The following is a 288,358-nucleotide window of genomic DNA, read 5'->3' on the forward strand; positions in this document are numbered from 1 at the left end:
CATGGTGAAACCCCCCTCTCCTAAAAATACAAAAATTAGTCAGGCGTGGTGGCGGGTGCCTGTCATCCCAGTTACTCAGGAGGCTGAAGCAGGAGAATTGCTTGAACCCAGGAGGTGGAGGTTGCAATGAGCCGAGATCACACCACTGCACTCTAGCCTGGGCGACAGAGCAAGATTCCATCAAAAACAAACACACACACACACACACACACACACACAGCCACAGATAGTGAAGATAAATGAAGGGGGGCATTCTAGATGAAAGGGGCAACAGAGATGAAAAACACTGTGAAACACTGCAGAAAGTTTGGGCAGCCTGCTGGTGTGGGAGTGCTGGATGCCACTGGGCAGCCTGCTGGCATGGGAGTGCTGGATGCCAGGCAGGAGAAAGGGGAGGTGAAGTGGGAGAGGCAGCAGGGCCAGATGGACTGTAGATGATCTCGCTTGCCAGGATAAAGAGCTTGACTTGTCACCAGGGAAATTGAGGGTGCAGGGAGGACTTTCACAGGTATAGATGGGCTATGACATGATTTTTCTGGCAATTCTGGTTTCCAGGTCTTCCTTCCCCCCTATCTAAACCCTGCCACCACACACACAAATTAGGGCTTTTAAAAGAGAAGGAACTGTGTTAATTTTACATTTGTTCCTCTCTTAGAAGTTCATGCAACCTCCCACATATAATAGGTACTTAATAATGTTTTTATTTTGTGAATAAAGAGGTTGAAAGTTATTATGTTTAAGTGGTCTCTTCACTAAATGTGTTATTATCATTATTAATCTTGCAGCAAAGGGAGGATGATAGTATTTGTAGAAAGGTGCCTATGACTACGTGTTCTCCCAATGACCTTGCCTGGGAGAAACTGGGTGCCCTGGGACAATTCTGCTCAATGATCCAGGCTCTGGAGTCCTGAGGCAAGACTGTGGCCCACTACACAGCCTTCGAGATGGCAATGCCCTTTAGGAAGCAGAATTTCTGCACCGCTTTCTCTCCACCTTCTGCTTCTACACAAGGAGAAATTGATGAGTTTGCAGTGGTGGCCACCCTGCGCCTGAGTGCAATGACTCCAAACTGGCCTGAGATCTGAGGACGAAGTCCTATAAAGTCCTTTGTAGTTGTTGTTTATGCTTTATCTATATGTAAGTTCAACATCCCTTGTTACAAATGTTTCAAGTGCGTTAACCCTGACTAGGACTCTTGTTGGATAGTAGCCTAGATCTCTTCTTTGTCAGAACTAAGATCAGAACCTGAGATGCCTTTTGGGAGGAATCCTAAGACTTCCTAAATCAGATACTTTTAAGTCTGCCGAAAGAGATGAAAGAGGCACAGGAATGGCCCTGAGAGGCGACGCATCCTTCACAGAACCGTTGATAGGAAAGAGGCCCCCAATGTCAAAGCTGCAGAAAGTGTGTTAGGAGCTGCACCTTCCAGTGGTCTTTGCTGAGTGTTAAATTTTTCCTACTTTCTTCTCACTCATTTTATTTCTGTATGTAAGTGCTGCTGAAAGGCAAAACACAATGCTTGAACAGGGAAGGAGAGCTTCCCAAATAGGAGACATAGGACCTAAATTCAGGTGCAGACCACGTACATTTCAGCCAAGTGTATGAGAGTGGGATCAATAACCATGGCATGCACTAGAGGGGCAAGACCCAGAGGATCTCGAATGGTTCCTCAAAGCTCAACTTTCCAAAGTCATGGCTTACAATAGGCGACTTGGTGTGGGTGAAACTGTAAGAGCCTCTCTGTACGAGGCCTTCGTGGCTGCACTTTTCTGCTTTCTGTCCCTTCCCAATATGCGTCTGGTTTATGGGCAATCCCTTTACTTCCTCCTGTTAACTCTTGGGCAAGAAATGCTTCTGCGAGAGTTTAGAATTCAGATAGGGTCTGAAGAGCAAGCTTTGTCATTTATCTTACCTAACAAAATTGTCAGCAAGAGAGAAGTGCAAACTTTTCTTGATATAGCTCTCTCATTTGGATTGTAAAATCTATGTTGAGGGAGTGATGAATGGGAGAGAAAGAAACATAACTTGTTTCAGATGTAAAGAATGCTGACAGCTTCAAAAACATTGCTTTACCTGATTTTCTTGGCAAATGCGATCTGAAAGCAAAGCGAGGAGTAGAAAATACGCAGGTGTTACTTTGGTGGTCACTTTTCTAGGCAGAGCCGTCGTGATTATGTGGTGACACCCAGCACAGGACTCTGATCAGCTGTAGGTAGCACGAAAGCCTCACCTGGATATAAAATTCCCCAGCAAGGGTGGTGAGTGTCCTGGAACATTTCATGAAAGGAAGATGCATGTGTTTCTTGGCTTATTGCTTGTTAGTAAGTGTTGCAAGGTGAGAGGAGTTAGACTCTGGCCCTTTTGAGCTGTGGACCATTGGCAAATGGCTGATGCCCTCTGAGCTCCCACTTTTGTATAAGTAAGATATACAATAAAATCTATGCTCAATGAGAAAATGTATGTTAAGCCATTACTCCATCACTTGGCATTTGGTAATGGGTAGCTACGATTACTATTTCATAAACTCTTTTCTTCTCATGCTAAATAACACCAGCACACACTGAAAGTACATAGACAGTTCTTCTATTTAGAGAAGCTCAAAATGCTTTGTATAATTAATCGTATCTTTCTAGGAAGGATCAAATAAACATGACATTCTCGGTTGTTTCCATCGTCATTGTTTTTTTAAATGTCCTACCAGCTAAGTACATAAATAATTTACCATCATTTTACTTCAGATTCATTCATTTATTCAACAGATATTTATTGAGCACATACCAATGGAGCGCATGCTAGTGCCAGGCCCTGTTCACAGTCAAGAAACCCAAGCCCATGCCTTCGCAGAGCTTATATTCTGGTGCATGTGGACATGGAGCTGAAGGGAGTCCAACAATCTACGAGGAGGAAATACATAGTAAGTCTCATAGCGATAAGAGCCATGGGAAACAGGGCAGGGCAAGGATAGAGCAAGCACAGAGGCAGGGCTGGGACTGTTTATACAGGGTGCTCAGGAAAGGCCTCTCCAGCAAGACGCTAAATGCAATTCAAGCAGAGACGACGTAAAGGAAGCTTAATTATTTCAAGAACATTATAAGCTACCTTGCAGGGCTGGAGATAAGGGGACGTTTCAACTTGCAATCTGGCATCTGGTGTCAGAAGCTGGCCTGAAAATATGAGCCATTGCTGTGCTTTTCTCTGTTTCTCAGGCCCTGGCTTCACTGTATGCCAACAGCCAACACCACACAACCCTTAGGGGCTGAGAACTCTGCACTGTCTATGAGTCATGGTGGATAAAATTCCAAGGGTCTATATTTGTCTTGGGTAAAATAAACTGTCTTTTCTAAATATATGCCTTACCACTTCCCATTAGCCAAATTCCCCAACACATATTTCTGCTGGGAAAGCTGAACGCAAACTATTTTGCTCATGTACAGTGCAGCCAGCGTCCCTGTTGCTCTCAGAGGAGACACGAAGCTGAGAATGGAAAATGAACACATTTGATGACAGAACAAAGGTTTAAAAGACCTTGCTATGCTGGAATTATAACAAAATCAACATCATGAGAGGGTGCAGCATTTAGATTTTTAAATGGCACAGGTCTGGAATGAGTCCTTAATGAATATCAAGTTGTCTGAAATAAGCAGAGATCTTCCATTGTGTAAAAACCTAATATGTCAGTTACTTGATGATCATATCTTGCTATACCTCAACTATAGTGCTTAGACAATATCACAATTTATTGAGAGAGTATTTTTATTTTGTTAAGTTGTGGGTTTCTTGAAGTAAAGACTGTCTTACCTTTGTATCCAAGAACAATTCCTAGCTAATAATATTTTGATCCATGTATTCATTGAATATAGTACAATATTTGATTTTGGTAAAGAATTATATGATACACATAAGACGAGACATGTCTGCAATGCTTAGGTACACTTGCAGTATTGCGTCCACGTTTGGTTATCATACTGAAGTGTGTCCTTTGGAATATGGCCAGAGTGAGCCGAAGGCTTTAAAGGAACATCACATAAGAAATTATTGCATGAAATGAAGTGTTTCTAATCTAACGGAAAAGAAATTTTTGGCAGAAATGATAGCTGTCTTCAAATACATGAAAAGTTTTCCCATGGAAAAACAAGTTGGTGTGTTCTGTGTAGCTCTGGAAAAACAACCAGGGTCAATGGATTGAAGGCAGATTTCATCTAAGCCTGAATAATCCAAAATTAAATGAGCTGCCTCCAAAATAAGGAGCTGCTTCCCTCTCCAGTGATGAGACTGCCTTTTCTGGAAGTGTTCAGGTAGAATCTGGATTGGCGTCTCTTCAGAAGTCGCGCCTTAGGTGGGATGCTAGAGTTGAGAGGCCCTAATGTTTTCCCTAACTTTGATGAGCTAATTCTAAGATTACTGAGGTAAGCAAAATTCCTTCAGAAAACATTACATTTTAGAGAGAAGAGTTATCACTTTTCAGGCCATTATTTTTAGATTTTTTTCCTTGTGAACTTTGTTTATTTTTGACCTAACCATACCATTCCACTGAGCAATATTCATGCTTGGGGTTTTGATGCTGATTTTAGACAATGTGGTTGTAAACTGCATGCATTTCTAGGTGGTATTAGAGGCTGGTATGTCACCCCTCTCAAAATTTCCCAAGAAAGTTGGTGTCACAATGCTATCCTCAGCATGCCAAGAGACAGGTTCTGTGAATTCATGCACAGTCTAAAGCTTCTTTGTCACAGATTATAACCTCTAATAAGAGAACAGTGTCTTTTTGGCACTTGTGAGTATCATATTGCTCAAGAATAGATTACCCATTCATTTGTTCAACAAATGATTCATTTAATAACATTTTATTGAGCTCAAGTGCATGTGTTCTAAGGATACATTGCCAAGTAAGATGTCCCTGCCTCCAGGAACTTGCAGCCTAGTAGGGAAAACAGACGTAAGTCCAGATCTTTATGACACACTGTAACATCTGCTCTAACAGTGTTTACACAAGACCCAACACTAGAAAAAAGAACAGAGCTGCACACTCTGGGTAGATTCAAAACAATGCCAAAGAGGAAACCTTGAAGTGAGTCTCAAAAGATAAGTCAGGTATTTTTTCGTGTATACAAGGTCATTTCAGCAAAGAGAGAAAGTGATATTGTCATGGAGAAGTATTAGCATAGAATCTGCATTGGCTGTTCAGGGAACACTAAGTAGCTTCACAGGTCAGTTGAGAAGCTTGGATGGTAATCTGAGGAACTACTGAAGAAGGAAACAGGGAATAAATCATACAGTGGATAGATTGAAGGTAACAATATGAGGCAGGAAAATTACTCTGCAGATTATTTCAGCTGTCCACGTGAGGTAATGACCTAATGCATTGGAAGTAGGTTTTAAAAGGAGCAGAGGGAGTAAAGGATATATGATTAAAAGGTAAAAGTCACAGGATTCGTTGAGAAATTACCAGGTGCTATGCTAGCATTGAACAAATAAAGGTGAATATGCACAACACAGCCTTCAAGCAATGAAGATGTTCTTGGTGGAGACACAAGGCTTCGGCACCAGAGAGTGCTCTGTTCAAATCTCTGCTTTTTCATTTGGAATGCCTTTATTTCAGTTTCCTGAATCTGCTGCATTGAGACTCTTTCCCCACTTTCTCTGTCTGGAAAATCACATAGTATGTCATGGTAACGTCTTCAGGGGACCCTTTCCCCCAAGAGCCCCTTCCCTCAAAAGAAAAGTCCTGCCTATTAAGGCAAATTAATATGGAGACTAGGTCTAAACAACCCTTGAGCCGACATAATCAGCGAGGCCTCATCAGTGACCCTAACCTTGCTTGATTGGCAAACAGAAGTGAAACTTAACTTGAGCTATTTCTTGTAAATGCCTATATTAAAGAAAAACGGAATTTAGGCCCAACCAATCTGAGGCAGCCAACTAACTTATAATTATAGAAGTAGGGACTTTCCAATAAAATAGACCACATAAGGGAAACTGTACAACTGCAACCAATCAATTTTTTTTCCCTTTATTCCATGCTCATCCTGACCCAGCTGTGGTTTGGAGCTTCCTGATTCATTAACTGCTGTTTGCTCAAATAAATTCTTCAGAATGTTCTTGTGTGCATCGTTCTTTCTTTCCCTTTCTTTCTTTCTTTCTTTCTTTCTTTCTTTCTTTCTTTCCTTTCTTTCTTTCTGTCTCTCTCTCTTTCTTTCTTTCCTTTCTTTCTTTCTTCTTTCTTTCTTTCTTTCTTTCTTTCTTTCTGTCTCTCTCTCTCTTTCTCTTTCTTTCCTTCTCCTTCCTTCCTCCTTCCTTCCTTCCTTCCTTCCTTCCTTTTTCTCCCTTCCCTTCCCTTCTTTTTTGTCTCTGGGACGTACTTTCACTCCTGTCACCCAGGCTGGAGTGCAGTGGTGCAATGTTGGGTCACTGCAACCTCCACCTCCTGAGTTCAAGCAATTCTGCTGCCTCAGCCTTCTGAATAGCTGGGATTACAGGCGCCTGTCACCACACTCAGTTAATTTTTTTGTAGTTTTAGTAGAGATGGGGTTTTACCATGTTGGCCAAGCTGGTCTTGAACTCCTGACTTCAGCTGATCCATCCTCCTTGGCCTCCCAAAGTGCTGGGATTACATGTGTGAGCCATCATGCCCGGCCTCCGTTTTACTTTTAACATGCCTAACGGATGACGTATAACTTAACTGAGGCAATGAAAAACATGCAAATAACAGAGGTGTGGGCCAGAGTAAGTACTAAAAAAAAAAAAAAAGATGAATAAGACATCTTTTATTTATTTTTTTTTAAAAGATAGCATCTTTAATAGAAAATGAACATGGACATTTTTCTGAATACATAATAATGTATGTTTATTTCTTTTCACATGTTAGTCCCATCAAAATAATTATTACATTAAATGCTAGGATATGTACCAGAACATTAATTTTTGTAGGTTTCAAGTTATTTTTTAGACTACTTTATCAGTATTCTCTAGAAGAAAGATAAAAGAAAGAACAAAACTCAAAGAGAATAAAAAAGAAGAAAGGAAAAATAATACTAAAGTCAGTGTATATTTGATTTCAAAGCTTACTATATTTATATTTCAATGAATTCTAAAGTACTTCTCACATATTTCTCTTTCAATGCTATTTTTTCTTCTTTTACTGCCATGAGTACCTTGATTCTTCAAATGACCTTATCAAAATGACTATATTAATTTGGTTAAGAATATGCATAAAGATGTCTTAGACACTTCCCTCCATTCTGGAATTTACAGTTGTTTGGAGGAAATGTTGGCTACAGTTATTTGGAGGAAATGTTGGCTACAGCTAATCATAGAGAAAAAATTTACTTCATTATATAAGCAAAGACAATGTGGTTTGTTATGAGTTTTAAGGATCTTAAATCAGTATTATTCCAAATCTTGTCCATCTTGAGCTACCCTGCTCATCTGCATTTGCTTTGGGATGCTATCAAAGCAGCATGTCCAGGCAACCTGACTTAGCACCCGGGAACACAGAGGCAATAGGAAAGGGAACACATTGGCTAGATACACAATTACCTCCTCCTGGCCTTTGGTCCTTCTGATTGTAAGTTGTGTTGGTAGAAAACTCTAAACAAATGCCCAGAATACTTATTCGTATTAATAGTAAAGAAACAAATCAGCATCATCAATTTTCATTCTGTTATTTCATCCCAGTAATGCAGAAAAATAAGGTTTTCTAGTGCCATCTTCTCTTCCAATGACAGAGCTATTGAAGTTAATTCTCTAACAAAAGACAGAAGCAGCAGCAGCAGAAAAAATGAGATATCATTTTTTTCTTTGCTGGTTGTAAATTAAATAACTCAGAATGTTTACTTATGCTGGATAAAATACACCCAAACGTTACCTTCACTAATCAGGAGCTTAATTTTGTGTTTAAAGATCTCCCCAGCTGCAAATTCATCTAAGGAGCTGAAGCAGGGAGATTTTTAAAATCTAATTATTTTTATAATGATTTTCACCAAATGCTTTATACCTCTATTTGGTGGCTGGTTCCTGAGAACTCCATATGAAGTCAGGTCAGCTTTGTTGACATACACCTTTCTCCATGGATTAGCCACCTAATCCACCCTCTGATTAATGAGGAGGCAGGATGTTCGCAATCTGTAATCAGATACACTGGTATGTCAATGACTACTGTACACCCAAGCACTGGGAACTCAGTCTTAAAAAAATCTACTGCCCCCTCTTGTTAGTTTTCTCCTTGGTGAAATAGTCTTCCCTACATTGGAATAAGAGCAGAATACATCCCATTGAGAAATGAGTTTGAATATAATGGGAGACTGGCTCTGTCCAATGCCCAGACCCTATTCTTCAACCTGACAGGTGAAAATTCTTATCTTGGGTTGTGGAGAAAAAATGAAGCAGGAGGAAGGACAAAAACTGGGTGGTGAAATGGCAGCAGCCAGGGCAGAGGAAGCACGAAGGCTGAGTCAGTCCCCACTTCCCAGTCTTCTCCAGACCCATGCTCTCCAGGTTGGGTTGTCACGATGATGAACTGGGACTGACAACCAGCATCTCCACTGCTGCGGTGGGAGTCATGGTGAGCACAAGACCCAGAGTGTGCATAAGTATTTAAATGCAAGTGGACAACCGTAACCAGCTGGAGTCAACTGTTGCTCAGGTTGGACAGGAGAGTGGACCATGCTATCAGGTGACCCCATATTTTATTCAAATGAAGTTTTTGGATCTCCTTATTGCATAATGTATAAGGGAGAGCAGGGGTGCTACTAGTTGTTTGATTTTATCAGTTGCTTTGGTCTTTGGGAAAATAGCAATAATATTATATTGCTGGAGCATATAATCTCAACTGCTTCCATGGATTCACCTTAGGAATTTTTCACCCCACTAGAATTACTTGACATCATGCCATTAAGTTATAATGGGAACTGCTCTACAATCCTTTAATTGTTGTAATGCATTTATTATAGGGGTGTTCTGGATGATATTTACCATATTACTTAGAGTCTTCATTGTGGGTACCTCTTAAATTTTAATTTGAAAAAAAAAAGTCACCTAGGGATCTAATTAAAGTGCACATTCTGATTTAGTTGGTCTGGATGGGGCCCGAGATTCTGCATTGATAGCGAATTCTCCAGGAGGCTGATATTGCTGTCCTGTGCTACATTTTGTACCCGGCTTTATAGGTGCTTCACAGTAGACACTGACTCTCAGAAAAGCTCTGATTGCTGAAAAAGTTGTTTGGTTTTATTATGTGGTACTGTGAATTGCATCGAGTTGGGCCACATGACATCACCAATTTTCAATCCTATTTGACATATCTTGGGCAATTTCTCTTAGTGCAGATACTGCGTGACAATAGTGTAGTCACTAATTCAATGTTTCTCTTTGAGTTGGTAGCTATGGAGCTTGTTAGCAAAGGAGTGACCCACCTCAAGCACAGTGTACACAACCATTTACACGGTGCAGAGTTTAAGTTTTAAAAATTCATAAAAACTTACCCTCTTTTATAAGTGAGAAATCTTTAGTTGCAAGTAATAGAAACCTCTATTTACTAGCTTAAGAAAAAAATGTAGACGTACATATTTAGGAATTGCAGGTTGAGACCATCTCCTGCTGGCACAGGTGGATACAGGGACTCCAATGATGACATCAGGCTTCAGGCTTCAGCTTATCTGCTCAGTCTCTCAGTTTTGTTTGCTTCTATGATGAATTCATTTCTAGCAGCCTCCTTCTCCACCTAGATTGTTCCCTGTAGCTCCTGGATTACACGTCATCTTCTTAGCAACTCCAACAGATAACAAATTTCCCCTTCCAGGAATTGGATTTTATTAGATTTGCTTTGACCAGAGAAATGGAAAGCTCAGGTTAACTAATCCTGGCTCTCATGCCCCCTAGACCTGGGTCAACTCTGTCAGATGTATATTGGCTCAGAGTTGGCAAGGGATTATTCTCCTAGAGAAAACTGGGTAGCTATTCCCAGAAAAAAGAAGAGTGTTCACAGTTCTTCCCAGGATGCCTTTTTTTGCAGGACCATTATCCATCCCCAGCCCACTGCTGTCAGCATTGACCTGTGAGTTGCTCTGACAGATGGTATGTGAGCAGAAATGATGTGTGTCACTTCCAGAGGAAGTTTAAAGAACCCGATTGTGCATTAAAAAGTCAGGAAACAACAGGTGCTGGAGAGGATGTGGAGAAATAGGAACACTTTTACACTGTTGGTGGGATTGTAAACTAGTTCAACCATTATGGAAAACAGTATGGTGATTCCTCAAGGATCTAGAACTAGAAGTACCATATGACCCAGCCATCCCTTTACTGGGTATATACCCAAAGGATTATAAATCATGCTGCTATAAAGACACATGCACATGTATGTATATTGCGGCACTATTCACAATAGCAAAGACTTGGAATCAACCCAAATGTCCATCTGTGACAGACTGGATTAAGAAATTGTGGCATAGATACACCATGGAATACTATGCAGCCATAAAAAGGGATGAGTTTGTGTCCTTTGTAGGGACATGGATGCAGCTGGAAACCATCATTCTCAGCAAACTATCGCAAGAACAGAAAACCAAACACCGCATGTTCTCACTCATAGGTGGGAACTGAACAATGAGATCACTTGGACTCGGGAAGGGGATCATCACACACCGGGGCCTATCATGGGGAGGGGGGAGGGGGGAGGGATTGCATTGGGAGTTATACCTGATATAAATGACGAGTTGATGGGTGCTGACGAGTTGATGGGTGCAGCACACCAACATGGCACAAGTACACATATGTAACAAACCTGCACGTTACGCACATACACTCTAGAACTTAAAGTATAATAATAAAAATAAAATAAAATAAAAGAACCCGATTGTGCTTCTCTGTGCACCCCTAGCCCATTGCAATGTACCAGGTAAGGGCAGCTTCTTCAGTCTGGGTCCAACACATATGGATACATATTGTGGGTAAGAAATAAGCCTCTGCTGCTGTAAGCCACTGATTCCAGGACTTCCTTGTTATTAAAGTAATTCTTAGCCTAACCTGCCTGATAAAATAGGCAGAAACAACAGTTGTTAATAATAGTCCACTCATCTCATTCCAACATGCAAACCAATTCTTCTTTGCCAATATAAGGATTTCAAAAACACCCCAACTGCATTTAATTTATACATTAATTATAATCTAAAATCCACTCACTTTCTCCTCAAATAAGAAAATTATAAAAGTCTGTTCACTTACTGTCCAGTTACTGCCTAACATCTAAGTTCAGGAACTGTTGGTGATGGGAGCTGATCTAGGTCAAGTCCAGATAAGCTTCTACTGGTGGAGATACCTATGATTGAATGGAGTTCTCGAATATATTTAAATAACATATTCAATCCCCTCTCAATACATATAATATGCAGGAGTGGAACAAAAGGACTAATTTCAAAACAAAACAAGGGAAAATTCTCTTTCGTTGAAAAGGAGGCAAGGAAAACAGCGGAATTGTATGGCTAAGGGTTCACGGCAGGTTAGAACTGCAGCCCTCTGGCAGAGTGAGCTCCTTGGTTAGCCAGCCCATCTTTCCTGACTCCTCTCTCTGTGAGGACCTTCTTTATTTGTTGACCTCCCATGTCACATCTGAGATGACATTGGAGAGGCCTCCCTATCTGGGTTGCCCACATTAGCTGGTGTCAGGCTCTATCTATGCCCCACTAGAACTAGAATTTTCAATTAAAGCTTCAGATGAGGAGACCAAAGTTACCCATCCCTTATGTTTAGGGTGCATCTTTGTCTTGGCTTTTTATAATAAAGACCTTTCCCAGGAGGTGTTCATGGTGAGCTGACGTATCATGGTTCATGGTGAGCTGATCGCACCGCACTGCAGCCTGGGTGACAGAGCGAGATTCCATCTCAAATAATAATAATAATTTTTTAAAAGACAAAATGAAACACATTTTTGCTTTTTTTTTGGCTTTATGTTTTCACATGATCCAGTTTTAACTAAAGTGGAGCTTATCTGTTTTTATCAAACCTTTGAGAATTAGTCAGTACATTCCAAAATCCTGTGGATTTTCTACCCTGTTACCAATCTCCAGCCTAGGAATGTATATGATACGGTTTGGCTGTGTCCCCGACCAAATCTCATCTTGAATTGTAGCTCCCACAATTCCCATTTGTTGTGGGAGGAACCCGGTGGGAGGTGATTGAATCATGGGGGCTGGTCTTTCCTGTGCTGTTCTCATGATAGTAAATAAGTCTCACAAGATCTGATAGCTTTAAAAATGGGAGTTTTCCAGCACAAGCTCTCTCTTTGGCTGCTGCCATCCATGTAAGATGTGACTTGCTCCTCCTTGCCTTCCACCATGATTGTGAGGCTTCCCCAGCCACGTGGAACTGCAAGTCCAATTAAACTTCTTTATTTTGTAAATTGCCCAGTCTCGGGTATGCCTTAATCAGCAGGGTAAAAACAGACTAATACAGTAAGTTGCTACCTGAAGAGTCAGGTGTTGCTGGAAAGATACCCAAAAATGTGGAAGTGACTTTGGAACTGGGTAACAGGCAGAGGTTGGAACAGTTTGGAGGGCTCAGAAGAAGACAGGAAAATGTGGAAAAGTTTGGAACTTCCTGGAGACTTGCCGAATGGCTTTGACTAAAAACCTGACAGAGATATGGACAATAAGGTCCAGGCTGAGGCAGTCTCAGATGGAAATTAGAAACTTGTTGGAAATTGGAGCAAAGGTGACTCTTGTTATAGTTTAGCAAGGAGACTGGTGGCATTTTGCCTGTGCCCTAGAGATTTGTGGAACTTTGAACTTGAGAGAGATGATTTGGTGGAAGAAATTTCTAAGCAGCAAAGCATTTAAGAGGTGACTTGGGTGCTGTTAAAGGCTCTTAGTCTTACAGGGGAAGCAGAGCATAAAAGTTCAGAAAATTTGTAACCTGACAATGTGATAAAAAAGAAAAACCCATTTTCTGAAGAGAAATTTAAGTTGGCTGCAGAAATTTGCATAAGTAACAAGAAGCTGAATGTTAATCCCCAAAACAATGGGGAAAATGTCTCCAGGGCATGTTAGAGGTCTTCATGGCAGCCCCTCCCATCACAGGCCCAAGGACCAAGGAGAAAATGATTTTGTGGTCCTGGTCCAGGGTCCCTGTGCTGTGTACAGTCTAGGTACTTGGTGCCCAGTGTCCCAGCTGCTCCAACCATGACTAAAAGGGGCCAAGGTACAGCTCAGGCTGTTGCTTCAGAGGGTGGAAGCCACAGGCCTTGGCAGCTTCCACATGGTGTTGAGCCTGTAAGTTCACAGAGTCAGGAACTGAGGTTTGGGAACCTCTGCCTAGATTTCAGCAGATGTATGGACACACCTGCATGTCCAGGCAGAAGTTTGCTGCAGGGGTGGGGCTCTGATATAAAACCTCTGCTAGGGCAGTGCAGAAAAGAAATGTGGGGCCAGAGCCCCCACACAGAGTCCCCACTGGGGCACTGCCTAGTGGAGCTGTGAGAAGAGGGCCACAGCCCTCTAGCCCCCAGAATGGTTGATCCACTGACAGTTTGCACAGTGCACCTGGAAAAGCCACAGACCCTCAACACCAGATGGTGAGAGCAGACAGGGGGGCTATACCCTGCAGAGCCACAGGGGCAGAGCTGCCCAAGATCATGGGAACCCACCTCTTATATCAGTGTGACCTGGATCTCAGACATGAAATCAAAGGAGATCACTACGGAGCTTTAAGATTTGACTGCCCCACTGGATTTCTCACTTGCATGTGGCCTGTAGCCCCTTTGTTTAGGCCAATTTCTCCCATTTGGAATGATGGTATTTACACAATACCTGTACCCCCATTGTATCTATAACTAACTTGCTTTTGATTTTACAGGCTCAGAAGTGGAAGGGACTTGCCTTGTCTCAGATGAGACTTTGGATTGTTGACTTTTGGGGTAATGCTGAAATGAGTTAAGACTTTGGGGGACTGTTGGGAAGGCATGATTGGTTTTGAAATGTGAGGACATGAGATTTGGGAGGGGCAAGGGATGGAATACTATGGATTGACTGTGTCCCCACCCAAATCTCATCTTGAATTGTAACTCCCACAATACCCACGTGTGGTGGGAGGATCCCAGTGGGAGGTGATTGAATCATCGGGACGCGACAGGTCTTTCCCATGCTGTTCTCCTGATAGTAAGTCTCATGAAATCCAATAGCTTTAAAATGGGAGTCTTCCTGCACAAGCTCTCGCTTTGCCTGCTGCCATCCATGTAAGATGTGACTTGCTCCTTCTTGCCTTCTGCCATGATTGTGAGGCTTCCTCAGCCCTGTGGAACTGTGAGTCCATTAAACCTCTTTCTGTGGTAAATTTCCCAGTCTCAGGAATGTCTTTATCAGCAGCATGAAAATACACTAAAGGCTGGGCACAGTGGCTCACACCTATAATCCCAGCACTTTGGGAGGCCAAGGTGGGAGGATGACAAGGTCAAGAGATCAAGACCAACCTGGCCAATACAAAAATTAGCTGCGCATGGTGTCACATGCCTGTGGTTCCAGCTACTCAAGAGGCTGAGGCAGGAGAATCCCTTGAACCAGGAGGCAGAGGTTGCAGTGAGCTGAGATCACGCCACTGCACTCAAGTCTGGGAGACAGAGTGAGACTCTGTCTCAAAAAACAAAACAAAACAAAACAAAACAAACAAAAGAAATGCTTCTTATTTATTTTGGAATCTTCTGTGACCCCTCATACAGTGCCTAGCACACGCCCTGTACTAGTAAAGCAAATGAGAAGAAAAATGCTTGTAAGCTGCATGAGGGCTCAACGACACCTGTCTTGCTCAGACTCACACCTGAAGGGCCTAACGCAATGCTGGACACACAGCAGGTCCACAACACATGTGTGAGAATGAATGGCTATGTAAATGAACGGCTTTGTGCATGATTTCGTACCATCTATAAAATCACATTTCCTACAAGTAGTATCTCCTCAGTCTACACAGGAATTTGGGTGGCACAAAGGTTACAGAAGACTCCTAGCAACGTGAAAGATATTTCAAGTTAACAAAATGACAATCTGTATGCACATATTTAGGAAGGAAAAATAGACTGACAGTCTACCTCAAAGGGAAAGCAAAGACTGGAAGTTTTATTTGTTGCTATTCTCTTCTCTGTGTTTTTGATGGAATTTTTACCTGGACCACGAGGTGGTTTTCTGCAAGGGGAGTATTGCAGTAAAGGCATGTACAGACAGAGGTGAGAACATAACTGAGGCACAGAGGGAGAGCTGTGGTGACAGATACTTTCTGTCCTTGGCTTTACTTCTGGGGGAGACTTCTTTTTCACATACTCCTGGCAATTATTAGTCCAACAAATCCATCATAAAGTTTTAGGGGAGATGTAGGAACATTCAGTCCCCGGTATATGCAATCATTATCCTTTGGGCCGAATCTCCTCTGTGTTAATTAAATTCAAATAAGTATCTTTCCATTCCCTGGGACTTGGGAGGAGGAGTCCAACGCACTTGAAAAGTCACAAAACAGCCATTAGATGTTAATAACTAAGAACTGTTCCAACCTCTGCTGGTTTCAAATGAGAGGACCAGAGGCATAAAGCTCCAGCAGGCATCCCTAGCTTCCTGAGGCACTCAGCTGCTGAAAATCAATTCCTCAAATAATAGTTTCCTCTTCCAAAATTTAGCTGGATCAGATATTTTTAGTTCAAAAGTCCTAATGAGACTTTGCAGGAACATGCACAGCAAGGGAGAATCCTGCACGATAAATCACTGGAGGTGTGCCACCTTACGGCCGGAAATTTGAATAAATAGCTTTGGTGATTTATAGCAGATGTTTTTCCACTTAGTTGTAGCCCACCAAAGCACATACTAGGCAGTAAACTCCAGGAGAACGGGAATTGGAACCATTTTTGCCCCATTCACCACTGTCTAAATAGCACCCGGCAGTGTCTGGCAGATAGTAGGTGCCCAACAAAATTTTTCTAGTGGACAAATGACAGTCCTATTTAGACACAATGCAGTCTTCTCTGGTCAGTCCTAGGAAGAAGAGGGCATTAAATAGAGTATTGGTTTTGAGGCACAAAGAATAGAGTGGATCTATTTTGAAGTGAAAATGGTATTGCCTTGGTAAATTCTTCTATGGGGCTAGAAAGAATAAACTAGAAGTCTGGGGAATTAAATGGTTCTTCTGAACGCCTTCTAGACCTACTCTTTATAGATAGATTGCTTTCCAAACATGTTTCCACATATATTTCTCAATTATTAGTTACATTATATCTGCCTATTCTTGGACCCCAGCCCAGTATTTTTAAGTTTGAGCTTAATGAGTGTTCATTGAATAAATGCTGACTCATATCTAACAGGGCATATGTTCCAAATTTACTTCTAGCTATAAAGATGTGTTTTTTCTGCATCAAGCTATCCTTGCTGTCAGTCCTCTTTGTGACCAAATCCTTTATTGGAAAGAAGATTGAATGGACATAACGGTACGATCAACATGTCACGCTTGGCAGTTTCCCCATCTCCACCTGTAACCCCAGCACTTTGAAAGGCTGAGGCAGGTGGATTACCTGAGGTCAGGAGTTTGAGACCAGCCTGGCCAACATGGCGAAACTCTGTCTGTACTAAAATTACAAAAAATTAGCCAGGTGTGGTGGCATACACCTACAGTCCCAGCTGCTTGGGAGGCTGAGACAGGAGAATCGCATGAACCCAGGAGGTGGAGGTTGCAGTGAGTCAAGATTGTGCCACCGCACTGCAGCCTGGGAAACAGAGCAAGATTCCATCTGAAAGAAAGACAGAAAGAAAGAAAGAAAGAAAGAAAGAGCACCTAATTCTTAGGGTTATTTTGCAGTCTAAATGACTTAATATATGTAAAATAAATAGAACATTACCTGGCACTTGAACTCTCAATGAATGCTATTTCAGTATCCACAATATGTATTATTGCGTATTATCACTGTAGTTCCAAGTGATCACCACAAATATCAAAACTAATTTATGTTATTATCCCCAGCCCGAATCAGAAGAATGTTTTGGGTTATCTTGGGACTCTGCAAATACTTAAGTTTGAGAAACACAAAGAATAAAAAAAAAATAAAGAGAACCAGAATTTATGTAAAATAAAAATTAAAGTGAATACGTTTTCCAGTGGAAAGTAGAAAATAAGCACAGAGAGTTCTCAGGGTGGAATTTATGAAAAACATCTTCACCTTCATCAGCAAATACATCTTTTTTTTTTTTTTTTTTTTTGAGATGGAGTCTTGCTCTGTTGCCAGGCTGGAGTGCAGTGGCACGATCTCAGTTCACTGAAACCTCCACCTCCCGGGTCCAAGCGATTCTCCTGCCTCAGCCTCCCGAGTAGGTGGAATTACAGGCATGCATCACCATGCCCAGCTAATTTTTGTACTTTTAGTAGAGGCGGGGTTTCATCATGTTGGCCACGCTAGTCTGGATCTCTTGACCTCACGATCCACCCACCTTGGTCTCCCAAAGTACTGGGCTTATAGGAGTGAGCCACCACGCCTGGCCAACAAATACACCTTAAGTACTAATTGTGTATTATGACTTCTTAAGTTTTATCAACCTAGAGAAAATAAACTTGGCCATTGTCTTCAAAGGAATGGCCACTGAGAGTAAGACAGTCAGTCACTCACCATGTAGGACCCACACTGCAACTGCTGGAATAGAAATACTGGAAAAGTGCGATGCAATGGGAAAGACCACAAATGCTCCTTTAAAAGGGTTGGAGACAGTTTCAAGAGAAAAGGTAACATTTGGTTCGGGCCTTGAGCCCATACAGACATTTATGTGTCACAGAAGAGGGTGCGGCGGAAGTGGGGAAGAAGAGGGCTTCTAGCAAAGGAACAGAGAGGAGGAGAGGCCTGGGTCTTAGGAACCACCACGTGTTGGCATGGTCAGATTTTTCAGTTTAGTGAAGAGAGGGCAACGGCTGCAACTGGAAATGTGCATTGCATTTCCCGTGCCCTGGTAGGCAGTTTGGTCAGTATCTCACTGGCAATAGAAAGTCAACAAAGGCCTCAAAGCAGGCTTGGAAAGGATGTCTCTTTTTCAGGAAAAAGAGCCTGTCAGTAGTGTGGAAGATAAATTAGAAAAGAGGAGCGACTAGGTGGGTGAGACAGTTGTGACAATAATCCAAACAGTGGCAAAGCCAATTGCTGAATCTCTGATTCAGGCCTCTAGGCAGCATTGGAACAGACAGAAATGGAGATTAATTGTATGTGGAGGAAAAATGGAGCAGGACACTACAGATTCCAGGGCAAAGCCTGGAGAGAGATTGGCATGGTTTGGATCTGTGATCCCACCCAAATCGTATGTTCGATTGTAATCCCCAGTGTTGGAGGCGGGCCTGGTGATTGGATCATGGGGGCAGTTCCTCATGGTTTAACACCTTCAGCCTTGGAGCTGCCATCGCCATTGTGAGTTCTTGTGAGCTCTGGAATGTGTGACCCCTGCTCCCTCCCTCTCTTCCTCCTGCTCCTGCTGTGTGAGACTTGCCTGTTTCCCCTTCGCCTTCCTTCCACCACGATTCCCTGAGGCCTCCTGAGAAGTGGGACCCGCGTGCACCATGCTTCCTGTACAGCCTGTGGAGCCGTGAGCTAATTACACCTCTTAAAAAAATAAAAAAACATACCAGGTCTCATTCCCAGAAATTACACAGATATGCCTCTTTCTTTCTTTCTTTCTTTCTTCCTTTCTTTCTCTTTCTTTCCTTTCTCTCTTTCTCTCCTCTTTCTCTCTCTCTCCTCTTTCTCTCTTTCTCTCTGTCTCTCTCTCTCTCTCCTCTCTCTCTCTCTCTTTTGAGAGGGAGTCTGGCTCTGTCACCCAGGCTGGAGTGCAGTAGCACAATCTCGGCTCACTGCAACCTCTGCCTCCCGGGTTCAAGCAATTCTTCTGCCTCAGCCTCCCGAGTAGCTGGGATTACAGGCATGTGCCATCATGCTGGGCTAATTTTTATATTTTTAGTAGAGATGAGGTTTCACCATGTTGGCCAGGCTGGTCTCAAACTCCTGACCTCATGATCCACCTGCCTCAGCCTCCCCAAGTGCTGGGATTACAGGCGTGAGCCACTGCACCCAGCCCTGAGTGTTTCTTTGACCAGTGTGAGAATGAACATAGAAAGTAAGGGGGTTGGCAGAGACAATAAAAGATTCAACAAGAAAATGTTTTGAGCCACTGATGGGATATGACGGGGAGGGAATGATGAGGTTTACCTGGAAAAGGTCGAGGCTGAATTGTTTGATTGGTTGTGAAGGCTCTTGCTTGTCCTCCAGCTACAGTCCTTTCCTCACATCTCATTCATACTTCAAACTGTTCCGTTTCTCTTCAAGCCCCCAAATCCTCAATTAATTGGCTTTCTCAAAGACCAGCAATGTACTCCAATCACTAAACCCAGTGTTCCCTTTTCAGGCCTTAAACTACTTGTCCTTTTATACAAATGGAAGACAATTGTGTACCTCTATACCTAAGGTGGTCATGTAATGTATTGTCCAGACAGATACATTTCCGAATGTAGAAGGACACTGTTAATAATTATGGATTAAGCAGAACGTTTGGTCACCTGAAAGATAGGATCGTGCCAGATGTGGAGGCTGCTCCAGAATAGGCAAGCACATAGTGAGAAACAGCAGTCCCACCCAAAGTGCATCTTGAGTGGTAGTGCAATAAAGAGCCTAATAATTCAGAGAGAGTAAACTTTTTCCATTCGCTGCCTGCCACCCACTGCCAACACCTCTGGCCCCCAAGGCTGAAGAGCAGATCAGGCGGAGGGTGAGGGAGTGAGTTTTCAGGCATCCAGACTAACGCTGCTTAGTGGATGGAAGTTCAAGTACCAAAGACAAATAACCTAACTCTCCATTCTGCCCAGAAGAGCCCTAGAACTGAAGATTGGGAGTATTGGTCCAAGTGCCCATACGGCTCCTGCATGTCCTACACTGCTGAAAGGGAATATACGCCTTGGAGCTAGAAAGGAGCAGGGAAGAGTTTCGGGACTCAAAGTATTTCACCCTTTTTTTAGAGTTATGCAGCAAATGAGGAGAAAACAAACAATGAGAACGCCAAGATTGTAATGTGAAGTAGCTCTTGATTTCTGAGCCCAAGTGACAGATTTAGCTCAGTGCAAGACTGAGCTCATGAGTATTTTTGTTTATTGTTTTCACGAAGCCTGCTTTGTGGAAAAGAGAAATATCTGCCTTACAAAATTATTTCTTAAATCAAAATATATCTTTCATATTTTAAAAGGAAGTGTGTTTAAAGAGGACAAGGATTAAATACATCCATTGCTGGATTTGTGCTATAATATGCTCGCCCTAAAAATTTTATTTTTCCTAAAGTTGACCATCAAGATGTTTGCTATGCCTTTCCAATTTGCAGTTTTCACATACCAAACCTCTGCAGAGAATTTTGATGTTGTAAAGCATTTCTGAAGTTATAGACCATCTGAAAAAGGTTTCTTAATGGGTCTAAGAGCCACTTCATTATCTTTTAAAAATATATATATATAAACTTTAGTCTTTGAAAAAGTGCATTTTTCTGAAATGCTGATAATGCTGCCATATGTTCTTTTCGTGCCTTTGATTTGTAATAGAAAATATGTTCCCAAGAAACAATAGTAGATTCACGTGCAGTTGTTTTCCTTCCAAGCCACAAATTATATTTTCTACTTTAGCAATTTATGAGCTGTTAAAGCCAAAGGCATTCTTCAAAATAGTCTGCTTTTTCACATCACATATACCTACCTCTAATTTATAATTCTCTATGGCTACCATTCAATCTTCAAAAAGTGACACTGACATTTTCTGGGCTACATAGAAGTTGGCTACTCTTTCTGTTCAGTGAAGGAAATAAGAAAAATAGGCAAGTTAGGTGAGGTCCTGAAATAGATTGAGAGAAGAGAAGAAACGCTCTGAATATAAAGTTTACGACTGGTTCTGTCTGATAGAATTTTACAATGTCCAGAGAGGGGGAAAACTGCAAAGCCCTATTAAAAAGCATGTTTAAACATGTTATGAAAGTCCTGGGCTGCTTGTTTCATAATCTGGATTATTGAAGTACAGCCCAGGAAAGGTCTAAGCCCTTAATTAGAGTAAGTGCTACGGCAGCTGTGATACGGCAGCTTGGGCATCACTAACACGATCTGCTGATTGTGAGAAAAACAACATTAGACAAAGGGCTGTGGTTTAGAGACATGCTTCAACAGTTAGGACTTTTTCCCTGTTTTTTTCTAAAGGGAAAGGAAGCAGATAGCCAGTGCAATAAGCCAAAGGTAGGGTGGGTAGAGGCCTGTTGGGTGGGCCCAGATGTAAGCACAACCCAAGGCTCATATGCATTGGACAAATCACAGTCATGGAGCCAGGAGGAAAACATGTGTCTCCATAAATCCAATTCTGCCAGTCCAAGTCCAACATTGATTTGGACAATCAAAGAGATAGAGAAATAATGCTGTGAAAAGTAATCTTCTCTTCATTTATTTTATGTCTCCATGGATTTCAATGATTTTGAATGGGTTCCCTGCAGAAATAATTGTGAAGATTGGCTGTCAGTCAAGAAATATTTTTTTGTGTGCATTTGCTATGCACAAGTGAGTTCTCTGTGTCGCCTTTTATCATTGTGGGGTCTCCACCCTTGAGATCTCAGTTCTCTTCAACATTTCCCACACTTTTAAGTACAAATGTTTCAACTGAGCTCATGAGTAATTTATCTGAGTTTCTTCTAATGGCCGAGGCAATTTCTGTGCAAGAAAACACAAAGCATGTCATGAGTTCAGTTGGTGTCTGAAAGCGGTGATGCGTCTGACACTGAAACTAAGCATGGGGTCCCCCAACAATATTAAACTACCAATTCAGGCCATGGCCCCCTGATGACTGGGTTACCCCAATAAGCAAAGCAACAGTACCCTAAATGCACTAGACTGAGCTGTGCTCTGTCCTTTGGGGTCCTAATTCCTTGAAGCCTCTTGGTATTCCATGTGACTGACAAAATGTCTCATACTCTCTCTTCCCCACAAAGGTACTCTTGTGTGTAAACAAATCTCAGTTTTGTCTGCTTTGTTTTATTATTTGTTTTTGTCGGTAGAATCTCTCTGTAAGTTTCATGGACATGAAGTGAGGGGATACATCTGAGGGCTAGATGCTCAAAACTACCCTTTGTTTTGGGGAATGATGGTGTGATTTTGAACCACATCTTTGTTTGCCTTAACCTCACTGCCCTTAGGATGCATTAGGTCACAGAAGATACCCAGACTTGCATGGAGACATCTGTGCAGGACAGCCCTTGCGCCCAGCGTGGCTTCTAACCATGATTCCTGCAACCATGATACTTCGCTAGTTCCAGTAGTCCTGCATGTGCAGGGGAAAACAAGGAGGCATGAGGCAAGAATCACACCCTCAGAAAACGTTCAGTTTACCAGAGAAGAGAGACATACAGCAAATAATGATGGCACAAGCTGAAAGGGATGTCTGCCGCACAAGTAGCCACGAGAAAAAAGGACACAAATACAAGCAAACGCTGTCAGGCCCCTAGTGTGAACACGACCATCAGTTTCAGGTGGGCACAAAGAATGAAGGCTTAGTCTGGTCTAAGATGTGGGTGCCTGAGCAGGTGGTTTTGGGGGACAGAATGTCTGTCCTGTTTTACCTTCTTCACTTCCTTTCTCCTTCTTACTGAGGGTCAGAGCCTTTGATTGTGCTCCATTTCACTAACAGGTGCAGGTACTGTTCCTTCAAAATAAACTCAAACCCTTTCTCAACCCTTTCTCTTTCAACACTTAAGCACATGTGCTGTGGAGCGACTTGCATTTCCTGCCTGACAGATCTGTAAGACAACTAGGGCCTTTGCCCAATGTGTGAGAAGAGGTGCAACTTGCTCCCTCTCCTGCATTGCCTGAGCAGGGCTGTCTTCCAGGCAGCTGAGCTGGCCAAGCTGCTCACATCCCTGCACCCAGGTCTTGGCCACTACCAAATGGAGAAGCCCAGTCAACAGATGCTGTGGCTGGGCAATGTCACCCCAGCTGCAAGACCTTCTCTCTGTCCATGGGGAGGGAATAGGAAGCTGCATTTATGCCACCATATAAGCAATAAGAAGAAGTTTGGACTGATTTTATAAGTGAATTTGGAATCTCATATCCCAAGAAAAAGTCTTCTGCAGTTTCCAAACCCTTTTAAGTTCAGTTGCTTGTTAATTTTATTGTGAGAAGAATAAATAAAATCATAAATACACAAATAAAAAATTTTGATGAGATTGTCACTCAAAATGGATTTGTTGGTGCAAAAAAGAGTATTTTTGAAAAGAAAAAAAAATCCACACAAGAATTATAACTAATCTCAAAAGACATTAAACTTCTTAGTAGCCTGCAGAGATAGCTTTTACTTTATTTTAATATCAAAGCAGACGAACTCAAAGCAGATGAATTAAGTTCCTTAAAATATCAAAAGCTGATTGTCTGTTCTCATAACTCAATAAATTTGGCAAAGAAAAAGTGTTTCAGGTAACACATGCTTTATGAAAGTGGCTCAGTTTTGTAAATTACCCCTTAGCCTCTGGTATTAGAGAAGAGCTTCAGATTTTTATAAATATTAATCCTGTCCTGGTTTATTAAGTGCTGATTCAAATATAAATTACTTTTAAAATTTAAAAAATGTCATGCTTATTGGCCTAAGAAAATGATGACTTTCCTATCAGAGACTACGACCAGACTTTAAGAACTCAATATCATAAAAATGTCCATTCTCCCCAAATTTATTTACAGATTCAGTGCGATTCCAATAAAAAGTCCAAAAGAGTTTTTCTATGTAATTAGACAAGCTGACTTTAAATTTATATGGAAGAGTAAAGTGCCAAGCACAGGGGGGATTCATCACTGGATATATCAAACCTTATTGCAAACCAGAAGTAATTCAGATAGTGCAAGAGTTGTCTAGAAGTAGACAAACAGGCCAAGGAAACAGAATCGAAACTACAGAAATAAACTCATATATATGGAAATGTATGAAGTGCAAAAGCAGGGATCAAAGCTCTGTGGTGAAAGGAAGGGCTGGTTATGAACGGTACTTGCACATCTACTTATGGATACAAAATCATGGAAGTTGGATTCCTACTTCATAGCCTATACAAGTATAGTCATGCACTCCCACATAATATTTTGATCAACAGTGGACTACATATACAACGGTGGTCCCATAAGGTAATCAGGGAGCTAAAACATTCCTATGGCCTAGTGATGTAGCAGCCGCCATAACATAGTCACACAATGCATTACCTTTTCCATGTTGAGCTATGTTTGACACACAAATATGTACAATTATGTCACAGTTGCTGACAGTATTGAGCACAGTAACCTGCTGTACAGGTTTGCAGCCTAGGAACGATAGGTTATACCATATAGCACAGGTATGTAGTAGGCTGTGCCATCTAGATTTGTGGAAGTACACTCTGTGATATTTGCACAATGATGACGTTGCCTGATGATGCACTTCTCAGAACATATCTCCGTTGTGTTTCTCAGAATGCTTCCTTGCCATCAATAAGTGATGCATAACTGCATAGCTTTAAGGTAGATTTAGGACTTAAATATCTAAGGCAAAACTACAATCCTTCAAAAGACAATATCAGAAATATCTTAATTACCTCAGGGTAGGACTTTGCTTTAAAAAGATGTAAAAGAACTAACCATAAAAAAGATAGATAATTCTACTACACTAAAATACAGAGCTTCTGATCATCAAAAGAAACTACTAAAAAGTGATTGGACAAGCCTCAAGTAGGAAGAATGTGTCTGCACAACACAGAACCAGCAAAGGCTTGGTTTGAAGAGCATAAAAACTCTTATAAATGAATTTTTAAATGACAAACAATGTGATAACTGGCAAAAGATATAAATAGAAATTTCTCAAAATAAGCAGCATAATTGATGCATGAGATACGAAAAATACGCAATCTTACTAGTAATCAAAGAAATGCAAATTAAAACTACAATAAGAGAGCATTTCGTATCCACCTCAGAGGCATACGTTCTTAAATAGCAGAGCACATATATATGATTTCACTTTTTGTGGTTTAGCTTTTCCATTCTGAGAATGAGAATAAATCTTTTCACCCATGTTTTCCATAGTCTGGTCTGTTATTCTACATTCTTTTACATTCTAATACCTTACGTTTTCCATTACATCCTTTCTTCTCACCCTTATATCAGTTTCTAATGGATTTAGCAGGAAACCAACATTCCTGTTCAACTTGTACAAACTTGTGAAAACATAAAAGCAATGGAAATGAAAATGGAAATTTCAGGCCACCAGATGTCTTTACGCATCTGCATAAATAATACTGCCATGAAATTGACCCCAGCCTACCTTTTAAGTAGGAAAACACTCTCCTTTAATCCAATGTAGATAATTATGGATGATTCATTTGCTACTAATTTGCTGAAAACTCAATTCAGAAAATACTAACACAATGTATATTAAGCCTTAACAAATGACATTCAACAGAAATCTGTTCCATTTGATACTTTTCCTTTAAGGAAGTCTCTACACAGTGTTTCCTAATCAGTATAATGAGCTTTCTGGAATTGATGAAAGCAAAGGCTCCTTTCAGATCTAAAGTTTCAGCTCTGTATTTTCACTATTAAGAACTGTTTACACCTATAAAACCAGATTGAAGAGCTTTGCTAGGTCTCCGTACCTCTTCCCCATCCCCTCTGCGTCTGTGAGTCCCAAAGATCTTTATTACCCTCCCCATTTCTTCGCTCTGTTCCTGGCCATCGCTTTTCCTCAATCTTCCACTCATTCCCCCTCACACTGTACTGCTCTCTCACTCACTCCACAACTTTAGAAAACTAACCCAACTTAAAAATGTCTACTAAATTCCTAAAACATCCTCCACAACATTAAAAAGCACCGCTAATATTTTTACAATACAATACACAAATATTTAATAAAATCAGGACAACGCACATCCCCCCTTTCTACCATTGCGTTACAAAATGAGATTCACTTGCAATGAACAAATGATCAATCTTCCCTGTTATCAGAAACCAACTTCCCCAAGCCATCCAGTAATTTTTCAGAGCTCTGGAAGCAATAGCTCCAAACCTAGTCTGTCAGCAGGTGGCTCGGCCTGGCTTACACTCCACTTGGGCGTCTGCTCTGGCTCCCGGGAAGCCATCTGGGGCAGCCTGGCTTCCATCTGCCCTTCTGGAGTAGGTCGCGGACCCTGCCAAGATACTGACCCTGGATGCCAATGAAACCTCATCCTTGTCAGGACAAAGAATCTCTAGAGTCCAGGTAAAGGTAGGGAGAATGTTTCCTCCCCAACATCTCCCACACTGCATCGTCTGGACAATGGCACGGTTCTGCTTCTGTGGGCACGTCTGTTCTTCGTGAAAAAGACCACTGCCATATTTTGGCTAGATCTGGGTAATACAAGGCTCATTCTCAGCCCAAGAGGCATTTGTGAAACAGATCTCTTCCCACGAGGGAGAGAACCTCCTTTTATCCTCCTAAATCCCATCCCCACTTTCAACCATCCTCCCATGTATCCTCCTATAATTGATCTCCCATGTTATTTATCTCCTAAAGTCTATTCCCAGCTTAGAACTGAAAATTTTTCCTTTCTCCCAGTTCCCAGACTTGCCCAGTTAAAAACTGTCCAGCTGAAAACAACTGCATGCCAAAGCCAGAAGCACGTCTTAGAAGATGGCTTCCCCAGTCCAACCTTTCTGAAGGCTCTTGCTAAATAATTGATTACATTGACCCTCCAGACCTGAAATTTGAACCTAATGCATGATCTTGGTGGAAATACTAACTGCTCATTTATCATCTCTAAAAGGGAGAAAAACCTGCATTTGCCATACTTCAAGATCTAGTCCACACTTAGCTTCCCTTTGGACTGCTGCCTTTCACTCTTTCATTTATCCAGAATGCTGTGTGTTTTCCTGACTACATATAACTACACCGTAAAACATCTGAAGACTGCATAAAAACATAAGAAAAAATATATAAATCATTTCAAAATCTCATCACACTGAGGCAACTACTGTTAAGATCTTGCTATCTGTTTCTGTTGTGAAAATATGCAAATATAAATTAATTTTACATAAAAGGGATCATTTCTGTTTCTATCTTTTAATAAATTTTTAATGTTGCCCTTGTCTTGCTTTCCCCACTCCACAAGTGTCCTTACTCATTTCTTTACTCCTCATATCATTCATTGAAAGCTGTTTATTATGGGTGTATTTTCCTTTTTCTCTCTCCGGCTGCAGAATTGCCTTAAGAATGAGATCGCAATCACCCATGTACCCATGACCTTACTAAAAATCATCCATCACCGAAACAGCTGATATTCCTCCTAGTCCTTCCCCAACTACCTCCTTCTGAATCCATGTTAGCCAGCATCTTCCTTTGGTGTTTGTCATTCTCACGGATACCTTTACATGTGTGTCACATACGTCTTTGGCACTAAACAGTATGTACCACTGTGTTATATGTTCCTAACTGTAATATAAATGGCCACTGCTGTATATATTTTCCTGGAATCTCTCTTTTCTCACTTAATGTGGATTAATATGAGTAAGTTTAGGTTCTTGAATTTGCTATTTTGCCACATTCTCTCGTGTGAATGTACATCAAGGTATTAGTCAATTCCTCTGTTAATGCACATGCTGTTGTTTTCATCCTTTTGCTCTCCTGAGGTCTGTGGCTGTGAGCCTTTTTTTCCAGACTGAGGCAGCATAGCAAGCAGTTTCGAAGGGAGACTCCAGTGCAGACTGTATGCATCTGACATGTGGTGGCGCCATGTAGGAGCTCAGCAGCCTTGGCAAGTTATTTGGTCCACTGTGCCTCACTTCCCCATTTTAAAATTGAGATAAAAATAGTATCTACTTCATAGGACTATTGAGAAGAGTATTAGCTGGAAGCATATGCAGTTGTAATTTTCATAGTCCAAAAATGGTCACATATTAGCATTTTTATGTGGTGAAACCTAATAAATGAGATAATTCATATAGCATATTTAGAATGGAGGTATACAGTCAGTGCTCGGTGAGTGTTAGCTGTAATGATAGCACTGGTGATGACAATGATGGTGTCTCTTTGTATATATGAGACTCAGGGTTTCTCTGGCCTGAATACCCGGGAATAAAATTGCTAGGTCACAGGATCTATCCAAATTCAACCTTTACTTCCAGAATGTTCTCCAGAGTTTTCTACCCAAGATATGTTTTATCTTTCCATATGTTTGTCTTATTTAATATTTTTCAATTAAGTTTTAAAATACTGTTCATAAAAATTATTCGTTTTCTTCTCTCCCCTCTCCTCCTCCCTCTTCTTCTGTTCTTTTTTATCTCTTTCTTCCTCCTCCTCCACCTCTCCTTCTTCTTCTTTTTCTCCAAAATTCGATGATGAACACTCTTCTGCTATCAGGGCAGAAAGGTCTGTGACCTCCTCATGTTTCTAGAAGATCACCGTGGATCATGCAAAAGGTCACATGCCATCTTTACTTTCACAGCTCTGGAAATCTATTTGCTAAGCTCTCAATTATCACCCAGAGCTCTAGGATGCTATTTCTCAGACTTTTCTGTGGCTCACAGAGTATCCTGTTGTTAACTGTCCCCGAGGCCTAGAGGATCCCTTGGCTTTACAGAGCACAGCTCCTGACCCTGCGGCTCCACGGGAAACTGGACTGAGCCGCCATCTTCCCTGAGCCTCCCTGCTTCACTGTTCATTGTCCTCCCTCCCTATTCCGCAGATCCAGATTCACTTTGCTGCATAAGTTGTTTGAGTCCCAAGACAAGGCACTGCCTAAGCATAGATGTCTAACTTTTAAAACTGGCCAATTACATCAAAATTTCTTTGGTTCTATAAGCAATGATATGGCCCAGCAATTTATTAATAGTAGGGGAATGCTAAGCGAATACAAGCAATCATTAATAAAGATGTTGTCAATGGTGTCAGAACAATGCACAGTAAGCAATCTAATTCCAAATGATCTGTTAAAAGAGAAAAACAGGATTTCTTTAAGATAGCACAGAATAGAATATCTTTCCAAATTAATAGGTGCAATATTCAGGAGAAACAAACTCCTCAAAATAACTGAACCCCGCCTGTAGTCTGCTGATCCTCTCTCCTATTTCGTTTTTCTGTCTTCATTTCTTTCTCTCTCTACTGGGCGTTTTCCATCAGCATGTAAATCGAATTTAGATTTTGCCATCCTCGATAAAAACAAAATGATGCCTGCAACTGTTGTTTAATCTCTACTTTTCAAAACCAATTTTTTCAAAAGCTCCATTTATGCTTTTTGTCTCTTCCCCTTCCCGTTTCCTCCCAGCCTATTTCAATAAGGCTGACCACAGCCACCCACTCCACCCCAGAGGCATCTGCCCCCGGCGGCGCGTACTCTCCCACTGGGCCTTGGCATCCTCACCTTCCTGCCCCGCTCAGAAGGGCTTGCTCCGTGCTCCGCGGCGGCCTTCCCCGCTCAGAAGCGCTTCCTCCTCCGGGCTGCACGGCGGCCTTCCCCGCTCAGAAGCGCTTCCTCCTCCGGGCTCCGCGGCGGCCTTCCCCGCTCAGAAGCGCTTCCTCCTCCGTGCTCCACGGCGACCTTCCCCGCTCAGAAGCGCTTCCTCCTCCGTGCTCCACGGCGACCTTCCCCGCTCAGAAGCGCTTGCTCCGTGCTCCGCGGCGGCCTTCCCCGCTCAGAAGCGCTTGCTCCGGGCTCCGCGGCGGCCTTCCCCGCTCAGAAGCGCTTCCTCCTCCGGGCTCCACGGCGGCCTTCCCCGCTCAGAAGCGCTTGCTCCGTGCTCCACGGCGGCCTTCCCCGCTCAGAAGCGCTTCCTCTTCCGGGCTCCGCGGCGGCCTTCCCCGCTCAGAAGCGCTTCCTCCTCCGGGCTCCACGGCGCCTTCCCCGCTCAGAAGCGCTTGCTCCGGGCTCCGCGGCGACCTTCCCCGCTCAGAAGCGCTTCCTCCTCCGGCTCCACGGCGGCCTTCCCCGCTCAGAAGCGCTTCCTCCTCCGTGCTCCACGGCGGCCTTCCCCGCTCAGAAGCACTTCCTCTTCCGGGCTCCACGGCGGCCTTCCCCGCTCAGAAGCGCTTCCTCCTCCGGCTGCACGGCGGCCTTCCCCACTCAGAGGCGCTTGCTCCGGGCTCTGCGGCGACCTTCCCCGCTCAGAAGCGCTTCCTCCTCCGGGCTCCACGGCGGCCTTCCCCGCTCAGAAGCGCGGCCTCCGTGCTCCACCGCGGCCTTCCCCGCTCAGAAGCGCTTCCTCCTCCGTGCTCCACGGTGGCCTTCCCCGCTCAGAAGCACGGCCTCCGTGCTCCACCGCGGCCTTCCCCGCTGGCTCCTTTGAGCCCCTCCTCCGTCGCCTTTGCCAGCCTCTGCCTCCCTTGCTAGCGTCTCATTTTAGCACACTCCTTTTCGTTCCAGGCAGATGTGCTTTCTGTTCCCAGAGCGCGCTGGAACTTCTTTCCCGCCGGCCTCAGCCTGTTCTTGGAATTAGCAGATTGTTGGTATAGGGTTATATCGAATAATGGATTTAAAAAATCCAACATACAAGCAGTACAGAAAAGAACGTGTGATGGAAACTAAAATACATTTTGCCTACTTACAGAAGGAGATCAGATGGAAGCTTTCCTTGGACGAAGAGCATCCTTAGCTATGAAGGCGAATGGATCTGGAGGCTGGAAGGTATTCAACAAATATTGGTATGATTTGCCTTGTGGGTCATATTGTTGACTTTTAAAAATATTTCAGTATACTCACGTACCGAAACAGCAACGTTCAACTGAAGTGGGCTGTGTTTTCTGGTGAGTGTGCCTTCGGGGAGAAGAAAAGACGAGATGACTTCCCATTCGAATGCTTTATGCTCTGGATCACAAAAGTTCATAAGATCAGAATGAAAAGCCAATATAGATTTAGTAGAATATTTAATGAAACGTTTTTGCGTGTTAGGGCTCTAGGTAGTGCACAATCTTTCATGGCGGGAAAGCCTCGCTCCGCAGTCATGGGAATCTGTGAGGACGCCAAGCCTCAGTTCTAGCTCCAGAAGCTTTCCCAGGGAGCAGGCTGCCGTGCCATTCCACATGGCATTTCCAGCGGGGCTGATGAGAAGCCACTGGGATAACTCTTCGGAGAAACATTCAGCTCTGGGAAAGTACTATGTAACTTGATAGGTTTGATTTTGACATTTCATTCTATATATTTCTAAGAAATTTTTAAAAATTCCTGCATGCAGCCGTTAGACAAGGATCATAATCCTCATTGGTGCTGTATAATGGACTAATAACAGATGCTTATTGGCTCTAGTAAATGGCTTGTAAGATATTAACATTACTTCTAGGGATAATGTAATAATACAATCATAAAACAAGTAGGAATTGACAGAAAGATGAGAACAGTAAAAACACAGCATACAATCTTCAAGGAAAAGTTATAAATATGGATTTAAACCACAGGTATACAGACATTTTTATTCATTTTTGTATCCCTGTTCCACTAATATAAATGTCGGAGGCACCACATCCTAAATTATTACTGCTGTTTTTGTCTCCTTTTGGCCTGAAGAATTTGAAAGCCACTATTTTTTACTCTGCTTCAAAGTATGGGCCTCGGGGTGGGTATGTTGTTTTAATTGAGGTGAGGTGGTTCCTGTAATAAGTCATGGTTCTTCTGCACTGTGCATTGTGGGTTAGACTCACAATTTATAAGGCTTAGAAAAGTGTAGTGAATCCCAGCAGTTTGGGAGGCCCAGGCAGGCAGATCACGAGGTCAGGAGATCGAGACCTTCCTGGCTAACACGGTGAAACCCCATCTCTACTAAAAATACAGAAAATTAGCCAGGTGTGGTGGCAGGCACCTGTAGTCCCAGCTACTCGGGAGACTGTGGCAGAAAAATGGCGTGAACCTGGGAGGCGGAGCTTGCAGTGAGCTGAGATTGTGCCACGGCACTCCAGCTTGGGGGACAAAGCAAGACTTGTCTCAAAAAAAAAAAAAAAAAAGTGCAGTGGAGCCAAATTTTACAGTTTTCCAGCAGCAGAACATGTCTAAAAATACTCACAATATCAGGTAGTTCTCTCCCTTCCTCTACTCTTGAAAAAAAAAAACTCTTTCTTCCTCATTTCCTCTCTTCTTTCCTTCCCGCCTTTCTCCCTCCCTTCCTCCTTTCCTTCTTTCCTTTTTCTATCACATCTATCATCTGTCTATCTATCTACCTACCTACCTACTTACCTACCTACCTACCTATCTAATCTATCATCTACCCGTCACCTTTCTTCCTCTATCTCTTCCACCACTGTCTTCCTAAAATCGTTTCTACTTTTATTGCTCTGCACCAGCACTGTCTGGTAGAACTTCCTATGATGTCTGTGGCATTTCATACCTGCACTGTCCCTCCAATACAATTGGCAGCAGCCACACTTGAGCTATTGAGACATTTGAAGCTGTTTGTCACTTTCAGTGTGGCTAGTGCAACTGAGAAAACGAATTTTAACTACTTAATTTTAATTAATCTAAATTTAAATAGCCAGTATGGCTGGTGGCTAAGATACACTTACGAAGAAAATGCAGCCCTGACCTTTGGGGTATCACGTTCCAGGGCACTTGTACTGACAACCTTCTGCACTGTATATTTCGAGGTTTATTGAATCTACGAGTATAACATTCCTCATCACATATGAGCTTAACAAACCAACAATACAGCAGAGTGTCAAGCTATATAAAACAAATTTATATAAGAAAAAATTAAGAGACTCAAGACAGCAAGACATTCATTGTCAACAAGCATGTTAAACAATTCCACAAAATAAATTGGTTTTTGATCAAGTAACTTGTCTTCCCAATATTTTATATTCTCCTACAAATCATTTTGTTGTCAGAGCTGCAACTTGTGTTCTAGGCTGGGTCTCTCTTCGACGTGTCTCGCTGTGTAATATTAGACAACTCAAATGGTTCTCTAAGAGCCACAATCTTTCCACTTGTAAAAGACTAGGGCCAATGATCTATAAGCACTTTTCCTGCTGTCAGATTCTGGAAATAAAGCTCTTAGAGAATTTTTTTCCCACAACATCTTTAATGTAACACATAGTTAGTTTGTCTTTTAAATATTAATCTAAAGATGTGGGAAAATACTTATACCACCTCTATGTCTTAGTCTTTGCAGTAGTATTTTGGTTGGTTGTTTTTTGTTTGTTTTGTTTGTGTGTGTGTGTGTGTGTGTGTGTGTGTGTGTGTGTGATAGAGTCTTTCTCTGTCACCCAGGCTGGAGCGCAGTGGTGCAATCTCGGCTCACTGCAACCTCCGCCTCCCGGGTTCAAACGATTTTCCTACTTCAGCCTCCCAAGTAGCTGGTATTACAGGCATGTGCCACCACACCCAGCTAATTTTTTGTATATTTAGTAGAGACGGGGTTTCACTATGTTAGCAAGGATGGTCTCAATCTCCTGACCTCGTGATCCACCCACCTGAGCCTCCCAAAGTGCTGGGATTACAGGTGTGAGCCACTGCGCCAGGACTACAGTAGTTTTAATAGCGGTGCTAGATACAATCTTAGATTGTAAGCAACACACAGATTGTATCTGTGTGTTGAAACACACACGCACACACAGACACAGACACAGAGGGAAAGAGAGGGAGTGCTAAACTGAAGCTATAATTACCTTTTTATTTTATTCTACCCTTCTTTTTTCTTGGAAGAGAGTCTTCAAGTAAAATGATGTGTACTGATTAGAGCATAGTCTGTTTCTCATCACATAGCGAAAATGCCCCTAAGAAGTGTGGGATTGCTCTGCCCTTACTGGTTTGTGGAAGCTCGGTTTATAGCTCCATCTAAAAAGATGGCCTTTCAAGAATATGCTGTTATGGGTATTTTCTAGGGAAGAGTGTCTTTTAAGAATGTGTGTGCACATGCGTGTGTGTGTGTGTAGACTAGATCTATTTTGCCCCCTTCCAAAATGTTTCATAAATATTTAGGAGGGAAGGTCTTGTGTGTTGGCTGGACTACAGTTGTTTAGAAAACTCTGCAATGTGTTTGCTTAATAATGCAAGCCTGTGGCTTTAGAGTTTGGGTATCCCACAGATTGTTTTTTAAAATAATTTTAATATTAAGTGATTATAGTATTTAATTTCCCTTTCCTCAGCCATTAAATACCTCAAGGAGTTATTACTTATTTTCTACCTACTTTCAATAAGGATTCGGGGTGGGTTTTGAACACATTCAGTAATTGCAATAGTTACTCTTGTAGATGAAGAGTCTCATTCGATTGCTCCTGCATGGAAAAGATGTTCAGTCAATTCTCTATTATCAGCACTAATAGATGGGTGCAACTGAGCAGGTAATTTATCGAGAGCACCAAAATCCAATTTGTATTTTACTTTAGAACACGTACGTATGATAGGTGTTTAGCCATTCAATCTGAATGGCAAAAGCAAACATCTGGAAGACCGTTCGGAGGCGCAGAAGGCAGCCCGCTGTCTCCTCTCAGGATCCTACCCCCTGTCCAGGATTCCCCACTGAAAATGGAATACATCACTGATGACAAAATGAGAGCCTACTGCGGAATTTTCTTACCTGAGTTTCTGGCTCAAACCCTTCCTCGGAGAGATGCAATTAGGTGTTCAAGTTTAAATCATTCCTCTTCCAGTTACCGCAGGAAGAGACAGGTTTAATTTCTTATGGCAGATGATAATGCTGGTAAGATTCCAGCCGTGCACCACTTTGCAAGGCAGTTGAAGAATCCCTATGCCGTAATTTCCACTTGTTAAATACTTCTGTCACTGTGTTTCACAATGCAGAAGCTTGCTTGCTATCTTAGCCAACTGTAATAGGGGAACCACTATAGTAGAAATTTCACAAACTCTACCTGGGCTCATTGCTAGTGCATTAAAGCAATTCATACATAACAAAATATGACAGTATAAAATGAAATCAAATAAAAAGTCTCCTTCTGAAAATCAGTATTGTACTTATTCTTCCACAAAATGCATATCAGATGGGCATGACTGAGGAACTACTGGATTCTTCACTGTCAATATCCGCTAATAGGTACTATATAGTCATTATGAAATTGAGAGTAATGACAGGAGAGAGACATACTTCATGTTCACTAAACGCACAGGTATAAATAAATGATAATACACAAGAAAACCTACTTTACAATGTACATTAAATATATTGCATTTCTCTTCATTGAGATCCAGACTGAAATGGGGAGGAGGTTGACAGGCGATCTAAGTCATTTATAGAATTTTGAGTTTTCTTAGGTCTAATCAGAGAGACTCTGCTATAGTACAATCCATGGGGAATTATGCTGGTTTTGAACTGGAAAACTTACTCTATATGAACGGAGAGGATGAGTAACAGACTAATTAATGACATTTGAAAAGAGTAACATATGGTTTATGATCAGTTGATGTACTATTGAGCATTTTAGCTTTGACTTTGGCAGGATTTGGTTCTAAGACTATTTGTGAAAATTTTGATTTCAATTCTATATAACTACTAGACTGCACACAAATCTGATTCAGAAGAAAGTTATCATTAAAATGTTAGATTCCTTCTAAGTAGTATTGTTTAAAGCATTTAAATTGAGTTTCTGGGGTTTTCTCACTACCAAATATAATGGAAAGATTGTATATGGCAAAGACTTTTCCCAATGTTCTGTAAATGTAGTAAAGATAAGATGTTTAAGCTATAAAAATGCAGCTAGAATAAATCCATATTCATTGTAAATATCTCATTGTATGATAGTTACATTTGTGTCTTCTTTGCCAAATGTATGCATATTTTTATTCTGACTCATTATTAACCTTTCATCAATATTTGTTAATTAAATAAAATTATTACTACGTATGGTAGAATGCAAGCTGAACAGGAACTCAAAGAGTGCAGCAAACAGAAATTTTGAAGCAGGAGGTGAAGACTCTGTGACAATGAGCTGTGCATTGAAAGGCAAATAGGGAATGACAAGGAAAAATTATAAAATTTAGTTTTAAAAAGTTTTACTTCTATGAAACTGTTTAAATACATTTCTACAGGAATATAGGCTCAAAAGACTATGTAACTAGATACATAATTTTCAGTAAATTAATAGGCATTTGAATCCTAAAAAGAAAAAACACAGTAGTAGCATTTTGACCAATGGAGATGAACTGAGTAAAGGAGCACATATTTTTTGACACATCCTCAGAGGAGGAGTAGAGAAATACACTTAACTTCCAGCTGAATAGGAACAAATTCCTGCTCAGAATATTCTGAGGCCAATTCCTGCCTACCAGTCAATCCCCTCAAAACTCAGAAGAGAAGGAAGAAATAAATTGATGTTTCGATATCATACATATATATATATCATTCAATTGAACAACGTTAATTTTAGGTTATTTTATACCCATTTCAAGACTCAGACAAGTTAAATAACATGCCCAACATGACATAGTAAATAGTGGATCTGAAATTCAAGCCCAGAAATTTAAATGCAAAGTCAAGCCTTTTCTGCTACAATATTCAGTGTTAGAAGAAATGATAGAGTGTCATAATTATTAAAAATAATTGTGTTTTCTGTAAAACGAATTAATGTTATTCTTGTCTTTAATAAGTAGCTTCAAAGTAAGATAAATCAATTGTGGAATTAATCAGCTAAAATTCAGAAACAAACAGATTGAGATAATGTCTAGATATTAATTTTAAATGTCATAATTTCAATTATATTTAAATTTCTTTTTATTAATATGTTTATTAAATATGTGTTAATGTATCCTATGTGCCACACACTGTGTTGAGAACGGAGTATTCAATTGTGAATGACACTGTTCTTGCCCTTGAGAAATTCATCATGTAGCCCTTTTGGATTTTCAGATTTTGCCTAATAGGAAATTTGTTGCTATGGGGATCAGCACACGACAAATATTAGCAAATTCATGAGCGTAGTGTGATTCTGAAGTAAGAGGATATCTCCACAAGCCTCACAGGAATATTTATCTCATTATTTTATAATCACACAGGTGCCTAATGATTTATTTTAATTTGTTTCTGTGAATGGGCACTGTCATAAACCCTTCCCTATGTGCACCTCACTTTTCTTTTCTGTTTTTTTTTCTCGCTGTTGTTGGCCGGGGCTGGAGTGCAACGGTGTGATCTCGGCTCACTGCAACCTCCGCCTCCCGGGTTCCAGCAATTCTCCTGCCTCAGCTTCCCGAGTAGCTGAAATTACAAGCGTGTGCTGCCACGCCCCACTAATTTTTGTACTTTTTTAGTAGAGATGGGGTTTCACCACATTGGCTAGGCTGGTCTCAAACTCCTGGCCTCAGGTGATCCACCTGCCTCTACCTCCCAAAGTGCTGGAATTACAAGTGCAAGCCACTGCGCCTGGCCTCACCTCACTTTTTTCCCATTTTTTTGACGACTCAGACTCCACACTTCACTCACTTTTTGGGCTCCTGCTTGGTTTTGTGAAACAATTTTCCGTCTGTCCTGAGGTCAATTCTACTCTCCCTTTCAAATACGATGCATTCTTTTGCAAACCCTCATCAGCATTAAGAACTCCTTACAAGTATGCACAAAGTTCTACTACTAGCAATAAATGTAAGATCAACTATGATTGGGTGCATATACGTGGACAGAAAAGGGCATTCTACCATAAGCATATTTTAATTAAGAAATATTTTAACTTGATTGAAAAAGTACTGTTCTTTTTATTAGCTGTGAACCTGTGACGCATTACGAGATTTTATACTACTGTTCGTTATTATTATTAAAATAATTTCCTATCTGTAATGGCTAATCTTTTTAATTGCAAAATATAGAAACTGAAGAAAGCAAGGAGAACAACGAGGGAACCCACTATCCCATATTGGACAAGAACAACGTCTTTCTGGAAGAGATTTTTTTTGGCTAGGGAATGTCTTGTTTTGTTTTGTTTTGTTTTTTGAGACAGAGTCTGGCTCTGTCACTCATGCTGCAGTGCAATGGCGTGATCTCAGCTCACTGCAACCTCCGCCTCCCGGGTTTAAGCAATTTTCTTGCCTCAGCCTCCTGAGTAGCTGTGATTAGAGGCGAACACCACCATGCCTGACTAATTTTTGTATTTTTAGTAGAGACGGGGTTTCACCATGTTGGTCAGGCTGGTCTAGAACTTGGCTAGGGAATGTCTTATTACATTTACAAACATTCCGCTGAAGCTGCATCCAAAAGAGCACTGCAGACGAAGCGATGCCCATGCATTTCATGTATTTCAACGCATCAAGGCAATTCTGTTGGTTCTTTGGGCCACTTGTTTCTAGAGCCTTCTTCCATTTTGACCATCTGCTCTAACATGCATACAATGTAGTGCTCAGGGACCAAGCAGTGAGAAACTGTTTGTTTAACACAATCCATCCATATAATTGGAAAAGTACTCTGTGCATATTTCCATTACGTTTCAGCTTTTTTTCCATCTGTAATAAAGAGCACTCTGTTATCGTCACACAAATGTCTAATGCCATACATAAAGTATAGCTTAAAAATTTGCAAATACGTCCTACCATTTAATATTTTCCCATGAATCTTTAATAATGAGATAAAGTTATAAAATATAAACACATAAAAAGCAAACACTTCCTTTTAGTTCCTCAGGTATTTCAACCTTTCTTATGCATTTATAAAATGCTCTCTTTCTCTGGCCTGTTACACAAAATCCACACATGCAAACCCATAGACACACAGCATGCTGCAGCCTCAGCCCTGGTTTCTTTCCGCTTACTGTTTACTTCGGTGGGCATCAGCTACCTCCACAGCAGAAGACCTTCACCTTTTTTTCCACTGGTGTTGTATTTTATTGGAGCTATCAAATTGCCGACCACATTTTCTACCTATCCCTGATTCCAATGAGAAAAGAAAAAATCTGAATTATGTGAATAATGGAGATAGCTTTGATGAATAATAAAATCACCTTCAATGAAAAATAATAACTGTTTTTACTAAATATCACAAATTATGTATTCACAATAGAGGCATACAGATAAGCTATTATGTCATTAATAAGTGATCAGTTCCCAGAACTTGGAAGACTCTCATGGACCCCAGTGAACCCACAGACCACTGGATTAGGAAAGTCACTACTAGTAATTGTTTCCTGTGAATTTCTCAGTTTTTCCCTTTGTCTTTGACCAAAATTTCCAGTTATATTATTCTATCAAAACTTTTCATGAAATATTTCTAACAAAAATACACAAATTAAATTTTATATTCCAATAATACACTCAAATTTAGATATTGAGAAACTAATAATTAAGAAATGATTGCAAGGGGCTCGGGAAAATAGAATCAATTTGTGAATGAATACATTTTATTTCATGAATAGCCATACTACCTCTAATGTAGACAGCATTAACTATAAAATGGTTGCTTTTATTTTCCATTTAACAGAGACTCTTACATTCTCATTTTCTAATATTAATATCCTCCATTATATAAATTTATTTTCACTGGTCCTTGAGTCCCTTATTCTTTTAAGATAAATGGTACCTTTAGTGATCTATCTGGTTCCTTCTTAGTTATTCGATATTTTAGACTGAAACATTGCTAAATGTATGAGATGGGAGTTCCATGAATAATGAGATGGGGAGACAAGAAATGACCAGTGTTAACAAAAATATTCAATTATTCAATTTTTTTTATATAAAATGAAAAACAAGGTAAAGAATTAAAATTTAGTAATAGACATGTGGGATCTCTTTGAAAGAACTGAGATTAGAGTATCTGGTAAGAAAATGGTTGATCTTGAATAGACAATGAGCTATGATTTGAAATTATAGTTTTTTTTCTTCAAAATAATGGAAAAAAAGAAATGGGAATTATCTGTTAAGAAATGTTTTCAGATAGAAAGTGAATAGAAACTGTCATTGTATATGAGTGCATTGTTCAGGAATCTGTTGCATATAATGATAAATAAAACTCAAACTGTCTTAAATAATGAAGACATATCACTGGCTTGGAAGATGTCTGTGAAGACTTGATCAAGTGGCGCAATATTACTGAAGACAAATTTCTTCCACCTCTGTCTTCTACAGTATTGCTTCAATCCAAAACTGGCTTTAGCTTTCATCTAAAGCTCTGTTTCTGGTCCTAAGATGGGGACCAGTTGTTAGCAGGAGAGCCATGCTTCCATAATCACACTCAGTAGGAAGAAAGGTTGTTTCTTGCAGTACGCTTCTTGGAAAAACAATCCAACTTCTATTGGAGAAGTCCACAGAAAATGTCGCTACAATTTGCATTGGCCAATATTGTTTTACTTTTCCAGTGGTGGAGGAGAGGGTTGGGGCAGCAGTCAGTTTCCGTGAAGAACAGGTGTTTCGTGGACAAAGGGTATCATGCAACTGGGTCTTAATTAACAGGATGCAAGAAGAAGGGATCTCGGGCAATCCCCTTTGGCAAATATCTACCATCGTGGACAAAGGGTATCATGCAACTGGGGCTTAATTAACAGGATACAAAAAGAAGGGATCTTGGGCAATCCCCTTTGGCAAATATCTACCAGTGGGAGCCTATTTGATGAGATTCATCCTGGGTTTTGCTTCCAGCCCTTAGGGAAAATTCACTTGCTGAGGTTACTCAGCACAAGTTGCCTACCTTAAGTTGAGAAAGAAAGGTAAACGTATCTATAATATTTACAATCAAAGGGTCCAATATCTTTAAAGCTAAGTTCATTATCTTCTTCATTGTTTCTTTCTTTTTCTCCTCATTCAACCCTTGCCTTCAGACGCCTATGCATAATTGGAGCACAAACCAAATGTAGAGGAATAACATGGCATGACATTTCTGAATCCACACAATTCTTTTGGTATTGTTTTAATACTTTTCATATATACATATATATCTGAAAAGAATAAAAGTATATAAAAATATATTTTACTATATATTTAACACTTATACATAATATAATATATAATAAATATTAAATATACTTTAATATATTTAACATATATTAAAATATATTTGTAATATATAAAAATATATAGAAATATATTTGTATTCTTTTCAGAGGTGATAAATAAAGGAATTTGAGATGTACATAAAAACTACGTTAGTAGCTTATGGCAAAATGGCTTTGAGCATTTGTTTATTTTACATTTACTATATAGGGCATATGTTTTATGATTTTCTTATGATGCAGCGACAAACAATACTGAATAGAAGTCTTCAAAGGGAGCTTAATTGCTTTCACCTTTCCGTGATTCTATTTGCAAACCCCTTCCTCAATGTACTAAAAAACATTCATGTTTTCTGGTATCTGTCTCAAACCCTTCCCGTTTTGAAAGAATCTCTAATTATGGGGTTAAAAGAACTAGATACGCCTTCTTCTTGGCATCAAGGGAATCAGCAGAGCACATCAACTAGGCTCTGCCAGTGCATGTTTCTACTTCAGACTTTTGAATATTAACATGGTGATTTAAACATAAGATAGCTAATACACATATACTTCTGATTATGTTGCAAACTAAGTTATAAACAGTCTCATTTAATTCTTACGACAACCTTACGTAATAGAGACTTTTATTTTCCACATTTTTAAGATGCGGAAACTGAAGCCCAAAGATGACAGACCGGTTAATACAGGATTAGTAATGGCAATAAGCTTTGAAAATCTCCTGAGAAGAAGGGAAGCATGACCCAAGATCCAGGAAGTGCATTTCCACCTCCAGCCATTCTGGAGTAACTCTCTATAAGCAACTCTAAAACTAAACCCTAAAATCATATATGGAGAAATGGTTTTCTGGCATTGGACAATAGAATCACATGCTTTATGTGATCTCTGAGAGAACGGGACTCTAGGAGATCAGATGCATGGCCGCCCCACTCTCAGCCCGGAACGATTTTCTGACCAAAACACAAGGAGTTGAAGTCCAGGCAGAGAACTATGGTCTCACTGGGATGAGAAGTGGAGATCAGAATCTGAGACTGTTGAAGGGGCCGCTATCTGCAGGGCCATGGACTGAAGAGATTCAATACTGACACGATGTCCGTTCTCCAAAAATCTATACATTCAGTGCAATTCCCATCAAAATTCCAACTGACTTTTTAAAAATTGGCAAATTGATTCTAAATGTTGTATGAAATCAAATGACCTAGAAAATTCAGCAATTCTGAAAAAAAAAAAGAAGTAACCTCAAAATTGGAAGATTTAACCTACTTGTCTTCAAAATTTATTACAGAACTACAGTAAACAAAATATTTAATGTTGCATAGGATCAGTTAAATACACCAGAGTCCAAAGTGTGCCCACACATATGGGCAACTGATTTTTTTTATAAAAGCACCAAAGTAATTTAATAGGGGAAAATAGTCTATTTTCAACAAAGAGTGATAGAATAGTTAGACATCTGTATGCACACGAACAAAAATGAACCCTGAATAGGGTAGCGTGCTCCCTCACACTAACACAGTAATTAAATTTAAATGGATCATAGAATTCAATGTAAATGCCAAAACAAGAAAGCTTTAAAAAGGAAACACAGAGGAAAAACGTTTTTGACCTTGATATAGGCAAAGATTTCTCAGAGAATACTTAAAAAGCATGAAACACTTTTAAAACGATGAAACAGACTTTAAATTAATTCTGCTGTTAAAAAATGCCATAAAGAAAATGAAAAATCCGGCCAGACTGGAAAATATCTGCAAATATATATCTGACAAAGTACTGAGGTCCAGAATATAAATAGAATTTTTACAACTCAATGGTGAAATAAACAACCCAATTACAAAATTGTCAAAGGGCTTAAAATAGATGCAACAAAACACAAGATAAAGATCAATAAACACATGAAAATATCCTCAATATCCTAAGTTACCAGTAAAATATAAATTAAAATAAAATGGCATACTACTTACCCACTAGAAAGGATAAACTTAAAAATTGACAATGTGAACTATTGGTGAGAATGTGGAGTATCTGGAGCTGTCATACACTGCACGTGACATGGTGAAACAATGCAACACCTGAAAACTGCTTGTTAGTTTCCTGTAAAGTTAAACAAATACTTACAACATTGTACAGTAATTCAACTTCTATGTATTACCTAAGAGAAAAAATACGTCCATACAAATGTCTATACAAGATTGTTGACAGCAGCATTATTCTTAATAGCCTGAAAGTGGAAACCATTTCAAATGTCCATCTACTGATGGAGGCATAAACAAATTATACAATATTTGTACGATAGAATACTATTCAGCACTAAAGAACAACCAGCTGATATGCTCAACAACACAGATCAATCTCAAAATGTAATGCTAAGTGAAAATAGCAAAGCACAAAGATTTCATTAGGGTATGCTTCCATTCATAAGGCATTCTAAATAGGCAAAGTTAATCTGAAGTGATAGAAGTAGATCAGTAGTTGCCAGGAGTGGAAGACTAGGGAATGTAAAGGGAGTGTTCCAGGGGATGAAAATGTTTTGTGTCTTGACCATGATGGTAGTTACAGAGGTGCACATGCTTATTAAAACTGATCAAACTATACATTAAAATTATTAGTGTATATTAGTGTATATTAGTCTATGTAAATTAGACAGCAAGAAAGCCAAGTTTTTACAAATATCAGGACTAACCCTGGAGTCTTGCATCCATTGGCAAGAATATCAAGCATCCTGTGGGAACAACTGTAACCACAACTTTCCAATGGCTTGATCTTGGCTGAGTTTGCAGCTCCTTTGGTTCTTGTTCTGCTTTGGAGCCTGAATTCCCAGGCTCCGCTTTGCTTCTGTAAGCTCGCCAGTGCTTTCACTTTATTATTATTATTTGCTTAAGTTGGTCAGGGTGAATCTCTGTTGTCTGCCTACAAGTAGGCCTACCTCCAGATATACAGAAGCGGAGTGACATAGGCTCTAAATATGGAAAATTACAGTCTGCTTTTTAACAACCTAACTCTTTCAGTTATGTGTTGCTTGATTTTTTCCCTACTATGTGATACAGTCTCCTAATTTGGTAAGCACGCCTAATTTCCCATACAAGTCTTCATTAGTACAATGTCCTCTGCACACTGATTGACTGAAAGCTTTATTCTCATAAAGGCCCAACTATATTAATAATAAGTAGCAAGTAAAAAATAAGTTGGTAATTTACAGTATTTTCATTCCAACTTATCCTGCTTTCCTTCATGACATGAAAATAAACTGTATGTATATATGCACCATTTGAAAACATCTTGTTTTGTTCATAAATGTTATAGGAAGTTACAACGTAGACTTTAAAAACATAATTGAAATACTGATTACAAGGTAAAATTATGTAAGAAATATCACTGGGCATCTGCCTAATTAAAATTCACATTAATTTATTAATTCACATTAATAAAAATTCACATAATTTAATTTGCATTCAATGAGATCTAATGCATAGTTTCTTTCTTTGGAGACACATGTTCTACCTCTTAAATGTTTTTAAAATGTTCATTTCTTAATTCAACAAGTAAAAAAACAAATAACCCAATTAAAAAGTGGGCAAAAGACATGAATGGATATTTCTCAAAAGAAGACAACAAACATGAAACAATGATCAACATCACTAATCATCACAGAAATGCAAATTGAAACAACAGTGAGATTCCATCTTACAACGGTCACAATAGTTATCATTAAAAAGTTAAAAAGCTCTCTAGATTCCTCCTCTCTGGTCAGGGCATCTCTGAAAGAAAGGCAGAAGCCCCAGTCAGGGGCTTACAGATAAAATCCTATCTCCCTGAGACAGAGCCCCTTTGGGAAGGCACGGCTGTGGGCACAGCTTCAGCAGACTTAAACATTTCTGCCAGCCAGCTCTGAAAAGAGCAGCAGATCTCCCAGCACAGCATTCAAGCTCTGCTAAGGGACAGACTGCCTCCTCAAGTGGGTCCCTGACCCCCGTGCCTCCTAACTGGGAGACACCTCCAAGCAGGGGTCGACAGACCCCTCACACAGGAGAGCTCCAGCTGGCATCTCATGGGTGCCCCCTGGGACAAAGCTTCAGAAGGAAGGAACGGGCAGCAATCTTTGCTGTTCTGCAGCCTCCGCTGGTGATACCCATGCAAACAGGGTCTGGAGTGGACCTCCAGCAAACTCCAGCAGACCTGCAGCAGAGGGGTATGACTGTTAGAAGAAAAACTAACTAACAGAAAGGAATAGCATCAACATCAACAAAAAGGACGTCCACACAGAAACCCCATCCAAAGGGTCACCAACATCAAAGACCAAAGGTAGACAAATTCACAAAGATGAGGAAAAACCAGTGCAAAATGGGTCAAAATTCCAAAAATCAGACTGCCTCTTCTCTTCCAAAGGATCATAACTCCTCGCGAGCACTGGAACAAAGCTGGACAGAGAATGATTTTGACAAATTGACAGAAGTAGGCTTCAGAAGGTGGGTAATAACAACCTCCTCCAAGCTAAAGGAGCATGTTCTAACCCAATGCAAGGAAGCTAAGAACCTTAAAAAAAGGTTAAGACAATTGCTAACCAGAATAACCAGTTTAGAGAAGAACATAAATGACCTGATGGAGCTGAAAAACACAGCACGAGAACTTTGTGAAGCATGCACAAGTATCAATAGCTCAATCAATCAAGCAGAAGAAAGGATATCAGAGATTGAAGATCAACTTAATGAAATAAAGTATGAATACAACATTAGAGAAAAAAGAATGAAAAGGAATGAACAAAGCCTCCAAGAAATACGGTACTGTGATGAGATCAAACCTACATTTGATTGTGTACCTGAAAGTGACAAGGAGAATGGAACCAAGTTGGAAAACACTCTTCAGGATATTACCCAGAAGAATTTCCTCAACCTAGCAAGACAGGCCAACATTCAAATTCAGGAAATATAGAGAACACCACAAAGATACTCCTCCAGAAGAGCAACTCCGAGACACATAGTCATCAGATTCACCAAGGTTGAAATGAAGGAAAAAATGTTAAGGGCAGCCAGAGGGAAAGGTCGGGTTACCCACAAAGGGAAGCCCCTCAGACTAACAGCAGATCTCCCTGCAGAAACCCTACAAGCCAGAAGAGAGTGGGGGCCAATATTCAACATTGTTAAAGAAAAGAATTTTCAGCCCAGATTTTCACATCCAGCCAAACTAAGCATCATAAGCGAAGGAGAAATAAAATCCTATAAAGACAAACAAATGTTGAGAGACTTTGTTACCACCAGGCCTGCCTTACCAGATCTCATGGGGGAAGCACTAAATATGGAAAGGAAAAACGGGTACCAGCCACTGCAAAAACATACTAAATTGTAAAGACTGTTGACACTATGAAGAAACAGCATCAACTAACAGGAAAAATAACCAGCTAGCATCATAATGACAGGATCAAATTCACACATTAACAATATTAATCTCAAATGTAAATGGGCTAAATATCCCAATTAAAAGACACAGACTGGCAAATTGGACAAAAAGTCAAGACCCATTGGTGTGCTGTATTCAGGAGACCCAACTTACGTGCAAAGACACACATAGGCTCAAAATAAAGGGATGGAGGAATATTTACCAAGCAAATGGAAAGCAAAAAAAAAAAGCAGGGGTTGCAATCCTAGTCCCTGATAAAACAGATTACCAAAGGGATCAACGCAACAACAAGAGCTAACTATCCAAGATATATATGCACACAATACCAGAGCACCCAGATTCATAAAGCATGTTTTTAGAGACCTACAAACAAACTTAGACTCCCACACAGTAATAGTAGGAGACTTTAACACTCCACTGTCAATATTAGACAGATCAACAAGACAGAACATTAACAAGGATATTTGGGACTTGAACTTAGCTCTGGACAAAGCAGACCTAATAGACATAGACATCTACAGAACTCTCCACTCCAAATCAACAGAATATACATTCTTCTCAGCACCACATTGCACTTATTCTAAAATTGACCACATAATTGGAAGCATAGCACTCCTCAGCAAATGCAAAAAAAAAAAAAAAAAAAAAAAGGAAATTATAACAAACAATCTCTTAGAACACAGTGCAATCAAATTAGAACTCAGGATTAAAAAGCTCACCCAAAACTGCACAACTACATGGAAACTGAACAACCTGCTCCTGAATGACTACAGGGTACATAACGAAATGAAGACAGAAATAAATTAATTCTTTGAAACCAAAGAGAACAAAGACAAAATGTACCAGAATCTTTGGGACACAGTTAAAGCAGTGTTTACAGGGAAATTTAGAGCACTAAATGCCCACAGAAGAAAGCAGGAAAAATCTAAAATCAACACCCTAACATCACAATTAAAATAACTAAATGCTGGGCACAGTGGCTCACACCTGTAATCCCAACACTTTGGGAGGCCGAAGCAGGTGGATCACCTGAGGTGAGGAGTTCAAGACCAGCCTGGCCAATATGGTCAAACCCTGTCTCTACTAAAATACAAAAATTAGCCAGGCATGATGGAGGGTGCCTGTAATCCAGCTACTTGGAAGGCTGAAATGGGAGAATGGCTTGAACCCAGGTGATGGTGGTTGCGGTGAGCCAAGATTGCACCACTGCACTCCAGCCTGGGCGGCTGAGCAAGACTCCTTCTTAAAAAATAAATAAAATAAAATAACTAGAGAAACAAGAGCAAACAAATTCAAACGCTAGCAGAAGACAAGAAATAATTAAGATCAGAAAAGAACTGAAGGAGATACAGACACGAAATACCTTCAAAAAATCAATGAATAAAAGATTAACAAAATAGATAGACCACTAGGCAGACAAAGAAGAAAAGAGAGAAGAATCAAATAGACAAAATAAAAAATGATAAAGGAGACATCCCACAGAAATACAAGCTACCAGAGAATACTAAAAACACCTCTGTGCAAATTAACTAGAGAATGTAGAAGAAATTGATAAATTCTTGGACACATACACCCTCCCAAGACTACACCAGGAAGAAGTCAAATCTCTGAATAGACCAATAACAGGTTCTGAAATTAAGGCAGTAATTAATAGCCTACTAACCAAAAAAAAAAGCCCAGGACCAGATGGATTCGTAGCCAAATTCTACTAGAGGTACAAAGAGGAGATGGTACCATACCTTCTGAAACTATTCCAAACAATAGAAAAAGAGGGAATCCTCCCTAACTCATTTTATAAGACCAGCATCATCCTGATACCAAAACCTGGCAGAGACACAACAAAAAAAGAAAAATTCAGGCCAATATCCCTGATGAACATCAATGCGAAAATCCTCAATAAAATACTGGCAAACCGAATCCAGCAGCACATCAAAAAGTTTATCCACCATGATCAAGTCAGCTTCATCCCTGGGATGCAAGGCTGGTTCAATGTACGCAAACCAATAAACATAATCCATCACATAAACAGAACCAATGATGAAAACCACATGATTATCTCAATAGATGCAGAAAAGGCCTTCAACAAAATTCAACACACCTTCACGCTAAAAACTCTCAATAAACTAGGTACTGATGGAGCGTATCTCAAAATAAGAGCTCTTTAGGACAAACCCACAGTCAATATCATACTGAATGAGCAAAAGCTGGACCCATTCCTTTGAAAACTGGCACAAGACAAGGATGCCCTCTCTCACCACTCCTATTCAACATAGTATTGGAAGTTCCGGCCAGGGCAATTGGACAAGACAAAGAAATAAAGGTATTCAAATAGGAAGAGAGGAAGTCAAATTGTTCCTGTTTGCAGATGACATGATTGTATATTTAGAAACCCCTTTGTCTCAGCCCAAAATCTTCTTAAGCTGATAAGCAACTTCAGCAAAGTCTCAGGATACAAAATCAATGTGGAAAAATCACAAGCATTCCTATACATCAATAATAGACAAAGAGCCAAATCATGAGGGAACTTCCATTCACAATTGCTACAAAGTGAATAAAATACCTAGGAATACAACTTACAAGGGATGTGAAGGACCTCCTCAAGGAGAAGTACAAACCACTGCTAAAGGAAATAAGGGAGGACACAAACAAATGGAAAAAGATTCCCTGCTCATCATGGATAGGAAGAATCAACATCATGAAAGTGTCCATACTGCCCAAAGTAATTTATAGATTCATTGCTATCCCCATCAAGTTACCATTAGTTGTCTTCACAGAATTAGATAAAACTACTTCAAATTTCATATGGAACCAAAAAAAGAGCCCATATAGCCAAGACAATCTTAAGCAAAAAGAACAGCACACTACTTGACTTCAAACTATACTACAAGTGTCATACTATACTAAAAGCATCACACTACCTGACTTCAAACTGTACTACAAGGCTACAGTAACCAAAACAGCATGGTACTGGTACCAAAACAGATATATAGACCAATGGAACAGAACAGAGGCCTCAGAAGTAATGCCACACATCTACAACCATCTGATCTTTGACAAACCTGACACAAACAAGAAATGGGGAAAGGATTCCCTATTTAATAAACGGTGTTGGGGAAACTGGCTAGCCATATGCAGAAAACTGAAACTGGACCCCTTCCTTACACCTTATACAAAAATTAATTCAGGATGGATTAAAGACTTAACTGTAAGACTTAAAACCATAAAAACCTAGAATAAAACCTAGGCAATGCCATTAAGGACATAGGTGTGGGCAAAGACTTCATGACTAAAACACCAAAAGCAATGGCAACAAAAGCCAAAATTGAAAATGGGATCTAATTAAACTGAAGAGCATCTGCACAGCAAAAGAAACTATCATCAGAGTGAACAGGAAACCTAGAGAACGGGAGAAAATTTTTGCAATCTATCCATCTGACAAAGGGCTAATATCCAGAATCTACAAGGAACTTAAACAAATTTACAAGAAAAAAACAACTCTATCAAAAGGTGGGCAAAGGATATGAACAGACACTTCTCAAAAAAAGACATTTATGCAGCCAACAAACATATGAAAAAAAGCTCACCATCACTGGTCATTAGAGAAATGCAAATCAAAACCACACTCAGATACCATCTCATGCCAGTTAGAATGGCAATCATTAAAAAGTCAGGAAACAACAGATGCTGGAGAGAATGTGGAGAAAGAGAAACACTTTTACACTGTTAGTGGGAGTGTACATTAGTTCAACCATTGTGGAAGACAGCATGGTGATTCCTCAAGGATCTAGAACCAGAAATACTATATGACCCAGCAATCTCAGTACTGGGTATATACCCAAAGGATTATAAATCATTTTGCTACAAAGACACATGCACACATATGTTTATTGCAGTGCTGTTCACAATAGCAAAGACTTGGAACCAACCGAAATGCTCACCAGTGATAGGCTGGATAAAGAAAATGTGGCACATATATACTATGGAATACTATGCAGCCACAAAAAAGGATGAGTTCATGTCCTTTGCAGGGACATGGATGAAGCTAGAAACTATCATTGTCAGCAAACTAACACAGGAACAGAAAACCAAACACTGCATATTCTCACTCATAAGTGGGAGTTGAAGAATGAGAACACATGGACACAGGGAAGGGAACATCACACACCAAGGCCTATTGGGGGGTGGGGACTAGGGGAGGGAGAGCATTAGGAGAAATACCTAATGTAGATGACGGGTTGATGGTGCAGCAAACCACCATGGCATATGTATACCTATGTAACAAAGCTGCATATTCTGCACATGTGCCCCAGAACTGAAAGCACAATTTAAAAAAAAAAAAAAATTAAATAATTGCAGATACTGGCCAACCTGCAGAGAAAGGGGAACACTTATAAATGTTTGGTGGAAATGTAGCCTAGCTCAGTTACTGTGAAAAGCAATTTGGAGACTTCTCAAAGAACTGAAAACAGGTCCACTATTTGACCCAGAAATACCATTAACTGGGTTTATACCCAAGGGAAAATAAACTATTCTACCAAAAAGTCACATACATCTGCATGTTAATTGAGTCACCATTTATAGCAGAGACATGGAATCAACCATGGAATTGGAGACATGCCAATCAACAGTGGATTGAATAAAGAAAATACAGCACATATACACCGTGGAGTACTACACAGCCAAAAAAAATAATGGAACTGTGCCCTTTGCAGCAACTTGGATGCAGCTGGAGGCCATTATCTGAATTAAATTAATGCAGGAAAAGAAAACCAAATACTACATTTTCTCATTTATAAGTGAAAGCCAAACATTGGGAACTCAAGGAAATAAAGATGGTAACAATAGTTCAGGTGCAGTGGCTCAAATCTGTAATTCCAGCACTTTGGGAGGCCGAGGCAGGCGGATCACGAGGTCAGAAGATTGATACCATCCTGGCTAACATGGTGAAACCCCATCTCTACTAAAAATGCAAAAATTTAGCCGGGCCTGGTAGTGGGTGCCTGTAGTCCCAGCTACTTGGGAGGCTGAAGCAGGAGAATGGTGGGAACCCGGGAAGCAGAGCTTGCAGTGAACCGAGATCGCACCACTGCACTCTAGCCTGGGCGATGGAGCAAGACTCCGTCTCAAAAAAAAAAAAAAAAGATGGTAACAATAGACACTGGGGACTAACAGAGGGGGCAGGGGGAGGGAAGGGTTGAAAAACTGACTTTCGGGTACTAGGCTCAATATGTAGGTGATAGAATCATCTGCACCTCAAACCTCAGCATCACACAATATACCCATATAACAAACCTGCATATGTAGCACCCTGAATCTAAAATGAAAGTTGAAAATAAATAAACAAGCATGGTATGTTCTTCCATTTGTTTGTGTCCTCTTTTATTTCACTGAGCAGTGGTTTATAGTTCTCCTTGAAGAGGTCCTTTACATCCCTTGTAAGCTGGATTCCTAGGTATTTTATTCTCTTTGAAGGAATTGTGAATGGAAGTTCATTCCTGATTTGGCTCTCTGCTTGTCTGTTACTGGTGTATAGGAATGCTTGTGATTTTTGCACATTAATTTTGTATCCTGAGACTTTGCTGAAGTTGCTTATCAGCTTAAGGAGATTTTGGGCTGAGACGATGGGGTTTTCTAAATATACAATCATGTCATCTGCAAACAGGGACAATTTGACTTCTTCTTTTCCTAACTGGATACCCTTGATTTCTTTCTCTTGCCTGATTGCCCTAGCCAGAACTTCCAACACTATGTTGAATAGGAGTGGTGAGAGAGGGCATCCCTGTCTTGTGCCAGTTTTCAAAGGGAATTTTTCCAGTTTTTGCCCATTCAGTATGATATTAGCTGTGGGTCTGTCATAAATAGCTCTTATTATTTTGAGGTACGTTCCATCAATACCGAATTTATTGAGCGTTTTTAGCATAAAGGGCTGTTGAATTTTGTCAAAAGCCTTTTCTGCATCTATTGAGATAATCATGTGGTTCTTGTCTTTGGTTCTGTTTATATGCTGGATTACGTTTATTGATTTGCGAATGTTGAACCAGCCTTGCATCCCAGGGATGAAGCCCACTTGATCATGGTGGATAAGCTTTTTGATGTGCTGCTGAATCCGGTTTGCCAGTATTTTATTGAGAATTTTTGCATCGATGTTCATCAGGGATATTGGTCTAAAATTCTCTTTTTTGTTGTGTCTCTGCCAGGCTTTGGTATCAGGATGAAGTTGGCCTCATAAAATGAGTTAGGGAAGATTCCCTCTTTTTCTATTGATTGGAATAGTTTCAGAAGGAATGGTACCAGCTCCTCCTTGTACCTCTGGTAGAATTCAGTTGTGAATCCATCTGGTCCTGGACTTTTTTGGTTGGTAGGCTATTAATTGTTGCCTCAATTTCAGAGCCTGCTATTGGTCTATTCAGGGATTCAACTTCTTCCTGGTTTAGTCTTGGGAGAGTGTAAGTGTCCAGGAAATTATCCATTTCTTCTAGATTTTCTAGTTGATTTGCGTAGAGGTGCTTATAGTATTCTCTGATGGTTGTTTGTATTTCTGTGGGGTCGGTGGTGATATCCCCTTTATCATTTTTTATTGCGTCTATTTGATTCCTCTCTTTTCTTCTTTATTAGTCTTGCTAGCGGTCTGTCAATTTTGTTGATCTTTTCAAAAAACCAACTCCTGGATTCATTGATTTTTTGGAGGGTTTTTTGTGTCTCTATCTCCTTCAGTTCTGCTCTGATCTTAGTTATTTCTTGCCTTCTGCTAGCTTTTGAATGTGTTTGCTCTTGCCTCTCTAGTTCTTTTAATTGTGATGTTAGAGTGTCAATTTTAGATCTTTCCTGCTTTCTCTTGTGGGCATTTAGTGCTATAAATTTCCCTCTACACACTGCTTTAAATGTGTCCCAGAGATTCTGGTATGTTGTATCTTTGTTCTCATTGGTTTCAAAGAACATCTTTATTTCTGCTTTCATTTCGTTATGTACCCAGTAGTCATTCAGGAGCAGGTTGTTCAGTTTCCATGTAGTTGAGCGGTTTGGATTGAGTTTCTTAGTCCTGAGTTCTAGTTTGATTGCACTGTGGTCTGAGAGACAGTTTGTTATAATTTCTGTTCTTTGACATTTGCTGAGGAGTGCTTTACTTCCAATTATGTGGTCAATTCTGGAATAAGTGCGATGTGGTGCTGAGAAGAATGTATATTCTGTTGATTTGGGGTGGAGAGTTCTATAGATGTCTATTAGGTCCGCTTGGTGCAGAGATGAGTGCAATTCCTGGATATCCTTGTTAACTTTCTGTCTCGTTGATCTGTCTAATGTTGACAGTGGAGTGTTGAAGTCTCCCATTATTATTGTATGGGAGTCTAAGTCTCTTTGTAATGCTCATGGATAGGAAGAATCAGTATCGTGAAAATGGCCATACTGCCCAAGGTTATTTATAGATTCAATGCCATCCCCATCAAGCTACCAATGACTTTCTTCACAGAATTGGAAAAAACGGCTTTAAAGTTCATATGGAACCAAAAAAGAGCCCGCATTGCCAAGACAATCCTAAGTCAAAAGGACAAAGCTGGAGGCGTCACGCTACCTGACTTCAAACTATACTACAAGGCTACAGTAACCAAAACAGCATGGTACTGGTACCAAAACAGAGATATAGACCAATGGAACAGAACAGAGTCCTCAGAAATAATACCACACATCTACAGCCATCTGATCTTTGACAAACCTGAGAGAAACAAGAAATGGGGAAAGGATTCCCTATTTAATAAATGGTGCTGGGAAAATTGGCTAGCCATAAGTAGAAAGCTGAAACTGGATCCTTTCCTTACCCCTTATACGAAGATTAATTCAAGATGGATTAGAGACTTAAATGTTAGACCTAATACCATAAAAACCCTAGAAGAAAATCTAGGTAGTACCATTCAGGACATAGGCATGGGCAAGGACTTCATGTCTAAAACACCAAAAGCAACGGCAGCAAAAGCCAAAATTGACAAATGGGATCTCATTAAACTAAAGAGCTTTTGCACAGCAAAAGAAACTACCATCAGAGTGAACAGGCAACCTACAGAATGGGAGAAAATTTTTGCAACCTACTCATCTGACAAAGGGCTAATATCCAGAATCTACAAAGAACTCAAACAAATATACAAGAAAAAAACAAACAACCCCATCAAAAAGTGGGCAAAGGATATGAACAGACATTTCTCAAAAGAAGACATCCATACAGCCAACAGACACATGAAAAAATGCTCATCATCACTCGCCATCAGAGAAATGCAAATCAAAACCACAATGAGATACCATCTCACACCAGTTAGAATGGCGATCATTAAGAAGTCAGGAAACAACAGGTGTTGGAGAGGATGTGGAGAAATAGGAACACTTTTACACTGTTGGTGGGATTGTAAACTAGTTCAACCATTATGGAAAACAGTATGACAATTCCTCAAGGATCTAGAACTAGATGTACCATATGACCCAGCCATCCCACTACTGGGTATATACCCAAAGGATTATAAATTATTCTACTACAAAGACACATGCACACGTATGTTTATTGCGGCACTATTCACAATAGCAAAGACTTGGAATCAACCCAAATGTCCATCTGTGACAGACTGGATGAAGAAAATGTGGCACATATACACCATGGAATACTATGCAGCCATCAAAAAGGATGAGTTTGCGTCCTTTGTAGGGACATGGATGCAGCTGGAAACCATCATTCTTAGCAAACTATCACAAGAAGAGAAAACCAAACACCGCATGTTCTCACTCATAAGTGGGAACTGAACAATGAGATCACTTGGACTCGGGAAGGGGAACATCACACACTGTGGCCTATCATGGGGAGCGGGGAGGAGGGAGGGATTGCTTTGAGGAGTTATACATGATATAAATGATGAATTGATGGGTGCTGACGAGTTGATGGGTGCAGCACACCAACATGGCATAAGTATACATATGTAACAAATCTGCACGTTATGCACATGTACCCTAGAACTTAAAGTATAATAATAAAAAAAAGAAAATAAATAAACAAGTGAGCATAATACCTAAATGAATTTTTAAGAACCAAAAAAGCAAAAATATAAAATAAATGAAAACATTCATTGATTTTTAAATGCTCATTGAAGAAGCCATAATTTCTATAATATTATCATGTAACTCTAGTGGAATTTAAGATCATATCACATCATGAATATATCATTTCTAAATTGTATTTGGTTGTATATATTACAAAATAAAGATATTCATTTAATTTAAAGAGTCTCATAAATGCAGGAAATTGTCTTGATTTTATTTTTTATTTCATTGTCTATATAAATTTCATAATATAACCAAACAAATTGCATGTTTAAAATGAAAGCATTCACATGATACTCAATTGCTATATACTTAGAGTCATCACGCTGGTTCCTAATGATTTGACAGTCTGTCAAAAAAAAAAATGAAAATAGTCATTAGAATATTCCCTTTCCTTTCAGACTTAGATTGTAACAATTATAATGTCATGAAAGTAAGTCATTCAATCCCAGAAGACAACATGCATGCATAATTTAAAATAGTAGGCCATAGTATGTTGTCTGGTCTAATTAGTGTCATAAATAGTGCACAACAATAACTGGATTTACAAGAAAAATTTTAAGCGATTAAAGAGATTTTAGGCATCATACAAATGATGAAAAAGAGGGTATTTTGAATCTGGACAGCTGCTAGAGATGTGAAAGAAAATGAGACATCGTGAGTGTATCAGATTTCACATATTAAGTGAGAGGCATAAAATACATTTTTGGTGAGCTGCACATTTGTCCATGCTTTGCTTTTCTTTTTCTTTTTCTTTCTTTCTTTTTTTTTTTTTTAATTGAGACAGAGTCTCATTCTGTAACCCAGGCTGGAGTACAGTGGAGTGATCTTGGCTTACTGCAATCTCTGCCTCCCGGGTTGAAGCGATTCTCGTGCCCAGCCTTCTGAGTAGCTGAGACTACAGGTGCACACCACCACGACTAGCTAATTTTTTGTCTTTTTAGTAGAGACGGGGTTTCACCATGTTGGCCAGGCTGGTCTCAAACTCCTGACCTCAGCTGATCTGCCCACCTTGGCCTCCCAAAGTGCTGGGATTACAGGTGTGAGCCTCGACGCCCAGCCTGTCCATGCATTTTCAAACCAAGGTTCATTTAATTATGCGTGGTGTCTATACTGTAAGTATTTGAGACTTCAACTAAAAATCCTATCTTTTAAAATATGGGGCAAGAGGGAGAACAGTAAACACAATGAATGGCCTATTCAACTTCTCTTCAACTTCATTTTAGATACTGTATATATTGTTTGAAGATATTATTCCTTTTTAGTGTTGGTTTTAATAAAAAGTGCTTAACTGTGTACCTTGGGATCAATAATATTTTACTTATAAAAATTAGTCATCTCTACTACAGATTCTTGCTGTCTGGTATGTAAGAATGATTTCAGGACCTTCATCAGGCCAGTTGCGATGAACTTCAGAGCCATTATTTTTCATCTAACATTTAAAAAATTGTTAGTAGTGGCTGAGTGCAGTGGCACATGCCTGTAATCCCAGCACTTTGGGAGGCCGAGGCAGGTGGATCACAAGGTCAGGAAATCGAGACCATCCTGGCCAACATGGTGAAACTTTGTCTCTACTGAAATGCAAAAAATTAGTCAGGCGTGGTGGTGGGCCCCTGTAGTCCCAGCTACTTGGGAGGCTGAGGCAGGGAATCACTTGAACCCAGGGGGCAGAGATTGTAATGAGTCGAGATTGCACAATTGCACTCCAGCCTTGTGACAGAGTGAGACTCTGTCTCAAAAACCAAAAATGTTATTAGCATTATATTAATGCATTTATGTATTTATTTAAATATTTCATTGGTAATACAATTACCCATTTTGTTCCTCTTAATATAGTATTTTGAAGCAACATTACATCAATGACTAAAACAGGTTTTGGAAAGAATTAGCATCCTGCTGAGGTAGCCTTGACTGCAGACTGAGAATAATAAGGTATATAAAATTACTACTAAATGCCTTCCTAGGGTCAAAATAATGACAGATGTTAAAAATGCATGCCAGTATAAAATTCTCAGATTAATTTCCAGAAAATTAAGTAAGCACCATGGCTGCATATAAATCTTTGGAACTGTTCTTATTGACCTTTCATCTGTCATTGCTGACGTCTCCAAATTGACATGACTTGCCATGGTCTCTGAATTGTATAAATGTGCTTTGGCTTGAATGAGCATGGGAAATCCCCACCAAGTTGCAAGTTAGCGAAATGCGTCAAAATATTTCATAAGTAAAAGACTATGAAAGTTGCTCCACTGAGGGATCCTAATGGACCTCAGGCTGACCTCCTTCCCGGTAAGATGGCCAGAACAGTGTGCCCACAGGACTTCAAGGGTTCTGAAGTGCCTGCAGTCTATCTGGGGGTTCTGGCTTCCTTTTGTATGGAGAAGTGTCATTTTGCATTATGGGATGAGTAAATCGAGCCTCTCCATAGTTTGGATCAGCCTATCCGAAGTAATCAGTGTCCCTATGCTGTGAGTACATAAAGATGATCAGTGCAGCCCAGCTATTCCACTGTGCCTCAACATGCCATTCTGTTCAAAGCAGAGTCTCTCTAGAAGCTCAGCCTGTCTGGCTGTCACTATAGCTAGGCCCACTGGGAGATGTCCATGAAGCATGACACCCACATCTTCTCCCAGTTGAAGTGCATCCAAATGGAGGCCATTTTCTAGGTCAAGGGTCGTCAACTCCCTGGGTGGCAAACCAGTACACACAGCAGCAGGAACAAGGGGGCATTCCCACCTGAACTCTGCCTTCTGTCAGATTGGAGGTGGGATTACATTCTCATAGGAGCATGAACCCTATTGTGAACTGTGCACGCGAGGGACCTAGGTTGTGTGCTCCCTATGAGAATCTAATGCCTGATGATCTGAAGTGAAACAGTTTCATCCTGAAACCATCCTCCACCCCGAAACCACCCTCCACCCTGAAACCATCCTCCACCCCATTCATGGAAAAATTGTCTTTCACGAAACTGGTCCCTGGTGCCAAAAAGGTTGGGGATCAATGGTCTAGATGACATCAAAGTGAGAAATTTCTTTGTTCCCACTGTTTCAGCAAAAGCCCTCTGACTTGTGGATGCTTCCAAAGAGCCTTCACTTTGTAAAGGGTCATCTTCCCTTCCCTTTCCCCACATGGCCTCTACTCCTGCCCTGCAAATCCTATCTATGATGCTCCAGGACCTGGGAAGATGGGAGAGGGAACCCCAGGAGACACCCCCCACTATCCAAGTCCAAGGACATCCGACCTTTGTGGAACACTAAGACTGTGAAAGAGAAACAACACTGCAGTGAGGACCGCTGATTCAAAGTGAGAAATGAAGAACCTTCAACAAGTCTAATTTCGTAAGAGATGTGAGAACACACATTACCATAAAATAGTTGTAGAGGCTGCAATGAGGAAAGACTCATCAGAGACTAAGAATCAACTCTTGGAAATTAAAATAAGGTTGTCAGGTAACTACCCACGAAGCTGAATTCCACACTAGTCAGCTTGAAAGAAAAAAAAAAAGACAGTACAGGACATTTCACAGAATACAAAATAAAAACACAAAGAGATAATATGGAACTAACGGTAAGAGAAATGGAGGCTACATCCAGATGGTCCAATAAATATCTAATACAGGTTTTTGAAGGACAGACCTGTGACAGCTTGAAAAGCCTTTCTTCTCCAATAATTAAAACATAAGTCCTGGGATTCAGTCTCACTGGACTAACTTGAATTGCAACCCTATCCTTGAAGCAATTACTGTACCAGAGATATGGAGAAAAAATAAAAGTGATATATTCATTTTCAAATGTAAAGATGGCTTAAAGACACAACAAAAACGTGACAATTTATGGACCTGAATGAAAATGTTATCAGTCTTGCCTATGTAAATATAAAGGTACAGTTTACATAAGATGAGAGAAAGAACTATGTAAGATATGTGTAGAGAATAGGTCTCTTAAATTGAAGCTTCAAGTGATGTTTAAAATTGTCAAAAAAAAAAAAAGAAAACCATTTATGTACATTATTTAAAGGTACTTTAATATTAACTGAAGAACTAAAATAACTTTCCTGAATTTAAGAAGAGGGACTGTCAAGCTAAATTCCTCCTCTTATGTAGAAGAGGATCAACAGTTAGCACCTAAAGCTGATCAGTATGTTATTTACAATTACGGTAGGGAACACCAGCAGAATGTATAAGAGAAATTATTACAAGTTCTCTCTAGAGAGTTGGATTTGGTTTCAAAAGGGATTGAGGGGACTCGATTAGCTTTTATTTCATACCCTTCTCTATCTTTTAAAAAACAATTTGCATGTAGTCAGCCCTCTGTGTCTGTGGGCTCCACATCCGTGGATTCAATCAACCGTGGATAGAAAATATTCAGAGGGAAAAAAAATTGCATCTGTACTGAACACGGACCGACGTTTTTCCTTCTTGTTATTTCCTAAATGATACAGCCTAACAACTATTTACGTGGTATTTACATGGTATTAGGTATTGTAAGTAATCTAGAGATAATTTAAAGTATAAAAAGGATGTGCATGGGTTATATGCAAATATTACACCATTTTCTATATCAGAGACTTGAGCATCCCAGGATTTTGGTGTCCCTAGGTGTCCTGGAACCAGTCCTCCATGGATACACAGGGAGAATTGTATTATTTTGTGATGAAAATGTGTGCTTAAATACGTGAGTAAAATATCTAAATTATAAAACTAGAAAACATTACTTTAGATTATCTTAGAAAAGTATCTGTAAACATTTAAATGATATTACTATGTATATATGTAAAACATTTATTGTGTGAGCTTGGGAAATATACCTATATTTGCACTTGTAAGAACTGTTAAGAGCTGGAAAATATTTTTCTGTTCTGGCAGTTGACAGTTTCTTTCAGTAAAGGGCCAGACAGGAAATATTTAGGGCTTTGTAGGTCATGAGGAACAATTGAGGGCCTAATATATGTACATATGTAACAAGGGAAAAAAATCCCATGATTTATATTGTATTGTCAAAATTTAGAATATGATAAAAATTGACTATGATTTTGTCATAATACAAATGTATTAATGAGAAGAACCAAAACTTTTTTTGAGGGGAGAGGTGATCATGTTTTGCTTAGTTGGGGTTCAAAGTGAGTGTTCCCTCTTGTCAAATCGGTTGCAAACATTCGTCTGTAAAGACAGACTCACCTGTGGGCCATAAAAAACACACAGGTGGTGGATGGGGTTTTGTTCACGGGCTACGTGCAGTTCGCCGACTGCCGCTCTATTTAGTCTGCTGCCATTTAGCTGGAATTCAGACTTAGGCTTCTCAGCTAGCTATGCTATGGCGAATTGCCAGGTTTCTTCCCAGTTTGTTGCAGAATCAATACTCTGTTAAACAAAATAAAAACTGAGTTATTATAAAAATGAAATTTAAAAAACAGACATACAAAATACAGACCCCAATATTTAATTATTAGAGTCAATAAACAAAATTATCCTGCTAAATTACTACAAAAGTTTCCGAACACTTCACGTTTTCAACTTCCATATTTATAGAGTGGCAAAAAGATAGTAAAGAGCTTTGCAGCCTGATCTCAAATAGTTCATTCATCATTTTGGACTTTTAAAAAATATATGTTTCTACCTGCAGTGTAGTATGATTACCAACTTCTACAGCATTGCCAAAACTTGGAAAGTGCTTTTCCGCGTCAGTAGTGACTTCTGACTCCTCCGACTGGAACACACATGTTTGTTTCCCTTGCAGGCCTAATTGGCAACACTACAGATACCCTAGAGGATATTCCTAGAGGAATTGAGGAAAGGTGGATAAAGCAACTGAATGCTTTCTTCAGGACCCTTTAGTCTGTTTCCTTCGTGACTTCGTTCATTTGGAAGACAACCTTAGAATGAGCATTAATTACCAGATTGAGTCATCAACTAACTTCCAAGAGACAAACTATAATTTACTGAATTTATTACACAGTATTTTATGCCAATTGTCTTGCCGTATTTTGCTGCTATAAGATGCATTTATTACTGATGATTTCCATCTAGTAAGTCATCAGTCAAACCACCATTCCATTTAGTCACACTTCTGTATTTCATATTTAGCCAACTTAGAGTTTGATGGAAAAGAAATACACTCTATCTAAATTAATCAATTACTGTATTCAAAAGTTTCCACAAATGATGTAGGTACTACGAGAATATTTATGTAAATTCACATTTTCCAGCCATGCTCATCTGACTATGTTAGTTTAAAATGCAAGAGTTAAAATTTTCATTTTGCAGTGATACTATTCCCAAGTGCATTATGTTCATTGCTTTGAAGAAACATCTATTACATCTTAAAACACACTTGCCATCATTTTATTTCTTTGTAAGAATTAAAACACTTCAGAGCTACAGCAGACTCTCAATTAACTTAAGAAAAAGATGAAAAAAAAAAAAAAGCCTTGCTTCCTTTCTCTGTCTCTGTCAGGCTGCAGGAGGACTACATTCTTGAGTGGGAAATGAAAGATTTACGACATTTTCGAGACTACAATTTTTAATGAGATGCACATTCCTTTTCTCATGTAAGCCTCGCCTCAGGGGGTCTGGGAGCAGAGAGGGAAGCGCTTTTTGTCTGCGAATCCTGATGGTCCTCACTGGATAAGTTTTGTGGAGTGTTCTTCTGTTTAAGAATTATCTTCTTTCATATTGTTTTCCCCATTAAACACATATCCTATGGCGTATTTGTTTTGTGCTGTACAAAGGAGATGAAAACGCTAAGGTCTGTTTATAGCACCTGTTTACCTAAGTATCTGGGATCTACAGTGAACAGTTTTCTCCAAATTACTTGTACGTTTCTATTCTTTAAAGTGCAAGTTAATTTTAAAACAGTATTCTGATGTGTAACTTCCAAGATCCTAATTTCTCTCCTACATATTGCTACTAATGGCCTGACATAAAATGAAATATACTTCATAAACTTCTCTTTACTTCAGTCACATTAAACCTAAACTGTGTAAAATTGATCCTTCTTGAATACAGAGTTGGAGCTCAACCATTGTTGTACGTTGTCATGTCACTGTTAGAAACACAAAAAGGTGCTTTTAAGATCAAAGACAAACATAAACCCAGACTACACAGTCATGGTTTGAAAACATAGTTTTAGAAATGTACATTTTGATCTTAAAAGATCAATGAAGGAAAGGGTTTGTGTACTACACTCTGCCACAAATGAGTCCCTACACTTTGCATGTGACACGCTGAACGTAACCACATCAACACTAGGGAATGAACGTCAGGGCACGCCACAAACAGCAGCTCATTCCGATTAACTGGTTCATATGCCATTTTCAGTCTTCCTCTTGGGAGAAAAGTATCTCACATCAACAAAGTTGACGTTTCTACAACTAATGTAATTCCAAGCTACTGTACATAGCCTAACATAGCAACCATGAGGCGTGAAAGCATTTTTCTTATAGAATATTAGGACTCACAAATACACTCCTAAATCCGCTTCAAAATACCTTGAGTTCTCATCAACACTGACACTAAATTATCCTGGGTATCCACATTATAAAGAAGCAGAGGAGAATAATCTCATGTTTTTGCAATAAAACAATGCTATGTAGCTCATACTCCATAAAATTTTCAAAAATAAACATTTTGGCCCCACAGCCTTCATTTCAAGCGTCTTCTGAATGTGTGCCATTTCTGCATCAGGGAGATGGCGGCTGGACGGCCGTCTGAAGGTGCTGATTAGAGGTGTTCAGGGATGAACCCAATCAGACCAGTTAAGGGCAGGGACCTGCCAGTTCCAGGGAGTTTCACACCGAATGGAAAATAATGAGCAATCAGAATTTCAAGCAGTGGCCAATGATACAGAAAACTCATAAACACTCTAAAATAAAAATGTTGCAGGAATGCCACCTAAATTTTTAAAAATGTTTAATAATAATTATAATAGCTAATATAGATTAAGCGCTTACTATGTGCCAGGGACTCTTCTAAACATCTTTACATCACTTGAGTCTTACAGCATTTCTGTAAGTATATCATTATCCCCATTTTTAAATGGGGAAATAAAAACACGAAAATGTCAATAGCTTGCCCAGGATTACACAGCACATAAATTCTGTAAATAAGATTTTAACTCTGATAGTTTGGTCTACAGCCTGGGCTCTTAACCACTAGGTATAATAGTAAGCAAACATTTGTGAAAAAAAAAATAGTCCTTATCTAAAACTATGAAAATTAATCTTAACATCATCATCACCACCATCATTTAAACATTGGATATGCTTGGGTTTAAAGCACAATTTAGTTCTGCTACTTATGAACTCCGTCATTATCATCATATTTCTTAACCTCCGTAAAATAGTACAATAGCTGTCTTTCAGGGTTATTGCAAGATTGTTATGAATGTATGTAAACCAGGAACACAACTTCCTGGCACATCGCAGGTGCTCCAAAAGGGGTATTTTTATTACAAGTATAAGGGGAGTGATACATGCACACTGCATACATTAACTGCCTACCATATGATTAAGCAGATATACATCTGAATATGAATAAAAAATATAAATCCCACACCAAAACACGTCTCAATAAAACATTTCAGAAAATGTATTGGGTCATGAAAAAGAACTTCCTAGATGTAGTGTTTTACTGTTGTGTATCGCATACGTATAACTTAGGCCATAAGGAGTCTTGGCTCAGACTTCACAGCCTCAGTGTTGAAAATAGAGTGTCCAGGGAAGGTGTTCGATACATGCTTGGGGCTAAATGTTTACACTGAGTTTCAATGATCATTCTCCCACATTAATAGGTTTGGCTGAAAATATTAATATGCAAGTAGCAGATGTGTATAGCAACTCAAAATGTGTATATAGCATGAAACTCATCTATGCAAGACATAGACTTTGGTGGTAGAATCTCCAAAGCTTGAAAGTAGAGGCCATTTAACTACAAGGCAATGATCCCAATCTGCTGGTCCCTGACACCACCCCTTACGGGTTCCCCCAACCTACAATCGCACCAAGCACTATTTGCAAATGAATCACAAGCTGCTATTCTGAGTAACAGACTACAGATTAACTCAGATGGATTGTTAAGGTCATATTAGTGTGTGTGTGTGTGTGTGTGTGTCTGTGTGTGTGTGTGTGTACAGAAGATTTTCTTTCTCTCAGGTAAATGCCCAAGAATGTGACTGCTGAGTCATAGGCTAAGTGCATTTTTAATGATTTAAAATGTAGTAGACTTTATTTTTAGAGCAGTTTTAGAGCAAGTGCAGAGAGTACATATATACCCTCTCCCTCCACACACGCACAGCTTCCCCCACTACCAACGTCCTGAACCAGAGCAGAACATTTGTTAGAATCCACGAACCTAGTTGCACACACCATTATTACCCAAAGTGTCTGTGGTATGTAGTAAGGTTCACTCTTGGTGGTGTACATTCTATGGGTTTTGACCAATGTATGAAGATACGTACCCACCATTTTAGTATCATCCAGCAATTTTCATTGCCCTAAACATCTTCTGTGTTCTGTCTCCTCATCCCTCCCTTCCACCCCAATTCAAGGCACTCACTGATCTTTTTTCTGCCTTTTTCAGAAGATCATGTAGTTGCAATCACACAGTATGCAGCCTTTTCAGACTGGCCTCTTTCACTCAGTAATATTTATTCAGGATCCTCCATGTTTGTCATCCTTGACAGGTCGGTTCCTTTCGTTGAGGAATGCGAGTCCATTGTCCGACATGGTACAGTTTGTTTATCTATTCACCTGCTGAAGGGCATCTTGCTTGCGTCCAAGTTTGGGCAATTCTGAATAAAGCTGCTGCAGGCATCACGTGACAGTTTTCATGCGGATGTAAGTTTTTAACGCATTTGGTAACTATCAAAGAGTGCAATTGCTGAATCCTCTGGTAAGAGGATGCTTAATTTTTAAAGAAACTGCCAAAGTGTCCTCCAAAGTGGCCATAGCGTGTTGCTTTCCCACCAGCGATGAAAGCGAGTTGCTGCTGCTCCTCGGCAGGATTTGATGTTGTCCGTGTTGTAGATGTTAGCCATCTTAGTGAGTGTGTAGTCCGTGTGGTAGATGCTAGCCATCTTAGTGAGTGTGTAGTCCGTGTGGTAGATGCTAGCCATCTTAGTGAGTGTGTAGTCTGTGTTGTAGATGCTAGCCATCTTAGTGAGTGTGTTGTCCGTGTGGTAGATGCTAGCCATCTTAGTGAGTGTGTTGTCCGTGTGGTAGATGTTAGCCATCTTAGTGAGTGTGTAGTCCGTGTGTGGTAGATGCTAGCCATCTTAGTGAGTGTGTAGTCCGTGTGGTAGATGCTAGCCATCTTAGTGAGTGTGTAGTCTGTGTTGTAGATGTTAGCCATCTTAGTGAGTGTGTAGTCGTGTGGTAGATGCTAGCCATCTTAGTGAGTGTGTAGTCCGTGTGGTAGATGTTAGCCATCTTAGTGAGTGTGTAGTCTGTGTGGTAGATGTTAGCCATCTTAGTGAGTGTGTAGTCCGTGTGGTAGATGCTAGCCATCTTAGTGAGTGTGTAGTCCGTGTGGTAGATGCTAGCCATCTTAGTGAGTGTGTAGTCTGTGTTGTAGATGTTAGCCATCTTAGTGAGTGTGTAGTCCGTGTGGTAGATGCTAGCCATCTTAGTGAGTGTGTAGTCCGTGTGGTAGATGTTAGCCATCTTGGTGAGTGTGTAGTCCGTGTGGTAGATGTTAGCCATCTTAGTGAGTGTGTAGTCCGTGTTGTAGATGCTAGCCATCTTAGTAAGTGTGTAGTGATATTTCATTGCTGTTTTATCACAGTAACGTTTCATCATGATATAGTATCTCAGTAAAAACACAGCAAAAGTATAATTATTTAATCATAAGGGGAAACTCAAAATTTTGTTGGAAAGAGGGACTCTCATATTCAAAGAGGTTAGGAATCACTATGTAAAAGGATCCTGAGAAGAAAATTGTGCATTTCAAAGTACATGTGCAAAAATGTCCCCTTTTACTTTCTGGCCACACTCCATTCCTTTGCCTGAAACTCTGGTGCAGCCTCCCAGGTCAGGCTGCACCTCCTCTTTCTTCACAATTTTGCATTTCCTCAAAGCACGTAAGGGAAAATTTCTCTTTTTCTCTTTCTCCTTCTCAAGAGGAATCCTCTAAAACTGTGCTCCGTGAGATCCTGATATTATGCAAGATGTCATTAAAGGTTCTATGAAACAAAGATTCCATCTGTTTAATGTAACTCATGACACTTCTCCCTCTCTCCATGCATGGAGATATACAATTTTTAGTAGCTCATTAAAGGGTTTGAGAAGCATTAGAATTAAAACTATTAATACAGTAGATTCCAAACTATTTCTATTCACACGTCAGGGGCCCCATGGGTGGAGGAGAGCGATTCATCAGAATTTTTTCTTTTTTTTTTGAGACGGAGTCTCGCCCTGCGGCCCAGCCTGGAGTGCAGTGGCACCATCTCAGCTCACTGCAAGCTCCGCCTCCCGGGTTCACGCCATTCTCCTGCCTCAGCCTCCCGAGTAGCTGGGACTACAGGTGCCGCCACCTCGCCCAGCTAATGTTTTGTATTTTTAGTAGGGATGGGGTTTCACCGTGGTCTTGATCTCCTGACCTCGTGATCTGCCCCCCTTGGCCTCCCAAAGTGCTGGGATTACAGGTGTGAGCCACCGCCCCCAGCCTAGAGATTTTTTTCAGGCAGCACTGTTAATTACCTAGAAAACATCGTGGTTAGAAGTCCTGTGTCTAAGACTGTCCTTTCTGAAACAAGGGAGTAATTTCTACTTTAAAGATTTTTTAAAGGGTGAGAGTGTCTGGGCACAGTGGCTCAGGCTTTTAATCCCAACACTTTGGGAGGCTGAAGTGGGCAGATCACCTGAGGTCAGGAGTTCAAGACCAACTTGGCCAACATGGTGAAACCCCCTCTCCACAAAAATACAAAAATTAGCTGGGCATGGTGGTGGGCACCTGTAATCCCAGCTGCTCAGGAGGCCAAGGTGGGATAATCACTTGAACCCGGGAGGTGGAGGTGGCAGGGAGCTGAGATCACACCATTTTACTCCAGCCTGGGCAGTAGAGAGAGACTCCATCTCAAAAAAATAAATAAATAAAAATATGAGATAAAATATAGTGGAGATATGGATAAAGAAGTCAGAGGAGTATGCAGCACATCACCCTTCCTTAGATCATCAGTAAAACTCTGCAAGATGAGGAAAGTGGCTGGTACTGGATTTCCTATATAAAACAGTGATGGACGGACCAGCACACAAGGTGGCCACATGGACAAGGGATAGTCTGCATGGACAAGGCACAGAATGCCATTGTGGGCCCTGGGTTCCTGTCAATGAGATCACTCAGCTCTCCTACCAGCCAGAATTCTGCCCACTCGAGTTAACCCAAGAAGCTCAACTCCAGATACCCGAAACCCTTTAGAACATCCTATGATAAGATGTAAACAGTGTTCCCTCTCATTTGTGATGGCTTAAACTAACTATACATTCATCACCTATAACGATAAATTCATCAGCTCTTTCCAATTAAACTTGGCCAGGCCACATAGAATCTTTGATCTTGAACCATACTTTTCTCCAGACAGAGACTGATAAATGACTTTTTTTGGTAGTTAGAACTGAAGCCTTATTCATTGTTTCAGTATCTTTGCTCTTTATGCTCCTTTATAAAAAACTATAAGAAAAACAGACATCTTCATTAAACAGAATTCTTTAAAAACTGCCTTTCATGATATTTGCTAAATTTTGTTTGCTTATAATAGATGATGCTCAACACAAGGCCAGCTGTTAATGGTGTGTTATTACATAAAACTAAGCAAACTGTTTGGTCTATAGGGAGGGTCCACAGAATACCCCAGAACCAAGACAGGTGGGCTCTCAACACGCTGATTCCTGAGGCTGCCCTGGACCTATGAATCCTGAGGACCCGGGATGTGGCCAAGGAGCCTGAATGTCAATGGTCTCCGAACCACTGGGTTGGATCTTCATCGATAGCAAACCTGGCCCAAAGAATTACTCAGAGTACAAACAGAACACAAAAGAATGAAGAAAAAGTGTTGAACTTTTTCCATTTAGGGGCTGTAAGGGGCTTTAAAAGATCATCTAGCTCAATCCCATGTCTTTATAGTAGAGGAAAAATATGTTATTTAACCCAGATCACCAAGTTGAATCAGCTGACATTCTTTCCCATCTAAAATGTCATTAGTCTAGAAACTAAAGAAATGAAGAAAATCTGAAAGAATGGAAAAGGAAAGAAACATATGTCTGGAAGAAGACAACTAATCAGTTTCAGAGAAATGTTCTAATTGTTCAAGATGTACTCAACCTGAATCTGTGATCTTTTTTAAAGACTTGTTTTTTTAGCCCTTAAGATTTGCTTTTCAATATTGGTGTTGCTTGAGACAATAGCAGCTCAATATTTGTAGTGATCTACATCATGAACAGGTAGGTACTCACTTGGGCAGCAAATTACAGAATAAGTAATCATTTTCTAATTTCAAGGTTCCTATTCTTTTAGTCATTTAAAATTCAGACTTCAAGCCAATCTATGAATGCCAGGTTTCTGTTAATTACAAACAATTCATCTTAATTAGCCTGAAAGACTGTTCTAACAAGAAATAAATTATTGAGCACAAAAAGCAAGTTTTGTGACATGTTTAATGTTCATTTCAAATACCTTTCAAAACAAATAGCAGTTAAGAACACGGAAGGTTAAAAAGATAACTTTTGTTGCTGGATTGATTTCAAATCTTCCCTGGCTGCTTGCAGGTGTGCACTGTTTACTTGTAAATTTATTGTAACAGATCACAATCATTATAATCACGATGGTAATCAATGTTCATTAAAGATACAATGAAAATCCCATGATTAAAGGCCATTTGTTTCATCACAATAAGATCATTTATTTATTATTGGGTAAATTGTTACAAATTGCACATGGTTGGGGCAGTCGAAACAGGGAATATGAATTTGGAGATTGAGGTGGTGAGTGCCTTTTACTTGGTGAAATTCTGACAATTCAAGAAGACTGAGTGTGGCCCGTGAAAGAAAGACAGGCTGTGCTTTTACTCACCACACAATTCTACACTGTGATCTGATGGTCATTATTCCTCCCAACTCGGCTCTTCATTTTTCTAAATTAGACAATGCTGAACATATCCTGGTACCTTTGGGCTGTGTTATAAATGGTTTTAAACAGCATGCAAGTTGCATCATTCTTTATTTAATTCCATTAGCACTCTTAGCTAGTCTACTATGTAATAAGATAGTTGAAGACATTATATGGGCTTCTTCTCTTCATTTTTGTTTTCGTTTTAAAACCAAAGCAAACCATCTCAGGTCAATCCAAAAGGAATGAGCAGGAAACTCTCACCAAGATGGAAAGTACTAACATTTCATGTGAAAATAAGTTTTTTCCCTGAATTATGCTCCCCGTTTAACAGTCTAACTCAGATTAACACTGTCATACTTGACAGCCACCAGCAAGATTCATCTACCCCTGCCATTCAAATTCCAAACAGTCAGTACAAACAATTTTTTAAGACAAATTCAACTGTTCTGATGTAAAACTGTTTGGGGCTCATCTCCAGGCCAAACACATTGGCTCAGAGAAACCTCTTTGCTGTGAGACAAAGGCTGTTGTTGTCATTCAGAGTTGTTCTTAGAGGATGGCCAATCAGACATGCTGAGTCAGATGGTCCCAAGGAACAGAAAGAAGACGCCACCCACCCACTCTGCGAAGGTTCCACTGGAAAGGTTCCGTATGATCTGGCCGTCACTGCCCTTGAATTAGGGCTATGGGAGCACTTCGCCCTACAATTCACAGAGCAGGGAAGGGTCCTCCTGTTTCCATGTGTACAGAGGGTGCACATTTCCCAAAACTCTCTTACTTGGAAGATGGACAATTGCCCAGGAATACTAAATACAGCCAGCAAATTTTGTCCCCAAGAAATGAGAGTGATCTCTGAGGTCAGGCAAGAATGCAATAGCAGTTTAGAATTGGGTGGGGTAGAAAATTAAAATTAGTCATGAGGAAACATGCTAAAAACTTTTGCCTTCTCTGACTTCCAATCCCACAAAGCTGACTTCATGTTGCTAAATATTCTGATTACAAGTGAAAAACTCAGTTAGACATATGAAAATTCTGTTTATGAAAACCCAAATCTAGAAAGAATACATTTTTCCCCAAGACACTAAACTTATGAGGCCTCGAGTTTATTATTCAGTCCTTAGTTCCTATTTGAGGTTCCCGTTTTGAGCCCTCAACAAGAGCTAAGAGGTTATGCCCTGATTAAGAATCAATCAGAATTGGAGTTTTACTCAATGATATACGTAACTCTTTACTTAACCTGACTTAGCACAATTAATTATATAAGTCACAATTTCCTACTCCTTAAAATGAAAGTAATAGTAATATCTGTGCCATGGAAATAGTAATAGAATTAAATGATATGATGTATGGATGCCTCCTATATGGCACATGCTTAACAATCAATAAAAGCTACTTACAACTAAAAAAAAAAAAAAAAAGATAGAGCCAGGCACAGTGGCTCATGCCTGTAATTCAAGCACTTTGGAAGACCAAGATGGAAGGCTTGCTGGAGGCCAGGGTTTCAGTGAGCTACGATCGCACCGAAAGAAAAGAAATCTACACTCCAAAGATTTCTTTTTAGCCTAGGGATTAATAATTAATTTCATCATTATTGATTGCTTTATTTGATGTAACCACACACAGAAACTGTAAAACAGAAAAGAGAAGATGTTCTTAGGCACACAAACCAATGGAACAGAACAGATAACTCAGAAATAAGACTGCACATCTACAATCATCTGATCTTTGACAAACCTGACGAAAAGAACAATGGGGAAAGGGCTCCCTATGTGGGTGCTGGGAGAGCTGGCTAGCCACGTGCAGAACATTGAAACTGGACCCCTTCCTTACAGCATACAAAAAAATTAACTCAAGATTAATTAAAGACTTAAATGGAAAACCCAAACAATAAAAACTCTAGAATAAAATCTAAGCAATACCCTTCAGGACATACGCATGGGCAAAGACTTCATGAAGACATACCAAAAGCAATGGCAACAAAAGCAAAAATTGACAAATGGGATCTAATTAAACTAAAAAGCTTCTGCACAGCTTTTTAGTTTAGTTTTAGTTTTAGTTTAGTTTAATTTTTGCAGAGCAAAAGAAACTGTCATCAGAGTGAAGAGACAACCTACAGAATGGGAGAAGATTTTTGCAATCTATCCATCTGACAAAGGTCTAATATTGAGAGTCTACAAGTAATTTAAACAACTTTACAAGAAAAAATAAAATAACCCCATTAAAAAGTGGGCAAGGGACTTGAACAGACACTTCTCAATAGAAGGCATACATGCGGCCCACAAACATATGAAAAAAAAAGCTCAACATCACTGATCATCAGAGAAAAACCACAATGAGATAACATCTCACGCCAGTCAGAATGAGAGGCATTATTATTAAAAAGTCAAAAACCAACAGATTCTGGCAAGGTGGTGGAGAAAAAGGGATGCCTTTACACTGTAAATGGGAGTGCAAATATTTCAACCGTTGTGGAAGACAGTGTGGTGATTCCTCAAAGACCTGGAGGCAGAAATACCATTCGACTCAGCAATTCTGTTACTGGATATATACTCAAATGGATATAAATCATTCTATTATAAAGATACATGCACATGTATGTTCATTGCAGGACTATTCACAATAGCAAAGACATGGAATCAACCTGAATGTCTATCCGTGATAGACAAGATAAAGAAAATGTGGTACGTATACACCATGGAATACTATGCAGCCATACAAAAGAATGAAGTTGTGTCCTTTGCAGGGACATGGATGGAGCTGGAAGCATTATCCTCAGCAAACGAATGCAGGAACAGAAAACCAAACATCACATGCAGTCATTCATAAGTGGGAGCAGAATGAGAGAACACATGGACACCTTGCGGGGAAGGCCACACACTGGGGCCTGTGGAGGAGTGCCCGGAGAGGGAGAGCATCAGGAAGAATAGCTGACGGATGCTGAGCTTAATATCTAGGAGATGGGATGATCTGTGCAGCAAACCACCATGACACATGTTTACCCATGTAACAAACCTGCACATCCTACATGTGTACCCCTGAAATTAAAATAAAAGTTGAAGAAAAAAAGAGAGATGCTCCCAATCGCAAGACTCTAACAACTTCTGTTAGCATTTTGGTATAATTTCCCCAGCATTTTTTCCTGGTTGCATTTTTTTGCATTCTTTCTCGCTCTCTCATATATATATGTGTGTGTGTGCGTGTGTGTGTATCTCATATATATACGTATATACATATACACATATACATATATATGAGCGCATTTATAGGTAAAACCTATGTATGTCCATATGTAGAGATATATATGAGCTGTCTTTCCAACATTTCTTTTGTTTTTTGTTTTTTTTTTTTTTTTTGAGACAGAGTCTTGCTCTGTCGCCCAGGCTGGAGTGCAGTGGCCGGATCTCAGCTCACTGCAACCTCCGCCTTTCGGGTTCCCACCATTCTCCTGCCTCAGCCTCCCAAGTAGCTGGGACTACAGGCGCCCGCCACCTCGCCCGGCTAGTTTTTTGTATTTTTTTTTTTTAGTAGAGACGGGGTTTCACTGTGTTAGCCAGGATGCTCTCGATCTCCTGACCTCGTGTTCCGCCCGTCTTGGCCTCCCAAAGTGCTGGGATTACAGGCTTGAGCCACCGCGCCCGGCCCCAACGTTTCTTATAGCTTTACTCGCGAAATAAATCAATGTCATAATAAATTTTGGCCCTAATTATCTGCCATTGTTTATCTGTCCTCATTCAAAGTCAATTAGAAAAAGAGAATTATTAAGTATTTATCAAGTTAAAGCTCCTTAATATTAAAAAGATTAATATAAAAGAAGATATGAGGACCTAAGCCTAAATCTTAACTGGCATGAAAACAAAATGACTTTATCCAGATGGTGCTTTGTTTCATTGAATACAATACACACAGGCAGGATGTTCTCGTCCTTCTTCCTTTCCTCTCAACAGAAGCGTGTGGCAGTCTCAGCTGCGCATTGCTGAGTTATCTTTCACTTAGGTTTTTCTGCGAGAAGAAATATATGCGACTGCATGCAATAAAAGTACCCGCAGAGATTTAGTTTAGCCGTGAGACAAAAACTCATAACGGCTAATTTAAAGCACAAAGGTGAGGCCACTGCGCTGGAATGAATTTAGAGTTGAAACAATTGTAAAGCATCAGTCCTGGAGTCTGGATTCTCACGGTTGTTGCTACTTTCTGTTGGATTTGAACTCACCACGATGTAACTCTGGCACTGCTAAGACCATGCCTGGAAAGTGCATATTCATTTGAGGCCACATATAATCAACCAAATACACATTATGTCCTTCTTTTGATCTAGTCACCTGTGATAAGACAATAAACAGGACCAGTCTCCGACCTCAAAGAATTCATCTACTCATTCTACTGAGCTGATGTGTGCCAAGTTTGAGTTACAATTAGCTTAGAACAGTAGCAACCACAGATACTTCTCGGGTGTCAGGCTGATTCCCCATCTTCTAAAATGCACTACATTTCTTGAATAAATTGGTCACCCAAGGCAGATATGTGCCTCTTCACTCATCTAATTCAATTCATCCATCCACGACTTTAGCATTGTTCAAAAATTGCCCAGCTGGCTAATACCTGCAAATATTGATACTTCCCTGTTTTATGTTAGATCACATGGTGTCTTTTCCCTAAACGTATGAGGCATCTTTGTTAAACAGCAGACTCCCAATCTGGGGAGCAACTGAAATCATAAACTTAGTGAAAGTACCATATATATATATATATATATATGAATAATAATCTTTGTGATTTCCACAAGGAATTTTTGTGAGAATTGAATGGAAAATGTTATATATATATATATGTAATTTGAAAATTAATCTTGGCCCACATCACATAGACGTAGTAGTAGCAGATATTATCTTCATCATCATCCAGAAAATAGAACCATTTCAGCCCCTTTCGAAAATAATTTGGCATTTCCTCAAAATGTTGTACCTAAAACTACCATATTACCAAGCAATTCCACTCCTAAGTCTCTATCCAAGAGAAAAGAAGCATATATCTGCATAAAGACTTGCACGTCAATGTTTACAGCAGCATTATTCCAAAAGCCAGGACCTGAGAACCACCTGACCACCCCTCAGCTGGTGAATGGATACAAATATGGTATATTCATATGGTGAGATCGCATTGGATAATAAGAAGGAATGAGCTGCTGGTACCTGCTACATCACAGATGAACCTCAGAAACATTGCCCTAAGTGAAAGAAGGCAGATACAAGAGACCACAGACTGTGGATTCCACTTTTAATGACCATTGCTAGATTAGTAGTTGACTGGGGATTAAAGTGTGAAAAAGGATTAACTGTAAACAGGCAGTAGGGATTTTAGATGGGGCATGAAAAATGCTCCGAGATCGATTTATGGCGATAGTTCCACCATGCCACAGAGTTACAAAACAGTCATTGAATTGTATACCTGCAGGGGCTGAACTTTTGTGATATGTAAAACAGACCTCAATAAAGTTCTTACCAGGAAGATAACAGAACCAAGGTCTAAGCACAACAATTATCCAGTTGCCTCCTTTATATCTTTCATATATTTAGAGAATCTGTGTCCACTAAAATCGCATTTATTCAGTTAAAGATGAGATTAAGAAATTGTGTTATCCAGTTGATAACCTGAACCTTAACAGTGTAAGTAATGTAGGACTTAACGTGATTTTTAGATTCAGAATGATGTATTCATTTGTGAACTCCTTTCTGGATCACGTAAAACTTTATTCCAAACATAAACTGTAGCACAAATGACATAATCCTTCTTCACACAGATACACACACACACACACACACACACACACACACAGAGCCATCAGTACGAACAGAATTGGGCATAACTTTCATTACGCACATAACATCTTCTCCACGTGATCCTCCTGTCCAATTAACAAGATGGCCCAAATCAAGTACCTCAAGTCCAGTGTCCTGAGAATTGTTTTCAGTGTTTGTGGTTGTGGACCTGTCTTTACTTGTTTCCAAATTATTCTAATTCTAATCCTCTCAGGTCTCATTTTGATCTTCCCAGCTCTGATCTCCCAACCCTGTGACCCCAATCTTGATCACTAACTCTAGATTTATGACTTTGAATTGATCTCTCTCTCTCTCTCTGTGCACAGTTTGTCTCCTGTGTGTCTGTCTCTGGGAGAAACCCTCTGCTCTAGACATGTCAAAACCAATTCTGAACTAGGCCTTCTGGCTCCGTCCTCACCCCTCCCTCACCATCTACTAACCCCCTAGAAGAGGAAACCATCTTTTTCTTTTCCGCATACAAAGCCTTTTATCTGTACATGTATGATGAAGTTTAATACTTTCCACTCTACATTAAATATAGTTATTTAGGTAGTTGTTATAACCTCAATTGTTTCATCTTTGCTTAATATCTTTCAAAGTGTGGAATACAGAGCTTTGCTCACAAGAAAGTACATTTTCAGAAGTGTCCTGATTGATTGAAATATCTGTTATGTTTAAGTGAAAGGGTTGGCTCTGCTACAGTTTATTTCAGTTATCAGTAGAGCATGCACTGATGCCTGAGTTACTGCTGGAAAATACCACCTTCTTGTCTTCTGAAGGCATTGCAAAAGGTATGGGAAAAGACACTGAATTTGCCCCAATTTTTAAACAAACCAGAGAAACATTAAAGCATTTACATGGCTTATTAATGTTAACCTATTTATATCTACATATTTGTTAGCCTGTGAGAAAATGGAACTTTGGGTCTTTGCAAAAGAACTGCCAGGTTGTAAAAAGGATTGGAAAGTCAGGCTCAAGCAGCAGTGTGCAGAGAAACAGACTCTAGCCTGCAGCAAAATATCCCAGCATCCCCTCCACCTCTACGGTGTGATTTCTTAATGCTGTCCTTGGCTCGACAAAGGAAGTCTGATATTTCAGAGGTGAGTTGCAAAGTGGCCAAACCACTCTTCAATGCACTATAGCTTGACATAATATTTGCTGCCAGCTTCTTGTTTAAAAATGCCATCAGTTCAACATTAACTGAAAAAGTAATTATTCTCCAGTTTCACGGAGCTATTAAGAAAAAAAAAAAAAGTTCATTGAAACTCCAGGATATGAAATACTGTGCTTTCAGGACCTTTTGGAAGCCTTTCAACATTCAGAGCAGAAAAACATAAATGTATTTTTTAAAAAACAGATTTAGGAACTTTAGTGAATGGGAAGAGAAAGCATTAATTTAAGCCTCAGTAGAGATAACAATTCAACAAAATTCTGAAAGCCCTCCTTAGATCAGACTCTCATATATTCTGAAAACTCAATACCATTTATTGTTACAAGATCCTTGATGATTTAGAAATACACACCCACACACATTAAGTCCTGTGCACTAAATCAAAAAACTTCAAATTAGCTTGAACTTTGAAATGCTATAACTTGCATGAATGATGATTCATTTCTTTATATTCAGTCACCAAATGTTATTGAGCCGACAATAAGCTTGAAGACGTTAAGGGCTTTGGGGTAGAGAAGAGAGATACTAAAGTAACAGCCTGCACATGAGATCTTGACCTGTAATGAAGTGCCGATTTAGTTGTAAAGACAGAACATGTCATCTATAACACTGAGGAAAATCTTGCTGTGTATGCGGCATAACCTCAATTTATAAAACTTTGAGAGAAAATCACAAGAATAGAGAGGTTTTGCAAGGTTATGGAGCTGGTACACCATTTTTTTAGAACATGAGGTATAAAATCATAGGTAAGTGTGGGCTCCACATCCTACTTTTTAGGTAACTTTGAACAAGTCACCTCTTTAAATCTCAGTGAAATGAAGCTGAAAGTTCTTTGAAAACTGTAAAGATTATTTATTAGTGAGAGATGACTTCTGTGGGTATAAGCAGAAAACACTACTTTTTGAATGAATTACAAACATATAACTATGACTTTAATGCTAACATTTTGTGAAATTTTTATAAAACATTCTAATTCACGTGTTCCCCTACTGTTTCGAAGTCAGCAATTTTAAGACATATGATTTAAAAAGAAAAAAAACCTAACCGTGGGGAAATAGTGCTAACTAGGTCGGCCATGTCATTGCCTCATTTTTATAATTGAAAAACCCCCAAAACTTTAATACTCATTTCTGGATGCTTAAAAACAAATTAAATATAAAACCGTGTAGCTGTCATAGATGATGATATTTTAATCTACTGAAAATTATTACAGTAGAAAATTTTTAAAGTCTAGGAAGCAATAGTCAGCACCAAAATACTGTTTTTGCTGTTGTACGCACAGTTTTCGTTTCCATTTTATGAATAAATACATAAAAATATAGGGTAAAAATATACATATTTAATGGGATTCTTGCAACCTTCTATTAGCACAATAAGTGCAGAGCATTTGCGAATAAGATAGAACGAGGGTCTGCCCTACAGCTTTTGAGTTAGTCTTCTTCTAACAACTGCTATTTATTCAGAGAGGATGCAAAGTAACAGGTCTAATCATTACACCAGCAAAGGAGCACCTTTAAATTGTAGGTGGCACAAGCTCAATCTGGGAAGGGGAATACACACAAATGAAAGGGCAACTTCTTTTGGAAACCTCCCTTCCTTTGTGGTATTTTTGTCCTTCCTCCATTCCATGAACCCTATTAAGAAAAAACTTTCACTTGTGCCTTCTCATCCCCAAATCTTTATTGTTTTTCTTTAACAAGGCTTCCAAGAAGAATCGGAAAGTGAAGGAAAGGATGACCATAAAGAAAACCATTCTTTAGATGAGATTTTTGTCATATTGTTACCGAAACACCAGGGGTTTGGTTCAGGTCCTGCTGCTCCCGACACGGAAGACCAATGACTAGGGTGATGAGTACTGCCAAGGAAGAAGCTTTAATCAGGTGCTACAGGCCAAGAGACAGGAACTCAGTCTCAAATCTATCTCTGGGACTGACTGAAACTAGGAGTTTATATAGCAGGAAAGGATTGTAACAATGTGTAAGAAAACAAGAACTAGGGAGGGGCAAGGAAGCGATCATGATGAATGAGGGGTCTGGCATCTCATTGTCTGGATGTGATGATCTAGTGAGTTTCAGTTCTTTGATACTTTTTTTGAGAGATCTGAAGGTCATTTTCCAAGGAAAGAACTCAGATAAAACAAATGTAGGCCGGGCGCGGTGGCTCAAGCCTGTAATCCCAGCACTTTGGGAGGCCGAGACGGGCGGATCACGAGGTCAGGAGATCGAGACCATCCTGGCTAACAGGGTGAAACCCCGTCTCTACTAAAAAAAAAAAAAATACAAAAAAAAAAAAAAAACAAATGTCAGTTTCAAGCTTTAAGACCAGAAGGACTGGCTGGTTGCAGTGGCTCACGGCCAGACACGGTGGCTCATGCCTGTACTACCAGCACTTTGGGAGTCTGAGGCAGGCGGATCAGAAGGTAGGAGTTCAAGACCAGCCTGGCCAACATGGTGAAACCCGTCTCTACTAAAAATACAAAAAGTAGCCAGGCATGGTGGTGGCGCCTGTAATCCCCTCTGTAATCAGGGGGCTGATGCAGGAGAATCACGTAAACCTGGGAGGCAGAGGTTGCAGTAAGCTGAGATTATGCCATTGCACTCCAGCCTGGGCAATAGAGTGAGACTCTGTCAGAAAACAAAAACCAACAAACAAAAAAAACCAGAAGGATCAATTTCTATGTTTATCCAAAAATGATTGTCTCTGGGACTCCTGGATCAGTTTTAGGACCCCCCTTTCTATTTATCAATTCCTCAATCATGGGGAATCTGGTTGTCAATCTTTCTGGCTGCCTCCTGCTGCGGAGGGGTGTCATGGGCAACTCCACACCATGGGTGACCACATAGCCACCCAGGATTCAAAGGTTAATCTCATTTTTGAGTTTTGTTCTGAAACACAGTGTTTCTCTCTCCAGCCACCCCACCGACAACCACCAGAGACAAATTGTTATTGAAACACCAGGGATTTGGTCTGGGTCCTGCTGCTCCCACACAGAAAGCCAATCACTGAGACAACAGTGTTGCCAAGGAAGAAGGCTTTAATTTGGTGCTGCAGCTGAGGAGATGCCAGCTGAAACTCAAATCCATCTTCCTAACTGACTAAAACCAGGGGTTTATATAGCAGGCAAGAAATGTAACAATGTGTAAGAAAACAAGAACTCGGGAGAGGCAAGGAAGCGATCCTGGTGAATGAGGAGTCCCGCATCTGGTGCGGTGATCTGGGTTCAGTTCTTTGATGCTTTTTGTAAGAGGCCTGAAGGTCATTTCTTGAGGAAGGAACTCAGATAAAACCAATGTAAGGTTCAAGCTTTAACAGCAGAAGGGTCCATCTCTATGTTCATCCAAAAGCAACTCTCTATGGGACTGTTGGGGATGGTTTCAAAATCACAGCAGGACCAATTTACCTGCAGAATAAGCTTCAGTTCCATGTACTAGCCTGATTACACGAAATGCAACAAGATCATTGTCTACACAGGCATTCCTGGATTGGCTTTGCTGGAACCTCTCACAAGTTCATTTCAGTCAAAGCCCTGGGAAATAACCAGTTCCTCCAACTGGGGGAGGGGGTTCCTTTATAAAAGAAAACATGTTGCTGTGCAAACAAACACATTGCCATGAGTTAAGAATATTCACAAATAGTTTACAAATTATGGAGAAATTGAGCAGAGAGAAAAATAGGCTTCAAATTCTGTTTTTAAAAGTGTACTCTACCATATGACCCAGCCATCCCATTACTGGGTATATACCCAAAGGATTATAAATCATGCTGCTATAAAGACACATGCACACATATGTTTATTGTGGCACTATTCACAATAGCAAAGACTTGGAATCAACCCAAATGTCCATCAGTGGCAGACTGGATTAAGAAAATGTGGCACATATACACCATGGAATACTATGCAGCCATAAAAAAGGATGAGTTTGTGTCCTTTGTAGGGACATGGATGCAGCTGGAAACCATCATTCTTAGCAAACTATCACAAGAACAGAAAACCAAACACCGCACATTCTCACTCATAAGTGGGAACTGAACAATGACATCACTTGGACTCAGGAAGGGGAACATCACACACTGGGGCCTATCATGGTGAGGGGGGCAGGGGGAGGGATGGCATTGGGAGTTATACCTGATGTCAATGACGAGTTGATGGATGCTGACGAGTTGATGGGTGCAGCACACCAACATGGCACAAGTATACATATGTAACAAACCTGCACGTTATGCACATGTACCCTAGAACTTAAAGTATAATAATAATTTAAAAAATTTTTTTTAAAAAGTGTACTCTATTCAGTACACTTAAAGCATACTCAAAGCCTGTAAATATCTCCAAAGGAAAAATCTCTTCAGACTCTGAAAAACAAAACAAAAGAAACAGCAATATTTCACACATAAAAATCATAAAAGATTATTTCAGTCATTATTAGTTGAGTCTATGCAATCAGCTCCTGCTCTGCTTCATGTTGGGTTAGTGGCAATCTTGATGAACACATCAGCCTTTCAATTAGAGGCCTAGAAGTTTTCTCTCTAATCCAATGGCACAATCTCCAAAGTTACTGAAATTTCCATTCAAGAGTCCTTTTTATGAACTCTTCCAAAGAAGCAATGTTTGGACTGTGGCTGATTGTAAGTCACTTTTTGAGAAGGATCAAAGCAAAACAACAATTGTGGATAACAAAAAGTCTTGAGATAGCCATAGTTAAAGACACAGTTGACAAGAAAATTTGGTCATTTATGTGGCATACAACAACTTAATTATGATTATTACTGAAAACATATATTTAAAAATATCAGAATTTTAAGAATCTCATACAATCCTGGAACACATATTATCACCACATTTATATAAATACAACCCAAAGGAAGCTAAACACCACCTCAGATTTGACAATGCTTCCTGCATAATTCTAACATAATGAATAAGCCTATTATGTCTCTCTTGCATGTCAGGGAACCTAATATCTAGAAAAGTTAGTTTGAGGACAAAAAGACTGAATTCAGAACTTGAAATTTTACTCCTAGGAAGTTTACCAAATATCAAACTTTTAAGACACTTAATATCACGAAATAGGATCACAAGTCACTACAAAATAGTCATTCATTTAGCCAAAGTGAAAAATCAAAAACATTTACATTTTGATAGAGAAGAGACTCTGTTTCCCAAACAATAAGACCTAATAAAGACAGCGTGAGGCCAACTAATCTGTCTCTCCCCACTGCCTTTTCTCTCTGCAATTTACTCAAAAAGTAAACAAAATATTTTATCTCTCAATATTACATATTTTAAAAAAAATTCCTTGAATGGCATTTTATTAATGTTAAATCTAATTTTAATAAAATATTATAAACAAATGTAATCACTTTGACTATAAGGTAAAGATTTCTATAAACTTTTTTTTTTTTTTTTGAGACGGAGTCTCACTCTGTCACCCAGGCTGGAGTGCAGTGGTGCCATCTCAGCTCACTGCAACTTCCGCATCCCAGGTTCAAGCAATTCTCTGCCTCTGCCTCCTGAGTAGTTGGGACTACAGGCGCCCACCACCACACCTCGCTAATTTTTGTATTTTTAGTAGAGATGGGGTTTCACCATCTTGGCCAGGCTGGTCTTGGACTCCTAACCTTGTGATCCACGCACCTCGGCCTCCCAAAGTGCTGGGATTACAGGCATGAGCTACTGTGGCTGGCCAATTTCTATAAACTTTTATAACCTTTTTCCAATTTTCTATTAAAGAGCAGATCAATGCTTCAAGAAAACTCTGTTATTCCAAGACGTGGGTCCAGACACTAGCCTGGTATCAATGAGCTTTTGATATTAATGTTGTTTAATTTATAGAAAAACTCTGAAGTAATCCTATGCCTCAAAAATCAGCCCTGACAATCTCACATGCATACCTCTTCCACAATAGTCCCTGGGCCTAGAGAGATTAAGTGGTTTTAATTTCTGGTCTGTGTCTCACGAAAGCAGTTCATTTTGATCATCACCTTCTCCAGAGTCTGAAAACAAAGCTTTGACTGCTGTCAATGCTTAAAATTTAGCAGGGATTGGTGCCTTCTTCAACCCGTGAGTCAAAGCCCTGTTACTTAACAGCACAAGCATTAGTTAATAGGATGTTTATACTACAGAAAGTCCTATCATTCGCTCTAACATGTCACAAATTAAAACACTGTGATTTGGCATTTGTGGATTACTGCCTGCAGTGCTTCAAACCACTGTATTAAAGTAGTTAGGTTACTCATTGCATAATTGCTAGTATTCTAGTGACAGAACTGTGACCAAAAGCATCAAAATGTGACAGGTTCTATGCCAAACTTTTCAAAGTAAGACAACTAATGTTTCTTGTTGCCATTAAAAAAAATGGTAAATGCAAATATCAGTTTTGGAAAAAATGTCATTTAAAAAATGGTAAATGCAAATGTCAGTTTTGGAAATTCAATATAAGAATTAATCATCTCCTTTCACTTAAGTACTATACAACAAAACAGGGACAAAGTAAGGAAAAGCACACAGCAATTTATTTTCAGCTATTTTAAAAGAGCATCATCACACTTTTCCAGGATTGGTTTCTCGATGCAGTACTGAGAACTGATTAGGTTAGTTTCACCACCAACATTTTCAAAGCAGTGCAACACTGGTGCACATCTTGTTTTCCGGGACACACATGAATGCCCATCAGTGATAAATGACTTAGGATCAGAAATCACTACAAAGTCTCACATTTTTAAAATATTTTTACTGCTTAATCCAAATGAATGTCACTTAATGCTAATCATGATAAACACAAATAAAATAGTTTGAGAAAAATCCCAATCAATATAATTTCCTTAAGGAAAAGGCCAATATTTCCTGAACATTAACTTTGTATGTGTATCAGGTTTTCCTCATTAAAAGATCTGAAATCAACTCAAATTATTGACTGTATTGAATTACCTTGGTAATAAATACCATTTAAACATTTTTATTCTCACTTAGTTTTTCAAATAATAAATAATGTACTATTTCTGTACAGAACTTATAAAAAAGTGTTTTATGCAGCTTATTGCCAGGAACCTTAAAGGTCTCATAGCTCTCTAGATCAATCAGAGGTAAGGAAAACCAATAAAATTTTAAATGGCTGCTGTCCTCTCTATCAATTTTTGGAGGCTTCACAAAGGTATATTAGGAACTTTAGATCAATAGAACAAATAATGAATTGTTGGAAATGTATAGAAAACAAAATGACTACTTACAGAACCAGATAGTTTCAAGCTTTAAGACCAGAATGTTCGATTTCTACGTTTATCCAAAAACAACTGTCTACGGGACTGTTAGGTATTTTTTTTGGTTTGTTGTTGTTGTTTTGTTTGTTTATTTGTTTGTTGCTGGAGTCTCGCTCTGTCACCCAGACTGGAGTGCAGTGGTGTGATCTCGGCTCACCGCAACCTCCGCCTCCCGGATTCAAATGATTCTCCAGCCTCAGTCTCCCGAGTAGCTGGACCTACAGGCGTCCACCACCATGCGTGGCTAGTTATTGTGTTTTTAGTAGAGATGGAGTTTCACCATGTTGGCCAGACTGGTCTCAAACTCCTGAACTCAGGTGATCTGCCCACCTCAGCCTCCCAAAGTGTTGGGATTACAGACGTGAGCCACCATGCCCAGCCGGGTCTGTTTCAATCTTCCTATTTGCAGCAGAATTGGTAAAGTGACTTAACAGAGCAGTATCAAAATGATGCTGATATAGCGACTGGGACATAAGATGCGTAGATTCGTGACACAGTGACAAAATGCAGTGTTCAAATGGAACCCCCTACAACATGTATGCTGTAGGCATACCCAATACTGTGCCTCGTCCACTTACAGGACATTTGTTTCCAAAGCTGGCACAAAAAAATAGACAATGGACAAAGACATGCCCAGTGAAAGTCTTGAGTGCTGGGATCTAGTTACAAAGGTTTGGGAAGTATATTATCTTAATCTTAGAGGACTATTCGTGGCTGATACCTTCTCAAATGTGCCTCACAGGTGCTTCCCTTTGCAGCACACATTCCATAGACCGCATCAATCACTCCATTTAGTCACCGTCTGTGTCCTTGTCTTGCCACGTGTGTCTGCTATTCTTTCCATAATAGGTGACTCTGGGTCCAGGAATTGGACTTGTTATAGCGAATAGGATGAGGTGAGATTGACAGTGTGGGCTTCACAAGGTTCCCAGTAGCTCTGCTTGCCCTTCTGTGTCTCGGCCCCAGCCATTTCTGGGGGTCTCAGGAGGAAGACAAAAGGCACGTGGGTCAGAGCCGCACCCAAGGACCCCAGCCCAACCCAGATGGCTAACACTCAGCTGGTGACATATGCAAGTTGGTCCAATTAAGACTACAACTTCTGATCCTGTCCTGTCTAGATCCATCCACCCTGGGAACTTGTAAGAAATAGTGAATGATTATAGTTTGAAGTCATTGAGTTTGGTGTGCGTGTGCATGTGTGTGGCAAGAAGGAGGCAACAGGTAATTAATAAAAGTAACCAATCTCAAAATTGTGGCCTTTTCTATTTCCAGGACCACCGTAGAAATCATGCTTTTAGTATATACAGACTGAATGCTAAACTTTTGTCTTCAAAGAGTAAATACTGTCCACAGGGGAGGTCTACAGAAAAAAAGTAAATAGATGAGTCATAATCAGTCTCAAGATAATAGTACATATGTAACTGAATAAACTGATGAACCAAATGGCTGAAGAGGAAATTTTTTAATGTTCTGTTTCACACTAATAAAACACAGTAGGGTCAATTTCCATATTCTCTGAAATAATATAAATGATTTTGCAATGATACATTTACTTACATTTATTCTGCTCATTGAAATATTTCCTTTAAGGAAATATATTTGGAATCCAACAAATTTCTTCACTCCATATCTTCAGCACATATTCATACAGGTAAACAAGCAAACAATTTTTTTTAATATTTAAAGTATCAACTAAAACCGTCTGAAAATTATCAAGAATGTAAATGACTATACAGCGGTGAATTTTTTTTTTAAAGAAAACTTAATGTCAACTTGTCTTTCCTTTGATGGGTGGGATAAAAGGAGTAAGTTACAATGTCTTCCTTCATCTCTGCCTCTTTCAATGTCCCTTCCTTTATGCTCATTTCAGTCTCTCTTTAACCAAACTTGTAAGCTAAGTCTGGCAAGCCACATAGCATTTTTTAAGAAGTCAATAAACATTTAGCCCTCTGAGGAGATATCAAAGAAGCAAATTAAATTTGTTACAATGACTTGATCCGTGTTCTCTTGGTCTAATGATTTCAGCCCCAAATCCAAAAGTTAAAAGAAAGCAGAATTAGTTTTAAACCACTTTGCACTTAGTCTCTCTTTGCCTCTTCTCTCCCCAGAGTACTCATATTTTTTACCTAGAATATTCTTTCTTAAATATACTAGGATACAGATTCTAATATACGCAGGGAAATTTGAGCCTTTAGTGCCCAAATTTGAAATTTGAGCCTAAGTGCCCTCACAGCACTTAGCATGGGGTTTTGTGACAGGTGCGCACTCTACTATAAACCAGCATTGTCTGATACACCAGTTGATCTAGCATGACCATTCATATTGAAAGTCTTTGTGTTATCAAGGTTAATGCTTTCCTATTCACAAATTCCTTGAAAACATGATACATAGTGTCAAATATTGCCAAAATTGTGAGGTGTTATATCTAAAACTTAAGCCTTTATTTTTTAAGGTGTTATAATAGTAAAATTCCAAGATGAAATATGCCAAGATTGACAGAAATACTGTGTTTCACAAAGAAATCTCAATGTATTTATATGCATGACTAGTCTTCAAATTTACAACAACAGAAAAATCAAATAAGAACTCTAACAAAAATGTCTGTTTTCCTTTTTGAATGTTGGCCAATTTGTGATTTTAAATTTTTTACTTGTGTCTCTGTTAAGTCTTTGAGACTATCCATTTTGCTTTTCTGATCTTCAGTTATTTCCAAAACCACAGAAACTCTCTAAACTGTCATAGTGTGCCAGATGGAACCAAAGTGGTAGTTTGCACTGGGCATTAAATGCTGAACTTGAAATTAATCAGACCTCTACTTCAGTAAAATGAAAGCTATATCCAATGAAAAGTCACCTAAATATTGTGCCCACACAGCCCAGAAAACATCAAAGGCCTTCAAAAAGCGAATACATCTGGTGTTGACAACCTAGTACTACAAGAACTATGGAAATTCCGAGGTTAGAATGAAGAGATGAAACAAGGTTAGAATGTTCTAACAGAAGCCCCTCCATGAAGAGATGAAACAAGGTTAGAATGTTCTAACAGAAGCCCCTCCACGAAGAGACGAAATGGTCAAACGTCCAGGACTCTTCGAGAAGACAGGGGTAAATTGCTAAAGAGTATTGAAGTTGCTCCAATAGTCACCAGTATGTTTCTTCTGGTTTTTCTTCCCCAACTAGAATTAAAAATTGTGTATGCTACAATTTTATGCTTGAACTATAAAAGACTCAAAAATGTGAATAACACACAAGTCGATGTTTTTATTTACTTTTTAATTTTATGGGTACATAGTACATGTAAATATTTATGGGGTACATGAGATATTTTGACATAGGCATGCAATGCATCATCATCACACCAGAGTAAATGATTTCAATGTGGAAAGATATTTTGCTGGATACAGAATTCTAGGTTGGGAGGGACTTTTGCTCTTGTTGCTTTTTGGCCCAGTCTTGCTTTCATTATTTATGATAAAAAGTTAGCAGGATTTCTCATTTTTGTTTCTCTTTATCTCTGACTGCTTTTAAGAGTTTCTCTTAATGTATTTTCAACAATCTTATTATAATGTGCCTTGATGTGTTTTTCTTAGTCTTTCTCTTGCTTAGAGTTTGTCAAGATTTTTGATCTACAGGTACATTTTTATTAGAAAGGGGATCATGAGTCACCCAGACATGAGCCATGCTTGGGAAGCTGTTACTGCCCCTATGGCTACAGACACAGTGGAAGTAGGTACGGTTTCCAGACGGACAATCATGGTGGGTTTCCTGACAGAAGCAGGGTTCACTGAAGGTGGGTGACTGGGAGAAATACTTTGGTTTTTCCATATCTGTTCTTCCCTAATCTTCTGTCAGTACCTCCTACAGTTAGAATTTACCCTGTGATGAACAGCAGAGCATGTGAAGGCTGGAAACGGAGCTCAGAGAAAATCAACAGCTGCCCCTCGCAAGAGCAACGTATGCTGACTTCTTCACTGTGAGATTCATGCCATCTGGAAGAACAACTGGGCATATATTTGGTGAATGAATGAATGAAATATAACGAAACTGATGTTTTATTGCTGAGAAAATTGAAGCTCCTGCGGGCTTCCCAATTTACTCAGGTGGTTAATGGAAGAACTAGGACTGAAATTTAGGCTCTCTACTTCATATTTCAACATAGCAATTGCCTCTGACTTCTGTAAATTGAATCATATTTTAAATCCATATGAGAACTTTCTTTCCGAAGACATTCTGTATTGCACTTTTTGCAAAACTGAAATCCTTTATCACCTTCGTTAGGTAGATTTTTCAAGTTTCAGTTTCTCTTCAAGCTTTCTGGACTATTTCTTTCGCTAGGAGGTTTTACATAACAACTCTATTTTAAAAGAACAGAGCATTTCAAAAGGATTCTCATTTTGGTAAAAGAGTCAGCATAATGCGAAAGAAAGAGCATGGTTTCTATGAACAGATAGTACTACATTCTGATCTAGGATTCGCAAATAATAGCAAATTACACATTAGACAAAACGCTTAACTTTTCTGGTCCTTGATTCCTTATTCTGTGAACTGGGGATAATAGCGTCTTCTCTAATCATGCCGCAGAACTGTAAGAATGAAATTAGATGATGCATATGTTATGCAAATACATTTGTTACTATTGCTTAGCTGTGAGTGACCTTCTCTCCAGATTAGCTTTTATTACTGACACTCATTGTGGACATAGAGTCCAGCTGCTAGCGGTGATGGGTGGGCATGGCTGAAGCAGAAGCGTAAAATGTTAACAGACCCAGCAATAGAGACTTCATTGTCCTACGAGATCTAGTGAGAACAGTAACACTCACAGCAGGTGAAGGCGCTGCAAAAAGTTGATAAGAGGCAGTAAGAAAGCAACTGAGATGAATCTACCTATTTTGCATTTCCTATGCTAATGATCATCTTCATTATTAATAAAGACAATCTAGTCACTTTAAATCAGAGGCTGGCATCACAGTAAAAGGGACCATTTTCATTCTTCCGGTATCTATCCTTGGCACTTAAATCCAAGTGATGTTTTTAACAGCTTTATTGAGATGTAATTCACAGAACACACAATTCACCCATTTAAGAACACAATTCAATGGCTTTTACTACGTGCACAGAGTTATGCATCTATTGTCATGATCAATTTTAGAATATTTTCACTACCCCCAAAAGGACCCCTTTGGGGTCCCTTAGCCATTAACCCTTGAGAAATTCCCCCAGCCCTGGGAAGTCCCTAATTACTTTCTGTCTCTATAGACTTGCTTATTCTGGATGTATTCACACGAATGGAATTATACAATATGCAGTGTTTTGTATCTGGGCTTATTTTGCTTAACATAATGTTTTTGAGGTTCACCATATTGTAGCATGTATAGCTACATAATTTTGCTATATTTTTTTCAAGCATTCCACCTCACCGTTATTTGTTCTTCCACTTAATTTACCTGTTCTGATCATATGTAAGATCAAAAGAGTCCTTGGATGTTATGAATTTAACTACCTTTAATCTTGAAGGGAGAAAGTGTAAATTGTGTGAGGGTCCCGAGTCCAACGCTTTCCTGTATGGAGGAGGACGCAGGGCCAGACCCTGGCCTCTGACTGTGCGTCACTGGCTTCCTCTAACACCGACTCCAAAATGGTAGAAATTCTCCTCCAGACAACATTTAATAGTTATAAAATGTTTCCTTATCTAGGAACTCATAATCTGATCCAAAATTTGCATTGGTAAATAGGTAAAAGAGAACTATATATTTGAAGCATAAAATATTATTACTGACCAAAATTATCCAGATAATTTTAAAATAGACATATCTTACAATGACCCCCCCCCCAGATTGCCTTTTTAAATGATAATGTAAAATGTTTGCTTGGTCTCACTGACTACTTAGTAAATTCTAAATATGATGACTTTCTGTTCTTACAATCCATAAACACAACTATAAAAGCCACAACAGTCTTGATGACAATAAAGAAGCATTTCTGTGCTGACAAAGTCATTCCGCTTTAGAGCGGTGGATACTGTAAGCCAACATAAGTCTTCTCTTTTCCTCCCCACAGCATGTCATAAACTTTCTGAGACCATCTGTACCACAGAGACCCAGAGCATGTATTTATATGCAACTGCTGATGTTTAAAATGCGATAATTTAATACCAGTACTGATAGAATATAAGCTGCAGAATCAAGTGTTACTGGTCCTGCTATTTACTCTAAAATGGGTAACCCCGGTGTGAGTAATGGGAAGTCCTTTCAAACCTAGAGGTTAACATCTTATTTCCTTTCTCCCACTCCTTTTCATCTTTGCTTCGCTGTAAAATCTGCATGACTTATTATGCCATTGTTGAACTGCTCTCTGACCTCATTAACATTCTTATCTCCCAGAAAAAAATGTTACAAGAGACCTGTCTGGTTATTATCTCTGCCAGCTAAGACTTAAAACTTCCCTATAATTTTCAAATACATCTACCTTGAAATATCTAAGCTTACGTGTCTCAGCTACTTCCCCAAGTGTGCTGGATTCTAACGGTAGAGATTCACTAAACCTATTTTCTTTTTCACGCTTCATAATCCCTCATACAGGAAATGGCTCAAAGCACTAAATTTGATTTGTTTTTCAAAAAACAGCAAAGCCATAAAATTCTAGAAGAGTAACACTCAGTCTTAGGATATACAACAGGATGCAGCTACAGGTAAGAGGTCTTGGTTTATTCTGGTGTTTCAATAGGTATGAAATTGATTTTTGCAAATAGAAAATTGGCAGATTATAATTTTACTTGTGGCAAGTCTAGTATACTAATTATGAGTTTGAAAATTGCATTTTCTAATGATAATGAGGGCAGCATAAGAACTGTGAAATGATAGAAGGCGTATATCAAAAAAATTAAGATATATAAGTAATTATATCTTCAATGGTAATTTAATGATTGAAACAGTATTACTTATAACCGTTTTAGGAGCACTTCCAGTTTATAGTAATGCCCTGGCAGTTCTGTACTCCTTTCCAGATCTTTCCATTTCTACCCCAACTTAAAGAAAATAACATTACAGCTGAAATCAAAGAGAATTTAAGCACCATTTGGTTTGAGAATCATCTTTCTCACTGGGTAGTTGTAATGTACCCTAAACCCTTGGCTTCTCTTATAGCTTCCTCCAAAAGCGTGATTCAAGTTGACATGAGTGGAGGGTGTAGGGCTATTGGCCCAGACATTGTTGTTCCCAAACTCACACACACAAACACACACATGATACACCTGTGTATCTATATATGCCTGTGTATATGTGTAAACGTGGGGATCTATATCTATAGATTCACCTACTATTGGCCAATAGGACATGAAAAACATCCAAGTTTTTTTCATTCTTCTGCTCTGCTGGGGGTCAGGGGAATTGTCCTTTCTTCTCACAACAGAACTTATTTTCAGTATCTGTCCTCACTTCTTCCTCATTAATAAAACCCTGCATTTCAGATGGACTCAGATAAAGATCACATCCATTTCTCCCCTTGAAGTCAGCGACAGTAATGCATACAACTTCCTGTGCCTGTTCTTTAAAAAGGGAGCCTACTCTTCTCTTGCTGTTTCCTGCTGGCAGGAACACAGACACACACACGCATAAACACACACACACACACACACACACACACACACGGTGGCAGAGATGGAGCAATTCTTACCCCCTTGGACTGCAAAGTGGAAGCTGCGTGCTCCCAGCTCCCAGCCTGCACGTAGCAAGCATGGAGCTTCCTGGTGCCTGTGGAGCTCCTACGCCCTCCCTGGGCTCACTTCACATCTAAGTGTTCACCAAACGTAGGGAGGCTCCTCATCAATGTTTATTGGGTCAATCTCCACTTTACTCTTCGTGTCTAAGTTAAGTCTTCTTAAGCTCTTATCTAGGGTTTGGTAATGATCTCAAAATTCTTCTTTCTCTCTCCAGATCTCTGCCTCCCCTATTGTCTTCTGCCTACTGTTGCCAAAATACAATTTGTAATGCACACGTCTGGTCATAGAAAAAAAGTAACAGAATCAGAATTCTGGCTCATGTCTGTCTTGATACAGAGCTAGAAATATTAGAGACATTGTCGATAGCTAGGAAAAAAGGAGAAATTTGACCTAAAAAGAGGGCCCATGTTAAACTCAAATGACAGATTAAAGCTAGGCCAGGGCTGAGCATGCCGGAAAAGCCAGGACGGCTATGTTCCCTGTGTCCAGGTCATGGGGGAGTTATTGCTCGCCATTATTTCATTTGTACCTTTATATTTAGCATCCTATCTGAACCAGTCTTTACACAACCTGAAATTGCTGTGAACAAGCAGCCACTAAGAATGAGTGCAGCAGATGAGAAGTGAGTGACAATTCTCAGCAGTCAAAAACACTTCCTGCATAAAGCCATCCCTGACTCACATGCACCTGTGAAAATCATTCCCTCCCTGTAAATTCTGCATGAGAATAATCCTAGGTTTTCTGTTATTACCATGAATTGTTCGTTAGACTGTGTACATGGTGATTTTATGTGTTGAACAGTTGAACCTACTTGAAAAATTCTATATTCTCCATAACAACCCACAATGTAATATCACATTTTTTAAAAACTCTAGATCAATAACCTTAATTGAGTTGGGTATTTTGTAATTGAGGAAGAGGCGAAATACATTTTTTGAAGAGTAACTCCTTGATGAGAGATGTTAAATAATTCATGAATCCACATCAGTGATGGGGCTAGATAATGCAGGGTTTTCATTCTCAGATCTAAATCCTTTGTCTATCAGATTAGGCCCACCAGATTCAAAAGATAACTTTATAAAGTCAAAGAAATGATTTTGTCTACTTGACGCATAGCCTGGATCATACAGGAATATTTTCTTTTCATAGATGAAAAATAATCATATTTCCTCACTGGTGTTTTACAATCCAAACTAAAGCAAATCCAAACTAAAGCAAAATCAGATGGTTTTACAATCCAAACTAAAGCAAAATGGTTACTTTGAGAATAAAGAGTTAAAGACATTGCCTTTATACAAATAAAACACCATCCGTGTTAAAATGTAGGATCCCTAATGAGATGGCATTTGAATGAGCAAAACTGTGCACATCATAATTCTTTGCCTAGATACTGTAACTGTGCTTTAGAATTGGACCATCAAGCCACTTTCTTACTAAGTACTATCTTCATAATCCATTGTGTGCAAATAACTTCTTTCTTTAACTAGTTGGTGGTCTTTTATTCTGTGAGGTATTTAACATTTAAGTCTGAGTCACTTGCTTTTAATGTGCCACAATGATGTGATCCCTTAATATCGCTGAGCTGTGACAGTGCCATCCTCTTTGAAAAGACCAAGCTACCATTAGAAATGGGTCATGAAGCAAAAGTCATTAACTCATTTAAAAAAGGCCAGAGCCCAGCACCACATTACTGACAAACCTCCTTCCTCTGTCCGTTTGTCGTCATCAAATATCCCTTGAATATCCACCTCCCAAGCATGAGATAGGGCTGTGGAAGCGACTCCCTTTGAAAAATTAAAACCCTTAGCAATTAAATTTGCTTTCGAGTTTCACTTTAGGTGAACAACTTAATTCTTGTATGCAATATTATACAGTAAAGTAAGTATTAATAACTCCCAGTAATACAAATAATGATTCCAGAGTTGCTACTCTGAAAACATTTGAGGACTCTTTTCTTTTCTTTTCTTTTTTTTTTTTTGAGACGAGTCTCGCTCTGTTGCCCAGGCTGGAGTGCAGTGGCCTGATCTCAGCTCACTGCAAGCTCCGCCTCCCGGGTTCCCGCCATTCTCCTGCCTCAGCCTCTCAAGTAGCTGGGACTACAGGTGCTGCCACCACGACCGGCTAATTTTTTGTATTTTTAGTAGAGACGGGGTTTCACCGTGTTAGCCAGGATAGTCTCGATCTCCTGACCTCGTGATCTGCCCGCCTTGGCCTCCCAGAGTGCTGGGATTACAGGTTTGAGCCACCGCGCCCGGCCTTGAGGACTCTTAAAAGAGGAAAATTCAACTAGTAAAGTCAATAATGAAAAAGTCAAGGCAGAGTTTCTAATGCTTTCCTTGGTGTTTTGCAGAAAGACAACATGAGATAGAGGTTTGTATCTTTTCCACATACCAAATGAGAGGTTTATTTTAAAATAATGTTAAAGTAGTAACACAAATGATAGGGAATAATATATGTCTATGTGAGTGGACTTCTGGTACTAACATTTTAAGTTTTATTTCAGAATGAGCTTCCTCCTTCAGCATTCAAATGGAAATTTCTCACAACAAGGAAAGATAATCTATGCTCTAGAAATCGCCTTCTGGTAGACAACTTTGGTAGAATCAATTTTTACGTCTGTTTTCGTCTGTTCTACCTCTCAGAAAACAAAAAGAGTCAGGAATTTTTTCTTCTCTGGGCTCTCAGCTACAGATGCTGTTGCAAAATGAGGCAAGAGTGAGTTCTGCCACGGGCAATGTCCAGCCATGCAAAACGCCTACTACCTAGGAGCTTTCAGAAGAAGTAAGAGGGAGGTGCAACATAGCAGAAGTTTCTGTTTCTTTCCTTCAACTGACCCCGTGACAGGAAGCAAGTGCTGGCAGCTCTGTTTATCCAATAAAAGTATTTTTGTTTGTTTTGTTTTCTTTTGTTTTGAATGGAGTCGCCTATCATCTCCGATCGCAGACATACCTATAAATAAAATTTAAAAATTTAAATATTCAAATATTTTGGCCAACATGCAACACAATCTGGTTGCTCTTTTAAAGCAGAGGTAAAGCTATTTTATAGGCAAAGCAAAACACATAGTCATAACAGAACAGCACTGGGTTTGTGCCTTTTACTTATTTTATTTTTATTTTTTATTGATTTTTATTTTTGTTTTTATTTTTTTACCAGACGGTGCTTTTATTATTGAACTTTAAACATGAAAGATTACATTTCAACAAATATAATAGAACAAAAATGAATGTGGAGAGAAAAGGAATTACGGTAACTGTACAGGGCATGAAAATGGGTACTTTCAGAGGATTGAGCGAGAAATTAAGTACAGATTATAATACATTCTTTTTAAGTTCATTTGACACATTTTATATTTATTCATAAACTATTCTTGTCTTCATTTTCCTCCTACCTCCTCCCTTCCTCTTCCCCCCTCTCTTCCTTTGTCTACCACTCTGACCTTCATTTTTCATTTCACTTTTTTGTTATTAAGCATTCGTCATGTATTTTATAAATCCATACTCCTCTGTTACAATAGGTATTATTCTGCAGTAGGTCACCTCAGAGGGCCCCACGCACCCCACAGTCATCCCTCCACAAACCTCCTCCACATTTGTTTCTCAGAGCTGCATCTTCAAGACCACCTGCTGCTGGGGGCAGGCGCCCTCCAATCCAGCAGCTTGGATGGAGCTGACGCTGTCCATGCAGAGGCTCCTGGGCCCCTGACCTGGTCTCGCGGTGTCTCCTTCAGCTGCTGCTACATCCTTCCTCCTACCGCTGTTGCTGCTGCTGCTGTTCTTTAACACATCTGACCTTGACCCAGCTCTGTCTGTGGTGTTGACTCCTGTCTGTCAGCACTCGTTGAATTTTAGAAAACGCTTGATATATTTTCTCTATCCTCTTATTTTCAGTCTTTCTGAGTATTCCTGTTTTCAGTTTCTCTTCCAGACAAGATATTTCTTCATCCAATTCAGGGTGTCATGTTCTTTTGTTTACCCTGGGTTTTAATTTGTGTAATTAGTATTAAATTAGATTTTATTTATGACATCTTAATTCACATTTTCAGTTTAAGTGTAAATTATGATTATTATTAAATTAAGGGCCAGGCGCAGTGGCTCACGCCTGTTATCCCAAAACTTTGGGAGGCCAAGGCAGGGGGGATCACTTGAGGTCAGGAGTTCAAGACCAGCCTGGCCAACATGGTGAAACCCCGTCTGTACTAAAAATACAAAAATTAGCCAGGCGTGGTGGTGCCTGCCTGTAATCCCAGCTACTCGGGAGGTGAGGCAGGAGAATTGCTTGAATCCGGGAGGCAGAGGTTGCAGTGAGCGGAGATTACACCACTCCACTCCAGCCTGAGCGACAGAGCAAGAATCCCTCTCAACAATAATAATAATAATTAATTAATTAAAACATATTTCTGCCATCTTATATTGTTTTTTATTTTTTCTCTCTTTTCAGATATTTCTACCCTCCTTCTTTCCTCCTTTCAGTAAGATAACATTCTCTCTTTCTGATTTAAAGGCAATATCTTTCTATTTTTATAATTATGATTGTCATATTTATGGCCCATACTCTTTTTATTCTGTCCTTATTGACTTCCTAAATTTATACATATTCACGTCTTCCTTCCAACACAATAAAAACTAGATTGTTTCTAATATTTATTTGGTCTTGCCTCTAGTGAGTATGTTGTTAATTCCTAGGGCTCCAGTATCAGATTGCTGTGGACAGACTTTTACTTGTTTTCATCCTTCTACTTACCTAACACAAAAATGAGTTTTACTAAGATATTTATTTATCTTTAACATCTGCTTTTTTTTTTCTTCAAAAAATGTTTTAAATGAGGGCCATTTTATAGTAAAAGTTCCGAGGCCTTTTATGTATGAAAATACTTTTATAAAGCCCTCATTTTTACAAGTCAGCTTCTCTTTAGATTCATAGTTCTTTTTCTTTAGTACATTAAAAAGTCCTATATTTTCCCATTATATTTAGTTTGCTGCTGAGAAGTCGGCTAATCTGATTTTTTTTTTTTTTTTTGCAGATGATCTTTCTAGGTGACATTCTTTAAATTTTTTTGCCTTTGAATTCTTAGTTCTCATTATAATATTTAAATGCAAATTGTTCCTTATCTTTCCGTTTTTCCCTGATAAACTCTTCAATTTGAAGTCTTTCAAGTTTCTTTGATTCTGAAGAATGTTTATTAATTTTCAACATTTTTTTCCCTTATCTTTTCACTTTTCTCTCCTTTTGAGACTCATCCGGGTATTGATATTTAGTCTATTCTCTATATCTTCCAGTTTTTCTATTATGTTTTCTCTTTCTTTATTCACTCAAGGAATTCTTTAATCTGATCTTTAAACTCACTTATTTACTCTTCAGCTGTAAACATCAAAATATTTATTCCATCTATTGTGTTCTTTATATCAGCAATTATATTTTATTATATAGTATTTTCCCTATACTCTATTTTATGATTATTTCTTATTTTATATTGTTAACATCTTAGATTATTGTCTTAACTATGCTTATCATCCATTTATAAAATTCTTAGTCTACCTGCTCTGACAATTCTCATTTACAGGATATATAGTGACTATTTCATCTTGTTTCTTTATTTCAGCTCATAAAGGTGTAAGGGTGGTATTTGTGCCAGTCTTGGGTACGTTTGAGGAAACAGTTAGGGTTAAGATAAAATGCAGAGAGCCCAGACACTGTAGGATCCCTCTCATCCAATGACATTCCTCCGAACAGTCCTTCTGATCACAGCTCTACTTCAAAGTCTTAAGATGAAGCCCCGGCCGGGGCGGGGATCACGCCTGTAATCCCAGCACTTTGGGAGGCCAAGGCGGGTGGATTGCCTGAGCTCAGGGGTTCGAGACCAGCCTGGGCAACATGGTGAAACCCTATCTCTACTAAAATACAAAAAAAAAATGGCGGGGCCTGGTGGTGGCACCTGTAGTCCCAGCTATTCAGGAGGCTGAGGCAGGAGAATTACTTGAACCCAGGAAGCAGAAGTTGCAATGAGCAGAGATTGAGCCACTACACTCCAGCTTGGGTGATGGAGCCAGACTCTATCCCCCTCCCAAAAAAAGATGAAGTCCCACTGGGAAAGGGCAGCCTCTCTAGGATCCAGTCTACCAGCCCTGAATGCTGTGAGATGCTAGAGGAGTGAATGTCTAAGGGAGGCTGTTAGGTCCACATTTTTTCAAAGATTTCCCACCGCTACAAGACTTTTGATCTGCTTGCTATAACTTCAGAGCACATCTGTAAAACCTGGGCTATTGTTACTTTTTGCCACTCTGGAGGAAATGTTTTTTTAATGAATTAACAAAACTTTTCTGCAATCTATTATGTTGTTCTCTTGCCAAAAGTTTCAACCATGGTTCAGCCTAGGACCATCTACCTACTTTTCCCATTCACATCAACTCAAGCCAGCCTTCAGTCTCCCTAGGGTGGTTTCTCTCTCCTCTCTCCCTCCATGTCTCCCCTCCTCGTTCCCTCCCTCCATCCCTTCTCTCTCTCTATGTCTGTCTGTCTCTCTCTCTCTCTCCCTCTCTTCCTGGTATCTTTTCCCTCGTATCTACAGTTTGTCCCACATTGATTTTGGGGGGCTACAGCAATAAGCAGCCTCAGCCATTCCCAGAGGCCTTGCTCATACCTCCCAGGCCTGAACACCTAAAGAACCCATAGCCGCTGGGCCCAGGAGGGATGATTGATCAGTTGATTGGAGTTAGGAGCAAAACACAGTTGGAATGTGTTCTAACTGCCATATCCCTAGAATCCTTTGGTTTTTAATATTTAGTGCAATAATTTTCATGTAGATTGAATTTAACTAAAGCAAGTGTCATAGCTTTGTTAGGAATCTTAATCATGAAACTTTCCTTGACTTCCAGTATCTATCTGTAGTAAATGTTAACAAGTATCTGACTAGATGGCTCTTGTTGAAAGCAATGGCAAAAATAAAGGCATAGAGAAGTATAAGTGAAGTTCTGGATTACACTTTCTTTCAAATAAGAATTCAGCATGCATTCTTTTTCCCAGAGATCTTAATTCAAGATCCATAATATTGTGTCTATCTTTTTTTCTAAACCACAGGGTAAATGAGCCCTAAAATAATTGTGGGTGCTGAATCTTCCCTGGACTCTACTTATGTCATCTGTCTCTTACATTCTCTAACTACACCCTCCAGCCACAACCTCTGAATAAGGGTCCCCAAACACCCGACACTCTCACTTCCATGTCTTTGCAGATTCTTTCTGGTATGGAATACTCCGCACTTCCCACCTTATTCTCTTGTTCTGCCTATTCTCTGCTCATGCTGAAGAGGCTTCTTGGTGCTTTTTCACCAAGACGAGTGGTGACGAGGCCTTCTTGTGGAAGCATGACATCACTCACCTCTCCCAACCAACGCCATGCTCAAGTCTCTTTGCACGAGACCATCATACTCTGGTTTGGATTTTGTAATTTTTATTTCACTTTTTCTGCCACTGGAATATAGGGCCTTTGAGGTTAGGGGCTCTATGCCCTAGACATTTTTACACTCAGCCTTAGCCCTTGTTAGCTATTGGGTAAGTAATTATTGAATGGCAGTAAATATCCCTTGGGTTTCACTGAAGTCTGCTCTAAATGCAGTTGAGTTCAATGATCAAGAACTTGGACTCTAGCATCAAACGTGAGTTCAAATTATTTCTCCATTACCAACTAGTTGACTAATACCTACTTTCTGACTATATCAACAAATGTTACTGACAACTATTTCTAGGAAATTCATTAATAATGTGTCTATTATGCAGTAAGTTATCAATAAAGATGAGCTGTTGTAATTTGATCAGGTCAGCTTCCTTTCATTAACAAAACAGGTGAAATTAATTAAGTTTATCTTTGGTATGCCCAAAACCACTTTCCCATCTCTCCAGTAACTTCTGTGTGTCTTTATGCGACTCCGGACACTTCTTTGTCAGGAGATAAAATACTCTGATGAGGAGATTTACATAAAGGCATAAGTAAGAATGACTTAAAAAGTTATCTTTGATAACATAGTCACTGCTAATCCAAAGGAGAAACGTTAACGCTGGAATGTCAGGCATTAACAATAAATAAATTGCTGGAAGTAATTTTGAACAGGACGGCCTATGAGAAACATCCTAGAAATCTTACTATGTAAGGAATCTACTTGTTCATTTGTTCACTAAGTTGAAAAATTCGTACTGAATTCTTGCTGTGGGAAATAGTTTGCTGGGTGTGTAGAAATGTAGAGATTCATATTACTTACTTTATCCTCAAACTTGCTCATAATCTAACAAAGCAGACAATAATATATTTATATTGTTTCACATATATTATTTCATTTACTTACAATAACTATCTTATGATGAAGGTTAAGAAATCCATTCCCAGTGTTCAGGTTTGGAGAAGGAATTGGACTTACCCAAGGTGACACAGCTAGAAAGGAGCAGTCTATACTCATATGCAGTCCTCCTGAATACAATTATTTTCCCCCATGCCACAATGCCTATGCAACCATAATCCAAATAAACTATGGCAAGAATCATAAGTGCCAAAGTAGTAATACATTTAGATGAGAGTAAAATTAATGTTTGCAATTAACTAGCAATGGTTTCATACACAGGGCATTTCAGTGCATGGGTGCTGAACAATGAACTGGATTTTGACAAGTGGAGATGGTGGAAAGGTCATTCCAAACTGGAAAAGTGGAGAAAAAACAGGAAGTGGACAACAGAGGTGGGAAAGAACAAGAACAGATTTTTTTTTTTTTTTTTTTCAGACGGAGTCTCGCTCTGTCGCCCAGGCTGGAGTGCGGTGGTGCGATCTCAGCTCACTGCAAGCTCCACCTCCCGGGTTCCCGCCATTCTCCTGCCTCAGCCTCCGGAGTAGAGTGGCTGGGACTACAGGCACCCGCCACCACGCCTGGCTAATTTTTTGTATTTTTAGTAGAGACGGGTTTCACCGTCTTAGCCAAGATGTTCTCGATCTCCTGACCTCGTGATCCGCCCGCCTCAGCCTTCCAAAGTGCTGGGATTACAGGCTTGAGCCACCGCGTCGGGCCTAGAAGAGATATTTTAGGAAGGCCAACCACCCTGGCTGACTAGAATATAGGGTATGTGAAAGAAAGAAGTGATTTTGATAGTATTTAAAATATAGATTGGAACTGGATTGCAGACAATTGAAGTTTTCACTCTTTTCCAAAGCCAGTAGTACTCAGCTCTGGCTAAGAGTCAGAGTCGATTTTATAGCTTTTTTGAAATGCCCACGCCCTGGCAGCTCTCCCAGAGATCCTGTTCATTAGCTCTCAGGGGCATGGACATCTGCATATTTTAAGATTCCTCTATTGACCCTGCATTGTGGGTACAGTAGAGGATCGGCGTTAGGGCGATTGAGGTGTGGTCCACTCCACGTGTGGTCTGTAGACTGTGCTGGTTTTCAAAGGATTAGTGCCCATGAAGAGAAATGGAGAGTGAAAGTGTAAAAACTCTGTAGCAGTTTGATGAAGTAATTTTATATCTGTTGAGACACAGAACTTAACAGTGGCAATGTGTTTTATATGTTTTTTTTAATCTTGCACAATTCATCTTATTATATTTTACAAAGATATTGTTACATGAGAATTGTAAATTAAAACAAAAACAAAACTGGGTTTTTAACACAGATACTCTAAGAGGTGTCATCACTCCAGGCCACGGTGGCATACGTGAATGGGAAACAATGTATGGAAAGTAGTGCCGTTTTAACGTCAGTGTGGCTCTGGCACATTGGAAGGTAAGATGAGTGGGGATCAGTGTGAAGTCCACATTGCAACGTGCTTGGATTTATGCCAATGATAATGGAAAGAAAGAGGAAAGGTTTCAGAGAAGTATGCAAAGAAAAAAAAGAAACAAATTGTCAATACATAGAATAAAAGAAAAGATCAAATCTAAAAATGTTCTCGATATTTCACGCCTGTATGACTGAAAAAAAAAGTGCTACTATTTAGAAGTATGTAGATTTCATTAAGAACACTTGGGGCAAGAAGGGGGTGGAAGTGAGGGTGAAGACAGCGATTTTACCTCTAGGCACATTCAGTTTAAGAAGCCTGAAGTAAGTCAAATGGAAATGTTTCCAAGGCAGGTGAACACATGGGCCCCGGAACCGTGAGAGTCGCCGAAGTTGGGATCATAATCAGGGGTGGAATTAAGAACATATTCAGGCCGGGCGTGGTGGCTCAAGCCTGTCATCCCAGCACTGTGGGAGGCCGAGACGGGCGGATCACGAGGTCAGGAGATGGAGACCATCCTGGCGAACGCGGTGAAACCCCGTCTCTACTAAAAAATACAAAAAACTAGCCGGGCGAGGTGGTGGCGCCTGTAGTCCCAGCTCCTCGGGAGGCTGAGGCAGGAGAATGGCGTGAACCTGGGAGGCGGAGCTTGCAGTGAGCTGAGATCCGGCCACCGCACTCCAGCCTGGGCGACAGAGCGAGACTCCGTCTCAACAACAACAAAAAAAGAACATATTCGAAGTGGTCAGGGGAGCACAGCACTGACAGCCCTGAAGGCACAGTGGCCATAGTGCGTGATGCTGCCAAGGGAGTGCCTACCCACTGAAGGGCAGCCCTGGGTAGAGCTGTGATAACTGGGGTAAGAGTGGGCAGGGAGTGGGATCTCTGCAATGCTAAGAGAAAACAAAGAGACTGTAAAATAACTCTTAGTGAAAGTGAGGAGGAGAAAGGGGGATGCTGGAAAGGTGGAAGAATTCTATAAAATTGGTTTTCTTTCATTCTTATGTTTTTGTTTTTGTTTTTGTTTTTGAGACAGAGTCTCGCTCTGTCGCCCAGGCTGGAGTGCAGTGGCCGGATCTCAGCTCACTGCAAGCTCCGCCTCCCGGGCTCCCGCCATTCTCCTGCCTCAGCCTCCCGAGTAGCTGGGACTGCAGGCGCCGCCACCTCGCCCAGCTAGTTTTTTTTGTATTTTTTAGTAGAGACGGGGTTTCACCGTGTTAGCCAGGATGGTCTCCATCTCCTGACCTCGTGATCCGCCAGCCTCGGCCTCCCAAAGTGCTGGGATGACAGGCGTGAGCCACTGCGCCCGGCCAATTTTATTCTTTTTTAAGTTCAAGTAGTATTACATGGAATATATATGCCACATCTTCTTTATCCAGTTCTCTGTTAATGGACACTTAGTTTAATTCCATGCTTGCTATTGTGAATAGTGTTGTGATAAACACAGGAGCACAGGTGTCTTTGGATGTAATGATTTCCTTCCCTTTGGGTAGGTACCCAGTAGTAGGATTGCTAGACTGAATGGTAGCTCTAGTTTTAGTTCTTTGAGAAATCTCCATACTGTTGTTCAGAAAGGTTGAACTAATTTACATTCCCAAAAACAGTGTATAAGTGTTCCCTTTTTCTTGCATCCTCACCAACATCTGTTGTTTTTAGACTTTTTAATAATGGGCATTTTCATTGGTGTAAGATGGTATATTCTTGTGGTTTAAATTTGCATTTCTCTGATGATTAGTGATGTTGAGAATTTTCTTATATTTTTCTTGACCATTTGTATGTCTTCTCTTGAAAAACTGTCCTTTCATATCTTTCCCCCACTTTTTAATGGGGTTGTTTTGCCTTGTTGAGTTGTCTGAATTCCTTGTAGATTCTGGATATTAGCCCTTTGTCAGACACATAGCTCACAAATATTTTTTACGATTTTGTAGATTGTCTGTTTACTGATTGTTTCTTTTGCTGTGCAGAAGCAAATACAAAACACTGATGAAAGGAATCATGGATGGCACAATGGAAAAACATTCCATCTTCATGGATTGAAAGAATCAATATCATTAAAATGACCATACTGCCTAAAGCAATTTACAGATTCAACACAATTCCTATCAAATTACCAACATCATTTTTCAGAATTAGAACAAAGCAATCCTAAAATTCATATGGAACCAAAAAAGAGCCCAAATAGTCAAAGAAGTTCTAAGCAGAATGAACACAGCTGGAGGTATCACATTGTCTGACTTCAAAGTATACTACAAACTACAGAAACTAAAACAGCATGGTACTGGTATAAAAATAGACATGAAGAACAATGAAACACAATAGAGAACCCGCAAATAGAGCCACATACCTACAAATAACTGATCTTTGACAAAATCAACAAAATTATACACTGGGGAAAGGACACCCTATTCAATAAATGGTACTGGGAAAATTGGAGAGCTGTATGCAGAAGAATGGAGCTGGATTCATACCTCTCACTATATACTAAAATTAACTGAAGACAGATTAAAGACCTAAATGTAAAACCAAAAACTATAAAGATCCTAGAAGAAAACCTACGAAAATTCTTCTGGGCATTGGCCTAGCAAAGAATTTATGACCAAGTTCTCAAAAGTAAAGGCAACAACAACAACAAAGGCAAATGGGACTTACCTAGATTAATGTCTTTAAAAGACGAATAGGAGGCTGTCATCTGCAAGCCAGGAAGAGGTCCCTTACCAAGAACTAAATCTGTAGGCACCCAGATCATGAGACTTCCTAGCCCCCAGAACTGTGAGAAAATTTTTCTGTTTCATAAGCTACCCAAGCTATGATATTTTGTTCTGGCAGTCCAAGCAGGGTATGACACTAAAGAAGTGGAGGCAGTCACTATAAAATCTTCATAATGCCACCAAATAAAGAAAAGGTAAGGTTTAAGAAGGTCAAAAAACAAAGGCAGTATTTGAAGAGTGAATGGCTGAAAATTATTCAGAAATGATGAAAGACATCAATTCAAAGATACTGGAATCCCAAGAAATATCAAACAAAATAAACAATATATACTTCAATCCATTTTAATGAAACTGTTGAACATCAAATACATGAAAATCTTAAAAGCAATCAGAGACAGCAGGCATATAACTTGCTGCATAAACTGAAAACAGATTTTTCAATAGAAACACGGCAAATTGGAAAATTGTGGAATCATATTTTCAAAATGCTAAGAGAAAACTCAGAAATTCATTTCCAGCAAAAATCTTCCAATGAGAGTGAAGGCAAAATAAATACATTTCCAGACACACAGAACAGAGCTTGTCACTAAATACATTTTTCTGGCAGAAAGAAAATGATCCCAGTTAGAAAGTTGTGAATACAGAAGGGAATAAAAAATGACAAGACTGGTAAATATGTGAAAAATTTAAATAAAGATTAGCTACATAAACTTATGTCTTGGCCCAGGCTGGAGTGCAGTGGCATGATCTCAGCTCACTGCAACCTCCACCTCCCAGGTTCAAGTGATTCTCCTGCCTCAGCCTCCCGAATAGCTGGGATTACAGGCGCACACCACCACATCCAGCTATTTTTGTTGCATTTTTAGTAAAGATGAGGTTTCACCGTGTTAGCCAGGATGATCTGGATCTCCTGACCTCGTGATCTGCCTGCATAGGCCTCCTAAAATGCTGGGATTACAGGTGTGAGCCACCACGCCTGGCCAAAACTTATACTTATGTCTTGTGGACTTTAAGATATAGAAAGAAAATGACAACAGTGTGTAAGTCACAGAACAGTAAAAGAAGTTGGAATATTTTACTGTAGTTGCAAAAAAGGGAGTGTCTGTGAGGCCAGGGCCTCTTTATATACAAGAAAAGGCAACACTGCCAAGTCTGAGTTTAGGGACCGGGAAAACTAATACAAAACCAGTGCCTGAAGGAAGAAAGTGTCAATGTCACCTTAAAAGCGAACAGAGGCACTGCTGTTATTAAAAAGAAAAACAAGTCATGAGGAAGAAGAATGTATTGAGTCATAGCATGCTCAAGGAGGTTTCCACATATTAATATTATCTTAATTTATGTTATTTATTCTTGCTGTATTCTAATACTATGTATTATTATGTATGCTAATACTATGTAATATTATGTCCTTTTTCCAAGGAGGAAACTGACTCTGTATGGTGAGCTAACTCATCCTGAATCAAAGCTGCAATGTGGAGACTGGTGTGTTCCATTACATCATTGCCTCTTTAGAAGGAGGCTATGCTGGGGACCAGGAGGAGGCCATTGGATGGGTGCCAGGAATGGCTAACCTTGTTTCTGCTGGGCCTCAGGGAAATTAAAGCCAAATGTATGAGGATGGAACACTTCTGAGGCTTTCGTAAGTTATGAGAAAGACTCATTTTCTGTAATCCATTGACCATCTCGATGATCATTTTTCCTCCCAGAAAAATTCACTTACCCCTTTTCCCTTCTGGGGACTGCACTGCCCGGTTTCCCCCTCTCATTTGATTTCACAAGTGTCCATAATCTTACTTGCTCCTTTTCTTTGTCATTTTCTCTTGCAATCTAAGTATCTCTGTGTTTTATATTTTATAGTCACTTGCTTCATGTTTCTCCTCTTTTTGTTTTCTCTCTTTCTTTCCCAAAAGAAATAAGCCTTTGCTGAAATTCATAGTAGCTGATATTGAACCATACGTCCAGGGTATTACTTTACAAAATCCATAAGCTCCCAGAAATGTACCAGAAATATGTCAACAATTAAATGACACTTTACTTCTGGGCGTAGGTAGGGGATCCGGTTGCCCAAGCACAGCCTGGCAGACAGACGCAGGACTTTAAATGACCACTGCAAGCCTCTCTTTTTGATGGATGCAGCTCATCCAATACACCAAGAGAAGGATTGTCCAAATTAATATCTATTTCTTATTATAACAAGAACCCATCAGGAACAATCCCCAATACTGTTCTTCCATGAAGAATAAAAAAGGTAAAAATCATGTAAAAGGGGTAAGACATGGCGAGATAGTTATAAGAATATTTTCAGAGTATAAGTTTTAGGAAATATGCTTAATTATCCAGTGTTTTAATTACCAGGAAGCTGGACTTTCCAACCAAAACTCATAATCTAATTAAGGAATTCCATCATATCGACAGCACAAAAAGCAACGAGTAATTAACATTTTCTAAAATTGAAACTGATGTGGGAGCATTTTGATTTACTCTAATTACACTGTGAATGCTGTAGCTAATGCAACAATGCCTTTGCATTTAAAAAATTGCCCTTTAAAGGCCTCCCGCCAAATTGTAAGAGGCTTATATTTCTCCCACTCTAGCTGCCTGTAATATACATAAAAGTGAGAATTACAAAGAATCCTCAAATCATGGATATTGTAAAATATAGATGACAGAAACCTGGCCCTGAATGCTCCTACAAGAACGGTTTGCAGCAATCATACTACAAAGAGTTTTAAGGATAGCACTTTAATCAATCTGCTTCATTCATCTCTATGTACTTGAAAGAAATGTCTTGGAAAGGGCTAAGAGCCAGCATTCCTGAATCTCCGAATACAGGCTTGTTCTTGCACCAGATATTGTGCCTACCACAGTGCAAGGCTCGCTGAGCCTTCAGGAAGCTTTTGTTTCAGACCACAGTGGTTTGCAGTCCACTAAAGCGTACACTGCAGTGTATGGCGGAGCCTTCTGTCACCTGATGAATCGCATCTGACTCCTGGTGTTTCAAGGGTCTGAAAACAAGCATATCGTTCTGCAAAGTCTGAGATTCAAAATGAAGAAATCCTATTGATAATATCAGTAGAAATGACAATCATGGGATTCCAGAAATATAGGGAAACTGGAGGGATCATCTCACGCAGTCGTTTTATTTCCTGGATGAGGAAGCTGACATCCAGGGAACACATAGTTGCCCGGTCCTACACAAAGTGGGAACCAAATGGGCTTTGTTGACTCCTAAACCTTTGGAATCAGAAAGATCTGGTTTCAGATTCGGCTTTTGCATTTAACATGGGAATGTGAGCGAGTTACTTCCCTAGCCCTTTGATTTCGTGGTCTTTAAAATGGAAACAGTACTACAGACGCCTTACAACACAAAGATCAGGTGAAATGACGCATGGGAACCTTTGACGTTCCTGCTGTTCTAAGCTGCAGGTCCTCCGAAGTGGTCTGCTTCCTTCTGATGTCATTTTCTGAGGTAATCACAAGCAGATGTGAAGTAAAAATTTGTCAGATAATTAATAAAGAAGCAAAACCAGAGCACGCAGAACTTCCAGGTATTCAAAATCATAAAGTTGATGTTTTATCTAAATTCCTCAAGTCGACTTTTCATAGAGCTGTATAACCGGTGTTTCATATGCACTTGACGTTTTCACTGAAATAAGAGGAAGATTACATCCCTAAATACAAATTGACTGCTCACTGCCAAATCATGAGGTGAGAATGGAGAAATAACTTCGTGGGACATTAGCCAAGGGCCGTGATAAAGAAGGAGAGAGAAGAAGGTTGGGTGCTAAGTTAGACGATAAAGTTACCATGATTTTTTAGCTAATAATTATCCTACATCCTCAGATGCCTGAGGATGTAGGATGTACATGTGTGTGTGTATATATATATGGCATGTAATATATATTAATTAGATGTGCCTTGTATCACAGTCTGAATTAAGATCATAGAAAAGATAACAGAAGAACTTAAAAATAGAACCCAATATAAATATCTAATTGATTTATTAGTGAACTTATTAATTCATATAATATATTTATTGATACTCCCTCTGTGAATAACTGTGCACGTTTTAGAAATATAAAAATGTGGCTGGTGCGGTGGCTCACGCCTGTAATCCCAGCACTTTGGGAGGCAGAGGCGGGTGGATCATGAGGTCAAGAGATCAAGACCATCCTGGCCAACATGGTGAAACCCCATCTCTACTAAAAATACAAAAATTAGCCGGTTGTGGTGGCGGGCACCTGTAATCCCAGCTACTCAGGAGGCTGAGGCAGGAGAGTCGCTTGAACCTGGGAGGCAGAGATTGCAGTGAGCTGAGACTGCAACACTGCACTGCAGCCTGGGCAAAAGGGCAAGATTCCATCTCAAAAAATAAAAAAAGGAAATATAAAACTGAATAAAATATGATCCCAGCCATCAAAGAATGCACAATTCTAGAATAACAAAGCATAAGCTTATAGCCCTGGGATGCTTTCCTCTGAGTCTATAGAGCCTGCTTCCAATATTACCATGCCACTGTCAAAAGACACACAAAATTAAACAATATTTTAAAGAGCAAAAAACCTTTGTGTCTCAAACTCCAACAAATACTGTTTCCACAGGACATACAAGTTTTCAAATGCTTTGAGTTAGCCTTTCACAATAAATTGCTTTCCAAAAAAATGATTTTTAATGTGTAAAAATTTTTCTGCTGTGAGAAAAAATAAAATATATTTTAAAATCTTAATACTTGAACACTTTACCATACTTTATATATTATGTTATATAATTGTCCTCATAGAGTATATGCAAGTTTGTGTCATGTTTTATATGCTTAGTGTTATATCCTAAACATGTCCCCAGTGGTAACCACTGTTTGTTTTTATGGCTGCACTAAATTCAATTTAAGTAATAATTTACTGAACCATGTCTGTATTGTTGGATATTTAGAATTTTTCTGCTTTGTGATCATAATACACAATGTAATTGGTACAGGGTTTTAAAATGTGATTATTTTAGACTATCACTGAAGTCCCAAAATGCTAGCTACTGTATCCCAAAGTTAAGTCAAGAAGCCATGAAGGGCCGGGTGCATTGGCTCATGCCTGTAATCCTAGCATTTGGGTAGCTGAGGCAGGTGAATCACATGAGGTCAGGAGTTCGAGACCAGCCTGGCCAACATGGTGAAACTCCGTCTCTACTAAAAATACAAAAATTAGCAGAGCATGGTGATGCACGCCTGTAATCTCAGCTACTCGGGAGGCTGAAGCAAGGAGAATCTCTGGAACCTGGGAGGTGGAGGTTATGAGTGAGATAGCACCACTGCACTCCAGCCTGGGCAACAGAACAAGACTGTCTTAAAAAAAAAAAAAAAGAAAGAAAAAGAAAGAGAGAAAGAGAGAAAGAAAAGAGAAGAGAAGAAAAGGAAAGGAAAGGAAAGGAAAGAAAAGAAAAGAAAAACCATGAAGGACTTGTGCAGATATCTGGAAAAACCTGTGTTAAGCCGGGTCATATCCCTGCCCTCCACGAATGCTTCCTCCTCATCTCAAGTGACGGAAGGTGATTTCCAAGAGCATGCTATGAGGTTCTGGGAATTTGAAGGCGATTTCCAAGAGCATGCAATGAGGTTCTGGGAATTTGGAACCTCATGGCCTGGTCTGGCTCAGACATGAGAAATCTAAAACACAGGAGATCTTGGCTGGCAAGGGGAGGTTACTACATTGTTGGACAAAGGATGCGTGGCAATTGTCTTAAATACTGTCTAAAACATGTCAGAAAAAGAAAGGCTTCCCAGATGCCTCAAAGATTAGCAAAATTACCAGCAACCTGCTAGAAAAGAAGCCTCATCATATCAAGAGAACTCTAAGTAAAAGACCCCTAGAAATACAGGTCTTCAAAGAGCCTATGTGAGCATCCAGGAGGGCTGTGTTGACTTAAATACCTCCCAGACCAAAGGCGCACCTGTCCCTTCTCATTACAATCACAGTCATGTGAAACACGGTACGCCTCTTTTAAGTGAAACGTGTGTAGTGTGTGAGGGGCGGGAGAGGGAAGCCAGAAAAGCAAAGGAGGGAAAAACAGAGGGGAAATCTTTCAGGGTTCCTCCCTCCCATCACAGGACTGAGGCTGAGAAGACAAGAAAGAATATTTTTGAATAAATACGAAGCTATAATCACTCTACTGGAGTAAAGAGACTCATTTGTAAATGATTCTTCTTTTTTTTTTCCTCACCATAAGCATCAGCAGGACTTCTCACTATCTAAGAATGAGTTGGAGGACCATGAGATCTGAGCTCCTTGTCATCCAGGAAGACGGGAGGAATGAGTTTTACAGAATGGTTGTAACAAGAAGTCAGCAGATAGCAAGCTGATACCTGATTTTGTACCAAGAGTCTTGCTTTTCCCACATAACAGTTAGACTATAATACAAATTACAGTAACAATACGTAATCCCAGCATTTTGGGAGGCCAAAGCAGGAGGATCCCTTGAACCCAGCAGGTCAAGGCTGCAGTGTGCTATGATCACACTGTTGTACTCCAGCTTGTGCAACAGAGTGAGACCCTGTCTCCTAAAAAGAGAGAAAAAGAAAAAATATATACGTTGCAATTAGATTTTGCATTCTTTTAGTATGTCTCCTTGGATAAATCCTCAGAAGTGAGAGTGCTGGGGATTTCATGCAGGTGTCATCATTTACTTAATCAAACGCTACTTGCAAACAATCTAGGAGTTTTTCCTCCATTTTTTATTATGATCAATGATGTTGAAATGGATGTCATTTTGTGTAATAGATTTTTCATCCTTTTGGGTTATTTACTTTACCCCTAAGCGGGGGTCATGTATGACACATGTATGACCCATGGGTGGAAGCTGTTTTTGCTCTTGATGCATTTACAAACAGTTCCTTAAAGGGATTGTTCCCTCTTCATTACCACCAGTGGTGCGTGAATATCCCTGTTTTACAAGAACTAGATATTATTCAAATAAAAATTAATAAATATAAAATACCAATCCTTTAAATTTAAATCTCTTCTTTTACTAAAAACATTATCCCATTCACTTACCATTTATAATTTCTCCTTTGTGAAGCGGTCTATATTTTTGACAATTTATCCCAAAGGGATTTTCTGACTATAGAATGCTTATGTTCTCACCCCAGGCTCTCCAGCTGCATCTGTACCAGCAGGGAGAAAAGGAATAAAATAGGTGATAATATAGTCATAAATATTTGCAGGAATCGTGCTGTCCAAGTTTCCTACTACTCTGGGCATTCACATCTTATTTATTTATTTATTTATGACAGGGTTTGGCTCTGTCACCCAGGCTGGAGTGCAGTGCCACGATCTTGGCTGACTGCAACATTCACCTCCTGGGCTCAGGTGATCCTCCTGCATCAGTTTCCCCAGTAGCTGGAACTACGGGTGCATGCCACCTTACCTGGCTAATTGTGTGTGTGTGTGTGTGTGTGTGTGTGGAGAGAAGGGGTCTCACTATGTTGCCCAAGCTGGATTCGAACTCCTGGACTCAAGCAATCCACCCACCTTGGCCTTCCAAAGTGTTGGGATTACAGGCATGAGCCACCACATTTAATTCTTAATAAAGACAATGGAATTTTTAGGAAGAACTTCCTCTTGTGAAAGGAGCTAATTTTTTTTTTCTTTTATAAGATATGTTGTATTTATCTTTATAACTTAGATGAAATGGAAAAAATAACAAGGGAATTTTGCATCTTTTTGGTAAAAAACTCTGGTAAGTTTCAGCAATATTAAGATTACTGTAATGACTTCTTTTCACAAAGAGTCTAAATAGGACATTGAATAGCTTCTTAACCAAAGTGAAGCAAAATTTCTCATGTCTGAGCCAGACCAGGGCACGAGGTTCCAAATTCCCAGAACCTCATAGCGTGCTCTTGGAACTCGCCTTCTGTCCCTTTAGACGAGGAAGCCTTCATGGGGAGCAGGAACATGATCTGGCTTATGACAGCTTTTTCCCAATGTCTGCTTCTCTTCCCCTCATCTCCAAAAGCCTCAGTCCTTTGACTCACAATTCCTTCATGATTTCTTTCTTTCTTCTTCTTTTTCTTTTCTTTCTTTCTTTCTTTTTTTTTTTTTTGAGTAAAAGGACAGTAATTAAAACAGCAAGAAAATTTTTCTGTCATTACCAGAAATTTCGCTTTTATGTGGATAGCTTTGTTTTTCATTACTAAATATAATTTTATGTTTCTTCTAAAAGAAATTATATTTTGCATCTAAACGATAGCCACAACAAAATGATTAGAAAGATATTATACAACCATATCCAAGTAGGATAAATAGTTGTTGTAGAAACCATAAAGCAGAAATATGTTATTAGAATCAGCGAATTTGATTTGAATTTTAGATAATCATATATTTCTACCCAAATGAATCTTGCATTATATCTATGTGACAACTGCCAAATTGGCCTGGAATGGAATTTGGCTGATGTAATTTACAATGGTTCATCTGTTTGGTTGAAACAGATAGCAAAGACCAAAAAGACCAGAGTGGGGACATATCTGATTTACAAAGAGCAATCAGACGAATCAGTGTTTTCATTCCACTCAGATCTGCTCAGGTTGTGTCACTTTAGGTTAGGACACAGCCGCGGAGACTTTGTCTTTATCCGCTAGGGGTTTGGGTTGTAAGAAGCCAATCACCTTAGAACTGGCTTCTGCCACTTTTTGGAGGGAAACATCAGAAAAAAGGGGGAAGAACAGTTTTCTCTCCTTGGCTTTCTTTGGTTATGAAGAGCTCCCCACCCTCTCTCTAGTATTCGTGATGCTGCTTCTGTCCCTCTAATCCCACTGACGTTCACATCACACGCTAGCCTGGCATCGTTTCTGTGAGTCTTAGAGATAAAAACAAGACTGGAGAATTACTTAATAAAACCCACCCACTTTTCTAAATACAAGCAAAACAAACTGGCAAACGAATAGAACAATTACTTAGCAACCAAGGGGTGGAGGACGACCTCGAGACAAAGGGTAGGTACCAACAATATTTAATCTGCAGCATACACTTAGAAGAAAACGCTGGAAGCCTGCTTGTTAAATATCCCAGCAACAAGACACAAATGCTCTCTATCACTAATACTATTCAAAACTGTATGGAAAGTCCTGCCAAAAACAGACGAGATAAACATGAGTGATAGGATTACTGGAAACAACAAAAAAAGAAATTCTACCTAGAAAAGCCAAAAAAAAAAATCAACTGACAGACCGAAAGGCACTTTAGCCAGCTCAAAATATAAAATAAAAGCAGGACAAAATCAGTAACATCAGCACTAGCCTACTTGAAAATATAACTTAAAATGTTCAATGACACTAGCAACACATATATCTAAATAGGAACATACCTAATTTAGAAAGTGTGAGTTCTGTATGAAGAAAAACATAAAATTGAATTTAAGAACATCAAAGAGGCCGGGCGCGGTGGCTCAAGCCTGTAATCCCAGCACTTTGGGAGGCCGAGACGGGCGGATCACGAGGTCAGGAGATCAAGACCATCCTGGCTAACACAGTGAAACCCCGTCTCTACTAAAAAATACAAAAAAACTAGCCGGGCGAGGTGGCAGGCGCCTGTAGTCCCAGCTACTCGGGAGGCTGAGGCAGGAGAATGGCGTGAACCCGGGAGGCGGAGCTTGCAGTGAGCAGAGATCCGGCCACTGCACTCCAGCCTGGGCGGCAGAGCAAGACTCCGTCTCAAAAAAAAAAAAAAAAAAAGAACATCAAAGAAGGTGCAAACAGGCCTATATCCTATGCCAGGTTAAGAAAGTTCCATATAATAGAAATGTTTATAATTCCTAAATTAATAAATTCTGTTCAATGTTTAAAGATTAGCATGTTTTCCAAGAAACACTACCATTCAAAGCTTCATCTGGAAGAGTGAATTTAAAAACATAGACAAAGGGATTTTCTTTTTTTATTTTTAGACAGAGTCTCGCACTGTCACCCAGGCTGGAGTGCAGTGGCGCCATCTCGGCTCACTGCAACCTCTACTCTCCAGGTTCAAGCAACTCTCCTGCCTCAGCTTCCCAAATAGCTGGGATTACAGGCACCCGCCACCACGCCCAGCTAATTTTTTGTATTTTTAGTAGAGATGGGGTTTCACCATGCTGGTCAGGCTGGTCTCAAACTCCTGACCTCATGTCATCCACCCTCTTCGGCTTCCCAAAGTGCTGGGATTACAGGCATGAGCCACCGCACTCGGGCGACAAAGGAATTTTTAAAAAGAACAAGACTGTGAGGTGAAGCTCAAGAACTAGCCCTTAACAACATAAAAACAGACCATAAAATTGTAATAATTCAGTTAATCTCCATTACTGTTGTAAGTGTGGATTTGGTACAAGAAAAGAAAAAATCAATCAGCAAAACAGAATAGGAAATACAGAAACTGACCCATGTGTATAACTCATGTGCAGAATGATAAAGGTAAATCATTCAAAACTGTAGGAAAAGGGTGGATGGGAAAATGCAACCAAAATAGAGTTTGAAAACCTAATTATCCATTTGTGGGGTAAAAATAACTTTACAGCTCACATGTCATATATTCCAGATGGAGTAAAACCATAATATTATCGTAAAAAGTGGAATAATTTTCAGAATATGGAAGGCCTTGTAGGCAATAACTGGGAAAAAAAACAATAAAGGGAAAGACAGACAAGTTTGGCTACATAACATGTAAACTTTTGTATAATAATAATAATAAAAGTAATATAAATAGAAGTCAAGAGACAGACTGGGAGGAACTCTTCCACTTAGAACACATACAAAGACAACAGCACACATTGATGAAGAAAGGATGTAGACTGCGTTTGTCTGACTGTCTGACTTTGTGCCCAGCTCTGCCACCAACTGTGACCTTGGACAAGGTCATTGTCATAAATTTGTTTAATATAGCTGCTGCTTTGCCATCCATTCCTAAGTCAGACATAATATATATATATATGTATGTATGTATGTATGTATTTCCCCCCCCCAGACGGAGTTTTGCTCTTGTTGCCCAGGCTGGAGTAGGAGTACAACGGCGCAATCTTGGCTCACTGCAATCTCTACCTCTCAGATTCACGTGATTCTCCTGCCTCAGCCTCCCGAGTAGCTGGGATTACAAGCATGCACCACACGCCCAGCTAATCTTTGGATTTTTTTTTAAGTAGAGATGGAGTTTTACCATGTTGGTCAGGCTGGTCTTGAACTCCTGACCTCAGGGGATCCACCTACCCCAGCCTCCCAAAGTGCTGGGATTACAGGCGTCAGCCACCTTGCTCAGCCTTTGATATATTTTTTGAAGCTCAGCCGCACCCCATCACCTTTGTCCTAGTTGAGCCTCCCCTCGTGTGTGAGTCGTTGTGATACAGCCTGTTTCTTCCTCATCTCATTGACCCACAACCCAGCACACCCCACGGCTGCTGATGGTGGTGAAGCCTCCTGGTCAGCATCAGAATCTATAACAAAGTTTCTCCCTTTGTGGTGGTTTCTTTACGGTCCCCCATCCACACCTGTGCAGGGAAGGCCTCGGGGAAAACACCCACGGACCCCAATAAAGCCACAACCCCCAAGTCTTCCCTCTCTCAGCCGCAGCTTCTGCTTGAGCATGTGTCCCTGACAGCCCTGACTGCTCCCTGCTTCCCGCTGGCCCATACGGCATGCTGCCCTCCCGCCTGGGGTCTGAGAGTAATAAGACTGCTCTGTTCTGCGTTTGGCTGTACTGCCTCCACTGTGTCTCACCTGACCAACTCACCTGAACCCAGCTTCTCTCTCCGTCAAGACTCTCCTGGAGATAGGCTATCCTGGTAGGAGTAAACTGCACACAGGTCAGGCAAGAGCCACAGGGTGTCTGCCAGTATCAACCAGTTTCTTGTGGAAGGGAGACCGGGTCACAGGTTGGACATTTAGGCAGTAGGCCATCTGCCAGAATGAAGTCGTTAGTAAAAGGCACATTGTCAATATCCATGACCAAATGCCCGGGAACCCCATCAGGGCAGGGCTAAAGTTTATAGCCACTCTGCTGAGAGAGACCTCCAGATGAAGTTAGAAAGCTGCACACACGCACACACACACGTACACACACACACAACCTCCAGTCTTTCAGCTCTCTGTGTCTCAATTCCCTTATTTATAAAATGGGGACAGATGTGCCGGCTCACTGTACTGAAAGAATGAAATGCAGTCATCTATACAAAGTGCTTAGAGCAGTAGCAGGATTCAATTACCATTGGGTGTTATTATTATCATATACAACAAAAAACATCTCGAATATTTGACTATGTGAAAAAACTCCTAAAATTAGTTTTAGAAGTATAAACAATTTACAAATGAACAAAAGATAAAGACAGGCAACTCACAAAAGAAACATGAATAGCCAATAAATAGAAATCAAAAAATCAAAAATTCTCAACCACAATGATAATCAAAGAAATGCAAATTAAAATATCAGTAAGATGCCAACCTGCGGGCATCAGGTTAGAAAATGTAGGGGGTAACTATGGCGATGGACAGGACACCACCATCCTCCGACAGTCTGTGGACAGGCAGGCAGTCATTCCTACCAGTGTTGGTGAATACAAACCCATGCATTCTTTCGGGGGGTTAATCTGGTAGAATATTTTAAATGTAAACACTCTTAGATCTAACTACTCCAATCCTTAGGTCTACACTAGAGAAAGACTCTAAAAGGTATTGTTCATCGCTGAGGAGGTGGGACTGCCTCTAAATGCCCATCGATACTGTAAGATAAATAGTAGTGCATGGTCCAAAGCAACGAGGCATATCTGTACATATTGCCAAGGAATTTTCAGTCATACTGTTGTTATTTTTTAAATTGAAAGAACAATACATTAAAAACTGGTCCCGTATATATTTTAAAGCCCACAATAAAAAATAGTATATAATATAGAATTTATACATATAAACATATATAGTATATAAAACATATTTTTAGAACATGAAAATCATATGTATCACATGTAAATGAAGAGCAACAATGACGAATTCTGAGGGGCAGGCATATGGGTAGGGGATTGTAGGAACAGAGGTTTATCAAGGTTGAACTTTGCTTGCTGTGAATTGACTGAATTATTTACAATAAGAATGCATTCACTTACTGATTGTGAAATTTTAAAATTAAAAAAAAGACCTGACATATAGGTAATATTCAGTAAATAACTGCTGTTATTGTAGATGTGAATGTAATTATTAATCTTGAAATTACGTATTAGTCTCTTGCTCTTTTTTTTTGAGATGGAGTTTCGCTCTTGTTTGCTCAGGTTAGAGTGCAGTGGCGTGATCTTGGCTCACTGCAACCTCCACCTCTCGAGTTCAAGCAATTCTCTTGCCTCAGCCTCCCAAGTAGCTGAGATTACGCCACCACATCCAGCTAATTTTTGTATTTTTAGTAGAGACGGGGTTTCACCATGTTGGTCAGGCTGGTCTTGAACTCCCGATGTCATGTGATCCACCCTCCTTGGCCTCCCAAAATGCTGGGATTACAGGCAGGAACCACCACATCTGACTGTCTCTTGCTCTTAAGGCACCAAGAGTCTGCTTTTCTGAGAACCAGAATGCCACTGTACTGTTATTTTTAGCTGAAGTCTTCAAACCAGTTTCATAAAACCAAAGCAAAGAGGAAGCCTGCGGAGTTTCACAAAGTGACCAGAAACAGCTGTTTGGATTGGTTCAAAATGAAAGAAAAGCTCGAACTTCCACTGCAGCAATCTTCTACTGCCCTTCACTTCGGTAGACCTAGCCCAGGCAGCACAGAGCTTGGCATTTGCAAAGGAGAGTACACTTTCAGACATAAAGGGAAAGATGAGAATCAGCATTTTAAGGGTTGTGTCTTTTTTGCTTTATTTATTCATGCTTTATTTTCATCTTTTTAAATAAATCACATTGATATGCTATATCTGTGTCGCAGTCAGAAATGTAATTTATTTGAGAAAGGCAAAAATAAATTGCCATTGGTTTTTAATTTTGATTGTTAAAAAGATGATACAGTTAATGCTGACTTAAAACCTCCACAAACAAGCTCTGCAGAATTCAAATTATTTCTAGATAAAACGTTAAATTTTCTCTAACAAGCTTATATCGCAGAAACATCAGTAGCTTTGGGTCTGCTCTGCAGCTTAGGTCACAGAAGCCTGTCTTTTTTTGGTGTGTCCTTCAGTAACTAGATGGAAGGTCAACAGTCTCATGTATTATACTTAATGCGATGGTTGTGTCCAATCCATCTCTTTAGCACCTAATGATAATTCTTATTAATGTAAGTTATTTGGAATAGATGGAGTCAGGCCAATCACAAAATCCCTCGACTGTACTTTTGAAATACGCTCAACATCATAATGATGGAAAGTCATTATTTGGAAACTCCGAGGGTATCTTCAACTTGGAAGTTAACTTCTCTAAGTAAATTAGGATTGTCCTTGGCAGATGGTGAAGGACCTCACAAATGAAATGCATAATTAGTTTTACACTGACATAAATACATCTCCTTATGCCTGTATTTGTTCATTTTAAAAATGAGATTCGATTAGATGATCTAATCCTATCTTCCAGTTACAAAGGAGTGAATATACATATATATACTCTCCTATAGATATCATACCATATAAAATTAGAACAACTGTAAATTATTTGTAAAGAAGAAAATAAAATATAGATCTAACTCTGGTGAAATTCCAGGACAGATCGTCAAAGATGTGATCCATTAGTACTAGGCAAATAAAAATAAAATAATAGTAAACATAATAATAGTGATTACCATGGGTTGCATGAGAAATTTTATCAAACAATAGTTTCCTTTTTAAGCAGAGCAATTGTACTAAGCAGTAAATATGACATGCCTTCAGGTTGTTATAAGAACATTGAAAAGCTTCAACAGCAAGGTCTTCTTGTGGCTTGAAGAATAAAAAGGATTGATTATTCGTTCATTATCAAGCTGAAGGAGGGTATCTGTTTTCTTCTGAAGTTTTTGTCCATGGCCCTGACCCAGTGCACACTTTTTTTAGATCAATAACTTGAAGATATAGAGAGTATCAAGTTTACAAATCATTTAAATCAAAGAGGCATGGCTAACTGTATATCTAGTAGCAAAAATATGATTCCAAAAGTTTAATAGGCTGAAAACAAGATTAAAACAGCAAGATGGGAGCTGGGCGCGGTGGCACACCCCTTTAGTTTCAGCTACTCTGGAGGCTGAGGCTGGAGGACAGCTTGAGACCAGGGGTTGGAGACTGCAGTGACTTATGATTACGCCTGTCAATAGCCACAGCACCCAGCGTGGACAGCAAAAGGAGACACTGTCTCTAACAAAAGAAAAGGAAAAAGCTGAGCAAGATGAAATGTAGAAAGGATAAAACAGAGAACTCAAATTACCGATATTCTCTGTGAGTAAGACATAGAAGTTCATTTGTTCACAACAACTCAATATGAGCCAGGGGTGTGATTGGCTGTGTTTCTTCCTTCCGAAAATGACTGCAGTTTAAACTAAACTATTAGTGTTCAATACACACAAAAACATAGTGGCACTTGGTTAGTCTATGTCTAGAAATCCTTGTTTAGTTCTGGTTACCATATGTAAAAGATTTGGTTACCTTTTTGTTTCTGGTTACTATATTTAAAAGCAGGTTACAGACATGCATAGACAAAAGGTAGTTTTCAATATGGTAATGATATTGGGAAGTGTGTAATAGGAAGCCAAATGTTTTTAGCCTAGAAGTGTAAGGTGTATGCATTTGTGTTTGGGTGCACACTTTTAGAGAGGGTGACTGTCATGATGATTGGGAGAAGAAATAAAGAGATACCATTACTATGCAAATATTTATAGGACTATATCTTAGAAAACATTTGTCTTATTTTTATCTTTTTACTCTGCCTTATATTTTTAATAGATGTTTAAAAAGAAAATTAAAATTACTCTTCACAGCCACCATTTTTGGAAAGACAAAAGTGGCAAAAAGAAAGACACCAATTCATGCAAAAGCTAAATAAAACAGAAGTGTTCATGTTTCTCCACGTGTATGCATCCTTATGTATTCAGTGTCAAATATACCGGCAGGCAAACGGCAGATGTTACATATGTACTGGCCAAGTGAATAAATAATGAATGAATAATAAATAACTATGAAGAGAATGGCTTGTGAGATCCTGCCACTAGAAAGGTCCCAGCCAAGCCTGGAGGATGACCATCTATGAGGGACTTCAGAGAAAGAACTGCGGGAAGACCCCGACGGGCCTAGATGACTTCTAAGATACCTTTAGACATAAGACTATTTAAGAGAGCAAGTAATCGCTAATTTCTTCCCATAGTTCTGATTATTATTATAGTTTAAGCATTAGAATTTGTTCAAAGAAGCTTGGAAAACAAGCTGTCTTGTCTGTTAAGAGGAGAGTAAGTGATATAAAAATGTAAAGATTAAGATTTCTGATAAGTTAAAGCTTGGTAAAATATTTCCACATATGTAAATGATTATGCCAATTTTAATTTTGTTTCCAAAATTGGAATATCCTTCAGAATAGAAATAAAATATTTAATCTGAATAGTAATACGCTGGTCTCCTTTTGTCATGAACTATTGAGTCCTTTCTACAGTTTTGGCCATACTCATGAAAATTAAATTACAACATTTTAAAATAGTATTTGTGTATTCCATTTGGGATCCTAACTTACCTATGCAGCTTGAATACATTTTAAATTAAAATCAAGTTTGTTTTTTTCTTAGAGAAGTGACTATTGCAAATAAGTAGCTCCTTCTATTTCATATTTATTTATGTTTTTATTCTAAATATTTTAATACTATAACTTAAATATTCGATTGGTTTTATTTTTCTTAATATGATGAGACAATATTTTTATAAAGTACTTAAAGTAAACAAAATGTATTGGAGTTATTATTAGATAAAGGTGATAGACTTAGATAAACCAAGGCATGAACCGTATCTGGGGTTCATGGATATTGAAATAATTTATTCTTTTAAAGCACATTATTGAGATGTCACAAACGTTTGGAAACACAAAACGAATAACTTTCATTTCTATCAATAATAAAAATTAGATAACCTGAGGAATCTTTAGAAGAGCATAGCAATGTAAAAAAAAAAAAAAAAAAGAGGCTAAAATAACACACATATGTTTTAACGGTGTTTGTCTTTTGCTGCTGGGACTATGAATGATTTTTCCCCATTCTCTACATTTTTACAATTAACAATATTTTAACAAGAAATAAAAATGGCATGTAACTTTCTTTGAAAAAAAAGTTGTTAAATGTTAAGAGTGAAATAATAGCACTACACTATTTCAAAAGCAAAATATTAATTTCATGTTAAGTATAAAATTCTTATTAAGGCTGAGTCTCTTTGTGTCATACTAATAAAAAGTTATCCAATTATATATCTTCAGGGTACCTGGCAAGAGCAGCCCTCAACATCACTAGGAAATGAATCCCTTCATGGAACTAAATTCTCCAAATCAGGGAAGTCACTTGCTTAAGCAATAAAATATTTGGAAAATTAAACTTATTTATAAAGACTGATTTTCTGCTAAGTCATTTAGCTCCTTTCTTCTTTCTTGATGTGGCTATTTTTCACCCTTCTTTTAACGATTCAGACATATTCTTGTGACTGTTAAAGACTTCACAGTGAAATACGCAGCACCTGTTAGGATGTAGCGGGAATTAGTGACTAGCAAAGCTGTGGTTTTGAGTTACAGTGTTTGTTCTTTATAGAATTTCTGTATTTTCCCCTGTAGCCTTCTTGTTAGATATTACTGCTGTTACTGTATCTTTCTTTCACCTCCTCTTCTTTCCTCACCTTCTAGTTTCTGGCTTTTAATAAATGTGTTACGGTATAAAAATAAGGTAATATTGCTTACAGCTATGTGTAATAATATTCAGTAATTTTCTACACAACAAATATCTTCCATGGCCAGGAATATCATAAGGCCATTAAGTTGCTGTGAGATGGGAGCAGAGTGCACCTGCAGGTGTCTGAAGGAGGAGAGCAGAATGAGAACACACTCACAGAGTTCACGCAGCCCCTTGTTCCCTCATTCGTAGGCCAAGACGTGGTTCATCTGGCTTATGTTTGAAATATTGCTATGATTGGTCTATGCTAAATAGATTTTAGAGAAATGAGAGTGGGAGAAGTGAAATCAGGATAGAAAGGACAGAGGCTTGGACTAGGGTAGCAGTGGTGGATATGATGAGAGGCAGTGTAATACAATTTATGCTTGGAAAATATTAATACATAAAATCTTGTCAACTTTTTAAGGAGCTGAATATGGGCAAATGGGTTACAGATATGGGTAATGGCAAGAGCCACTGACAAGTTTAAAAGTGACAAGATGTGCTAAAGGTTTAGGTACGGGCTAAAACACAGAAAGAAAGAACAAAGGACACCTCCCAGGTTTTGGCCTGAGCAACGGCCTGAATGGTGATGCCACTTATTGAGAGGACCAGTAAGAAAAGCAAACTTGATTTCTTGGCTAGAAAAGAAATCAGTAATTCAGATCTGACGTGTTAAATGTAAGATGCAGCCGTACAAATGGACGTGATGACAACATTCTGTAGTTCAAGTGAACGTTCTGGCTAGAGATATCAATTTGGGAATTTTCACATTAGATACAGAATTAAAACTTATGCAATCAGATGTTATCAACCAGAGAGCAAATAATGATAGAGAAAAACAAAGTATGAGAAAAAAATACCTTGGGCATTCCCATATTTGGATGCATAAGGGGAGGAAGATCCATCGAAGTAGATGGAGAAGATGCTAATGGGATAGAGGAAAAAGCAACCCCACAGTACGTGGTGTCCTAGAAGAAAAACCAAGAAGGAAAAGCGGATGGACGGTGTAATACGCTGTTGAGAGACTGAGTAGGTCACCAGTGCTTTGAGTTCCAGAATCTGAGTCTAGAGGGTCGCACATAAGACTTCATATTTAATGTATGTAATGTTAGTTACATGCCTTTTCCACCTCCTAAATTTCTCCCAAGCCCACCCTTCTTTCAGTTTTCCCACCTTTACAATAAGTGGCCTTTATTAACCCATTCACTCATATTGAGTCCATTATAAAAACACAATAGTCCTAAACACTGAAATATATTTCAAATCTACTCTCTCCTCTGTCTCTACTGCCAACCTCCTTGTGCAAACCATGTCTTTTTTTGTTTTGTTTTGTTTTTTTTGAGAACTATTGTAACCACTTTTTAACCAATTCCTCATCATCCCTTCATTCCACTCTTGGCTTTTATAATCTAACATGTGGAGCTGCCGTGTTAAACAAGAAGTAGTAGAGAAAAACAGAAAACAAAGCTGATTCTAAGGTTTTGGTTTGAGAACTCCATGAATGGCAATGCCATTTATTAAAACAGGGAGCTCTAAGGAAGGTGAGTTTGATGAGGGATTGAGAGACATGGTAATCAACCATCTTAATATATCGTTTCCAACTATTTTTTTTCTTTTTTTTTTTGAGATATAGTCTCTCTCTGTCGCCCAGGCTGGAGTGCAGTGTGCTATCTCGGCTCACTGCAAGCTCCTCCTCCCGGGTTCATGTCATTCTCCTGCCTCAATCTCCCAAGTAGCTGGGACTACAGGTGCCTGTCACTATGACCGGCTAATTTTTTTGTACTTTTGGTAGAGACAGGTTTTCACCATGTTAGCCAGGATGGTCTGGATCTCCTGACCTCGTGATCCACCCTCCTCCGCCTCCCAAAGTGCTGGGATTACAGGCGTGAGCCACCGCGCCTGGCCTATCATTTCCATCTCTTTAAACTATTAGTTCTAAAAAATTCTATTCACAATAGCATAAAAAGAATAAAATATGAGGGATATTTTAACAAAAGTAGTGCAGAGCTTGCACACTGAAAACCATAAAACATCGCTATGAAAAATCAGAGAAGATCTAAGTGAATAGAGAGATAGTCCATGTTTATGGATTCAAAGACTGAATGTTGTTAAGACGGCAAATTCAAACCACATTGATCTACAGATTCCACACAATCCCTATCAAGAATTCAACAGGCGGCCAGGCGCGGTGGCTCAAGCCTGTAATCCCAGCACTTTGGGAGGCCGAGGCGGGTGGATCACGAGGTCAGGAGATCGAGACCATCCTGGCTAACACGGTGAAACCCCGTCTCTACTAAAAATCCAAAAAACTAGCGGGGCGAGGTGGCGGCGCCTGTAGTCCCAGCTACTCGGAGGCTGAGGCGGGAGAATGGCGTGAACCCGGGAGGCGGAGCTTTCAGTGAGCCGAGATCGCACCACTGCACTCCAGCCTGGGTGACACAGTGAGACTCCGTCTCAAAAAAAAAAAAAAAAAAAAAGAATTCAACAGGCTTTTCTCATTTAAAATTTTTGCAGAAATTAACAAGCTGGTGCTAACATTTACATAAAAACACAAAGGAATCAAATTGGCACAATAATTTTGAAAAATAAAAATGAATTTAGATGACTTATACTTCCTGAATTCGAAACTTCTATAAAGATATAATAATCAAGACAGTGTGGTGCTGACATAAGCATGGAAATACAGATCCATAGAGTCAGAAATCCAGAAATAGCCCCTTACGTATAAAATCAACTAATTTTTGACAAAGCTGTCAAGGCACTTCAGTAGGGAAAGGACAATCTTCTACAAATGTGTTGGAACCACTGGATAAATTCATGCAAAAAGAGGAATTTAGGCCGGGCACAGTGGCTCATGCCTGTAATCCCAGCACTTTGAGAGGATTACTTGAGCCCAGGAGGTCAAGACCAGCCTGGGCAACATGGCGAGACCTCATCTCTATTAAAAGTACAAAACTTGGCTGGAAGCAGTGGGTCACGCCTGTAATCCCAGCACTTTGGGAGGCCAAGGTGGGCGGATCACTAGGTCAGGAGTTCTAGACCAGCCTGACCAAAAAGTTGAAACCCCGTCTCTACTAAAAATACAAAAATTAGCTGAGCATGGTGGCAGGCACCTGTAATCCCAGCTACTTAGGAGACTGAGGAAGGAGAATTGCTTGAACTCAGGAGATCAGAGGTTGCAGTGAGCCGAGATCGCACCAGTGCACTCCAACCTGTGTGACAGAGCAAGACTCCATCCCCCCATCCAAAAAAAAATTAGCCAGATGTGGTGGCCCGCTACTTGCGAGGCTGAGGTGGGAGAACTGCTTGAGCCCAGACGGCAGAGGATGCAGGGAGACAAGATTCTGCCACTGCACACTAGTCTGGGAGACAGAGCAAGACTCTGTCTCAAAAATAATAATAATAATAAGAGAGAGAAAGTTAGACACTTTACTCATTTAATACACAAAAACTAACTCTAGATAGATCATAGACCTAAATGTTAGAGTTAATATTACAAAACATCCAGAAAAGAAAACATAGAAGTAATTTTTTGTGAACTTGTGTTAGAGAACAGCTCTTAGACATGACACTGAAAGCTCAATTCATGAGTAAACAAAAAAAGACAAATTGTTCTTCATCAAAATTAAAAACTTTATCATCCAAAATATACCATTAGGAAATGAAAAGACAAGCTACACACTGGAAAACATATTTGCAAATCATATATTTGACAAAGGACTTATACCCAGACTATATAAAAGACTCCTACAGCTCTATTAGAAGACAATTAAAAACTGAGCATAATATTTGAATAGATATTCCCTTAAAAAGATATATCAATGGTTAATAAACATATGAGAATATTCTCCATGTCATTAATTAATCAGGGAAATTCAAATTAAAACATGCATGAGAAACTACTTCACCATCAGTAAAATGGTAATATCCAAAAAAAAGAAAAGATAATAATAATACGCCCCTTACCGTATGAATCAGTAATTGTAGTCAGAGGAATCTCCTCAAGAGAAATAACACACATAGCCGCTCAAGGACTTGTATGTAAGTGTTAATACCAGTAAGAAAAGGCACATCTTATGGGGCAAAAAGTCGATTAAATGAGTGGTTGCCTAGGGCTGGTGAAAGAGTGTGGATTAATAAAAATGGACACAAGAGATCTTTTGGGAGTGAAAGAAATGTTTTAAAACTGAATTGCATTAATAGTAGCATAAGTCTATAAGTTTATACACTTACTGATTTGTACACTAAATCTCAGAGAATTTTGTGGTGTGAAATTATAACTGAATAGTATTGTTAAAAAATATAACATTCTGCCGGGCGCAGTGGCTCACGCCTGTAATCCCAGAATTTTAGGAGGCCGAGGCAGGTGGATCAGGAGGTCAGGAGATCGAGATCATCCTGGCTAACACGGTGAAACCCCGTCTCTACTAAAAATGCAAAAAATTAGCCGGGCGTGGTGGCAGCTGCCTGTAGTCCCATCTACTCGGGAGGCTGAGGCAGGAGAATGGTGTGAACCTGGGAGGTGGAGGTTGCAGTGAGCCGAGATCACACCACTGCACTCCAACCTGGGCAACAGCGAGACTCTGTCTCAAAAAAAATAAAAATAAAAAATATAGCATTCTTTCTGCCCAAATAAAATCAATTAATCCTTGATAAAGGAGAAAGGCAATTCAATAGAGAGAAAAAATAGTCTTTTCAACAAATGGTGCTGGAATAATTGGATATGCATATGCAAATATAAAAAATAAATATACTGAATTTACACTTTTTACCAAAACTGACTCAAAACAGATCTTCAACCTAGATGTAAAACAAAATATTATAAAACTTGTAGAATAAAAAGAGGAGAAAAATCAATGTGACTCTGAGCTTAGCAATGGATTTTTAGATATAACACCAAAAGACATAATCAATGAAAGAATAAAAATGATGTCAGTTTTATTAAAATTTAAAACTCCTCCACAAAAGACACTATCAAGAGAATGAAAAGACAAGCCACAGAATAGGAGAAAATATTTGCAAAACAGATATTTGATAGAGGACTTATACTCAAAATCTACAAAGAACTCTAAGAAACTCTGAAAACTCAACAGTAAGAAAACAACACGATTCAAAAGTGGGCAAAAGGACTGGAAAAGGACCAGGCTGTCAAAGACACAGAGATAGCAAAGAAACGTATGAAAGATGCCCAGTGTCGTGTGTCCTCAGGGAAATGTGACTGAGAACAGCACGCTGACACCATTATACACTCATTAGAATGGTTAAAATCAAAGAAACTCACATTCTTATGAGGATACAGATTCAAATTCTTATGAGGATACAGATCAACAGAAACTCTCATTTTTGGTGGGGATGAAAAATGGTATAGCCACTTTAGAAGACAACTTGGCAAACTCTTACAAAACTAAACATAATCTTACCATACAATCCAGTAATCTCATCCATATTTGATTTGAAAACTTATGTCTACACAAAAACATGTGTGAATGTTTAAGCAGCTTTACATATAATTGCCAAAATTGAAAGTAACCAAGAAGTCCTTCTATAGGTGAATGCATAAGCTAGTAGATCCATGTGATGGAATATTATTCAGTGGTTTAAAAAAAAGTGCAATTAAGCCATAAAGGAGGAAACTGAAATGCATGTTGGTAAGTGAAAAAAGCTAGTGTGAAAGGCTACATATGATATGATCCAATTACATGACTTGTAAGAGGAGAACCTGCCATCTATGAAAACACAAAACCTGACTGCTAGGAAGGCAAGTCAGAGGGGATCAGGCACAGGGGCTTGGGGCGATGGTGAAACCGTCCTGTGCGATGCTGTAATGGTGGATGCATGACATTACGCATCTCTTAAAACTAGTCAAACTTTATAGCATCAAGAGTGAGCCTTAATGTATGCACAATTTAAAAAAATAGGAGGCTGGGAATTCCAGAAAGATATGCAGAATATGACAAAGGAATGTAACTGTATCATAAATATATCAAATTACCTCAGTGAATAGGGTCAGGAGAAAGGGCTGACCTAAATAACTTTGGACTTGAACAAAGTTTATAAAAATCTAAGAACAGGAACTGCACATAAGCACTGTACTGTAGTTGGCAAAGTTGTCTCCCATCGGAATACAGCTTCACGATTCTTAGTCCTCCCCTTACTTCTCTGTAAATTCTCAGTCTAACTGTAAGAGCTGGGCTTCTCTCACCCACCATCATTTATGTAGCTGTTCAGTGATGTGACACCATTATACAACTATTTGAATGGCTGAAATAGAAGCAACTCACATGACCAATGCTTATGAGGATACAGAGCGAAAGGAGCTCTCATTCATTTTTGGTGGGAACAAAAAGATACAGCCACTTTAGGGTTTGGCAAACTCATACAAAGCTAAACCATGAATAGGTATCTAAATGAAGGTGGGTTGGAAAAGCCAGGTTATTTTTTGGTTAGAATTTACAGATAAGTAAGAGAAGGAGGCTAGAATGATGCTGTCATTAGCATATTTGAATTGGAGACATCAGTACAAACTCACATTTAGCTTAATATAGATACAGATGGCCACCTAGAGAAATATTTATAGATATATATATATACACGGGTTAGGAAACACACAGCTAATTCTTTGCTCTATCAGCTGAGAGACCTAAAAGAAATGGCACCCTCGTATCAATGAACACACCTAGATCTTGCATTGACTACATCCTCCAATAAAACAAACCAAGTCTTCCTGTGGAGAGGGCTGATACTAACACCGAGGCCAGGTGTACACAGGATGAGCCTGGAGCATCAAGTAGTCACAGAAAGCAGGGCATGCGCCATCCTCCCCACAGAAAACCTCACATCATGAGGGTGTGTCAAAGGGGCACAAAGCCAACTGAAAGAGCTCCCAATAGCCAAAGCTGGAACAATTTGAGCCACAAAATAAGTCATGTTGGATTATAATCCAAACTATAAAAGAAATATCCATGGCCGGGTGCAGTGGCCCATGCCTGTAATCCCACCACTTCGGAAGGTGGAGGTGGGTAGATCACAAGGTCAGGAGATGGAGACCATCCTGGCCAACATGGTGAAATCCCGTCTCTCCTAAAACTTCAAAAATTAGCTGGGCATGGCAGTGCGTGCCTGTAATACCAGCTACTCAGGAGGCTACTGATATAAAGAAATGATTGAATAAATTAATAAATGGGAGAGTTGAATCAAATCCCCTGCCGAATCATTTCTAATAACTTATGCCACTGTTTTGTCTTTCAGGAAGCTACTCTGACCTTAAGGGAGTGGCGCATAACTCCTAATCCCTAAATGTGAGCTACACATACAGATTCCCTTCCAAGGGGTAGATTCTGGAAAAGTGCAGGACGAGGCGCGGAAGGAGCAACTTTACAGTGGAGAAAATACTACCTCAGCCAGGTGATTCAAGTCAAAGTCAGAACCAACAGTCACAAATCACGTTGATGGTGCTTGCCCACAATATGATGCAATGAAAATGGCACCTTAGCTTTGTGATTTTCCTCTACAAAAGACACAAACCCAGTCTAATGGTGAGAAAAAAGAGTCAGAAAATTTCCAACAAAGGGCAACCTACAAAATAGGACTTCTCAAAATTGTTGGGGTCATAGAAAGTCATAAAAACATAGAAAGTCTGAGAAACTATGACAGCCAGGAGGAGCTTGAGGAGTCATGGCCACTAAAAGTAATGTGGTGTCCCATAGGATTCAGGAACCTAAAACTGATGTTAGGTAAAAACTAAGGAAGTTTTTAGTTTAGTCCGCGGTGGCTCACTCCTGTAATCCCAGCACTGTGGGAGGCCAAGGCAGGTGGATCACCTGAGGTCAGGACCAGCCTGGCCAACATGGTGAAATCCCGTCTCTACTAAAAATATGAAAATTAGCAGGGTATGGTGGTGCATGCCTGTAATCCCAGCTACTCAGGAGCCTGGGGCAGGAGAATCGTTTGAACCTGGGAGGCGGAGGTTGCAGTGAGCCAAGAGAGTGCCACTGCACTCCAGCCTGGGGAACTGAGTGAGACTAACTTCAAAAAAAAAAAAAAACTAAGGAAGTCTGAATAAACTATGGGCTTCAGTTCATAAGATTTTTATAATATTCGTTCATTAATTATGCAAATGTACCATGCTAATATAAGCTGTTAATGAGAGTGGGAACTGGCTTGGGTACATGGGAACTATGTATACTATCTTCTCAATTTTTTTAATGAACCTAAAACTGTTCTAAAAACTAAAGTCAGTCAATGTTTCTATCAGTCCTCCCCACTTTCCAGGCAAATTTTTATGTTTCTCTTCCTCGCGGTGCTTGTGAGGATTTGCTCCTTGGCCCAGAACACTGTTTCCCTTGCTGTGGATCAATGTATGTCTAATAATCCACATCATCATGGCGATCTCACCATCACCTCCCACCTCACCTGCTCCTCTTTGCAGAGCCTTTTTGCTCCTTTCAATCTAGTCCATTGCACTCTCACCACTCCCTCGAGTTTTTCTTCACAGGACAAGTCATATTTGTATGATCTAAGTGTTATTAATTAGTTAAAGTCTGTCACCTCCAGAGACTATAAGCTCCATGAAAGCAAGGACTACGTTTGCTCCCAATTTCAACTCTGAGAGTAACATTCAATATTCGTTCATTTTAATGAATGAATACGCGACAGAAAAAACGAATCCTGACCTCTCAAAGATTATTTACTTATTTTTACTTCCTTCTTGGCAGCATGTAAGATTACAAATATTCTAAATTATTGATAGTTAACTTCCATCTAACCCATGTGGTATTCTAAAAGACATTTTAACTATTCAGATACGGCTGAATATTTGTATCAGGGTAATATAGGCATACATATCCAGTGGTTAAACCTCCACGAATGTACAATATTTTAGTCCATATTTTACATAGTCATTAAATGCTTTATTGAAGCGAGTAAAGTCTGAGAACTAAAGCCAAATCCTTCGAAACTAAAAACATAAAAAAATAAAGAGGCTGTCCAAGCAACATAATGGTCAGTCATTTGCTGCTTAACAAATGAGACACAAACAAAATCCAAATCAATATAAACAATATATACCTCTCTGTTGACAATGACAACAGGTGCTATCAACATAGAAGATGATATAAATTAGTAACTACTTTAGTCAACATTGCAGCCAGATAATAACAAGAACATTTCACTCTGCATTTATAGGACCTGGTAGCAGTCGGCTGTTAAAGAAAGGTAACAATAATCAAACTGGGCTAAGTATTTTCTATGTGAAACTATCATGAAATTTATGACGTCTGTGTAAGAAAGATAAGGGAATTCTCTTTTGAAAGAATAAGATAGTTTAAACCTCAACATTCTCTATGCTTAAAATTGAGCTAATTTAAATAACTAGACCATGACATGGAACTTTGACTTTAAGCATTCCTGCTTCAGCTGTTCAACTCTCAAACTAGCATTCTTTAAACTGTCTAACACGGTGAACTAGTTTTAATGCCTTCAGGTTTGTCTCCTGTTATTATGAGCACATTATATGGAGTAAACGACGAAGAGTATTATTGGACCTAATAGTAAATATAATATGGAAAAGAATGCAATGAGCGCCTAAGCCAGGTTATAACCATTGTTAAACAAAAGAAAGATTGTATGTCTCAGCTACTGAAAGACATTCTAAGTTATTTGTGTGCACTATACTGTTGTTTGACAGAACTGACACCTAAATGTGAATGGTGGTTTGCTTTCGCTAATATTAGAGCATGAATCTAGGTTTAATCCAGTCCGGTCAAACCTGGACTGTGCCTCACTTTTTCTTCATAGATTTGACAATGGGTCTTCATTTTAAAATCACTTACAACCAGGAAGAGAAAAAAAAAAAATAATCTCTTCACTGGTCTGTTTGGCAAATGACAGTTTGCTTGAGATTTTCTTGTGAGCTCAGAGAAGAGGAAATAATGTCACGCTGCAGGAATTTCTAACGATTAATGTTATTATCATGAGCACCAAAGGAAGTGATGGTAATTTGCCAATTGTGCTGCCCGGTTTTCCGGTATTAGCACATCACTATTTGCTCTCCAGAGTAAGGATTTCTCACAAATAAGGAAAAGGGATGAAGAGATACGTATTGCTTTGGTTTTCTGAGAATGCCGTGCATCCATGTTGAGCACACCCTAGCGAGATTTTAGCCCATGCGTGTGCGTCTCTCCCGCCTTTGCCTGTTTCTGCCTCTAGACCAGCCTCTCTCAGCTATGGAGCTCGACTCCATGCCATTAAGGAGACAGTCTCCCTGGGGTGCTCTGCTCCCACCTGCTCCCTTTTGGTCTAAACAATGTGTGTTCTCTTCCGTTACAGAGTCAGTTCCTTCCACAAAATCACCATCTTGCTGTCATCAGTATGGCTGCCAGCAAACCATGCCAAGGGCTTCTGGTGTGCTTACAGCTAAACTCTGCTAAATATTTGAGGAGGAAGATGGGAACTTTGAAGCTCTTGATGCCACACTCAGCATGGAACAATTTTGGCAAAACAACTATTTGAAATATGTGTACTCTTCAATTTAGGTACAGCTTTGATGACTTATGAGTTCAGTGAGTTGAATTCAAAGATAGAAAAGAGCATGTTTCTCCTAAACAATTATGGAGAAAAGGAGCATTAGCTGTTCCTTATTCTTCTTGTCAGTTAAGTCCTATTTGAACTGTTCTTGCCTCATGTGATAGGAATGTCTAAAAATGCCAAAGGAGTCATCCATTTATTTCCAGAATTAACAAAAACCACAAACTTCGCTGCTGAAAAGTGGGCTCCCACAGGAACTCATATAATTCTGTGGTGGGCCATTAACTTTAAATGGCCCCAAATACTTTCTTAAAACTCTCTGATGTGATCTATCTTTGTAGTAACCCTCTACACAAAGTGCTGGAACAGTGAGAAATAGAAATATATATGCTTCATAATGATGTGCTAGTTTAAAATGAGTGCTTTGCACATGGCATTGGGTGTTCCCAGGCCCTCTCTTGCTTGGGCATAAAGCCAGTCTGAAAAGTGAATGTATAAATCATTCAGCTAGATATGTCAGCTTTTAGCATTATATGCTTCAGCTTAGAATCCTAAAATATATCACACAGTTTTCAGAGTTTTGTAACTTATTGTTGGAGCAATAGAGAAAAGATTTTGATTGTAGAATCAGTGTGTGTACGTGCATAGTATGGGGCAAATGTGGATATCTAATGAGTTAATTCAAAATCATAAGCAGAGGCACTATTCTTGCTACTTAGTAATAAAGTGTTCCTATTGTCATCAACGATAATACAACTTTAGTCTAAAGCAAGGATGGAATCAAGGAATTTTATTTATAGTACTGTAACCTGTTAATTTGATGGGCAAAGACTGATAAACTCAGGAATGAAAAGAATGTGCTTTTCTTTCCCTTTCCTCTCCTCCCCTCTCCTCTCCTCCCCTCTCCTCTCCTCTCTTCCCCTCCCCTCCCCTCCCTTCTCCTCTTCTCTCCTCCCCTCCCCTCCCCTTCTCTGCCCTCCCCTCCCCTTATCTCCCTTCCTTCTCTTCTTCCTCCCTTCCTTCATCCCTCTGTCTTCCCACTCTCTTCTCTTCCTGCCTTCCTTCCTTTTGTATAAAGTAAGATAGAGGTAATAAACGCAGTAGATTCAGTATACTGATAGCACATAACACTGACAAATCAGGTTGAAGTGTAAGACTTCTTTGTTGACCAGAGGCAAGCTCTGGAGTAGAATCTACAAGTGAAATTTCTAGAATTGTATTATTAAACCATAAAACATGCCTCCTCCCCACCCTAAAGCTATATTTTCTTACCACTTAGATGTAAATCATCTGAAAAAAAAGGTACAAATTCTGAGTAACAATATTAGTATGTGAATTCGTGTTGCTAGTTCTCTAAGAACCTCCTAGCATACCTGTCTGTAAGCCCCTGTCAACAGACAGAGCTGGTCGTCCCCACTTCACAAGAGTTCCTGCCGTTTAGAGTGTTTCTTCAGAGGAAGTTACATTCAACAATTCTGCTGCTTATGGTTTTCTTTTTCTGTAAATTTACTAGGCAAGTAATCTCTGTCTGACTTGCAAATGCAATGCTTGACTCTCAGATGACTACTGCTGTCATGTAGATGTGGATCCTCCTTTGCAAGGTTTTTTTTTTTTTTAGGCTGAGATTCAAATGTATTGTTGAATCTCTAGAATAAATTAATATTTCTTTTCAAGGTTGCTATCAATGAGACTATATCTGACATGTCTGCCTGAGTAATTTGTTTTCTATAAGTATGGATTACCAAAGGGTAGAATCAAAATATTTCTGAAGTTCTCATACAGTGTAATGTCTAGAATTCAAAACTTTTTTGTTAAGTGAAAAGACAGATTGTCTCATTCAAAAGGTACACATTTACTTTAATAAATGTTGACAAAGATTCTGTCTTTGAACTTTAGCCAGGCTTCTCTGAGCTTATTCTTACCCTGGCCTTGACCTTGGTCTATAAAGACATGTTTTTAGTGGCCTCATAACAATAAGTTCGTTTCTTACAGTTTAAGGCTTAGGACACTCAAGGCCTTAGGACACTCAAGGCTGCCCAAAGAGTCTACTATTTGCTCCAGGCAACCCCTGGAGAGAGGGCTCCCATCTCCTCCTAGCCTCTGTGGGAGAGTAAGGGTCTCACCATTTTTTTTTTTTGAGACGGAGTGGAGTCTCGCTCTGTCGCCCAGGCTGGAGTGCAGTGGCCGGATCTCAGCTCACTGCAAGCTCCGCCTCCCAGGTTTAGGCCATTCTCCTGCCTCACCTTGACAAGCTCCAGTTAACAAAACAATGTGGATTTCACACGGACCAATCCCCGATTTCCTGCTTTTTGTAATTTTCCACATCTCTGAGCGGACTGATCCAGAGTCAACTGCTCTTTTCTCTCGCTCTTGCTTTAAAATGCCCAGTCTTCTCTGCACAAATAAAACTTGAGTTCAGTTCATGCTGGACCTTTTTCCTACGACAATGGTATATTACGGATTAAAACCTGTCCTTCCTGCTTCACCTAATGGCAGGTTTTGTTTCTCTTTGGACCTTGTGCATAGTGTATCTTTCTTCTCTGCTCTCAGTGCGTCAGAAATAAAATTAAGGGATTGAACCAATGGTTAGAACATCTCCAAAATTCTTACTCACTCTGGGTATGGTCTACTATTTTTGCATTAAAAAAATTAACTTTTATTTTAGACACAGGGAATACATGTGCAGATGTGTTGCATGAGTACATTACACCCAGGTGGCGAGCACAGTACCCAGTAGGCGGTTTCCCAGCCCTTGCCTGCTCTCTTCCTAACCCTCTAGCAGTCTGCAGTGTCTCCATTTTTCCCATGTTTATGTCCATGTATGGTTAATGTTTAGTTCCCACTGGTAAGTGAGAAAATGATGTATTTGGTTTTCTGTTTCTGCATTAATTCGATTAGGATTATGGATTCCAGATGCATCCGTGTTGCTGTGAAGGACATAATTTTACTTTTTACGGCTGCATAGTATTCCATAGTGCATATGTACCACCTTGTCTTTAACCAGTTCACCACTGCTGGGCTCCTTAGGTTGATTTCATGTCTTTGCTATCGTGAATAGTGCTTCAATGAACATACGCGTGCATGTGTGTTTTTGGACAGTAATCTATTTTCCTTCGGATATACACACAGTAATGGGATTGCTGGGAGAAATGGTAATTTCTGTTTTAAGTTTTTTGAGAAATCTTCAAACTGCTTTCCACAATGGCTGAGCTAATTTGCGTTCCCACCGACAGTGTATAAGCGTCCCCTTTTCTCCGCAGCCTGAGCAGCACTGGTTGTTTTTCACCTTTTAAGAATAGCCACGCTCACTGACATGACATCTCACCGAGGCTTTGATTTGCATTTCTCTGACGATAATGATGTTGAGCATTTCTTCGTATGCTTGTTGCCCACGTGTATAGCTTCTTTCGAGAAATGTCTGTTCATGTCCTTTGCCCATTTTTAATGGGGTCGTGCGCCCTTTGCTTGTTGATTTGAGTTTCTTATAGATTCTAGATATTAGACCTCTGTCGAATGCATAGTTTGCAAATATCTTGTCATTCCCAGGCTAATCACATTATAGGGACCACAGGTCTGTTAGCCTGAGCGGCAGTTAGAGATAAACACCAGTAGGTGGCAGTGCAGGCCACACGGTGGCCTATTCTGCACCAAGCTGCTTTCCCATAGGGGCGCGCCCTTAGGGAGAGGGGACTCAGGCACCAGTCTGGACAAGCACCCTTTTGTTAACACAAAGGAAATAAGTCAATCAAATCAACACCAGTAAAGAAAAGTATGGTTAGAAGTACCAAACGACAGTGTTAAGAGAAAAAAACGCCCTTAGTAGTGTTTTCTTTTCTTCTCATATTATTTTTGAGTTTACACTGCTGCTGCATTTTATGAACTGTTTTTGCATTGCAGCCCCAGGTTCCAGGCTTACTGGAGTCCTGTAGTAGCCACCCAAGATTTCACTGGTCTTTAGAAACTTGGAAATAATCTCTCACAAATTGTCATAAAACCACTGAATTTATGGTTCTTACAGAGGAGAGGTTGGCTAAAGACAATGTAAATTTAGATTTTCTGTCTCATCACAGAGGTTCAGCAGTCACTCGTCCTGTCCTCAGTAGTTCCTCAATAGTCCCCTCCCAGGTCCCCACTCCCCTGCCTCTGGGATGGTCCCCCACTCCCTCCCCACTCCCCTGGGGTCTGAACAGTAAACGGAAAGGCAACCTGGCCTCTTCCCTTTCAAGGTGGATACTGCCACTCTAGTTTAGTGAAAAATCTTTCCCTGAAGTGGTCAGACTGATAAAAGGTAGGCAATGGTTCAGGAATCTTTGTGCTTCCATTAGCGAGCTTTAGAACGTGTCCAACATTCCGAGACAATGGGAGTTGATGATACAGTTCCCTAAGGTTCTTTTTATCAATTTAGCTCTAAGATCTTTATTCATCTGTGGCTTCTGTACTTCTCCCGAGCCTGTGCTAGCACACACCTCTTAAGCAAGGGCTGCTCAATTCAGAACACGCTAGGAGGCTGGCACCTGAAGGTTTGGCTTTATGCTGGATGCCATATCTGCACTAAAGGAGCTTGTCTTACTAAAGGGGCTCACTCCCATTCTTTTCCATTTTAACAAAGCTTAACTTAACTTAAACATAAAATGTTTGAAATAATTCTACGGTGACTGTCCCACAGCAAGACAGGAAATGTATTCACATTAGGAGTTCTATGGAAATTTCATAAAGTGAATAGTTTTAAATGAAAAGACAGAAATCACTAGCATAGGTTATATGTTCCAGTGTTATGAATTAAGTCTTAAAGAAGTTAAGTTCTTAAATGTTCCTGTTACAATGACACATGCTGAACTCGTGTGTGTGTGTGTGTGTGTCTGTGGGGCCTCCAATACCCTCATGTTTTCAGTTTATATTTTACAGTATTCCCATTTTTCAGCTGAAGAATCTTAAGGAGATGTTTTACATAGTTTGCCCAAGGACATCCAGTGAGTGGTTTGGTCACGCCAGAAAAATTGCAACAAAAGCTGGGTTTCTGCATTGCATCAACCTGAACCATGCTTTCTTGGAACTCTAACTCAGTATTATAATACTTTTGCTCTAATAGCTTGCAGGGGGGAAAAATACAATCTGATATTATACACACACCTTGGAATCCTTTAAAGTAAATAAAATATTTATGATTCAGCTTGGGTTCAAAGGAAGGAAGTGTCTTGTGGGCAGCTGGCATATCTGTTACAGTAAACCAACTGATGACTCAAGATGGCCAATGATGATAAAGCGGAGAGTCAGTTGGATTTTCACTGGGGCTGGCAGCAAGACCTGCCTGATGTTGACAAAGGTAGGCACAACAGGTGGAAGAATGGGAGAGTGGCTCTTGCTTTTGGTCTGAACACTCCCATTGGCTGCAGCACTGAGTTCTTCCATAAAACCATCTGCTCACCTTTCCTCTTGGCTGGAAAGGCTTATACCAAAAGATTACAGGTTTAATGAGGAAGAAGTGTCAAGAATTAGAAAGACTAAGCAGTAGGTTTCATCTGGTAAAGAAGACGGGAAAGAGGCTGGGCACACTGGCTCACACCTAGAATCCCAGCACTTTGGGAGGCCAGGGTGGGAGGGTCCCCTGAGGCCAGGAGTTCAAGACCAGCCTGGATAACATAGAAAGATCCTCATTTCCACAAAAAAATAAAAATTAGCTGGATGTGGTGGCATGCGCCTCTATTCACAGCTACTTGAGAGGCTGAGGCAGGAGGATCACTTGATCCCAGAAGTTTGAGGCTACAGTGAGCCCTGAGTGCACTACTGCACTCCAGCCTGGGTGGCAGACCAAGACCCTGCAAAGAAAAAATCAAAAAAGAAAAGAAAAAGAAAGATATTTACTCTTGCAAAGACAATGGGAATAAAGCCTATTTTTAAAGATATGTGTGTGTGTTTGTTTTATCTTAAACAAAGCTCTCTTTTTACAGAGCTAGTCAAAAACACTATATTACCTACATTTAAGGTTTCTGAATTGTTCTTGAGAAAGGTAAGCTTAGGCTGGGAATTGTGACTCATGACTGTAATCCCAGAACTTTGGGAAGCCCAGATGAGAGGATTGCTTGAGGCCAGGAGTTCAAGGCCAGCCTGGACAATACAGTGAGATCCCATCTCTACAAAAAAGTGTAAAAAATTAGCTGGGCATGGTAGCACACACCTGTGGTCCCAGGTACACGAGAGGTTGAGGCAAGAGGATAACTTGAGTCCAAGAGTTCACAGGTGCAGTGAACTATGATCATGCCATTGCCTTCCAGTCTGAGTGACAGAGCTAGACTCTATCTCTAATGCAAATCAAAAGCACAATGAGATACCATCTCATATCAGTTAGAACGGCAATTATTAAAAAGTCAGTAAACAACAGATGCTGGAGAGGATGTGGAGAAATGGGAACAATTTTACACTGTTGGTGGGAGTGTAAATTAGTTCAACCATTGTGGAAGACAGTGTGGCGATTCCTCAAGGATCTAAAACCAGAAATACCATTTGACCCAGCAATCCCATTACTGGGTATATACCCAAAGGATTATAAATCATTCTACTGTAAAGACACATACATACATATGTTTATTGCAGCACTATTCACAATAGCAAAGACTTGGAACCAACCCAAATGCCCATCAGCGATAGACTGAATAAAGAAAATGTGGCACATATACACCGTGGAATACTATGCAGCCGTAAAAAAGGATGAGTTCATGTCCTTTGCAGGACATGGATGAAGCCGGAAACCATCATTCTCAGCAAACTAACACAGGAACAGAAAACCAAACAGTGCATGTTCTCACTCATAAGTGGGAGTTGAACAGTGAGAACACATGGACACAGGGAGGGGAGCATCACACACGGGGGTCTGTTGGGGTGTAGGGGGCAGGGGAGGGAGAGCATTAGGAGAAATACCTAATGTAAATGACAGGTTGATGGTGCAGCAAACCACCATGGCACGTGTATACCTATGTAACAAAGCTGCACATTCTACATATACATCCCAGAACTTAAAGTATAATAATAATTTTTAAAAAGACAGTATCTCTAAAGAAAAAAAAGAAAAAGAAAAAGGTAACCTTGTCTGAAAATCTTATTTATTTTTATGAATCTTCATACTATATTCAAATATTCATTCAAACATTTGATTTTAAAAAACTCTTTTTCTCAATTTTCAGTTCTTTTTAAATAAGTTAAGCAAAGTTACTAAATCATGGATACAGTGAAGATCACATTACATTTTAAAATGGCTAAAATATTAAAAAGAACACTATATTTCTTGTTTTTGTTACAAACTCATAATAGATCAAATCTCTGTAATATTTAGATTCGTGATTTCTTTGGATTTAAGTTTGCAAAATTCCACAAAAATATATCCCGCAATTTTGTTTCTAGTCATTTCATTGAAACAAATTTGACTGATTTTTATGTAGATTAGCAAAATAAATGCAATTTTTATTTCAGCTGGAAGTTGGGATTATTTTTTGTAAGGTGGAAGGAGTGATTATTTACTAATCACTAGACTAAGGGGTCACTTTTGTAAATAAAATATTTCTTTTACATCCCATTTCTTTTAAATACGATTGTTTTGTTTTATATATAAGCTTTCTTTGGTTATTATATGTCTATTCACCTTAACAATTTTTGTTTTACTTATGAATAAGAATGATAAAGATCACCATATGTGTAACAGCTGAACTGTTGCTCATTTTGCTGTTGAATATAACACGAAGAGTTTCTAAAGCATTGGAGGAAGCTGAAGGGGGTTGTTCTAACAAAGCGCTCATATTCACAATGAGGAACTGTTAAAACTCCTGCCAAAGTTCCTAATTGATATGAAAATTGACTGGGTCCTTGGGGGAGTCATTTTCCCGGTAAGCTCTCTTCAAGAAGTCCCTGAGTAGAGAATATTGCAAAATCAGAAGTTGAAGAGAAACATACAGAAAGATTCAGGTTGTGCCTTCAGTGCAGAGCATATCAAATAGCTAAGAGTCTGCTTAATAAAAGAGAATCAGAACAGGTAGATTGGAAAAAAATAATCTAACACAAGTCAATTTGACTTTTTGTTTGTTGGTTTGTTTTTGAGACGGAGTCTTGCTCTGTCGCCCAGGCTGGAGTGAGTGGCGCGATCTCTGCTCACTGCAAGCTCCGCATGCTGGGTTCAGGCCATTCTCCTGCCTCAGCCTCCCCAGTAGCTGGGACTACAGGTGCCGCCACCACGCCCAGCTAATTGTTTGTATTTTTAGTGGAGTCGGGGTTTCACCGGGTTAGCCAGGATGGTCTCGATCTCCCGACCTCTGCCTGCCTCGGCCTCCCAAAGTGAGGTGCCTTGGCACCATGCCAGGCCATTTGACTTTTTAAAGTGTTTTAATTTAACAACAATGTGTAGCTGGCCATATATTGCTAAGGGAAATTAGTGAAGTCAAATTTGTAGCTGAGGAGATCTTTTCTTCTGCATTTCTGCACCACATTGCTGTGTAAAGATGAGTGCAGGTGACTGCTGGTAATTCTCCATCGGAAACTTGGTGACTTCTCCACCCTCCACGTGGCTCCGAAGCCCTGCTCTGCCTCAGGTCCCCGTGTCCAGGCCCTCTGTGGTCACATTCTCTCACCTACACTTGGGCCAATGACATGAACAGAATTGTGATAGTTTCACAAAGCACTTTCACCTTGTGGGTGGGTTCAGTGCATTTCCTTACAGGAGGATATTAATACATTTCCTTACAGGAGGATGTTAATATCGCAGGTTCTAAGGTGAGAGGCCCTTTGTGATAATAAGGGATGAAGAGAGGCAGGGGAAGAGACTTCTGTGTGAAAATAGAAGAGGCCCATTTTAAGCACATAATTTTAGATTTTTCAAAGGCAATGCACAGGCAGGTTACTGTAGCAGAGTCAAAAACAAGCCAACGTGACGTAAAAGTAATTTACAAAACGAGTTATGGGGAAATGGAGTGACGTGAGCTCAGCTCCAGGGATCAAGCCTTCACTTTGCCTGCTTTGGGGACTCAGAGATCTGTTTGCGGGTTTTCTGACTCCTATGTGAGGTGTCAGAGAGCGGCAGTGATGTTCACTCGGAGGAAACTTCGTTCTCCTGACAGGATAGATAAACGAACCGTATCCGAGTCTCTTCGTCTTTGTAAGTGTGCTACTACAGAGGGATTCAGTATCTGTGGCTGACTAATGTATTCCCCACCGGAAAAGACGCTTTGGCTGCAGATTTCACATTTAGAAAAAAACACGATCCTTTAGAAAAGTCGCCACCAATTACTTAGCCTCCAGCTTCAATCTATCCACAGAATGATCTGTCTATACTTCTGTAATGTACTGCGGCCCCAGTCAGCCACTTGGCAGCTGTGCAATCCCATGACCTTTTTAAATCCTGCAAATAAATAGAGTTGCAACATTCTTGCCTCGTTGGCTCTTACATTTTCAAATTTCTATGTGCCAAGTTGTTCTGGTCAATAAATCGCCAAGGAGGTATTGTCATGATGGATTCGGATTTCAGTATTGTATTTAGTTTACATAAAAAAAAGGATTGTGAAAAAAAGAGATAGCACTTTTAGCTATTGCTAAATGAGATCAGGAAATTGTCTTCCAAATAAGCGAGTACAAAGCTGGAAAAACAAGGAACAAAATCATCAATATCCATACTGTAGAAATTGAGCAAAGGCTTAACACAAATTTGAGAGGCACGGATGCTTAAAAACTTGAACTTCTGGGAAAAACGTGAGAAGGATGTCACTCTGGCCTGGGCTGACCCCCTTGTCCAGGGTGGGGTGAACTGCAGAGGGTTTTCTTCTGCGCTGGAAGGGCCTCTGTGGCTTTGGGGAGGGGTCGGCGCTGGGATCCGCGGGGCAGCGGGAGGGACTGGGAGACCCACAGCCGTCCCGTGGGAAAGCTCTGTCGGGATGGGCGGGAGTGAACATGTTGTGTTTTGTGGGCTACAAACAGTCTCTGTTTCTTCTCTGCCTCCTCCTCCTGCATTTTCTTCCTTGTCTTTTTTAAACATTTGTTTTTAAATGGAAAGCAGTTTTTAGCTCACAGGTCATACAAAAACTGGCCAGCGGCTGGCCTCGAACCGTGGCGCCCATGTGCCTACCGTGGCGCCCATGTGCCTTCCGCGGCTCTACTCGTCTGAGGTTGGCCCTGGTAACCGGTTGGCTGCCTGCGGACACAGCGCCTGCGAGGGAAGGTGCAGGCCGAGGCCCCGCCCCCAAGCGCGCAGGCGTGCCCGAGACATGCGAGCGTTCAAGAAACGGAATCCAGCGCGCACGTGGAAACGCCCCGGACAGTGGCTGTGCCCGTTACCCACACACAGAGGGCGGCAGAGGAAGAAAGCCCTGTCACACCGAAGGAGAGACAGCAGATGTTCTGAACAGTTCTGTCATGAAACGTTAGGCAACGTAAACGAAACGGGCACATTCCTAAGAATCCCACATTACTGAAACTCAGTCAAGAAGAAATAGAAAATCTGAATACATCCATGGCAAGCACAGAAACTGAATTAGGGGTTTTGAAATCTTCCCACAAAGAAAAGTCTAGGCCCAGCTGACCTCTATGGTAAGTTCTATCAAATAGCCACAGAAGAAATCATGGCAGTTCATCACTTACTGTGGATGGTTCAGAAGATAGTGGATTAAGGAACAATCCCAAATCATTTGACAAGGTTAATATTACCCTGACAGCAAAGCCAAAGATCTCATAAGAGGAAAAACATCACAGACCAGTATATCTCATTAACATGGTTGCAAAATTCCTAAACAAAGTGTTAAAAAAGTGAATCCAGCAAAATATAATAATGGTTATATACTATGACCCGATGGGGTTTATCCAAGAATGCTGGGTTTATTTAACATCCAAAAACCAATTTAATGCAATATACCAACCACATTCAATTTATAAAGAACTAAAATATTCCATGATTATCTCAACAGATGTAGGGAAAAAATTGGATGGCATTTAAGACCTATTTACAATTTTTAAAAAAACCCTTAAAAAACTAGAAATAGAAGAAAACTTTTTTAAACTGACAAAGTGAATTTAAGAAAACACTACAGGTAACATCATATCTAATGGCAGAAGACTGAAAATTCCCCCTTAAGATCAGTAGCAAAGATGTCTACTTTTGTTATTTGTACTCACAATTATACTGAATTTTCTAGCCATTCCAAGAAAACAACCAACCAACCAATCAATTAATTAAATGTATCCGAAGTGGAAATAAAGGAGTAAAACTGTCTTTATTTAAAAAGAAAATGATTCTATATGAAGAGAATCCCAAAAAATCCATTAAAAAAATCTAGTACTAATCAATGAGTTTAGGAAGGCCTTGGGATACAAGATCAATATATAAAAATCAATTGCACTTTTATATACTAGAAAGACAAAAACACAAAAATTAAATGAAGAAAATTTCATTCACACCTATGAAAATGTAATCTTTTTGGAAATAACTTTAACAAAAGAAGATGACATCTATTGAAAACTACAAAATGTTGCTGAGAGAAATTAAGTATGTACATAAGTAGACATTTCGTATTGATGGATTAGAAGACTCAAGATGGAAATTCTCTCCAAATTAGTTTAGAAATTCAACACAATTCGTATCAAAAGGCTAGGAGGCTTCTTTTGCAAAAATTCATAAGCTGATACTAAAACTTATCTGCATATTCTGACAACCTAGAATGCCCAAAATACTGTTAAAAACAAAGAACTGGCCAGACATGGTGGCTCACGCCTGTAATCTCAGAACTTTGGGAGACCGAGGTGGGTGAATCACGAGGTCAGGAGATCGAGACCATCCTGGCTAACACGGTGAGACCCCGTCTCTACTAAAAATACAAAAACATCAGCCAGGCGTGGTGGCGGCGCCTATAGTCCCAGCTACCCAGGAGGCTGAGGCAGGAGAATGGCGTGAACCCGGGAGGCAGAGCTTGCAGTGAGCTGAGATCGTGCCACTGCACTCCAGCCTGGGCGACAGAGCAAGACTCCGTCTCAAAAAAAAAAACACCTACTTGATTTCAAAAATTATGTTAAAGCCACAGTCATCAAGACAACATGGTGCTGGCACAAGCTTACGCATGTACATCAGTGGAAAATAATTCAGAGTCCAGAAACAAATTCATGCCTTTATGGAAAATTTACTTTTCACAAATGTTCTAAAACAACTCAGTGGGGAAAGTACAGGACTTTCAACAAAAGCCTGCCTCCCCCACACACACGACAGTGTCTACCCCTAACCCACCAAACCTCCTAACCTACCAAGCCTGTGACTATGTTACATGGCTAAAGAGAGTCTGCAGTGTGATTAAGGGTACAGATCTAGAGATGGGGGGATTATCCTGGATTATCTGGGGGCAGGCGGGGCCAGTCTAGTGACTTGAGTCCTCAAGAGAAGAAGGGGAAGGCAGAGGGTGGGTTAAAAAGACTCACTATGAGAAGGACTTCATCCTTCATTTCTAGCTTTGAAGATGGAAGGGGGGACCATGAGCCAAGCAACGTGACAGCCTCTAGAAGCTGGGAATGACTGTCAGCTGACAGTCAATAAGAATTTGAGGACCTTCCTCTTGCACCCACAGCAAATTCATTTCTGCCAACAAACTGTATGAGGTTGTCTCCTAGAGCCTCCAGAAAGGAACGCAGCTTACTGTCATGTTTATTTTAGTTTAGTGAAACCCAACCCAGACTTTTCATCTATGGACCTATAATTGGAAATAGTTTGGGGGCATTCTTAGTCCAAAAATTTAGTCCAAATTTGTGTTACTTTAAGCCCCTAAGTTTATGATTAATTCATTAAGATAGCAATAGAAAACTAATACACAATGGGATGAAAAAGAAATTAAAGAATTATAAAAAGATTTGTATGAACCATGTTAAGGAAGATTATTTAAAACTAGGAAAAAAGGCAAAAAAGATGAGTATCACATCCTTTCAATGTCATGTTAGAACACTGTTTATCAATTTCAAACAAGGATTATTTAATTTCCTATAATAATGCATCTTTTACATTTTGCTAATTTGGTTTGACTGAGAGCTCAAGTTCTGTGAAGTAACATGTTAACTTGACAGGTTTCATTTCAGTAGAAAAGATATTTCCAAAGGTTATGGTTTCATTGCCCTGTAGGGTATTAGCCAGTTTTGTACTAACCTAGCAACCTTATGACAAAGGTCTATTTTTAAAATATCTATAAAGACTGTGTACTTCACAGACTCTTGGAAATACTTTATATTCTACCTAGTTAGATTAATTTTATATTGGAATGAATATATAAAATTAATTTCAGTGTATATTAATTTTATATTGGAATGAATCATACTTTGAACTTTTTAAAGCATTATAGCTGGACAACCATAATATATCACTTTTAGGAAATCTGGATAATTCTGAGACCCGCCAAATTAGACCCATTAGTAAAAAACAAGATTTAATAAATATAAAAATAATGAATGACCATATGAATAAATAGATACAGAATAAACAGTACATAAGGGTTGACAAGAAAAAGCCTTGATGATTCTGGAATGTTACATAATAATATAGGAATCAACTTTGCTGTCATTTTCAATATCTTCATTGCTATCAATTTACGAGGGATTTTGTTAGCATTAATATGATATACAATGGAAATTTGAGGAAAAAAATGTCATTGTTTTAGGTGAAAATGGAAAATTTAACAGGAGTATAAGGAAAACAAATACTCGTGGAAAACAGTATTTCCCATACTTAAAGCAAGAAGACATTCTGGTGGCCAGGAGGCTCACATGTTAGTTTTGAGAGAATTTGTGTGGAAATTGATCAGTAAAGTTTTTCTAAATGTCCTAGAGACTTTAGGTAATACTTCGGACGACGATGGAATTTTTAAATTCTATTTCTGTAGCTACTTCTCTTTTTAAAGCAAAAGATAGCCATTTTTTTCTATCTCTTAGGTAGAATTTTGTAGTTTAACACATCTCTATAACCAAGAGTTCATTTTTTTCCCTCAGATCAGATCCTTATGCCTGTATCTCTAGCTCTCATAGAACTTACGTTTCATTTTAATTATATAGTATTACATTGTCCCTCAAATGATGGACAATGCATTTTCCTGTTAAATTTTTAAATTGTCTTAATTATGTAGTTGAGGGCCAAGGTACTTTGCATACATCACAATTATACCAGAGAGAACCATGATGCAATAGAGTGCAATTGTGAGAGCTAAAGCACTGCCTCATTCTTCTACTAAATTTAAAATAGTCTGGGGGCACTAGTCCAAAAATTTGGATCCGTTTCCTACTGTTCCTAACTCGGTTTCTTGTCTCACTTTGTATTCTCTGCCCAAAGTTATTCAGGCTAAATCAGTATTAGGAAACAAAGATTAGCAAGTGAATTGTACTTTTAATTATTCAGTATGCTTATCTGTAAAACAAAGCTGAACAATGGCCGACTTCAATTTGTGGTTTTAAAATAAGTGGCTAAGGAAAAGCCAAACTGCCATGTGGAATTTTTCTTCCTCTACTCGAGTTTATATCAATCTCAGGCACCGTCATAGCTACCAGTCTGGCACACGTGGCACACTTTGGGGCTGAGATCGGCATTTTACATAAATTTTCAACCCAGCCATCCAACTTGAAAGACAGAAACTTCCATCTCCAGAGCGTGTTGATCACCCATGAGGAAAGCCAGCCCCAGAGAAGTTATGCCCCTTGGATCTAGGGTCACACAGCTGACATTCAGACCCAGTTCTGCCTGAACCTGCAGGCTCTGTCCTTCCCATTAAAATGAGGGAATTGGGAAACCTGAGTTCTGGAGCTGCTTTGTGACTTAGAGTCAATCGTGTCACCTCTCTAGACCTTTGTTTTTCCAGCAATAAGAGAACATGACAAGGCTAAGTCAGGCTGAACATCTCTTCCAAACTGAAACGCAGATATGACGCATAGTGCTGTGTTTACTCTACAACCATGTTGTGCTTATCCTTTGAGGAAAAATAATGGAAATTTTAGTGCCAAACTTTTCAACTTTTTGGCCTGGGTGACTCGTTTTCCTCTTTAAAAAATCCATCTCACAGAGCCACTTGCTTCCACAGTTATCATATGAAAATCATCCTAGGATTTTACCACTGATCTTCATACACGTGTATGTGGACTGACTCACATTTTGTTGTATAAATAAATGATGTCAGATAAAACATTGTGTTTAAAATAAGTGGTATTAATAATCTCTTTAAAATGCATGCCCATGAAACATGAGTAAGTTGTTTGAAAGAAATATAATCTGCTTTCAATATATTTTCTTATTTAAGTTGAGCGTTGATGTGTTCAATTCACTTAAACACAAAATAATTCTCACTTTCCTAAGAATTTTTCATGAAAGCATGTTAGGTAACTGGTAATGCCAAAAGGAAACTAAGGCACTAAGTACTAAATTGTGATTAAAAAGAAAGAATTCATGCTGAGGGAAAAAAAGAAAAAGATGAGATTGGACTTAAAATAAGTTACATGGACCCATTTGGAGCTGAGTCTAACAAAATACGATTTATGTGCACAGCATTTTTTGTTACATAATTTATGAAGCAAAAACGTGGAGCATAGTCAGCATATGGTGAGTTGATTCGGAAGAGGGGATTTAAGCATAATCATTCAGCCTGAGGTTTATGCCATATTTGAATATCTGCTGTCCCTCTGCTGGCTCCCATCCCCACATGTGACCTGCATGGTGATACTTACATCACATCCCACACACTTTCTGGACTGTTTTGATTATTCACTGTTGTTAACCTTAAAAAGTGTGGCTTCCTGCTACGCACTTTTACTTCATGCAGCACAAGTTGTATGCAGTATGCTTCAACTAAAGCAAACAACCAGCAGGTCAGAGTAGCTTTTATTTATTTATTTTGTAAATCCCAGCTTTCTCTGGGTCCTCATAAAGAGGAATAATAGGGAAAACAGTTTCTGGCCACTATGCTTTGTTATTTCAGACATGCATGGCCTCCTATATAATTTGCTTATTGATTTCAATAATAAAGACCAGGAAATTACATCCTCTCTTGTCTGTGGAGCTATGAATCACAGATTGCTTAACCACTGTCAAATTAAACAACGTGCCTGTGACTGAGAAAGGATTCATGTAAAAACTAAAATGATCACCAGCCTCCCACGAATCCAGTATGTCCCCCATGTTAAATGAGGTCAGCAACACTCTGGGCAGCTGTGCCGCCTCCTTTAATGAAATCAGCCTCCTTCTCAGTCATTTGTATTTTGCCACACAGTTTGAATCCTGGATTCTGCAAGAAGATGATGCCAGATACCTTTCTCTCCTGTGAGATAACTGCTCAAAAACAAAGACACAAAATAAAAATTAGACATTAGCACAGTGGCTCATGCCTATAATCCCAGTGCTTTGGGAGATGGATTCAGGAGAATCACTTGAGGCCAAGAGTCTGAGACAAGCCTGGGCAACATGGAGGATCCCAATCTGTACAAAATAAAAAAATTAAAAGAATTAGCTAGGCATGGAGGCTCATGTTTGTAGTCCCAGCTACTGGGGAGGCTGAGGCAGGAGGATCACTTGAGTCCAAAAGCTTGAGGGAGTAAGCTATGTTCATGCCACTGCACTCTAGTTTGGGCCAGAGTGAGATTCTATTTCTACAACAATAATAAAAATAATAATAATGATCATTAAAATCAAACAAAACATTAGAAGAACTCTGGTTTCTGATTATCTAAAAGCTCCCAGCTGATAGCGGAAATACTGTTTTCCAATGCTAACATTTGAATAGCCAAGGTCTCTCAGATTTATTGCATCAAATCCCTGGGTTAAATTTAGAACAAGGCTGATCTTCAGGAGCAGATTCTCATACTAAATCACAGAGTTGTATCTAGAAGCTGAGTGTTTAAAGGGACAAAGCCAGCAGTGGGCTCTGGGTGCCCAGGCAGGCAACCTCTAGAAGTGTTTGCTTTTTCAGAAAGAAATGAAGGGGCTTAAAATCATTTGTGGAAATGCTTTAAATGATTTAAGGATTGAAAGCAAAAAACTAACAAACAAACAAAAAAACCGTATCTGGACCCGGTATTCTCATTATGGGTAGAATAATGATAGAAATTGCAATGCACAATTTTACTGCAAATTTTGCTTGAAAGCAGATAAATCATCTTGGAAAAGTAGATTTAACCCTCTGGACTTCTGTTTCCTTATCTAAGTCTGAGGGTTTGATGATGTCTTCGATGTTTTTAGGAGTTCTAACTGTATATATTTTAATGCCAAAATAATCTTTGAGGCCAATCTTAATTCTACAATTTGAAAATAGTTTTAAGTTAAAGATTTTAATGTGCTTGGATAACCTGCAAATTTACATTTAAACCTGTTTATGTAATTATTCACTCACATTTAAATGTGGTAACTTCTGCCCACGTGATCTCAAATTAAAACACTCATTGAAGCTAGAGGAATACTTAATATGTTAATAACATCTGATGAAACCCAATGAAATCTGGTATGAAGCATTTCTTGGTCAAGAAGTTCTCTCTCTTTATTAATGTACATTTTATCAGTTTCCATTACCCAATGAACAAGGTATATAAATTGGATGGGTTCTTCTTTTTTGAATTATTGTTAGGTTATACAAAGAGGAAAGGTGGAACATTAAAAAGAATGAAAATTCAAAGGACTTGAATCATAGGTCTGTTAGTAAATCTGTGATTTTATACACAACAAAGATTTATAGACTATTTGAAACATTACTATTTACAAGTAAAATTATCCAAAGCATACACAACTTTTGCTGTCTTGATTAGACTGCATCTTTTGTCTCCAGGTGAAAATAACTTTTAAAGTTATTTTCAAAAAATATTTATTTTTTGATGCTTAATTTTTAGTTGCCTAGTGATATGATGGCTATTCATATCTAAAAGGAAAACAAACCTCAGGTGGTATGTCATAGTGAAATGTCGTTAGGTTATTATTAAAAATGGCTTAAATGCAGTTGAAAGCCAGCTTCCACAAATGACTCTTGTGATGAACAAGAAACTAATATAGATTATTTGTAAAAATAAATGTTCTTTAATTCCTAGACTCCTATAAAACCACCTGAATAATATTGTGCACTAACTGTGGAAAGATTTTGATAAAATGTATGTTTTTCATGTCAGAATGAATTAATTATGTGCATGATAGAAAGCAATAGCTCCCAAATTTCCCATGAAGGACCTCTTTTGTTACAGTTTTTTTTTTCATCAGTATCAGTGGTTTAAAAGATATTTTTCTGTTACCACGGGATAGCCAGCAGTACAAGACTGGCTTCCTACAATGGCATTTTTAGGTTGTGAGGTGCTTCTAAGGCTAAAGATATGTGATATTTGACTTTTTGAAATAGTGAAATATAAATCTCTAATAGTCTGAGAAGTTGAAATTGGGAATTACTAATGTAAATAAAATAACTTATAAACAAGGACCTTGATTCAAGTCTTTTCCATGACTTTGGTTAACTTTATCTATTTTTTTTTAAAAAGTAGGCAATTTTTAAGCTTCCCTTTTAATGCTAACATTTCATAATTGTGTTTTCAGCATCCCACTTGATGAAAATTCCTGTTATAATAAATTAGCCCCTTGAGGTTCCTGGAAAAGCACAAAGACTTGATATCACCTCCTTCCTCCCACTCTCCATGTACACAAACTCCAGTTGATACTTTCTCTTATATTATTATTTAAACTATTTTCTTTGTGACTCTGCATTCTATCTTCTATCTTGACTTTATTCACCCAAGATGACCAAAAAGACAAAGATTTGAGCCATGAGGTAGGTGTATGATACATAAGGGAAAAATACATACTTATATAGGTTATATGTATATATGTATATCTCCATATATATGTTATATACCCATAAAATATGTACCAAATTGCTCCTTCAAGCTATATGTTAGACCATAAACACAAAATATAAACAAAATGAAAATATAATAAATGTTTTTAATATCATTGACTGGTATAAAGGCATTCATAAATAGCATTTTAAAGAAAAACACATTAAAAATAATTAAAATATAAAATATAAAATAAAATACATATTTTGAAGCACTGCCTTTAATGTTTATAGCCTAAAATATATTTTTAAACAAATAAATTACCTACATTAAAAGATCTAAGTTTTTTTGACAAAATAAACACAAGTCTAAAGAAAAAAGGAAAACATAAATGTAAAAAAGAGAATGTAGTAAAACAGGAAATAACAAAGAGGATCAGTAAATACAAAAGTTAGTTACCTTTCCCCCCAAAAAATGAATAAAATATACTAGTCTTTAAGCCAACTTTTAAAGGGAGGTGTTGTGGTTTGAATATATGTGTCCTCCCAAAATTCATGTGTTAAAACTTAATCCCCAATGTGATAATATCAAGAGCCATGGCCTTTGGGAGGTAATTAGGTCATGAGGGCTCCATGTTTGTGAATGGAATAGCACTTTTATTAAGTATCCTTACTTATTAAAGAGACTTGAGGGGAACTGTTTGCCCTTGTATCATGTAAAGACCCAGCCAGAAGGTGCCACCTATGAAGGAGAAGACAAGCCCTCACCAGACACCGAATCTGCTGATGCTTTGATCTTGGACCTCCCAGCCTCCGGAACCATGAGCAAGAAATTTGTATTTCTATTTTACCCAGTCCAAGGTATTTTGTAATAGTAGCCTGAGCAAACTAAGACAGGAAGAAAAAAAGTATATATAGCTGTATCAGAAATTAAAAGGGGACATAACTACAGTAGAACATATACTTAAATAGATATTTTTATATATTTTTGACAATATATCAAAACTTTAAGTTAATGCATTTGAAGAAGATAAAATCAATACCTTTCTGAAAACATAATTTTAAACTATTCTTTAAATTACAAAATTTAAATATAATAATAGAAATTGCCACACCCCAAGTTGCCACAGATGTAATTTTGCAGATGCATTTTAGAAAACTTTAAGGTTTAAACTTCTTATTATCCCTTTTTAATTTCAAAATATAGAAAAGTGTTCCTCTTCCATTCGTGGCTGAGTAGATTCTTACTGAACCAACAGATAGCAATTCTAAACAAAATGTTGAAAAAGCAACTGCCTGCAGGCACTGGAGAGTGAAAATAGCCTGGTAGATGCTGAAGGGAAGTTATGAATAAGACCGCAGGAGGGTTTAACTCTCCAGTTGTTGTCGCAGTTGTTTTAACTGCTTTTAGAATGAGGGAGTCTGCAGATGTTGCCACACAAAGCAGCTAAAATTCATATGGAAACCCATGGACTTACTGACTTGAAAGGCCAGGGGCAAAGACTGGGGCAACTGCAGCTGTTGGTAAGTGAAGGAGCGTATGACAAAGAAGAAAGGACAATCCCAGGGAAACAATTTTGCGTAAAAATCAGTCTGAATCTCTAGATTTCAAAAGGCCAGCTAAGGTTTTACCCACACAGGGGAGAGAGAATCAGAAGTTTGAGTTCAGCTATTGTTTAACATTTTTTTAAATAAGAAGAATGAAAATCTTTCAGAGTAACATAATTTAGAATTTAGAGTTTCTACAATGTTTTGCAGTGTTCAAGATACAATCTTATATTACTTGATATACAACAGAATAGAAAATAATAAACATTCTCAAGAAGAAAGACTGTCAGAGACTAACCCTGAGACCATCCAGATAAAGATTTTGAGGTAGCCATTATAACTGCGCACAAGGATAGCAAGGAATAAATTGTTAAAACAAATATAAGATAGAAAAATTTCAGCAGAGAAGTTAAAACTATTACAAATGAAAATTAGAAAACTAAAATATATCTGAAATAAAATTTTCCTGGGTAAGCTTATCAGCAAAATAGAGAAGACAGAAGAATTAGTGAACTTGATGACTCCTCAATATAAAATATCCAACCTGAATAAGAAGGAAGATGACTCAGAAAAATAAATAATAGAACCTCAGAGAACTGTGGGACAATATCAAAATGTGTATGTGTGTGTGTGTATGTGTGTGTCTCGGAAGGAGAAAAGAGAGACAATAAAGCAGAAAAAATTTTTGAAGAAACAATGTCTGAAATTACACAATTTTGGTGGAAGACATAATTTACAGATTCAAGAAACTCAGTGAACCCTAACAGGATAAAGTCACACATACGTACATACTCATGCACATATACACAGAGGCTTTAATACATCATAGACAGACTACTAAAAACCAAAGATAAAGAGAACATATAGAAAAAAGACAGAGGAAAATTATAAATTCCATATAAGTGAATAATGATTTGAATAACCTCAGGCTTCTTATCAGAAATAGTAAGAGCCAGAAAACACAAAACAAAACAAAAAAAAAAAACAAAAAAAACAAAAAAAAGAACAACTACTTTTTAAAAATACTAGAAGAAAAAAAATCAACCAAGAATTCTATATTCAATGAAATTTCAAATTCAATTAAATTCAAATTTAATTAAATTCAAAATTCAATTAAATTCAATTAAATGTCAAATTCAATTAAATTCAAATTCAATTTAAGAATGTAGATAAAATGAAGACATTTTCAGAGAGATGAAATAAGCTAATCTCTACTATAAGAAATGCTAGAAGGAGTTCTTCAGGCTAAGATAAAACTATAAAGAAACATGAATCTACTGGAAGAAATAGGATGTATTGCATTTACATGTGTTACAATCCCTGAAATATTTTAAAATTAGTATTACAGGGATTATAGCACATGCAAATACAGTACATATGACAACTAGAGAATCAAAGCCAAGGGTGTGGTAAAGTGATCATGCACTTCCAGGATTTGTATACCGTATACAAAGTGGTTTAATATTAAGTGTGTAAACTATGAGGAGGTAAGGATTCATTGTAATTATAGGAACAACCACTAAGAAAGAAAATAGCTATAAAATTTTTAAAATATTAAGTAAAAGAAAATAAATTTCCTAAAAAATGTATATATTCCAAAAGAATGCCAAACAGGAGAAAGAGAAGTACGAAAACAAAGAGACAAATGAAACTCTTAACAGGAAAATGATAGACAGAAATCCAACTACATCAAGAATTACATTAGATCATCAATCACTCCAATGACAAGGCAGACATTTGTGCAAGAAATAAAAAGGCAAGATCCAACTATATGTGATCTACAAGAGAAACACTTTAAAAATAAAGAACTAGAAAGGTTTTGATTGACAGAAAGTATACCTACCATGCCAACAGTACACGTAAGAAGGCTGGAGTGTTTATTTTTTTTTTTTTTTTTTTTTTGTTTTGTTTTGTTTTGTTTTTTTTTATTATACTTTAAGTTCTAGGGTACATGTGCATGACGTTTATATCATGTATAACTCCCCCATGCAATCCCTCCCTCCTCCCCCCTCCCCATGATAGGCCCCAGTGTGTGATGTTCCCCTTCCCAAGTCCAAGTGATCTCATTGTTCAGTTCCCACCTATGAGTGAGAACATGCGGTGTTTGGTTTTCTCTTCTTGTGATAGTTTGCTAAGAATGATGGTTTCCAGCTGCATCCATGTCCCTACAAAGGATGCAAACTCATCCTTTTTTATGGCTGCATAGTATTCCATGGTGTATATGTGCCACATTTTCTTAATCCAGTCTGTCACAGATGGACATTTGGGTTGATTCCAAGTCTTTGCTATTGTGAATAGTGCCGCAATAAACATACGTGTGCATGTGTCTTTGTAGTAGAGTAATTTATAATCCTTTGGGTATATACCCAGTAGTGGGATGGCTGGGTCATATGGTACATCTAGTTCTAGATCCTTGAGGAAACGCCATACTGTTTTCCATAATGGTTGAACTAGTTTACAATCCCACCAACAGTGTAAAAGTGTTCCTATTTCTCCACATCCTCTCCAACACCTGTTGTTTCCTGACTTCTTAATGATTGCCATTCTAACTGGTGTGAGATGGTATCTCATTGTAGTTTTGATTTGCATTTCTCTGATGGCGAGTGATGACGAGCATTTTTTCATGTGTCTGTTGGCTGTATGGATGTCTTCTTTTGAGAAATGTCTGTTCATATCCTTTCCCCACTTTTTGATGGGGTTGTTTGTTTTTTTCTTGTATATTTGTTTGAGTTCTTTGTAGATTCTGGATATTAGCCCTTTGTCAGATGAGTAGGTTGCAAAAATTTTTTCCCATTCTGTAGGTTGCCTGTTCACTCTGATGGTAGTTTCTTTAGCTGTGCAAAAGCTCTTTAGTTTAATGAGATCCCATGTGTCAATTTTTGCTTTTGCTGCCGTTGCTTTTGGTGTTTTAGACATGAAGTCCTTGCCCATGCCTATGTCCTGAATGGTACTACCTAGATTTTCTTCTAGGGTTTTTATGGTATTAGGTCTAACATTTAAGTCTCTAATCCATCTTGAATTAATTTTCGTATAAGGGGTAAGGAAAGGATCCAGTTTCAGCTTTCTACTTATGGCTAGCCAATTTTCCCAGCACCATTTATTAAATAGGGAATCCTTTCCCCATTTCTTGTTTCTCTCAGGTTTGTCAAAGATCAGATGGCTGTAGATGTGTGGTATTATTTCTGAGGACTCTGTTCTGTTCCATTGGTCTATATCTCTGTTGTGGTACCAGTACCATGCTGTTTTGGTTACTGTAGCCTTGTAGTATAGTTTGAAGTCAGGTAGCGTGACGCCTCCAGCTTTGTCCTTTTGACTTAGGATTGTCTTGGCAATGCGGGCTCTTTTTTGGTTCCATATGAACTTTAAAGCAGTTTTTTCCAATTCTGTGAAGAAAGTCATTGGTAGCTTGATGGGGATGGCATTGAATCTATAAATAACCTTGGGCAGTATGGCCATTTTCACGATATTGATTCTTCCTATCCATGAGCATGGTATGTTCTTCCATTTGTTTGTGTCCTCTTTGATTTCACTGAGCAGTGGTTTGTAGTTGTCCTTGAAGAGGTCCTTTACATCCCTTGTAAGCTGGATTCCTAGGTATTTTATTCTCTTTGAAGCAATTGTGAATGGAAGTTCATTCCTGATTTGGCTCTCTGCTTGTCTGTTACTGGTGTATAAGAATGCTTGGGATTTTTGCACATTAATTTTGTATCCTGAGACTTTGCTGAAGTTGCTTATCAGCTTAAGGAGATTTTGGGCTGAGATGATGGGGTTTTCTAAATATACAATCATGTCATCTGCAAACAGGGACAATTTGACTTCTTCTTTTCCTAACTGGATACCCTTGATTTCTTTCTCTTGCCTGATTGCCCTAGCCAGAACTTCCAACACTATGTTGAATAGGAGTGGTGAGAGAGGGCATCCCTGTCTTGTGCCACTTTTCAAAGGGAATTTTTCCAGTTTTTGCCCATTCAGTATGATATTAGCTGTGGGTCTGTCATAAATAGCTCTTATTATTTTGAGGTACGTTCCATCAATACCAAATTTATTGAGCGTTTTTAGCATAAAGGGCTGTTGAATTTTGTCAAAAGCCTTTTCTGCATCTATTGAGATAATTATGTGGTTCTTGTCTTTGGTTCTGTTTATATGCTGGATTACGTTTATTGATTTGCGAATGTTGAACCAGCCTTGCATCCCAGGGATGAAGCCCACTTGATCATGGTGGATAAGCTTTTTGATGTGCTGCTGAATCCGGTTTGCCAGTATTTTATTGAGGATTTTTGCATCGATGTTCATCAGGGATATTGGTCTAAAATTCTCTTTTTTTGTTGTGTCTCTGCCAGGCTTTGGTATCAGGATGATGTTGGCCTCATAAAAAGAGTTAGGGAGGATTCCCTCTTTTTCTATTGATTGAAATAGTTTCAGAAGGAATGGTACCAGCTCCTCCTTGTACCTCTGGTAGAATTCAGCTGTGAATCCATCTGGTCCTGGACTTTTTTTGGTGGGTAGGCTATTAATTGTTGCCTCAATTTCAGAGCCTGCTATTGGTCTATTCAGGGATTCAACTTCTTCCTGGTTTAGTCTTGGAAGAGTGTAAGTGTCCAGGAAATTATCCATTTCTTCTAGATTTTCTAGTTGATTTGCGTAGAGGCATTTATAGTATTCTCTGATGGTTGTTTGTATTTCTGTGGGGTCGGTGGTGATATCCCCTTTATCATTTTTTATTGCGTCTATTTGATTCTTCTCTCTTTTCTTCTTTATTAGTCTAGCTAGCGGTCTGTCAATTTTGTTGATCTTTTCAAAAAACAACTCCTGGATTCATTGATTTTTTGGAGGGTTTTTTGTGTCTCTATCTCCTTCAGTTCTGCTCTGATCTTAGTTATTTCTTGCCTTCTGCTAGCTTTTGAATGTGTTTGCTCTTGCCTCTCTAGTTCTTTTAATTGTGATGTTAGAGTGTCAATTTTAGATCTCTCCTGCTTTCTCTTGTGGGCATTTAGTGCTATAAATTTCCCTCTACACACTGCTTTAAATGTGTCCCAGAGATTCTGGTATGTTGTATCTTTGTTCTCATTGGTTTCAAAGAACATCTTTATTTCTGCTTTCATTTCGTTATGTACCCAGTAGTCATTCAGGAGCAGGTTGTTCAGTTTCCATGTAGTTGAGCGGTTTTGATTGAGTTTCTTAGTCCTGAGTTCTAGTTTGATTGCACTGTGGTCTGAGAGACAGTTTGTTATAATTTCTGTTCTTGTACATTTGCTGAGGAGTGCTTTACTTCCAATTATGTGGTCAATTTTGGAATAAGTGCGATGTGGTGCTGAGAAGAATGTATATTCTGTTGATTTGGGGTGGAGAGTTCTATAGATGTCTATTAGGTCCGCTTGGTGCAGAGATGAGTTCAATTCCTGGATATCCTTGTTAACTTTCTGTCTGGTTGATCTGTCTAATGTTGACAGTGGAGTGTTGAAGTCTCCCGTTATTATTGTATGGGAGTCTAAGTCTCTTTGTAGGTCTCTAAGGACTTGCTTTATGAATCTGGGTGCTCCTGTATTGGGTGCATATATATTTAGGAGAGTTAGCTCTTCCTGTTGAATTGATCCCTTTACCATTATGTAATGGCCTTCTTTGTCTCTTTTGATCTTTGATGGTTTAAAGTCTGTTTTATCAGAGACTAGGATTGCAACCCCTGCTTTTTTTTGTTCTCCATTTGCTTGGTAGATCTTCCTCCATCCCTTTATTTTGAGCCTATGTATGTCTCTGCATGTGAGATGGGTCTCCTGAATACAGCAGACTGATGGGTCTTGACTCTTTATCCAGTTTGCCAGTCTGTGTCTTTTAATTGGAGCATTTAGTCCATTGACATTTAAGGTTAATATTGTTATGTGTGAACTTGATCCTGCCATTATGATATTAACTGGTTATTTTGCTCGTTAGTTGATGCAGTTTCTTCCTAGCCTCGATGGTCTTTACATTTTGGCATGTTTTTGCAATGGCTGGTACCGTTGTTCCTTTCCATGTTTAGGGCTTCCTTCAGGGTCTCTTGTAAGGCAGGCCTGGTGGTGACAAAATCTCTAAGCATTTGCTTATCTGTAAAGGATTTTATTTCTCCTTCACTGATGAAGCTTAGTTTGGCTGGATATGAAATTCTGGGTTGAAAATTCTTTTCTTTAAGAACGTTGAATATTGGCCCCCACTCTCTTCTGGCTTGTAGAGTTTCTGCCGAGAGGTCTGCTGTTATTCTGATGGGCTTCCCTTTGTGGGTAACCCGACCTTTCTCTCTGGCTGCCCTTAAGATTTTTTCCTTCATTTCAACTTTGGTGAATCTGGCAATTATGTGTCTTGGAGTTGCTCTTCTGGAGGAGTATCTTTGTGGCGTTCTCTGTATTTCCTGAATTTGAATGTTGGCCTGCCCTACTAGGTTGGGGAAGTTCTCCTGGATGATATCCTGAAGAGTGTTTTCCAACTTGGTTCCATTTTCCCCCTCACTTTCAGGCACCCCAATCAGACGTAGATTTGGTCTTTTTACATAATCCCATACTTCTTGCAGGCTTTGTTCATTTCTTTTTCTTCTTTTTTCTTTTGGTTTCTCTTCTCGCTTCATTTCATTCATTTGATCCTCAATCGCTGATACTCTTTCCTCCAGTTGATCGAGTCGGTTACTGAAGCTTGTGCATTTGTCACGTATTTCTCGTGTCATGGTTTTCATCTCTGTCATTTCGTTTATGATCTTCTCTGCATTAATTAGTCTAGCTGTCAATTCTTCCACTTTTTTTTCAAGATTTTTAGTTTCTTTGCGCTGGGTACGTAATTCCTCCTTTAGCTCTGAGAGGTTTGATGGACTGAAGCCTTCTTCTCTCATCTCGTCAAAGTCATTCTCTGACCAGCTTTGATCCGTTGCTGGCGATGGGCTGCGCTCCTTTGCAGGGGGAGATGCGCTCTTATTTTTTGAATTTCCAGCTTTTCTGCCCTGCTTCTTCCCCATCTTTGTGGTTTTATCTGTCTCTGGACTTTGATGATGGTGACGTACTGATGGGGTTTTGGTATAGGTGTCCTTCCTGTTTGATAGTTTTCCGTCTGACAGTCAGAAGGACTGTCTGTTGGTCTGTTAGAGATTGCTTGAGGTCCACTCCAGACCCTGTTTGCCTGGGTATCAGCAGCAGAGGTTGCCGAAGATAGAATATTGCTGAACAGCGAGTGTACCTGTCTGATTCTTTCTTTGGAAGTTTCCTCTCAGGGGTGACGCCACCCTGTGAGGTGTGGGGTATCAGACTGCCCCTAGTGGGGGATGTCTCCCAGCTAGGCTACTCAGGGGTCAGGGACCCACCTGAGCAGACAGTCTGTCCGTTCTCAGATCTCAACCTCCGCGTTAGGAGATCCACGGCTCTCCCCAAAGCTGTCAGACAGAGTCGTTCGGTTCTGCAGCGGCCCCGCTCTTTCCCCTAATGGACTGCAGCTGTGCGCTGTCCGCAGAGGTAGAGTCTACAGAGACAGGCAGGCTTCCTTGAGCTGCTGTGAGCTCCACCCAGTTCGAGCTTCCCAGCGGCTTTGTTTACCTACTTAAGCCTCAGCAATGGCGGGCGCCCCTCCCCCAGCCTCGCTGCTGCCTTGCGGATAGATCGCCGCAGACAGCTGTGTTAGCAGTGAGGGAGGCTCCGTGGGCGTGGGACCCTCCCGGCCAGGTGTGGGATACATTCTCCTGGTGTGCCTGTTTCCTTAAAGCGCAGTATTGGGGTGGGAGTTACCCGATTTTCCAGGTGTTGTGTGTCTCAGTTCCCCTGGCTAGGAAAAGGGATTTCCTTCCCCCTTGCGCTTCCAGGTGAGGCGATGCCTCGCCCTGCTTCAGCTCTCGCTGGTGGGGCTGCAGCAGCTGACCAGCACCGATTGTCCGGCACTCCCTAGAGAGATGACCCCAGTACCTCAGTTGAAAATGCAGAAATCACCGGTCTTCTGTGTCGCTCGCGCTGGGAGTTGGAGACTGGAGCTGTTCCTATTCGGCCATCTTGCTCCGCCCCCAGAAGGCTGGAGTGTTTAGAGTAAAATCGTATAGATTTCAAGGTAAGGAATATTAACAGATAAAAATGATGAAAGTTTTGTCGGGAATACAAAACAATCATTAAAGTATATTTATCCAAGGATAGAAGAGAATGAAAAACTACTCATATCCTTAAAAAGATTATAAACTATATGGAAACTAGTCAATTTTAAGATAAGAAATAAGGTGACACTCTCACATAGTATATATACAAAATTTTTCAATAAACTATCAGCAAGTTAAAATTGTCATTATAATAAAAAAATTATAGCAAGAAGTATTCATCTCAGAAATATGAAGATAATACATCACAAAACGTAATACAACACATTTACTTTTTTTTTTTTTGAGACTGCGCCTCGCTCTGTCACCTAGGCTGGAGTGCAGTGGCTTCATCTCGGCTCACTGCAAGCTTTGCCTCCCAAGTTCAAACAATTCTCCTGTCTCAGCCTCCCGAGTAGCTGGGACTACAGGCGCCGCCACCACACTTGGCTAATTTTTTGTATTTTTAGTAGAGACGGGGTTTCACCGTGTTAGCCAGGATGATCTCAATCTAAACAAAATAGTATGTTTATAAAGGCAAAATTAATTTTAAAAATTTAATACTGACTCATCAAGAAAAATAACAACGAAAGAGTCCATTTACAAAGCAGGAAGAAAAAGGATTTTTTTTCCCCTGAATCAGAGTTACTAGTAAAACCTTTAACATACATCAGACTTAATGGTGACAGGTTAGAAAAAGCATTCCCATTAAACATATGAATAAGAACCAAGATATCTGCAATGTTCCCTTACGTTAAACATTACACTGGAAGTATGTGTAAAGATAAAGATTTTATGAGGAGATATTCCAAAGACAGATTTGTGATTCCTTGGTTGTGACACTGTTGAATGTGAATCTGAAAGTTTTTATAGAGCAATGTCAAATTTGTGAGCCACATGGAGATGGATGTGAGATTATAATACACTTTTATATGTACTATCATAGAGGTAAAACTCTCTATCTTAATATTAACTTTGAAAATATTAAATTGAGAATCCTGTTAACTTACACTTTATGAATTGGCGTATTGTATGACTGCAAGATATATTTTATTTTCAGCACAATGCCAAAACAAAAGATTTTTAAAAAACTATAAAAATGCATATATTTTTCTAACTTTAATTTGTTTGAAAGCACATTTTAAATGTCATTTCTCATTGAGTAAAATTGTCAAATTTATATGGAAAATTTTAAGATAAAAAGAAATAGGCAAAGAATTGGAAAGAGACAAAATTGGCAATATTTATATTCATCCAGGAAACCATACAGATAAATTACAAAAACTTGTAAGAAGATTTGGTATAGTTGCTGGATTACTATATAATTGAATAATTACATAGAAAGTAAGTAGCATTCTAAGTGCCTTTAATAATTAAAGAAGGACTTCCGATTCTAGCCACAACAAAATAGCCGGAACCGGATTAACCGTCCCAGATAAAAATCACTAAAAAATAATCAAAATATATGTTTTTAAAAACAGTTTCAGACTTTGAATAACATATAGCCCAGGATAGAGATCCCTGAGAAAAGGAACACAAATGAGGTGACACTGTGATAGACCCAGATCAACGCCTGGAAAAAGTTTCAAAGCTACAATGTGAGGAGTGGGGACAAAACAGTCTAGTGGCTTTGCTGAGTTGGGGAGGCAAGTACTGCAGTTCAGGCCAAGTACTGGTGAACCGGGAGCCCTGGAGAAGAACTCTGGAGGTCTATAAGAGGGTCTCCTTCAAACTTCTGCTGAGCACAGTTCTGCACATGCACGTATAGAATTTACTCAAGATGAAGAAAGAACCAACCAAAACAAGCATAGTATAATGCTGAGACCTCATCAAACAGAGTAGGAATCTTACTAATTGAAAGAGCATTGAGACAGAGTCCTCAGAAGGAATTTTCTCAGTAGTGGGTACAAGTTAGCTATAAACTCAAGTTTGCTCTGATATTGCTATAAAAAGCTTAAAAGCAACTCTCAAAGGCTCAAACTGAGTACAAAACATCTCATTGGAACCCAGGATACTTCCCAGCAGGATTCAAGGGAATAAAATATTTTGTATATATTTTGTATTACAGTAATATATTGTATTCCTTTATATATCATATTGTATTTCTTTACATATGAAATGATATATCATCCTACTTTAGAGGATGAAGTTACAGATGTATATTATAAACTCTAGAACAACCACTAACACTATTTTAAAAAGCTATACCTGATAAGCAAATGGAGATAAAATAGGATTATAAAATATAATCAATCCAGAATAAGGGAAGAAAAAGAAAAAGGGAGCAAAAAAATGAAAAAATGAAACAAATTGCAAGGTGACAGATTTAAACCTAATCATATTATAATCACATTATATATAAATAGGCTAAATACTCCAATTACAAAACAAAAATTGTTGAATAAAAAAATAAGACCCAACTACATGCTTTCAGCAAGAAACCCACTTCAGATATAAAGACATAGATTCAGTAAAACTCATAAGTCAATGTCACAAATACATATATATAATATAATATGCTTACACTAATTAAAAGAAAGCTGGAATGACTGCATTAATATCAGAAAATGTAGATTTCAGAGCAAAGAATATTACTGGGGATAAAGACACTGAATTCACAATACTGTAGGGGTAAAATAGTTGAGAGAACATAAGATTAGTCTATGTGTGTATCTGATAGGCCAACTTCAGTATATATAAAACAAAAATTAGAACTGAGTGGATAGATACACATATCCACAATTGTATTTGCAAAGTTCAACAACTTCATCATTAATAGATCAAGCAGAGAAAGTAAGGATTGACAAGAATGGAAAACATCACCGACCATCTTGGCATTTATCGAGCAACCCCACCCAACCACAGCAGGAGGATGTTCTTTTCAATTCCCCACCCAACCACAGCAGGAGGATGTTCTTTTCAATTCCCCACCCAACCACAGCAGGAGGATGTTCTTTTCAATTTCCCACCCAACCACAGCAGGAGGTATATTCTTTTCAATTTCCCACCCAACCACAGCAGGAGGTATATTCTTTTCAATTTCCCGTGGAACATTGAATCAGATAGATCATACAACAGGCTCAATAAATACAAAAACATTAAAGCCACACAAAAGAATGGTTCATGTCCACAAACGAATTAAATTAGAAATCAACAGCAGAATATTTTAAATATTCATCCATATTTTCAAACCAAACAATATACTTCTAAATAACTCATGGGTCATAAAAGAAATGACTGGGCAAGTAAGAAAGTATTTTGAACTGAGTGGTAATGAAGCACAACACATCAAAGTCTGGGGAACAGAGCTATGTAATGTTTAGAGAAAAAATCCTAAAATTAAATGCCCACATTAGAATAAAAAAACTGTCAAATCATTTCGAAGCCTCTAAAGAAATATTCAGCCTTCAATATGGTGGAATAGAACCTTTCAGCAATTGTCATCAATTTGAACAACTATCCACACTTGAAAATGCCTTTGCAAGAATTAAGGAATCCAGGTGAGAGACTATGACACCTGAGTGTAGTATGGAACTAAGATACCCTCTGTGTGGGAAAGTAGAGTGAAGTCATCACCTGACCTCATGTGGAGCCCAGCACCAGGTACACTCCAGAGAAACCCAGTGTGGGGCTGATTCCAGCAGCCTCAGGATCCAGATTAGCCTCTGCAGATACAGGCTGCAGGCTTGCCCAGCATCAAGCTGGACCCTGCTGCCCCAGACTCTCGGCTGTCTTCCATGGCCGCACGCTCCCAGTTGCCTCAGTCCCCAAACCCATGTTAGTGCCAGAGACCTAGCCACTGTGGACCTAGCCTTCAGGCCAGCCCCCACAGATGCAGTCTCTTGGCCAGCCTCCATGTACCCAGGCTCTATGCTAGCCCTGTAGTCTCAGGTACTAGGCAAATTAAAATCACAATGAGATAATAACAGCTTATATTTGTATTCTGTATGTATAGGCCAAACATTGTTTCAAAAGTTTAATGTAAATTAAGCCATTTAATTCCTACAACATTCCAATGAGGTAAGTGATATTACTACCATTTTATAGAGAAGTTAAATAAATAATTTGCTGAAATTCAAACAGCAAATCAGTTGAGAGTCAGGATTTTAATCTAGGAAGATTGGTAGTTATTTCGCAAAAGCGAAAACAGAAATGGCCAGCAAACTTAAATATATATTGTCTCAAAAATAATATGAGAAATATAAAAAGTGCTGTTATACCATATGCTAGCAATGATACAAAGAAATGAAAACGCTTACACATGGCTGGTGTGTAAATACATGAAGATGACAAGAAACACATACCAAAATGCAATAAATTTGAACATATTTTCATCCAAGCAACTCTACTTCAAGAAGACAAGAATAAAAACACACTGTAACGTTTTTAACTTGTAACAAAATACTGGAAATAACCTAAGCACCCTGGACTGGACAGGTAAATGGGCTAAAAAAAATCATGGCATATTCATTAAATGGAACAATGTGCTGATGGAGAGAATATATGAACTTGTAGTACCTGTACCATTTCAGATATGCTCAAAAATATCTCTTAAAAACACATAGGGTTGCAGAATGATGCTAATTTTGTAAATCTAGGAAATCTCCAAGTTTATTTATCCTGACTGATTTTGAAACAGGAAGTAAAAGTAGGAGAAACATTTGTGAGAATAATAGACATCAAACCAAGGAATGTGGCTCCCTCTGAGCAGGGCAGATGGGAATCTCTCTTGGAGAAAAGTCACAGTACACCACTTCTTCATGCACGAATGGGTTGGGATTTGACGTTTTAAGATAATAGGACTTGATTTTACTTGAAGGATGAAAATTTTCTTCCAGTAACATGACTTTACCCTATTTCTTTTGAAGTGATCGTTCTTGATCTGCTTTGTATTTTAAACCAGACTCACACCCCTTTATTAACTGAAGCTGACTTGACCCGAACTATCTGGGATCACACGTAAATATTTTCCTTCTGATCTCAACTTTTCTCCTTATTGTGGGGCATGGAAAAGAGGAGATCGCAGCAGGGAAGTTTTTGTTCTTGTTCACATGCTAACAATGTAAGCTTCTTAAAAGTGAATCACACTAGCATCATAAGAGTTAGGACAGGTGATATAACTAGGAGCTGAGAAAATTAAGTGCCATAAAAGAATCATCTTTAAATACTAAAGTACTTCTGTATGATTGAATTATACAGCATTTCCTGATTCAAAGCAGTTTCACACAATCTCATTTAACACTTTTAAAGTCATAGTAGTTGAACTGAGTATATCACACTCCTGTTACGGCTTTTTCTTGATTATAGGACAAAATGAAAAGAACTTTTTTATTATCTGGCTCCAATTATACTTTCAAGGTTCAACTCTTCCCTTCTGGTAAGATTTTTCTTCTTTACAAAATGCCCCAACTGAGGCACCCACGTACTAGGCACAGGAGACTACTGTTTGAAATATCCCTTGCTTCTCCTGGAAGTGCTGTTCCCACACTGAACTCATGTGCCAACTCTCAGCTCAAAAGTGCATGTTTCTCTCTACCAGTGGACTAAGGACCAGCTCCTAGGATGGGAGCGATTTCTTACTCATGTTAATAAAGTGCTATGCAGAAAATAGCAGAGCTATGGGAAAGAAAGAGACCGGGGTAGAAAAGTCATTTGAATTGGATGTACATGAAGAAAAGTCACTTTAGGTAAGATCTGATAGCAAAGTGCTGTTAAGAGGAGAGAAGGTCAAATCAAAGGTACCGACAGAACATATTAAGCATGGCCTAGGCTGAGCAAAGCCAAATTTAAACATAATTTTGTGTGTTGAAGCACGTTATTTTCCAATATGTTACTGTGTGGCCATTCTCATATACATAACAAAGCTAATGGATTATTTATTCAACTGCATGTTTTGTTATAGGGGCCTCTGTCATTGAAAAGAATATTTATTTTCATATTTGGGAAAAGTCACCAAGGCAAACACACACCTGGCCATGCATCTTTAGTTTTGTTATTGTTCTTAGGTTTATTTGAAACTTACAAAGAAAAAAAATCAATGACTTCTCAGAAAAAGGAAAAAAATAGATGTAGGTGGAAGAGAAAGAATACATAGGATTATAATAAGTTTGGGGTGGATCTCATGTTGCTGAAGAAAACGAGCCTTGGAATTCTTTGTAGTGGATTTTCAGAAGAGACAAGTAAATGGTCACAAAACACACTTCTGACTGGAGCAGTGAGTGAGGATACCCGAAGGAGAAGAAAGCTAGAAATTTGAATAGAAAGTTGAACAAAATGCACTTTAGATACCAATAATCATCAGTGAATGGGTGAAGAAGAAAAAACCTTCCTCTAGTTCTGTTTCAAAGGCAATAATGAATAGAATAGCAAAAGTTAAGCATGAATGAAATCCATATTTACCTATTTTTTGAAAGGTAATACGTGTCTTATTTTCACTACATTATTTCCAGAGCATAATAATTTCAGCCTAAGTTAACTTTCAGTGGTCAGTCTTTGCTGTCCAGCTCTGCATTGCTCAGGAAATTCATTAATCATCAATCAATCGATCAATCAATCAATTCCTTCTGTCCCACCTGGAGCTCTGCTGTCAGAGTTGCACATGGCCAGTGAGATGTGGCTCACTCAGGAATCCACGCCTGCAGCTACCCTGGGAGCTGACTGCCAGTCTCTTCTCAGAGGCCCTTGTTCCTACAGGCATTTGCTCTCTGCTGTGTATAGTTTAAGTCAAATGGTTCCAAACACATTCTCTAACATTTGGATAAAATCTGTCTAGTACTTTCTTGTGACACAGAAACATAGAGGGAAAATATTGCTATATTTATGCAAATATAGAATCTTTACTCTGAGGCTTTTCTTAAATTCACAGTCACCCATATGCCAAGTGGATTTACTGTTCATTACTCAGTGTCTTTACTGTTTGTAACTCAGATCACGTTTTCCTTCATGGAGCCTGCTTACTGAATATGTGTGTGAAGATTTGAACTCAATTAGCTGCTTATTACTAGGATATATTTTCCCCTTTGGAGCAAGCATGTCAAAGAGTATAAATTTTTTTAACAGATTGCTTTTAATTCTATTAGTTGAAGGGCAGTCTTTATATGTAAAATAGTGAATTATAGTTAAGGAACCAAGGGCCCCTGTGTCTTAAGTTTTAACTGTTCAATAGATCATCTAATAGTTTTTAAAAGCTTTATAGGAGTGTCTGATCCTATTCACAAGCACTAACAAATGGGCATAAAAATATTCCTCCCTCGATTTTTCTGACCTGTACTTTTTCTGTTTTTGTATTTTTTATTTTGTTGGTTACTCCATGTCATTGGTCACTTCGTGTCAGGATTATTTGCAGCAATCTTCTGTCCTTAATATCTTGATGTTTTGGGTGGGGGGTTCTAACCCAAGCTCTATTCTTTGTCCATTCTTTAAATTCTCTGAGTAATTATACATTCAGTTGGCTTTGATTACTGTGTATATTAATAATTCCGGCCGGACACAGTGGTTCACTCCTGTAATGCCAGTACTTTGGGAGGCTGAGGTGGGTGGATCACGAGGTCAGGAGTTTGATACCAGCCTGGCCAAGATGGCAAAACCCGGTCTCTACTAACAAATACAATAATTAGCTGAGCGCGGTGGTGGGCGCCTGTAATCCCAGCTACTTGGGAGGCTGAGGCAGGAGAATCACTTCAACCCAGGAGGCAGAGGTTGCAGTGAGCTGAGATCACACCACTGCATTCTAGCTTGGGTGACAGAGAGAGACTCCTTCTCAAAAAAACAATAATAATAATAATAATAACAATAATTCCAACACCCCATCTCCATCTCCACCCATTTCTTTTCTAAACTTCAGACTCAACTGCTTGTTCAAGCTCTCCATTGTTTACCTCACAGGAATCTCATGGCAACTTGCTCAGCTTGAGTGTCTCTGGACTTCTCCTCGGTGAGTGGCATCTGGTTTCCCAGCTGCTCAAACCAGATTTCTAGGGCTCTCCCTTTGCTCTTTCCCATCCCACGCTCCCCATCCTGGAAATCACATAGCTTTGTCAATGTCATCACTAGAAACACCAGCCCCGGCCCTTCTCCCCTGCTGGCGTCGCTGTATGGCATGCTACTCTCATCTCTTGTAGCCTCTTTGCAATTTACCTCCCTGTTTCTAACTTGGCCCTGCTCCAATCTACTTTCCACACTGGATCCAAGGGATCTTTGTAAAATTCTAATCTGATTGTTCCATTCTCCTGCTTGAATCAATACATTCCCAAAGCTTTTAAGTAAATCTAGGTAAATTGTTTATAAATTCCTTCATGTTACTATCCCCATTTACTTTTCTAACCTCCTATCTACCCGACCAAAACATCTTTAAATGCAACAGTCCCATAATTCTCAATTACATTTCTTTTTTATGGTATGCTATTTCTCCCTTTCAGCATTTAGGTTTGCTGTTAATTCTGCCCGGAATACTGTGGACAGTCCCCTCTCCTTGCCCCTCATGTTCATTTTTAACCGACTTCCACTCATCTTGATTTTTCATATGTCACCTTAGATATCATTTCTTCTGAGATGCAATCTTTAGGGCCTCAAAACTGATCTAGGTGTCTCTCTTATTTACTTCAATTTCTTGATCATATCAAACATAGTACTGAAATATTATTTTGCAGCGATGCTTAACACAGGTTATATTTTTATTTTTTAATACTTAGAAAACTTTCACTAACTAATTTACTATCTTTGAGTTTCTTGACTGGGGTCCCATACTTTCTTTAAAGGTGGATAATAGATTTGAAATAACCTCATGGGTGATTCTAATACATATCTGGGGCAACATCTCTGACTATACATTTAGAAACACTATTTATTGCAATTCTTGTTTATTTACTTATATTCTACATTAGCCTGTAAGCTAGCTCTGTGAGGGTTGTGACTCTATTTAAAAATCTTACTGCTGTATCCCCAGTACTTATCAGGCATTTTGAAAGTAACAGGAATTCAACACACAGATGATGGAGTCATTGAATGAACAGCTTTTGTCAATGAATGAAATGTTCAGAAGCACTTTCTCTTTTTTTCCTTTTGTTTGACAGAGTCTTGCTCTGTTGCTAGGCTGGAATGCAGTGGTGCAATCTCGGCTCACTGCAACCGCTGCCTCCCAGGTTCAAACTATTCTCCTGCCTCAGCCTTCTGAGTAGCTGGGACTACAGGCACATGCCACCACACCCAGCTAATATCTGCATTTTTAGTAGAGATGGGATTTCACCATGTTGGCCAGGATGGTCTCAATCTCTTGACCTTGTGATCCGCCCACCTCGGCCTCGCAAAGTGCTGGAATTACAGGCGTGAGCCACCGTGCCCGGCCGAGAAGGAGCAGTTCCAAGGGAAGGAAAATAACCCTAGAAATGTCAGATTTGTGTCTACAGAATTAATTTATTCTGTTATTCCAGGAATGTGACCAAAATTTGTTAGATCTATGCTTAAGAACAGTAAAGAACTTAAAAATTATCAAAAGCCTTGAAATGTGCATACAGCAATTCTAATTCTGGGAATTTATACTGGCAAAGCATAAAAATTAGCATTAATATTTAATTTACCTTGAGTTTTTATAACAGTAAAAATTCTGAATGACCTAAATGATCAATAATAGAGGATTGATTTGTGAACTTATGGTATATTTATATAATAAGCTATAATTTAGACATTAAGTCATATTTTTAAATGTTATATGTATTTTTTTTTTAACAAACTTTATTTTAGGTTGAGGGATATATTGAAGGTTTATTACATAGGTAAACTCAAAACACAGGGGTTTGGTATACAGATAATTTAATTGCCCAGGTACTAAGCCTAGTAGCCAATAGTTATTTTTCTTAATCCTCTCCCTCGTCCCTCTCTTCATCCTCAAGTAGGCCCCAGTGTATGTTGTTCCCCTCTTGTCTGTGTATTCTCATCATCTAATGCCCACTTGTGAGAACATGTGGCATTTGGTTTTCTGTTTCTGCGTTAGTGTGCTAGGGATAGTGGCCTCCAGCTCCATCCATGTTTCAGCGAAGGACATGATGGAGTTCCCTTTTGTGACTGCATAGCATTCCATGGTGTATATGTGCCACTTTGTTTATTCAATCTGCCACTGATTCCATGTCTTTGCTATTGTGAATAGTGCTGCAATGAACATACACATGCATGTATCTTTATGGTAGGATAATTTATATTCGTTTGGGTACATACCCAATAGTGATATTGCTGGGTCGAATGGTTGTTCTGTTTTTAGCTCTTTGAGGAAGTGCCTCACTGCTTTCCACAATGGTTGAACTAATTTACATTCCCACCAACAGTATAAAAGTGTTCCTTTTTCTCCACAACCTCAACGCATCTGTTATTTTTTTACTTTTAACAACAGCCATTCTGACTGGTGTGAGATGGTATCACATTGTTGTTTGAATTTGTATTTCTCTAATGATCAGTGATATTGAGCTTTTCTTTCATATGCTTTTTGGCTGCATGTATGTCTTCTTTTGAAAAGTGTCTGTTCATGTCCTTTGCCCACTTTTGATGGGATTTTTTTCTTGTAAATTTGTTTAGGTTTCTTAGAGATTATGAATATTAGGTCTTCATCAGATGCATAGTTTGCAAATATTTTCTCCCATGCTGCAGGCTGTTTAATCTGTTCATAGTTTTTCTGTGCAGAAGCTCTTAAGTTTAATTAGATCCCATTTGTCAATTTTTGCTTTTGCTGTGATTGCTTTCCGTGTCTTTGTCATGAAACCTTTGCCAGAATGGTTTTGCCTAGGTTGTCTTTCAGAGTTTTGACAGTTTGGGGTTTCACATTTAAGTCTTCAATCATCTTAAGTTGATTTTTGTCTATGGTATAGGGAAGGGGTCCAATTTCAATCTTCTGCATATTGCTAGCCAGTTATCCCAGCACCATTTATTAAACAGGGAATTTTTCTCCATTGCTTGCTTTTTTCAGCTTTGTCGAAGATCAGATAGTTGGTGTGTGGCCTTATTTCTGGGTTCTCTATTCTGTTCCGTCGGTCTATGTGTCTGTTTCTGTACTCGTACCATACCATTTGGGTTACTATAGCTCTGTAGTCTAAAGTGGGGCAACATGATTCCTACAGATTTGTTCTTTTTGCTTAGGATTGCCTTGGCTATCCAGGCTCTATTTTGGTTCTATATTAATTTTAAAATAGATTTTTCTGGTTCTGTGAAGTTTCCAGTTCATTGGTAGTTTGACAGGAATAGCATTTAATCTGTAAATTGCTTTGGGTAGTGTGGCCATGTTAATATTTATTCTGTCCATGAGCATAGAGTGTTTTTTCATTTATTTGTGTCATCTCTGATTTTTTTTTATCTGTGTTTTGTAATTCTCCTTGTAGAGATCTTTCACTTCCCAGGTTAGCTGCATTCCTAGCTTTCTGTGGAAATTGTAAATGGAAGTGCATTCCTGATTTGGCTCTTAGCTTGGCTGTTGTTGGTGTATAGAAATGCTAGTGAGTTTTGTACATTGATTTTGTATGCTAAAACTTTACTCAAGTTGCTTATCAGCTGAAGGAGCATTTGGACTGAGACTATGGGGATTTCTAGGTATAGAATCATGTTATCTGCAAACAGGGATATTTTTCCTTCCTCTCTTCCTATTTGGATGACCTTTATTTCTTTCTCTTGCCTGATTGCTCTGGCCAGGACTTCCAATAATATGTTGAACAGGAGTGGTAAGAGAGAGTATCTTTGTCTTGTGCTGGTTTTTAAGGGTAATGCCTCCAGCTTCTACCTGTTCAGCATGATGTTGGCTTTGGGTTTGTCATAGATGGCTCTTATTATTTTGAGCTATGTTCCTTTAATGCCTAGTTTATTTAGAGTTTTTAATATGAATGGATGTTGAATTTTATCAAATGCCTTTCTTATGCTTACTGAAATAATCAGGTGGTGTTTGTCTTTAGTTCTGTTTATGTGTATGTTGAACCAACCTTGCATCCCAGGGATAACACCTACTTGATTGTGACGAATTAGTTTTTTGATGTGCTGCTGGATTTGATTTGTAAGTATTTTATTGAGACTTTCTGCATCAACATTCATCAAGAATTTTGGCCTAAAGTTTTCTTTTTTTGTTTTGTCTCTGCCAGGCTTTGCTATGAGGATGATGCTAGCCTCAGAGAATAAGTTGGGGAGGAGTCTTTCCTCTTCAGTTTTTTGTAACAGTTTTAGCAGGAATAGTACCTGTTCTTTGTACATTTGGTAGAATTCAGCTGTGAATCCATCTGGTCCTGGGCTTTTTTTGGTTGGTAGGCTACTTATTATTATAAAATCATATTTTAGAAATGTATCTATTGATATGCATTTAATAATATATAATAGACAAAAAAGATTACCAAATAATACACACATAATTTCAGTTGTTAAATTTATATTTTATATATTTAATATATTATGTAAGAAAGTGTTCACTGATATGTACAATCATGTTCATAATTTTTATCATCCTAGCATAAAATAATTTTGTATATTATCTCTCTGTGTTTTTATTTTAGTCATTATTTTTTGTTACTCTGAAAGTGTGTCTCAAAAATCACAGAATATTCCTAAATATTAAACTATGTGAAAATCAAATAGGAGTATTTGCTCAAATTTTTACTGAAATCTTCTTCCCCCATCATTTCCCACTAACCCAGTGTTATTCTCAGGAGGCCCACACAATTGCCTATTATCAAGAAAAAATACTTTCAAAAAAACTAAAGGGAGTTATGTCACAGTAATTTCCGTCTTTTCGTAGTTCAATACAAGTTATGGATATTTCCTGAAGGATAGTGCCTTGTTAATGGAAATGCACCCTTACTTAATCAGATGATGACGTGGGATATGGTGTTAACCAGATAAAAAAGTCCATCTGTGCCTGAGGCTCTTCTGGTAGGAAATACTTGAAGCTTAAGTTGTTTTCATTACTAGAATTTGCGTGACAGTAGTTTTTAGTAACATACAAAGAAAAAGATGGTACTTAAAAATATTTTTAAAATACTTTTCTGACTTTAAAAGAAAAAAGTACTATTAGATAGTGTTACTAAATATTAAAATGAACATTGTAAGAATTGTTACATATCTTGTAGTGTGAGGAAAAAATCCTCTTATTAATTGTGTTATTTTAGACTTACTGCCTTTACATTTTAGTTAAAGCTTTCCTGACACTTTTATTATTATAAATAGATTAGTGTTATGTACTTTACCAAAATGATTGTTTTAGGGTTAAAACACTGTTGAATAGTTTAGACTAAGGAACTTTGAAGGCTCATTAGTGTTGTTCATATAAATTGCCTATGAAATTAGGGATTCCTGAAAGGACAGTGGTATCTTTTGAGTCAACTGTGTTGTCAAAAAATAGTAATAATAACTCCGTAAGCCCATGCTTTGGATCCTAGCTCTGCAGCCATTCTGTAACCTTCCAGGCATTGAACCCTTAGAGTCACTGCTATAGAAGTCACATCTGTATCACAGACCTTAGAGCAATGGTTGTTCCACACAAACCCACATTCTGGACCTTAGTTCCATAACAGCTCTACATGTGCCAGTGCCTACAACACAAGAGCCACTACTGCTTTAGAAACACTCATGCCCTGGACTGTACAGAAACTATAGGTATCCACATGCCTTTGTTTCAGACCCTGGCTTTCCAACTGTTCCATAAGCATCTATTCATTGCACATTGAGACCAACACTGGAGTGGGGTGACGGCATCTCTGCCACTGCCACCATGAACATAACCATGAACCAAACCCAATACCAAGAGGGATCCCCTTGGCCATGACTTCCCACATGGGAGAACAAGATATCAGGAGGGCTCCCAGCAACCTTCACCAACAATTAACCCGACAACCCTCACCACCACTGTGGAAATCTGCAGCCTTGGCCACTGAGGACCCTTGCAATCGTCAACTTATGGAAAAGTACAGAGACTATGCTTTTGTACCTTCACTGGAGCTGGAATTGCTGCATCTCACCCATCAGTACCCTCATACCCACCTATAGGTGAAGGACTTTGCTCACAGAAACTAGCCTGTAAATTCTGGAAGAGGTGACTGTCCCAGCAAATATGCAGACATCAATGTAAGACAAGAAAAGCAGAAAACATCAAGAAAACATGACAGTACCAGAGGAAAACCATAACTTCCAGCAGCCAGTGCGTCTTCCACAATGGAGATCTACAAATGGTCACAGAAAGATTTCAAACTAAATGTCTCAAGAAAACTCAAGCTACAAGCAGACCCAATGATAACAAGAAAACAATACATGAACAAAATGGGGTAAATAAGAGACATAAATAATTTTTAAAAACAACAAAAATTCTGAAGCTGAAGAATACAATGAATGAAATAAAAAAAAAATACAACAGTGACAAAGCTGACTTGATCAAGCAGAAAAAAAATTGCAAGCTCAAAGACAGGTAATCTGAGATTACCCAGTTAAAGGAACAAAAAGAAAAAAAGAGTGAAAATGAGTGTGGAAAGCCTATAGGATTTATGAGATACCATCAAGCAGCCCAATTTACACATTATGATAATGTAAGGAGAAGAGAGAGAAAAAGAAATAATATTTAAAGAAATAATGGCTGAAAATTCCTGAAATCTGAAGAAATATATACACATAAGGATACATTAAGCTCAAAATTTCCCAAACAAGGTTAACTCAAAGAGGTCTCCACTGAGGCACATTATAATAAAATTTTTAAATATCAAAGAAAGAGAGATTTTAAAAGCATCAAGAGAAAAGAGACCCTTCACATACAGAGGAAATTTCATTAGACTGCAGATGATTTCTTAGCAGAAACTTTTCAGGCCTGAAAAATAGGCTGATAAATCCTAAGTACTAAAATAATAAGAAAAAAACTACCAAACAAGAATACTTTACTGAGCCAATCTGTCCTTAAGAAATGAAGAAGAGATAAAGACTTTCCCAGATCAAAAAACAAATAAACAAAAAACAAATGAGGGAGTTCGTTACCACAAGACCTGCCTTACAAGAAAGTTTTCCATGCTGAAATGAAAAGACCTTAGTAAGATGAAAATATATGAAAATATAAAAATCATTAGTAAAAACAAATATATAGTCAAATTCTAAATATTCAAATACTGTAATAGTGATAGATAAATCACTCTTAACTCTGGTATAACAGTTAAAAGACAAAAGTATTTTTTAAAACTACAGTTAAATTTCTCAACAAACATACATAATAAAAATATGTGAACTGCAAGATCGAGAAACATAAAATATGTTTGGGGGAGTGGAGGAAAGAAAGAGCAGAGTTTTTGTATGTGATTAAGGTTAATTTGTTATTAGTACAAAATAGACTGGTTTTTTTTTATTATTATGCTTTAAGTTCTAGGGTACATGTGCACAACATGCAAGTTTGTTACATATGTATACATGTGCCATGTTGGTGTGCTGCACCCATCAATTCATCAGCACCCATCAACTCGTCATTTACATCAGGTATAACTCCCAATGCCATCCCTTCCCTTCCCTCCCCATAATAGGCCCTGGTGTGTGATGTTCCCCTTCCAGAGTCCAAGTGATCTCCTTGTTCAATTCCCACCTATGAGTGAGAACATGCAGTGTTTGGTTTTCTGTTCTTGTGATAGTTTGCTAAGAATGATGGTTTCCAGCTGCATCTATGTCCCTACACAAAGGACATGAACTCATCCTTTTTTATGGCTGCATAGTATTCCATGGTGTATATGTGCCACATTTTCTTAATCCAGTCTGTCACTGATGGATATCTGGGTTGATTCCAAGTCTTTGCTATTGTGAATAGTGCCGCAATAAACATACGTGTGCATGTGTCTTTATAGCATGATTTATAATCCTTTGGGTATATACCCAGTAATGGGATGCTGGGTCATATGGTATTTCTAGTTCTAGATCCTTGAGGAATCGCCATCCATGTCCCTACAAAGGACGCAAACTCATCCTTTTTTATGGCTGCATAGTATTCCATGGTGTATATGTGCCACATTTTCTTCATCCAGTCTGTCACAGATGGACATTTGGGTTGATTCCAAGTCTTTGCTATTGTGAATAGTGCCGCAATAAACATACGTGTGCATGTGTCTTTGTAGTAGAGTAATTTATAATCCTTTGGGTATATACCCAGTAGTGGGATGGCTGGGTCATATGGTACATCTAGTTCTAGATCCTTGAGGAATCGCCATACTGTTTTCCATAATGGTTGAACTAGTTTACAATCCCACCAACAGTGTAAAAGTGTTCCTATTTCTCCATATCCTCTCAAGCACCTGTTGCTTCCTGACTTTTTAATGATTGCCATTCTAACTGGTGTGAGATGGTATCGCATTGTGGTTTTGATTTGCATTTCTCTGATGGCGAGTGATGACGAGCATTTTTTCATGTGTCTGTTGGCTGTATGCATGTCTTCTTTTGAGAAATGTCTGTTCATATCCTTTGCCCACTTTTTGATAGGGTTGTTTGTTTTTTTCTCGTAAATGTGTTTGAGTTCTTTGTAGGTTCTGGATATTAGCCCTTTGTCAGATGAGTAGATTGCAAAAATTTTCTCCCATTCTGTAGGTTGCCTGTTCACTCTGATGGTAGTTTCTTTTGCTGTGCAGAGGCTCTTTAGTTTAATTAGATCCCATTTGTCAATTTTGGCTTTTGTTGCCGTTGCTTTTGGTGTTTTAGACATGAAGTCCTTGCCCATGCCTATGTCCTGAATGGTATTACCTAGGTTTTCTTCTAGGGTTTTTATGGTTTTAGGTCTAACATTTAAGTCTCTAATCCATCTTGAATTAATTTTCATATAAGGAGTAAGGAAAGGATTCAGTTTCAGCTTTCTACTTATGGCTAGCCAATTTTCCCAGCACCATTTATTAAATAGAGAATCCTTTCCCCATTTCTTGTTTTTCTCAGGTTTGTCAAAGATCAGATGGCTATAGATGTGTGGTATTATTTCTGGGGACTCTGTTCTGTTCCATTGGTCTATATCGCTGTTTTGGTACCAGTACCATGCTGTTTTGGTTACTGTAGCCTTGTAGTACAGTTTGAAGTCAGGTAACTAATGTGTTTTGTGTTAGCCTCATGGTAATTGCACAGGAAAAACCTATAGTAGATACAGATAAGATAAAGAGTAAGGAATTATCACATATCACTACAGAAAATCAATGACAAAGGAAGTGTGCAAGAGAGGAAGAAAGAAGCAAAAGAACTACAAAAGAGCCAGATACAACTGAAAAATGAAAATAGTAAGTCCATGCCTATCAATATTTAGTTTAAATATAAATGGATTAAATTATTCAATCAGAAGACATAGAGTGGATAAAAATAAACAAATGTGCACACATGCACACACACACACACACACACACACACACCAAACTGCATGCTGCCTATAAGAGACTCACCTCAGCTTTAATGACATTTATAGGTTGAAAGTGAAGGGATGGAAATGGAAATGGAAACCAAAACAATGAAGAGGTTGCTATACTTACATCAGACAATACAGACTATAAGTCCAAAACTGCCACTAGAGACAAAGAAGGTCATTATAGACAGACAAAAGAATCAACAAATCCAGAGTATATAACAATTGTAAATACATACACACCCAACATTGAGGCATATGTTACATATATAACATAAATATTACCAGAACTAAATGGAGAAATACACAACACTACAACAAATAGTAGGTAAATTCAATACCTTCACTTTCAACAATGAACATACTTTCCAGAAAGAAAATTAATAAACAAACATTGGATTTGAACTACACTCAGACCAATTGTCCTAACAGACATATGCAGAACATTCCGTCCAACAGTAACTAAATACACATTTTTTTCAAGTGCACATTAAACATCCTCCAGGACAGATCATAGTTGAGGCAAAATGAAAAAAAAATAGGCCATAGCACAGGTAAAAAAAATTGTTCCAACCACATAATGTGAAACTAGAAATCAACAATAAGAGAAAAACTAAAAATGTACAAATATGTGGAAATTAAACAACACACTCCTAAACAACCAATGAATCAAAGAAGACATCAAAAGGGAAATAAAAAGATTGTAAAACAAATAAATATAAAAGTAAAACATACCAAAACTTATGGGATGCAGCATAATCAGTACAGGGAAGTTATAGTAATAAATACCTATATTAAGAAAAAAGAAACATTTCAAATAAATAACCCAACTTTACACCTTAAGAAACTAGAAAAGAAAGAACAATCTATACTTAAAATCAGCAGAAGAAAAGAAATAATAAAAGTCAGAGCAGAAATAAATAGATACTTAAAAAACAATGTAAAAGATCATGGCTCAGTGCAGTGGCTCATGCCCGTAATCCCAGCGCTTTGGGAGGCTGAGGCAGACGGATCACCTGAGGTCAGGAGTTTGTGAACAGCCTGACCAACATGGAGAAACCCCATCTCTACTAAAAATACAAAATTAGCCAGGCACATGTTAGTGTGGCACATGCCTGTAATCTCAGTTACTCGGGAGGCTGAGGCAGGAGAATTGCTTGAACCCAGAAGGCAGAGGTTGTGGTGAGCCAGGATTGCACCATTGCACTCCAGCCTGGGCAACAAGAGAGAAACTCTGTCTCAAAAAAAGAAAAAAAAATGTAAAGGATTGAGAAAAATATTTTTTTGAAAAAATTTAAAAATGACAAACTTTTATTTAAATTAACTAAGAAAGAAAGAGAGAAGATCTAAATAAATAAAAGTACACATTAAAGAGGAGGCCTTTAAATGACATCACAAAGACACAAATTACTGAAAGAGACTTATGAACAATTATACGCCAACAAATTTGATAAGCTAGACGAATTTGGGTAAATTTCTAGAAAGACCACCTACCAAAACTGAATCATGAAGAAATAGAAAACTTGGACAGACTAATAATGACTGAGGAAGTTTAACCAATAATAAAAAATCTCTCACCAAAGAAAAACCCAGGACCTGATAAAGTTTACTATTTGGTAGACCTCACTGTTGACTTCAACAATTAATTCTACCAAACATTTAAGGAGAATTAATGTCAGTCATTTTCAAATTCATCCAAAACATTGAAAGATAAAGAATAATTTTTAAACTTATAAGGCTAATATTACTCTAATACCAAAGCCAGATAAAGACACAAAAATATGAAATTACAGGCCAATATCCCTGAGGAACATAAAGGCAAAAATCCTTAACAAAATGTTAGCAACTTGAATTTAACAGCATTAAAAGGATCATATACCTTTATCAAGTGCTATTTATCTCTGAGATGCAAGGATGGTTTAACATACCAAAATCAATAAATGTGATACACATTAACCATATGAAACGTAGAAATCATATGATTATCTTATAGATGCAGAAAAAGTATTTAACATAATTCAACATTGTTTCATGATAAAAGGTCTCAACAAATTGGATATAGAAGAAGTGTATCTCATCATAATAAAGGTCATGTGTAACAAGCTCCAAAATAACCTTATACTCAAGAGTGAAAAGGTGGGAAGTTTTTCTTCTATGATCAAGAACAAGGTTGTCCACTCTCACCACTTCAACTTAACATAGTACTAGAAGGCCTAGTTAGGGCAATTAGGCAAGAAGATGAAAAAAAAGCCATCTAAATTAGAAAGGAAGATGTAAAATAGTCTCCTGTTGCAAATGATATGATCTATATAAAGATAATCCTAAAGACTCCACCAAAAAAAACTGCTAGGACTAAGAAACAATTTCATTAAGGTTTCAGTATACAAAAGCAACATACAAAAAAGTAGTAATATTTCTATACACTAACTGAAACTATTTGAAATATAAATGTTTTAAAATCCCATTTAGAATAGCATCAAAAATAAAATATTTGGAAATAAATTTAAACAAGAAGGTGAAAGATCTGTACAGTGAAAACTATAAAACTTTGATAAGGAAAATTGAAGAAGATGCAAATAAATAAAAAGATATTCTGTGTTCATGATTTGGAAAAATTGATATTAAAATGTGAACACTATTCAAAGCAATCTATAGACTCATTGCAATCCACACCAGAATTTCAATGACATTTTTCACAGAAATAGAAAAAAGATTCTAAAATTTTTATGGATCCACAAAAGACCCCTAATAAGCTAGAGCACTCTTGGGCAAGAAGAACAAAGCTGGGGGTATTACACTTCCTGATTTCCAATTATGTTACAAAGCTATAGTAATCAAAACAGTATGGTACTGGGATAAAAATTAGACATATAGATCAATGGAGTAGAACAGAGAGCTTAGAAATAAACCCACACATATGTGGTCAACTAATTTTCCACAAAGATGTCCAGAAAAAACAATGGAGAAAATACAATGTTTTCAACAAATGATGTTAGGAAAACTGAACATCCACATGCAAAAGAATGAAATTAGACACTTATCCTACACCACGTAGAAAAATCAACTCAAAATGGAGTAAATAATTAAACTTAAGACCCAAACCCTTCAACTTCTAATAGAAAATACAAGCAAAAAACTCCTTGATATTAGTTCTGCCTATATATATTTTTTTGGTTATGCAAAAGTTTCAGGCAACAAAAGCAAAAATAATAAATGGTACTACAAAACACTAAAACATGTTTACACAGCAAAGAAAACAATTCAGAAAATGAAAAGATGACCTACAGAATGGGGGAAAATACTTGCAAACCAATTATCTAATAAGGAGTTCATATTCAAAATATGCTGTAGCCCCTAAACCCCCATCCACAGTTTCAATTTCCATAGTTTCAGTTACCCATGGTTAATGGCAGTCTGAAAATATTAAATGGAAAATTCTCAAAATAAACAGTTTACAAGTTTTAAATTAGCATGATGAAATCTCATTCTGACCTGCTCCATCCTGTCTGGGATGTGAATCATCTTTTTGTCCAACATATCCACACCATATATGATATTCATCCTTTAATCATCCACATGGCCTGCTCCTGACATCTGACCAGCAACATCATAATGGCTTGAAGAGCAGCAACACCCACAGCAGATGATCCTCTTTCTGACATATCATCAGAAGGTCAATAGTAGCCTACTGCTGCATCACAATGTCTGCATTATTTACTTCACTTCTTCTCATTAGGCAGGCATTTTATCATCTCACATCATCATAAGAAGGGTGAGTGCAGTACAATAAAATATGGGCCAGGCATGTTGGCTCACACTTGTAATCCCAGCACTTTGGGAGGCTGAGGTGGGTGGATCACTTGAGCCCAGGAGTTCTAGACCAGCCTGGCCAACATGGCAAAACCCTGTCTCTATGGAAAACACAAAAATTAGCCAGGCATTGTGGCACATGCCTGTAATGCTAGCTACTTAGGAGGCAAAGGTGGGAGGATCACTTGAACCCAGGAGGCAGAGGTTTCAATGAGCCCAGATCATGCCACTGCCCTCCAGCCTGAGTGACAGAGTGACTCTATCAAAAAAAAAAAAAAATTTAGAGACCATATTCACATAATTTTAATTACAGCGTATTGCTATAACTGTTCTACTTTACTGTTAGCTATTGTTGTTCATCTCTTACTGTCCCTAATTTATAAATCAACTTGTATGGTAAGTATGTATGCATAGAGAAAAAAGCATAGCATATATAGGGTGTTGCGGGAAGTCAGGGACTCTGAACGGAGGGACTGGCTGAAGCCATGGCGGAATAACATAAGATTTCATGGACATTTATTAGTTCCCCAAATTAATACTTTTATAACTTCTTATGCCTGTCTTTACTGTAATCTCTGAACATAAATTGTGAAGATTTCGTGGACATTTATCACTTCCCCAATCAATACTCTTATGATTTCCTATGCCTGTCTTTAATCTCTTAATCCCATCATCTTCATAAGCGGAGGATGTATGTCGCCTCAGGACCCTGTGATGATTGCATTAACTGCACAAATTGTTTGTAGAGCATGTGTGTTTGAACAATATCAAATCTGGGCTCCTTAAAAGCAGGATAACAGCCATTTTCAGGGAACAACAGCAATAATCTTGAAGTCTGGCTGCCTGTGGGCCGGGCAGGACAGAGCCATATTTCTCTTATTACCGAAAATGGGTAAGAGAACTATCGCTGAATTCTTTCCCAAGTAAGGAATATTAATAATTAACAACCCTGGGAAAAGAATGCATTCCCAAGGCAGAGCCTCTAAAATGGTCACCCTGGAGGTATCTGCCTTATGCAGATATAGATAGGGTTGAAACATGCCCTAGTCTCCTGCAGCGCCCCCAGGCTTGCTAGGATTAGGAAATTCCAGCCTGGCGAATTCTAGTCAGACCAGTTCTCTGCTCTTGAACCCTGACAATGCATGCACAGCAGGACATGGAAGTTCATTAGTGATTCTAGTTTCACCCTGACCTTCTGCCTTGTGATCTTTTGTCACCCTTGAAGCATGTGGTCTCTGTGACCCACACCCTATTCATGCACTCCCTCCCTTTTGAAAATTGCTAATAAAAACTTGCTGGTTTGACGGCTCAGGGGGCATCACGGAACCTGCCAACATGTGATGTCACCCCGGGACACCCAGCTCTAAAATTTCTCTCTTTTGTACTCTTTCCCTTTATTTCTCAGAAGAGCCAACACTTAGGGAAAATAGAAAAGAACTCATGTGAGTTATCAGGGGCAGGTTCCCCCAATAAGGGTTTGGTACTATCTGCTGTTTCATGTATCCACTATAGGTACTGGAAGATATATCCCCCAGAAAAGTAGAGATTACTTTATATAGAACATATACAACCCAATAGCAAATAAAACAAATAGCCCAATAAAAATATAGGCAAAGGAGCTGAATAGACATTTTTCCAAAAACAGCCATGCAAATGGCCAACAGGAATATAAAAATATGCTCAGTGTTACTAATCTTCAGGAAAATGCAAATTAAAACAACAATGAGATATCTCATAGCATTCAATAAGATGGTTATTATCAAAAGGCAAAAGATAACAAGTGTTGGTGAGGGTATGGAGAAAAGGGACTCCTTGTACACTGTTGCTGGGAATTTAAATTGAATCAGCCATTATGGAAAACAGTATGAAAGTTTTTCAAAAAATTAAAAATGCAATTACCATATGATTCAGCAACCCCACTTCTGGGTATATACCCAAAGGAAATAAAATGATTGTCTCAAACAGATCTATGCACTCTCACAGTCATAGCAGCATTGTTCATGATCGCTAAGATACAGAAGCAATCTAACTGTCCATCACAAATGAATGAATAAAGAAAATGTAGCATATATATATATATATAATGAAACATTATTTTGTCTTACAAAAGAGGGAAATCTTTCCATTTACAACACAGTGGATGAACCAGGACATCATGCTAATTTAAATAAGCCAGACATAGAAAGACAAATAAATATTGCATGATCTCATATGTGAAATATAAAAATGAATAACTAAACAAACATCACCTCACCTCTTTCCTATTTTTGTGTCTGTGGTAAAGACACTTCAGATCTATCTATTCTTTTAGCAAATTTCAAGTATACAACACCTTATTATTAATTTATATTCAACATGCCACACATTAGGCATCCAAAACTTATTTATCTTAAAGGTTGCATCTTTTGACCACCATCTCACACTGCACAGAAAAAATAGGTCTGAGGTGAGCTGATGGATATGGTAGTTAGTTTTATGAGGTAAGAATTTCACAATACATAAGTATATCAATGCATTATATCATATATTTCAAATATATACAATTTTGTCAATTATACCTCAATAAAGCTGGAAAAAACAAATCTAATAGCTCCACTTAAACAATGTTCAGCTTCAACAACTATGTTTGCCAAAAAATTTTGTTAAAAGGTGTTACAATAATAATCATCTTCTTTAAAAGGAGCACTGAAACTCAGAAGATTAATATAGATGTACATAAAATAATGTCAATTTCTTAAATTACAGAGCATTTGGTTTTTAAAACAAGAGTTGTGATTTCTATTTTGATTGGGGCTCTGATAGTCAGCCAGATTCATTTGCTGCCTAAATTACTCTCAGATTGTTAACAGAAGTTTTTTCTGCAGCTGCAATAACTCATCCAGGCTGTTACAGAACTATGTAACTCACTGCAGGCAGAACTTCCTAAATGTCAACTTAGGAACCAAAGAGGTTTCATGGATCTATATGAAGCTTTAGCACCATCCTGGGTTTTGAACACAGATGCTCCACAGACCTGTGACTGTATTTACAGTAGCATAATGATTCAGTTGCTATCTTCCGTCTAATCTCCAGACTCTAAATATGCCACCAATGCCCCTGTTCACTACTTATGTGCTAGACTTGCCCACCTTGTCTCATACCCACTTTTAACTACTCTTCTTTATGCTTCTCTCCATAATTTTGTGCTAGGCAGTCACCTCCATTGGAAATATTTAGAAAGAGCCAAAAATATATTTAAAGGTAAGAAATGCAAGAAGAAATGCACACTCAAGGAGGAATGATGAGGAAATGAGGAGGGCTGCAAATAAGTCACAGGGTACTAAACAGTTTTTGATCTTCCAGTTTCCCTCTGTGGTACATTTCCGTATTCATCCTCAACTTGAGCTTCTAAGATAGTAAGGCAATAGCAATTCATATCCCTAGATTATCCACAGATAAAATAGACTGTAGCAGCTGCTGCCCTCTGCCCAGGTCCCCCTTCAGTCTTTGAGGATGTAGTCCCTCAGCTGCATAGAGTGCTATGACAGTCTTCAATGGTCACCTCTGTCTCTTGAAATTGCCTGTTGGTAGAGAGAGCTGCCTCTCTTGATGTCACAATCCTTTCCTCAGGGAAATCTGTTTCCAATGCCTGTTGAGGAAGCTTGGCCCCTCACTCAGGTGTGGCTTTCAAAGACAGCTATGAGGGGGAATTCTCTTAATGGGCAGGGCTTCACACACTACACTTGGTCATCTAATTCAAGTAGAAAGAGATGCAGCCTCAGCCTCAGTTTGGAATATACGCAGACGTGTGGCTGCTGAATGGCACAGACAGATCATCAGCGGCCTAGTGGGAGAGAAATTCGGAGATCATAGGCAAGGATATCTGGAGTGGTGCTGTGTAGATGACACTACGGGAGAAGACAAAATGTGGGAAGATCTTTCAGTTGCAGGTTAACACCCACCAGAAATCATCTATTTTGAAAGAAGCACTAGACAGCCAAGTAGACGGAATGACTCAGCCACTCGATACCAGCCAGCTTCTGTCATTGGCCATTCCAGTGCTGCTGAAATGAACACATGAAAGGGGTAGCTTTTGTGTCAGAGATGTTAGGTTATGCTCGGGCCCAACAGCATGGGTTCCCACTCCTCAGAGCTGGTCTAGCTCCGGGTGCTGCCAAATGGCAAACTTGCCAGCAACAACGAGGTCATCTTCATCCCCAATATTGCATCATTTCTTGAGGAGACCATCCCATCACTAAGTGGCAAGTTCACCACAGTCTACTTCTTTCATCTTGCAAGGGTCAGCGGTTCATTTTGACAGTAACAAACAAATTCTGAACATGATTTTGCTTTTTCTGCCCCCATGGTTTCAGCCAACACCATATCTGAATGCTTACAGAGTGTCAGATCCAACAACAGCAGTTTCACTTGTAATTATGTCAGGCTGAGAGACAAACCTTAAAACCACGCAGGTCTATCAGTGGGTCCGTAATGACGGGATCTGCTGGTCCTATCACATGCCACACCACTCTATCGCACAACCTGATGGAGTGCTGAAATAGCCTGTTGAAACACAATGGAGGTGTAGGACCAGACATGCTTCCCTGTGAGAATGAGACAGCGCCCTCTACACAACACACTCCACAGTACAGGACATAGCATCTAAACTGAACCAATGAGTATTTGCCAGCTCTGGGTTCCCGATAAACAGAATACATAGATGAGTAACCAAAGTCAAGAGTGGCCTCTGTTACCAACATTCTCAATGACCCACTTGAGGATTTGTGCTTCTTGTTCCTGCAACTCTGGGGTCTGTGGGTTTAAAGATCTTGGTTCCCGAAGGAAGAACATTTCTGCCACGAACACATCATCATTTCCCTTGAATCTAAGTTGTGGTAGCTTCCTGAACACATTAAATTTCTCATGGCAAACGACCAAAAGAAAAGGAGTCACCATCCTAACGGAGGTAGTGGGTTCTGACCCTCCTTTATCCCCCACCTCAGGAGGAGGAGCTGCTGCTACACGAAGGAATTTGCTGGCAACATACCTTTGGAAAGTCCTTGACCAATGGTTTTGGTAAATGGACAAGTGCGGCAGCCCCAGCCTGAGGCAGGTGTAGTGCCCAGGATTTCATGCCAGTAGATGACCCATCTAGAAGAGCAGTGGTAGTATCTGAGGGTGAGTAGAATCTAGGATGGACAGTAGAAGAGTAATTGTGGGTCTTGAGACCAACTGCAGTGGTCAGGCCTGTAATTTTCCTTGAGGATCCTCACTGGAATCCTTGGAGAGGCTGCCTCAACATTTATATAAAGAAGCAGAACAAGTACAGCAGGGAATGAACCATAGTAGACACAGCTGAGCTGCCCAGATTCTCCTGCAGGATTGAAGGGCCTGTTCCTTCCCTTTCTCCTCCCGGCACTGGTAGGCACCAGCCCAGAGACGTGCAGTGTACTCTGAGTGCCTCAAGTTTGGGGCTTGACTTACAGTGCCATGGTGCTTAACACACTTGAAGAGATGGTGAATGATTTTGTGACTGAGTGACTGTTTTAATTATAGCATAGCAGGGTGTTGACTCTTCTTTTTGGCTTTGAGACAGTGTACTTGTTCAAGTCATGAAATCACCTGTTTTCAGAATCACTAAGAGTTGGTCCAAGATAACTTAGTTGACTCAAACACTACATTAATCATGTTATGTGACCTATGAAATAGTCTGCTGGAAAGCAAATTATGTCATTTCATTAAATCATCTTATCAAGGATGACAACAAAACCCATGAAATAAACCATTTTTTCTTAATTTCTCCCATAGATTTTGTATTATTCATAAACTAATTCTTAGGAAAGTATTTTAATTTGGGTACAAAAATTAGTATATATTAAGATACAATGGATTTTATGTTATGATTGGAAAGTCATATTCATCTGAACACATTTAGGTAGCAGTTGTAGGATCCTATGTGGATCCTATGTAAGTTTCTGAACTTTTCTGTATTTTAATTTCTGTGCCTTATTTGTTAAATATACCTTCCTTTTTAGGGTTGATGTGAAAATTATGAGTCAGTAAGGCACTGAAAATGTGCTTGACAGAGAATAAGCAGTCAAGTTATTATTATTTTTGAATGCCCATCGTATGTCAGAGACAATAAGAAGGTTTCACTTGGATAATTGCTTGTACACACATCATCTCATTTAATCCACACAATAACCCTAATGTATAGCTGTTCTTCATGTTACTTATGAGGAAAATGAGGGCCAGAAAAATGGAGCAATCGGCTCAAGGTCACACAGCTAGATAGTGGCCATGCTAAGGCAGCAAAGATCAAAGCTAGAAGAAACAATCCTGTAGGTGCCCTAGCATTTCTTCACAGCCTTTCTTTTCTCAGCTTTATTACGAATCTTTCCATCTGGCCACGTCATCTGCTTAGCCTATTCTCCAGACGTCAAGAGATTAGATCTAAATCTCAGCAGTCTTGTCCTTGATGCAATAGAGAGTTGAAATCCTCTCTTAGAATACATATTAATATAGGCCAGGCGCGGTGACTCAAGCCTGTAATCCCAGCACTTTGGGAGGCCAAGTGGGGAGGATCATGAGGTCAGGCAATCAAGATGATCCTGGCTAACATGGTGAAACCCTGTCTCTAGTAAAATTACAAAGAATTAACTGGGCGTGGCAGTGGGCACCTGTAGTCCCAGCTACTCGGGAGGCTGAAGCAGGAGAATGGTGTGAACCCGGGAGGTGGACCTTGCAGTGAGCTGAGATCGTGCCGCTGCACTCCAGCCTGGGTGGCAGAGTGAAGCTCCATCTCAAAAAAAAAAAAAAAAAAAGAAAAGAAAAGAAAAGAGAAAAATACACACAATATAAAGCTTGATTCTTCCAGCAGCCCTGGGAGCCAGCTCTAAGTTTGCTGATGAAATACCTGTTCCAGCTTACCCCTGAAATATTGCTCTCTGAATATTTTTTGTTGGATTCAAAGAAGTTTGCATGCTTTTATCCATTCAATAACAAAATTTTCTGCAAATCCACCTGAGATATAGAATATATGCATGTGGATTTTTTATTGAAAGCAAGTTTACTGCTCTATCCTTCCGTTTTTCTTCAAAGTATCAAGTGTACTGAAGTTTGTTACCTCAGTGTTGAATGCCATTTTTTTTGTTGTTTGTTTTTTTGAGACGGAGCCTTGCTGTGTCACCCAGGCTGGAGTGCAGTGGTGTGATCTCAGCTCACTGCAACCTCCACCTCTTGAGTTCAAGCGATTCTGTTTCCTCACCCTCCCAAGTAGCTGAGATTACAGGCACTCACTGTCATACCTGGCTAATTTTTGTGTTTTTAGTAGAGATGGGGTTTCACCATATTGGTCAGGCTGGTCTTGAACTCCTGACCTGAACTGATCCACCCACCTTGGCCTCCCAAAGTGCTGGGATTACAGGCGTGAGCCCCTTGCTTGGCCCATTTTTATATCATAAAATAAAGCTACATATTTATTTACCTATACTTTTCAAAGTATTGTCGCAGAGTTATTGTATCTAAAGCAAGACTTAACTTTCAACGTTCAATTACATCATTCACTACATTGTACTTATTTAACATTATATCACCATTGGTTCATATTGGTTTTCCTCCTTTGAACTGAGTCAAACATTAACAGTAAAAAGTTATCTTTTTGATAAAACTTTTAAGCACACTAAATAGGAAATTTATAATTAATCTAAGTTATAGATCTGTTAAAATATGTTTTTAAAGGTATATTTCAAGTTTTCTATCAGAAAATATAGCAATCAATGAGAGATATCTAGTGCCTTTTTATTAATAGAAAATGGCCGAAGCTTAGTCATCGCTCTTGGAAAATCACAAATAATTTTTTGAAAACCCCATACAGATAATAATGACTGTCTACATTTATAAGAAGGTAGAATAATGTTTTGTTATGTCATCATCTATTAGAAACATGTAACTTTTTAAACTACAATAACTATAGGTCCATGGACTGAGTTGAATTATTTCATTAGAAAATAATTTTAGAAGAAAGCCAATTCAATTATCAACATAAAATATTGTGAAATGGAGTTAATATCTTACTTGTAATACTTCTAGACTTTTTAAAAGGACTAATATTAAAAGAGAAAGAGAGAGAGAGAAGCTTGATTAGCCATTAGGGAAATGCAAATATAAACCAAAATTAGATACCACTTTGGACCGAGTGTAAAGTGAACGGCTACAGTAGAAAAGACAGATAATCACAAGTACTGGTGAGGATGTGGTGAGATCGGACCCTTCCTGTTCTGCTGGTGTGTATATAAAATGTGCAGCTTCTTTGGAAAACAGGCTGGCAGTTCCCCACACAGTTAGACAGAGTTACCATATGATCAAGTAATTTCACTCCTCAGTGAATACCCAAGAAAAATGAAAACAGGTGTCCACACAAAAGTCTGTACACAAATGTATACAGCAGCATGATTCACATAGCCCCAAAGTGGAGTCAACCCAAATGTCTGCCTGATGAAGGGACAAACAAATGCCACCATTCATATAATGGAACACCATTCATACAATGGAACACCATTCATACAATGGAACACTATTCATACAATGGAACACTATTCATACAATGGAACACTATTCAGCAATAGAAAGGAGTTCAGTACAGATACGCGTTACAATGTGAAGGAATTTTGAAATCATGTTAAGTGGAAGAAGACAGTCACCAAGGATGGCTGTATGATTCCATTTATAACAAGTGTCCAGAACAGGCAAATTTATAGAGACAGAAGCTAGATAGGTGATTACCTAAGGCTGGGGAAATGGGGAGATTTAGGAGCCCTGACTGAGTATAGAATTTATTTTAGAGATCATAAAGAGTGTTTTAAAATTGATTGTGATGATGGCTGTACAACTCCGTAAATATGCTAAAAACAATTAAATTGTATTTTATAAGTGGGTAACTTTTGTGGTGTGAAGATTATATCTCAACAAAGTTGTTTAAAAAAGAGAAACAGTGAAGTGTGTCACACTTAAATGAAAAAATCTTCATTTCCCTCCAGATTTACTTAAAAATCTTGCCAAAGTATAGTGTATGTAATAAATTGAACCATGAATAGTACTGGATTTTAATCATACTTTACTAACTCTTAATCAAAATATATGCTAGATTAATACTGTTCAATTTATAATTACTCTGCATGGGCTTTTAAATAGTACTAAATTACTCTAGGTATGAAAAGTCTTTGAAATGAATATTCCACTTATCGAAATATATCCTTCAGAAATAATTAACCACATGTATAATTATTTCACTTCAAGAATGTTCACTAATAATGTTTCTGATAATAAAAATTTAGGACAATCAAAATGCCCAACATTAAGTATTAGTTTAGATAACTTCACATTATTTAAAGATTCAATAAGAGATTTTTTTTAAAAAAGCTATGAACGTACCTATTGAATTGAAAATGCTTCTAATATAGAGTGTAATGACTAAAACAGTTTTAAATGAGCATGTACAGTGTAATCATTTTTCTTAAAGACATCCAGGGAAAGTTGTCTATTAATAGTAATGGTTGTCTCTGGGCAGTGTGAGCATACGCTTATGGTGTGTCTGCTTTTATTCATCTATACTTACAAGTCTTTCCTATAATGAGTATCTATTGATTTAGTAACATGTGAGATATTTTTAATTTTAAAAAGTAACCAAATCTCATTTTACGGTTAACAGCAAGCAGCACAAAGTACTGTGTCGCTCTGTGAATATTTCACTGGAAGGGCTAACTCACATTACCCTGGAAGGAAGACAGTAAGAAAGGGTGAGCCTGACGGAATAGAGAGAGAGGCTGAGGAGTAGTTCTATCTGCTTGTTTTTCCACGGTGACAGTGGAATATTCATCACGGATGGATGAGACTTAACATCGCTCAGACTATCATTAGCTGTTTTCATCAATCACTCTCCAATTACTGCTAATCCTCTACCATCCTCATCCTGCGGAATAAAAAAAATGACAGACTCTATGTATCAAGCAAGGTTCCCAGGTACAAGCAACAAGAAAAAAAAAAAGAAGTTGGCCATTTTAAGATAAACGAATCAACTGGAAGTATGCAGAGGGCTCCGAAAACAAAGGGGGAAGTAGCGGAACCTGCGTAAACAACCAGCAAGAAGCAAAGAAGTTCTAGAAACCAAGTTGCAACAAATTCCTAGATGGAATGTACTTAGGCCCAGGCAAGAAGGGCCATTGCCCCGGCTCTGGGTTTTAAAGAAACTCTGGTCCTGTGGCCTTGTCCCTGAGGCAACAGTCTATGAAGTTGAGGATACATGTTACCCAGAGCCCAAGCCCTGCCTTGAGACCATGTTGGGACACATATGACCCCAGAATTGTTTGCACAAGTAGTCCTGAACCCACTTCAAAGCCTACGCAGTCCTCTTCACAGGCTCCACCCACTCAAATAGAAAGTGCATACAGGCAGACCTAGGTAAAGAGTAGCCAACGTGTAGCTTTCTCTTGGGGATTATGGATGAAGCTTAGATCTATAGGTCAGGCTGTCCACTCGTGTAGGCACAAATTTCTTACGGAGCAAAACACAGCCAAGGGTACGAACGTAGGGCAACAGGGCTCGCAGACTAAGACCAAGCCCTGGAGGCCAGTATTACCAAGCTTCTGGAATCCAGCATGCAAGCCCAAGGCATTTAAGAATTCTAAACTCAAACCTGGCCACTTGGGTTTTTATGAGGGCATATTTTTCCAGGGAGTAGAAAAAAATATATATATGTATATATATATATATATATACACACACACATATATATGTGTGTGTGTGTGTGTGTGTATATATATCTATATATATATGTATATATATATATATTATGATTAAGGAGTTTTTAAGGTTAACTTGCAACTTTTAAATATTTACTTTTACAGCATGTGGACTTACATGTACACTGTTGGGTCTTGCAAATGTCATCATTGCCAGACAAACCTAACAAATTCTAAGTATATGCTAGTCACTCCTTTATCTTTGCATTTCTTTTCCCTCAAGATTCAAAGTCTCAGGTAACAAATGTATTCATCCCAGGTCATGAGCCACGCCCTGGCTGCCGGGTCTTGAGAGAGGGGGATATGGCCTTTGGCATCTTCTCCAGTGGGAGGCAGGGCCCTACTGACCCACAGGAGCATACACAATGGGGACAACCTGCTCTTCTTCTGTGAATAAGGAGAGGTAAGTGTATGCTGGACAGCCAAACAAGGCAAAACCCAAAGAAATATGCATTGTATTGGGAGGAAGAAGGCCAACCTTAGTCAGCTAGCTATGTGAGGTCAATGTCATTAGGCCTCTTTTTCTCCTATATAAAATAACCATAATAACACCTACCTTATTGGATTGTTAAGAGCATTAAAAAGATAATATGTGTGAACAAATGCTCTGCAAACTGCAAAGTGCTTTACAAATTAGCATATTAGTGTTATGCTCTTGGGAGAGCTCTGGCAGTTGCTAATCAAGAATTAAGAGAAATATACTAATTAGAGGAGACACCTGACAATGGTGAAGAGCGGTGGCAGGCAAGACTCCACCTGCTTCGATGCAGCCCTATTCAAATCTTTACAGTTTGTGTGCTGCTGCTCAGCCCCACATTACAATAAATATCTCCCATATAATATGCACAATTTCCCTACAATAAATTGTCAAACTTCATTCGGTCATCCCTATAAACTCAATATACTCTAAGCAGGTTGTTAAGTACATTCAAGGATTTCACAATGAACAGCTGAGATCCAGTTATCATTAAAATGAAGTGCTGACACTGGAATAAAGCCACAAGAAAGTGTTTACTGCTACTGCTGCTCTGGAATTATAATTGTTTCTTTGCTTGGCCTTTAGAGGACTGAATCATCTGATGCATATCTATCTTGTTTAGTAATAAGATTTGAAACCTAATGTTGAAATGTCCATATATATGTTTATTAGAACTAGAAACCAGGTCCACATTGAGCTCACAAAACCGTAGCTTCTTTATTAATTGCCTACGTTTATTATCTATGCTGGCTGCATACAATTTTATGAGGTGATAACTATTTTTCAATTTAACAGAGTATAAGCAGCAAAACGGAGAGTTTGGGAAGAAGCCTGACATTTAGTAGGAAGCAAAAGATAAGAGTGAAGTGTTTTGATTTAGGAGAAGATGTACATCCAAAGAGACTTCTCTCTTAGGAGACATGAGGCTTTTGCTGTAAAGCTCAACCTGGATGCAAAGGAGACTAAAGACAAGCATCCCAGACAATTGCAGACCCAGCACTGGGAAGGGAATAAGTTGGGATTGATTCATAAGACACTTAGATGAAGCTAGGACAATGGACATTACATGAGCTAACCCTGAATTTGGTGCTGGAAAGATTTGTCAAAACCTTATCTATTTCTTATGAGTGCAGAGAACAAATAGTTCAAAACACAGTATCTGTAGATAACTCTGTAAAACAAAATAAATTTTTTGTTTGGTTAATTCTCCTCAAGACATAGGTTGCAGCTGATATTAAATTTCTCCTCATAAACTATCATTTTATGGCAACGGATTGGTCAAGGAAGGATAAAGATACTTGGAAAAACTATCATGATACCTGCCCTGAGAAGCCAAAATTTGGTTTAACCTGGTGTTGTGTACTGTTTGGTTCTAGAAAAGCTAAGTTTATAAAATATTGTATGGCAGGTAAATTTAAAGGTTAGTAACCATCTTGGATATACTGCTCTTCTGCTCCACTGCAATAAAGTCTCTCTAAATGCAATGTTTGGGACCGAGTTGCTCTGGGAAATATAGTGGTTTGAAAGGTGATTATTGTACCCGAGATGAATATGTTATTATCTTATTGGACATAGCATCAAATGCTATTTATGAAAATGCTTATCACTGCCACAGGCTTCTGGTCTATACCAGTGAAGACATCACTGCAGCACAGCACCTCAACAGAGTGCGCACTGCGACCCAACGCTATCGTCAAGCCATCACCTGAAACTTTCTTGCCTCAGACACCTGAATGGCAGTGTCTTCACTCAGGTCCCCACTCAAATGTCACCCCATCAGCAAGGCCTTCTCCAATAGCACCGTATAAAATGGCAACTCCACTCTCCAAACAAGCACTTCTCCTTTCTCCACATTATGTATCTCTACCCCACTATGGCCATCTAATGAAGTCTACATGTATTTGATTCTACATTAGTTTTTCCTCTCTATATATATTTTTGCTTGTCCAGCCCCATGGACCCAAAAGTACAGTTTGAGCAAGATGTTTGAAACCACCTTTGCAAAAATTATGATAGCAAAAGTAATCAGACATAGCTGAATCCATCTTGCTTGTAACCTCACATGCTGCCCTTGTTCACTCCTGCGCATAGGCCAAGCTAACTATGGGAGGAATTTGGTTTATATTTTAACTTTAAACAAAGACAACAGTCCTTTCCTGAAACTAACTCCCTTCCCAATGGCTCCTATAGATACTATCACTATTGTAAAACCTAACATTGGTGTTTGAGCTATTTTTTGGACCCCGCATTCTGATGGATCAGCTGGCACCACCTGGCCCGGTAACCCATACCAAGAAACTGCTTTATGTGGTCTTGTGACCCTCACCCAGGAACTGACTCAGCATAAGAAGATAGTTTCCAGCTCCAGTGATTTCATCCCTGACCCAACCAATCAGCATCCCCATTCCCTACGCCCCTGCCCGCCAAACTACCCTTGAAAACACCTAGCCTCTGAATTTATTGGGGAGGCAGATTTGAGAATTATCTCCCATCCTTCTGCTTGGTTGGCCCTGTGATTATCAAACTCTTTCTGTGCTGCAAAACCTACTGTTCTCAGTGAATTGGCTTTTCTGGGCAGTGGGCAAGAAGAACCTGTCAGGCTGTTACACCCTCACAGGAGAGAAGAACCTGTCAGGCTGTTACACCCTCACAGAAGAAGATCCCATCAGGCTGTTACACCCTCACAGAAGAAGATCCCGTCAGGCTGTTACACCCTCACAGGAGAACCCGTCAGGCTGTTACACCCTCACAGAAGGAGAACCCGTCAGGCTGTTACACCCTCACAGAAGGAGAACCCGTCAGGCTCTTATACCCTCACAGAAGGAGAACCCATCAGGCTGTTACACCCACACAGAAGGAGAACACGTCAGACTGTTACACCCTCACAGAAGAAGAACCCGTCAGGCTGTTACACCCTCACAGAAGGAGAACCCATCAGGCTGTTACAACGTCACAGAAGGAGAACCCATCAGGCTGTTACAATGTCACAGAAGGAGAACACATCAGACTGTTACACCCTCACAGAAGAAGAACCCGTCAGGCTGTTATACCCTCACAGCACTCAGTGATGGTTCTTAGGTGAAAGGAACAACTTACAAGCAAGTGGATCTGGATGAGTCCAGTCCTGAGATGTGTAGCATGTTTGCTCAGCAGAACAAAGCCTTCAGGGATGTCTGGTTCACATGTGGCAGTCAAAAAAGTTACAATATTAAATTATAAACCGTCCTCCTTCCCTTTCCTTTTTTCCCTTTAAATTCTCAATAAGATTCTATTTTGAAATAAAATAGAACAAAAGCTGATGTGCTACTAGCAAAACCTTCTAAAGCAAATTTCAAAGTAAGAGCAAGTTAAGGCATGCCAATTTATTGTCATACTCTTAGATTAAATTCCCACTTTTTGCCTGTATTTTCACATCTGTAATTTGGAGGAATAACTTCATGGGTTGTTACAAACAGCAATTAATAACTGTGTGCTTTAAGCATTAGTTTTAAGTATTACTTTGTGTGTAGCAAAAAGATTTCTGATAGTGGTATAATTCTTCAAGAGTAGGGTCCTAAGTAAAACAGAATGTCATCCTTACTACTTGACGATTGTCTTCTGAAGTAACATATTCAAACACATGTACTTTACTTACTATGAAGCATTTTATGGCTTTGACAAAACCATTTCAACCCCATTCTTTCCCATGTTTTAAGGGTTTTTTTAGGTGCTCAAACTCAGCACATCTACAAAATATCTCATCATCTTTCCCCCTACATTCTGGGTCTATACCTGAATTCTCTTTGAAGAATAGCAAAATTTCCTTCAAGTCACTCTTACCAATAACTTTGGATATATAGCTTTGTGAAAGGAAAAGAAAATCTCAGGGCCCCAAACTCTCTGCCAAAGGGAAAGCAAGTCACACAAAAAAACTGCCTTCCTCTTGTTCCCAAGCAGACAACTGTAATTTCACATGTGAAATGTAGATTTGCCAAGCCAGAAAAAGGCATACTTGACTTTTTCCACCACTCCTCTCTTTTCACACGTAAAATGAAGATTTTGTGAGTGCTAACCAAAGCCTCGCAAGAATGTAATTACCACACTGCCTAAGTTCTACCTCCCCCTACTTTTTTTTCTTTCCTCCTTCTCGTCCTGACTGATCTTTCCACCTTTAGTATTGAAGTTCCCAAAACCTTCTTCGGAAAAAGCACAGTCCACAGTCCAGGCACATCCTCAACCTTGGCAACATAAACCTCTAAATCTGTCGCAGACACTTGGTTTACAGCATGATGCATCCTGGTGCATGCATTCTGAAGCCAGACTGAGCTGGATCTAAACTCTGTTTTATCAACACCTGTGCAATCTCAGTCAAGAGATTGAAACTCTCCGAGTCCCCAGTTCCTTTGTCATTGAAGTGAGTACAGAGTACTCACTCATAGGTTCCTTGTGAAGAGTAAACGAGATAATGTTCACAAAGTACTTAGCATGCTACTGGCTTATAATATGTATTCAATTAAAATAGATGATGATGATTCAGGCTTTAACCATTTCTTATATTGAGTGCTTTCTTGTGAGTTTTTCTTTCAGGAACATGCAATTCTTCCTGCTCTGGTTTTGTTTATCCGCGTGTCTACAGAGCTGCCAGAGGGTTACATTTAAAGTACATGACTGTTCATGCCAACCTCCTACTGTCCTTCAGTGGCTCCCCAAGGCTTTCTTTCTAAAGTAAAAACTCCTTTCATTAGCACACAAGTCCCTTCACGGCTTGAGTGCCCTCTGTTCCTCTAACTTCATGTCTAATGCTCTCCAGACTTGCCATTTCTGCAACAGACAGATCCAACTGCTTTGAGCACTTCCAATGAGTCATGCAGATCATGCATCTGTACACCCCACCTGAATATACGAGGCACTAGACACTGTCCCAATTTATCAAGCAAATGCTTACTCACATCTTAGGGAAACTTCGTTAATAATTTAAATTCTCCTGTATCTTTTCTCCCCCAGCACAGTGTACGTATATTTGTTGCAAGGCTTATTACATTTTGGTGTGGATGTGATTAACTTGTTTATTTCTTTCCAAGTAATCAAACCAATTCATCTTTCCATCTCACAATGTTAGACACCGTGCTTGGCACATACAGATATATAATGGATATATATTAACTAAGCAGATACATATGTTAAAATGAGATCTGAGTCATGAAGATAATGAGCTTCTCTTTCCCAGCTCACTGCAGTACTCTTCTTATTGTGCCTGATTCTGATGGGCTCCATTTTAGAATTTTAAGGCCGTGAGGTTGTGTTACCAGAAAGGGGTCGCGATCCCGACCCCACAAGACGGTCCTTGGATCTCTCCCACGAAAGAATTCAGGGTGAGTCTCCAGTGCAAAGTAAAAGCAAGTTGATTAAGAAAGTAGCGAAAGTACAGCTACTCCATAAACTGAGTCAGGCGTTTCCAAAAGTAAGAGGAGGAACACGTCCACCCTAGGTACAATGCTTGTATACATGGGGAGATGTGCTCTGCCACAAGGGTTTGTGATAAAGGATTAATTTTCTTAATTACTGTATTTTGCAGGCATCAGTATTATTATCTTTAAAGCAAAATTAGGAATGCCTTTGTTCTCCAGATATCGGGCTATCGGGAACCCCCAGGTCAGGTTTGTTTAATAAACATTATTAATCTGTTTCCTTAACCAGAAACACCTAGAGGCGAGGAATGCCTGGCTTTCTGGGAATGCGGCCCAGCAAGTCCCAGCATCATTTTCCTGCCCCTCGCTCAAGATAGAGTCGCTCTGGCTTCAACACCTCTAATAGTTGACAGGGCTTTATAAAGTAGTAGATCTCTCATCCGAAACAAGAATCCCCACTGCACCTTATTTCAGGAATGAGTGAAAAAGAAAACATCTTCAAAGAGGTTATCTGTGCTCCTGTCTCATACAAGCAAGAGAAAATCCACTGTACTTCACTTAGTACTAAAATGTTAAGTGTCTGCTTCAAGGTGAAAGATTTAACTGCTGTTTTTTACATGTGGCACTGATAAAACTCAAAATGGGTCACAAGGCAGAGTAGCATGACAATGATGTCAGATTTAGGGAGGCACAAGTACTTCTGTCTTTACAGGATTATTTCTTAGATGTCAACTGGGCTCAGAGAGAGTATACTCAAGGTCTTTTTTTCTTCCTTTTCTTTTTAATTAGTGTGGGTCAGAGGAATTTTGGGAGTGGATCGATAGATTGTCAGCTCCCACTACATCAATGTACCTTCCAAGGGAAAATAGACAATTTAGTTAAGCTCTGCATTTCCTGAACAACTTCCGGATCGATAGTTCATTATCTGCTATATTTGCCAATATGTAAAGCCTTCAGGATAGTTGCCATCATTAAGCAAACAAACAAACGAAAATTTCTTCTTTAATTTTTGGTGTTAGCTTTGACCCTTATTCTGCTTGTCACTTTTTCTTTAAGGAATATGCAACTCTAAATGCTTCTCATTTAGACAGTAGCTTTGACATCCAGTACAAGTGGACCACTCACCTTTTACAAAACAGTGAAGCTACTTACCAGATTTCCTGGTTTCTCAAACCACTCTTTTCTATCAGGTGGGAAGGACTATTCTCATGGGAGATCAAGGGCCATTAGATATAATTAACTTTCCCCATCCCTTCCCTCTCAGGAAATGGCTTTTAAACAACTTCCATGCATCCCACCATGGTTTATGATTACATTATATTAAATGTGATGAAGCATTTTCAGAGAGGAGGGCCATCATTACGAAGTGAGTTTAAAAACAAATTCCCATGAGATCTGATAATTATCTTGTGAAGGAGATATCTGCCTACTGTAAGAGGATTTATTTTGTTCATTGCTGTACTCATAATAATAGCTTGCAGTGTGATATAAAAAGGAGAGAGTGAAGCATGCAATCTCAGGAGACCAGTGACACCACTTCAGTTCTATAAAGGAAATCAGGCACAAGGAGACAAAAGCAGTGCAAATAACAATCATATTTGGAAAAAGCATTTGATCAACTCTCAGTCATCTTTCTTGGTTCACACTGATGCAGTTTAGCAGAAACATTTATTGTTCATATTATTCCATGTCTCTGGCTTTCATTCCCACATGCAGTCTAAAAATCAGGTGGAGATATTTAAACCAAAGTACTTCATTCCTTTCCCCAAATGAGGAAGTAGGGATGCAGTAAAAAAACTGCAGAGAAAGAAAGAGCAAGAGCGCGGGGGAAGGAGAGTAGAGATAAGAAGGCTCGCTTACGCGGACACTTGTCAGCAGCAGGAGGTGTGGTCCAGCCGTTCCTCACAGAGCAGGAAACCAGGGGCTGTTGCGTTCAGCTGTGAGCAGAAGACGGGGAGCCTGAAGGTGGCCCTTCCTTATATTATTTAAAGCAAATTTACAAAATCTCATATTCATGCATATGTTAAAGTACAGAATCACATTTCCAGGCCAAGTATAAATGCAATATTGTACTTAGTACCAATTCAAATAAAGAGGAATGGATAATTGCGACCTGTGAGCAACACGCTCACAGCATCAGGATTGGAGCGCCACAGACACTGGTCGTCCGTGCGGCCCTGCGAGAGCGTTGGTTCCATCCTCTCACTTTGCAGATGAAGAATATAAGCCAGAGAGACGAATCACCACAATAAGACCCAGACTGGGGGGTCTTTCCCCACTCAGTTATGCAAAGATTATGTTTATGTTACATACAAGTAAGGGGTGTGTGTGTGTGTGTGTGTGTGTGTCTTTTTGGCCATTTTCAGAGTATAGTATTTCCGTGGACCTCTTATAAGTATTATGTGTCTCAAAACATCAAAAGAGTGTAGAATCCTCGTGGATGGAAATAATGTAATGATATTTATTGCATGCCTGCTAGGTATGCAATGAGGTATGTTACCTATATTGTCACATTCATTCTCAAACAGCCCTATGAAAACATTTCATCTTCCAGGTGAGGTTGCTGACACTCTGAGCAGTTAAGTGCCTCTTACTATGTTGACAAAGAAATGGCAGAATGAGTTTAAACTCATTCTGGGTCACTGGGATCCCAGATTCCTGTCTTTCTACCTCATTAGATTGCCTTCAGCACATCCACTAGCACGGTCTCAGGAAATTCTGTTTGTGAAGTTCCTGCTTGCGTTTTAGCAAGCGAACGAGTCGTTGGAAATAAATAACTGTCCCGTGAATCCCACTCATGACTTTTCTTGACGACCTGATGGCGGCATTCCACAAGATGGAAAATGCTGTGAGATGTCTAAGGAGGGCTGCAGCAGGTTCAGCTGCAACATCAAACATCCGTCTTCCGTTAGCGTCTCCTCTGCACATCATTCACACTTACAGTGCAGCCCAACTTTTCTCAAGAAAAGCCACCATGTCCCGTGAGGCTTTCTGGGCTCTAATCCCAAAAGGACAGTACATTTGGAAACTGCCTTTGAAGCCTGTTCACACATGTCTGCTGCTGAATTTAAGTTTCGAGCGTGTGAGGACTCTCAGCATAGAGGTCCGATAAAGTAGTTGATGAGGATTCACGTGTAAATAATGAAAGAAGCAAGTCGATCTTTGTTGCTGTTATTCTGAGGGAGAAAATAGACCGGCTGGCCTGCCACTCAGAGGCTGCAAGGAATAATTTATCAGGTGATCTTATGTTTGAAACACAAAAATAAGAGTTAGGAACTTTGAAAGTTGGTCAGCATTAATTTTCTGCTAGCAAACAACTAGAGGTGTTGTGAAAACTGCCAGCCAAGGCATTTAATGAGGGGATCTACCATGAAAAACAGGCAGCAGGCACAAGCTCATTCATTATCTTTGTCCCTTACCTGTGAATACTGAACAATTTGTCTTTCTAAATAAGTTATGTTTATATCATGATCATTCAACATAAAAAGAATTATCCAATCTAAAATCACCTAATTTGTCTAGATCGGGGTTTGGCAAATATTTTCTGTAAAAACCGAGATAGTTTTTCTGGCCAAACTGGACAAATCCTGGCCTATTTTTTTTTTATATATAATTGTTAGCAGTAGCATGTTTAATATGAGAAAGTCTTGTTTGTTTACGTTCGAGGACAAAGAGAAAGAGAATTTGGGAGAGATGATTTCAGTAGGCCAGAAGGGAAGCGGCAGTAGGATATTCTAGTACTGCTGCTTCCTTGCTGCGGAGGATTTATCTTTGTACTCTCCACTTGGGAGAGACAATTAACAAGTCTTAATATCAGACTCATGACACAGGTGATTTGCCAGAAAAGAGCCCTCAAGGGCAAATTAAGGAACAGCCCAAAACAATAGGATCCCAAGTTATACAATCATGGCAACCTCTGTCTGTTCAAGACCACACAGCCTCATCTCTCAGTGGCACTTTTTTCCCCCAAAACAAATGCTATTTTCAACATTTGACTTAATTTCACATTGAGTTCCTTTGTTTTTAATTTTTAATTTAATTATTATAGGATGTGATTATTTTGTATTCAATGGGACTTACTTTTCTTTGGATATTATTGTACTTTATCTTAGCGTTTCATCAAATAACAGTATCCTACAGTGTAATCAGGCATCAAGAGATAGAGAAAGATCATGCATGGGTTTAGGGTCCAGGCACTTCTACATGCAAAGCATCTAACTATAGTTTCTCTATGAACCCCAGGTGTCTCATGTATGAAATGGACAGATAAGGCTGGGCGTGGTGGCTCATGCCTGTAATCCCAGCACTTTAGAAGGCTGAGGCGGGTGGATCACCTGAATTCAGGAGTTCGAGATCAGCCTGGTCAACATGGTGAAACCCTGTCTTTACTAAAAATACAAAAAATTAGCTGGGCATGGTGGCTGGTGCTTGTAATCCCAGCTACTCAGGAAGCTGAGGCAGGAGAATCACCTGAACCCAGGAGGTGGAGGTTGCAGTGAGCCAAGATAATGCCATTGCACTCCAGCCTAGGTGACAAGAGTAAGACTCAAAAAAAAAAGAAAAAGAAAAAAAGAAAAGAAAAGAAAGAGAAAGAGAGAGAGAAAGAAAGAAGGAAAGAAAGAAAGAGACAGGGAAGGAAGGGAGGAAGGGAGGGGGATTTTCTCACTTCTAAGGTCATTGTGAGAACTGGAGATGACACAGGCCCAGTGTTTGTTATAATGTCTAGCCCATCCTAGATATTCAGTGCTGGCTGTTCATAGTCTCATATAGCAAAGTACTCCTTTCAAAGCCATGTCACTTTGTTTCTGTCTCTCATTTTGTTAAGCAGCTGAATATAATGTCTATTATGTGTGGGAGTCTCCTTTTTCTCTCCTTTATCTCTAAACAATTTATATTATGAATCATTGGGATGGGTGTTTTACTGTCTAGAACTCATATTTTCCTATAACTTCCCTTTTGACTCATTATACTTAGTGAACTAAGTTTCCAGTAACAGTCCAGGAGGCAGGGGCATGTTTCATGACTGACAGTGGTTTCGTGCTGCGAAGACATTAAAAGGCTTGATTTTCCATGGTCATACTTTATTTTTCCTGGACTTTATGCTCTGCTGATGGTGATAGCACAAGGATTCCTATAAGTCTGTACATAATAATATAGTTATTTGTGGAATTTGGAGCTTAGAATATGTTTTTTTTTCTTTAAAACAGAAAATTGTAATAGATTCCCTTAAAGGGCTGTCCTCTCACACAATAAAAATTAGCTGTCTTACTAGGTAAAACTATTTTATTTTGTAATGATTAAACTAGTATGTCCATTCACCTCATGTCTCTCAACAGTTTCTTGTCAAATTTGGGGAAAAACAAAAGTGACTTTATAAGATTACCGTATTCCAAACGCTAGAGTGCATCATGCCTGGGAGAAAGACCAAATGGGACAGGATATATGCTCGGCCTCTACTTGGCTGTGTAAAGTTTTCTTGAAAAAGAGACATTTTATCTTTTGAAAGAGAGCATGACTTTCCCTTGCACTGTGATCTGTGAGCTGCAACCGGGAGCACCCTTGGCAGTGCAGACCCTAAGGCAAACCTGCCACGTGTGTCTCTCCTTCTCCCAAGAATGTTTCCTACAGGCGAAACAAGAACAGTAGAGTGAGCAGGAAAGGCTGTCTTGAAGTGGAAAGGAAGTTACTAGAGCATATTCTGAGAGGCCTGTGAATGTAGAAAGGTGGAGACCCAATGACATTTAGAGGAAGAGGACTGAACATTATGTTTTAACACCACCTGATTAACCTACCCTGTCCGTGGAATACAGGGCCACGGCCGCGGTCTGGTCATTTCCCATGACTTCCAGTGAGCCCGGTGCTGAGAGTGCGCGTCATCTCCAACATCCTCCCATCAAGAGTGACAACCTCAGCGGCCACGCTCAGTTTCACGGGCTGTCAGCACACTGGGAATACAGAGGGGGCCCTTGGAGACATTCCTGGACAGGACGCGCACAGCTAGCGCTGGCTCAGCAGGAAGGCAGGCCCGGGCCCGCACGCTGCGGTCGGCCTCTGCCCTGGGCCCAGGGGTCGCAGCCGCCGCGCCCCCTGCGGGAAGGACCGTGCGCCCTGGGCGCGAGGCTCACACCCAACCCCGGAAGCGCGGCAGCGGGGCCAACCCGGGAGCCCGCGCTCGGGCGTCCTCACAGTCGTAGCAAATAGGCTCCATCAAGGGGCTCGCACCGGGAGGCCAAGTACGGCCTTGGAGCGCCAGCCGCATCCACTTCACGCTGCCTTCTAGCTCCTCCGCCCCACGCCCGCCCCACGCCCGCCCCACGCCCGCCCCACGCCCGCCCCACGCCCGCCCCACGCCCGCCCCACGCCCGCCCCACGCCCGCCCCACGCCCGCCCCACGCCCGCCCCCACACCCGCCCCCACACGCGCCCCACGCCCGCCCCCACACGCGCCCCACGTCCGCCCCACACCCGCCCCCACACCCGCCCCCACACCCGCCCTTCCGCGTCCCTCGGGCCGGGGCGCCCCGGGAGGCCTCGCGGCGCGTGGGGGGTGGGGGGCGTCCCGAGCAGGGCGCCCCAACCCCCGGGATGTTTCTTTCCTCCTCAAAATATCAGCTCCTTCAAGACTTCAGGTAACACTGATTTCTAGTGCAAGGATTTTGGATTTTTGAAACAGAATTCTTTTTTTGTTTGTTTTGTTTTGAAACAGAATTCTATTATGTGGAAGATACTGACCAGTTTCACAGAGAATCCACAAGAGGGTCTCTTCTCGCCAAACAGTGGTGAAATGCCTGTCCTTGTCGTCTTTACTTGCATTAGACAAAGAGAATCCTTCGCCCGCCAGGCGTGGCGGCTCACGCCTGGAATCCCAGCACTTTGGGAGGTCGAGGCGGGCGGATCACCGGGTCCGGAGATCGAGACCATCCTGGCCAACACGGTGAAACCCCGTCTCTACTAAAAATACAAAAAGATTAGCCTGGCGTGGTGGCGGCGCCTATAGTCCCAACTACCGGGAGGCTGAGGCAGGAGAATCGCTTGAACCCGGGAGGCGGAGCTTGCAGTGAGCCGAGACAGCACCACAGCACTCCAGCCCCGGCCACAGAGCTAGACTCCGTCTCAAAAAAAAAAAAAAAAAAAAACTGTCACCCAAGTTCTAGCAATTCTTTGTCAGTACATACATTTTTGAACTTCTTTTCAATATCTGGTCTTTTCAGGAAAAAAGAGAGAGAGAGAATCCAGAAGTTTTTGAATAATTGCTTAATTGAACTTGTTTCATGCTCTTTCTATTCCCCCTCCCCCTCACACAGAATAGATAGTGCATCATCTCCTTTTATCTCTTGTTTTGTCTCTGTGGGTTTTGTTTTTTTTTTTTAACATCATTCATGCTATAAATTATTTTTTGTTCGTTTATACTTTGCTTCTTTTTTTTATTTTTCCATAAGTTATTGGGGTACAGGTGGTATTTGGTTACATGAGCAAGTTTTTTAGTGGTGATTTGTGAGATGCTGGTGTACCTATCACCCGAGCAGTGTAGACTGCACCATATTTGTAGTCTTTTATCCCTTCCCCCTCCCACTCTTCCCCCCAAGTCCGCAAAGTCCATTGCATTGTTCTTATGACTTTGTGTTCTCGTAGCTTAGCTCCCACATATCAGTGAGAACCATATGATGGTTTGGTTTTCCATTTCTGAATTATCTCTTGGAGTAATAGTCTCCAATCTCATCCAGGTCACTGCAAATGCTGTTAATTTATTTCTTTTTATGGCTGCGTAGTATTCCATTGCATACATATACCACAGTTTCTTTATCCACTTGTTGATTGATGGGCATTTGGGTTGGTTCCATGATTTTGCAATTATGAATTATGCTGCTATAAGCATGAATGTGCAAGTATCTTTTTCAAATAGTGACTTATTTTCTTCTGGGTAGATACCCAGTAGTGGGATTGCTTGATCAAATAGTAGATCTACTTTTAGTTCTTTAAGGAATCTCCACACTGTTTTCCATAGTGGCTGTACTAGTTTTCCCACCAGCAGTGTAGAAGTGTTCCCTGTTCACCGCATGCATGCCAACATCTATTGTTTTTTGATTTTTTTTTTTATTATTATGGCCATTCTTGTAGGAGAAAGTTGGTATCGCACTGTGGTTTTGATTTGCGTTTCCCTGATCCTTAGTGATGTTGAGCATTTTTTCATGTTTGCTGGTCATTTGTATGCCTTCTTTTGAGAATTGTCTATTCATGTCCTCAGCCCACTTTTTGATGGGATTGTTTGTTTTTTTCTTACTGATTTGTTTGAGTTTGTTGTAGATTCTGGGTATTAGTCCTTTGTCAGATGTGTAGATTGTGAAGATTTTCTACCACTCTGTGGATTGTCTGTTTACTCTGCTGACTGTTCCTTTTGCCTTGTGAAAGCTCTTTAGTTTAATTAAGTCCCAGCTATTTATCTTTGTTTTCATTGCATTTGCTTTTGGGTTCTTGGTCATGAAATCGTTGCCTAAGCCAATGTCTAGAAGGGTTTTTCCGATGTTTTCTTCCAGAAATTTTATCGTTTCAGATTTTAGGTTTAAGTCCTTAATCCATTTTGAGTTGATTTTTGTATACGGTGGGAGATGAGGATCCAGTTTCTTTCTCCTACATGTGGCTGCCAATTATCCCAGCACCATTTGTTGAAAAGGGTGTCCTTTCCCCAGTTTAGGTTTTTGTTTGCTTTGTCAAAGATCAATTGGCTGTAAGTATTTGGGATTATTTCTGGGTTCTCTATTCTGTTCCATTGGTCTGTGTGCCGGTTCCTTCCCTGATTAGCTTGATAACTAACCTCCTGAATTCTTTTTCAGTTAAATCAGGGATTTCTTCTTGGTTTGGATCTATTGCTGGTGAACTAGTGTGATTTTGGCATGGGTGTGGAAGAGCTTCGTTTTGCCATATTACCAGGGTTGGTTTTCTGGTTCCTTCTCGTTTGGGTAGGCTTTCTGAGGGAAGGTCTAGGGCTGAAGGCTGTTCTTTTGTCCCCCGGGCTGTTCCCCTGCTGTAGTACTCCCTTCCTTTTCCTACGAATGTGGCTTCCTGAGAGCCAAACTGCCGTGATTGTTGTCTCTCTTCTGGGTCTAGCCACTCAGTGAGTCTGCCCAGCTCCGGGATGGTACTGGGGTTTGTCTGCAATGTCCTGTGATGTGAACCGTCTATGGGTCTGTCAGCCGTGGATGCCAGCGCCCGTTCCAGTGGAGGTGGCGATGGGAGGCAAGGAGAGTGCAATGGACTCTGTGAGGGTTTAATGCTCTATTTCTGTGCTGGTGTTACAGCCTCCTGCCGGGAGGTGGCCTTTCCAGAGAGCATCAGCTGTGGTAGTGTGGAGAGGAACCGGTGGTGGGCGGGGCCCTAGAACTCCCAAGATTTTATGTCCTTTGTCTTCTGCCTCCAGGGTGGGTAGGGAAGGACCCTCAGGTGGGGGTGGGATAGGCGTGTCTGAGCTCAGGCTCTCCTTGGTCAGGCCTTGCTGCGGCTGCTGTGGGGGCTGGGGTGAGACTCCCAGGTCACTGGAGTTATGTACCTGGGAGGATTATGGCTCCCTCTGCTGAGTCATGCAGGTTGTCAGGGAAGTGGGGGAAAGCCGCGATCACAGGGCTCACCCAGCTCCCACGCAAACCGAGGGGCCGGTCTCCCTGCCACCGTGCACCCCCCAGCAGTCCGCAGTCCGTTTCCAGGTGGGAGAGGGAAACGGGCTTGAAAACCTGCCCCAGGCTACCCGCCTCGCAGCTGCCAGAGAAAAAGACTTGGTTCCTCCCCCGCCTGCGGAGGCTGCACACCGGATTCCTGCGCTCCTCTGACTTCTGGCCAGGAGGATTCTCACCCAGTTCAAATTGTGACAAAGTTCAGCTAGAGATTCCCTTCTCCCTGTGGAGTTCTGCCCCCTCCTCTCCCGATGGATGCCTGTGGCGCCAGCAGGAATGGGCTGCTCTGGGACCCAGCGACCCCCCGGCCTTTCCGCTGCTTTCTCTCCCCCTGTATTTCTCCTGGCTCTCCAGATGGACTCAGCCCCAGGTGAAGCTGGAAATCCTCCCGCAAACAGACCTTCAGCTTCCCCAGTGGGGGTGTGTGTTTGGGAGACGAGGGTCTCCCTTTCCCACTTCTGCAGTTGGGGCACTCACACTTCTGCGGGGGCCTCCGGGTCCTGCAGGAGCAGTCTGCTTCCTTCAGAAGGTCTGTGGGTCCTCTCAGGACTGCTGGTTTGTTCTTGCAGTCTATCTGGAGCTAAAATTCACAATGCGAGCCCGCATGCTGCCCTGTCCGGAGCTGCAATCTAGTCCTGCCTCCTGTCCACCATGATGATCTGTTCTTCTGCTGTAAGTTCATTCCAGATCCATATTCTTTCTCAGCGGCCCTTGAAGTGTGTGTCAGAAGCCGTAACCGCTGTGTGCTACCCACCTCTATGCAGGGCACCTTCATTTCCATGGGTTGCATTTATAATTATTGGCTTATTATTATATTTTTCTATGTCACTTTACATTTCTTAGTGTTTCCTACATACTTAGCATATTTCTACACTTTTTTTTCTCTCTAATTCCCAAATGAGAAGAAAGCAAATACCAACAGTATTTTCTTTCTTTGATCATATATCCTTCTGTTCTTGTGTCAGGAAAATGTGAAGATTCAAGAGATAATTGAAAGATGATTTTAAAAAGTATTTAACATTTATTTTAAAAGCGCTAAATTTTGTTAGCAAAAAGGCCTCTGTTAAATGTTGGGAGAAAAGAAAGACTTTCTTGTGTCAGGAAAATCTGAAGATTCAAGAGGTAATTGAAAGATGATTTTAAAAAGTATTTAACATTTTTTTTTAAGCACTAAATTTTGTTAGCAAAAAGGCCTCTGTTAAATGTTGGGAGAAAAGACTTTCTTGTGTCAGGAAGACCTGAAGATTCAAAAGATAATTGAAAGATGATTTTAAAATGTATTTAACATTTATTTAAAAAGCACTGAAGTTTGTTAGCAAAAGGCCTCTTTTTCTGTGAACATTAGTTGGGAGAAAAGAAAGACTTCTGGAATTTCATGGAAACATTATTCGCATGTATTTACCAATTGGTTATATGAGACATGAAGTTTTTTCCTAAGAGATAAATTCTGATCTTATACAAACCAGAGAATCTATAGGATAAGAGGTGGATGGGAGAGATGAACATCACATATACATCTAGCATCTACTAATTATTAATAATAATTAATTATATTATTAATATAATAATAGAAATTAGTAAAACATTTCTTGAGTACAGTTAGCAATCTGTATTGAAAGCCTTAAAACACAAATGTAAAGTTACTCATCAAATCCAAAGAAAATAATAATGAGAGTAGGCAAAAATTTAGCTGTAAAAGTGACCATCAAGTGTTACTTATAATAGCCAAAAATTGGAAACCATCTCCATGGTCAGCAACATAGGATGAGTTAAATTTATGGTGCACCTGTAAAATGGAATAGGAACCAATCGTTTAAAATGGTGTTTGATAAAACTAATAATGCACAGTAGGACTCTTTGAAAGAAGTAGACTTTAAGCCTCCATGTCCGTATGATTCCATTATTTACATACAGACCAATATATACATGATAAGTAAAGTACATTGTTCAAAATCATAATAATGTTTACTATAAAGAATTAACAAATACGTTCTATTTTCTTCCTTTTTATTTATCTGAGTTTCAAAATTTTCATAAATAAATATATTATAATTTGTTAAAGTGCTCCTTCAAAATAATAAATTCCTTTCAAAAGAAGACTGGCAGTAATGAACAGGGAAAAGGCAACTGATAAATAATTGAACACTTCAAGAGAAATGTCTTTCATAATGTTAATGCCATGAGTGGAGAGGTATTAATTTGAAAAATTTTACAGAAAAGAAAAATGGCGACTGCTTTTCACAAGATTTAATCCAAGTCTAGAATAAACAAGGAAGGAAAGAGGCTGACTTGGTTGAAGTGAGCAAAGCAGAAGCAACAGTAGTTGGTACCTGGCTTAAGGATTGGCTTTAAATCTTCTGTATAACAAATGTTAACTAATTCAGAGGCCTCTAAGCAGAGAGGAATAAAGGTGGGCGATAGACACCTTCTCTTTAGTAATCAGAAAAATTAAGGCAAACTTGCCATCAGTTGAGATACCCAGTAATTTTTTTTTTTTTTTTTTGAGACGGAGGCTTGCTCTGTCGCCCAGGCTGGAGTGCAGTGGCGCTATCTCGGTTCACTGCAAGCTCTGCCTCTCGGAGATACCCAGTAATTTTTTACTTGCGTGTTCCTCTTGGCTTTGTATATAATTATTGCAAATATATCTTATAGCCTAATTCCTTTCCTTGATGTTTTAAAACTCCTAGTGTTTCTTTCATGCTGCAGTGCCTTCCTTCAGTTCAACTAATGGTCACAGAAAATCTGCAGAATGAGCAGGTAAATCCTGGAACCTCATAATGTCAGGAAGTAGAGCAGAGAAGGAGGGGTATGGGCAGGTGCGCGGCTTGGCCTCTCTCAGTGCTCGGGTGCGTGGTACAGGTGAGCGAACACCTCGGCTTGCTTGTGCCCATAGACACATTAAATACCAGACAATTAAAATAAGACAAAATCAACACTTTCCTGGAACACTGGGGGCAAGATCAATCCCAGGCAAACAGCTGCCTGTGGGGCGGCCCTTTTGATATTCTACTTTCTCAAATTATTCTTCTGTTCTTTCATTTATTCATCAAACATGTTTTGCTCCCTACAACATGCCATGTACTTTGCTAAGTTTAGGGTATATAGATAAATAAGCCATGACTGATTCTAGCACAAGAATATGTATAAAATTGTAAATCTGTATAAAAGAATAGAGGCAAAGAGGCAGAGTGACACAGTGACCAAGTGTGGACTTGGTGGGTGAGTTAGAGTTTCAGAACTCCTATGTGTCATTTATGTGACTTGGGTAACTTATTTAACTTCCATGAGCTTCAGTTTAAGTATCCTAAAAGGGGATAAAATGCCTATGTTAGGAAGTTTCAGTGGAAATTAAGTCAAAGGAAAGAGTGTGGTAAAGCAGCGAGCGTATGTTTGGGACACAATAGCAGCCAAATTTATTGCTTAAGCATTACACATATGTAATGTGTCTCCTGCTTACCTTTTTTTTTTTGAGACGGAGTCTCTCTCTGTCGCTAGGCTGGAGTGCAGTGGTGCCATCTCGGCTCACTACAAGCTCCACCTCCTGGGTTCGAGCGATTCTTCTGCCTTAGCCTCCCGAGTAGCTGGGACTACAGGCACCGCCACCATGCCCACCTAATTTTTGTATTTTTAGTAGAGACAGGGTTTCACCATGTTGGCCAGGATGGTCTCGATCTCTTGACCTTGTGATCCACCCGCCTCAGCCTCCCAAAGTGCTAGGATTACACCTCACCCAGCCCCTGCTTATCTTGTTTGATGAAAAGTTTCAAGTGGCTCAGGTCCTGCGTGGCCGGCAGGGACAGATGGGGAGAGGTCTACCCTCATTCCTGGGCCACTACACAAGCTGTAAAGGATCTGTAAGCTCTGTTACCTCACCTTTGGAAGAATCATTCTTTCTCCCCAGGGTGCAGACACACCTACAGGTTTTGGGGAGCAGAAAATCTCATTCCACAAGTCTTAGCACAAATCCTTTTCCCTGTCACTTAGGCCAGCTTCTGAGTCTCTGTCTTAGCTTTGCAGCGGCTGCCATGCTCAGGAATGTGGTCTCTAGCGTATCAGGTGTGAGCAGATGTGGGAAATACACCAAGAACACATAGACCAAAGTTGCGTGATACAACCACAGAGGTGTCAGAACAGAGGAGTCCCCAGATCCACCCCCATGAGGTCAAGAAAGATTTCTCAGAGAAGGCATCCTTGGAAACCGGGTATTGTAAGAAAATAAGAAATCGCATGGGTAGGACAGATATGGGAGGGTATTCCATGCAGATGAAATAAATTATCAAGTACTGAATCACAAATTATATATTTGTGTATACCCCATTTGTTCCCATCTGGTGAGTGCCAATAACGGCATTTTAATGCCCACATCACCACGGCTCTTCCTAGCCACACTGAAGGGCACCAGGCAACCCTGTCTTCAGACATGCTCCATCCACTGTTCTCTATCCCCGAACCTGTAGGAAAATATCAAAGATGTTTAGAGAGAAGTGCACTCATGTTCTGCTGCTCCCCTTTCTCCATGGAAAGCTGCTCACAGTTCAGTGGAGTGGCCCACAAAGGTCAGTGTCTATGTCAGGGGGAGACAGTAGATCCTGCTGGATGGAGGGCGTGCGGTTCCTCCCCCACAGCTTGACACTCCCAAAACATAGCGACAACTTTGTTCAAGTGCAAAAAGAACAATTCGGATTTGTATTGGAGAAACCTTACTCTGGCTGCTGGGTGGGGACCAGAGTTAGGGAGAACCATTAGGAGCCTGTCCTCGTTATTCAGGTACAAAATTATCATGGCATGAGTTGGCAGTGGCAGTTGTGATGAAGGGAAGTGGATAAACTTGAGAGAGATTCAGAAGGAGAATCAATAGCACTTTGTGGTCAATTGGAGACCCCGAGCAACAACAGGGCAAAGTCATGGGTAATTTAGCAGATTCCGGATGGGAAAAGGGCTGCAGAGTGGTGCTGGGCCCTCCCTACATTTGGGAGCACTGAGTGTGTGTGTGTGTGTGTGTGTGTGAGTGTGTGTGTGTGAGTGTGTGTGTGTGTGTGTGTGTGGAGCTGGGTAAGTGTTTGGGACAGGGAAACTGGGACAATTACTCAAGGTTGAAACTCAACTTAGAGTTGGAGATGCCTGTGGGATATTCAAGCAGGGGGTTTCCACCAAATATCACAAGCTGGTCCCATTTCATCTTTGTGCATTTCCATGGGACTAGAATGAGCCCCGGGCCTCTGTGAGCCCAGGCCAGCTCTTCGCCCACATCCTCCACACCATCCTTCCCAGTGGCCCCAGGCCATGCTGAGCCCCCAGCACCGGAATGCCTGGAGTCCCACTGTGTGTGCAGTTCACGAGCGCTCAGCAGATGCTGCCTCCCCGGTAAATCACAGCCTCCCCTCACCAACAAAAGGGCTGCAAACAGAAAGTGGGAAGTAAAATATATAAATATATATATATATATATTTGTTTGTTTAGGTTGTTGGAAAAAGCCAGGAAATGCAAAGGTTTTAAATGATGAGAAACCAGATGAGATGAGGATAATCTCTCTTTATAAAGGACAGGAGAAACTGACTCTATGTTCATGACGTTAACAGCTAACCGTTAGGGAATGCTGGCTGTAAGTTCAGCGTTGTCCTACACACTTCACGTACCTTATTACTGTGTTCATCACAATAACCCTATGAAGTAGAAACTGTTGCTATTGTTGTTTCTACAGATGGTAAAACTGAAGCTCAGAGAGTTTAAGTCACTTTCCCCGAAGTCACACAGCTAGGAAGCACTAATCAAGTCAGGAAGTCTTTTTTTTTTTTGAGACAGAGTCTGGCTCTGTCACCCGGGCTGAGTGCAATGGTACAATCTCGGCTCACAGCTGCCTTTGCTTCTTGAGTTCAAATGATTCTCCTGCCTCAGCCTTCCACATAGCTGGGATTACAGGCACGCACCACCATGCCCAGCTAATTTTTGTATATTTAGTAGAGACGGTGTTTTGCCATGTGGGCCAGACTGGTCTTGAACTCCTGACTTCCAGCGATCCACCTGCCTTGGCCTCCCAAAGTGCTGGGATTACAGGCATGAGCCACGTGCTCAGCCAGGAAGCCTATTATAAATCAGAATTCTAACTTGGTAGTTTGGGCTCTGAAGCATTCAAATAATCTTAATTTTTAAAGGAATAAACACATATTAATGAAGACTCATTCTTAACTTACAGAAGGGAGTTGCCTTTAGAGGTGTATTTTGAGTCTTTATACATATACGCTTTCTGTGCACTCTGTTCCTAAAAGAAGTAAAAGTTCCATCTCCTAAATTTTTTAATGGGAATTTACATTTTTATTGCTATAACTGAACGACTTAGTCTACTTTGATCATATTTTACTGTCAAATACCATTTTTTTGTTTTTCCTAAGTAAATAATTGTCTTATTTGTTTGCTTAGTTGTCCATGTAACTATTAGTAATTCATCTTCAAGCTTCTTATTTATTTATTTATTATTTATTTTTTGAGACAGGATCTGACTCTGTCACCCAAACTGGAGTGCAGTGGTGCAATCGTGGCTCACTGCAGCCTACAGCCTTGACCTTCCCCGGGCTCCAGTGATCGTCCTGCCTCAGCCTCTCGAGTAGCTGGGACTACAGGCATGCACCACCACACCCAGCTAATTTTTGTATTTTCTGTAGAGATGGTGTTTCACCATGTTGACCAGGTTGGTCTCGAGCTCCCGGGCTCAAACAATTCACCTGCCTTGGCTTCCCAAAGTGCTGGGATTACAGGTGCGAGCCACCGCACCTCACCAATATCTTCAAATTTTCTGAGAAAAATATGATACTCTTCTCAACCTACCACCTAAAATTTAGCATAAATTTATTTTTTAAAAGTAGCCCCAATTTATTAACTAGATGCTGTGTACTAGGCATAGCGCTAAGTAGCTTCCACTATTTGTAATTTTCACAGGAGTTCTATTCACTAATTATGAGTCCCATATTCCACCTAGACACATTGAGTTTTGAAGGACTTAAGCCATTTCTGCTTAGCAAGCGGAAGGGTAGAGTGGGACTTGAATCTATGACTGACCAATCTCAGAATCCAAACTAGTTTCTCTACCCTTTCTTTTTTTTTTTTTTTTTTTTTTTTTTTTTTGAGACGGAGTCTCGCTCTGTCACCCAAGCTGGAGTGCACTGGCCAGATCTCAGCTCACTGCAAGCTCCGCCTCCCGGGTTCACCCATTCTCCTGCCTCAGCCTCCCGAGTAGCTGGGACTACAGGCGCCCGCCACCTCCCCCGGCTAGTTTTTTTTTTTGTATTTTTTAGTAGAGACGGCGTTTCACCGTGTTAGCCAGGATGGTCTCGATCTCCTGACCTTGTGATCCACCCGCCTCAGCCTCCCAAAGTGCTGGGATGACAGGCTTGAGCCACCGTGCCTGGCCTCTACCCTTTCTTAAAACAAACCTTTGCAACTCAGGACTTGCGAAATTGGCAAGCCCTTGAGAACACAGCTAGTGGCCATGGTAAACTACTGAAGCTCTCCAAGCTGAGCTCAGGCTGCACACTGGAATCCCATCTGAGTTTCAGAGGAGGGGAAAGCTTCCTTTCTCCAAGGGTTGTCAGGAGTAACTCACTGTTCTGGGCAAAGGTGGCCACGGTGCTAAATACAGACGGTAAACTACACTCCTTCTGGAAAGAATAAAATCTAGTAAATACACGTGAAAGATGACAGCTGATGTATGGGAAAATGGAGTGAACACATGAGTTTTAATATTCTGAATGTGTAAAAAGGCTATTTCTTATTATAAGGGCGCTCTGTACATTTTGTCAGTACAGAAGAGACAAAGGCACTAAGACTTTTAAAACTGAGTGTCACCTACATTCTCAGCTTGGATGGATGGTAGAAAATTGCCTCATGAATCATGTGGGATAGATGGAAAGGGGAAGTGGAAAAATGGAACAAGTTCCAGCTGTGAAACAAAAAGGATTTTTGAGTCCGTTCCCTGAGTTCAACAAAAAGCTGTGTGATATTTGGAGGAGTCTCCTAACTTCTTAGCGCTTCAACTTACTTGACCATAAATTACAGACTGTAATACCTACTTTATAAGACAAGCAAACAAATACATGCGCGCAAGGATAATGTGGAAAAGTAAAGCATTCACTCCACAGTTACTGTTCTTAACTCCTATTTTTCATAGTGACATACCTCTAAAATGTTTTTATATGCGTTATTTCATTTAACCACACAATACTATAAGATGTTTAAAGATGTGGAGCTAGAATATAAAATTCCCAATTTTAACATTTGAAAACAAGAACTATAATTTTAAAGTATAGTATTATAAGAATAATAACACTTCTTTAAGACTATTCTTAACTATTTTATATTTAAACACATTCTTTTACTGTTAACTTCAAATTCACTGCATTGTATTATGAAAGGACCATTTTAATGATCTTTCTGACTGTCAGAAGTTCTCTTGCTCATTCTTTCATGGAAGATAGGTGCTGTTATGTTCTTGTTTATTTTTTCTACATATAATTATCTTATTGTGAAAGGCTGTTTTTCAAGAAATAGTAAAGTAACTATCTCACTGCTTACCACAAATTCTAATAATTAGATGGTGAAATGAGACCCACCTAAGATGATTAAAGAGTTAGAAAATATGGCCTAAGTAGAAGCATTAACACAATTATGCTGTATACTTTTTAATCCTTTCTTTAAAAGAATGAGTTGATTTAATAACAAACTGTTTCAGGTAGCTGCCAATAATATTTCTATCTTTATTTCTTTTTTTTATTTTTTCATTTCTCTTTGAGATGGAGTCTCAGTCTGTCACCCAGGCTGGAGTACAGTGGTGCTATTTTGGCTCACAGCAACTTCGGCCTCCTGGGTTCAAGCGATTCTCTTGCCTCAGCCTAAGTAGCTAGGATTACAGGCATGCACCACCATGCCTGGCTAATTTTTGTATTTTTAGTAGAGACGGGCTTTCACCATGTTGGTCAGGCTGGTCTTGATCTCCTGACCTCATGATCCGCCCAACTTGGCCTTCCAAAGGCCAAGAAGAAGATTTCTTATAGATCAAGAAAAACTGAGTTTTTATTGCTGCATGAGATAGATAGTTTATGAATAAAGGGTAATCTTTCTTAGGATTTATGTAGAGGCAACATGACTTAGCTGAAAGAGCTAGGAATTGGAAGACCTGTATGATGACCCAACTCTTCTCCGTAATTGGTGGCTTGATCTTGGCCACGTTTTCAGATGAGCCTCCCTTGCTTGTTCGTAATGGGAAGAAACTGTGTGTGCCTCCCACCTCACCTGTTGTGAAGGTCCAAATACGAAAATAGATAAAAAGCACTTTGTAAAATGTAAGGGCTACAGATTTAGCTGTTTTTGAGTGAGGGAATTGGAGACAGAAATCTTTTTTTTGCTGAAAGTCTTCCAAAGTAGGTCAGAACCTCATTTTTCTGGGGGTAGTTCTAGCCAGTCTTTTCCACAAGTAGCAAGAAAGACTAGAGCAGCACTGTCAACATTTGTCATGGGGTGGTCGGGGGGTTTGTTCTGCTTGGTCGGGGGATTTGTTCTGCTTGCATATATAGCTGAAAACTTTGAGATTCTTTATGAACTGACTTGACAAGATACTACATCACCAGCTGTGATTATCTGGTATAAAAGCCTCATAGGGATCTTGCTGTTTGTCCTGAACTCTCTCTTTTTTGCAACTCCTGTGTCTGGCAAGTACATACTCCCTTCTTGGTACCACACTGGGACACCTTGCTGTGCTGCAGTCATCATTGTTGAATCTGACATGGCTTCCCTCATTCGTGCAGTAGGAAATTCACTAATCAATAACTGTATGCCAGCTGTGGCTGCCAGCCGCTCTTTACCCTGCCCTGTTGTACTTGCACATCCACATTCCTTCCCTCTCAACTGCCTGTCTCCACAGCGGAAGCTGGACACCCTGAACATTCTAAAACTGATTTTAAGTCTAACAGGATGAGAATGTCCTACCAGGCTACCTGAGAACTTGATCCATAAACTTCACTGGCCACATATCCCCACTCTTTCAGAAATTCCTTATATTTTATTGTAAAAATTGTTGTTATAGGGTTAAGTGCTGCTAGGAAGGTCATGCCGCAAGGAGAGCAAACCGCCCTTGTGTCCTGGGCATGTCCTGATTGTTTCCACTTCAATTGGTGCCACTGTTGTTTTTATCAAGACCTGAAATTATTCTGTAATTTCCTTCCAGCACCAAAGATGCCATGTTTTGAAATATTTTTATCTATTAAAGTACATTTCATTCAGTAATATTTTTGTTTTTATTAATCAGATCTATCAATCAAAATTCATGATCAGGGTGAGACAACTATTTGTTACCACCCATGGCTGATAAACTTGCAGCCAGAAGCAAACAATTTTACGGTTTTTCTTAGCCTGGGCTGCTTTAGGGAGTGTAAATTTATGAATCTCCGTTTCACTGTTTGGAAGTGTCTATAAGAGCTCTGTTACGGAGTGCAGGTTTTGGTTCCCCCATTCTGCCCCCTCTTCCACATGTCAGAGCCCTGACCCCCGGGAGATGGTGTTTGGAGCTAGGGCCCTTGGGAGGTAATTAACTTTAGATGAGATCATGAGGGTGGGCCCCTCATGATGGGATTAGTGGCCTTCTAAAGAGAGGAAGAGAGAGAGATCTTTCTCCAAACATGTGCATCAAGGAAAAACCATGTAAGAACATAGCAGCAAGAAGGCAACATTCTGCAAATTAGGAAGAGGGCCCGTACCAGAATCCCACAGTGCTGGCAGCCTGATCTCAGCCCTCCAGACTGCAGAACTGTGAGAAATAAGTATCTGTTGTTTAGGCCACATAGTCTACGGTATTTTGTTACAGCAGCCCTAGTTCTCTAAGAGGAGCCCACTCAATCCTCTTGCGATCTCCTTGCACCCTTAGGATTGAGAACTTTCAACATGTGAACCACTGCAGCAGAACAAGACCCTGCAGCAGAACAAGACCCTTGAAACAGGTTTGTGATTGTAATTCCTGAATGCTGACCGTGATGTGTGAATTACAATATGTGGCTTTCATTAATTCAACATTGATTTGAGCCATTCTATTCAATTATATTATCAGTCACCATATATTAGTTATTCTGTGGGCTCAGGAAAATATGCTAAATATTTTATTTGTGTTGGAAATAGATGTTGTTTAAGACAAAGTATTTGTAAATGCTCTCCTCTTTTCTGTAGGATTTTTTTTCTTTTGGATACAAATATAGTTAAAGCTCATTGAGAACCTGCCTGATGGATGCTTCTAAGCCTTGTTTCTAACAGTTCCCCAACACTTGAAGGAACTGAGCATTAGAGAAGATATTTGTGTAGGGCCACTCAACTGGCTGGTGGTAGAGCTGAGATTTGCCTTCTAGGTTTTATGCCTCCAAAGCTCCTGAACTTCAAAGTAGATTTCACAGTCACTTTAGCAAATAGTCTGACACACATTCTTCCCAAAATTAGATTTACTGCTCAAGTCAATTGGAGTCTTAAAAGAGTTACTTATATTTTCATGGCCTTGGCTCAGACAAATGCATTCCTAGTGAAGCTGACGGCCTGGGTCACTGAGGTACTGACCTTTGAGTCAGCCATCCATCATGGTCACCACCTACGGGAATGAGTTGTCATGCAAGGAGAATGAGGAGGGTGGGAAGGTTCTTACGCTTACCGGTGAAGAACTGGGGAGATTCTGTCTGGGGAGGAGAGAAAAGAACCCATGCCTTTCAGCAGGAATAGATACCTCGTCATCTGACATTTAGGTAACATTTCAAGGTCAGGCGCTATGGCTCACGCCTGTAATCCTAGCACTTTGGGAGGCCGAGGTGGGCAGATCACAAGGTCAAGAGACCAAGACCAGCCTGGCCAATATGGTGAAACCCCGTCTCTACTAAAAATATAAAAAATAGCTGGGCAAGGTGGCGAGTGCCTGTAATCCCAGCTGCTCGGGAGGCTGAGGCAGGAGAATCACTTGAACCCAGGAGGCGGAGTTTGCAGTGAGCCAGTTTGGCGCCACTGCACTCCAGCCTGGCATCAGAACAAGACTCCATCTAAAAAAAAAAAAAAAAGTAATATTTCATTAAGGTTCAGCAGTGATTTTACTAACCACACCCTTTAACCACACACACACACAAACACAACACACACATATAAGACAGACTTCTGGCTCTGCCACTTCCTAGCTGTCTGACGTCTGTTTCAGTTTTCCCATCTGCAAATTGGGGCTTAATAATAGTACCTAATTTTTAGAGTTCTTATCAAGATTATGTTTATACAGGTAAGTCCCTTAGAAAGATTCCTGACACAATAATGTCGGATATTATGACAGTAATTATTATTTTCAGACTGTGTGTTGTGATGTCTATAAATAAACATGACAATAGAAATACATCCTCCTGGCTTTTATTTGAGTTGGCCCATATTGCAATATATAATGTCCATTTACTGTTCCGTTCCCTCTGTAATCACCACTTCCCAAAATAATGATTCTTTCTCATTGGAGGCATCTCTCAGAAAACACTGGAATGAGATTTGAAATCACAGCCAACACTCCCCCAAAGACATAGGTTAAAAACTTATTGATCCAATCCAGTGAACAAAATAGAGACTACTCAAATCAAAGATGATGCAAAGATAAATGTGAAGGTCGTATTAACACAAGGAAGTGTTGCCAAGGTAGGAAATAAATATCAACCAAAAAATGACAACAGCCTGGAAAAATGTGAACTAGAAAATCTGGAGGGAAGGAAGTGCTGAAATATAAACCAGGAATGTGCTTCAAAAAAAGTCTGAGAGGTAAAATACAAAATAAGCTTGAAATAAAGCAAAAAATGTGTGTTCTTAAGAACTGCAGTGAAGGAGACGTGAATGCTTTATCTTATAAGCTTCTTAAAAGCATTGAATTTGCTTGGTCTTTAACAGATACATAAATGTCATATAATATCATACTTGTTTTTAACTATCTGGTTGAGGTATGACAGTAGGAATAAGTGTTCAAACCATTCATCTGGTTTTAATTCTGTTTTCAAATGTTGTGCATGAGGGTGCAGGTCAGTGAACAACTGGGTACTGGTGTACTGACCATACCACTTTTTCCTACATGTTTTCATCCAGTTAAGCAATAGTTGGGGAATCTAGCAGAATTCAAGTCATCAGCTTTATGACTTGTAAATTGAATTAGAGCATTCGATTTTGGTCTGCAGACTGCCCACTCCCCCATTTAAATTAGATTCACTCTCCTAGTCCCAGGCACAACTGTCCATGTACTGTCTTTGCAGATGGCTTCCATTTCTTGAGCTAAGACTATCGCTTTAATCCTGGAGTATAAGAAACATAGTAAAACACGTCAACATAGGAAAACATAGTAAGCAGATCATGGATCTTGGTAGTGAGACAGACCAGAATTCATATCTGGCTTTGCTGCTTATCAGTTTTATCATCCTGAGGAAGTTATTTAAATTCTTCAGACTTCCTATTACTCTTCTCTAATGTGGGGGTAATAGGCTTGCCCCAGATGGAAATGTCAGAATCCAAAATCCATAATGTAAGCATATAAATTTGTTATTTAACTAGATCAATTTCTGATGTTAAACTTTTGTTTGGGGAACGCATCTTCACTTTAAACTGGAGGCAAACTATTCACTGGAATAGTCTCTTTCCTCCAAATTACTTTTCAGAGAACTTTCGTTCTTCCTCTCTTCCTTCCTTCCTCCCTTTCTTTCCTTCCGTTTTTCTTTTTCTTTCTTTATCCCTTCCTTTTTTCCCTTCTTACTCTCTTTATTTCCTTCCTCCCTCACTCTCTTTTTCCTTCCTTTCTTCCTTTGGAAAGAGAAAAGAAAGAAAGAAAATTCTTGTTTGACAAGGCTGGTAGAACACAGGCTTCGTCCCATTGAGGGCCTCTACCCATCGTGCGGTGGTGTCACAGACCGCTTCTACCTCTTAAAGTTGTCAAGGGTGTCAGAGTGCAGAGGAGGGAGGCTGCCCTGAGTCCTCAGTATCCATGTTACGGTTCAGTCAGGTGTTGACTCATCTCACCCGGCCCATTCCTGGTCGACAGCTTTGGCGGATTCTTCGCCACGCTGGGGACAAAATCTTTTTGAAACTGCACCTACTTCCCTCTGCCAACTGCTCTTTGAATCCACACTCACCTGGAGGCTCACAGCCTCCAGGAAGCAATGCCAGAAATATGGGACTGCGTTTCCCCTGATGCAGGACCTCAAAATATGTATTCTCTTCTGTTACTCTTCAACCATTGAAGATTTTTTTTTTTTCTAATTTGTGGTGGGGGAACAGCTCCTTTCTCCTATTTGCAGCTCCAAGATACTCTTCTTTGATGAGCTAATTCTCTTGTACATTTTGATTTGTTTTTTCTAAAGACCACCAGAGCGGGCACGAAAGAACCAGCGAGTAGGCAAGGGTAACAGCAAAACTGCAAATTTATTTTTGGTCACCTAGCTTCAGGGAAGAAGGTGGGTAGGGAGAGGTCTGTTGGCCTCCGGCAAAGGAGGCCAAGAGAGTCGTCCCGTGGGGCTCTGGAACGAGTTCCTGCAGTCCCGACAGGAGTGGGGGGCTGGGAAGTCCGCGCGGGGCGTCTGCCGGAAGCGGCTTTTCTAGGAGTGGGAGGGCAATAGGCGGGGCACGGGCATGTCAGGGGGCATTCCACAGGTGCGACCAGGTGAATCTTGGTCTCTTCGGATTGATGTCACCTGGCACATGCCCGGTTGGTCTGCACCCTCCCTGGGCGCTGGCTGCATTTTCGCGCCCGTGGGAAAAGTTGGTGATGAAGAACCCGGAAGTGCGCCATCTTACCTCCGTTCGTCCAAACACGTTTCTTCTGCTTCATCTGAAAAGTCTTTAATTTCTTCAAAGAACTTAGACTTTTCATCCTGCCCCCTCCTAAGGCATTGTGGCATCTTCTTGACTGAAAGAAACAGACAGGTGAAAATGTATGCATGTGGGTAGGGGTTGGAGGAGAAGAACAAAACAAAGCAAAACTTACATGCACAAGTTAATATCTGGGTACAGTACCCAGTTAGAGCACCTGCGTGCTGTTGATTGGAGATAAATGTGCCCTGTCTATAGGACATTAATAACATAAGGTATATTCTATTAGAAATAACCCATGTAAGTGATGGATCATTTTTGTTGAATAATGTGAAAATCATTACAGTGAAAATAGAAGACTTCAGAGCTACAACTGTGTTTGTGTATGTTTATCCTTCATGTCTGTGTATATATTTAGAATATTTAAAACAAATTCAATTTACTAATGGTTTACTGCTTCCCATGCCCTGTTTGCTATATACCTAGTATTGTGCTAAATATAATGGTAGATATGAAGTAAGCTTAATACATGTAAAATTCTTTCAAAATTATATGGACTATGAAATTATTTGTCAGAACAACTTTGACTTCACTCTTTAAAAACGTCTCTCTGAAAACTTGACACTTTTGTCAAAAAGATTCCCACATAATACGACAACGTAAGAGTAAACTTGCACTAATACAGACTCAAAAATAAGAGGTCCTTCTACATGGCTTCAAGCTCCCAGTCAGATTTCCTTGCAGATGACTGTCTACTCCAGAAGAACCTTAAAGAATTCTGGCAGGCCCAATAATGAAGGGCACCCTTCAAGCACTGAAGGAAGAAGAGGATTTCTAAAAAGGGACACTTTTCTAATGTGATTCACTGATCTATTTAGAAACCATGGCACAAATGAAAAGATCATCAAGTATTTGTGTTAGAAAACTGATAAACACAAGTCATTGATGTTTTCACATTTTTTTGCTAAGAAAAAAGATTATAGAAAAATAGCAGGCAACCCTTATTTGCCAGTTAGACACAAAACGAAATCAAAGTCCAATACTTATAGAAAGAACAATTAAGAAATTTCTGGCCAACTACAAGTTCAAAGAAAATAACAATAATAGTCGACAAAGTAGAAATAAGTCGTTTTGCTCAGAAAGATTATAGTTAAAAGAAGGTGACTATCTAGCCTAGAGATTTCATAGAAATTGTGGCCTACTAAACTTACCTGAAAAGTATTACAGTATTTCAAATTAGCTGCTCACAAAAACCAAAGCCAAGCTTCATTTTTATAAACTCCAGTCCTTCTGTCCAAGTTCTTTTGTGTTAACTGGATTCTACAGTCTTTTTTATAAAAGAAAACAACAACAACAAAACAAAAAAACATACTTAATGGATTAAGGTTGTAACTTGGGATTTAGTCATTGTAATATGTGGAACTTCTCTCATAATTCTTGATGAATGTTCTTTCAAATTTTACCTGTGTCATATTTCACAAATCTTGATTGCAGACAGCAAATGCTGCTCACTTCTGTACCAGTTGTTTTCTCAGAATCAATCCTTGTTTTAGTTGCCACGGTCAGACTTTGTACTCACCCAAGAAAATTTGAGAGGAGAGCTAGAGCTTGTAGTTGGACATTTTCTTGGAAGCATCTATCTCTTAGATAATTCAAGCCTTGCTTGAAACTAAATGTGGAGAAAACAAATTACAAAAATTCAGAAGGCATTAAAATTACAATGCTGGGGGCATTTTGTTCCCATTAGGAGGACCGTGGATCTCTCCTTCCTAACTATAACACCTGCAGATCGTTTCTCTGTGTGCACTTACCAGAGTCCAGTTTCTGACCCATAGAGTGGAGAATCAGGTACTTCGTTACAAACCTCAAATGCAGTGTCAACATGCTGAGACCATTTCCCTGGGCACTTGTTCCCTATAGCATGAGAGAAAATGACCCCTTAATGTGTATTCAGTCAAAAAAATATATTTGTATTAGGAATATTTCTCTGAAACTTCTGTGCTGGGAATTAAAGCTATATCTATATACGTGAAATAAACAAACTGCCCCGTGGCTGGTCTGCTCATTTCAGCTGTCTTCATGATCAATGTGGATTGTTGCACAATCGATTCAACCGCAGCAATCAGCATTATTCATGCACTCCAGGAAATTTGGTGCAAGTAAAATTGCTGGGATGCTGGAAAATGTGCTCAGTTGTTAGATATTTGACTTAAGGAATTTTGAAAAAATCACCGAGTTTTATTTTTTTAAACTCTCAATTTAATTTTTTTTTGAGTCAAAATGTTGGATCCTTAGAATAAAACCTAAAGTTTGAGATAATCTCTTCAACATCTCATTAATGATAATTTCTGTAAAATCTTAATCATTTATCGTGAGTCTTCTAGTGCTAAATACACACTTAAAACTCAGAGAAAAATTTCCATCATAATTTCCAGAAGAGTAAAACTTAAATGTCTAGAAAAACAGTGTGTGTGTCTCACAGAAACTTAGATTAAAGTCCAATAGCTTAAAAAAAAATACTCTTTGTAAAATTTTCTCTAGCATGTATCATACGCAAAAATGTCAAATTTGGCAGCTTTTCTAGGTAGCTTTCCAGTCATCAGTCCGGCAGCAACCTAAAAGGATTTAATAATTATTATATCTAGGTTTTTCAAAGACTCTTTGTAAGACATTTTGATTTTTTTCTATATTGTAAATATCAAAGGGATTAACTTTCAAATAAGTCACTTTGTTTAGTAAAACCCAACTACAAACAAGAGACCGCAAAGCAAAGTATGTTGTACAGACATCATTATTGGCCACATAGTGAAATTCTACAATATTAAATGCCCCAAAGTAAATTGGATTCCAGGTGAATTGCTGTGATAATATTGAATGCATCTGCCATTGAAAAGAGAAATCTGTGGGTCTTCAGATAAAATTGTTTACTAACTTAGGTAAATATAATTTGACTACCAATTGACAAAATTGTTCTACTGGATATATAAAGACTATCCTCCAGGAAAGGTAAATATCTGCTAAAACTGAGAAGATTCTGATATGCCAAAACACCGTGAATACCATGTGAGAGGCAGAGTCTACTATGGAGATCCCAGAATATCTGTATTGCCTGTTCATTTCGACTAGAAATCAGTTGTATTCCCTGTGGAATACAAGGAATATATTCCTTTAAGGCAGCAGTTGTTAAACTTCTTGGCCTCAGGATACCTTTTCACTTTAAAAATTATTGAGGGCTTCAGGAGTTTATATATGTGTCAACTATCTCTGTCAATATATAGCATATTAAAATTTAAACAGATAAATTTTTTAAACACAAGAATACACAAGCACACGTGCCGTTGGCTGTCAGAGTGATCGCATAGTCACTCTTCGTGAAACCGCTGGAGAACACTGCATGCCCATGGGAGAGTGACAGCAACAATGGCAGACATTGTCTCATTATTAAAATGCTTTGACCTCACCAAGGTCTTGAAACGGTATTGGGGAGCCCTAAACAGGTCTCAGGGACCACAAGAGTTTCACACACCATGTTACAAGAAATGCTGTTCCAAAGACTATTTTTTCTCACTTGTAGAAACTGGATAATAATAATCACAAAATTTGTTTATTACATATATGTTGGGTAAATATAAATGATCATTATTTAGCAAACTTCCTAACCTCTCCAAGCATGGTTCCATCAGCTGTTAAATGGATGTAACAATACCAGTCTTGCAGGGTTGTTGTGAAAATTAGTGTTGATGTGTGTTTAACCCAAAGTAGGTGCTTACACATTACAAAATTTATCTAATTTAACTTCTTTCTAATTATTAATTAATTATGAAGCAAAGCTATGAAAATGTATAATCGTAAGGAAAGATTTTTCTTCTTATGCAATAATGACCAAATGAAGGGAACACGTTAAGAACTGTTCCCGGATATTGTTATTCCGATACAAAAATGTGCTGCTGAATGTTTTTTACTAGATACTTAAAGAAGCCTGAAGAACATTTTTTCAAATTTAGTTCTGTAAAGGAATGGAATTTGTGGGGCATAATTAAACATGAATATAACATTTCACACAAAGTGATAACACTGGAATGAAGGAAGAACTAGGGCTTCATGGAACATGGAGCATTTGTGGTGTATTTGAAGGGAGCGGAGGTATTCGATGATATGACACTGGTAGGAGTTGAGTGAAGCACATTTTAAGAGAAAGAAATCTTCAAAGCTTGACTGTTGGTCACAAGTCAGGGTTGGAGGCACCTCCAAGCCCTCCAAATACTGGATAAGGATGAACTGATAGCAATAGGATTGGATAGAAGTTGTGTTAGGCTCCCAAGTAGTCTCCCCGATCCCATGCAGTCATGGGAAATTGCTTCTCCTCATCCTGGCAGAAGCAAGGTTTGCTTTCTGCGGACACTCATTCAGAGAAGCTGTGTATGGGTATAAGGCACTGCCCCTGGGAGTGTCAGGTGCTGCTGAACACAGAGGGATGAAACTGGGGTCTCCGTCCTGAGGAGGGACAGCCCTGTCCCTTGCACTTGAACCCTGAACACTGGCACCCTAGATAATATCATTCAGGCAAAAGAATAACTCAAAAGGAATGAAATTTGGAGACTGATTTTGGGAATCTACCAAGAAAATGACTGGCTCCTTAATCAGTGTATAGTGAGGCCTGTCAGTCAACTAGCTCGCCCAGGTACAGGGAGTTTCTGAGAAGTGTTCAGCGTCTTGTTCTTACATTTTATTAGTGACTGAAGAAATAGGATTACTATACATTTGAGAATAGCTTGTCATATGTAAGACAGGGAGCAAACCTCCCCATACTCTGATAGCTAGCTGGGTAGCTAGATGATTGATGATAGGTAGGTAGGTAGGTAGGTAACTAGACAGATACATACATACAGATAGATACATACATAAATAGATACATAGATTAGATGATAGGTAGATACATACAGATAGATATATACATACATAAAGATAGATGATTGATAGATAATAGATAGATAGATAGATAGATGATAGACCAATAGATAAAAGTGCTGTGAAGTCAGACTGCTTGGGTTAAAACATTGTCCCTGCCCCCTTTGCTAATCCAATGACCTTGAATAAGTCACTTAAATCTTGAAGCCTCAATTTTCCTTATCTGTGATGTGAGGATAATAATAGTTCCTACCTAATAAAGGTGAAGGTTACATGAAATAAAGCATTACATGCAGACTAAGCATCTAATACATATTTTCAAGATAATTGGCAAAAAAAAAAAAAGTGCAGGGTGTGCTTGAAAAACGGAGTTTTTCAGCTCCGTTGAATTACTCTGAACATAAAGTAGAAAGAGAGGATAGCGCCAGATGGTATTTTATTTTGACTATTACATACTAATATAACATTAGGCTATGTGAGAGAATTATTTACAGAGAAAAGTTTACTAACCTTTTCTTCACCTAAGAAAGTTCCCAAGAGGCACTGCCTCACACCTTCTGCCCCCAACAGGAAACAGTCCGTGACTCTTGAGTACACAGGGTGTGAAAAGCTCATAATACTCTAACATGTCTCTCTAAGTACATTTGGTTGTTCACTTTAAATTGGAAACACTCAATACCTGCAAAGTTAATATGTGATTAAATAACAGCAACAGCAAAAAACCTCTTCTCCCTCTTGCCCAAATAGGGGCTCATAGCTCTTTCAATGTACCCAGGGTCCCTTCCTAACCTTCAGAGGGCTAGATATTATGGCAATTAATTGTTTAAACACATTATGAAGGATTATGATGAGAGGAAAACATAAAACCTAATAAACACTTGGTAACCAATTTATTTCAATAGCAACTCTTCTGCCAAGCCAGCAGATTTTTCTAGGACAGAGCTCCCTTGGATACACAGCTGAGAAAGACCGGGGGAACTGCCTTTAAATGGACCCCACTCATCATTCCCTACACAGTTGCAAAAGGCTCACTACCTCCTTCCCATGGCCCAACTGAAAGAAAAGGTGTTATGTTTCTTTAACTCTTTGGAGCATGAAGGAGCTGTTTTTTCAGTAAGAATAATATTATAATCAAGTGTTGTGTTAAAAATAGCAACAGGGCACAAAGAAAACAGGTATTGACACCAAGAAAAATTAGCTAACACCACGTAATAGGAGAGATTTATTCATGAAAGGCTGAAGATTTTAGAAATTCTTTTCTTTCCTTAGCAGAATGACATCATTGCAACAAAAATCATGGCAAGAGCAAGTGCAACATCAGGTTCAATTGATCTCAAATCCTTCCTCACCAAAGTGTCGCAGGAAATTCGTTGTTCACCAATAGCTTGAGTCTTTCTAGGTTCCTAGACTCCTATGTCTCAGGTGGTCTTTTTGTTTTGTTTTGTTTTAATGTTTCTGAGAGGTGTTTGTTTTGTTGTTGTTGTTTTGTTTTGTTTTGTTGTTGTTGTTGAGGTGGAACCCCAGGCTGGAGTGCGGTGGCGCGATCTCGGCTCACTGCAACCTCAATCTCCCGGGTTCATGCCATTCTCCTGCCTCATCCTCCCGAGTAGCTGGGACTACAGGCGCCCGCCACCACGCCCGACTAATTTTTTGTATTTTTTTGTTTTTGTTTTTTCAGGAGAGACAGGGTTTCACCGTGTTAGCCAGGATGGTCTCGATCTCCTGACTTCGTGATGCACCCGCCACGGCCTCCCAAAGTACTGGGATTACAGGCGTGAGGTGGCTTTTTAATTGGTGGCAGGGCTGGGGGAATCAGGGAGGGGAGGTTGCAGTGGCATTGGAGAAGACAATGCCTAGTGAATGATTAGTTACCACTACTAAGGGCCTACAAATCCGTTTGGGAGAAATTCTATGGAAAATCAACTAGAGGAAGGTTTCTTCCTTGGGGAGGGTAATGCAGTGTGCCTATGTGGACATGCATGTCAGCATGTGCATGCTGTGTATAGGCTCCAATCACCCTTCAAATACTAATCTATGGTTTTACACATTGATACCATGACCAAAAAAATGTTAATTACACATGTGCACAGATCATGGGAAAACGTATATAGCTGCAGACTTAGTTTCTTCTGTGTCTAGAGCTCAGTTTATTAATATGTTGTTCCATATAACAAGTTCATAAATATTGCTGATTTTTAACATTTAGAATATTAATAGTTCTAAGCATGATATTTTGATCTTTCTTCATAGTGATTTTTGAAAATATGAAAAATGGAAAAGTAGTTACCTATTAACTTGTTGAAGTCTGACAGGAACAGTTAACCCAAGTCCCCAACGAGGGCTCTCAGGAGCACTGGGTAGCAAGCAGAGCCTTCATCCTTGTTAATTTGCTGTCAAACATTGAGACAGGACTTCTGCTTGGAATAAATGTCTTGTTAGAAAACAGAGCTAGACACTTACACAGAATCTTTTCATTCATGGGTAACTGAGTGTTTTAGAAAATCCAGACTTTTCTAAGACTTTCCAAGTTTTAATTTCAAATATATTTTCCATGTTTACATTATAACTGACCATGTGTCTAAATATAGCTATTCTATACTGTATGTATTCTAATTGCTTGATATGGAGCCCACAGCTGAGTACTAGAATCCAATATTCACAGGTTGATACAGTGTATGAAAACCTTTTGCAATATTTTCAAGCAAACATAATAAATAATAATGACTTAAAGTTCATAACTCTTAGCTATTCTTATATTTTATCACATTCCTCTGAAAGACAATATTCATTAAACAATGGCTAAACATTAAAAATATGTTTTAGAAGATTTTAAAAATAAGAGACATTTCAGGTCTGCAGAAAATCCTCCTGTGTCATATTATTTTAAAGAAATGCTGGAATGCAAATATGAGTTTGACCTATGCTTGATTATCTGTTTTGATTTCATTATTCAACGTCTTCACGTGGAAGATCTTGACAGTCCAACAATTCGTTTTCTATTCTCTTTTCAGATTTTTTTTTTTAATTTGGAAAAAGAGAATGGCATTTTATTTCCTGCTTTTACGGATTCCAAAGTCATAAAATTATAAAGAGGAGAAAAACTGTCAATTTTTTAAAGGTTAAATGCAAGAAAATTAGAGTGCCTAGAAGAGCAGACTCTGGATTCAGTGCTGAAAGGTAGATAGCACTGGAAGGCAAACACAAGGCTGAATATTGAACAAAAACGTTGAGCAAGGGTAAATGTGTAAAAGCAGCCCCAGTGAACCATTCCAATGATTTCCTTGACCCATGTGGTTGCGTTGAGTTGCACTGAATGTGTGCAGCCTTTTTACTGCAGAGTGGAAGAATGGCAATTGTGTTTTTAAGCCGACCATTAGCTTTAGAGGGAAAGCTGCAGATAGGCAAAATTTCCTTCCCTTATGCCCTGAATTATTCTGCTCAAGGTATAGGATGGAAGCTTTGTAGTTGGAAGAAAAATCTCAGTAGGCCAGTCAGAAAAACTAGATTCTAATTGCTGAGTGTAGCAGAGCTAGCACAGTTTTTAGTGTTTGCACAGTAGAATTAGTTAAAGCAAGCTCTGCAGATACAGGTTTCCATGTGGGGAACACATGATGTTCTGACCGACAGGTTGGGTGTTTTTAGTTCCAGACATTGCTTGAAACAATGGACACCATGGGTGAAAGAAAGAAACGGTGACTTATCACTGTAGAACCTGGCAAGCATGAAGAGGTTTTCCCCTGGCCCGATGAAAACGTGGGCTTATGAATACTTTCAAGAAAAGATTTTCACTTAACTCTCTCTGTAAAACACAGTTGTTGGGGTGCGATATGGTTTGACTGTGTCCCCACCCAAGTCTCGTCTTGAATTGTAGTTCCCATAAGTCCCGTGTGTCCTGGGAGGGGCCCAGTGAGAGGTAATTGAATCATGGAGGCGGGTCTTTCCTCTGCTGTTCTTATGACAGTGAATAAGTCTCTTGAGACCTGATGGTTTTATAAAGGGCAGTTCCCTTGCACAAGCTCTCTTGCCTGATGCCAGTGAGACATACCTTCACTTCTCCTTTGCCTTCTACCATGATTGTGAGGCCTTCCCAGCCATGTGGAGCTGTGAGTCCATTAAACCTGCTTCCTTTATAAATTACCCAGACTCAGGTAGGTCTTTATTAGCAGTGTGAGAATGGACTAACACAGAAAACTCATACTGGGTAGTGGGGTGCTGCTGTAAAGATACCCAAAAATGTGGAAGCAACTTTGGAACTGGGTAACAGGCAGAGGTTGGAACAGTTTGGAGGGCTCAGAAGACAGGAAGATGTGGGGAAGTTTGGAACTTCCTAGAGTCTTGTTGAATGGCTTTGACCAAAATGCTGATAGTAATATGGACAGTGAGGCGGTCTCAGATGGAGATGAGGAACTTGTTGGGAACTGGAGCAAAAGTGAATCTTGTTATGTTTTAGCAAAGAGACTGGCAGCATTTTGCCCCTGCCCTAGAGATCTGTGGAACTTTGAACTTTGAGATGATTTAGGGTATCTGGCAGAAGAAATTTCTAAGCGGCAAAGCATTCAACAGGTTATTTGGGTGCTGTTAAAAGCATTCAATTTTGTGTATTCACCAACATGTGGTTTAGAATTGGAACTTATATGATAGAAAAGAAAAACCCAGGCCGGGCGCAGTGGCTCATACCTGTAATCTCAACACTGTGGGAGGCTGAGGTAGGCAGATGATGAGGTCAGAAGTTCGAGACCAGCCTGGCCAATATGTTGAAACCCAGTCTCTACTAAAAATACAAAAAAAACTAGCTGGGTGTGGTGGCATACCTGTAGCCCCAGCTCCTCAGGAGGCTGAGTCAGGAGAATTGCTTGAACCCAGGAGGCGGAGGTTGTAGTAAGCTGAGATTGCACCACTGCACTCCAGCCTGGGCAATAGAAGGAGACTCTGTCTCAAAGAAAAAAAAGAAAAAAAAAGAAAAACCCATTTTCTGAGGAGAAATTCAAGCCAGCTACAGAAATTTGCATAAGTAATGAAGAACCAAATGTTTATCGCCAAGACAATGGAGAAAATGTCTCCAAGACATGTCAGAGGTCTTCATGGCAGCCCCTCCCATCATAGGCCTGGAGGCCCAGGAGGAAAAAAAATGGTTTAATGTGCTGAGCTCAAGGCCTGGCTGCTTTGTGCAGTCTCAGGACTTGGTGCCCTGCATCCTGGCCATGGCCAAAAGGGGCCGGTGTACAACTCAGGCCATTACTTCATAGGGTGCAAGCCCCAAGGCTTGGCATCTTACATGCAGTGTTGGGCCTTCAGGTGCACAGAAGTCAAGAACTGAGGTTTGGGAATCTCAGCCTAGATTTCAAAGGATGTATGGAAATGCCTGGATGTCAAGGCAGAGGTGCACTGCAGGGACAGAGCCCTCATGGAGAACCACTGCTAGGGCAGCACAGAAGGAAAATGTGGAGTGGGAGCCCCCACACAGAGTCCCCACTGGGGCACTGCCTGGTGGAGCTGTGAGAAAAGGGCCACCATCCTCCAGGCCCCAGAATGGTAGATCTACTGACAGCTTGCACGGTGCCTGTGGAAAAGCCACAGACACACAATGCCAGCCTGGGAAAGCAGCCAGGAGTGCGGCTGTACCCTGCAAAGCTGCAGGGGCAGAGATGCTCAAGGCTGTGGGAGCCCACCTCTTGCATCAGCGTGACCTGGATGTGAGACATAGATTTAAAGGAGACCATTTTAGAGCTTTAAGATTTGACTGCCCTGCTGGATTTCAGACTTGCATGGTACCTGTATTCCCTTTGTTTTGGCCAATTTCTTCCATTTCGCATGGCTGTATTTAACCAGTGGCTGTACCTCCATTGTATCTAGGAAGTAACCAACTTGCTTTTGATTTTACAGGCTCATAGGTAGCAAGGACTAACTTTGTTTCAGATAAGACCTTGGACTGTGGACTTTTGAATTAATGCTGAAATGAGTTAAGACTTTGGGGGACTGTTGGGAAGGCATGATTGGTTTTGAAATGTGAGGACATGAGATTTGGGAGGGTTCAGGGACAGAATGATATAGTTTGGCTGTGTTCCCACCCATATCTCATCTTGAATTGTAGCTCCCACAATGTCCACATGTCATGGGAGACACTCAGTGAGAGGTAATGGAATCATGGGGGCAGGTCTTTCCCATGCTGTTCTCATGATAGTGAATGAGTCTCACAAGATCTGATGGTTTTATAAAGGCTAGTTGCCCTGCACATGCTCTCTTGCTTGCCACCATGTAAGATGTGCCTTCACTTCTCCTTTGCCTTCCACCATGATCATGAGGCCTCCCCAGTCATGTGGAACTATGTGTGCATTAAACCTCTTTCCTTTATAAATTACACGGTTCTGGGTATGTCTTTATTAGCAGCATGAGAATAGACAAATACAGACTGTTTCAGAGCTTAGTGTGTCCTGCTGATGCATGAGCATTCCTTTGGATCCACCTGTGCTCTTCAGTGAGTCCTGTTCCTTTTCTCATATTAGCTCTGAAACCACCCTTTACGAGTATTTTCAAACCATCTGTAAAACAGCACTTGATTTTCCTCAGTGTTATGGATGCAGGAAGCCCCCAAAGTATAATTTGGTTCAAAGGTCTATGAATTTTTAGGCAAATGTCACTCTGTGAATTTTTAGGCAAATTCAGGCAAAAAAAGAGTAAATATTCATTTAATATACCAGATGTTTCTGGTGCCTGAACTCCTCTTTGAGAATAAAAGGAAACTTTAGAACACTGTACGGCCTCCCACACTCTTCAAGGCACTTACCTTACTCTCAAGGAATAACAAAGACATCCAGGTAATCTTAATTAATTACTACTGACAGGATGGGAGAGAAGTGTGTCTAAGGCACTTACCAGTATAATCAACAGAATAACATTTAGAAAATCTGCTCTGTATAGGAAATTGTGCTCCATAGTGCCCCGGGGAAAATAACAATAACATGTGACACACTGCCTGCCTTCAAGGAACTTATCTAGGTGAAGATAAGATAGACACCTGTAAAGGTAAATTGCAAAACGAGTGGTATAAGTTACCTGCAAAATGAGAGGTACACAGAAGTAATCCAGGAAATCAGAGTAGTATATCACCCCATCATTGGAAAAGACATTAAACGTCTTCTAGTCCAGTAATTTACTGATGCTTGAGTTCACTTTCAACGTAAGAGTTCACATTTATTGAGTATTATTATTGCAGACATTGTTCAAAGTATTATGGAAATATGTATTGAAAATGTATGTTCATTGTTTCACATAACATTTTCATGAGGTGGGATTGTTTAAAAGGAGGGAATTAAAAATCAGAAAAAGTGAATAATTTTTCCAGAGTCCCATAGTCACTAAATGACAGGGCAGTGGTTCAAACTCAGGTCTTCCCTACCTAGGGCCAGTGCCCTTCATCATTGTAAGATAGTCATGCTGGCCTCCCCAGTCATAGAGGCCCAGACTATTCCCAGTGGCTCATTCCATCACTGGGCGATGGGGAGAATAGTAAGGGTTTCATAGACGTGAAGTTCCAGAAAGAAGGAAGTCAAAACATTAAAATTAAAGAAATACTAATTAATATTTTAAAATGCAAATTACAAACCACGCATGTAATCTGTAGAAAGCAGATTTGGATGCCTTTGAAGGAACTCAACTTTGAACTATCAGAATCAGTCCTGGGTAGCTAGGATTATGGTTTGCGAATAGTGTTATTTTTCAAGATCTTTGCTTCTGTGAAATTTTGAAAGGTAACTGAAATATTGAGAAACCTATGAAGAGGTGAATTTAATATAATCCACAGAATGACAAATATACGTTTAGAGGATTTAAATGTAGGAATGATGGGCAAGTGATTCAGTGGTTACTATTGGCCATTTGATAAAAGTTCTTTAGTTTTGGAATTTATTTAGTATCCAACAATAACTTTTGCTAAATCTATAGTTCTCCCTTGAGTTTTATCTTTTCTCTTGTTCATTGGTTTATTTAATTTCAAAGACAATTACACACACCAAAGTAATGATCCTACAGATGTATAAGTGTATCCTGAGATGAATAAATTATGGACATTTTGGTAATTAGCAAATGGAAGGGGAGCAGCTGGATGCTTAACACAGATGGGTTTATTGGTTAAAATAAACTTCAGTTTGCCTTTTTTTTAATTAAGCAATATTGGCCCCTTTGGTTGCTGTGTGAACAATCAACCAAACGGCATAATTCTAGATGGATTGCTCTTTGATTGCCTTTGCGAAATCTAACTCTAATGATTTAATTTTTTCTTATTTCTCTGTGGCCTATATGTGTGGGCTGTGTCCCTGTCTGTGAGGCTTAAAATCTGAGGAAAAACATGCTTCATATTCCCATGAGCAAAGTATTCATATGTGATCTGGATTGTAGCTTTGTGCCAAGTTTCTTCTACAAATGAGAATGAAAGGAAAGTTTGTCGAATACAATCTTACCCTCCTAGGTTTATTTCTTTATGAGAAATAACAGTTCTGCCTGATTATGTAAAATCATTGGGAGTGCGGTGGTCCAGTGTTTTAAGAATACATTTGTAAATATAAAAGATAGAATTTTGATTAAAATATCCTTATAAAATAATCATGTCACTTCACTGCACCAAGTGACAATGGATCATCCGCTTCTATAAAAGAAAAAACGAAACTTTCTTGACATTGCATTAAATGTCTTGCAAATTCTGACCACAGTCACACTGATTTGCACTAGATATTGGGGACCCTAAATGATACAATGCATGCAAAGATTGTTGAAGGAGCCCTTTGGATCTGGGTTAAACTGTGACCCAGCACGTGCTAGTTGAGCAGCCTCAAACACTTGAATTAAACTATCTAAATGTGGTTTTCCTCACTGAGGGGAGATAATAATGCTACCTTTCCTACAAGGCCGTAAGACTAAATGAGATGATGAACTCTAGTGCTTAGCACAGTGCTTGGTTTTACGCTCCGTGCGGGATCTACTTACCTTTTGTTTCTGTATTGTTGTTGCTGTTGTAACTTTTATTATCTGACCTCTCATGTGTATGTGCACCTGAAGATCTGTCTGGAGTGCTCTTTTGTCATTTGGATGATCAAATTCCATATATCTTTCAGGACTCAGCTCATCGGCCATCTCTTCCACTACCTTTTGCCAGTCTTCCCTAGCTAAAAGCTAGTTCTTCTACAAAAGCATTACAATTCTTATTGTCAGTGGCAGTCGTTTGTACTTAATTCTTACAGGCTTCTTTAGGTATTTATCTCTTCATGTACTTCTTAGTGAGACAGCAAACTCCTTAAAAGCAGGAACTGAGACAATTTCTACATATCTTTGGAAGTTTCTGGCAGAATTGCAAGCAATGAATATTTGTTGTTTTATTATTTTTCATCCTTCATGACTGGGAATTTTAATCAACACTCAACAAATCCAAAATGCCTCATCATTAGATGAAATGGCCAGAGTTAAATGGCAACCTAATCAGATAGCTCACATTTATTAAACATTACTGCTAATGTTTTTTATGTCCCAGGCACTGGTTCTGAGCACTTCTTAAGTTTTATTTTCTTTGATCCTCACACGGACTCTATGAGGTCTGTATTATTTTAATTATTTTAGATCAGAAGATAGTAAAACACAGAAGGTTCAAAAAAAATTTTCCAAGGTTATATAGTCAGCTTGAGATTGAGCCAGGATTTAAATCCAGGCAGACTAACTCCAGACAGAGACCGTGCTCTTAACCTCTATTCAATTCTATCTAACCAGTAATATATTCAGTCATCTTCTTAGATTCTTTTCAACTGGGCAAAAACAAGAAAGTTGAGAAATAACTCATTTTTCTTTTTTTTTTTTTTTTTTTTTTTTTTTTTGAAACGGAGTCTCGCTCTGTCGCCCGGACTGGAGTGCAGTGGCCGGATCTCAGCTCACTGCAAGCCCTGCCTCCCGGGTTTACGCCATTCTCCTACCTCAGCCTCCCGAGTAGCTGGGACCACAGGCGCCCACCACCTCGCCCGGCTAGTTTTTTTTGTGTGTGTGCTTTTTAGTAGAGATGGGGTTTCACTGTGTTAGCCAGGATGGTCTCGATCTCCTGACCTCGTGATCCGCCCGTCGCGGCCTACCAAAGTGCTGGGATTACAGGCTTGAGCCACCGCGCCTGGCCTATTTTTCATTCTTTTAGGGTGCAAGAAATGTCTCCCTATTTACACAATGAAAAATCAAGTCTGTAGATAATGAGACAAAACATTTTGAATGAAGACTGCCTTGGCAGAAATCTGGGTACACGATGAAAATAAAAATAGGTAACACATTTTGAGACATGAGGTATTAGACTGATAAAGTGAATTTTCATATTTTGGTTATTACTGTTGAGAAAGAGAAAAACAGCCTCTGGCGACTGGGAGCTAGCTTGGCATTCTAGCTGGGCCTTGATGTTCTCCTGTGCACATAAACTATTTCACAGAGCATCAGCGTCAGCATCAGCTAGGACCACTCTGTGACCAGGATGGATCCAGGCAAAAACATCACCACTCCAGAGGCATGTCTGAACCCAGACAGAAACAAGGACATTTTCCAAACCACAAAACTCACCAGACATCCTCTTATCCTGGCTAAAGTGAGAGACTGCTGCTGCCTTACCAACAATAGCTTCAGCCTTCTCTCTTCCTCCTGTCTTCTGGATGAGAATTATTAAGATACTGAGTCACAAAAAAAAACTTGCTAGACATGAGACTTCTCTTATAAAGGGAAATTATTTCATATTTGTAAATATAGACTTCTTTCATAGCTGAAATGAGCTTCTGTAAAAGAAGGATCGTTGCTTGAAGGGTTGTGAGATTTAAATTAGAAACACATATCAAGTAGGTAGCACGGGATAGCAATGCAGTAGATGGTTACTTCCTCTCATCTTATTATTTATCTGTATTTGCAGTAACCATAAGGGAGCTGTATACCGTAGCGGTTAAGAGAACAGTTTCCGGAGCCTACCTAATAGGCAGATACCACTGCCTCTGAAATCATCCCATCCAGAACAAAGCTTTTTTTCTTCTTTGAGCCTTTCCCAAATCACTCAGGATAAACCCCAATTCTACCAGTTCTTTCCAATATTCTCTTACTGATGTGATCCACAGATCCCCATGACGTGAGTTGCCCCTCACTGGAACATGTCAATGAACCAACTCTCCAACTGCAAGTTTCCTGGTGCTGTGAAGCTGGGGAGCATTAATGCTAGTGTTATCCCTATCTCATAGATTAAGGAAGACTGAGTAAGGTGCAAAACTACTGTTTGATTCTATATTTAAACCCAGTTTGTCTCTATTGCTGTCGTTATTTTTGTTTTTGTTTGTTTTTATTATGTAGGCTCCGGAAACTGCTCTCTTAACCGCTACGGTATACAGCTCCCCTATGGTTACTGCAAATACAGATAAATAATAAGATGAGAGGAAGTAACCATCTACTGCATTGCTATCCCGTGCTACCTACTTGATATGTGTTTCTAATTTAAATCTCACAACTCTTTCAAGCAACGATCCTTCTTTTACAGAAGCTCATTTCAGCTATGAAAGAAGTCCATACTTACAAATATGAAATAATTTCCCTTTATAACAGAAGTCTCATGTCTAGCAAGTTTCGGATTTTAATTTCGCTGTCTCAGGTAACATATTCACATACTTACACCACATTAGAGTGGCTGTTATCTGGAAAGGAGCTGAAGCAAGCACTGTCTTAGAGTGTCGTCTGGTCTGGTGTTTCTCCTTATTTCTCGGTAAGGTCCAGCAAGAAACACATGCTCAGAATGTACCCTCTTTATATGTCCAGCTGCTGTTTGTCCCTTATCACAAATATTAGAATTGGGGATGCCTTACCTCCTTCTTTACTCACTATTGAGATAGACTTGATTTTGAGAGTATGTCGATTATCACGATAGAACTTTTAATCTTATATGTATAATGGCTCTGACTTTAAAGTTTCTAGAAGAAAATTGAGAAAATGTAATAAAATGTATGTTTCAGGGAATGAGGCCTAACTTATGATATCAATAAATGTTATAATAAATTATCCTTATTCTAAACAATTACTGCCACTCCTCTGAACTATGGCATGATGATACCTGGAGTAGCTTGGGATCCTGGGGTTCTTCTACCCCAAGAGTATGTCTTGTTTCATTTATTTTATATTTTTCTTTACCAAAATCATTTTCTGAAAAACTACAAAAAGAAGAAAGGAAAACAGGAAGACCTAACATCTCAGACTCCTCATCTTTGTGTGATACCAACTTTCAAAATAAGTTCTATTTGGGTGATAGATTGTTTGGTGAAAAACTAAAAACTGTATTTGAGCAGGAATTCTTTGTAATAGCAAGGAGGACTAGATAGATATCAAGTAAACTCCTGATTTAGAGATAAGGACTAGATAGATATCATTAAGTCAGCTCCTAATTTCAGAGATGAGAACATGATAGATAGCATTAAGTCAACTCCTGATTTCTTATAGTCTCTGCTAATCTTCTCACCAGCATGGCTAAAGGAAATGCTGAAATTTTAACTAGAAAGAAAGTATTTGACTATTTGGATTTTCATACTGTTGTTTAAAATGAAATAGTAGTAAAACATTTGGGTATAATTAAAATTCTGGTTCTAAACATCTTCATGAAGATGACATCATTAGTTATGCCAGAATTCCTGGACTGATTTTTCAAATTAACTGTCATCATTAATGGGCATCAATCTGTATTGAGGAGGTTTTTTCCTGAAAATATAAGCATTACATACATTATGAGTGATAACAAATCTTCATGTCATATAGAGAACCATTTATACTTCATATCTGTTAACATTCTTGTATATATTGAACAATGTAATTCTTAATGAAATATTGATTTCTAAGTGCCATTTGCTTATAAAACTTGAGTCATGATTTCAGTTTAAGTTGGACAACAAACTCCAAAAGAACCCTGCAGCCACTGGGTCTCACGTTTTAGGAAGTGTCCAGGCAGCTATGTGGTATTTCTTCCTACACAGAGCACTAAAGATTCAGGCCCTGCAGATGAAATTTGTAGCCTTAATAAACATATAGGGTTGTGGAATAGTAAAGGGGCTTATTTGTACTTTTATGAGTACATTTTTCATTTTTGTTTACTAATGAACCAAAATTTTTCTGCATGAAAAAGCTCAATATGGGTGTAGAAATCTTTTAGAGATGTGACGAAATGTATTGTGTCAGAGCCACCAGTACTGATATTAAGTAGACGGATCACACAGACAGTGAGAGCCATCAGACTTCATGTTCAAGAGTTCATCTTGAGTTACAGTTCTATAGACTCAGAATGAAGATCACATCACTTATTAAAAGCAACAAATGATAAGGAAAACAGGAAATAAGAAAGACTTGATTAAATGGCCATTTCACTGAATTCAGCATGATTCCTGTACAAATTAGACATTTAGATTAACAACTTCTTTTGATCATTAGAAAGCCTGGAAAATGGAGTCTGATAGGATTATAGCATAAGCTTATTTATAAGGATTGTTTTTTGGGATGCAGCTTTTTCATAAGCTGAATAGAAATTACACATATAAATTCATATTTGGAATTTTGTTCTTAGTTTTGAATTTTGCCTCTCTTTTCAGGTGTCTATGAACTCATGAGAAGCCTTTTATTCTAGACATAGCGTTTATTTTTTAAATCATCTTTAAACTTATTTGCTGGAATATTGTGGGGTAAAGTGAAAACTTCCCCTTCGCCATCTGAGGGTTTGCTAAAAATCAACTGGCAGAAGGCGAATTAACAGGAGAAATGGCCTACCAATTTGTTTGATCACAGTTTTACATGAAGAAAGAACACCCAAAGACACATGAGAAATTGTCCATTTTTATTCAACACCAGAACAATCCATACTATAAGACAGGTACAACAAAGTATGGACATGCATGTAGAAATACGAGGGAACTAAAGGTTGTGATCTACTCTTAATAGGCTGAGTGGGGACACCCAGCAAGGCCTATCTGTCCAGACTCTTCCTGCTTCTCTGAGCAGCTTCCCTTCCTTCTGGTATGGGGCAGGACCTTCTCTGGAATGGGGATCTTATGGCCTTCAAACAAGGTAGGTCAGAGTTTCTTTATGGCCAGTTTTTACACAAAATAGTGGGGGAAAGTTAGAATAACATTCTTAGGTTTATGGCTGTCTTTGGGAAAGGGGGTTTTGGCTTCTCTGACCCACCTAGGGAAAGAAAAATTCTAGTTTCTCTGTCTAGTCTCAAGAGAGAATGAGGCTCAGAGACAGAAGGGCAGAAGAAAGTCAGGGAGGGCTCTTTGCCACTGAGCTTGCTTCTGAGGCCATCTCTGAGGCCTTCATTTTGACGTGTCATTTTCTGAGCCCCAACAATATCTTTCTAAAAAATATGGAAAGGCTTAAAAGACTCAGACCATTTTAGAGCTGTATATACATGTATAATTAAGAATGGAGAATTGTTACTGAAAGACACTAGGTCTCTTTTTACACTAAATTTATAATACAGTATAGCTCCCTCAGAAAAAAAAGTGGGATCCATTCATTCATTTATTCACTTATTCATTCACAAATGTTTGTTAATCACACTAGTCTCCTCTCAAGTAAGTGAAAGATAACATATAATATACATAACAGGCCAGGTGCTGTGGCTCACGCCTGTAATCCCAGCACATTGGGAGGCTGAGGCAGGCAGATCACCTGAGGTCAGGAGTCCAAGACCAGCCTGCCCAACATGACGAAACTCTGTCTCTACAAAAAAATACAAAAAAATTAGCCAGGTGTGGTGGTGGCAGGTGCCTGTAATCCCAGCTACTCGGGAGGCTGAGTCAGGAGCATTGCTTGAACTCAGAAGGCAGAACTTGCAGTGAGCCAAGATTGTGACACTGCACTCCAGCCTGGGCGCCAGAGCAAAATTCCATCTCAAAATAATAATAATAATAATGTACACAACAAAAATATTTTAAAGGTGATAAGTGCAACAAGAAAAAAGAGTCAAACAAGGGGAATGGAGACTGCAGGGAGTAGGGGAGGGATGGTATGAGTTGAAGTTCATTTGTATAGACAGGATAAGCCTCATTGAGAAGGCAACATTAAAACACTTAAAAAAAAAAAAAAAGAAATTTCTGTGGGGACATGAAAGGCATTAAATTTGTACACAGAGGAAGCAGCCAGTGCAAAAACTCTGTAGAAGGAATGTGATCACTCAGGGAATAAGAGGAGTCTGTGCTCTGTGACAGGGCAAGAAGAAGGAGGGAAGAAATTAACTGCAGTGACAGAGCAGGACTGCCCATTCAGGATCTTGCAAACCACTGTGATGTGAAGTCTTGGGCTTTTAATTGAAGAGAAATAGGAACCCACTGAAAGTTTAAGGTGAGGAGTGACATGATCAATGCTGCATTTTTGAAGGATTATTCTGGGTTTGTGTTGAAACTTCAGTTGATCAAGGCTGGAAGCACTGGAGGACTGTTGAGAGGCCACTGAAATAATCCAGGCAAGATACAAGGGTGGCTGCTCCAAGGCTGTAACCGTGGAGGGACTGATAGGTACAAGGTCTTGGATACATTTAAAAGGTAGAAGCATGTAAGTTTTCCTAAAAACTGGATACAGAAGAGGTAAGAAAGATGGAGGAGTTCATTGTTTGGCTTCAGGAACAGGAAGAATGGATTTGCCATTAACTGCGATGGGTAAAACTGTGAAGGAAAGCAAAATATTTCACCCAAAATATATTTCTTTGGCATACTTCAGGATGGCTATTCAGAGAAGCTGCAAACCACAGGAATAGATTTGGAAAGTTGTCTTTTTTGTGGAACATTTGCATATGTAGAGAAAATGTACAGCAGAGTAAATAGCAGATACAAAAAGTCTTTTTCTAGGCCCACCCTTGTCTGACAAACACTGTTACGACAGGCCCCCATCTATTCTTTCTTTTTTTTTTTTTTTAAAGATTGCATTTTGCTATGTTGCCCAGGCTTATCTCAAACTCTTGGCCTCCAGTAATCCTCCCATCTCAGCCTCCTGAGTACCTGAGACTACAGGCTTGCATCTGTTCTTTTTGAGAACAAGACTTCATTTGCATAACAAGACCAGTTCTGAGTAACATGCTTTCCTCCCTTCACTCTCCCATAGCCTGTGAGGCTACCTCACCAGAGCTCACAGAAACTTTGTCCTAGGCCATTGTTCTCTGGGCTTATTCATTTCCCCTGAAAATTATTTACTTTTACATTCCCCATCTCTGTCCTCCCAAGTGAAGAGGACATTTAAGCTAGATAAGGACAAAATTTTTAAAAAAATAATAATAATGGCCAGGCATGGTGGCTCACGCCTGTAATCCCAGCACTTTGGGAGGCCAAGGTGGGCAGATCATGAGGTCAGGAGTTTGAGACCATCCTGGCCAACATGGTGAAACCCCATCTCTACTAAAAATACAAAAAATTAGCTGGGCGTGGTGGCAGGTGTCTATAGCCCCAGCTACTTGGGAGGTTGAGGCAGGAGAATTGCTTGAAACTGGAAACTGGAGGTTGCAGTGAGCTGAGACCATGCCACTGCACTCCAGCCTGGGCAACAGAGTGAGACTCCCTCTCAAAAAAAATAAAAAACACAAAACCCACAAACCAATATCATTGATTAACTTAGATGCAAAAATCCTCAACTAGTCAGCTGAATTCAACAACACATTAAAAAGATCATTCACCATGATTAAGTGGGATTCAGTCTAGGAAGGCAAGGATGGTTCAACACATGCAAATCAATAAACAGGATATGTCATATTAACAGAACTAGAAGCAAAAATCATATGGTTATTTCAATAGATGCTGAAAAAGCATTCAGTAAAATTCAACATTTCTTTGTTATAAAAACCCTCAATAATCTGAATAGAAGGAACATATCCCAACATGATAAAGACCATATCTCACAAACCCACAGCTAACATCATACTGTACATGAAAATTTTGAAGACCTTTTCCCAGATCTCTGGAACAAGACAAGAAGGCCCACTTTCATCATTTTTATTCAACGTAATACTGCAAGTCTGAGCCAAGGCAAGTAAGCAAGGAAAAGAAGGGCATCCAGATTGGAAAGGAAGAAGCCAAATTAGACATGTTTGCAGTTGGCACAATGTTATACTTGGAAAAATCTAAAGACTCCAGCAAAATAAGTTAGAACTGACAAATGTATTCAGTAAAGTTGCAGAATACAAAATCAACAGACACATATGAGTAACTTTTTTTTATTTCCTGAGGTGGGGTTTTACTACTGTCACCCTGGCTGGAGTGCAATGATGTGATCTCAGCTCACTGCAACCTTCACCTACTGGGCTCAGGCAATTCTCCTGCCTCAGCCTCCCGAGTACCTGGGACTACAGGCACACACCACTGCATCCAGCTAATTTTTGTATTGTTTTGTAGAGAAAGGGTTTCTCCATGTTGTCCAGGCTGGTTTCGAACTCCTGAGCTCAGGTGCTTTGCTGCCTTGCAAAGTGCTGGGACTACAGGAGTGAGCCACTGCATATGGCCAAATATCAGTAACTTTTTATATGCCAATAGTAAGCAATCTGAAAAAAGAAATCAAGAACATAATCTCATTTACAACAGCTTCAAATAATATAAAATACCTATAAATTTAACTAAAAAAGTGAAAGATCTACACAAGGAAAACTAAAATACTGATGAAAAAAATTGAAGAGGACACAAAAATATGCAAGTATATACAGTGCTCTTGGATTGAAAGAAGTAGTATTGTTAAAATTAACATACTCAGAGCAATTTACAGATTCAGTGCAATCTCTATCAAAATATCAATAACAGTCTTCACAGAAATAGGGAAAAACAATCCTAAAATGTATATGGAACTACAAACACACCAAGTAGCCATAGCAAGACTGAGCAAAGGAACAAAACTGGAGGCATCAAATTCCCTGACTCCAAAATCTACTACAAAACCATAGTAACCAAATCAACATGGTCCTGGCATATAAACTCATGCATGCACCGATGGAACAGAATAGAGAGCCCAGATATCAACCCACACATTTACAACCAACTCATTTTTTACAAAAGCACCAACAATATACAATAGGGAAAACACAGTCTTTTCAAAAATCATAGTAGGAAAACTGGATAACCATATACAGAATCATGAAACTAGACCCCTGTCTCTCACTATATTACAAAAACCAAATAAAAATGGATTAAATGCTTACATCTAAGACTAGAAACTATAAAACTACTGGAAGTAAACATTGGGGAAATGCTCCAGGACATTGGTCAGGGCAAATATTTTTTGGATAAGATCTCAGAATTACATCAAGCTAAAAATCTTCTGCATAGCGAAGGAAACAATCAACACAGTGAAGAGACAATCTAAAAAATGATTTTAAAAAAATTTGCAGCCAGATATGGTGGCTCATGCCTATAATCCCAGCACTTTGAGAGGCCAAGGCGGGTGGATCATGAGGTCAGGAGACCGAAACCATCCTGGCTAACACGGTGAAACCCTGTCTCTACTAAAAATACAAAAAAAAAAAAAAAAAAAAAAAAATTAGCCTGGCGTGGTGGCGGGCGCCTGTAGTACCAGCTACTTGGGAAGCTGAGGCAGGAGAATGGCATGAACCTGGGAGGCAGAACTTGCAGTGAGCCGAGATCGCACCACTGCACTCCAGCCTGGGTGACAAAGCAAGACTCTGTCTCAACTAGAATATACAAGGAGCTCAAACAACTCAACAGCAAAAAAAAAAAAAAGAAAAAAAAAAGAACGCAAATGATCCAATTTAAAAATGGGCAAAACGTCTGATCAGATAGTTCTCAAGAGAAAACAGACAAATGGCCAACAGATATACGAAAAAAATGTTCAGCATCACAAATCATCAGAGAAATATGATCTAAAACTACAATGATACATACTCTCACCCCAGTTAGAATGGCTTTTACCAAAAAGACAGGCAATAATGGATGGTGGTAATGATATAGAGAAAGAGGAGCTCTCGTACATTGTTGGTGGGAATATCAACTAGTACAGCCACTACAGACAACAGTATGGCGGTTCCTCATTAAAAACCTAAAAATAAAGCTACCATGTGATCTGACTCCATTGTACTGCTGGGTATTTATCCAAAAGAAAGGAAATTAATATATTAATGAGATCTGCATGCCCATCTTAATTATAACACTGTTCACAACAGCCAATCAACCTGTGTGTCTATCAATAGATTAATGGATAACAAAATGAAGTACCTATACATAATTAAATACCATTCAGTCATAAAAGAGAATTCTGTCATTTGCAGCAACATGGATGAAACTGGAGGTCATTATGTCAAATGAAATAAGCCAGGCACAGAAAGATAAATATCTCATGTTCTTATGCATCTGTGAGGGTTCAAAGGCAAATCTCACAAAGATTAACAGTGTATTGGTGGTTACCAGGGCCCAGGAAAGGTAGCGGGGAGGGAAGTATGAAGAGAGGTTGATAAACAGGTGCAAATATACATTCTGATAGGAGAAATAAGACCTAGTATTTGATAGAGCAGTAGAGTGACTATAGTTTACAATAATCTAATGTATATTTCAAAATAGAAGAAAATAATTTGAATATTTCTAAAATAAAGACAAATATTTAAGGTGATGGATATTTCAGTTATACTGAGTTGATCTTTACAAATTATATCAATATATTAAATTATCACACGTGTCCTGAAAATATGTACACCTATTATGTATCAATACAAAAATTTTTAAAGAACTATTCTGTACCGGACAATGGTCTAAACACTTGGAATACAGGATTGACAAAGGCTTCTGAAATTTACTTCACCTGAGGAAATGTATAATAATCAAACAGCAAAATGAAAACCTAGAGACCATATGATAAACTGTATAAGGAAAATAAAGCTGAATCTTACGATAGTTTCTAATGGAGCGTCATTGAGTGGGGTGTTATTTTAGGTTGAGTGATGAGCAAAGGCCCTCAAAAGATCACATTGAACTGAAACAGCATTGTTCTAAAAAAGAGTGAGCCAGGGCAAATTCTAGAGAAAGAGATTTCCAGGCAGATAAAATAGCTAGTGCAATGGTCTGGAGGAGGCAAGAAACTCAGTGTATTTGAGAAAAAGGGAGGCCAACTGAGCTCTGACGTAAAGAATGGAGGAGGGTGATAGGCGATGAATTCAGGGAGGCAAGAAAGCACCCAACTATGCAGTGGCCTGTAGGTTGTACGAAGCATTTTAGATGCCAATCCTTGGAGGAATTTCCAGGCTGTGATAAGACCTTATTTGTGTTTTTGACAGAATTTGGACAGGAGAAGTCACATCCGGGAGACCAGAGACTAGAGTATTGGATCATAGTGGAAAGACACTGATGACAAGAACTCGGTGGAGCAGTGGAACTGGAAGCCTGGGTAGCCTGGGACGTGTTCTCTGGGTGAAGTTGGCCGCAGCTGAAGACCTACACCAGCGGCATTCACTCCTCATGTGTTCCCCAGGAATTCATAGCGTGTGGCGTTTGGTAAAAGCAACACTACTTTCAGATATTTTGAGATCTCTTTGAGATCTGGACAACACTACTGTGTACATATGGCCAAGCAACAAATTATACTCAATGAATATTTTAGATAGCAGCAAAGTAATAAATTAAAATGTGGGTAAACAAAAAATCGCTGTGATCACAGCTCTGTCTACATGTTTCTTCGGTAAAAAATTAGAATTCTGGGAATTAGTCTGAGGATAAATATTATTTTAAAAGCATTTTGGTTGAATAGTTATTAGTAAATTTTGCTCTGCCAAAAAATATATATATTGACAATAAATTTTGTCAAATTTATTAATAACCAGTCTGAAACTCTATAAAGATGAATCCTCAAAATATGGATATAAAAGAATGATTTAGTTTTGTTTTGTTTTCAGGCAGTTATTTTTAAAAAATAGTAAAAATGTCAAAACAATCTGATTTTATTTTATTATAAATTACAAAGAAAAAAATACTTCCCTTTTTGTTGAGCTTATCCATTCACAGACACTGAAAGGAGCAAAAGTGTTTTTGATAGCATGTCATCCCCCACTTAAAATACATTTAAAGACATCCAATCATCATCATCATTTAGAAGGAATCCATCAAATAATTTCCTATTATTTATTTTATTAGTTCAGTTGAATAGAAGCAATAGGATGCTTACATTTAAGAAAGTTCATTATGGGTTCGTTTTCTTTTTAACAAGAAAGGGGAAACAAAATAATGCCCAAACACAGTGTTGCTGGAGCCAAAACAAAGAAAATCCATCAAAGCATCTATGAAGGCTACCCTGGGATAACCCATTCTAAAGAAGACAATAAAAATTGGCTGCACTTGACAGGTTGTACATTCCTGGGGGAAAGTCATAAGCATACCATAGCACATTTGGCAGATTGCTCAGTGTTCCACAAACTGACAACAAGAACACATTTGCAACCCATATTCTGATGGGTTAAATGTAGTTTAGGCAGCCTTTCAGCTTTCAGGGAAATGGTCAAATTCTTTCTTTTCAAAAGTTCCCAGGCCAGGTCATAATAATGTACTGATCTCATAGAAGTATTCCTGCAATAATCACTTTGAGTCCCTTCTTTCTGCCTCCACGGCTCTTTCATTCGGGAACTGCCCTTTCGTGTGTTATCACAGGAGAATAACAAAGAATTAGGCTCATGACTCTAAACAGAGGCTTGCTTTTTACATGGGTATTATTATTTCATCCTTGGAAAACTTCTTCCTATTTTGGGTACTAGATCCAGAGTCTGTGTGTTTACAGCATGGATGTTGACTGGTTGCAATCAGAAGGTGATTTGCCAATGCGGGAAGGAAATAGGGCAAAATGTAAAAATTTTACATGTAGTAGTGTCCTTTCTGCAGGCAAGGTGAGATTGATTTCTCAAGTGCAACTTGTCTGGGGGGCACATGGGATTTTATTTCATTTCATTTCATTTCATTTCATTTCATTTATTTTTTGAGACAGAGTCTTGCTGTGTTGCTCAGGTTGGAGTACAAACAGCGTGATACCGGCTCGCTACAACTTCTGCCTCCCAGGTTCAAGCAATTCTCCTGCCTCAGCCTCTTGGGTAGCGGGGATTACAGGCACCCGCCATCACGCCCAGCTAATTTTTGTATTTTTGTAGAGATGGGGTTTCACCATGTTGTCCAGGCTGGTCTTGAACTCCTGACCTCAGGTGATCCGCCCACCTTGGCCTCCCAAAGTGCTGGGATTACAGACATGAGCCACCGTGTCCAGCCAAGCATGGGATTTTACAATAGCATTGTAAGAAATTGTATCTTTTTCCCTGAGTATTCAATTTACACCCATGTTTCGAATGAGCAGTGAGCACCAGCACGGAGACCGGAGCCCCATGTTACTTGTACATGAAGGTGTCAGTGCCTGAGTGTGCTAGTGCTGCTGAAACTCACACCAAATAGCAACCAAGAGCTGGCAATCCAACCTGTTAAAAATAAGCAAAAGGCAGGAGACGCCTTAGGAATCTCCTTGAAGTTTCCCTTCATTGATGGATGCTAAAGATGTATGCCTTGGGGTTTTTTAGATGACATCAATGTAATCACGTTCAAAAATAGTGATGGAAGGACAGACTTCTTCACCTTACTAATTTCCTGCAGCAGAAAAGTCCCTTTGAGAGTCGTTCTGTTGCCATTATTCCTCAAGTTCAGAAAATGTTGGCTGTCAGCATTATTGTGGGTTAAGACAGAGGTCCTCATTTCCTGACCCCAGGGATCCCAGATCATCCCAGTATTTGTTTATTTTCTAAAATGTCCATTTTGCTTAGAAATAAACACAAATTGGTGACATGTATCCCTTGCACCATCTTCTAACAATTTATTCTATGTTTACTAATTCTCACGATGTTCTGCTGGAGAAATATTAAAAGGCAAGGTATTTGTGTAGAAATGCGAGTCAAATCAAGTGAATTTTATCATTGTCAGTTTCAGCATCTATCCATCTTCCTTCACAAGATTCAGAGAGTTCTTTTTCTGTTCAGTTTGATAATAAGAGAAGTTATAATAAATTTGGTCATAAAATTGTGCAAAATTAGATTTTTTTATTCCACTTTCTGCTATGAAATATTCTTTTGTTTGTAAGTTTGCTTGAGACAGTGTCTCATTCTGTCATCTAGGCTGGAGTGCAGTAGTGTGATCTCAGCTCACTGCAACCCCCACCTCCTGAGCTCAAGCGATTCTCCCACCTCAGCCTCCCAAGTAGCTGGGGCTACAGGTGTGCCCATCACACCTGGCTAATTTTTGTATCTTTTTTTTAGAGACAGACTTTCACCATGTTGCACAGGCTGGTCTCAATTTCCTGGGCTCAAGTGATCCTCCTGCCTTGGCCTCCCACAGTGCTGGGATTATAGGCGTGAGCCACCACATCACGCCTAGATATTCTTTAAATATGTGTGACTTTGGAGGAAAGGGAATCAAATGGGTTAAAGTATGTGAAGTTCATTGTCAACCATTATCCTCGAGAAATATTTAAGCTTCCCTTAATGTTATGTCTTAAATGACATATAATAATCCAGCAAGGGATTCATCAGTGAGGACCATAATGGGTTTTTAGTTTAACTTTAGGTAGCAAAGAGAAACATCTGCTATGGAAAAAGCTTAATTGCTTTTTATCTGATGTCACAAAGCTGCTATGAGGCGCCATCACCAGCAGGCAGGTGCCGATTACGCCCCGTGCTGAGGACTCTGTTTCATCAGAAACATCAATCCTGCCATCTAGGAGGAGGAGACATGCTCAATACGTTTGTCTATGCCTCCCTACCCGTGGTCAACAAGGTATCCCGGAAGAACTTCAAAGCTACCTGCTCTGGATTACAATAGAGCCTCTTGTCATTCTGTAACTGGTGAAGCCATGGGAGATTCCTGGCTTAATTAGAACCACCACAAAGTTATCATCAGTGCTACCTGGCTACAAATTGTTTTTTGCAGAGAAAATTTCTCGCTATGTAAGTCCCATGAAAGTAAATTTGGGGGCTGAAAATGTTTACTAAGTGTTTAAACAGCAGCAGATCTTCAATTTCTCTAGACCCAGTGAAAACAGAAAACAAGATGGAGTATTTGCCTGCCATGAACCTGTCCTCCCACAACCAATGTACATTTTAGGAAGTCAGTAGTAACTAGCTTATAAAACACAGAGCTCTGGAAATTGTATGCCTCACAAACTGTAGCTACTGGGGAAGACACACTACTTTCTATATTTCAAACAATAAAAACTATGATGTAATAAAGAGCAACTTTATCCTTAGGATAGAAAGTAGCCCTTAAATAAATGAGTAAATCAGTAAAATAAACAAAAACTACCTCTTAGCAAATAAAATACTTCTTTTAAACTTGTAATTTGGGAAATAATGTTAATCACTGCTTAATAATTTTTAAGACTTAGCATCTGCAAAAATATAATTTAATTTTAAGATAGAGATTTCTTGGTACTTTAAAACTAGCTAATTAAATATTTAATTCTGTTGTTTGATACCCACATATTACATAAGAAATATCAGTTTATTTGTTAAATGTCTCACAGTGAAAATCTTGGTTAGCACATTCTTTTGAGTTTTATTTTTTTAAAGCAATATTTGCAAAAGAATTTCTCAAAAAAAGTCAGTACTGTTTCTGGACAGTTCATGAATCATCTAATGGAAGATCTTAGAGCTGATATTTGTACCAGAAAAGATGTAACACTATAATAGTGCTCATCACTTTATTCAACGGACAAGAGAAATAAATATTATCTTACGGATATTATAGAAATCTCTGTCTATTTCACTTTCTCTCCCTGTCCTAGATAAACACACACACACACACACACACACACACACTAGCGATGTAAAATCCAAATATATTTTGATTCAAACACGTTAAATCAAACAACAGAACTCTAGTACAGTTTTGCTATATTGGTCATGTCTGGCATAAAAAAAAGTTTAAATCTTCAAAATTATTCTGGTATCCTATCTGTGATCCCAGTGCTCAATTGGGTTTCTATAAATATACCAGTAAATATTCGTTGGCTACTAACTATGTGCCTTTTTTTGTGCTAAGATTTGTGAAGGATGAGAAAGTATTCTGAAGAGGCATATTAAATATTATAAACACTTCCTAATAATAATTTCTAAAGTGTGATCAGAGCTGTCCATCATCATATAAAGATGGTTAAAAAAAAAAAAATCGGCCAGGCGCAGTGGCTCACTTCTGTAATCCCAGCACTTTGGGAGCCCGAGGTGGGCAGATCACAAGGTCAGGAGATCGAGACCATCCTGGCTAACACAGTGAAACCCTGTCTCTACTAAAATACAAAAAATTGGACGGGCGTGGTGGCAGGCACCTGTAGCCCCAGCTATTCTGGAGACTGAGACAGGGGAATCGCTTGAACCAGGGAGACAGAGATTGCAGTGAGCTGAGATCGTACCACTGTACGCCAGCCTGGTGACAGAGAGAGACTCCGTTTCAAAAAAAAAAAAAAAAAATCACCCCATAACAATATGCTGCACCATATCCAGGTTAGAAAAATCAACGATGAAACTGATTTTGCAAAATTCCACTGTGCCTTCTCCAGTCATCTTCAAGGTCTGGGGTTATTGACATGCTGGGAGAATGAACCTGATATTCTGTTTAATGACTCAGATATTCTAGACACATTTCAGTCACAGAAAAACTACTATACCAACACATTTTTTAAAAAATAAACTCTATTCAGGATTTGTGTTTTTTTAGGCCCATCAAGAGCAAATTATAAATTTGTTTCAATAAGGATTGCATGAACTTTGTGGTTTTAAAATTAAGCTTTTATAGACCTGCTTATTAAGATAAGCCTATTTGTCCAAGATTAAATATAATATTTCCAGTGGAACTTTTGCTCCATCTGAATAATGAGTTAAACTCAGAATTATAGCAACTTTCTGTAGCATTTCTGATCTTAATGCATGCAAGTAGATAGCTCTAGAATATATCTGAAATGGGTTAGGGACCTTTCATTATTGAATGGCTAGGCAGAAAAGGACTATTTTTCTTACATACCGTTTCCTCCCTGACATAATGGCGAAATACAAACTTTACCAGGTCGGTTTTTGTTATGTGGGAAACCAGTGTTTCTGTAAGATAAAAACGAGGAACTAATTGTTTATATTAGAGCCTTAAGACTGGTGCTATTTTATATGCAAATTTACTAGAGCAATTTGTTTTACATGTGTATTAAGTCAGATGAATCAAATTGTCTGAATGGGTGAAACTACGATGATAGACCATTTCATTCTATTTGAAAATAATTTGCAACTCAGCATTTTATACAAATCTAATTGAAATATAATCATGCCTCTGTAAAACAGTGATAAACTTAATATATGAGAACAGTTATTATGTGCCAATAAAATATCAAAACCAAGCAAATTATAGAATAGTTATCAGGATGACTGTAAAATAACATAACTAGCTCTAAAACTGAGTCAAAAATAATTATTTCAGCTGTAAGAAGGGCCATCTAGTAGAATAAACTACATTTTCTGACTGCAGATTGTTTCTTTATAAAATGACAATAGTAGATTCGATCGAGTTGGACCATGCATTTAGAGTTCAGAAGGCTCATGATTACCTGAGCCAGTGCCAGCCTCAGTTCTTAGGCCCACGCGCAGGACTAAATGGTTTATGGCCTGCGACAAAAAGGCCTATGGCCATTTAGGAAGTGAGGTGTTCGGTTATCGTTGCAGTAAAAGAGGTAAAATAACCTTTTTGGATGATAAAGTCACAAGTCATTGAAAACTGTGTGCCTAGTTATTTTCAGCTGTTTTTCTTTCCTCCTTTGACTCTTTTTGGTCAGTGCTAATGTAAGTCTGCTTGAACAAGCCTGCAGTGCAAAAATGGTTTCCAGCAGTGACTGGCAGAACCAGGGCCCTAGACAGTTGCATTGTAGGAGGAATGAGAAGGTGCCATAAAATAGAAAGTTCTAATACTCTAGATAGCATTTCGTGTCATCGTTTTCTGTAAGCGCCTCTTAATACTCTTGGTTTTTGTTTTGTTTTGTTTACAATAATCTGTTTTCTTTTTTTTTCCCAATGGAATCTAACTTAAATATCTCTATAAGAAACTTTTGACTTGTTAACAAGATAACTAAATGATGGAGCCGAGTGAAGAGCTTTTCACCCGGTGTTCTATAGTTTGGAAATGCTTGCCCTTTCAGTGAGCTTTGAAATATTTTTAAGTTTAACAGCCCTTGGTAATAGCTTTACAATGAGGTGCAAATACAGAAGTCAATTTACAAGAAATTTCTGTTCTCTTTACATTCACACATCTGAGTCCAGAATTCTAGAAGCAGACTGCTCATCATCCTGCCTATAATGCAGACAAGGTGCCCTCCATGCTAACTGCGGAATCCTGCGGTTAAAGTCTAGACACATGCACCCTGCAGAAGGGTGCGCTGGTTACTTTACATACTTTGCACAAACGACGTACTAACATCCTCATAATTATCAACCTTTCAAAACATGTCTGACCCAAAATACTGGAAGAACATTTGAGAAGATTCTACAGGCTAGAAACTTTTCTTTTGTTTGTTTGTTGTTTGTTTGTTTGTTTTTAGTTATTTGGGACTTTAATGCGCCTGTGACAAGAAAAGAAAAGATCAAAGCATATACATTTAGAAATGAGTCTCAGAAATAGAAAATCCAATTAAACATCAGCTAAATTATCACAGCACTCCTGGCAAAATTCTCTAATTACAAATGTTGGGGTTTTTTTCTGATTTTTCTTTCCAGGCATATTAATAATCTCTTGATTAGGAAAGGGGAACCCACAGAATAAGTCCTTCTTCATTCTTGTGTGCAGTTGATTTTGTTTCTACATGTATCTGCAAAAGGCAAAGATGACCTCCAAAGCAGATTCTAGCTCTGTCTGGATTAGTCTATGAGTTTTGGTCAATGAAAACGGGCAGAAATCCTGTCACAAGAGAGAGCTAAGTAGGCAACCTCAGTGGAAGTTAAAATGTGCATTGTCATGTCAATGCAAGGAAACAATTATAGGCCTCATGCCAACTGCACATCGTCTGTGTGAGTTCACGTCTCCATGATTCCGAGTCTATGTGAGTCCACATCTCCAGGATTCCAGGTCTGTGTGAGTCCAGGTCTCCAGGATTCCCAGTCTGTGTGAGTCCACGTCTCCAGGATTCCGAGTCTGTGGAGTCCACGTCTCCAGGATTCCGAGTCTGTGGAGTCCACGTCTCCAGGATTCCGAGTCTGTGTGAGTCCACATCTCCAGGATTCCAGGTCTGTGTGAGTCCACGTCTCCAGGATTCTGAGTCTGTGGAGTCCACGTCTCCAGGATTCCAGGTCTGTGTGAGTCCAGGTCTCCAGGATTCCAGGTCTGTGTGAGTCCAGGTCTCCAGGATTCCAGGTCTGTGTGAGTCCACGTCTCCAGGATTCCAGGTCTGTGTGAGTCCACGTCTCCAGGATTCTGAGTCTGTGGAGTCCACGTCTCCAGGATTCCGAGTCTGTGTGAGTCCACATCTCCAGGATTCCAGGTCTGTGTGAGTCCACGTCTCCAGGATTCTGAGTCTGTGGAGTCCACGTCTCCAGGATTCCAGGTCTGTGTGAGTCCAGGTCTCCAGGATTCCAGGTCTGTGTGAGTCCAGGTCTCCAGGATTCCAGGTCTGTGTGAGTCCACGTCTCCAGGATTCCAGGTCTGTGTGAGTCCACGTCTCCAGGATTCTGAGTCTGTGGAGTCCACGTCTCCAGGATTCCGAGTCTGTGGAGTCCACGTCTCCAGGATTCCAGGTCTGTGTGAGTCCACGTCTCCAGGATTCCAGGTCTGTGTGAGTCCACATCTCCAGGATTCTGAGTCTGTGTGAAGTGCTGTTCCCACTTCAGGAGGAGCAGTGGAGACAATTAATAGGACTGAAATCTCCTTGGTGTCAGTAACATGAAAAAATATGTCATGTTTAAATAAGCATGTAGGAAAACACCTACGTTTTCAAATTCAAATACTATTGGAAAACATTAAACTGAGATTTATGTCTTTACAATTTCTTTTCATAGCAATGCCCAGTTAATGCGCCATTCCACACTTTCTGATTTGTCATTAGATAAATGAGTTTCTTCAGCCGTTTGCCTCGTGTGTCCTCCTTGCCCTTAATAGAGAGCAGCATATAGGATAGACTTTGTTTATGGATAAATACAAGCAAAGCAGCAAGCTGAGGAAAACCATCGTTGCTTTTGATATTTTGTAAACAATAGGACTTGCTTTTATAGTCATATTAATAAAATCAAACTATTCTTACAGTTCAGTTAGGCTAGGATTAGACCAAAACACCAAACAAAACAGCCAACCTTGCAATGAAAATGTAGGCAAAAATCACAAATTTGGGGAGAGATGTTTAAGAAATATTTTTTAAATAAAATTGAAAACAATGGAAGAGTAACTGGAAGCAAGTGCTCTAGTAAAAACTTCCTCTGTATACACGTTTGAAGTATACAGATGCACCCAGTAGAAAGAGAGAGCTTGGAGATGATGGGAGAAACCTGATTATTAAGATAATAATAAGGTCCCAATGAGACAGGAAGGGAAAGATCAAGGGGCTTATTGAGCAGGCTGTTGGTTTAATTCTTGCTTCTGCAGCCATTCCCATCTTCTGGAAGGAGGCGAAGAGGTTGGTTATAAATATTACAGTCCATAAACCAGAATCTGTCTGAGAGCTGTCAGCCAATAGCCCATTGGAACCCTAAAGACCTCTAAGTCCTAGAGCTAGATATGAATCCTTTAGAACTGTATCAGAAAAAAAACTTTCTTATACATTTTCTCCATGTGAGAAAAACATTATTCTATTTATGCTTTTAACATCGGGTTCACATCTCAAAACTTTTTGCTAACATATGGAGTTTGTTTTAGTTATTAAAATTAAGTGTGTTGTTTTACATTACCGGATGATATAAAATTCAACAAACGCTTTTTTATATAGAAATGGAAATTATGCTGTGTTACTATGTGAAATATTAACTGCTTCTTTAGCCATTCATCTACTGGCTTGGGATGACTTTTATTTTAAATGCTAATTTTTCAGAATCTTTTCGAAGGGTGTTATATATGTTATTTTATCACATGGGCCTGTGAGATTTGTATAGTGTCCATAAAATTGTGAAGTAGGTGTAGGGTTTTTTAAGTATGACAGATAATTAGGATTAAATATTCAGATGATTTTAGGGCTGTGCTTGGAGATATAAAGCCAGGCAAATTCCCAATGGATAACACTTCAAGAAATATTTGCATCGTTAACATTAAATCTGTCTTACTAAGTTAACTTTAAAATTGCTCTAGTGACCAATTTTGAATGCTAAAGGTAAATAAATCAATCAATCAAAACATGACCTAAAACATAACTAATTGAACAAGAGAAAAAAGTGTACAACGCTAATTATTCATTTCATTTTCATATTTTAACTAGTTGTTCTTCCATTAATAAGTGAAATGTATATACAATTTTGCCACTGTTTAATTATTCAAAGATTTTAAAACTGAATTGAATCCTTCATGAACTAAAAATTATGAAATCTTTATCCCCGAATAGCTGGAAAACAAAACAAGGAACTTTGTCTTTTTTGATGGCATAGTTCTGTATTATCTTGGTGACTCTAAACTCTGTGCTTTATTCAACTTTTTTAATTGTTGGAGACAAAGAGAAACATCATCTCAGCCTGCATTTACATACTGCTGGAAGAAACGACCGACTGGGAATGTGTGATCTATCACCTGGCTTTGGAAACACTTGAAGAAGTTGCACTAATGTAGTAAAACAGAGAAAGATTTAAATCTGTAGAATATACTCATGGCATAAAGATGAATTCAGCAAATATATTGTTGTGAGCAGCTTCTATGGTATAGCACCAGGTCCTTTATTTATTTATTTAATTTATTTATTTATTTTATTTTATATTTATTTTGAGATGGAGTCTCACTCTGTCACCTAGGCTGGGGTACAGTGGCACAATGTCGGCTCACTGCAACCTCTGCCTCCTGGGTTTCAAGAATTCTGGTGCCTCAGCCTCCCGAGTAGCTGGAATACAAGTGTGCACCGCCATGTCCAGCTAATTTTTTGTACTTTCAGTGGAGATGGAGTTTCGCCATGTTGTTCAGGCTGGTCTCAAACTCCTGGCCTCAAGTGATCCACCCACATCGGCCTCCCAAAGTGTTAGGATTACAGGCTTGAGCCACCATCCCGGGCCTAGCACCAGCTCCTTTGGAAGATGGAACTCCAATGGAGTTCTTACTTACCAGGAGCTTAGAGCATGCATGCACTTTAGAAAGGAGGTGTCTACGTTTCTTTCAAAGTTGTTTTGGCTCAGACAATTTTATATCAGAGTACTTACGATTTTAAGTAAACTCCATGAGTGTAATGTCTTTTCTTTTTAAGAATAGTAGGAATAACGAAGACTTGGAACCAACCCAAATGCCCATCAGTGATAGACTGGATAAAGAAAATGTGGCACATATACACCACGGAATACTACGCAGCCATAAAAAGGAATGAGATCATGTCCTTTGCAGGGACATGGATGAAGCTGGAAGCCATCATCCTCAGCAAACTAACACAGGAACAGAAAACCAAATAAATGTCCCATGTTCTCACTTATAAATGAGAGCTGGACAAGGAAAACACATGGACACAGGCAAGGGAACAACACACACTTGGGGCTTGCAGGAGGGGGATGGGGAGGGAGATCATCAGGATAAATAAACAGCTGACGCACGCAGCACTTCACACTTAGGAGACAGGTTGATGGGTGCAGCAAACCACCATGGCACACGTTTACCTGTGTAACAAACCTGCACATCCTGTACATGGATCCTGAAACTTAAATTTAAAAAAAATAGTGAACACTGAAGATATTTATGGAATGTGGAGACTGCGTTTATATTCAAAGACAATTGAAATTACTGAAAGTGAAGTCACATAAAATACTATTAACCTGAAATTATACCATGAAAGCCCCAAATAAGGAAACATACTCACATTGTTAAACTACAATTTAGGAGAGAAATGCCACCTTTACTTTAAACAGCCACTTGTTTCAGTTAAAAAACTATTTTTAAAAACAATTTAAAAATAATAAACATAAAGTAAAATAGCACAGATAGCAATCCTAAGGTTTTCAGGTGCATTTTTTTTTTTTTAACAGAGTCTCACCTGTCACCTAGGCTGGAGTACAGTGGCACTATCACTTAATTTAAAAAAAAAAGAAATTTGGATGGGTTAATTTGAGAAAGGAGCTAAAACACATCACATCCCACCCCCAGCTATATTTCAAATTTCTTAAAGAAAGAGCTATGCTGTGTTCATCTTTATGTCCTCAGTCCCTAGCACAGAGACTTGTACAGAGTAGAAAAACCACAAAAATTGCTAAATATTAGAACTCTTTCTAGTGTAGTCTATTCTCAGTTATCTGCAGAAATATTTTCACTTCTCAGTGTCCCTTTTGCTGGCCACTGTCCCTACCAGCAGCTCTTCTCCAACGTTATTATTAGTATACAGAAGAATGAGGGCCCAGCGGTGTAAACTTTTAAGTGTGCAGACAAAAGAAACAACTGAGACAGGTGTTAAAGGGTCGGAGGAGTGATGGCAAGCCTCAGGCAGCCATTGTGAGGTCAAGAGGATGGCAGTGTTCATCACCATGTCTGACAACTTGCACCAGGCTGCAGTTCACTTAACTTCCCCAACTCACAGCATCATGTGTAAACTAAAGGGAAGTTCCTCATCTAGCACATCAACTACAAAGTATGTAACACGTTTTCAATATATATTTTTCGTTTGTTTATTTTTATTTTTATTTTCTGAGATGGAGTCTTGCTCTGTCACCCAGGCTGGAGTGCAGTGGCACGATCTCAGCTCACTGCAACCTCCACCTCCTGGATTCAAGCAATTCTCCTGCCTCAGCCTCCTGAGTATCTGGGATTACAGGCACCCACCACCATGCCCGGCTAATTTTTTGTATTTTTAGTAGAGACAGGGTTTCACCGTGTTAGCCAGGATGGTCTCGATCTCCTGACCTCGTGATCCACCCACCTCAGCCTCCCAAAGTGCCGGGATTACAGGTGTGAACCACCACACCTGGCCCAATAAATATTTTTTGTAATCAAAACATAGATAAGTAAATGAGAGGTGAGATAAAAATGACGTGAAATGAGGCATAAATGAGCATGGAGTGGGGAGGGAAAAAGGTCAGCTAGCAGAGGGCCAGAGATGAGAGGCTTAGGACCACCAGAATTGTATATGGATACAACTGGGGTTCAGCCAGCTTCTGGGCCAGGTGACTGCGCAGGGCACTGCCTATAAAAGAGGAGTCAGTAGTTTTGTTGATTTTCTTCACCTCAGAAGAACAGTCTTGATAATTAGGTATTTTTTTGTAAGAATTGTTGTGTTAATAACTCTTTTATAAGGGAAAGGTATCTTTAAATTATTGCCACATTGCCCCATGATTGTAATTAGGAGTATTAGCAATTTCCTAAAACGGTCTACTTTCAAAGGCACCATTTGGAGAAGTTTTGGTTTCCCTTTGTTTCTGTTGAAGGAAATAAAGAGTTGACTAGTTATTTTCAAGTTTGGGGAACCACAAGTGCATATATTTCCTAACGTGACATAAGAGCTCATTTACTGAATTAACCAAATAAATAAAATTAATAATCCAAAGAATTGTCACTTAATATCTATAATATCTTTATACAACTGCCTCGCAAAGTTCAAAGGCTATTTTTTACAACTACTTTAGTGAGATTCTACTTTCTGAATAAGTTAGAGTAAATTAATGAATATAATGTTATAATTTAGAAAACAAAACAAAAATTTTCTCTTTTCCCAAGAAATATACCTGATTTAATGTTTTGCCTCTATGGTACAAAAAGTACAAATGTACTTTTTTACCATCTTTACTCTTAAGGGATATCTGGAAAAATATTTTAACAATCCCAAGAGAGAACTAATTGCAAAAACACAACTTATTTCTGCACATTCTAAGGTCCTTTCTGTGTCAATTAGAAGTCCTGCAGCCAGCCCAAGCAATTCCTTATAATCTACATTTCCCATTCACAGATTTCATTTCCCGTATGTTTCCTGTCTTCAAATGAAGCTGTATAGAACGGGGTAATTGAACAGGCTTTAGAAGCTTCTAGTTTGAGTTTAGACCCTGCCTCATCGCTTACCAGGGAATGGGAACTTGGGACCTCGCTGGACTTCAGGAAGCCTCAGCTTTCCTATCTGGTGTGTGGCAAATGTCCAACCACGAAGGCGCTTCACTCAGCATCCAGGTCAGAGGAAGGATGTCATCAGTGCTGCAGATTGTCATTACATGGTTGCTCAACCAAGAATGTTCCCACTAAGTGAGGCTGATCGGAAAAAAATATTCTAGGGCAGTTCACTTGACATAACTTCTCAAATTTTTCTGCTTATTGAATTATATTAAAAATTCATTTTCACTAGTAATTTGAGTCTCAAAATATGAAGGAGTGGGTGCAGTGGCTCACACCTGTAATCCCAACACTTTAGGAGGCCGAGGCGGGCAGATCACGAGGCCAGGAGTTTGAGACCAGCCTGACCAATATGATGAAAGCCCATCTCTACTAAAAATACAAAAATTAGCCAGGTGTGGTGGCACGCACCTGTAGTCCCAGCTACTTGGGAGGCTGAGGCAGAAAATCCGTTTGAACCCAAGAGGCAGAGGTTGCAGTGAGCCGAGATTGCACCACTGCATTCCAGCCTGGGCAACAGAGCAAGACTCCATCTCAAAAAAACAACAAACAAAAATCTGAGTCTTCTATGCCCCTCAAAGAAATAGCACTCGACTTAACACAGAAAACAAACTCATTGAGGGTGCATAAGCAGACATGTATACTTGGGTCTGAAAAACTCATCTTTCTCTTAAGATGCTTGCTCTTTCTTGCCTGATTTCAGTTATGTGTAATAATCTCAAATATTATAAGAAAAATAACTATTTAAAAAGTAGAGTTATGAGCAGTGGGGTAGAGGAATGGGAATCGACTTGCAGTGTGTATAAATATATAACCTAATTCCTTAACTCCTGTAAAACAAAACCAAAATGTAGGTACTAAGTTCAGTTAGATTTTGGAGGCTAACCATAGCCTAACGTACTGTGCTGTAAGACCTGGTTCCTACCACCATAGAACAATGTGCAGTTAGAATCCAGCCTCGTTTTCCCTCATTCTCTCTGCCCCATGAGTTCCAACTGACTTTTTGAAAGTCCCCCTCCCTTTGAGTAGAACTTGGTTCCTCATTCAATTCAATTCCCATTCTTTATCCTTCCTCCTGAGCTTTGTTTTCGAATTCTGTTTTTCCATCCTCCCTTGTAGGTCTAATTCCTGCCTGTTCCTGTCTCTCTATGCTGCTTCCATTAGGGCAATGTGCACAGTCCTAACTTGAATTTCTTTCAGAAATACAATACGTCAGCCACCACATCACTTCTGTTTGTTTGCCACTGATCAAGGTTAGGCATTTGGGGACACCTAGATTCAAGGGATGCTGGGACATGGGCATAACTGAAAGGCCGGAGCCCAGTACCATCTTGAGAGGATTTGTTCTTAAAGGAAAAAGGTACACATGTAATCTGTTAGATAAAGAGCTGCCTCCAACAAAGCAGAGAAGAAGGGAAGACACTGTGAGGCCATCTTGCTGTGGCCTAGGATCAGGGTCCCCAGGCTGGGTGTGAGTCTTCCTCCCAGGCCTGAGGACTCACCTTGGTACTCAGGGCTGGCTTCTGGGGAGGTACAAGTCCTGCTAGATCTCCTTTTGCTCCTGGCATGGATTTCTCTGCAGGCCCCTTGCCTGCTTCCCAGTCCCTGCTTTCCAGTCTCCTTCCTTGCTCCCTCCCATCTCACGGGTAGCTGGTCTCTTAGCACATGCCACCTACTTGCCTCCTAACACATCTATAATACCAAGTGCCCACTTTCTGGAGCTCCTATATTTAAAAAAAAAAAAAAGCATTTCAATTTTTATTAATTTATAGGTTTTTTTCCATACAGTAAAGTCAATTCTCTTCTGTGTGCAGTTCTGTGAACTACAGAGCAGCTCCTGGGGAATCCCTCCTACTGTCCTTCATGCTCTCCCTGCCATCACCTCCTGGTGACACTGATGTTCTCCATCCCTATCGTTTTGCCTTTTCTAGAATTTCATATGAGTGGGATCGTCCAGCGTGTCCGTTTCTCTGTGTATGAGTACAGCAGGAATTGGCTCCTCTCCCTGAGTGCACGTCAGTTTCACTTCTGCTGTTGCACGTGTCAATTGTTTGTCCTACTCATGCCATCGTGGGCTGCACCGCGGCTTATGTATCACTCACCAGTTAAACGGCATTTGGGTTTCCAGTTTTTGGTAATTACAGATAAAGCTATTGCAAACATTCATGGATAGATTTCTGTGGGAGTGTAGGTTATTTCACTCAGGTCAATGCCTAGGAGTATGATTTCTGGGTTTTTTGGTAAGTACGTATGTAACTTTGCAGTAAACTGCCAAGTTGTTTTTCAAAGTAACTGTACCATGTTGCATGTCCACCGTTAGTGTATGACATGCAAAATGCCGTGGCTGGAGAACCTTTGCGTCTACATTTTCTCCTCTCTCAATAGTCCATCTTGCCCTATGAACCTGTCTGTTAACTCTACACTCACATCTCTGGTTTGAAACTTCATATCTATTATTTAAGTTAGTGAATATTATTCAGGGCCAACTATATGTTAGGTTACTATTCCTGGTGTGATAATTCAGTGATGAATTTGAGATTTAAATTCCCTAAACTTTATGGATTGACATTCTGGTAACACATACCTGCATAATTAAATGGATAGACAGATCTATAAGTTTAAAAATAAACTTCTTTTAGAATCTGCAGCATCCAACATAGTAGCCCTCAGCCACATGTGGCCATTGCTCTATCAACTGTGGCCAATATGGACGCAATGAGCTGTGAGTATAAAATGCTCATGAACTGCTGAAGACTTAATATAAAATGACTTATGATTTTTACCTTGATTTGTTGAAATGACAATAGTTTAGGTGGATAGTGTTAAATAACAGTAAAATTAAGTTTTACTGTTTCTTTTTAAAAACATAACTATGAAAACATTCAAAACAACATATATGGTTTTTATTTTATCCATATTTCTATTGGTATGCACCATTCTTCATAGTGAGGTATAATATTAAAAACTCAAAGAAGCATGCTATTATAGAGCAGCTGATGTTACAGCCAGATAATACTTTTAATACAAGAGTCAGGAAAAGCTTTCCGAGACCCTGGCATGTGTGCTGCAATCTGGAAGATGGGAAAGAGGCAGGTATGTGACAGTCCGAGGGAAATGCGTCCAGCAGAAGAAACAGGACCAGCATGCCCTCGAAAGAGCAATGAACTCTGGGTGTTTGAAGAGTCAAAGAAGCCAGTGGGGTTGGAGTGGAGTGAGTGAAGGGAAGACTGGTGGGTTCATTTTCTCAGCACGCGAGCAGGTGTGATCACAGGGGTTCATCTTCTCAGCACGTGAGCAGGTGTGATCACAGGGGTTCATTTTCTCAGCACGTGAGCAGGTGTGATCACAGGGGCTCATTTTCTCAGCACGTGAGCAGGTGTGATCACACGGGTTCATTTTCTCAGCATGTGAGCAGGTGTGATCACAGGGGTTCATCTTCTCAGCACGTGAGCAGGTGTGATCACACGGGTTCATTTTTTCAGCACACAAGCAGGTGTGATCACAGGGGTTCATTTTCTCAGCACGTGAGCAGGTGTGATCACAGAGTTCATTTTCTCAGCACGTGAGCAGGTGTGATCATGGGTTCATTTTCTCAGCATGTGAGGTGTGATCACAGGGGTTCATTTTCTCAGCAAGTGAGCAGGTGTGATCACACGGGTTCATTTTCTCAGCACGCGAGAAGGTGTGATCACAGAGTTCATTTTCTCAGCACATGAGCAGGTGTGATCACAGGGGTTCATTTTCTCAGCGTGTGAGAGGTGTGATCACAGGGGTTCATTTTCTCAGCACGTGAGAAATGTGATCACAGGGGTTCATTTGTCATGATTTCAAGTGAGTTGTGTGTGTTGCATGTTGTGATTCATATGTGGCTTTTTGGTGTTTAACATATCTCCAAATAGATGGCACTATACTTTGTCTTTGAAATAAGTTATTGTGTTTACAGAAAGATAGGGACATAAAACTATAGTACATAAAGCACAAAGCAGTGTTGTATAACATAAAATATAACAGTTGATATTAGTAAAAAAGACACTAGCCATTAGAGAAATAACCATCATTTGATATTTTCTTGTAAATCATCAACAGAGAGTTTTATGAAAGATATCTACAAGTAAATGAAGATATGCTACATTTGACTACTGCTATACAGGTAAAACTACTACCTATAGTGTGCCAAAAAAAAAAAAAAATGGAACTGAAAGCAGGGAATATTGCTCAGTTCCAAGAGAGCACCCTTTTGATGGCATGCTGAGCAAAAAACACAGCCACCAAGTCACAATGTTTTCTTACAAAATTCACAATCAGTACAAAGACTTGGGCGTACATTTCCAGTGCTTTTGGCTTATAGCATTTTTTGTATTCCACAAAAAAAATACTATATGATTTTAAAAATCCTTATCTAAGTTTAGAATCCTTATCTAAATCCTTATCTTTCCTAAGTATAAAATTTTAAAACTGGAAGTGATTTTTTGAAAAAGCGTGTATAAATGAATTAGCACCATTATCTCTGTTAGTAGTACAGAAATAAGGGTGTGCCTTTCAGTATAAAGTTGACCCTTGAACAACACAGGTTTGAACTGCATGGTTCCACTTATATGCAGGTTTCAAAAAATAAATATATTGGAAAAAATTTTAGAGATTAGTGACAATTTGCAAAAAACTTGAAGATGAGCTATGTATCTTAGAAATATCCTCCACATCTTCCACCTCTGCCACCTCTGGGACAGAAAGACCAGCCCCTCACTGTCCTTCTCCTCCTCCTCAGCCTACTCAATGTGAAGATGAGGATGAAGGTGATTATAATGATCTACTTCCACTTAATAAATATTAAATGTTTTTTCTCTTCCTATGATGTTCTTAGTAAATTTTCTTTCTCTGGCTTACTTCATTGTAAGAATACAGTATAACATCCATAAAACATAAAAAAAAACATGCTAATCGACTATTCATGTTATTGGTAAGGCTTCCTATCAATAGTAGGCTAACAGTACTTAAGCTCTGGGGAGTCAAAAGTTATACATGGATTTTCGACTACATGGGTGTTGGCACCCTTCACCCTCATGTTGTTCAAGTATTCGAATCCTTGATGCCAAGATATCAAATGAGTCTAGAGCCATGTGGAAATTTTCTGTGATCAAGAGTGAACACTTGTGTCTCTTACCTGAAAAACTCTCTGGCCAGCAGGCCAATCAGGTGGTGGAAAGATCAAAAGGAGATTTTCCCATTGGCACCTGCTCACCTTACTCTCTCATCCTCAGGTCAAAAATCATCCAGTGATTTTCAACAGCAGTAATCATGCCCTCATGTCCAGGAGCCGTGGAAATAGGGGAAGAAAGGAAGTTGGTGTCACAAAGACTTGGGCAGCAGAAGATATTTTTTGATAAAGCCAATGCATGTTTTGAAATCCCAAGGACAGTCCTCCAGAATGAAGAACTGTCCCAGCCAAAACGCAAGTAATGTCCTGTTGAGAAACCTGGATATTATGTGTGGCTTGAGCTTACTTTAGAGATTCAGTCCTCTTACTTATCAGGAAACGCTCAAGATGCCTGTGGTAGGCCTGACCTAGCTGAGCTGTTGATTTGGATGTGCAGAGGGAAGTCCTAATGGTACATGAGCACCTCTCACGCCGTTCAGAGAGTTCCTCGGATTTGATCACTCAGTCTAGTTTTTGTCATTTCTAAATACTTCAAAAAGTTACAAAAGTATCAAAGACAGGGGAGCATGGGCAGAGATGGGGTCACAACGGGTATTCTTTATACAAATTTTGTCCAATCTCTACCACAGACTTGGAAGAAAGGCTTTACTGGACATTAAGGTGAGCAGGGCTCATACCCATACAGGTGGCTAGCTAAGGAAAAGGATGCTTCACAGTGTCCTGCCTGTGAGTCAGCAGGGATGGACCCTACACAGCCATGTACACTCGGACCCCTGACTTTGTTAGCACATTGAACATAATTTAGTCTCTCAGGAGTGGATCCCACAAATCATGCTCACTGACGCTCATTGCATTTCACTTTCAGATTGTCCTTGCCAACAGAGAACTACATTCTCCTCGTGGAGGCAACCTAAGTGTTAAGTCACCTTATTAGAATTAACTTCACATTCTTCAACCCACTTTGAACACTCAAACGTCAATGTAATTTTGTAGGATAATCCACTCTTAGGAATGCATTTCTCTTTATTTTGCCTTGTGAAAATCCCATGCAATCCTTCCTTCAAAGCAAAATGCAAAGGCTATTTTCTGAAGCTCATTTTATTACTTGATTTGCTTTACCCTGAACACCTAATGCTTGTCAATAGTTCCATCCCTGTGTCACTTAGCATGGACTATATTGCATTCTAGTCATTTAAGAATATCTTTTTCTCTACTCAATTGTAATCTTTTCAAAGGCAACAGCCATAATTATACATTAATTTTTACAAAGAACCTAGGGTAGCAGGTATCCAAAAATGGCTATCGAATTATGAGAATCTTCACCTTAGAAGATGAAAAATACTTGGGAGATAAAATAGTAAGTTTGAGTCAAATTAGGTGGACTATTGAATGGTGACATTAAAAGTGAAGTCTGACTTGGACTCTCAATCTTAGCTCTAGATTAGTGGTTCTCCACCAGGGCTGTTTTACTACTCAGGGGACATTTGGTAATGTCTGGAGATATTTTCGTTTGTGGTAGAGAGATCAGGAGTACTTCCAAGTAGCTTATAATGCCCATTACATACACACACACACACACACACACACACAAATGCACACAACTCTAACCCAAAATGTTAATAGCATCAAGGTGGAAAATATCTGTTCTAAATCTACAAAGTTAATTTGTTTTTTCTTGTTTTCATGGGCTAGCTAAGTTTAAAGACCTATGGAGTCCACTGAGTATATTCTTTTTAGGTAATCTCAATGTTGCAGAAAAAGTCATTATTATCTTTACCATCATTATCATCATAATCATCGTCAGCTTCAACAGCAGCAACATTTCATCAAAATTAAATTTTTCCTTGTAGGTACATATTTTATAGAGAACAAAGTTCTCTATCTTTCCTGTATCATGACCTATGTGTCTTAAAAAATGTCAAGAAATTTTTTCTATTTAATTCAGTTTTTTTCTGGTTGGATACCAAAGTCATTTTTTTTAGTTTGTTCCTCTATGGAGCTTTTCTCTGCCTATTCTGTATAACAACTGTTTACAGGTTTAGAAATACAAGAGCAAATGTTTTTGCAACCTTCTCTGCCTGAGGAAAAATAATCAAGTGACCTTATCACAGCCTCCTGGTATCCATCCTTATTTTATCTCTTTCAGTTTATTCATTTGTCCCCTCTCATCATTTCTTGGTTCCTTTAACCTATATACCTGTAGTCTGCAACACACACAGATACACACACACACACGCACGCGTGCACACATCCGTCTACAGGACAGTTACACAAAAATGCAAAATGAAAGAAGTGAAGAATATGCAATGAGAAAAGTTAAGCTGCATTCTAGAATAACAAATAAAGAGAGTTGTGGGTTCAGATTTTCTAAATATCCTTAGCTTAGTGACAGTGAATGTAAACAACTGATATGTTGAATGACAGAATGATGCAATGAACTTGAGTTCTTTCATTCTGGGCTGCCTCAATTTCTGCCTCTGTTTCTGTCTCTTGAGCAAGAATGGTGTAGGTTTTATAATAAGCATGGATTACTGAATAGATGTCAGGAAGATAATATTTGTCCTCTAAATCAAGTATTCAATTAACTCTCTATAGATCTGGCAAGAACTATGATGTAGTCCAAGAACTAAAACCTTTTAAAGTAGTTGTAGAAAATGGTTTCTCGTTGTCCAGTTTTTCAGGTTTGCCAGTCCCAAGTGTATTGGCAAAATTCTGTGAATGGGAATTATAGAGTTAAAAACACTAGAAGAGGAGGACAAAATAGGTAGTGGCAGATGAAAATTTTGTGCAATTGATAAGAAAAATTTTTATCTAGGTTCTCCAGGAACCAGCTAACTGACGGGCTGCTCACTAGCTCTGTCTAGGTCTTAATGTCTTTGTCCCTAAAAGGGAATATATGGTGTTCATCTGCTGCCAGTAGTATCATATGACAGTAATCTTTTGGGTTCCTATAAGGCTGTAGATATGATGCACTTTGATGTCCTATGAAATGGGAAGTGTTAAAAGTTATATGTGAAAGGCACAAATTACTAATGTCAACAACGAAAGAGGGACCATTACTACAGATCCCATGGACGCTAAAAGGATAGACAAGGGATATCGTAAAAAATTCTATGCCCACAAATTTGATAGCTTAGATGAAATGGACCAATTCTTTGAAAAATACAATCTACCAAAAGTCACACAAGAAGAAGTAAACAGGCTGAATAAGTTCAGAAATTGAATTAACTTACAAAAAAAATAGAATCAGTAATTAGCCATCTAAAACAGAAAGCTCCAGGTCCAGATGGATTTACCATACAATTCTGCTAAACATTTAAGAAAGAAATAATGCCAATTCTCTACAATCTCTTTTAGATGATAAAAGCAGATGGAATACTTTCTCACTTACTCCATAAAGTCAGCATTACTTAATACCATACCAGACAGACCTTTGGAAATGTAAGAAAAGAAAATGTAAGAAAATGCCAATATCTGTCATGAGCACAGCTGCTAAGGTCCTCAATAAAATACTAGAAAATTTCATCCAGCAATGTATAAAAAGAATCATACACCACAGAAGACGGATTTATCCCAGGTACTCAAGGCTGGCTTAACATTTGCAAACCAATCAGTATATTTCATCACAATCAACAGGTCAAAGAAATACAAATCACATGAACATATCAATAGATGCAGACAACACATTTGACAAGGTCCAACACAAATTTGTAATGAAAATCTCTCAGTAAACTAGAATAGATAAAGAATTTCTTCAACTTTATGAATAATATCTACAAAAAAAACTACACCTAACAACACTTAATGGTGAGAAACTCAAAGGTTTTCTGCAAATATTGAAAATAAGGAAACAAGGCAAGGATATATGCTCTTACTACTGCTTTTCAATATTTTACTAGAAGTCTTTGCTAATGCAATAAGGCAAAAAAAAAGAAAGAAAGAAAATGTGTACAGATTGGGAAAAAAGAAATAAAACTGCCTTTGCAGATGATACGATTTTCTATGTAGAAAGCCCAAAATAATGGACAAAAAAAATTCCTGAAACAATTATAAGCAATTATAACAATGTTGCAGAATACACGGTTAATATGCAAAAGTCAATGAACAAGTGGAATATAAAATTTAAAACACAATAACATTTACATTAGCATCCTCAAGAAAGAAATACTTAGGCGTAAGTCTAACAACTTATATACAAGATCAATATGAGGAAAACTATGAAACTCTGATAAACAAAGTCAAAGAATAAATAAATATATACATCAATAAATAGGGAAATAGTCCATTTTCATAAGTAGCCCCAATATTGTCAAGATGCCAGCTGATCTCAACTTGACCTATAGATTTAATGTAATCCCAATCTAAATCCCAAGTAGTTTGGATATATCTATAAACTGATTCTAAAAGTTATGTAGACAGGGAAAAGAGCCAGAATAGTTAACAGATTATTGAAGGAGAAGAGCAAGGTTGGATTGGCACTAGCAGACTACAACCTACTATAAATCTACAGTAATCAATACAGTGTGATATTGGTGAAGGAGTAGTCAACTAGATCAATGGAACGGAACAGAGAGACCAGAAATAGATTCACATAAATATAGTCAAGTAATCTTTGACAAAGGAAACAGGCAACACAATGAAGAAAATATAGCCTTTTCAATAAATGGTGCTGGAACAACGGATCATCCATGTGCAAATAAATAAATAAATCGTGACACAGGCCATACACACTTCACAAAAATTAACTCAACGTGGATTACAGACATGAATGTAAACTGAAAAATTATAAAACTCCTATATAATAACATAGAAAAAATCTAGATGATCTTGGGTTTGGTAATGACTTTTTAGATGTAACACTAAGGGTGCAATGCATCAAAAAAGGAATTGAAAAAGTGTCACTTTGAGAAAGATGTTGTTTTTTACTGTGCTTCAACCACTTGAAAATAGCAAGACAGTGCTTACAGATCAACTCTGTGGGCTTTAATGAAAGAAAAAAAAATGAGAATCCGCTGGAATCATGAAAGACACTCCAGCTCCCAGGGAGGAGAACGTTGGCAAACAGCCCCCTTGATGGTGTCCAGCTAATAAAAATGGGTGAAGCCCCAGTATGTGAGAGAGGTAGAGAGTCTCCCTGTGGCTCACCTTTCCACTGGGGAACTGAGCAACCCAGGCCAAGGTAGGCCACATTATTTCTCTGAAGCCCTGGAGCTAATTTGAGGAGAGACTTAGAGATGCTGTGAAGGAAAGACACGGAGAAAAGCTTCAGAGAAACCCAGGACTGAAAACAGGATACCATTTTTAATCCAGGGGCATACAAGGCCAGCTATTCGTGGGGGATCTGGCAGCACGGTCATGCAAGCATTTCAGTTTCCGGCCAGGTCCTGGAACATTTGCTCTGGAGTGGGATAGGGACTCCACAACCAGAACTGTGGAAGGTTTCTCAGCAGTAGGCACTGGAATTATGCTTTCTCTCGTATCAACCCTGGGGTAGGAAAAGAGCTGCCACAGCTGCAATATCTCCTAGGCAGCAAGACTCACAGCCAGGGCCAGCTTGGCGACCAGAAACTGGTCTGTGTGTGTCATTTCTGGGTGCCCCAGACTCCTCTCCTGAGATCATGGTGCAGTGAGGCCCTCTGCTCCATGCCCAGGCAGATTGCCAGGCATTCAGAGCACCCACTCACCTGGTTCAGCAACCTAAGCCACCCCACCCATAGTGGGCACCTTTCCTCTGCTACATGCACAAACAGATCTCCAGGTATCTGGAGCATCTACTCTTCTGGATTAGGAGTTTAAGCTGACTCTCACCCCTGTGCAGAGAACTTGAGACCAAGGAGTTTTATCAGCTCCACACGTAGGCACACCTACGTCTGGGCACTTGGTGGCTGCCCACTGGATTCTCCCTCAGTGTTGGTGCTTTTGTGTGCCATTTGGGAATGTGCAGCTAGGGCCTGTCTGGTCTGACACAACCCATCTGGCCACTACCCCCCAGGGATGAGCAGGGAGCTCAAACCACTGTGCATTCCATGAATCAGTTCATTGTCTGAGGTGACAGAGAGCTTCTGCAAGTAAGCAAGGATCAAGCATATGTCCAGCCTCATTGGCCACAGTCTGCTCTTACCTATAAGTACCATCTACTGGCTTGTAGGTTGAGCTACACAGTGCAACACAGAACCTGATTAAAGAACTGCATAGGGCTATAGAAGCAAAACCAAAAGCATTCTTTAGCATGGGAAGGCTGAGGAAAAGAAAGAGAATAAAATAATAAATTATTGTTATATAGAAAAAAAAAAGTAAAAATTCTACCCACCCAAAAATAATTACAAAAAATTAGAAGTGCCAGTGTCTTCAAATAAGAAGAAAGAGCACAAAAATTGTGACACCATAAAAAAATCTGAATGTAGTGACACCACTAAAGGATCACATTAGCTCCTCAGCAATGCTCCCTAACTAAAATAGAAACTCAGAAATGACAGATAAACAATTCAAAGCATGGATTGCAAAGAATCTCAACAAGATCCAAGACAAGGTTGAAAATTAACACAAAGAAACTTCTAAAACAATCCAGGAAATAAAAAGGATAAATATCATTTAAAAAAAAAAAAACAGTGCTGGAATTAAACAAAAAACTCACTTAAATTTCAAAACATAATTGAAAGCTTTATCAATAATTTGGACCAAACAGCAGAAAAAAATTCAGAGCTTAAAGACCAGTCTTTCTAACTAACCTAGTCAGATAAAAAGAAAAAGTAATTTTTAACAAAGTATTTGAGAAGCATGGGATTATGTAATGTGACAAAACCTATGAATTATTGGCATTTCTGAGAGGAAAGGAGAAAAAGTAAATAACCTGGAAAACATATTTGAGGGAATAATCCAAGAAAATATCTCTAAACTTGCTAGAGAGGTCAACATCCTGATATGATAAATCCAAGGAACACCTGCAAGATACTACACAAAACAAACATCACCAAGGCATATAGTCACCAGACTATCCAAAGTCAATGCAAAAGAAAAAATCTTAAAGACAGTTACAGAAAAACTCAGATCACATACAAAGAGAATGTCTTAAGGCTAAGAGGGGACTCTAGCAGAAACCTTACAAGTCAGGAGAGGCTACAAGCCTATTTTCTGCATCCTTGAAGAAAATAAATTCCAATCAAGAATTTCATATTTTGCCAAACTAAACTTTATAAGCAAAGGAAGAATAAAATATTTTCCAGACAAGCAAGCACTAAGGGAATTTGTTACCACTAGACCAGCCTTACAAGAGATTCTTAAGGGAGTTCTAAACATGGGAACAAAAGAATAATACCTGCTACCACAAAACCCACAGCACACAGCTCACAGACCCTATAAGTCAACCACACAATAGAAACTACAAAGCAATCAATTAACTACTTCACAATAAAATCAAAACTTCACATATCGCTATTAACCTTGAATATGGATGGCATAAATGCCCTACCTGAAAAGCACAGAGTAGCAAGTTGGATTTTAAATAAGACCCATAAGCCATCTGTCTTCAACAGACCCACATCACATGTAATGACACCCATAATTTCAAATTAAAGGGTTGGAGAAAGACCAAATAAGCAAACAGAAAACAAACAAACAAAAAAAGAGCAGGGAGTATTATTCTTAGATCACATAAAACAGACTTTAAACCAACAACAGTAAAATAGGGCAAACAAGGGCATTACATCATGATAAAGGATTCAATTCAACAGGAGGAGTTTAACAATCCTGCCCCCAATATTGGAGCACCAAGATTTATGAAACAAGTACTTCTAGACACAGAAAAGGACTTAGAAAGCCACACAATTGTCGTAGGGGACCTCAACACCCCAGTGTCAGCATTAGACATATCATCAAGGCAGAAAACTAACTAAGAAATTCTGGACTTCCAGTACTTCCTCCTGCGCATTTGAGGTATGACTTCCCTGATCAAGGAATCGTTCATGATCTACCACTACTGTCAGTTCAGCAAACAATGGGTGGGTCCACCAGCCCTACAAAACTTGGCATTAGAGTGGAAGGATCTTGAAAGTTCAACTGTCTTGCTATTTCTTCCTCTATCGACCCACATCTCATGGGTGGGAATTGTGTCTCCTCATTGTCCATCTTATATATCAGATGATCCAATGTGACTGAAAGCCTTTTGGGCTTGATCTCCTAAGCAGTGTCATTTATCTGTAGTGTTCCTTGTAAGCCCCCCAAACAGCTGCTAAGAGCAACCAGGGATTCTGGGTCCCCTTCCACATAACCATGATAGTAGCAGTCATCCTGGACAAGAGTTGGTCCTCAAAAATAGCACCCCGGTCTGAGTAGGTGAACACAGAGAAGGATTTGGATATTAAAAATATCAAAAGCTTATTGACCTTCATGTGGACAATGTGCCTTTGGCTGCCAAATTACAGGCCATAGGACAGCCAGCCTTGAGTGTCCGTGCCTCTATTGGTGCCAGTTATCCTCAGGAGTATCGCCACTTCTGGGAGACTTTGATGTTGACAGAGCCCAATCTGGGGCCATCCAGAAAAGCAGAGAAACACTCCCAGCCAGAGCAGCAGACAGGTGAACCTGCCCTCATGGAGCCACTGTGATAGAGCTATGGGTGAGGGCAAAGGAAGGGAGGCAGGAGGCACAGCTGATCTATATCCTCCTCTGAGTTGCTTTTATTCAATGTTGAGCTTAATGGTCTTTCTTCTGGCAGAGTCAGTCTATCAGAGCAGTAGGGCTAAAAGATAAAGTGAAAAGAATGGCAGAGATAGGGTGGTGTGAGCAGAACAGAGTGGAAAAGAGAGAGCTGGGTATGGGTAAAATGGAGTAATATTTGGCTCAGGACATAACTCATTATACTGCATTGGATCTGCTTCTGCATATTGGCAAGGCAGAGTGAGACTGTGGGTGTACAAAAGAATGACAGTTGGCTGCAGGTTGATAATTACTGAACCTAGATGAAGGACACATGGGTTCATTACACTGTTATCTAAATACGTGTATGTGTGTGAAGATTTCTGCAACAAATACCTAAAACAAAAGAGTCTTAATGGAAAGGGGAACATACATCTCATTTTGATGAGAGCCTTGATTTATACATATAGACTTGGAATAGGTATAGATAGTTCTTTTCAATTTCAAGTGATAAATTATTCAGTCACCTTACTCAGAAGAGAGACATACAAATATTCACTCGTCTTACTTTCTTATCATGGTCCTCAACATACACTTCTTTGCAAAATATCATTACTTGTCGTATCTCTATCTAATACTGTCAAACTGCATAGTGTCAAAATATCAATTATCCTTCAAAAATGTTAGCATCTATTTGAATGGATCCCACATTCAATATAATAATAAGACACTGTGGAATTAAAAGGGGATATACCTTGGGCTGATAGATGTTCCCCAAAGTTGATCATATTTGCTTATACTCTTATGAAAAGTAACATTTGTCAAAGCCTCGAACAAAATAAAATGGAAAGGAAATCAAACTAGCTGGAAAAGCAAGAGTTGGAGGTCGGAAGACACTGTACCTTCAGAAATAAATAGAGAATCAGTGAACTCCAAAACCAGGAAGGAAAGCTTTGGGGGAAGGTAGGATTTTTGTCCTTGAGCAAAGATATCAAAATCCATGGCATTTTTAGGGTTATAAAGTGACCACTCCTGAGAACCACCCTTGAAGGTATTTATGGGATAAATAAAAAATACCTATTTCATCTAAAAATTAAAATACAAAAAAAACTCAATAATACAAATGTATTATCAAATATTTATGAAAATGAGAAATCTGGTACTAGCATGGTGCCTGGCTGTCAATACTGATTTATTGCTGTGTTCTTGAATAAAACATTAATAAAACCACCTGATATACAGACACTATGCTGTAAATTTTAGAATATAAATGAATGATACAGGCCTAAATAATTTAGTAGTCTGGAGCAAAAGTTTAGGGAGAATGTTTGGAGCAAAAACACACTTTAGGAATCTACATAATTACATTCAGTATTTTACATGTAAAATGCCTAATGTTGTTTAGCTAGTGAGAGTAACCACGGTCTTTATCAGACAAGTAAAGTAATGAGATTAAGAACTATTAGTCAAGTTGGAAAAAAAAAGACCTGAGGAAAGTGAAATCTGCTTTGAGTGACCTAAAACAGAGTGATCAAATTCCACTTTTCATAGTAGGTAATATAAAAATGAAAGATGCCAGATTCAGCACCTATCGTCTCTTGGACCTGGACCCATTTTTCTTTAAAATTTCCTTAATTTTTCTTTTATCTTGATTCTAAGTTGCTTGATCTCTTCTCTCTGCAATCATTTTCTTGACACTCTTGGAATCTTCCTTTCATGGAAAGCAACAAGAACCATTTCTCTATTCACAAGGTTTTACAGTGAGCTTCTTATTCATACTAGATTTTACAAAAATGTACATCTCAACAATGTGAATCCAAGCAGGAGACTTTCTTTATCATATGCCCTGCAGAACAGATGTAGAGATGTGGTTTTTTCCATGTTGGCCAGGCTGGTCTCAAACTCCTGAGCTGATGTGTTCCACCCACTCCAGCCTCCTAGAGTCCTGGGATTACAGGAATGAACCACTGTGCCTGGCCCAATAATAGTTTTGATTAAAAATATTGCATTAATGTTTAAGCTATAGTTATCTGGAAAATATTAAATATTATATTGCTTATAAGTAGTAAGTTTCCCATTAATCCTTTTGCTTCTTATTTTACCACCCAGAAACCAAGGCTACTAATACTATGAGGAACTTGTTGGGAATTGGAGAAAAGGTGACTTTTGTTACGCTTTAGCAAAGAGACTGGAAGCATTTTGCCTTTTCTCTAGTGATCTATGAAACATTGAAATTGAGAGATATGATTTAGAATATCTGGTGGAAGAAATTTCTAAGCAGCAAAGCATTCAAGATGTGATGTGGGTGCTGTTAAAGGCATTCCGTTTTATGTATTCACAAAGATATGGTTTGGAATTGGAACTTATGTTTAAAAGGGAAGCAGAGCATGAAAGTTTGAAAACTTTGCAGTCTGACAATGCAATAGAAAAGAAACTCCCATTTTCTGAGGAGAAATTCAAGCTGGCATAAGTAATGAGGAGCCAAATGTTAATTGCCAAGACAATGGGAAAAATGTCTCCAGGGCATGTCACAGGTCTTCATGGCAGCCCCTCCCATCACAGGCCTAGAGGCCTAGGAGGAAAAAAGGTTTCATGGGGCCAAGCCCAGGGCCTCCTAGTTTTGTGCAGTCTTGGGACATGGTGCTCTGTATCCCAGCCATGGCTAAAAGGGCCGAATGTACAACTCAAGCCATTGCTTCAGAGGGTTCAAGCTCCAAGTCTTGGCAGCTTATATGTGGTGTTGGGCATGTAGGTGCACAGAAGTCAAGAATTAAGCTTTGGGAACCTCTGCCTAGATTTCAGAGGATTCATGGAAATGGCTGGATGTCCAAGCAGAGTTGTGCTTCAGGGGAGGAGTCCTCATGAAGAACCTCTGTCAGGGAAATGCAGAAGGGAAATGTGGGGTCAGAGCCCCCACACAGAGTCCCCAGGGGGGCACTGCCTAGGGGAGCTGTGAAAAGAGGGCCACCATCCTCCAGACCCCAGTATGGTAGATCCACTGGTAGCTTGCACTATGTGCCTGGAAAAGTCGCAGACACTCAGTGCCAGCCTGTGAAAGCAGCTGGGTGGGGGTCAGGGTGGTGGTGCTGTACCCTGCAAAGCCACAGGGGCGGAGCTGCCCAAGACCATGGGAACTCAGCTCTAGCATCAATGTGACCTGGATGTGAGACATAAAGTAAAAGGAGATCATTTTAGAGCTTTATGATTTGACTGTCCTGCCAGATTTTGGACTTGCATGTGGCCTACAGTCCCTTCACTCTGGCCAATTTCTCCCATTTGGGATGAGTGTATTTACCCTATGCCTGTACCCTCATTGTATCTAGGAAGTAACTAGCTCTTTCTTACCAGACATAAAATTAACTGAGAGAGTTTTAATTTCATTTTGATTTTTTTCTTTAGCAAAGGGAAAGTTCAAGGCCCCCACAAATCAGTATCAAGCAGAAGCATTTTGTCAACAAAACTCTTTTCATAATCAGATACAATCCACATTGACTCCCTCAGAGATATACTACAGAGGTTCTCTTTCTTGAAATGTTTATATGTTAAAGTATAACTGGAGACTCCCTTGTCTCTGGATGGGTAAACAAAAAGAAGATGACCACGGGCAAAGTTACTGAGCACAATCTGTTCAGATTACTTACTGTTATGTAACAAATTAATCTAGTGGCTTAAAAATTCATTTTATTGTTTCTCACAAATGTGTAGGTCAGGGATTCTGGCAGGATATGGTTGGTTGATTTTCACTCCGTGTGATGTCAACCAGTGTTCATTTGGTGGCAGACAGCTGGTGGTTTGACTGGTCTTGAGGGTCTGAGGTACATTTACTCATTGTCTATTCCTCAACAGAGATGGCCCAGAAGGCTGAGCTTGGTAGAGTCTGTTCCTTAGAGAGCCTATATAATATTTCTGCTGCATGGATTCCTTCTTACACTACCGTGCTCCAAGAACAATCATTCCAGGAGGTACAGGCAGAAACTAAGAAGTCTTCTTAGGATTTAGCTTCAGAAGTGCCAGTACATAACTTGCCACATTGCATTAGTCAAGCAAAGAGTAAGGCTAGGTCAGATTTAAGTTAATTTGGAAGGTTTTAAAAGGAGGAAGAGATTCCATTTCACATTTTAAAAATGTCATGTGTGTTCAGCAAAGGAATATATAACTGAAACACATGACACGCACAGCGTACTTCAGTTTATACTGTAGCTCCGACAATTTAATTTGGGTGATTATTTTTAATAGACTGTATTTTTTAGAGCAATTTTAGGTTTCAAGCAAAACTGAGTGGAAGGTACAGAGATATCTGTATATCTCTATGGCTTCTACCCCCATGTAAGCATGGCTCCCCCTATTGTTATCAATCCTCTCCAAAGTGGTGCATTTGTTACAACTGATGAACTTATATCGACACATCATTATCACCTGAAATCCATAGTTAACATCAGGTTTTACTCTTAGTGTTGTACACTCTATGGGTTTGGACGAATGGATAATGACATGTATTCAACATAGTACCACACAGAGTACTTTCACTGCCCTCACAATCTTGGCACTTAGACTTTTCATCCCTCCTTTCCCCTAAGCCCTAAAAAACAACCACACCTTTTAACACGCTTCATAGTTTTGCCATTTGCAGATGTCCTATTGTTGCAATAACACAGTATGTAGTCTTTCCAAATTGGGTTCCTCCACTTAGTAATAGGTGTTTAAGTTTCCTCCATGTCTTTTCATGGCTTGCTAGTGCATTTCTTTTAAGTGCTGAATAATATTTTATTGCCTGGCTATATCCCAACTTATTTATCCATTCATGTACTTAAGGGCATTTTGGTTGCTTCCAAGTTTTGACAATTATGAAGAAAATTGATAGAAACATCCACATGCAGGTTTTGTTTGAATATAAGTTTTAAACTCTTTTGTGTAAATTCCAAGGACTGCAATTGTTGACCATATGGAGGGGTGTGTTTATTTATTTATTTATGTATTTATTTATTTATTTGAGATGAAGTCTGGCTCTGTCACCCAGGCTGGAGTGCAGTGGCACGATCTCAGCTCACTGCAAGCTCTGCCTTCCGGGTTCACACCATTCTCCTGCCTCAGCCTCCCAAGTAGCTGGGACCACAGGTGCCCACCACCACGCCCAGCTAATTTTTTTGTTTTTGGTAGAGACAGGGTTTCAGTGTGTTAGCCAGGATGGTCTCGATCTCCTGACTTCATGATCTGCCCACCTCAGCCTCCAAAAGTGCTGGGATTACAAGCCTGAACCATTGCGCCTGGCAGGGGTGTGTTTATTTTTAAGAATCCAAGGTATATTACAAAGTGGCTGAATTATTATGAATTCCCACAAGCAATGAATGAGAGTTCTTGTGACTCAGCATCCTTGCCAGCAGTTGATGTCGTTAGTATTTTGGATTTGGGCTCTTCCAATGTGTGTATAGTGGTGTTGTGTTGTTTTAATTTGTATCATCCTGATGATAGATTATGTGGAGCATCTTTCATATGCTTATTTGCCATCTGCATATCTTCTTCAGATGCCTATTAGTCTTTGATCCAACTTTTAAAATCAATTGTTTCCTTACTGCTCATTTTTAAGAGTTCTTTCTCTATTTTGAATAATTATTTATCAGATATGTATTTTGCAAATGTTTTTCTCCCAGTCTGTATCTTTACTTTTCATTCCCTTGACAGTGTGTTTTTTTCTTTCTTTCCTTCCTTCCTTCCTTCCTTCCTTCTTTCTTTCTTTCTTTCTTTTATTTTTCAACTTTTATTTTAGATTCAGGGTATACATGTGTAGAATTGTTATATGGGTATATTGCATGATGCTGAGGATTGGAATATAAATGATCCCATCACCCAGGCAGTAGGCACAGTACCAAATAGTTTTTCAACCCATGCCCTTTTCTCCCTTTCCTCTCCAATAGTCCTCAGTTTCTGCCGTTGCTGTCTTTACGTCCATGAGTACCTAATGCTTAGCTTCCACTTATGGGTATGAACACATGGTGTTGGGTTCTGTTTCTGTGCGAATTCCCTTAGGATGATGGCCTACTGCTGCATGCATGTTGCTGCAAAGGATGTGTTTCTGTTCTTTCTTAACGGCTGTGTAGTACTCCATGGTGTATATGTACCACATCTGCTTTATCCCGTCCACCACTGATGGGCTCCTGGGTTGCTTCCATGTCTTTGCTATTGTGAGTAGTGCTGTGATGAACATGCAAGCTCATGTGTCTTTTTGGGAGAGTGACTTGTTTTCTTGTGGATGGATACCCAGTAATGGGATTACTGAGTCAAAATGGTCGTTCTGTTTTCAGTTCTTAGAAAAATCTTCCAACTGCTTTCCACGGTGGCTGAACTAATTTGCATTTCCATCAACAGTGTATAAGTGTTCCCTTTTCTCTGCAGCCTCACTAGCATCTGTTGTTTTTTGATTTTTAATAATAGCCATTCTGACCGGTGTGAAATGGCATTTCATTGTGGTTTGGATTTGCGTATTTCTGACAATTAGTAATGTTCAGCATTTTTTCATATGTTTGTTGGCTTACTATATGTCTTTAGAAGTGTCTGTTTATGTCCTTTGCCCACTTTTTAATGAGGTTGTTTTTTGCTTGTTGATTTAAATTTCTTATAGATTCTGGATATTAGACCTTTGTTGGAGACAGGGTTTGTGAACATTTTCTCCCATTTTTAGGGTATCCATTTACTCTGATAATTTATTTTGCTGCACAGAAGCTATTTAGTTTAATTAGGTCCCACTTGTCAATTTTTGTTTTTATTGTGATTGCTTTTGGAGTCTTAGCCATAAATTATTTGCCAAGGCCAGTGTCTAGAGTGGTACTTCATAGGTTTCCTTCTAGGATTCTTACAGTTTTGGGTTTTGCATTTAAATCTTTAATTCATCTTGGGTTAATTTTTCTATATGGTAAAATGTAGGATCTATTTTTAATCTTCTGTATATGGCTAGTCACCTATCTCAGTGTTATTTATTGAATAGGGAGTCCTTTCCCCATTGCTTATTTTTGTTGACTTTGTTGAAGATCAGATGGCTGTAGGTGTGCAGCTTTATTTCTGGGTTCTCTATTCTGGTCCATTGGTCTATGCATCTATTTATGTACCAGTGCCATGCTGTTTTGGTTACTATAGTCTTACAGTACAGTTTGAAGTTAGATAATGTGATGCTTCTGGCTTTGTTCTTTTTACTTAGGATTGCAGTGTCTATTCAGGCTGGGTTTTTTTGGCTATACATAAATTTTAGAATAGTTTTTCCTAGTTCTGTGAAAAATGGCATTGGTGATTTTGTAAGAATAGTGTTGAATCTGTAGATTGCTTTGGGCAGTATGGCCATTTTAACAATATTGATTCTTTCTATAGATGAGCATGGAAAGTTTTTTTATTTGTTTGTGTCATCTATGATTTTTTTCAACAATGTTTTGTAGTTCTCCTTGTAGAGATCTTTCAGCTTCTTGGTTTGATGTGTTCTTAGGTATTTTATTTTTGTGTGGCTATTGCAAATGGGATTGTTTTCTTGTATTGTAAGTGGGAATGTTATCAGTTTATAGAAATGCAGCTGATTTTTGTACATTAATTTTGTATCTGAAAACTTTACTAAAGTCATTTATCAGTTCCAGGAACCTTTTGGCAGAGTCTTTAGGATTTTCTAGATGTAGAAGTATATAATCTGCAAAGAGAGATCATTTGACTTTTTTTTCTGTTTGTATTTCTTTTATTTATTTCTCTTTTCTAATTGCTCTGGCTAGCACTTCCAATACTATGTTGAATAGGAGTGGTTAGCATGAGCATCTTTGTCTTGTTACAGCTCTCAGAGCGGGAGATAGTTCCAGTTTTACCCATTCAGTATAATGTCAGCTGTGGTTTTGCCATTGATGGCTCTTATTATTTTGAGATATGTTTCTTCACTGCCTAGTTTCTTGAGCCTTTTTTCATAAAGAGATATTGGATTTTATGGAAAGATTTTTCTGCATCTATTGAAATATCATATGGTTTTTGTTTTTAATTTTGCTTATGTGGTAAATCACAGTTATTGATTCATGTATGTTGAACCAACCTTGCATTTCAGGAATGAAACCGTCTGTACTATAGTGAATTAACTTTTTGATGTGCTGTTGGATTTAGTTTGCAAGTATTTTGTTGAGGATTTTTGCATATCTATGTTCATCAGGAATTTTGGTCTGTAGTTTTCTTTTTTCGTTGTATCTTTGCCAGGAATTGGTATCAGGGTGATGCTGGCTTTGTAAAATGAATCAGGAAGGAGTCTCCTCTCAATTTATTTGAATAGTTTCAAATAAGTAGCTTTTTTTGTATATCTGTAGACTTCAAATGTTAATCCTTCTAGTCCATGGAATCTTTTTGTTGTTGTTGTTGTTGGTAGGTTTTTTATCATTGATCCAATATTATAACTCAATATTGGTCTGTTCAGTGTTCAATTTCTTCCTGATTCAATCTTGGGAGATTATTTCCAGGAATTTAACAGTTATGTGTAGATTGTCTAGTTTATGTGCATAGAACTGTTCACAATACTGCCTGGGTATCTTTTGCATTTCTGTGAAAATGGTGGCAAAGTCATCTTTGTTGTTTTGGCTTCTGCTTATTTGAATCTTTTCTTTCTTTCTTTCTTTCTTTCTTTCTTTCTTTCTTTCTTTCTCTCTTTCTTTCTTTCTTTTTTTCTTTCTTTCTTTCTTTCTTAATCTAGCTAGTAGTCTATTGATCTTATTTATCTTTTCAAATAACCAACTTTTGGTTTTGTTGATACTTTATATGGGTTTTTTGTACCTCGATTTTGTTCATTTCTGCTCTGATTTATTTATTCTCTTCTGCTAGCTTTGAGGTTAGTTTGTTTTTGATTTTCTAGTTCTTCTAAGTGTTATGTTCGATCATTAATTGTAGATCTTTCTGAGTTTTTGAGTAAGGTGTGTAGTGCTATAAATTTTCCTCTTAACACTGCTTTTGCTGCATCCCAGATATTTTGGCACAGTGGGTCTCTATTTTCATTTATTTCAAATAATATTTTTAATTTCTGCCTTAATTTTGTTGTTTCCCTAAAAGTCATTCTGAAGCAAATTGTTTAATTTCCATGTAACTGTGTGGTTTTGAGAGATCTTGCTCTTATTGATTTCTTTTTTTATTCCACTGCAGTCTGTGAGTATGGTTGGTATAATTTTAACATCCTTGAATCCATTGAGACTTGTTTTAGGGCTGAGCATATGCTCAATCTTGGGATATGTTCCCAAGATGAATTATTTGTAGAGCTATAATATATAACATAGATAATATCATAATAATAACGTATTGCATACTTGAAATTTGCTATGGAAATAGAAGTTGTGTTTTCACTATGTCAGAAAAAGGAATATGTCAGGTGATGAATATATTAATTTGCTTAATTGTAGGAATCATTACATAAAGTATATTTATATCAAAATACCATGTTATACTTCTTAAATATATAGAATTTTTACATGTCAATTATATCTCAATAAGACTGGGAAAATAAAAGAAAAAGTATAATATTCTAAATGTAGCCATAAATCTCTCAATTACCATAAATGAACTTGAAAGCTCTATCTACCTCAATGGGTGGAGTTTCTGCTGTAAGACTCATTTTTCAAAATCTTGTGCTAAAAGAGGCCATTTATTTACACCTGTACATTTCCCATAGCCTTCTATTCTTCCCCATTTTCTTCTTTTTTGAGTGTATAGTGTACTTCCAACTACTGGGAAAATTGTCTCAAATACTACTGATTGAACTACAGTTGGCTTTTTAAAAGCCACATGGAGAAAAAAAATACTAAGATAATCATCAGTGTTGCAGAAAATACAACCACCTGTTATTTTCCAAGCTGTGTCTACACATTGGCAGAGACAGGCTACAAGAAATTTTTCTTCAAATTTGCTTTGTGTGTTCATCATTACTAGCAAAAATAATTTTTCACAGATGCTTAATAAATTAAACGTAAGCTTAAATAATGCTGTTTTCAATCCTTGGCCCTGTTGCATATCCTTTTATTTTATAAAAAATAACTAGCCCCATTTAGAGTTAGAAGGAAAAACGCAGAGCAGTAATTGAGATTATTTCAATTTGCTATAATAAGTTTAGATTATTTATTATAATTGAGATTATTTCAATTTGCTATATATCTGCCAAGTCTCCAGGTTCCAAAACTGCATTGTTCCAGAAGCCCCAGAAAATTCTCAGCTTTACTAATCTCCCACTTAACTTATAGAACATATCTGAAAAAGTAGTTATTTTCCCATTTGATGCATGTCTTTATGCTTTTTTTGGTTAGAAACATAAAATTTAGAAACCTTTTTTTTGTTGTTGTTTTGTTTTTTTTCTTTTTGCTTCAAGGCAAAAAAAGTATATGCCCACTAAAAACATTCTAGGAACAAGTTGTTTTTCACTGAAGCCACTCGAATGAAAACATCACAAGCCAAAATGTTTGTCAGGGATCCACTGAGTGTTGGAAACAGTAGAGAAGAGACATACCAAACCTGAGTGCAGGTTCCTGGAAGCTTATCCTGTAGTTAAGATGAGAAATTATGTAACAATAACAACAAAACAACTTTTATATAATATCTTGCTTCAATATAATATAACATAATATAGTATATAAATGCATTATATGATGATGACTATGTGTCAGGAACCTGCCTAAGCACTTTACGTATATTAACTCATTTAATACATACAGTGGCCTTACAGGATGGTTGTAATTACTATGATTATCCACATTTTACAGACAAGAAAAAAGACAAAAAGCGAAGCAATTACAGAGCTAGATCATTAACTCAGCCCATGTATCTCCCATGTCTATGCTCTCATGTACTAGATGCTGCTGCCTGTCTCATTACATCATGTCTTATAAGGGCAGAGGCACCAAATGGGTGCAACAGAACTGCAGAGAATGGAAAGAAATCATTGTGGCTTGAAGCAGCTAGGAAGAATTTCAAGAATAAAAGAGGCATGGGGCTAGGTCTTATGTGAACAGGAAAAAGCTAACTTGAAGCTCACAAGTTCAGGCAAAAAGCCTAGAGATCACATCTTTGACTTGTCCGTCCCTTTCATTACCACTTCCCACACATTCCATCATACAATTATCTCCTTCTTTCTTCTAACTGACTTTCTTGTTCTTCTACTTCTCTTCATTCCTACTGTCATTATAGCTTTTCTACCATGGATTTTGCTTGAACTGATGCTATAGTCTGCTGACTCACCGCCCTGCCCTTGATATTTTTTCAATTCCTTCTCCACATTGTAATTAGAGTAATGCTTCTGCAAAACAAATCTGATTGTATTATTCTCTTGCTCAAAATTATTCATTAGCTCCCAATTTTCTTTAGGACAAAATATAAGTTCTTTAGCCTGGCTTAGAATGTTCTTCATGGACTAACCATTGCATAATTCTGTAATCTCAGCCTCAGAACAAGCCCTGTCACCATCCCCACCACCGCCGCCACAGCTCTTGGCAGCATACCTCTTCCCACTAATGAATTTCTTTGAATTCATCAAATATCTTTCTTGTTTCCTTGAGTTTTTCAAATACTATTCTTCCTGAGTATCTCCTTCCCTAGTTCATATTATTTATCATTCAGGTCCTGGCATCAGCATTTCTTCATTGAGAAAGTCATCCATAACTCCCAAAATGATGCTAATTGCTTGAATGTGATCCCTATTCTTATATTCTTATTTTTATGCGCAGTCCTCAGCATACTTTAAGATAATTACCAGTTACTTAACCAGTTATCTCTAAGACTACAAGTCTGTGAGGTAAGAGACCCCTCTTTTATTATTCACAATTTTATCTCCAGTACTCAGGGTACCAAATCCCTGTCTCCCAAGCACACAAAGAGATGCCGTGCACTTCAAAAGTAAACACAGGCGGGTTGCAGTGGCTCACGCCTACAATCCCAGAACCTTGAGAGGCCAAGGCAGGCAGATTGCTTGAGCTCAGGAGTTTGAGACCAGCCTGAGCAACATGGTGAAACCCCGTCTCTACCAAAAATGCAGAAAAACTAGCCAGACATGGTGGTGTGTGTCTGTAGTCCCAGCTACTGAGGAGGCTGATGTGGGAGGATCACTAGAACCCAGGAGGTTGAGGATGCGGTAAGCCAAGATTGGGTGACACCCAGCCTAGGTGACAGGGTGAGACCCCAGCTCAAAAAGGAAAAGAAAAAGGCAAAAACAGGTAAACTTGAAATTATAGCAGTGTAAATTACCCAAGCTAAAGCACAGGGGAAGAAAACACTAAATAAATACATCAATAACAGAGTCTTTGGCAGTGAGTACAACATCCAGTAGATTAACATATTTAAAACTAGAATACTTGAAGACAGATGGCTTAAAATAATGGCTTAAAATGTTTACATTTGGGGGAAATTATAAACCCACTATTTCAGGAAATTTAACAACCCCCTGGTGAATTTTACTTTGCTTTAAACAAATAAAAACCACAGCAAGGCATATCATAATATAAATCATTGGTAAAAATTCGTATTCTCTGGATCTTTGTAAACATCCAGAGAATAATAAGTACATATATGTTTCA

The 288,358-nt window shown here is 39.2% G+C and overlaps 1 long non-coding RNA gene across 1 annotated transcript; it reads right to left on the reverse strand.

The window, feature by feature from the left end:
- Positions 1-60,356: 60,356 nt before the first annotated feature.
- LOC117086232 lies at positions 60,357-208,611 on the reverse strand. The gene is made up of 3 exons (XR_004438252.1): positions 208,533-208,611; positions 200,252-200,328; positions 60,357-60,686 (listed from the first exon to the last, which is right to left on the reverse strand). It is a non-coding gene; the product is annotated as an uncharacterized LOC117086232 (long non-coding RNA).
- Between the last annotated feature and the right edge of the window lie 79,747 nt (positions 208,612-288,358).

The sequence above is a fragment of the Trachypithecus francoisi genome, unplaced genomic scaffold, assembly GCF_009764315.1.
Source record: "Trachypithecus francoisi isolate TF-2019V2 unplaced genomic scaffold, Tfra_2.0 Lachesis_group1, whole genome shotgun sequence".
NCBI classification, from domain to species: Eukaryota; Metazoa; Chordata; class Mammalia; order Primates; family Cercopithecidae; genus Trachypithecus; species Trachypithecus francoisi.